The sequence below is a fragment of the Pagrus pagrus genome, assembly GCF_965226575.1.
Source record: "Pagrus pagrus genome assembly, chromosome: 21".
NCBI lineage: Eukaryota > Metazoa > Chordata > Actinopteri > Spariformes > Sparidae > Pagrus > Pagrus pagrus.
In genome coordinates, this window is record NC_140208.1 from 20360813 (window position 1) to 20625198 (window position 264386).

Here is a 264386-nt window from a genome sequence, read left to right on the forward strand (position 1 = left end):
AAGCACCACTGTAAAACAGTTGAAGCTAAACACATAGCAGCCATTTTATTATGTAGTCTGGGTAGGCATTTGTTTTGAATTCTTGATGCCATTGATTCAATATTTTGCTAGAAACGTTCAGTAGAAATCCTGCTCCATGTCGACATGACAGCATTGCTCAGTTGCTCTCAATGCACACATGCTGCCAATCTCCCATTCCACCACATTCCAAAGGTGCTCTATTCGATTGAGATATGGTGACTGTGGAGGAGATAAGAGTTCATTGAACTCACTTTCTTTTTGGTGGCAGCTTCAGAGGACATTTGCTTTGTGATATGGTGTGTTATCCAGCTGGAAGTATTAGAAGATGGTCGACTGAGGCCCTAAAGAGATAATCATGGTCAGCAACAAAATATTCCCCATCAAACCATCACCATCAGCCTGAGCTGTTGACACAAGACAGGATGGATCCATGGACTTGTGCACTAAATTCTGATCTACAGTACATGTCACAACAGACAACAAGATCTGTCAAACCAGTCATATTTTTTTCAATATTCCACTGTCCAGTTTTAGTCAGTCTGTTCCCACAGTAGCCTCAGTGTCCTCTGTACTTAAGTGACAAGAGTTTAATCTGATGTGGCATTCTGCTGCTGTAGCCCATCCGCTTCAAGTTCAGAGATAAACCTCTGTTTACTTTTACTCCATTACTTTGACTGTCTTTGACACACTCCCAGCCCTAAATATCTTAGTTAGTTATCACGCCATGTGTTGTCTCACTGCAACAGACAGGGAATAAATTTTAATAAATCTTGTAACGCGACGTTACCACCAGCTCTCTGAGAGGCACAAACGGAGGCTACGGTGTGCTAATATTTAACATTATACTTGGCGGCATTACTTTTCAGTTGAACTAATGTACTGCTAATAAACATTGTACATTATCTACGTTGTGTACAATTAGCAGCAGGGGGAAATATATATTACAGTCGATTGCAATCAGGAGTTTAGTTGCTATTTGTTTCAGTAACGGAGCGCACCTCATGCATGTGTACAGGTGCATGACTAACCATAGGAATATTTTTCAACAAGCTTAGTTTTCAACTTAACCTTTTCATTTACTTATGGAAATGGGTTTCCATATTTATCACCATAAAGCTGGCACAAAGCCTGGCATGGGACACTTTTAGAGTGGGTGACAACACACAGCCTGACTGCAACAAGGTAGGCTGGTAGTTTATTCAAAACTGCTGCTGTGCAATGTAACTTTTGTTATGTTTGTCCCACTGTGAATATTTTTGCCACTGAAAATGTCCAAGCCGAAACTCTTAATTGACTCTGTGCACAAAACCTGGACATGTCACGTTTTAAATTAATATATGTTAATAATTAGTTGGCTCAGGTCCTAAACACATTTGCTGCTTTTGTCCTGTGCTGTAACTCGTAGTTACTTGTTTTGAGTGTGTAGGTCGGTGAAATGCAGCTCCTTGGCCCTCGCACACAGACTGAATGATAGGACGATACGTGCCCAGCTCGTTACATGTCACAAAATGTAATGAATTGTGCATGCAGAGCTGTTCACCTTTGCTGATGTGACGATGCCAACCTTTGATCAAAATATGGCATAAAACTACTCACTTTAATATTTTAACATTCGACTGGATTATGCAAACTGAACAATTTGTTTCCTCACTTGGAGAAATAAAAGTGGCGGAGCGGTTCCCGGTGCACTCTGGCAGGACTACACCCATAGTTGTCATCTTTAACTTTACTCTTACCTGTCAAGCAGAAAGCAGGCAACTTTGGCGTCACTCTGCAAACATTTCTCTGTTTTCAGAGTTTTCAAGATGTTGTCAAGATGCCACTACATGTTACACACTGTGCCCTTAAGTGCGTGTACTGTAGATTGTTGGTATGCAAGCAATGACAGCAGTTCAAAGCATGTTTGGATTTGTTTGTCCAGAAATGTGCTTTTGAGAAATCCAGATAATATCAGATTGCGATTAAAAGGTTTGTTCATTCCAAAATTTCTGATTAAAATGTCAGATTCCTGAAACGTGACGATTTAAACAGTGGTTGTGGTTTGTTGTAAATGCCTTGAAGTGCAATGATACATCAAGCAGCAAAGTTTGGTCAACCAGGTTTTAGCAAAAACTATTGATTTAGTGTCTGTGGGAAAAGAATCCCACAAAACAAAGAACAAGTAATGATTTTCCTTTTGGACATGAATCAAAGAATATACCAGTACCAAAGGTGAGTGGTGGATTACACTTTGGAGCTGGGCAGCGCTACAATGGAGCTGTGCGTCAATACATTTAACAAGTTCACCTCCACATCTCTTCTGTCCCTCTCCCTCTCTTTTCACCTAAAACCTCAAAAAAAGGCACACTCTGTCCTTGTACACCTCCAAACCTAAGGACATTTTGACCAAATACCCCCCAAGAGAAAGCTGGGAACATCCATCATGGAGCTGAAATGCTGAATTAACAGTCAAAATAGAAAATAATGGTCCCATCAATCAACCTAGGCCGACTTTCATCTGCCACGGACACGTCAGAAAAAATTAACCTGTCGAACAATAATTGTTACAAGGCACATTTTACAATTCATGTATTTCAGATCCATATGAAATATTAAATTATCAATTAATATATTTTTTCATGAATTTTCTCTTTGGCTATTAACACTATTAAGAGTGGAGATGTCTTTCCAAGGACATGAAACAAGCTCATGAGTGGTGCAGTAACTTTCCATATAAACTCTGCAATTCTGATATAACTGATGCTATAGCACCTACGCTAACCTTTTGAGGAGCTGCCATTGTTGTTTTCAAACTAACATGCACTTCTCTTGCCAGAACTACAGCTGTAGCTGCCAGTAGTAGTCATGGGACGCTGATTGGTTGAACCACTGTGTGTTCCGCCAAAAGGGCATATGCCTGGCAAGATGCTGATCTTGTGAACTCAGCTGCCTTGCGAGGTAAATGCTGTCAACCTACTGGATTTGAGACCTGTATTCACTGTGCTTTTAACTATGTTTTCATTTCCACCAGGGGTGGGTTATACCACGAACTTTGGTTTCAATCCAATACTAAGTGATTCAAGGCCAGTAACCCCAATATCAACATCAATGCCTTTTTCTATTATTAAAAAAACAGCACAATTTTTTAAAGCAAATAACAAAAATGTTGGGCTCTTGGGGAATTACCTCAGTGAAATACCAAAATAATTTGGTCTGTAGCCTATGATAGACTACATGTAGCCTAAATATAGGAATCCAATACCTTTCACAGTTGCACAAAAGGGTCGTTATATTCAAACATTTTAATGTTTCGATTTGAGGTATGTTATTTTTTTTCAGTTTCATTAACATAATTCATTTAGAAAACAAGTTTCAATGGGCCGAACATATTAATATGAATATATTATTTGGATTATTTGAATATAGACTACAGCTATATTTAATCAGTTTAACTAAGACATTTATTTCACTGTACAGCCTGGATATTCCCTGCATCTGAAAAAAACTGAATGAAACTGCCAATGAAGTGACCTTTCTTGAAAAAGAAACAAGAAAAAGCAATGTTGATGCGAGAGGTGTTAACAGGCCTCATAGAAAATACTTGTGAAAAGGCTGTTTAACCTCACCAGGTAACAGTTCTTAGAAAAGGCTTTTGTGATAAATTACTTAAAATTATCTCATAACCATATTAAATCTATTTTAATACAGGTGCTTCAGATAAGACCTGTGTCACCCACGCATTTCAGTGCCATTACTGCTTAATTGTTCTTGTCGGCTCCTGCTGGGTATTGATCAAGGTGACACCACTGATAGAGTTATTGATAAAAAGAAGGGGGTTGGCTGAACAGAATGACAGATAGGGGTTTAGAGAATGATTAGCACCAGGGTGTTTGAGTAAGATAAAGACAGAAGGGTTGGGGAAAGTCGATTAGAAAGTGGAGATTTAATATGTCGTTCAGGGATGTAAGCATAGGAAGACTGTCAAGTGCAGAGTCTTTGTATGGTATGAAAAAGAGCAGGTGGGAATAATGATTCTCTAAAATTACAGGCATGCACCTTTAATTTTCACCATCACTCAGTCCTTTGAACTACCTAATCACATAGTGTTTATGAAACAGTCCACTATGAATGTCAATATACTCTACGTGAACCTCATTTTGAAGTAGCTGTGGCTGGATTGAGTTGCTATATCAAAGCCCTGCTGAACTGAGCCCCAGAGCTCATTTAGCCTCTGCTTTTGCTCAGTGTGTCCCGGGAAAGTAAGTCTTATTAGACTGGACTATGTTAAGTCAAAAAGCCAATACATTGTTAACACTGAGCCAGCCAATACATGCACCTTTGGTCTATGTCTACTGATATGCCCTCTAGTACAATTTCTTTCATCTTTCTCATACCACACACACTCAAAATATAAAAACACAGCAGCTGCTGTTGTTCCAGATCACTGCACATATAGTATTTTATGGGTCTAATCAGCGTTTTCTGCACAAATTGATGGACAAAATAAGAAATAAGAGACCTGGAACATTTCAGATGCTTGATCTTTGTTGGTTTTTAAAGATTGACAAGGTGGGTTTTTTTTCACATAGCTTTGATATGTACATTGGCCCTGAGGTGAAAGTGAAATACACAGCACAGAGTTATGAAGCAAAACAACCTATCATACACCACTACCTGAGCAGTCAGATGCATGTTTCCAGCCCCTCATCCAGCCAGAATAGAAGATGTATACAGTAATAAAGCTGGACATCTTATGGGGAAAATGTAGTGGTTACTATGGTAACCATAACACAGAGCTATGTAAACTTCCCATCAGCCAAGTGTTACAATGTGGGAGGAATAAACCATGAGTTTAAATGGCTTCACAGTCCTGCTGTTTTCTTATACAGCCCTGTAAATTCAGTTTTATATAGTGCAGTTTGCTTATTGCTAAATTGTCCTTATGGTGAGTGAAGTTTTTGAAAATGGACCAGAAAACCCAATTTAACAACAAAAATGTTTTCCTTCATTAGCATTGCTGGTCTTTTCCAGACCAAACTGAAAGAAAAGCTTTGACTCCATTTGTTTTAAGACCCAGGACAATCCTTAGACCCAATCCTAGATTTCAGTCTTGCTGGCTTCGGTGACACCTGTGGTTGCAAGACCATGACTTTATCTTGCCAAGCTTCAAGTTATGCACTTGTGGCTGAACCACAGCCAGTCAGTCATCTTATGAGGAACTACTGGCAGCTATGGATGTGATTTAGGTGTGATGGCCAGCGAGAAAGCAACTTTTGAAGAAAATGAAAATGAAACAATGACGGCTCCTCAAAAGATTACAACAACTTGTGTGTCTGTTTATAACACACCCCAAAGAACCGTGGTCTGAGAGGATTAATAAAAAGACAACATGAAACCCTTCAAAACTTTTAAAACTATCATAAAACTATTTATTTCTTGAGTATTGACACTGAATAACAGGTATACAGTAACAATACATTGAATTTTGCAATATCGAATTTTGCGATATCGCAATAACATACCAACATACCACTTGGTTATTTTGCTTGCAAAGTTCATGGATCTAACAAGGAAAATCAGTATAAATGCATTCTACTATCTCTCCATGACATTGTATTGTTCTGTTTGAACAACAGAGGGTGCAATCATACTGCAGACTCCCGTTATTATGGGTCCCACCTGAGTTCTCATAAGACCCACCCGACTCCACCTCTGATTGGTTGGATTTGTTGGTTGCTTTCTCTTTGCTTGACTCAAACTGTTACAGCTTGGGTAGGTAATTCTGTTAAAAAGCATTTTCTATCATATTTGTATAACATTTCTTCACATCCTGACAGCATTCAAAATATGAAATGATTTGAAAAAAACCCCCCAAAAAATCCATGGTCTCTGGCAGCAACAGGGCTGTAAAAACTTAATTCAATCAATTTTACCGGCCCTGATGTTTCCACTATTTCTGTAGAGTCTCTCTCTGACAGGTAAGTATAACTTGATGCTGATGGCAACATGGTTGGACCACTGTTATTCATGTAATATGTGTCTTTGACGGATACATTTCATAGATACATTTGTCCTTCTTTAATATCAACTTGGTTTGCTCTATTTGCATGACTGTGCTCCTTAGCAGTGATACAATACAAAAAGAAATGGCATCATCTCATTAGCTGCACCGGAAAAATGCTTCAAGTACTGGTCCTAGCAGTCACATGTTAGCCTACTGCTTGAGACTATTGCATATTAGTAATAAATTTTTTAAAAGAAAATAGACACATACAGAAGGGGACTGGGTCGTAGACTGAATGGGAGTGAAAGACACTTATAATGTTGACACAACTTTGATAGAGATATATCTCTACGTCATTAAACGTTAGAGATATCCGTAGGCTGAATGGGAGTGAAAGACACTTTACGTCATGAAAACATTAGAGATATATATATCTCTCGCTATAGAAACATTAGATATATATATATATCTCTATAGAGACATTATATATATATATATATATATATATATATATCTTTGTCTGTCTGTCTGTCTTTCTATTGTTGACACAACTTTGATACAATGGGGAGGCAGCATAATTTGTGGGCCTCGGACTCTATACATATGTCAGGCCTGGACTAGGAAGGAGGACTCAGGAGCAGATTTGGAGCAATTAGAGCAGGCTTTATTGTGACACTTGTATTCTATATTTACACACTTAAACGAAGTGACAAACAAACAGGCTTTGAAACATCTAAATACTCTGAAGGCTATGAAAACAGTACTACAAAACGTGAGGCAAAAGACCTCAAAGAAACAAAGAAGGAAACTAAAGATCACTCAAGGGAGGCAAACAAAACACACTAATAACTTAACTACGCTGGCAATCGTGGCTATGAAAACATAGTAACAAAAAAATCACTCCAGAGGAGGCAAACGAAAGACACTAATAACTTAACTACTCTGGCAATCTGGCTATGAAAATAAGTAACAAAAAAATCACTCCAACAGAGGCAAACAACACGGCTAATAAATTATCTAGAATCTTGACTGGAAAAATTTACAAACAAAAAGTCACTCATTTAAGAGGTAAATTATAGACATACAAACTTGGAGAAACAAGGCTTGGATCAAGGCTGTGGACGAGGGCTGGGGTGCGTGACAAACACAAGACACTCTGGCACAGAACAAAGGGAGACGCAGACTATAAGACACATCAGGTGAGGGAGCACAGGTGGAAACAAATCTATCTATCTATAAATAAATGTTTGCCACCCATCACATAAGCTTCCCATCACCCACCTAACTCCAGACTTCTTTACCTTTTTTACATAGCAACGGTCCTATCCATCTATCTAATGTTGACACAACTTTCATGCAATGGGGAGGCAGCGTAATTTGTGGGCCTCAGACTGGAGTGTGCATGTGTGTGTGTGCACAAGTATGTTTGAGTGAGACGGAGAGCACGTGTATGCATACAGAGGGCAGCAGGGCCGTAGGCTGAATGGGAGAGAAAGACACTTTACGCCATGAAACATTAGAGATATATCTCTCTATATATATATATCTCTATATATATAGAAATATCTCTCTATATAGAAATATATAGAGAGATATACATGTACTGTATATCTCTATATAAAGATATATATCTCTATAGAGAGATATAGAGATCTATATCTATCTATCTATCTATCTATCTATCTATCTATCTATCCTCCTGAGACCCAGCAATTCATTTTTGTCCACTCTAGTGGACATTACGTTTTTGCTAGCATCTCTTATATTAGTGACTTTTCAGAGCTGAGCTTTTTTTTATTTGAAAAACAGCTAATTTATAAATGTAATCTGTACTGGACGTCAGAACTTTGTACTTATGTTTGTTTCACATTTTTTCAGTAGACAGCTCTATGACAGAGGCAGAGAGGGTTCTTAATAGAATCATTGAGGGAGATTCAGACATAGATCTATCAGAGGATGAGGGTCCAGAGCATGAGACAGGAGAGGGTGAAAGCTCAGATCAGGGGGACCCAGATGAGGTTGACCAAGACGCAGAGCCAGATGAAGTGTGCCGTCGTCCTCTGTGGGCCAAAACCAACACATAGGGTTCTGAGGTTTTTAACCATGGCAAAAATGGAAGGAAAACTTACAGAGATGTGTTCTTGGAAATAGATCCCAACAGTTTATTTTTTAACCTAATGAAACAATTGAGGAAAAAATGTTAACACATTTATTAGAAGGATGGATGTATGAAGAAAGTGTAAAAGTGTTCTCAAGTGAACTATCCCTTTAACATTTTAATAACATGTTAATTGTGCTTAAGTATTGAGTGTGTTTACTCTTTCTCCTAAGGTTCACGCCTGTGTTGGAAGAATGCAGAATTACACCAGATGATGCTCTCCTAAGCCGTAGAGACTGCAGTACTTCCAGCAGTACATTGATGAGCAACTAATTCAGGATCTGTCTTCACCAACCAGCGCATGGTACAGGATTCAGGCTGCAGCAACACAACACCAGAAGAGATCAAGACCTTTTTATGAGTCTCAGTGTACATGGCATGCCTTGGATATCCAAGAATTAAAGTGTATTGGGCCAAAACAAGAGTCTCGATTGTAACTGACTCCATGACACGAGATCGTTTTTACAAGATCAGATCTTCGCTGAAAGTGGTCAATGATCTGGATGTGCCAGAAGATGAGATGAAAAAGGATCTGCTTTGGAAAGTAAGACCACTCCTCAAGAGAGTGCTCCAAGGTTGCCTCATTCTCCCCAGGCCAGCAAAAAAATGGTTCCCTTCACAGGCCGGTGTCCAGTTTGTCAATATGTTCCTGGTAAACCAAATCCAACAGGATTAAAGGTATTTGTTCTTGCAACTCCAAGTGGCCTTGTGTTGGACGTTGAGACCTTCCGAGGAAAGAACACCTTCGTTCAAGACCAGGAAATGGGAATAGGTGCAAATGCAGAAAACAAAAACAAGCAAGTCCAAGTCCCAAGACCTGCGGTGGTTGTGGAGTATAACAGCAACATGGGGGGGTTGATATGTGCGATCTCATGCTCAGCTTCTACAGAATGTCCGGCCGCACCAAGAAGTGGACTGTTTGTACCATGCTTCACTTCACTGATTTGGCCATAACCACCTCATGGATTCAATACCGACAAGACAGCCAGGTCTAGCAGTCACATGTTAGCCTACTGCTTGAGATTATTACATATTAGTAAGACATTTTTTAAAAGAAAATAGACTTTGCATTTCAATTCATGATCTGACTGTCAGCTGACCACAGTAGAATGGGGGAAAGACAGAATGCACCTGACAATCCCTATACACCTTGACAATAAACTGAACTGGTCAGCCAACACTGATGCACTCTGCAGGAAAGGGCAGAGCCGGCTCTACTTTATGAGGAGGCTGCAGTCCTTCACTGTCTGCAGCAAGCTCCTCTGTCTGTTGTCGCAAGTGTCATTTTTTATGCTGTGGTATGCTGGGGAGGCAGCATTAAGAAGAGGGATGCTGGGCGACTGGACAGGCTGATAAAGAAAGCTGGCTCTGTTGCTGGCCTTGAACTATAGGGGATCACAGCTATTGCAGAGAAAAGGACACTGAACATACTGCTTACCATCTTGGACAATGACTGCTATCCACTGCACAGCACTTTCAAAGCAGAGGAGCATGATCAGCTCAAGACTACGCACACTGTCATGCTCAACGGACAGGCTGGGGAAGTCATTTGTCCCCAGGGCCATACATCTCTATAATATGTCACTAAAGGGAAGAGGAGAGATTGACTTCTCTGCATAAGTCTGTCTCTCTCTCCACCACTTCCAATACCACTGATAACAATGTTTGTTTTTCTGACTGTCTACTGGCTATATTAGCCCATATGCACACCCCCTCCCTCCTTCCCCCAACCTGGACTGTGTCCTAACTAGGGGTGGGAATCGAGAGAACCGGTTCCGACTCAGAGCCGGTTCCAACTGACCAATTCCATCGGAATTGTACGCCTTCACCGTTATCGATTCTTCTTAACGATTCATTTCCCCTCTCTGCACGAGATGTCCCGGGTTTTCCTTAGATTTTGCGTCGCGGTCCATTTGCGTCACACGCTCTGTGACTTCTCTCCGCCTTTTGACCGCGAAGCAGCATCATGGAGAGGAGGAAGCGATCCAAAGCCTGGCTGCATTTCGCCAAAAAAGATGATAATTCTGCCGTGTGTAATCAGTGCAATGCTGTTATATCATGTAAGGGTGCAAATACCAGCAACATGCTTAAACATTTGTCTACCAAGAACGGAGTGAAGTACCAAGAATGCCATGTGTTCGACCGCCTGCGTACGAGTGCTAACGTTGCTAGCGCTAACGTTGCTAGTGCTACTGGTCAAACAAGCTCCGCGACCTCCGTTGACGACGGTAACGTTGACATTAAATATCCTGCACTAGTACACTGTCGCCTTGCAACTGCAAGCAGCATGCACAGTTTTTTATTAATAAAGCCGAGCTACATAACAATATATTCCGGTTTCATGCATTTTAGATGACGATGACAGGCACAGACAGGCAGATGAGGACACAGATAGCTCTCAGGCAGCTGGCCCCTCGACATCGGCTCAGATCACGCTTGCTGCTCAGGGAGCTAGGTGGAATGAGGAGAAGATGCAAGAATGTCACCGGGCAGTGACCATGTTCCTGGTGAAAGGCTTACATCCTTTCTCCACTGTAGAACAACCCCATTTTCGGTAGGTGGTCTATGCAGGCTACAGCTAGTATGTAAGATGTTTATTATAGCCCATTTTAGCCCATACGGCGTATCTACAGTGAACTTTTTAAAGTAACTTCACAGCATGTGTTTTTCTGGTGGCTAATACATCATCAGAATTATATTGTAAATTACATGTTGTTGATTCTGTCCTAACCACTGTAGTATTTCATTTACAAATGATTTTAGGGAGATGACGAGGGCCTTAAATCCCAGATATAAACCCCCATCAAGGGAAGCTCTTACAAACCACCTGATCCCTGCCTGGTACCAGGTGGAAAGAGAAAACTTGCACTCTGAACTCAGAGATGTGAAAAAGGCAGCCATCACAGCAGATGGATGGACCAGCCTTGCCCAAGACCATTATCTAACGGTCACTGTACATTATGCAAAGCAGGGAAAGATCTTAGGTAAAGTCCTGAGAACCAAGGCAGTGTATGAAGCCCAGACAGGTGCTGTTGTGGCTGAGAAGATTGAAGACATACTACAGGAATTCGGCATTAGTGAGAAGGTTGTGGCAGCGACAGTGGATAATTCTCTCTATCTATGATGATTGAGAGATTCTTTGAGCAGTTCACTGCCATTCAGGCTGCAGTGATGGACCCAAGGATAATGAGGCAGTTTGAGAAGGAAAAGTAAGGGATAGATTCTGTAACTAACTTAAAATCTCTTATTTTAAAACTGTGGATTATAAGACTGCAAGAGGACTTGTGTGTTTATTGCTAATTATTTGCTGTCTTAGACTGATGGAGAAATTGCAGTCCGACGACTTCAAGAAGGCAGAGGAGTTTGTCCAGCTGATGCGAGTGCTTTACACATCAACACTCTGTGTCTCAAGTGAGAAAAGTCCAACCAGTGGTCAAATTCTACCCATCTTAAAGAAGTTGGAGCGCCACTATTCCATTAAGGCAAGCGACTCTACTTTTGCAAGAAATATAAAAGAGAAGATATGGACTGATCTCTCCACTCGTTACCAGGTACCATGACTTACTGTATATTAATGAACATCAGATTTCAGACACTAGCAAAAGTGTCCCCAGGTTTTTGAACATGAATGTTTCTTGCTTTCTGAAATTAAGGATGAAGAGATCCAGACCTTCCTGGAGGAGGCGACAGTGATGGACCCAAGGTTCAAGCTGAAAATGGACTACGATGATGCCATCTGGGACAGGCTGAGGACCTCAGCAGTAGCAGAGATGCTCACAGGAGCAGAAGAGGTATTTGAATCACAGTCTGTGGTACAGTTCCATTGTGATGTCTATATATTCTGGTTCCAATCATGTTACTCACACAGTGTGTTTATACTTAGGTACCAGTGCCAGAAGACACGCAGAGCCAGAGACAGTATGAAAACGGGGAGGGAGAAGATGATGACGAGGAAGGCTATGTAAGCACAGTATATTATAATGACCATATGGTATATTCATAATAATCCATTCAGACCACTCACCTAAAACACAAGTTTATGGTCCTTTTAATTTCAGACTCTACCTGTAAAGCAACCCAAGACGGCCCTAGAGGAGCTGTTTGGAGAGGAGGAGCAAGACATGCAGCAGGTAGCACCCCGAGAGACCCAGAACATCGGTGAGCGTATCGCCGTAGAAGTACGAATGTACAGAGGCCTTCCTGCTATTCCCATCTCATCTGATCCTGTTCTGTGGTGGTGGCAGAAGAGGGACACTTTGCCACTCCTGTATGATGTAGCACAAAAGTATGTGTGTGCTCAGGCCTCTTCCACTCCCTCAGAAAGGCTATTCTCTACAGCAGGAGATACCATTAGTGTGGAGCACTCAAGAATCCTCCCGGAAAAGGCAGATATGCTTGTATTCTTGCATAAGAATTGTTGATGCATTCGGTTAAGTCAAGCTTACAGTAACATTATTTCCATTTTTAAAAAATGTTATGTAGGCACACATGCCTTATCTAAAGTGGATGTAGGTATGTTCACTGTTCATGTCAAGTACAATGTACAATATCCTTTTAAAGAAAAGGAGTGTTAAGCTGTAATTTAGCATGTTCTAGTGTTAAATGTTTATTTTTTACTGCTTATTGTATCAGTCTAATTTATTTAGACTATATTTTCTTTCTACATTCTCTTGTCAAGGTGTTGTTCAGTTTTTTGAGTTGAATATGTTCATGTTCACAGTCTTGTGCAGACATAATTTTGCGAAAAATAAAATCATTGCTATTGGTGCAGAAGACTGTGTAGAACTCCTTTTTTGCCACTCAATGAACTACTCAGGATTCAGGAATTGATATGAGAATTGATAAGGAATTGGATTGATAGGCAGAATCGACAATGGCATTGATATTGATAAAAACTTATCAATTCCCACCCCTAGTCCTAACTTAATACTTGAATACTGGCTGTAACTTTAATACTCAATACTCTTTGTGTCTCTCCCACTGTTTACATTATTCTCTTATTTTTTATTGTCCATATTTAATGCTGGTCTTGTAATACTCCTTTGCACTACACCATGGCACACATTCTTTTAAAGCACCTTACAATGCACACTGAATCAGAGGTTCAGTCCCTGCCCTGCCACTGCAAGCGTCTCATGCTTATACATCTCTACATACATTTCATATACATTTCTTTTTACATTCATGTGGATTTTTTTATCATCCTGTTTATGTTGTATGGGTATGTTGTGTGTGCTGTTTATATGCTACTGGAGACCTTGAATTTCCCTCGGGATCAATAAAGTATCTATCTATCTATCTATCTATCTGGAGTGTGCGTGTGTGTGTGTGTGCACAAGTATGTTTCTGTGAGACAGAGAGCACATGTACACATACGAAGGCAGGGGGGCCATAGGCTGAATGGGAGTGAAAGACACGTTACTTTATCTATAAATAAATGTGGTCGCACTTTATTTTATGGCACTTTGTATCAAATTAGACAAAAACAATACCTAATAAGACGTAAGAAGCCGTAGGCCTACTTGTTGGCCTTTATACGTTATCATAGCCAGCTGCTGCTAGCTAACCAGCAATGAGTTACAACATCAAAATACACTTTCAAAACAATGTCTGAATGCTAACAAACCTAGCTTGACAGCTATCAGTGCTAGCAATGGCTATGTTGGTTGTTTACGTTCAATTTGATAATATTAGGTGTTTACTTACAGGTGAATGAGACATGAGGTAGCTACTTGTTGTTAGATGTTGTGATAAAAACGATGCACTGGTACTCTTCTTCCCACCGCTTGTGAGGACTCGGACTCCGATGGCCGTATATGGCAGTTGTTGGACGGTTCGCGTTCATGGTTTGGGGGGAGCGGCTTTGGAGAGAGGCCTGAGTGCAGTGGGCGGGGTTTACTGGCTGGATACTTTCAAAATCTAACCTGGGCTTGACGGTTTTTCCAACTTACTGACCCCAGCTTTAACTCGCATAGAAGCTCTGGGAATGTCTGCTTTGAGCACCAGTGTTTGAGCTGTGGAAACACTCCGACCACTCCTCACAGACACCCCGACCTCTTTGGCCTCTGGAGAAGCACTGCAAGCGTGTCACTCGGCTCGTTAGGTGGCGCAGACACCGGGTGGCTATTGTGCGGAATCTGTACTTTATCTCACTGTGGTAAGTGGTAAAAGAGATCACTGACTGATGGAAGCATGGCAGTGGAAAAGTTGTTTCTTGTAACATGTAAGTCACATCCTTACAAAACATTATTAATAGAGATGTCTCTCCTTTCAGATGATGCCACCCCTCTGATCGGACAGGACGGGTCACAAGAACCATCATTCTGATTAATAGGTGATGGGGTGTGGGTGGGTGAAATAATTCATAGTTGATGAGGAACATATTAATACCATGACCTGCAGCCATCCTCCGGCATCAAGGCCCCATCTCTTTTCGGGCTAAAGTGCCGCACAGTGCAGCGCAAGTGTCGTTGCTAGTTTTAGACCAACGGCCTTAAAATGAGGTGTGATGAGGTGCCTTGCTGGTGCATCTCAGAGCAGCAGAAAGTGTTTGCAGATATAAATGTCAGTGGGCCCTTGATCTAAAGTCAATGTAGCAGTGTTTTACCTGCAATATAGAGGGCTCAGTATTCATATAGTAAGATGCACTTGCGGTAACACAGCAGCAAGCACGTCATATAAAGAAGGAATGATCTGTATCTCTATCATGAGCACAAGGTTTACTGTCTGGAAATTAATAGCCTATACATTCACTGAAAAGCCACCGTCATGTACCGCAGTGATAGCTGCTGCATGTGTTGCGCCTCATTTGCAGGCGCAGCTTTTGTGCGACTGATCACAGCAGATTTCATCAGTGCCGTATTCAACGTTTGTTGGACTGTCAGCACTCCATCTATCTGTCACCAAACGTTCAACAGCTAAAGTTAACCTAAAGCACTGGCTGAGGGAGGTCCTTCACACAAGAAAAGGAAGCTTAACAAGTCTGAAGCAGGCACTTTTACTAACTCAACTACTTTTTCGTTTGAGTTGGATGGCATTATTCAATTAATCATAGTCAGTGCCTAACAATTCTCAATAGAAGAATGAGAATTACTGTTAGTTGAAATCTTTAGTAGTAGTAGTAGCACAGACAAAGACATTGTGTGGGAATACAGAATGCATTAAAAAAGTAGTGCTTCATACTAATTATGCTTTTTGGAACTTAATTGAGAAACTGTTACTGTACACTGCAAATGGTAAGTATATTACTTTTTTTTCATATACTGTAAAAAAAAAACGGAAATTTGATTTCATTCATGCTGTTTCTGTCTGGGCAGAGGACCTATTTACTGTAACTCATGTTCAAATAACAAATGTTCTCCTTGGATAAACAGACAGGATAGTGTGGCATGGCATGACAAAGCCAGCCCTCATATACTACATGTTTCCTCCATTCCCTGTCGAAGAGATATAAACTTATCAGAACTGCACTCCTCAACAGTTGGAAACAATTAAGAATGCTCACAAAGCTACGGGGCAGAAAACACTGGCACAATGTTATGTTGTTAGTTTATTCTGAAGATGGACTGAATCATAATCGAATCAAATCGTGAGGCCTTTGAAAAATTGACTTAATTCCAACAGTGTCTGAAGGTGGGGTAGCTCTGATAATCTTTGCTATTCACCAGCAAAATGTGCCAGATGTCTGCTGTAAGAATTCACATTGCTTGATGTATGTAGCCTGTACAGGCAAAGCTTCACTCACGGGAAACTGTGTCAATACCATATTTAATAAATAAAAGTGTTTATCAGCTGCAGGGAAAGATGAAAACAAGACTGCGCACTCTTGTGAATCACTGAATGCTTAACTTATCTGTTACATCACAACAACAAGTCAACGTAATGCATTTTTCATCCGAAGCAGTCTGCCGCCTCTATCAGTCCTGTATCAGAGGCTGTAACCAATTCTGAAACACTGATACAACAGACAGCCCGAGAAAACACTGAAACTGATAAGCAAAGTAATGATTACAGACAAACTAAAAAACATTTCAACCAGCCACAAGCGCACATTAACACAGTGAGATGTCTCGTTTAATACCTTCAAGGCTAGCTTAACACTAAATCCTCATCTTGGAGTAACAACATCACATGTGCAGTCAGTTATTTTCAAACAAACAAATTGTAATTCTTCCCCCCTAAAAAAAGTCAGTCAGACTGGGACAGGAGACATCATGTCCACTGGCCCACCCCGAATACATTTCACACCAACCAGTGGGGATGGTGGGGGCTTAAAGCTGTTATAATTTTCACCCTGGGACTGCTATTGTTGGACTTTGTTTGGATTGTTTTTTTTTTTTTGGTGACAAAATAAACATTTAGATTTGAAGTATGTGGTCAGTTGGTCCAAACTTTTTAGGAGATGTGACTTTAAATTTTGGCATCCGAAGTAAAATTTGGCATTGATAACAAACCTTAGAACTAACTGCTTGCACAATCTGCATAACCTGTCTAGAGTACTTAATCTGTGAGTATACTACAACACACAAATAAGTTTGACTAAAATGACAGTATGACTTTGAAATTATTGGCTAGTCTAGAATGACTGGCAACTAAACAAAGACCAAAATGCTGACAGTTTTATTCACTACAATTATACTAAAATAGTAGCATCTTTCTTTGACTGAGATAAGACTAAGAAACCAATGCAATCAAACTGATTTTGTCCATGAGCGTCCAAGAGCGACTTCAGTGTCTACAATCAGCGTCACTCTGCTCCCATCATTAATTGTGATTAATAATTACACATTTAGAGTATTTGCACCCCACAAAAAATCAAACAGGATTATCATTTTTCAAAATTGTTTAATCTTTTTTTTTCTTTTATTCGCAAGAAGCATCTGGCAGGCCATACTGAGGCTTATGACAGGCCAATTTAGCCCGCAGGCCCCCTTTTCTCTGTCAAGTCTATTTCAGCCGACAAGCGTGCGTGACGCAGGAAAAATAGTTGAGACTCCAAATCTCTGGATTATGCACCACTACAGCCTCGTGTGAGACATGCATCAACCAAGCTGCTAACGCGGGCTGTGTGGCTGCTCTAACCTGTTTACATGGGTGCCGAAATGAAAAGCAAGAAATTAAATGCTGAAATGAAAAGCAAGACATTCTGCCATGCACATACACTGCTCACGCGGGATTTGTGGACTGGCTTTAATTGTTTACTGTAACTTAAATGAAGATTTCTATTTCTAAAAGCACGTTTTTTTAGAAAGATAGGTGAAAAAAATGCATAACAATATATTAGGAATTGACTAACAGGCGAGTAGAACAGAGGTTATACCACAAGTGATGTCATGAATTTAAAATGTGAAACCATTTTTCTTATTTTTCATTCAGTCAAACACACTTTTTCTTAACCTGTACTACAATATGTGTATATGTAGTCTGAAGGCATGGGAAACAGCATGTGATACATTGCATTCTGGTATTGTATCCATCTATTTGTGTGCCATTATCCACTAAACTGCCTCTTGTCTCAATATGCACGCTATATAAATGACAAGTTCAACGATTACTTCTGTTACATTCCACTGAGTGAGAGCTGGCAGTAATGGACATGACAGTGACTGACATGGAAAATTAAAGCTGTGCAGGACAATGGAGAAGACCCTCATCTATCTGTATCAACCAGAGATCTTTTCTGGCACTTCTGGTGTAATTGCACAGGTGTAATGTCTCAGGTCTTGAGTCTGGCACCTGCATTTGTCAAACATGATGAGAGAACTTGGAAGTGATTCATCTGACGTTGGGCTTGCTTGGTATATAAATAGATGGAAGAGAAGAACAGAGTCTCTTCATAAAAGAGAAACAGCTGATGAATTATGCTTTGGTTTAGAGAAAATGAGAGCAGCGTGGGTCTGACAGAGACCAACAGGGACCAAGGAAGCATGGAGGGCAAACGGAAACCAAATTATGCCCAAAACAGAGCCTCGAGGAAACACAAGAGCCTCGAGGTTCCATTAACCTGAATCCCAAATCCTGTTGAGAGGCTACAAAACAATCTCATAGCTTTGATGAATACAGTGTGTGGGTAAAAAAGACTTAAGCACATGAAAACAGTTTAATTATACTGCCATTTTCTTCTCCATCTCATCCATTGCCTGAAACAGGATGTTTTCATTGATCAAACTGAGCACTAATAAGTAGTGATCATCAAGCTATAATTGTGGAGAGCCTGGGTACCACAAATGTTAGTTTAACAAATGCAGAGCTGTAGTGGAGGGTAATGGGGCAGTTTGAGTGCATTAAAGGTGTTATTGATAACCTTCAGCCACCAAATGTGGCATTCTATCTCCCCCTTCCATTGAATTCATGTCACAGCATTGCTGTATTCAAATCATCTGCCCCCTTAAGTGGTTGCCAGTTTGTTGCACTACCTAACATTGCTAACATTGCTAATGCTAGCTAGCTGACATTAGGCAGTACAGTACGGTGCATATTATAGAACTTGGCCATCAACATGGATACCAGAATTCTTGCACAGAGATAAACAAAACAATCATTTTGGACCCGACATAATGTTTACAATTATTAAGTAAAATCATAAAATGATTTTAAGGAAAAGAGATACTTTTATTCTGCACCTTTGTACATGCACTATAAATGTATTATTTAAAAAAAGATGATTTGTCTACATAAAAATGTTATCAGTGTTAGCTTTTAGTATATTTTGCAGAGAATTTTATTTTTGTTTTCCTCAAATTGTTGACATTACACATGTTGAGTAAGTAATGACAAGATCATCCATGTCCCCACCCAGCCACCATTACACAAGCAATGACGATAGTCAGAGCATTGTAAAAAATCTTTGCTTAACCAAAGTTAATATATTTTAAGGCAATACAGAGGTCAACGGCGAGCACAGCCATGTTCTTGTACTTGCAAAAACATGTTTTTCAGGCTGAAAATGTCCCATCGCTCACTCAGTATTGAGGCACAAACTGCACAGTGTTCTAAAACTGGGCTCCCTCTCACCACCCACCAACCACTTGTGCTACATGTAGTGAAAACAAATAAACCCCTTCGCTGATGCTGGAGGACAGGAAAGAGTGGCTGGAGATAATATTAAAGGGGCAGAGAAATGAATCAGAGAAGAGACATTATGGCAATATATGAAATGTGCAGCATCATTTCCCTTATTAGTTTTCTCTTTATTGAGTTGTGTATTGTTTATTTGCATTTTGCAGGATAAAGTACTGCTAAATGAACTGTCACATTTCCAGAGACAACAAATATAATTAGTGAGCTTTAGAAGTACTGCAGGCAGATTTTTCTCCCTGTTTTCAGTCTTTATGGTAAGCTAATATAACCAGCTTCTAGGGTGTTGTATATTTACTCTATAGCAGGGGTGCCCAAACTTCCCTTGGAGGGCCAAAAATTAAACTCAGTGGTGGACACCTATCGTATTATATGGTTAAGAGGAAAAATAGTACTTTACAGAAGCTCTTATATGTAGCTGAGATTTAAAAAATTCTGGTGATCCATTTTCTATATCTGATCTAAATTGTTTTCTCTCCTGTGTTATGACATTAGAAAAGATGATTTCGTTTTTTCCTTTTTTTTAATCTCTGTAACTTCCTTATGTGTTTTTACTGCCTCTCAGGGCTTCCGTTTTACTATTCCAAGTCCCCTTAATTAAACTTACTTCATGCACAAAGTCATGCTCAGATTATGAAAATGTTGTAATAAGGGACTACATATTTAAAAACAATTAAAAAATAAATAAAATAAAACAGCATAAGCAGTGAATTCTTTATTTATTTATTTTCCCTGCTGAAAACATCTGGTGGGCCAACTTTGGCACCCAACATGAAAGTGGTATCAATCATCTCATCTAAGCCTTTTGCTTTGAAGAAAAAAGATAATAGAGAGACATGCAGATTCTGAAAAGGCATTAAACTGTCCAGGTCATTAGCTGAGTGTATTTTGCTAAGAAAAATGTATTGCTTTCTTTCATCTATAAATGTGAGACCTTATATTCAGACATATTCCACATCATTTCGTTAGCCTGTTATATTCTGATTACTATGTAGACAATTTTTGAATTTAAATCGTCTATTAAGACAGGCTGTACCTAGATCTACCCATCCATCAAACACAACGATAACTGATAGGGTTGCTCACATAAGGCAGGGTTTACACCCACCCAGGGGCGTCGCCAGGGATCCTGGGCCCCATGATCAGATTTGGCCCCATCACCACAGGCCACGCATGCCCTGCTAAAACTGCTGTAACCACATCTCCAAAAAAATAATTGCAGTGTTTGGTTAAAACGATTTAGTTTTCTTTTTTCCTAATAGTAAAAAAAAAAAAGAGAGAAATTCCCACAGACCCCCCACAATGATGCTAACTGACATGTCATTCAAGACAATGTTGCTCACCAGATGGTTTATCGGGTTGGGGAGGGGTATAGGGAGACAGGGCTGCTGACGAATCTGTTGTTGAGTCTGGTAGGAGGGGCAGGGACAACTGATTTAGTATAATTAGCATGCTAAAGCTTACCGGCACTGGTTAAATGTAAGTTACAAAGGGGCGAAATGTAGCTTATTTCACAATGAACATCAAGCTAACAGGTTCATTTCAACCACTCACCGACTATACCCACCTTTCTTCGAGAAAAACTGGGTGACATACTGTTGCCCTTTCTTTTCTCTCTGCTGTCTTTACTTACTTTACTTTACTTTACTTACTTACTTTACTTTTACCTCCACAGCCTGCAATAGATGGAATTTTTACTTCCAGGACTGTACAGGAAAATAATTGGTACTTCCATGCACGGTCAGAGAAAACAACCTTAACTGTTTTCTTTGTTCACTGGTTGGCAGCTTTCAGCTTCAATACGATCGTCTCTGTACGCCTTTGCAGCCTAGCAAAGCGAGGAAATCACTTTGGTTATGCTTGAGGTGTGCTGTATAATTCTACCACCTTGCCTTTGTTGCCTCTATCCTTGGCACGAATCGGAAATTTCCCAAAAGGAAATTAGTTGAAATGCTTCAACTTACAGAGGCAGCAATGCCAAAGCAATTTTCTGCCAATCTATTTGCTATTAGTATCTGACAGTGTATTTTCTAGCCACTTCTAGTCTTTGCTGTCTTTGTATTTCTTAACACTCCTTGTTCTCTCCTTTCAGAGTCAGATGGCACGCTGTTGTTATGGGGAAACTGCCAGAAGAGACACATACACACAAGAAGAGGGATGCTTCATCCACACGAGCACTGATGAGCAAGTGCAGTATACCCTGTCCCAGCACACAGTAAGTTATTCGCCTGGTAGTATATCCCAAAGGATGGGGATGCCATCCAAGTGCTTTCCCCAGTCTATAAAACCTATGTTCAGCAATCACACAACATTCAATTGGATTTTATTTGGTTAGTTTTCAAAGGTGACGCTTCTGAAACGTTGTGGGTGAACATCTGGAAAAAGCCTATTTTCAGCTTGAATGTTGGTTCTGTTTTCCTTCATTATTCAGGGCTGATTTGTCCTCCCACTTTGACATGCAAGTTGCTCTCAGAAAGGCGGCAGTTGTAGGAGGACGTCGATTAATGAGGTATTGAAACGAGACAAACTTCCAGTCCAAACTAGGAGCCAGTGTTCCCTCTGCAGCAGGAATCTACAGCCAATTTAAGGCATTTTGAAGTTTCTCTCTCTCTCTCAATACACACACACGCACAGAACTCACAGAAAAAAAAACCTATAAAGATTTTAAGAGTTGAATTCAATGAGCACCTTCATGCTCACTCATTACCGACATTCTCTCTCCCCCTCTGACTCCCTCTTTTCCTGCTTCTAACTCAATCAGCTGGCCTTCGGCGTTTCACTCTTTCAGTTAATGCCATCATATTTTGCCAACCTCCATGAGTTAGTTATCAAAGTTTAAAGGCATGCTCCCTGAATCACAATTTGAGCTTGATGAATTGTGGCATTGTCATCTTGGAATGTGCCCGTTCTATCAGGGAAGAAAAAATCCATTGATGGGAAAACCTTGTCATTCAGTGTATTCAGGTAGTCAGCTGACCTAATTCTTTGGGCACATAACGTTGCTAAACCTAGACTTGACCAACTTAATAGACCCCAGATCATAACACTGCCCCCACAGGCTTGTACGGTAGGCACTAGGCATGATGGGTGCATCACTTCATCCGCCTCTCTTCTCTGGACTCATCAGACGACATGACCTTTATCTATCCTCCAGAGTCCAACTGTTATGCTCCTTAGCGAATTGAAGCCTTTTTTAATCGATTAGCATCACTGAGAAGTGGTTTTCTTAAGGCTACACAGCTGTTCAGTTGAGTTTTCTTCTCATTGTGCGCATGGAAATGCACTTTAACTGTTAAACATAGCCGTGAGTTCTACTGTTGATCTTTTAAGATTTGATTTCACTGAATGTTTAACTGATTTCCAATCACGATTATTCAAGATTTTTTTACAACCACATTTCATTCCTTCCTGGTTTTAATGATGCGTTGGACAGTTCTTAACCCTTTTTAATTAGTTACAACAATCTCCTTAGTTGTTTTCTTTGCTTGATGCAGGCCAATAATTTGACCCTTCTGAAACAGAGTTACATCTTTTCCACGACCACAAGATACGTCTTCTGACATGGTTGTTTAAGAAATGAGAAGCTACTCACTGCATCAGTTAGGGTTAAATAACTTGTTGCCAGCTGAAACATATTAATAACTGCAGTAATTATCCCATGGAAGGCTCTTACCTATTTGCTTAGTTAAATCCAGGTGTTGACTTTTCTCTTGGTCAGGCAGTGTATATAGAATTGTTGCTGAAACATCTGGTTCTCTGTTGCAAGGTGTCAAGATTCAGGTTCAAGGTTCATTCATACAGCAAAAAAGTACAATACAATGAACAATACCAAATCAACACACTTTGAAAGAAAAAACAGGTGAAGCTTCATAATCACGCTTCAGTAGATCCAAAATATGAAGCTGCATAGCATGCTTTTCTGTGAATAAAGCAGGAAAGTGTGCATTCTAAAAACTCAGCTGTTTTTTGCAAAATGCTCTTCTACTTGGCTCCATTCATTTCTAATTTATTTTTGTCACCAGTTGATAAAAATGTAATCTGTTTATGCCTCGAGGAGGTACTGGCATCTTCCAAAAGGTTCAAAGGGGCTTGACAGAAATTTATTTTTGTGAACAACTGTTTTCAAATATCACTGCATGCCGTAACATTAAGATTTCCCTCTAAGTACTCAAAAGTATGAGGACAGGGGTGTCCACATACTTTTGTGCCATATAGTACAGTGTACTATATTCAATATAGTCCTGTCAGCTTCAAAATACCCGCACATTTCGAATTTCCACTAGTCATTTTTTGTGGGTCTAACCACTTAAATCTGCTTTCGCAAGGTAAATTCTACATGTGCTCATCCATAACAATGAGGAGAACAGTGTTACGTATTACATCAGTGACGCCTGATTAGTGTTGATCAGCATTTAATGATCCTTTAAACAGACTTGTTTAGTTCAGTGACGAGGAGAAAGACAGGGAATAAAGGAGGAAGGAAAATGATGATCAGCAGAAATATAAGGGGCGCCAACATCTCATCACAGAGTGGTAAACAGCAGCAGGGACAAGCACTAATTGATGTATAAATCAAATCAAAGTCAACGACTCTGTGTGTGATTTCATCAATAACAACTTTTGTCAGAGATAAAGCCTAATTAAACTGTATGAGTTGTGTGATGTTGGCCAAGCTCAGGACAGCATGTACGATCAGGGGGTGAGCAATGCACAACCTTGCTCGGTAAGCACAGCTCAGAACGAGTGGAGATGCATCTGTTTTTCTACACACACGCAACACTCTGTGCCTCACAGTACAGTAGGGACAGTATGTCTGTTGCAATCTGCTGTTTGTCCTCATGCAGGCTGGAAGAACAGGTACTGTACATAGGCAGAACCAACACAAAGAAAAAACAGCTTGCGCGAAAGAAAGAGGCGTGCAGAAGCTGTGCAAACACTGCAATATGTCATCCTTCAGTTAAGAGTGCACTGAAAGACTGGGGAAATATTTACACAATGTTGAAATCCAAAACAAGTGAGTGGTATGCAAAGTGGTGTTAAATTTGATTAACAGCACGATGATGTTTGCTAAAAACTGAAGATTACCACAAAAAACCCTGAACTTTAACACATAAGCCGAATGAACAAAATGCTCCCTCAGTTCCAGTCTGTCTGCGCAATACCCACAATCCTCTCTCAAAGAAAACCTGTCACCCACATAAAGAGAAATCTCCCTTATGTTAAAACCATTCCTTTGTGCAAAAGTCCTCCCTTTTCCTTTCATACTAGCGAGTTTAGGTTTCGTGTGACAGACATCCAATCACAGACAGTATTACAGGGTGAAAGCAGTACCAACTGGAGGACGTGTGAGGTGGAAGCACAGATCATCAATGTCATTCTCTCCTTTGAAAAGCTCTGAACCGCCTCCGTCTGAATAGACGGTGATTGTTAGAGGTTGACCTCCGCTGAACTGAATTACTTTTCCGTGCTGTTCTCTGCTTGCTGTCCACACCTCATTAAAGTGACCTCACACATTTTGCTGCAGTGACAAATGGGGATGTGCTGTGATTACCATATTGTGAACACACTGATGTGAGAACATTGTCTGCCAGAGATATAAAAAAGATGGGAAAAATACATCACTGACAGCAGACACCTGTTGTTACAAACACTTGTTACAAAGACAGCTCCTTCATGCTCTTCTTCTTGTTTTTTTGGTTTTTCTCATAAGGCAGGCCTGAAGCTGCCTTTTCGGATAACAGTTCAATCTTCTTGTCTTGTAGAAAAAAAAAAAAAACTATTACTGTAGCTCTTTCACCTTAATACAGCAGCTTCCAAATCATTTTAATGTCACAGTGACTTGTAACAGAGTTAATGGACCCAGCCCCTCTGTCGCTTGTTATTGGGCTATGTAACCACAGGTAGATGGTTGTCTCAGTGTATGATGCTTTATGGCACTACATTGCTCACAGCACCAACCATCAATGATTTTAATGAAACTGGAACATATTATACAGAGAAAATGTTTTCTGGTTTTCCCTCTGATGCCCTCTGGTTGCTCTGCTTCAACTCTGATTTTCCTGAGTTTCCTGAAAGCAACCTGTAGCTGCTACGTACTGTAGTAAGCTCTGTTAGCTGACCCTGCTCGAAGAAGCGCTTGGGAGTGTTGGTGTTTACCCTACAGGGCCAAAATGGGAACCAGAACAGGGTTTTTATTTGCGTCTCTTCACGCTAGCAACGCAAATAAATATAACTGCGAACCACATCAGTATGAACCCAAAACGAAGAGATTTCTCTGTGATCTGACTGCAATAAATTGATCATGATGCGGTCTCGAAAAAAGCCTGAATTCATGCTTCGGCGGGTCTGTCGGCCAGACAACAAGCAAACAAAAATGTGCATCACGTTTGCTCTGAACACAGCATTAGACTTTTTGTAATACTTTTTTTTTTAAATAAAGTGTGTTTTATGATGATAAAATTACAATTTGTGCATATGGAGTCTGGTAGCTTTGGTGAGAGTGATAGTGGCTGGTAAAGATAATAGTTATTTTAAGTTTTTTAATTTATCATTGTAATTTGACACACCACATGTCTGCATGTACCTGTGCCAGTACAGTCATGAGTCCATTCATTCTTCTCACATTCTGGATATGATAAAAGGCAGGAAGCTTAGAATGGAATGAGTATGCATGTGTTGTAGTCCATACCAGTGAGTAGGCTATGGTTTTCCTTTTAGTAATGGATGGGATAGGTAGGGAACACGAGGTCTCAGAGAGGACAGCAGCTGCACTGCAAATACAGATTTCCTACCCTTAGAAACCAGTCAGTACATTTGACAGAGAAAGGGAAAAAGAGACAGGTGGAGAGGTACTGGGAAGATCAAAAAAGAATATTTAAGTGGAGAATGAAATACATTTTTGATGAATGCATAGGAAGGTACAGAAAGACACATACTAAGCCAAGGCAGCAGTGTTATTTTCTCCCACTTCCTCAACGAAATGACAATGACTCAAAACACGCATCTCAAAGCTAAAACAGATATAGTGTGTTTTCCATACTTAAGCGGATTCTATTGTGATGTTAAGTAATTGATCACACTTGCCAGAGACATTGTCTCAATAGAAAGACATATTAGTGATGTAGTCAACTTGCTACAGTACCTTAATAACTACATTAAACTGACAATAGACCTTTTTTTTTTGCTTTAATGGAGCCTCCTGAAGTTAATGCTAATTGTACAGTGGAATGGCTGTAGAAAAATGACATTATCATATCTATCGGTTTCCTATAAACCTTGCTTTCACCTTTTTGGTCTGCTATCTGATTAGATTTTTCATTAGAAGTAGATGTTGAATTACGGCATTAAATTATCTTCTGCCATTAGGCAACCGTAACAGGAAGAGAGATCGCTATCTGCAGGTACCGGTGGAAGAACTGTGGAAACTACACTGCAAAAGAAAAAAGAACAGATGAAGGAGGAAAAGAAGGTGAAGAGGGACAGTCATAGAAATTGAGGTACAACAAGAGTGAAGAGTGAGGCAACACATTGCTATGACTGCCACAGTATGTATGAAGTAAAATTTGCCCTTGTGTGACCACTGTGGTCTAAGTGCTAAAGAAAGTGAAAAAAACTTGTGGCTTGTAGTAGCTCGTGGAACAATATCATAGGTTGAAGGTGTGTGTTTAGGGATGAAATGGCAAAGAAAATATCTAAAAGTCTAGCTGAATTCGATTAATTTCTCCCTCTGACTGCATCCTAATCTTACAAGGGGAAAATAACCTGGTCCTTAATACCACCAAGACGAGGGAGCTGATCGTGGACTTCCGGAGGAGGAGGACCTGTCGTGGAGTGCAAACACCTCAGTGACCATCAAGAAGGCACAGCAGAGACTTTACTTTCTGAGACTCCTCAGAAAGAACCACCTGTCACAAAAACTGCTGGTGTCATTCTATCGCTGCTCAATAGAGAGTGTGTTGACATACTGCATGTGTGTGTGGTATGCCAGTTGCACAGCAGCAGAGAGGAAAGCACTCCAGAGGGTCATCAACACTGCCATGAAGATCACTGGCTGCTCTCTCCCTTCCCTAGATGAACTGTACAGTGCAAGGTGCCTTAAACAAGCTCAAAACATCATTAGGGACCCATCACACCCTGCACATGAACTCTTTGAACTGCTGCACTCTGGCAGAAGGTACAGGACAATAAAATGCTGCACAAACAGGTTCAAGAACAGTTTTTAGCCGAGAGCAATAGTGTCGCTGAATGCAATCAAAGCATAAAAGAATGTGTCTGACAGTGCAATAATCTGATGACTGTGCAATAATGAGTATGACATGGTGTATGTGAGGTGTGTGCTTAGTATTTATGTTTTTTCTTATTTATTTTATTTGTATTTTATCCTAATGTTTTTATGTCTGTTATCTATAATTTGCACTAAAAGGAGTTGCATCTCAATTTCGTTGTATAAGTACAATGACAATAAAGATCTATCTATCTATCTATCTTACAACACGGGACAGGAGCAATGACTTATCTCTGCAGATTGTCAAAGCTTGCATAAGTCTCTCCCGATGTTAGGCCATCAAATCAAATGTCTGAATGATTTGCTTAAATCTCTCTTGAAATCATACCATTATGCATACGTACATGTCCTAAGATGTCCTAATTACCATTTTACTGTGATCTAACATCTAACATTCAGCCGCATATATGACAGAATGTAATGACATCTCACTTACAATGAGCAAAAGTATTCGGCTTTAATATACTTTATATAATCACTCATACAAATGTCAAGTAGGTTGTGTAAGCATGGGTTTTATAGTCTGAGATCATTTAAAATACAGTGAAATGTGTCATAAAATGTGATTAGTCAAATCCATTTCAAGATCATTTTCATTGTGAATTAATCTGACAGCCTGTCAGCATAGTGTGTCAAACTTTTCATGTCAGTTGAAGTGGAACAAATTGATTAAGTGCTGTAAAAATGTGATGTTCAAAACAGATGTGTTGTCAAAACATATCGGCCACATTTTTAGGTAGAATGAGGGAACTGTGTGGTGTCATTTCACCTTTAAATGAACAGGACAGCAGTGCCAGCAGTGCACACTGGCAACGTTAGAGCATAGACACTCGTTCAGCTCTCTTTTTCTTTTGCTCTCCACACACACAAACACACACATAAACACACAGGCAATTAATGCCAAGACTACATTAGCAATTAGTGATTTAATCCGTCGACTTGCTATGGTATTATCTGGTATTATTTGTGTGTTGGAGAGGACATCGGGACATTAATTGTCAGATTCATATGACTGCGTGTTAATTCGTCCCACGTCCTTGGCTGGGATTATTCTAGATATTTTCTTTTTCTTTTTGAGTAAGTGTTGGGCTTTTTATCAACCTCTAACAGGCATTAGTATCAGTCATGGCTGAAGATGTTATGCGTCCTCTTCAGTATGTTCTGGAGGTCAGAGATGAGGCAAGACAAATTAAGAAGGCAGTGAAAGGAAGGCCCTTGGTTCAAGACCCCAATTTCCACTACTGAGAGGCCAAGCTGGAGGGGCTGACTTTCCATTCCAACATTTTTGAAAATACGAGTATAGAGATGGTTTAGGTCATTTCTCAACAGCTCCCAGTCACAAAAGTTATCAAAGTCAGTGGACCAGAAGACACAGAAGAAAATTCTTGATTGATCTTCTACTAAAGGAGTAGCCAATCCCAATTAAAACCCTTGACAATTAGGATATTCTGGTTAAATACACATTGGGTCTCATGGAAAAACCATTAATATGAAAAAATCTGTTTGTTCGTGTGACGTATGAGTGATCGTGATTGTGAAATCTTGGCATTCACCAAAGCAGGTGGTTTTTCTTAGGTCCAAACGGAATTTGGTCCAGACCTGCTGTATGAGTTGTGTAGGCTGCCTGTCTCCACATTTGGAAAAACTGTTGTTTGACTGGAGTTTAAATATGTTACTTCCAACATTACTATTACTAAAATTGCGGCACTAGCCACCATTTTGTTTGGTTCTTCCAGACATGCACACGCAAACACAAATACACACACACACACACACACACACACCTGTATATAGTACATTTCAGTTAGATTGTGTGTTTTCATTTTTTGTATTAAATAATAGGCTTTTGAACCTACATGACATCAACCTAATATTGTACTGTAAATGTTAAAGTAAATGTTGCCAACCTCTACCCTGTTACGAACTCTGAAATCCTTCAACCTACACTAGCTGTTGTGGTCATTTTAGTTGTAGTTATTAAGTTAATGGGTTAAAGGCCCTCACAAATGCCAGGTTTGTCCGTTCTGGGCTACTGCAGCAACATGGCGACGTCCGTTGTAAACCATGGTATTTTTAAGTTCATCATACTGCCATGCACAAGCTAAATTTCTTCCCCTTTAAGCACAGTGTTGTTCATTTGTTTCTGAATTAGCAATTTGCACTAATGTTTGGAAGTCTGAAAAGAAGCAGAAATACATAAAAGCCCTAAATCAGCACCCACAAATACTGACACATTCTCAGGAAAAAAAGTCCACCAGCGTGCCTCATTAAAATGTCCTAGCAGCAATTACGGCAAATTACTGTGATATTGTACATACTAGGCAAGACGCAAAGTTTCCTACAAATATGTCAAACTAAATATTGGGTTGTCAGATTTAACTAGCTCGCTGATGGGTTAAAAACTATGGGACACAGAAACACTAAGCCTCAAAAGGATTAATAAGCTGTAAATACAACAGAGATACTGGTTGTCTTACACTGTGTAGTGTTCGTAAATCCAGTCTGTATGTACTATTATTCAAAGTGTGGCTCTCCTTGTACAAGAACTTGTCAATAGCGAGCGGAGTGATGAGATGATGAGACATACTGTACTACTTTAACAATAGGGCCATGAAAATAAGTTTTAGCAACTAAGGCAACCAGCTAGCTTTTAGTTAACGTTACATATGCAAACAGCTGACTTTTATCTGTTCATATTTGTTGAACCATTTCAGTTATTACGCCCACCAATCCACAGGTGCTGCATTTAACTAGGACTGTTATTTCAACTGTAAATGAAAACCGCTTTTGTCACTGTACGGCTCAGTCTCCTTAGACACAGTGGCCTGAGTGTAGTCTACCGCACTGAGAATGTCTCTGAGTATCTGGACAGTATATTCCAACAGTGCCCTGGATGTATGAACGGTCCAGTGGTTGCTGGAATGTCCTCTGGCACTTGGAGTAATTATTTAAAAACGTGTATGAAGTTGAGCTGACCGTGACGGAAGCTTACTCATGTTTACATATCAACTGTGAGGGTTTTTTTTTTACTTTTGCAGGTGTTCAAGAGTAAAGAGCCACTTCTCATGGAAATATGAAAATATAAATTGGTACAAAAATGGATTGTCTTGATTGCTTTGGACTAGTACAACTAACATGGTTTACTGATGGTCTTGTATTTTAGAGGTGAAAATCACCAGATATCTAAAGACAAGCATGCCAACACAAATCTGGGACTATGCCTCTTTTTCATTGATAATAAGTAATTTCCTGCTGTCAGAACTCATTCTACAAGAAGGACCCATTTCACCATAACATACTTTGAACTCCAATTACGTGCTTCACCACCCACTCAGCAGATGCACGCTGGAACAGGAAATTGAGAGAGGATTGAAGGAAAATTGGCAAGCTATTTTGAGCCACATTCACACGAAAACATTTGTTTCCTGATTCTAATGTCTTAACACAATGTCCATCAGCCCAGAGGAGATGTAAGTTTTATTTAGACATTTAACATCCAACATTTCATGCCCATGCTCTCTGACTGAACTGAATTCACAAATGTGGCTGGATATTTCCTGTTCAATATCATATGTTCTTCTGTTGTAAAACATGCATTTTGCTTTTTATGGGATCGCTGCTATGTGCTACGGCAACATTTCCAGCCAGTCAAATCAATCAAATCAATTTTCGGAGACTTGGTTTGTGCCAGATGAGGCTGTTTTCTTCTTTTTCTTTTTTGTTGTTGTTGTTGCAATGCTGTTTTGCTGTGACATGAGCTAACTTTCCATCAGTATGAGGGTGAGTAGATAATGAATGAATTTTAATGTTTAGAATTTTAGAATTATTTATTGAAAGCTTACAAATGTAAAGAAACTCAAAAATCTGGAAACACCCCCAGAAGGAGTAGTTAGTAAGACGACAACTGATAGGGATTACAATAGACAATAGCCACCCCTGTTATTCCTGACTGCAATACTGCCACTGTGACTGCAACTCTGAGGTTAGAGGATGGACACATTCACTCTTGTACAATATTAAATAGACAGTATGTAGGTTCAAAAGGCTTTTATTTAACACACATAGCAAACACAGTTAAAATTACCAAAGGTGTACTTTATACAGGTGTGTATGTGTGTCTGGAAGAACCAAAGAAAATAGTGGCTAGGGTTCAAGATGCAATGTCACATGGCATCGACAAAGAAAAACTACAAACAGAATGGCTGACCGAAGGCGTGGATTCAGGTCCAAGATGGCAGCTCACCACACTTTTCTTCAATAAGAGAGAAACAAAGAAATATATCAGTCATACACCATGTGCTGACTGATATCACATGTAGGTGTGATATGGTCTAGGCTGAAGAAAGAGTGTGTGTGACATACCGGGACCAGGTTAAAGAAGATGATTGGTTGCATGCATGGTGGTTGCATGGATGGATGGATGGATGTGTTTTTTCAATGGAAACTATGAACATGAAGGGTGAAGAGCCAGTCATTGTGAGCAGTACAGCAGCAGAAAGATCCTCCCAGTGGTACTGACAGGTACATGCACTGCAGTGGCACTGAAGTGTCTGGATCTGAAGTCTCTCCAAGAAATGTATGGCAGCATGTAAATTAAAAAGCCTCGGGACATTTTACCTAAACACAGATATTAAGATCTTTAATACTACCCTAATTCCAAAACCGTTGGGAGGCATTTCTCTTAAAAAGAAGACTGTGATGGTTTTGAAAATGCCAATGAAATCCTACCACAAGGAAAGCACTTGGGTCCAAGTCTCTACCTTATTAAAGTAAATAAAAATGCAAATTGCTTATATATGTTCATATTTGAAGATTGCATTCACTGCTGACAACCAATGTATTAACAGTAGATGCAGTTAACTGGGAGAGGAACTTGTCTGTTAATGCTGTACACACAAATAAAGCCTCTGTGTCATATTGACTGGAATTACTCCTCATCACAGCTGCAAGGGCTAAAGCCTCTCACACCCTGTCATTTGAAATATTGAAAGAAGGAAACCTTGCAAATTGATGCAAAAGTCATGTCACAGAAATGCTAGCAGGTCTAATTATGTTTTATTGACACTATCTTACAAACAGCGACATCTGTGGTCACATAGAAGTTAGCCCTCAGGGCTTGTAAAAGAAGGCTAAAGAAGGCAGAAAACTGACAACAATATAGCCTGTAAAACTGAAACAAACTGTGGCAGGGTCAGTGGCAGCCACTCCAAATGGCGTTAGGTCTGTGGCCACTGGACCTGCAGCAGAAAGACATTGATTGATTGATTGATTGATTGATTGATTGATTGAAACTGACAAATTATCAGATTTCTACCCACTGTGAGTTTCCAACAGGGAGAGAAAAATGTGGTGTATTGGCAGTTATACAGTATAGTTTTACCTAATTGATCATTACTAAATTAAGTAATAAAATAAAAAGTCAAAGATTGATTTGACACTTAAAGTAAAACTGCAGTTTTAAATAATAAACAGTTTCATGCCAAGAGAAGTGGTAATGTCCTACTCTATTATGTACACAAATGCACGTATACTTAATTTCGTATGCAGCTGACGGGGTTGTTGTCACTAGCGAGGCCGCACTACATCAGTTCTAATAGAGGCCTCCTGTTAGAAGCACTTTTCCCTGCATCAGACAGGCAAACCTCTACATTCATTCTGCACGTACAAAAAAGGATGAGCAACCTTAATGGATAATGATAGCAATTTATCTTTAGCTGCTGTGGTTCAGCTGACTACATCTGAGCATGTCTGATTCTGGGAACACAGTTTTGGGAGGTCACATCCCTCGATGGCAGACTCCTGTCAGTCAGTTAATTGGTCCCCAATCAATTAAACAGCCTGTCTTCTGTTAGTCAAGCCCAGTGGATCACCTTGATGTACCAAACCGCAGGCAATCAGCCCCAGGCGTTCCTAACTGTGCCAGGAACCTGTCCTCTATACAGCCACCACTGCAATCACAGGATGAAAATACATTTGCATATTCACATACCTGAGCACTTCTGGGACGCAAATAGAATTCCCTCATCTTCAGTTGAAGTCATAAGAGATGATTGTGTTTACAGCTTTGACGATGACCTTAATGGCCAATGATATGACATTGCTACCTACCTAATGATAAACAATTTGGAGGGTGACATCACACTGTGCTGGGTCATTCTTAACTGCTAACCAGTTAAATTAAAGAGAAATTAGGGAAATCATACTGTCAAATGTTAATTTTACAAGAAAAACCTTAATTGAGCATGTAAAGTATGTGCACAGTTATCCCAATACAAATCATTTACATATTGCAGGGTCTTTAGTCCTCAGTTGGCTTTCTTTAGATCTAAAGCGCTATTTTTGGACAGCTAGTGGCTTCGTTTTAGGGATGCCTGTATGTCTGTCTGTTGAGTCGACTATTCGATGGATTGTCATGAAATTTGATACAGAAATTCATGATCCCCAGGGGATGAATCCTACTGACTTTTCCTCTAGTGCCATCATCTGGTCAAATTTTAAATTTGTTTAATACTCCTCATCAGTCTCAATGCTAATCAGTGTTGTGCAAGTCACTAGAAAATAGTAGTTAGCAACAGTTGCATATGGAAGTAATTATTTACCAGGTGAAGTATAGTTTGCATTACTTTAAATGTTCTACTTCATTTTTCTCATGAATACACACATGGCTGAATTATATAGCATGGCACAGAGTGGGACAAGATAACTGTCATTATCATTATCATTGTGGCATTATTATGGATCCCATTGCTTTTCTTGCAAGAACCGCCCGACTCTGTCTCTGATTAGCTAGCATGTATCATTCTTGTACGACAAAAGCCTCAACAGCTCCCCTAATAGCACACGTTAGTGCAAGTTACATCGGAAAGACGTAGTATGGGGGGCGTTTGCTAATTGGGAAGATGTCGACATGAACGTCTTCCCAATTAAATGGGACACTTTTACATGTTGAGTTGATTGGCAGACGAGAAGAAATACCAAGTCTAGATTAATAACTAGTCTATCATTATGGATAATTCACTGCTACAATTGCTACAACATTTACTGCAAAATGTAAAAGGGACTGTAGGTTCACCACTGAGCCAATCTCACAAAATGATGTACTGTAGTGTAATACTACATGATACGTATATTGGGGTTCCCACTTTCTCTTAGGAAAGATAATGCATGGAATATACTGTACTCCTCATTTTTTACATCTAAAGAGAGCTGGTGGAAAGCTTGGAAAGTGGATGTTAGCTTACTTTAAGTTTTTGTATGACCGTGTACATGTTTACATGCTATACCCATTTATTCTGTGACATCAGACTTGTGTTGTAATATTTATATGTAATATTATTAGTTGGTCTTGTTTCTGTACCAACTGATTATCTAGTGCTTTCAAAGGAAGATCCTTAGACTTCATTCAAGTAAATGTCACTTGCCTTGTCATGATTAGCAATATTGTCTTAATTTTAGTGTTTATTTAAACCAGATACAAATCTGTAAAAAAAAAAAAAAAAGTCCACTTCGAGGCTACAAGACTTATTTTAAGCACGAGTAAGAAGAACATATACTGTAATATCACTGTGTATTTCTTGCACTATATCTCTAACTATGCAATATGATCTTATATTTAGATTTTGGCTATAGCTAACTCATTGCAATAGTTAACATTGTAACAGTGACATTAATACAGCAGAATACTGTTCAGATTTCACTGTTAATTTAAATATAGGATTTACATTTTATGATCTACCATAGACTTATACTGCAACCAAAAAGTGCTGGGCACATAAAAAGTGATAAACTGAAGTAATTCAAGTAATTGAAGTAACTCAATCAAACTTATCGGTCAAATGTGTCATCAAAAGTGATATTTCCGCAATGTCTATAAAAAAAAAGCCATGCTAGTGGACCTGTAAGGCTAATATACACACAGTGACAATGCTGATGTTTGACAGGAATTAAGTTTATCATGTTCCATACTTAGTTGTTAGTGTTTTAGCATGCTAACATATTCAAGTAAGGACAACGTGAGCTAAACAAGCTTTGTATTCTTCTAGTCATTAAAATGAAGGTTTACCAGAAGTACAAGTTTAATCCCCATCCTTACACACAAGCCATTTTTAGTGTTTTCATTTCACCTCCAAAGTCCTCATTCATATTCTTTCTGTTGCTCTCTGGCAAACACATGCACACGTACAAGTGCACTAACAAGATGGAGCCTGTCAGCATGGAAAATAGCTAATTACAGCCTGCATCCACAGATCTGATTATACCACGCTTGGACAGACATGGTGTACATCAATCAAATGTGCATCAGTCATTTTCACCAGTGCACAGAACATTGGTCCAACTTATGAATGAGAGTAAAGAAAGAAGTACCCATTTTAACTGTAGTCTGAAGGGCTGGAATTGTCATGTCTGAGGAGCTCGGGAGAATTTAGTGTGTAAATTTAGACATTAATTGAAACAGTGGTGGGCCAGAGGAAAGGAGAGGGGATGGTGTATCAATGGGCTGACAATGTGTTGATGACATGCATGAGTTCTCAGGCAGTCTGTGAGTATTAGCATGCATCATCATAGTACACACACAACTGTACATCACGGAAAAACAGCAGCACCATCAGACTACCCCTCAAGGGCATTGCTTACATTTCACCTTTGAGGGAGATATAGGAAGCAGTCATCAACTGCAGCATGAAGACTGGTGTGTTCATAATGGGATACTAATACCCAACCATCACCCCAGGGTACTTAACACATCCATCTGAGCTACACACTGGAAAATCAGCCTGTAAGCTGTAATTATGATTTACATAGTACCAGTTGAATAGTCAAATGTAAAAGTGTCACTCATAGTGTCACTCATAGTGTCACTCATAGAGGCAACTTGGACATCATGAATCAAGCTCTATACTGTACTTACTCTATACCACACTGACTTGACAATATTTAAGACAATATAGCTTATGTAGCTGACACAGCTCAGCAAAGTCACATTCCACAACAAGGGCATCTTAGGTACACTCAAACAAACTGATTCCTCCTCACTTAACAGCCATACAACTATCAGTATGATGCCATCCAGACAGAGGTTGCCAACTCCCGAGGAAGGACAAGCTTAACACCTCAAACTGATTTTACAATAGAGGCCTGGTGAGATTACCTGGGGCCAAAAGTACAAATGGCACTCCCACAGGATGGAGATGGGGTCTGTTCTATAAGAATCAGACCTAATCTTTGATTGGTTTGATCAATGACTGAGGACATCAAAATCAAACGGACTGTAAGTAACACTCCAGTGTGAACCCTGTCTGTAACAGCCCTGACACAGACACATGGGACTCTGACAAACCCCCTTTTCTTTTCTGGGGAGCCTGGCAAATAATAACAAGGATCGAAAGTCTGCCTGCCTACCATGCTGACTAAACGTCAAATGCTTCTACCTTTGCAGCATCCTTAAAAATCAGGATAAAGTAACTGTTGATTCATTTGTCATTATGCTCGTCACATTCAGTCAAAATTCCTGTTCAGGGTAAAGAAAATAACATTGTTCTAAGACTTTCCAAGCCTGAGCTATTCATTATTGTCATTGCATTTCCACATGTGACAATACTGCCATCTGTGTGGGTAATTGCTTCTAAATTTAAACGTACATAGACTCTGTAACCAGGACATATCTTAAACAATTAGTGAAGGAATTGTAGAAAACTGATTTATTTAGCAATATAGTGAGGAATTTACTCTTTGTTTAACAGTTATTTGCATGAAGTTAATGTTCGTCACAATAATTTGTCCAAATGAGGAATTCACTCATACAAATGTTTTGTTTCTTTGTTTCTTTCTCTTTTTGTTCATGCACTCCTAGTTCACATATTGCTTATTTTTGATATTTTAATGGGTCATGTTGGATGACATACATGTATTTTCAGCACGCAAAACTCTGTTTTAATGAATTAGATTTTTGAGAATTACTGTCTCAAACAATGAAAGGAGAGAAAAGAGTCCTGATTGGTTGACCAACTGTAGACATACCCTGTTTCCTCCAAACATAAAGTCAACAGGAAACATGTGTTTTGTGCCTTTTGCCGTCTGCTTTCTTCCCTCTGTATCCGCATTGAATGGATCATTTTTTCCACCATTCCCCATTCATTATTCAATTCACAATCATTATTTTGATTGCTTGTATACAGTAAATATTCATGTCTGATAATCATTTGATTTAAGTCACTGAATTATTCAGTCAGGAACACTCTCGTCATAGGTTCAACTATTTATTGCAACAAAGATGCTCTCTGAATTGACCGAGCAGCATGCTAAGCCAAAACAAGGAGCACAATGCAGAAAACCACAGAGGGTGCACAAGATTAAGCCATAAGGAAAACAATACTTACACTGTTATAATACTGTTTTTTAACCTTAAGCCCTGATAGGACTCTACTTTAAAAAAAAAAAGCAGCAGCAGTTTGTGGCAGTTTTTGAGTAGGAGCAGTTATGAGTGAGGAGGGAGGAGGGAGCCATATTTAAATCGACCGCCTTGTGGTGAGAATAGCTGTGATTAGTGTGAGACTGATTGGTAACCATGATTCGATCGGCAGGCTGTCAGCTGATTACAGCTGGGGTGTATGACTTCTGTGTCCTGCATGAATTAACGCTAAGCTTAATTTTTTATCAATTAATAAATATTTTGATTTAGACCCAGTCGTTGTTCTGTGTAATCCTTTGGAGTGGAGAACGGAGGTCAATTTAATTGAGAAGTCACACTTTTGGATATTTGACTGACAACATAGGAAAGCACTGATTTGATTTGATATTTCCTCTGGGTTGTTCGAGGACTTGACAGTACTATCCTGACATTAGCCAGCTGGTGTTAGCAATGAATGGGAAAGACTGAACGCTCATTTAGTGGCTTTTTGCAATTGCTTACTGAATAAACAAAAATAACTTATTAAGAATGTGTGAACACTATTAAAATGCAACTTATGTCATCCAGAGATGATCTTCAACCACATCATGATACATAAATATATAGAAGTATAGGCTATACAGGTATACAACATGTATTATATTATTTTAATGTGTTTGACCTGTCTATCAGCAGCTTAATAGCCTTGCAGTCTAACACCCTTTGTCACATTATGTCGTATTGTCCATCATGTCATATTATGTCCAATTGTTTTGCTGTCATAATGTCACAATGCCATCAAGACATGATTTTTTTGTCTGGCCAGAGCATTTTTAAAACAATCTTTTGCACAAAACTATAATGTTGTGGTTTTATTGGCTGAATCCCAAATGCATAGTAGGGATACATTGGTTTAATTAATAAGAAATATTACATAGAAGAAGCATTCCAGTCCAGTGTGAGGATCATTATGTAATAGGTGCAGCAGCCTATCACAAAAATGTAATGAACTAATTAATCAGTCTATCCTTTAATTACAACAATACCATTGAACTACATTTATTTCTCATTATCTTTTTGGAGTTTTTCATGAAGGATTTAAATAACCTCTTGGTGAGGTTAATTGTATCTCTTTCCAACAGTGGCACATAGACACCAGTGTTTCCCCCAGATGGAGTTGTAGCAGTGGAGGTGTGTGTTCGCCTGCGTGCGCAAAGTGCACCCTGCCGGGAGGTTTCTATGTGTCTACCAGTACCAGAGGGGCTCTCTAGGCTTAAGTACATAATAGTACATTTGTGAAGAGTAATGAGCAGGGGAAATGTCTGTCTAGCCTACATATGAGGTGTCTCAAGCTTTAGGAAAATACACTTTTAATGAATACAATAAAAGTATAATCTTTAAAACAATTATTGACAATAATTTAACAAAAAATATTTTAACCACCAACCATATACAGTAAAATCACATAACACAAATACTAGAACAATCCAAAAGGTCTGTGCCTCCAACCCATGCATCTTCCCACTCCCTCCCGTCCCCATCACAATCCTCCCCTCCACCAATCGTTTACACCTCCAGCCCTCCCAACATTTCTACTGTCTCCTCTCCATCTCAGTCCCCTCCATTCCCTCCCTCCCACTTCTTTAAGCTCCTTACCCTACCCTGCCCTTGTCCCCAAACCCTCAAGGTTCAAGGTGGGTCTAAAACAAAACTTTAGTGGTACAACATTTGGCATCCTGCCTGAGAGCACTTGAAAGAATAGCTCTAAGGCTCTCTCAAAAGGAAACTGTTTTGTTGGGGGGGCATTGATGCTTGAATGCATACAAGCAGCAAGATGTTCCCCATGTAACCAATTTCTCAGGTCAGTCTTCACCTGCAAATACAAAAATAATAATAAACAGACGATTGGGGCCCATGGGGGTGAGATTGTATAAAGTCAAATAAATATATTACTTGCTCAAGTATCCTACCCTGTTCATTGTAGAGAAATCCCTTTCACAGTTTACACTGGAAACTGGGATGGTCAGGCCAATGGCAGCCAGCTTGCTCAGTGATGGGTAGAGCTGCCCTCATTCACCCACCTCTGACGCCAGGCCCTGCATCAGGTGCTGCTGCTCCATCCATTCCTGCAGCACCTCATGACTGTTTAAAAATTTGCTGGCAAGGAGCTGCAAACTGGCCACATTGACTGCCTCATCATGTGTCGCTGCCTGAGGGCTGAGGACATGGAAGGCCCCTAAAAGGTCCAGGTTCTGGAACCTCCTCTCCAGGCTCTCCAGCAGGCCATCAATATATGGATCCATCACCTAACCATAGCAACAAAAAAATATTGAACTGAAACTTTTTTGTCCATATACAAACCACTTAACAGCCAACTAAAACAAACACACCTGGCTCCTGAACCGGGCCCAGAGCTCGTCCCTGGTCAGTCCCTCACCGCGTCTACCTCTCTTGTTCCTCTCCTCCTAATGGACAATATAATAGGCCCCAAGTCCAACAGGGTTGTCCAGGTCTGGGTGGAGCTTGGACAAGGAAGATCCAGGTGGCTGATAGTCTCCAGCATCCTTTATTGCGCTGAGGCAGGCCATTGTCACAGGGACCTAATAACAGAGAGACAGAGTAGGTGTAAACGCAGCAGCAGGTATCTGATTAGTATGAGCAGTGTATGGTCAATGGTGTCAAAAATAAAATATTGGAAAGTACCTGAACTTTCAGAGCCAGGAAGTTCACATTTTCCTTCTGGAACACCTTTGAGAGCCTGCTGAGATGTGGCAGCACATCCGCTTGCAGGTACACTGATGCCACAAAGCGGTAGGTGGCCAGAAAGCCGTACAGCCCCTTGGCTGTTGGGCATTTCTTGAGCTCAGTCTCCTCTGCCAAGGCCGCCAGGACAGTGCTCAGGTTCCGCTGCAGGTTGGAAGCAGCCATGGCTTGTGACAGCCAGCGTGTGTCCTTCACTTCCTAGAAATATTTAGAGCCATGAGATGAAAGCATATTAAGTCATCATATCAGGTGCCTCCAAATATGATACATATTTTTTCCCTTTATATTACCTTCACTTTCAGGTTTTCCAGGCCCAAGCACTCTGCTGCAGCCTGGAGTACAGCTGTGCGATTTGCACTGTTCCTCAAGTACAGGTGTAGCTGCTGTAAAAGGTCCCTGAAGGAGTCCATATACGCCACTGTGGATGAAGCGTCCTTACAGCCAGGGGTGGAGCAGCAATTTTAAATGTGGGGGGATTCTAGGGGAGACATGAGCACCGCAACCACCTTTGGCCCCTGTTTCTGTCTCCAAAACTAATGCAATGCATTTCTAGACTTTCTTCACTAGGATATGCAAATAATATTGCATTCAAAATGTGCATTAAAGCACAATGCTCTTTAACCCAAAATATTGTATATTCACAAGCAATCACATACCATGGTATTAAGAAATTCATTGATATGTTTTATTAAAGAACAAGTGTGAGTGAGTGAAACACTGTGTTCCCTCCCTCTTCTCTTGTGTTCTCTCCCTCTTCTGTTATCTCCCTCTCCTTCTCTCCTGTTCTCTCCCTCATCTTCTCCATGCTCTCCTCTGTCCTGACTCCTGGACTTCCCTTCCTCATAAACATCCTATATAAAGAACTCAATGTTAATATTCCTGAACATCGAAGTGTTGAAATAGTTTAAATAAACTTAGAACAAACCTCTACAGCCTTGATTTTGATTAGGAAACATTCCTTTCTATTGTTGTTCTTTTATCTGCTTTTTTATTTTACATATATTTTGTTGTTCTAATCTGTTTTAACTAATCTTTCATCCTAGCCTTTATTGTACTCTATATTATTTTATTCCTCTAATTATTTAAGATTTTAATAGTTTTATTGCATTTCATTGTCTTCATTTCTATTCTTTTCTAGTTTCTGAGAGCAGTAACAGGGATGAGTTGATGGGTTGAAGGTTTTAAGCGCCAACAAATAGCTTTAAGTTACATAAATGAACACCTACATGGCTCCTTCCTATACCTCAACCGCAAGCAATACCATTCCATAAACGTCCAATTTATCTGCGACTCAAATAACCACCAACTGAATGTGGTCTCCCGGTTCCCAGGAGGAGCACACAACTCCACAACAAACTATATATTTCCAAAACAGCTCCGTGGGAACACACCTTGAACAAGGAGCAGCTGGTGACGCATGGCTCATTGGTACGTATCTTTTATAATATAATTATAATTTCCCATAGAAAGTGTCTTTTTATTATAAAATGTTATATTTTATTTTATTATAAAATCTGCTTAGACTAAGGTCACGTTTATTCCAACACCTTGCATCTTAACTTATGACTCTCTCTCTCACTCTCTCTCTCTCTCATGGCCTGCTGTGTTCTGCACAACATCGCTATGAAGCGTGGTGTGCCACTTCCCCCTCAGCCACAACACCGTGAGGATGTGCATCCTGACGCAATGATGGGACCAGACTGCAGGCGCGCTGTTCATGTTCGGGCGCAATTAATTGCCCGCTTGTGAAGAAAATAAATTTATATCACAATTTCAGTCTAACAGTCTAATTCGCTTTAAAAAAATAAACAAAAAAAAGACAGACCGGTTTCGGTGCACATCTTTCACACGTTTAAAGTTTTTTTTTTCGCTTTACCTGCTGCGCTCCAACTGATTTATTTTTTGCTTTTGGCATTTTGTTGCTGTTTGCTCTGTACTACGACATCAGTGTGTACACAGCCCTGCAGTTTCTTTTATGGGCATTAATGGGCGGCTACCTATGCTAATCCTATGTTATTTAGACTCACCTTGCACGCGCTCTCAATTTACGAGAAGGTGGCATTCATCAATGTAGGAACACAGCTGCGAACAACTCTGAGGCTTACGAACGCGTTGATGAATCTGACGTAGGGTTTTCTTAAGGAACCTCTTAAGAACAACTTAAGAAAGAATCTAAGAAGATTCTTAAGAAGATATTGGTGAATGAGGCCCATTCTCCTCAAGAACACACGTCCGTTCTTTGCATTCTTGGTATTGAGAAATGTCTAACAGCTATGTCCCAATTCAGGGGTTGCAGCCTTTGGAGGATCCAGCCTACGCGGTCTACGGAGGCAACGGCTTCGGAGGCGCCTATGAAGGCTGGTTCAACCGTCGGTAAATGGGACGGTCTAGCATACGGAGCATTTCCTGATTGTGTCACGACGTCATCACTTCTGCCGGCCAAGCCCGGGAAAAACATCGGTCACAACAAAAATTGACATTTACAGAAAATACAACTGACAGACAACACAGACAATACAACTGACAGACGACAATGATGGAGCCATAGGTTTTGTTTTTGGGTTTTTTTATATATCTTTTGTTGGAGGAAGAGGAGAGGCGGATGCGGCGACAGCGACACCGGCAGCTTGTTTATCTCCGGCTGGGAGAGAGCCGTGGGGAGGTAACGTTAAACCTGTTATTTTAACCCATATTAGTGTTCATACAGTACATAGCTAGCATAGTCCGTGGTAATTAATATATACCCGTTAATCAACAATACCGTTAAGTGACAAGCCATATTAAGTAAAGATTGACATGGTTAATGTCATTTAACCATAAAACTTGATACAGGGTTCGTACAGGTGCTTAAAATCTAAAATCTTTGAAAATGCTGTAATTTTAATACTGTGTTTTTCAAGGTCTGAAAAGTGCTTGAATTTTAATGCTTGGCTTATAAAGCGATTGAATTGAATAGTAAAATGTGTACAAACCCTGTAAATAACCCTGACTTAATTCAATATTAAAATGTTGTGTCTTTAAACATCAAAACCATATTGAGAAGCCAAAACGGATAGATGGACGGATAAAGCATTATTGGTCTAAGCTTTAACATTAATTAGAATTGTCGTATTGACTGAAATCCAATAGCTATTGTTTAATCATTTATGTCCTCCTGTTCTTACCCTCCTTTCTCCATCTCCATCTAAATGTTCCAATTTTTCAACTTTTCTTCAATGATCATGACACCACCAAAGACTTCAGGCTGAGCAGAGAGTCCCTGGCGGTGCTGCTGAAGCTTCTCCACCAGGAAAGACGACACGGGTGGGGTGCCACAATAGAGACCTTGGTCTTTCTCTTCTGGCTGGTGAGTGGGACATCGTACAGGGTGGTTTTAAGGGTGTTTGGGATTCCTCGCTCCACTGAGGAGGTGGTGGCCATTCGCCACAGGGTCATCTACCTCCCCAAGACTGCAGACGAACTGGCGACAGTAACTCAGGGGTTTGCAGGGCTGGCAAGACACAGAGCTTTTCGAAAAGCTGCTGGAGCAATCGACGGCTGCCATGTGAGGATCAAGCCACCAAGCGGCCCTGATGGTCAGTGCTATAGAAACAGGAAACTGTTTCCTTCCATCCTCCTGCAAGCAGTTTGTGACCATCAGGGCCGCTTCATCGACACGTATGTGGGCTGGCTGGGGTCGGTGCACGACTCCAGGGTCCTCCGGCACAGCCCACTGTACAGGCGTGGCATCTACCCTCCTCCAGGGTACTTCATCTTGGCAGACGGTGGATACCCATACCTCCAACATCCACTCCCCCTCACCACTCCCTACAGACGATCAGTGCAAGGTGTGGGAGCCCAGCGCTTCAACACCCATCTTCCTCCAAGCGCTGGAGGTGCACCACACCTTTGTGCCTCAGGTATGTCGTTACACAACAGAACAGAATTATTGTTAAATGGCGAATACCAGTCAATTAATTAAGTTTATTAAAATAAAATTACAATTACATTAAATTAATCTTTGTTTTCTCTTGTTTTCTACAGGTCGTAACAGCATGTGCTGTCCTGCACAACATTTGCCTGGGTGCTGGTGACATCATGGCCCCAGAGGATGAAGTGCAGGACGACATGCCGGAGGATGAGGGGGAGAACGGGTTGGAGGCAGCCAGTGGTGCACCGTGGCGGGACCAGTTGTCTGCCGAGGTGTCTGCCCTGGAGGAGGGTGTACTCGTCCATGACTACCTTTAGAGGGCAAGTAAAATAATTTTAAAGCTATTCCTATTTAAAGTGTTTTGTAAACAGTTGTTTGTTTGTTGAAGTAGTTTGTGGTGGGATGTTTAAAATGTTGTGCAGTAGTATTTAGTATTAGTATTTTATTCTTGCCTCTCTTTTAAACATTTTAGTGACATGGCAGCTGTCGATTGCATCATCCCTGCAAACATCCAGTCCAGCAGCACCACCAGGGACTCCTGCTCAGCCAATACTGTATATATGTTCTCTGTAAATAGATATTTATGCTGATCTTTTGTAAATAGTTCTACATGTTAAGAACACTCACTTGTAAATAGTTATTGTAACTTTGTAAATATTTGTTAATAACACAAAAAATAAATTATTTTCTTGTCACTGAAAAGCAGTTCAAAAGTTCACTTTAGTTGTAAATAAGAAATGGAACAGATAATGTTACAAGGTTATAAGATATTAATTTAACTATGTACAATATTTGGAACAGAAAATGGAACAATACAATATTTTTAATTAACAATTTAAATTACAATCAACACAGAACTTAATCGAACAGAAAAAAAAAACATCCACCCCATAAAAAATCAACGCCTCTCAACCATTCTCTCAAATAAACTAAAAAGTCTCTCCATCCTCTCTGCTCTCTCTTTCTCTCCTTTCCTCGCTCTTCCTCTGTAACTTAATGTCCTCCCTGATCAAATCCAGCAATTCATCTCTTTCCCTTTTCCTCTTTCTTCTTCCTGCTGTCGGTGGCCCTGGCTGCCTCTCCTCATCCTCACCCTCATCGTCCTCCTCCTGCTGCTCACCCACTGCAGCACTTGGCCCTGGTGTGTCCTCAGGGATGGAGGCAATTAGGACAGGCGGTGCAATGGACGGCCTCTGTCCTAATACCTCATCCAATGTAATGACAAACCAGGGCCAGGTGGCAGCAGTGGGCCTCCCGCTGACTCTCTGCCCTGTCCCTGGATCTTTGCATTCCTTAGGCAGAGGAAACCAATCACATAAACAACAGCAATTTTCTGTAAAGTGTTTATTTAAAAAGTCTTGAAAAAGGAGTGCTTCATGGACTCAAAAAAAAAAACCTGTTTGAGGTGCTCTTTGGAATGGGATTCATGTAGTGATAAAGAAACGAAGAAAATGAATGTTTGACTTCCGGATGAAGGCTTGATGGTTTTTTCTACGTTTCTTTACCAAAGTATTTATTAACTTGGGTAAAACAAATGTAGTTTTCATATCATTATCCAAACCTGCACATACTTTATATCTTTTTTTAAGATTGTCCCACTTCTTTTTGGCCTGTTGGGGCTCCACCTTTCCCTCCAGGCCCATTTTTTGCAGGATTGTTCTAAACAAGAGAGAAGCATTGACAAAAACACACAAGATCACATAACAAATATGTAAAGATTCATCAGTGACATCAGGACAGACATAAAATTCCCACCCCCATCCAAAAACAACATTCATTTAATGTGATCCAAAGATTATATATTTGTACTTTGATCTTCGTACAGGATTTGGGTTCATTTATGTAACTTTTACATACAAATATGTATAGAAAACAAATGGGCTATTTATTTATGCCTTAACAGTTACCTCAGGTGGTCGTTCTGACCCCGGAGTTTGATGACCTCCTCCGTCTGCTCCTTGCTCCCTACAACAAAACGACATGTAAAGCACATTTCCTGTTATGTCAACAGGCAAAATGATTGTACGATATAATAATGATATTAACAGTAATAATGCTCCTAAGGTTAGCTCTGTATTCAATCCAAACGTTTACAGTTTTACAGCCGAGAAATACAGCGGGGCTCACAATCCATCATTAACGTTACATGTTCAGCTGCATTCAGCTTTGGGCGCAGGAGAGGAACGAACTGTAGCCTACACAACTTACAACGAGAACAAATTAACCTGATGTGAGGTATACACAGCCTACAACATCTCCACAGTTACAATAAGATGTAAGTTACCATCCAAGTTTGTAACATTTGAAAGTGAAGGGTTTTAGGCTTTAACGTTACTTTTAAAGGCTAACGTTAACTGAGCTCCTCGTATCAACAGGTTAGCCTTAAGCTACATCACGTAGCTGGCCCTACATTCTACTACGTATTAGGCATTATTAACTTCACGTATTTTAACAGTCAAATATGTTTTAAGGCCCCTTGAACTTCTGGTGTTAAGCAAAAACCGTTACTTACATTTAAATGTGTACTCAGTACTGCTGCCGGTGCTGCTGCCGTTGTTCGCCGCCATTGTTGTTGAACAGCGGCGGGCAAAGCATCTTGGGATATGGGAGGCCACGAAGGATAGCAGCGGTGCATCCTCCGAATACAGGGAAAAGGAGGACGCATTTGTCGGCTGCATTTGGAGGAGCCTTCAAGTTTGGACGAATTGGGACAGCCTTCGCGCAGCGCTGTGACGTAATCGGCCTTCAAATGCAGCCTCCGAAGGCTGCAGCCCCTGAATTGGGACGCAGCTATTAGCTGTGTTTGAAATCATCCACTCATTCACTCACTCCCTATCCCCTACATCGTGTATATAATATAGTGCGCTACATCATGTACACGATGTAGGGTACGACGGGAGGAGAATTCGGACACTACACGGGTAATTTCCTGAACGTGGTTACGTCAGCAGATGCGTCAGATACTCGTGACATGAGTGGGTGTGCCGAGCATCATGTAAACAAACCTGATGGTATAAAGGTGTGATTCTTCATGGCGATTGTGTTTCTTGGTCAATAAACTGTTGAAATATCAATGGTGTGTGAGTTTGGTTTTGTCAGCAACTGTTTAGTGTCCTCGTCATGAGCTGTAAATGCTCGGGGTTGTGCACAAGCTGTAAGATACCTAGCGTGTACGAATTAACGTTAGTGGTCAGTAGCTATTTAGCTCGTAAGCTATCAACTACTTTCTTACGAAAAAAGTTGTGTTTATTCTATGAAAAAATGGCACCCGTTGTTGTTTGGATGCTGCTCGCCCAACTCCTGGTTCTCAGGCACCGATGGAGGCGAAGGGAATGGCGTCTTAGGCATTTACGGCACTATTTGTTGATTCGCCGACGTCAACTGGTAAATTACCAAAATAAATCTTAGCTAACATGCTAACTGATACCGGGAATCCCTATGATTGAACCCATGATTTAGTGAATGACCACCAAATGAAATTAAAATGTTTTTGATATTCATTAAAAACTCTACTTACCTTAAAGGAATAGTTCACTCTAAAACAAAATTCAGTCATTGTCGACTCACCCACATGCCGATGATGAGTCCAGTGTAGTTCCTTATTCCTCAAAGTGCAGCTGGAGACCCACGGGGGAACCCTCTAATCCATGTAAGTGGCGACCCAGAGGAAAAGGTCCATAAAACTACACAAAAACTTTGTAATATTCCTCCATACTGCTCGTCCGCTGCAATCCAAGTGTCCTGAAGTGGCAACATCCAGAGTTTAACAGTCACTATGCTATATCTGCCTGGATGCACGCTCCGCGTTCACGCGAGTCTCCCTCACAGCCGATTGCACTACGGAAGCCGCGCCAGACAAGATGAACGAGACTCACGATAGATACACACCGGTATTTACTTTCTGCTTTGAGCGACCGCGCGACACACAAACACAAGAGGGATCTGCCTGCACTAGTGATTTGAAACTTTGACACTCACAGCAGGATGTTATACCGGTGTGTATCTATCTAGTGAGGGAGACTCGCGTGAACGCGGAGCGTGCATCCAGGCAGATATAGCATAGTGACTGTTTAGGCTAGAAAAATTTACTAAATGACGTCGTTTCGAGTAAACTGGAAGTTTTTGTGTAGTTTTATGGACTTTTTCTCTGGGTCGCCACTTACACTTATGTTATATGGATTATTCTTGCTGGAGGAAAGCACCGTGGGTCTCCAGCTGCACTTTGAGGAATAAGAAACTACACCGGACTTATCATCAGCATGTGGGTGAGTCGTTAATGACTAAATTTTGTTTTAGAGTGAACTATTCCTTTAACTCAATTATGGTAATATAACTTTATCATGCCATTATAATTAACACATAAAAAAATAAGCTTTTCACTGTCTTGCTGAGGACCCCAATGTGAAAGACAATCATGGCAAAACTAACAGTTTTCTTTAAGCTTACATTAAAGCTATGGTCTACGATTTGAAAGATTTATCTTTATTATTAACATCATTTAGATGGTGGTTATGGCCCAATAGTATGACCTACACAATGTGAAGAGTAAAAGGAACCAAATAAATCCATTCTCTCTAGCGCCTGCAAAACTGAAAAGAAATTGACCAATAGAAGCCATCCGGCCCGGATGGCTCCTATTGGATCAATTTTCCGATCCGATACCCTCGCTCACTCTCCTGCTCACGTCTGGTCCCGACCCACTGCTGCATTTGAAACTACAAGCGGACAAGAGGTTTGTTTTGCCCTGAGCAGTTCAGTTGCCTCTGCTCGCCCCACCGACAAAGAGTCAAATAAAAAAAGTCTGTCACTGAAAAGACACAAAGCGAGATGTGAAACAAAGAGGGCTCAAACCCGAGTAAACATCATCATTTGAACGGTGGCGAAAGGTCTGTGAAGATATGGACCCAATGCTGATACGGCGGAGTTTCTTTTGAGCAGGTAACCTTCGTCTTTATTGTGGATGTTGTGACACAGATAACTTTCATGCCGATGCTGCTTATGACTGTGAAAGCTGCCGTTAGTTTGTTTCTGTGTTATTAGACGGTGTCGAGACAATTTCTGTCTCTGCAGTATTGTCAACACTTGTTTACTTGTTCGACGGAGACATTAGCCTCTATGTTAGCATTGTAAGCTAACAACAAGCTAACATTGCCATCATGTTTACACCAAATCAGCCTATTTATTTGCTCGTGGCAGCTAAATGAAGCAGCAAGTAATGCAAGTAAGATGAATGAATGGATGACTGAAACCCCAACGCGAAGCGGAGGGGTTTCGGATTTATTTCCGGATTTTTATTTTATTTGTCTGGATTTATTTCTACATAACAACCGCTCGCCCGGTCACTACTCAACTGTTTTGCTAACCCTCCTCCAGGTCTTGTCCGTTTGTTTTCAACAAAGCCTTTGCTAAATCAATATGATGGATTATCATATAGGCGTTACGATGTGCGTATTTGTGTGTCAAATCTGTCATGAACAAGAGATTACGGTTTACGGGCACGTTTGTGTCGTGGTCTGGTGCTACTCAGACAACAGCTAGGACACACGCAGCTGGTCCGAGGCTCATGAAGGTTTATTTTTCAGCCACAATGTGGAAGCGATCGTTGTGATTAAAGCTGGCGGCAGCATCTGTTAGTCTCTTGGCCCTCAATAACTTTTAGAAGTGGCTAACTTAGCTGTTGATAAATAGTAACTTATTACGTAGCTGTAACGTAACGTACAGTAGCTGTAACATGCTAATGACGTTACGCTAGCTCAGCTGTGGACATTGTAATGACTTACAAGATTTACATGAGTTTCAACGTGCATTGTAAGAATTTTACCTGTGAATCCCACATCGTTACTCCGCATTCAAAGCTGGGCTGTATTTGGTTTCTGCTGGCCGGCTTGTTGCTCTTGGTGCTTGTTGCGGGAGGGGGTGTGTCGCGGGAGGCTCCGAGGGGAGAGCAATACCAGCTCGGAGGAGAGGGATTAAGGAGCACAGAGGGGAGGGGTGTGTGTGGGGGGGGATGCTTTTTTCTAACCTTTCTCAGATCGTAGACCAGAGCTTTAAACTTTTACACATTAACTTAATTTCAATGACTTACTGCGCAACCAGTTATTACATGACTCATCAAGGTTATCATTTTTTGATAAATCAGTAATTGCAGCAACAACAACAACATTAAATAATGAAATAGGTAATCATCTGGTTAATCAACTGGAAATACCTGTGGCGGCCCTTATTTCTATACCCTTAAACACTAAAAATGATAAATTTAATGTTTCAATCAGGAATGACAAATATGAACTCTACAAAAACTTTTTTATTAAAGGATATGCCAAAGGGTTAGAATCAGGAAAAACAGGAATCAGGTGAACAGTCTTCCCCGCCCAAGGGAATCCTTGAAGGAGCTGGAGATGTCAGTAACTGTAAAACAAAATACAAAAAGCCATTGTGAGAATAACAATAACAATAATAATAATAACTTTTATTTATATAGCGCCTTTCAAAATACCCAAGGCGCTTTGAGGCCTGGACTACACGTATATGGATATTTTTTTAAGCAGATATTTTCGTCCTCGTTTTAAAAAAAAAATCTGTCCACAGCACAGAAATATCTCTGTCCATACGAAGAGGCAAAACTGAAAACGATCGCCTCTGAAGCCTGCAATGCCATGCCCGGCCGATAGGTGGAGATTAGCAAAATGTAAAACACCACAGAAGAAGAGCGTTATGAGCATGCACAGTCAAACGGTCCAGAAGAAGCAGTCAAACGGTGGCAGTTAGGGTAAGAAGTTATGGCGAAGAAAACGAAAACAGAGTCTTTTGTGTGGACCGACGATGAAGTGGAGTTGTTGCAACAACGTTACATTCATGTGTAGAGCTGAGATGAGACCTAAAAGTGCAAAGCACACATAGCCCGGTACATGTCGGCCATTGTTGTTGACAACGGTTTTGCTTCAATGCGCATGTGCGAACGGCTTGTCGCTAGGTGCTTGACGTCAGCGGTCAACACCAGCTCCGTTTAACATCGCTACATGGATCCACTCAATTGGATATTTTTTAATTTCTCCTCTTTTTTATCCGTTTAAAAATATCTCCTTTTATGTGGGTGAAATTGTCGTGCTCGTGTGGTTGAGAGGCCCAATTGGACAGAAAAATGTGTGTTTAGGAATATATCGTATTCGTGTAGTCCAGGCATAAATGAGCATGAGCGGGGGTTCAGGGGTGGGGTTAGAGAAAACAAATTAAGGGAGAGAGGGGAGGAAACACTAAAGATTGTCTAAACAGACGAAAGAATAACAGAAACAGAATATCACATGTGTGTACTGGGGTCATGATTAAAGAAGACCCTTTAACCTTCCAACACACTACAGTTTGTGATATATTATCTGTGAAGATTACTTGTTAAATATTAAAATAATGTTCATTTTAGCTGGAACCCCAGACCTACTGAAACCTTAATGTGACCATGCCAGTCCTTTGGCTTTACCTGGATGAAGAGGCAGACCTGAAGCCTGACTACCGTCTCACCAGGGCTTCTCTCAATAACCTGGTGGCAGTCACCAGTAGCCAGCAGGACCATGGATGGGGCCACTACCTTGAGGTGCTGGTGTTGTGTTTGGCTTGCGAGTGCCACCTCATATCGTGTCGTGTCAAGGAGCTTTGACATCCCTCGCACAACCGTCCGCAATATGGTCCACAAGATGTCCAGGAAGCTGCTGAAAATCTTAAACAAGATTATCCATCTCCCATCTGCTGCTGAGCTGGAGGATATAGACAATGGATTTGCCCACCTTGCAGGTTCCCCTGCATTCTCCAGGGCAGCAGGCAGCATTGATGGGTGCCAAATTCGTGTAAAACCCCTGTCTGTTGATGCCCAGTGTTAGATTAACAGGAAGCTGTTTCCCTCCATCCAGTTACAAGCGGTCTGTGACCATAAAGGCAAGTACCTGGACATTTTCACAGGCTACCCAGGCTCTGTCCACGATTCGATGGTCCTGAAAAACAGCCCAATATATACAACCCAGCGATATCCACCCCAAGGTTTTTATATCCTTGGGGATGGTGGGTATCCTTGCCTGTCTGCCCCCATTGCCCTTATCACGCCTTACAAAGAGCCAGTCCACCTTGCCACAACTAGGCGCTTTAACCACCACCACGCCAAGGCAAGATCAATAATTGAGAGGTCCTTTGGGAGCATGAAAACTGATGGAGGGCAATATTTTTTAAAGCACTGGAGGTGAAGCCAACCTTTGCACCCGATGTAATAGCCTGTCGTGCCATCCTCCACAATATTTGCCTCTCCAATGGCGACATTGTGGAGCCAGCGGAGGAAGTCATCAGGCCAGATGATGACAGCGGAGATCCACAACACAAGAATCAGCGAAGTGTGGAGCGCATTCCGGAGCTTTTGACCGCAGCCGTCTCTGCTCCCGATTGTCAAGTTGCAGCTCTGGAGGACCACAACTACATGCAAATATAAAAGCATAAAATTTGATGCGGTAGGTTAGGGTTCATTTATTCATTTATTTATTTATTTATTTATAATGGTATATATAGTTGACATAATTGTTGAAAATCGTTTAATGAATCATATTGTTATTATAAATGATTGTAAATGTGTTTGTAAATGTATTTATTTATTCATAATAATATATAGTTAACATAATTGTTGTGGGGGAGTATGTAAAGTTGTTTTATTTATCACATTGTTGTTATTATAATGATTAAGTTTGTATATTTGTTATTTATTTATTCATTCATAGTGATACATGTAGTTGACATAATTGTTTTTGGGGAGTATGTAAAGTCTTTTAATTAATCATGTCGTTATAATAATGATTAAGTTTGTATATTTGTTATTTATTATTTATTTATTCATTCAATCATTCATTCATAGTAATATATAGAGTTGACATTGTTGTTGGGGGAGTTTGTAAAGTTGTTTAATTAATCATATTATTGTTGTTGTTATACTGATTTGTATATTTATCCACTTGTTTTTTCATGGCCCCGCCTCTTCTGGGCTGCTGTCAGCTGGGGATGGGGGTGCTCTCTTGCAGCAGCCCTGGAACTTTCCCCCCCGGCCGAGGCAACAAGGACAGGAGGCCGGATGGATGGCCTCCCGCCAAGTGCCTCGTCCATCAGGGGGTACCACTTCCAGGACGCTGCAGTGTCCTCCCCTGACTCAGTCCCCTGGCCAGTTGGTGCCTTCTTGAGTTCCTTTGAATTATAGGCGTTCATTTAGTTTTCATTTAGATGTTTCTCACTACAGGATGTTTCTCTCAAATACCCTGTAGGTTTTTTTCAAATTCTCCCATTTCTTCCCCACCCTAGCTGGGGATAAGACCTCCTCCAGGCCGATTTCCTTCAAGACAACCCTACAGAATAAAAGCAAAGTATGACTTACATCAGTACTAATCGAATACACTGTTAAATATGTGCAATGATATTGTGCAATGTGATATTATTTATCATTACATTATACAATGCATCTAGCCTCATAATTGTTATTTTGCCCAGGCTTGTCAGATTTACAGATTATATAGCACGGATTTATACAGGTAATCAGAGTTTAGGACTATAATAAGTTCACAAATTGTAAAATTCAGTAAGGAACAAAATGATGCTATCACTCAAATGTGTTTGTTGTATGTAGTGCTTTATACCATTATTTCATTATGTTTAACTAACTGAGACAAGCTGAATGTGTGTTTGTTTTACAGGAAACCTTCCACCACTGAGGAGGTATCTACTTAACAGCATCAGCAAAATGTTACAATTTCAATAAAACAATTCAATCTTCTGGTTTAGTGTCTTATTCTATTAACTGTTAACATTGTGCTACACAAAGTGGTAATGAAAGGACCTTCATTACAGTGTAATATTTGTTTTAGATGAGAAAGTTCATGCAGCTGCATCTCCTTCCTGAGTCCACATTAAGCCACAGTGAAATATAGAACTCCGCTCCAGAATATGAAAACTGTCTTGGGAGTTAACAGTTGGTGCATTCCTCATCAAAAATGCATCAGAATGGGCTGCTAAAGTTTACAGTACTTCATACTGTTGGTTCCATGTGAGTGGGTGCAAATTGGCAAAACATTTTGCAAAGGCAGACGAAAAAAACCTCAGATGCACCCACAGCCAAATCTTTTGGGCCAAGGTAATTTATCAGAACCTTTAGACGGCCATGTTTATGGCACTCCTGATAAATTAAAGATAACAGAATACCAATCTGTAGGTGTGACCTTTTCTTGATTCACCTCAGATGACACAGGACCAAGGCTGTGTTTAGATAAAGATACAAAGTAGTAGGCAGTCTCTTGACTCGCATAAATTTGTAGCTCTGTGGGTATGTTGTGCTGAAGACGTAATTTAGATACTCTGCTCCAACTGGAAAGCTCTTTTCTGACGCAGCTGCTGTACTAAACACGACATAGCTCCTGTTGCGAGTACAGAATGGCCTTGTTTGCTGTCCCTTTGTTTATACTGTTTTAATACAACAATGATGCTCGAGCTGACAAAACAAATTGGCAATGCAGTCCTGCATCTGCACTGGAAATAAATCCTCCCCCACTAGAGTGTGGAAGTAAGCGACTCTGTGCTTCTATTTCTGCAGGCATAAAAATGAGCGTGATTGGCTCACAGTCAATAGCAATCTTTTGACCCAATCTCAATACACAGCTACCACTCAGCCCTTCCCCCTCGTTTTGCACGTTGACATCTTGGGGTAGGGTGTCCTGATTTTTGTTGGGATAGAGGGGTAAGGTGAAGCAGTAGGGCTCCATTTCTTTGAGAGGTGCACTTGAAACTGAGGGCACTCAGGAGGGAACTCTCAAGAAAAACATTGTCTCGATCAGGAATTTGGGAGCGAAGTTGGGCCCTTTCTCATGTTCCTCAGGTCTTTCCTGAGCAGTTTCGATAGTGTGTCAGGGTACACTCTCCTAACCCTAACCCTCCCATCAGGGAGTACTGTGCCATGTGGGGGTGCACTTTGTCCACAATGGTGTTTGAATGGATATATTTATATAGAGTTTCACTGAATAAAGTAGAAAAAAGAAATATTATACATCATACATGACCCCCCCTGCCCAATGCATGCGGGCCACTCCATCACAAGCATTTCAAGAAGAAAGTGAGCCACACTACTGCCAACTAAAGGAATGTAGCAGTTGCCTCCTCAACATTTTACATTTTGTCCTCTGCAGTGAGACCATCCCATGCGTCTATCTATCATGCAAAGAAAAATCTATCCACGAGTCTCCTAGGGAGATTAATAGGGAAAGGATTATGGGTGAACATTAACAGTAGCCCCATTCACACTGCCCTTTGAGTGCAGGGATCCTGCGCCAGTTCTCCGCATCCTCCTCTGTGTGAAAGTCTCAGATGTGGCGAAATGCGACGGTGAAATTTCGCTGCGCCACTGATGCGCCTCCAGAGGTAGTATCAAAGGCGCAGCATTGGCGAACTGTACCTGTGTGAATGGATGAGCCGGTGGCGCGGAGCGGGGGCGTGTTGATCTGATGGTGTTCACAGTCTGACAACTAAACAGATCCTTCACTCAAAAAAATAAAGAGAAATGTCCAATGTCATTACATGACCAAAAAACAGTAAAAAAAAAACGGCCGAGACTTCAGTGAACTTTCCCCCAGAAACCAGCATCCCTCCTGCGAGTGAGAGAGTCAGACAGTGTCCTGTTTACTGATGGTGATCATGTAATTATGTAATTTAGAGCGAAAAATTTAACTTTGTCACTTTAAATGGACAGCAGAGTCTTGACCTGAGGAGTTGGCCCTCCTGTGTTGTGCCATTCGTCTGTGGAGAGGTTGTTTTGTCTCCGCAATGTACAAATCTGTGCAGTCCAGACTGCATTGAACAGCATAAACTACATTACTCTGTTTATGCCTGGGTTCCCCTTCCTGTCAGTCAAAGAATAGATCTCAAAATCCTGCTGTTGGTTTATAAAGCACTGAATGGTTTTGGGCCAAAATACATTCTGATCTGCTGCCACGCTATGAACTATCCCGACCTCTGAGGTCGTCAGGTACAGGTCTGCTTTCAGACCTTAGAGTCAAAACTAAACATGGAGAAGCAGCGTTCAGTTTTTGGAACAAACTCCCAGAAAACTGCAGGTCTGCTCCAAATCTCACCTCTTTTAAATCAAGGCTGAAGACCTTTCTGTTTGACACAGCCTTTCACTGAAGCAATTTTAAGGCTTTGAACTGCACTGTGACTTCTATTTTATAGTCTTGTCTCTTTTACACCTATTCTATTTTAGCTTACTTTCCTATTTCTTAACTTGTTTTAATGTTTTGTATTTTGATGTCTTCCTACTTGTTTTTAATGTATTTTAAATGCAATTTCTTTTAATGTAATTTTTATGCCCCTGTAAAGCACTTTGAGTTGCCTTGTGTCTGAATTGTGCTATACAAATAAACTTGCCTTGGGTGTTAAGTCTTTAGGATGGACAAGTCTCTGCCTCAGTGTGTTGGTAGGTTTGAAGTGAACTGGGATATGATGTTTATTGATGATCCTCCTGAGTTTCTCAGATGTTCCCGCAACATAGGGAATGATGATGATGTTACATTTTTCCGTCTCCTCCTCTCTGTCTGCTCTGGATCTTTTAGCGGTTTTGACAAAGGTCCAGTTTGGGTAGCCACAGGTATTAAGTGTTCCCCTGATGTGCTTCTGTTCCTTCTTCTTCCGCTCTGTCTTTGTGGGCAGTCTCAGCCCGATAGTTTAGGATTCTGATGATAATAATAATTGTGCTGGATCTTCATGAATGAATGATAAACTGTACCAAACCTTCTAAGAAAGAGGATTGCGTACTGTTACCATGGAAAACTGCGGTTCTGGTTAAGTGACAAGGTGTCATGGGGGCTAGGAATAAGGTGGATAGAGAAGTCGTCATGAATTAGAAGCAATATTGGTGAAAGTGCGATCTTGACTTCAAGCACGGTACTTAAATTGAGAGACAATTAGAGGTGAGTGAATTTGTCATGTATAAATTGATGATTAGGATTTCCACACGGCTGCTCTTAACTGCAAATAGGGGAAAAGGATGATCATGGTAGGTCATATTCAGCTAGTAAATCCTCAAAGAAAGCTGTTAAGCTTTAAAGTTCAAGTGTGGCGCTCATGTCACTTATAATTTTAATTTGGCTGAAGCCACTTCGCATTCTGCATTGGAGCCAACAAGTGTGTTAGCTGCTTGTAGAAGTGGTTTGAGCTCCTTTGGAGGCATACTTTTCTCACAACTGGAGCTTTATCAATGTATTCCCTCATGCCTGCCTGTGCCTCTCAACTCTCAAGCTTGAATAAAGTGCAGAGCTCTAGCACTTCTCCTTCGGCATATCTCACACCACAATCCTCTGGCCAATTGGAAAGCTGTAGGATTTTGATATTGGCGAGAAACTGCTAATATTTGTCTCTGTCGCGCAGCTTGCCTATTGGCCCTACTGTTTGTTTTGACACTGCATCAAAAGTGTCTCACAACATGCAGTATACTCTATTCTCTATTCACAGTGAAACCTTCAGCCTCCTCAACAGCATTTTGTACACTCAACTCCAAGCAATGCTTCATACAATGCCAGATGAAACTGGTTGACCACTGTGGTTGCCACACTTTCTTCCAAGCATGACAGAGGTACCATCACATGCAGAACAAACAAGCCTTCTTTTGTAAATCTATGGTGAGGTAGGTTATTGAGCAACACAGCATGCATTAACTCTGGTTCTGGCATTTTATGTGGTGGCAGAAAGCTCTATAATATCCATGAAGAATGTCAGTAGCTCTTTGCTGTTGTCCCACTGATGCTCTGATGTAGATTAGTAGTACAGGTTTTTCGCTGATTGCGGTAAACTCTTCAACCAGAATGGAAATCAATTTCTGTCTTAGGCACTTTCTCTGAATGTTAAATTGTCCAATGCCTCCATTCAGGACTTGGATGTCTCTGTCAGTGTATGGCCTTCTGGATTTTATCAAAGCTATGGTCTACGATTTGAAAGATTTGTCATTATTATTAACATCATTTAGATGGTGATTATGGCCCAATAGTACAACCTACACAATGTGAAGAGTAAAAGAAACCAAATAAATCCATTCTCTCTAGTGTCTGCAAAACTGAAAAGAAATTGGAGCCATCCGGTCCAGATGGCTCCTATTGGATCAATTTTCCGATCCAATCCCCTCGCTCACTCTCCTGTCTCCTGCTCACATCTGGTCCAGTGTTGCCAACTTAGCGACTTTGTCGCTATATTTAGCTAGTTTTCAGACCCCTCTAGCGACTCTTTTTCAAAAAAGCGACTAGCGACTTTTTCTGAGAGAATGGTGGCGAAAGGTCCGTGAAGATATGGACCCGGTGCCGATACAGCTGAGTTTCTGTTGAGCAGGTAACCTTCGTCTTTATTGTGGATGTTGTGACACAGATAACTTTCATGCCGATGCTGCTTATGACTGTGAAAGCTGCCGTTAGTTTGTTTCTGTGTTATTAGACGGTGTCGAGACAATTTCTGTCTCTGCAGTATTGTCAACACTTGTTTACTTGTTTGACGGAGACGTTAGCCTCTATGCTAGCATTGTAAGCTAACAACAAGCTAATATTGCCATCATGTTTACACCAAATCAGCCTATTTATTTGCTCGTGGCAGCTAAATGAAGCAGCAAGTAATGCAAGTAAGATGAATGAATGGATGAATGAAACCCCAACGTGAAGCGGAGGGTTTTCGGATTTATTTCCGGATTTTTATTTTATTTGTCTGGATTTATTTCTACATAACAACCTCTCGCCCGGTCACTACTCAACTGTTTTGCTAACCCTCCTCCAGGTCTTGTCCATTTGTTTTCAACAAAGACTTTGCTAAATCAATATGATGGATTATCATGTACGGGTAACGATGTGCGTATTTGTGTGTCTTATCTGTCATGAACAAGAGATTACGGTTTACGGGCACGTTTGTGTCGCGGCCTGGTGCTACTCAGACAACAGCTGGGACACAGCTGGTCCGAGGCTCATGAAGGTTTATTTTCAGCCACAATGTGGAAGCGATCGTTGTGATTAAAGCTGACGGCAGCATCTGTTAGTCTCTTGGCCCTCAATAACTTTTAGAAGTGGCTAACTTAGCTGTTGATAACTGTGGACATTATAATGGCTTACAAGATTTACGTGAGTTTCAACGTGCATTGTAATATCTTTACCTGTGAATCCGACATCGTTACTCCGCATTCAAAGCTGGGCTGTATTTGGTTTCTGCCGGCCGATGTCGTGCCAATGTAGGTATCCCCGTCTCCCCTGGCCGCGGGAGCGCACATTTATTCAGCGAAGGCGGTAACAGCGCTGCGCTTGCTTTCACCCAAGTAAATTAAAACTAACAATTGCAGTGTTTAATTCAGTGTTCTGGTGTTATAAAAAAAATATTAAAATAAATATTTTATGTGTACGTCAGATACTTCTCTATAACCTCTGTGATTATGAACAAGTTTCCTCTCTTCTAGCCAAAGATATGGGGGGAAACATATTATTTCAGACTAACAACCTGTCTGCCAGAATTTGTATCCCCCCTCAGAATGGACAGACGAAGCCTGACCATCAAAAGATTTATTTTATGTGAACTTCAGATACTACTCTATAACCTCTGTGATTATGAACAAGTTTCCTCTCTTCTAGCCAAAGATATGGGGGGAAACATATTATTTCAGACTAACAACCTGTCTGCCAGAATTCGTATCCCCCCCTCAAAATGGACAGATGAAGCCTGACCATCAAAAGATTTATTTTATGTGTACTTCAGATACTACTCTATAACCTCTGTGATTATGAACAAGTTTCCTCTCTTCTCTTTTTCATGTGTGTAAACTAACCTCATAATGTTCTGGCACTTGTGTGGGATAACGAGCCTCTCAGTAGGCGAGAGACAACTTTGTGGTCATCTGTTTTTTGGTGCGTAATGCAAACACAACAGGACTCTGGATGCTGGCCGACCAATTTGCTCAGGGCTCTGAAAAAAAGGACATTTTCAAAATATTTATACTTATACTTAATAATTTTTCAAATTGTTTTATATTATATTAGTCCCTATGACATTCTGGTGGAAAGCCTCACTGTAAAGGCAATATAAACCCATGTAATTTTATGATACATAAGTATCAAAGCTTGTGTGTTTAAACAAAGGATGAATTGTACCATTCATTCTTTCTACCAGTCCGTTAGTTTGCCGGTGGTAGGGCGAGCAGAGGCTTCTTTAAATGTTGAGAATCTCACACACTCTCTTGTTTATCTGCAATCATAAGGGAAATAGTTTGAAGTTCAGTCAGACAACTCTGGGTTTAAATCCTTGTCAAGAGCATAAACATTTCCATAACTGAAGCAGGGTATAAATCATTTTAGCATGTCTGAAGTAAGTTTGGTGTCATTTTAGTCGTAAATGATCTGCTTAACAGACATTACAGGGAATGAAGCTAACCCCTGCAGGGGATCATTGAAACAGAGCCCAGAGGGATGCTAGGGAAGTGGGATGGAGAACTTTATGGCAGCCAGAGCAACAGCAGCAGCCGTGCAGCAGTGACAGCAGCAAGCGGCTACAGGCAGCAGAGCAGAAATTATCAGGTAAGCAGAGAGTTTAAAAAGCCTGCCCTAATCAGAGGATGTGACCAATCAGCTGATCAGGACTGGTGCAACATGAGGTGCCTGCCTGAACTACTGAATCATAAATACAGTAACTGCAGGTTAAAACTATAACAGTCTCAAAATATTGTCAGAACAAAACTAACAAGATGTCAAACCAAAGAAATGTGCTATTTAAATTGAAACATAATATATAATAAAAATTATAAATCAAAGAGATTGGTAAACATCATATTTAATGGATCAAGAACATGAAGAAAATTAATGCCTAGGACTGAAGTACTTACAGCATTAACACATTCTTTTCCCTGGTCTGTGAGAATTCTTTGGGGGGCTTCAAACTGATGTAAGAATTTGATGATGCATGATGTGACTTCTTGCGCTGATTTGGACCTCAGGGGGTAAGCCTGTGGCCATTTGGTGAAATAATCGATGATAACACAAATGTACTGATGCCCACTTTTTGTTTCGGCCAGTTTCCCAATTAGGTCCATGCCAACCAATTCAAAAGGCTGAGAAACCTTATGAAAAAAAAGATATTCACATTGAAATTGGTTTATTTCAGACACTGATTAATTATACTGCCTAATTTGTATATTCACCATTTGAGAAATTCAGTGTTTGGATGAACTAACCTGGATGGGAGTGAATTCTGTTGGCTGTTTGATTGAAATTATATTGCATTAAATTGCATTTACACTAAAGAGACTATTCCCAGTTTGAAATAAGTAAGTTTTTATAGCCTAACTAAACCTCGTCTCAAGCATCAACAAAAACAAAATGCAACAACTTATCAGTTTTAATTACCTACTTTCATTATCAGTCACAGCCTGAATTTCTGCATGAATAATTTTACTTTAATAGCCCACCTTAACTTAAGTAGGACTCTAAATGCAGGACTGTTATCTGTAATGAAGTGATACCTGTTTTAATACTTCACTTACTTATTTTCATATGTTCATAAATTAGAAATATTGGGAAATGATTGGGTCAAACAAAGCCCTAAGGCCCCCCAAAGTAGGCTATTCTTGGAGCTAATCGATAACAGGGTGTCCTCAATGCTGCAGTGTTTTGTCATGCCATGTTTCTGTTTGACGTTGCTTATCTTACCTTCAGTGTCGTACAAAGAAGCTTTTCTTCAAAGAAGTAATTTCTCTGTCTTAGTATAACCCGCTGGGTATTCTCCCTTCTGTTTAAAAGAAATGATTTTCTTAAACAAGCTCGGATCCATCGTCTGTAGGCTATTAACCTCTGACCTTCTCTGAAACGCTCACCTAATTAGCATAATCAATGACTAAGGCATCGCATGTCCACGCAGCATGCGTAAAAGATCTTGAATTATATGTGTCACAGTGTCACTTTTTGGTCAGGCTTCACCTGTCCATCACATCACGTGAAACCCATGTAGATGAGGCCAGCAAATAAATACAGCGATCTTGATTTTGAAAAGGGGAGTTTATTTTATTCAACAAATAGTGCATCATAGCGCATTACATGTCAAGTTATAGTAACACAAATATGTGCTTGCCTCGGTTTTTCAGTAGGCTACGTTCTCAATTCGGTGTAGTGAATAGTATGATGAATAAAACGTACAGATTAAATCATTTATTTTGATAGACGAGCCACTTTGCAAAACCTCGCTGATAAAACTAGAATACTAAAACAATCAAACAATGCAAATGTGCATAGTTTCCTTTATTTAGATTAAATCAGGCGAAGTATCATAGTTGGATATAACATATAACATAACATATGGATATAACTCCTTGTCCTTTGCTGTCCAGCATTCTGGGATACCAACATTTGTTTGTTCTTCGTGATCATTTTCGATGTAGTTTGGTTATAGCCCAAACATTAGATTTTTACTTCTGGCAAACGTATTTATAATTCAAAAATCAAAAGGTGTTCATCTGTCGAGATTATCTTGCTGTACAAAACATGTACGTATCATAAACCTAGTTTATTTTTGGAAATAATTCAAAGACCAATTTAAAATTCCCATAGGCTTTTTGTGGAGGGAACCAGGGCGATACTAACCTCAAGGTTAGCCTTCAAAAATACGAGAAAGGCTACTATCTACTACTACTACTATCTCCATCTCCTAAACAATGGTTGGTGGAAGTAATAGAACACTGCAAACTCAAACAGTTTTCACATTCAACTTATAACACAACCAGTAAATTTTATAAGGCCTGGCAAACTGTTCTGTCCTATTGAACAAATGCCAATAAATGCGAACAGTATAACAGTCTCACCCCTTTTTGTTTCCTTTTTTAGTATGTCTTGATATTATAAAGTAGTTATGTAGTGTTGTGAATCTGTGAGCACGGTTTGCTTCTGAAATAGATTTGAATGTTTTCTCCATCAGCTATCCCAGTACGATTGTGCAAAGGTCTTACATATCAACCTGTGACTCATTTGCTGATGCAAAACAGGTTTTCCACTCTGTAGTGGACACAATTATCAGTTAATTTCCCACTGACAGACGTAGAGCAAACTTGTCACCTCCCTGACTCCCTCTAAATAAAGTTATCATCACAACTGACAAGCTGGGTGTGACACACATCCTAACTTTGTATAGTAGCAAGCATTTAGCTCTTCTTCTATGACAAGTCTCCTTAGTTGATTATTCCATAAATTATCTACTGTAGACCTCTCTGGCGGCGAGGTTAGCCAGGATGAGCATTCAAATCAATGGAGGTCCACTGGAGCAGCCCTTTTTCAAACTTGATCAGTACCTCAAAGGGGCAGTGGAAACACAAAGGGAATGATAATGACAGGTCACTCAATACAACAACTCTAACCCTAACCCTGATAGATGGGAAAACAGATAACAGCACATGGACACACACGCAGAGTATTCACAAAGTTTCATTAATCTGGGATTTTTAGTACTGAGGGTGAAGAATTGACATCAGTTCCTGATCTTTAGTCACAAAAAGGTTGTTTTGCATTCACACCATAACTGATTCAGGTTTCAATACAAAAAAATCTACCAAAAAGAAGTTATAACTTTCATTTCTGATTTTCCTATCACTCGAGAAGGACGAAGTTGCATGCATCCATCATATTTTCATGGTTTTTAAGATTCATGAGGTTTCTTTTAAAGCATGAAATTCAGGCATAGAACCAGGAAATTATATAAAATGCATGTTATTATATTGGTAATTTGGTAGAGGAGAATTTTAGTCTTTTTTCTGAGAGATCTGTTCTGCTGCAAATTATAAAGCTCAATGATTAACTTAGTGTCAAGCAGCCAATATCCATCACCCAAAAGAACAGACTTGATTGCGATAATTACATAGCATAGTCATGCTACTATGATCTGCAAGACTAATTACTGCTAGGTTAGCACTGATGAATGAATATTTATTGAATGTGAAGTCTGGTGACAGTAAATTGATGGTTATGGACAAGGCTTAAGTTGTTCAGGACCCAGCTTTTGTCAATCATTGTGCCATCCACAGTAATGAAAGTAATGAGATGCAAAATTGAGACTAAGTGGAGTTCAGATTTATGTACTTCGCAGTCAGATGTTAATCACTTGAGAGGAAGAAGAAGTTTATTATAAAACACTGTCAAAAAGAGGCTTTTGTCTGCCTCTCTTCACACATACACACTTGCTCTCTTCACATAATGCTGTGCGTTATTTGTATAAAATTGTCATTGTGCTTCCATACTAAACACATGATCCCAGTTGTCAGAATAAAATGTTGGCATTTTACATTTCTGCTAACCACAGATACATTTAGATTTGTATGTTTTTTTGTATGAGAAAAATCTTCCATTTTACTCCACTACATTTGGAAACAATGACGCCACTAATGATGCTACTTTTATTTGTTAATTTATGTGTTCATGCACATTCTGTTCTGTTCTGTTTGATCCTTTTCAGTTAGCGAAAGTCAACATCAGTAAACACACACACGGATGCAGTATTGGGTGCAGTGATCTGCCCACATTTACCTGCTCAGTATCTGAATAATTTGTACGATTTTCTGTCCAGAAGATTTAGCTCATAACCTCGCTTTCACCTCATCATTGAAACAGTGGAGATGAGTCACCGCTATGCACAATTGTTCCCTGTGGGGCCATACCTGCACGCTTGCTGCACCAGATTATTGCATGGCTGCTGCCATGTTCATGCCTTTTAGATCATGCTTAACCATCCGTATGCCTCCCTGAATAGCTGATAAGCTGTCTGCATAGGTAAATACATTACTTTAGCCTCATTATAGGACTAATACAACTTTTCTGTTTCTTATGTCATCTATTTCATGAAGTCAAATTAAATATATAAGCTCAACGGATGTTTCGACATTTGTCACGATGAATATTACCGTGATAAAACAGACGGGATGTAATGTAACTGTGACAGCATAATGACAGTGTGATACATCTGCAGTCAATGTCTTATTTCAATACAGACTATTGATCCCACACACCACTAGGACAGTATAATAATGATAACATCATATGAATGATGTGTTAATTGTATGATATGAAGAAAGGGGGGAGGAAAACACGTACTGCGTTATGCTAATTATGGTTATAATCATTTCACAAAGACTGATATTCCACTGTTTATATAGAAGATACACAAGTGTAAACTTTTTCCTCAACCTTGCACTAAATATTTTTTTGTGAGAAACAGAGCGCCACCACAACGGGTAATTATATGAATCACACAGAGTTTTTTTTCAGGTCAGGTGAAAGTGAGTTATACCCTAAAAGTGGGAGAAAAGCAATTCGCTGTCAGATCCAGAACTGTTCCCTCTAAAGATGAAAGCAGTATCTTGTTTTAATCATGTAATTACTTGGAAGGTGTATGAATGTGTGAAATTATAGATCTGGAAATTCTGGTAACCTGGTGGAAAAAAAATTACTTCATGCCTGAGGAGAAAGTAGAACAGCTGTAACTATGATAGCCGCACCCAACAAAGATGTGAAATGCGTAGAAGACATAAAAATACAAGATTCCTGACAAAATTTAGAATAAAACGACAAGGGGTTTTTTGTTAATTGACTAATAGCTCTTTTCCACTGGTCAAAAATCCCACTTAAACCTGCTAACATTGGGCTTTTGTGTGCAATGGAGATGTGTACACTCCGCTTTTACACCCTGGTCAATTAACTCTGCAGTAGACACAGCAGAATTTGGGATGCAGCCTATTCAAGGACATTTTATTACAGGACTCAGTGTTGGAGGCGGAGCACCGGTCATTCCTATGACAGCTGCTCAGTACTGTTTTGAAGCCAAATAAACTCAACTTCAGCTCGTTTGGTGCAAGGCTAACTTGAATGGGGATACAATTTTCTCTTCTGCTACAACTGCTTCTGGCACATTTGTGACATGAAACTTGACGCCAGTGATGTACAGCGTAACAGACGGGCTGCCTTGCCTGTGGGAATGGGGTCAGTACGTGATTTTTAGTGGGTGTACCCGCATTTATAAAACCTGTGTAGACTCGCTAATTTTGGTGGAAAAGGACCAAAAAAAGAAGGAAAAAAAACGAGCAGCTAAAATTTTCATTAAACTAATATACATTTTCTTCAGGAAGACTAGCACCAGGACCAAATCAAAATCAGCTGTAGGCTTGATGCGGTACTGGTGTTCCCAGTGGTCAGCCATAAACCGATAACAGCGTTGTTTAGCTTTTTTAAAACTCAATACTTATTTGGACAACAGACGCTCAAATTATCAACTGCCGCTGGCGTCTACTCCTTGCAGCAGGGGGGCCAGCAACAGAGTCACATCACAGAGTAAAAGAAGTCGCATTTCACTTGTATTGAGACGAGAGGATAGTTCACTGACAAGATGATGAAGTATTTGTTGTCAAAGGAAAAATGTAAAAGCACTTATTTGGGAATATTTTAAATTTAACCCAAATGCTAAGTTGGAGGTGTGTCTGTGCTTTGCTCTGTAGATGCATTGGTGAAGAAGATAGAGGTAAGTACTCAACTCACTAAACACATTGCATTTCCTGTGACTAGCCTACTTCAAAATAAAAGTCAGCTTGTGTTTATCAATTAAATGGTTTAAATACAGAGCTGCAGCTATAGGAAACATTCAGTTTGCAGTAGCAGTAAATTAACACAGCACTCTACGGATAATAAGCATCCTTTTTTATAAAATGCCAGTGTACCGGTTAACACCAATGTTGACATAAGCCTCTAAGTTGGCGGGAAAATTTTGTCACTGTGGCAACCCTAGTCAGGGGCCAATTTTAACACTGTGGGTGCTGACACTCGTGCTACAACTGTGACGCATTTAGATCCACAGCTATATCCGAACTGTGCAGGAGTCATGACTGCAGTAACAAGGACAAGGAACCTTGCCTGCCTTACACTCCTAAGGCAGGCAAGGTCCTAGCTTGCATGATGCCTTGGGCGAACCTCACCTCAAAGTGGTGTCCTGGGGTGCGGGCATCAAAGCGAAGGATGCTAACAGACTGAATAAACTCATAAAGAAGGCAGAGTCTGTTGTTGGCTCTAAGCTTGTCACCTGGAGGAGGTGGTGAAGGACAGGATGCTGGCAAAACTGCTGGCAATCATGGACAATGCCTCCTACCCCCTCCACAAAACTCTGGACAAGCTTAAGAGCAGCTTCAGCAACAGACTCATTCAACCCCGCTGCCTAAAGGAACAGCACAGGAAATCATTCCCACCTTGATCTATCTATCTATCTATCTATCTATCTATCTATCTATCTATCTTATTATGACTGAAATGTGCTTTATTTGGAAGCAATTCGTGATGTAATTGACTTTAGGTCCAGAGGTGAACCTATCCGCCTCCCCCTCCCCTTCTTTCACAACCTCTGTATGTGAGACTTTCTCAGCAGCAGCAGACGCACTTTTACAAAACAGAGGGCGCCCAGCCGCCCACTCCCCACACGGCAACATGACATCATTGACTTGACGTGTAAATGAACAATACATGAACTGGATGAAATGAATGCAAACAAATTTAAGGCAGCCGGTACGGGTCGGCAACAGGGTCGATCCGCCGAGATGAGACGGTTACTGTGGGCGACTGTCCGCTCGCTTTTGCGGGTGCTCTTGCCGCCCCTCCACAAATGCCACCCTGGGTGGCTGCCCATATGAGGAACCACCCCTGAAGTCAGAGGTATCACTACTGAGAATATAGATCTCCACAGTGGTTGATTGGACCATCCTCAAACTACGGGGACCACCTGTACACTCTAGTTTGTACATCTTATGCATAGCAGAAATGCCCCAAGCCAACTGGGCACATCTTATTTGATTAGTATCAGCTTTTATGAACCTGATCAAATGCCTATCCTTACTGTACAATGTGTTGTCCACCAGTGGTGGAATGTAACTCGGTCCACTCAACTTTACTTGTATTTCAATTTTAAATTTCTATCCCACCACACCTCAGAGGGAAATATTGTACTGTTTACTCTTCTACAATTGTCTTACAGCTTTAGTTAGTTAGTTCAGTTTTAGTACCCTTCCTGTCCAGTGAGAACTATGCGTCTCAAATGTGTTGATCTAAACTGCAGAATGAATTGTTCCTTTATGTTCTCCTTAAGCTAAATAATCTATTTAAAAACCAAGCTCAAATCTTATAGAATTATGATGCATTGCTGTTGATTAAACTAGCCAAAACTGTCGAAAATAGTTCAATTGAGTGCAACCTTATACATCTACAGCAGTAAAATGACACATACGCATTAATTATTAATATTATTACTCCAACAACATCATATATAATAGTTAAACACTACGAAGGAATATTTTTTAGCAGCCTGAGCACTTTTATTTTTGAGACTTTAAGTACATTTTGCTGATTATAATAATAATTACCTATATGGTGATACCCAATATTAAAAGACTCAAATTGGGATTGGGCCAAAGAACGATTTTTAACAAAACGTGGAACATTGAAGCTGAACAGAGTCATTTAATTGATTTAGCAAAGGAAGGGGAAACATACATTGCTACAATAAATGTGCTCTTTGGGACACAGGCTTATTGACAGCAGTCTCATTCACTGAAAAGGCTTTATCTTTCACTTTTAATGGGCTAAATTTCCTTTTGCTGCAAACTTAGAAACTGCACTGTGCCTCAAAATAAAAGCAAACATAATGTGCCCTGAGAACATGTTGTCTGCTTGTTTCTGAATTTGGTGAGCCATTTCTCATCTGCCAGTCAAAATGTCAGTGCACAAACCTGCACATTATCTTTTCGTACTTCCTAGACTTACATTTGCACTCTGTCTCCACGGTGAGTGATTGAGAAAATGTACTTTTTATCCAGATCCTGCCAGTCAGCTGATGAATCTGTGACATACTTTAAGGGGAAAAATGACTTAGATCTGTGAACATGATACACACCGTTAAACATTCCGAGCACCACCAGGTCAGCTTGATGATGGATGACAGAGACTCTGGATGACAAGGTTGAAATAAGGAAGTTTACTGTGACTAAACCTTAATACTAAGATGCAAATATATAATTGGAGACCTTCTAAATCCTTGATTGTATGTAAAGGTTGACTGACTGAGCAAGTCTTCCTGTACCTCACACGTTGTGACCTTCAACCACAACGAGGAGTAAAAAAAGGAGGATAACAGAAATTAACCCACTAGAATCTAACCTAATAATATGGGGCTCATATGTCTTGGCTCGCTCTCCCATTTAAGTTTTTGTACTATTGAATAAGTAAAAACTGAGAGAAATATGCCTGTTAGTCATGGCTGCTTCAAGAAGGAAAGGGCATGACCAAAAAAAAAAAAAAAACATCTTTGAAGTGAACATAATCCAAAACAAAAGCACTGTGCAGCAAAAAAAATGTTATTTTAAGGCACTTGTTTCCCGACAGTCTGAGCCACATGATTTACTGAAAATGTAGAAACATCTTCATTTTTCAAAACATATTCTATAATTATGCCACATAAATATTCTCCTAATGAGCAATTACGTTATATGTGGGAATAAATGATGATATCTCCAAAATGCAGCAGGCAACCCCTTACTTAACATTTGCATATGACAGCTGGCTGTTTCCCCAGCTTACCCCAAACAACCCTACTAGAATTTCAAATTAGTCACGATATTATTGTGCTCTGGTACAAGGACAAATATAAGACACCTTTCAAATTACTTGTTAATTGGTTTGCTAACTTTGACCATTTTTTAAACTTGGCTTTTAGCACCTTCATTTGCATTCTTGCTCAGAATTCGAATTAGAACTCAAGTCTAAATATGAAGCTACAGCTGGTACACAGTTAGCTTTGCTCAGCAGAAGGACCGAGAACAGCAAGAAATAGTAATAGTAGGCAGCGGAATTTTCTACCGAATAAGTGATGAAATTGATAAGAAAGTTTTACAGGAGATTTATCAGACGAGAGGGGGCACTCATGCTGGTCATTAATTCAAGCTTGGGTTGGGGGTTGGTAAGATCGTAGAAACCAGCAAGAGTAAGCTAATTCTGAAAGTATCCAACTGAAAAAAATCCCACCCCCTCCCTCGTGGCATCCCTCAGAGACAATCCTCCGAAACACATAAACGAGCACTGCCTAACTACACTGTAGCTCTGGCTATCCAGAAGGGAGATGTGTCAGCGACCTCTTTTGCTACTAAATAAACACCTCTGTAAAGAAGTTTAAAAAAAAAGAAAAAAAGCTAACAGCACAACAGTTATGGGCCGATCACACAGAGCAGTGTGTTGCCAACGTGTTGCCAATGTATGCTATGGTACACTCCTTTGTTGCACTGTGCGTCACATGTTTTTTTATTTTCAGACCACTGTTCAATGTCACTGTTGGCGAAGGCTGCCAATGTAAATGAAGCTAAGGCAGGCTTTACTATTTCGACACTTCCTTCCTGTTTTGTTGCCAGGAGAACAGTGGCAGTAACAAAAGGACAATGGCGAATAGAGACGATCAGTTTAGCTGTATTTTCTTATGAAGAACTGTATAATGCAAGGTCACCTCATTATTCAAACAGTTACTAGCAGAATCATGTCTGGAGTTGCGTGACTCTCACTGGGGAGTATAATGCTATTTACCATGCCAATTAATAAGATAGCTACTTTACTTATATACTCCATAGCTCTCCATCAGTCCATCAGCTGGAATTCATATCTCAGGTTGTGATAGTTTTGATGCAGGCCACTGTTTTTGAGAGACACCACATAAGGGCAAGGATGAGATTAAAGGTGATTAGCGTGTGTGTGTGTGTGTGTGTGTGTTAGGTGAAAGAATGCAAGAAGAAATGGACGTATTTCGTTAACATAAACTGTATATATAAAGGAAAGGAGAGAGGAAAGGTTCTTTCACGGAACCTCATGTGCAAGACAGGACCACTACTTCCAGCATGGAAATTCAGGATGAGAATGCGACAGAGGTACAGGGATGATAGGGACTTTATCATTTCAAACATCTATTCACTGCATTTTTGTCTTGACACTTTTCTAAGTGATAATTCTTGCTCTCATTCCAGGAGCTGGCTGCCACCATTACCTCAGGTGATATTAGACATAGTAAATACACATCAATCGATCGACTGAAAAAATGCGGAGATGCCAGCACACTCAGGCAGTCCAAGAGGTTCCTGCAGGGACTGTGTGCACACGATCCTTGAACACACACTGAAGCGACCCATCCCCACACACCAAAGGCCTCAACCCCCACTGCTGCAGCCAACAAAGGATGGCCACTGTGCCACCTGAGCTGACTGAATTTCAGCAGCAAATCCTCCTAAATAAACCTAACACTGAGGATGAACAGTTTCTCATGACCCTCTTGCCAGCATTCCAGAGGCTGGATTATACCAGTAAATCTAAAGTCCACGTGGGCTTTCAGAAACTCCTGCATGAAGAAAAACGTTATTTATGAATTTAATTTAAATGTTAAATGTTTGATTATTCTAAGAGTTGTTGAGTGTAAAGCATATTAATGTGAACGCTGCTTCAGCACGATTGTTGTCTACCACAGCTACTGTTACTACTGTTACTAGAGTAACAATTGCTGCTGTCAGCATTATCATTCATTGTCTGCAGGAAAATGCCGTTTTCTAGTTTATACATTTTCTCTTTTATGAAAATTGTTGAAAAAATGAAATTATCCTTGTGCCATTGTTCCAAAATCACTATGACATCATATTCAGTAGAAAACTGGCAGTTAATTTGCATTGTGGAGATATTTGAAAACTGCAAACTTATTCATTTCTGTTGTCATTATTATCCGTAATTGTAATGTTTAAAGACATATTGTTAATCACGGTGGTCCGACCTGTTTGTTGTTTCTGCTATGGTTATATTATGTTCTATATTGCTTTGCTAGCGTGTTTGATATACACAACAGAAACATCTCAGACTAACTTAATTTTCTTCATTTTCAAGTAAATAATTCTCCAGCCAAATATTAGTGAAGGTGTTATTAATGACAAATAAAGGTTTGATCGGGGCTGGCTTCCAAAGTTCCAGAAAGTTCTTTCCTATGTACAGGCCTCCGTAGCTCCAATGACACTTCCACGTTGGCTGCCCGAGCACTCAACCCCTGTCGGGGTAAAAGAGTAGAGAATCAAGGGTGAGTAGTATTTTACACTGCTAAGTCAGCTACACTTGCTTCAGCTACTACCCTCCCAGTCCGCCTCTGTGCCACCACCAAATTAAGTCAATGCTCCCCACTGTTGTCCAGGGTGGCAGATAACCAGTTGCCAACCCAGCCAGTACTCATTACAAGGGGAGGGCGGCCACTCATGCACCAAAGTGCAAGCCAAAATCCCTGGAGGGGTTTTAAAGAATTTTTATACATATTTTATAGATTTTAACCCTAACCCCTGTATTAGGAAGTGAATGTGTGTAGTACATTTAAAACTCGTTCATTGCTTGCTGTATAGTTGTATATTTCAATAATAATCTAAGGTTGTAACAAATTCTCAATTCACACCTGGACTTGCCTTACAGTACACCAGTGTGCCACACCTCACCATTAGGGAACCACTTCTACAGAGACATCCCCAGAACTCAGTGGTAGAGGATGCCAAATATACATATCTCCTTACCTGGGAGATCTGATAATTGAACATCTTCCTCTCTCGTGGGTGGTTCTGTCCTGTGGAGGGTCTGATCAGCACATGGGCACATTTGATCCTCAGCACCAGGTAGAGGGACGTCTGCAAGGAGTTGACCACAGAAATGGCAGTGCTACATCACAGCAACTGCAAGCTTATGTTTGCTTTAATCCATTTTTTCCCACTAATTTTATTTGATTGCCCACTGGTACATGCAGCCGACTCCACAGGTACCAACTGTTTTGTCCGATGCACTCAAGGTGATTTTTAATTGGCCACCCCTGGAGCAACACATCTCTGTGTAATCGGCCCTTAATCATTACTGCTGTAGGTGTGCTTTGTGCTAACATTAGCTGCTGAATGAGTCTGTTGCTGCCGCAGCGGGTCTGTTCTTTGGCTCTGGGTCTATTTGCTTTGAGCTACTGAGCTATTTAGCTGCTGAACAACACGCTCAGGGGCTGTGTACTGTGAGCATAGTTGTCATTGTCAACGCTAACCACATGCAAATACCTTATGTCTCACTCCCATGTAACAAAACAACTAATATAATCATAATGAATGTAAACAAAAAACATGGCTAATGTTAGTGCTTACTGCTGTCAAGCCAACAAGTCAGTGTTGGGAATTTTAGCTGCACATTCACTTCCATTGTGGCTCGCTAATAGCTTCAGCCATGTATCTGCCCAGCCCTGTGCTGTCATGTGTAACGAGTGCATGGGCAGAGTGCATGCAGGCAGGTAGACAGACAGGTAACCTGCCCAATCTTTTCAGATGTGCCAAATGAGACGACTGGATGGGCCTATTTGAGGCCTGGAACAGCCACAGATTTCCTTTTATCTGTCAGAGCATTTGATTTATGGATTGCTGTCGGGATGTTGAGAGATTTGACAACAAAAAATGCCTCTAGAATAACTTATCAACCTCTTTCCATAATCTGTGGTCCTGTCCAAAAGTTTTAAGGAACATAAACGTAAAAGATAAACTGTCTAAATAAAACAAGAAAAGCCATCGTTTTAGTAGCTTGATGAAGCCAACAATGTGACCATTTCCATGTCTGAATAGGGCTTGATTTACTCCTTATATTGCATTTAATCACGACAAAAATGAGTTCCAGCCAGTCCCTGTATAACCATTATCTCTCATAGTTTTTGGTTTTCAGCACAGTACAGTACAGGTTAAACAAAGAAGATACAGTATAATGGGTTAATTAGTGAGCTTTAGAGGTTTTGTGTTATCTGTGAATGGAGCCAGGCTAGCTATTTCCCCCTGTTTCAGGTCTGTGTTAAGTTAATTGACTCCCGGCTGTACCTTCATGTGAGGCATACAGACAGGAGAGTGGTATCTATTTTCTCATTCAACTCTCTGTAAGAAAGTGAATATGCATATTACTTGAAACTATACATGTACCTATTGTGTTTTGATTTCCAGTGTTAATTCTTTTAGCAAACTCTTTAATAAAATGAGATTATAGCCCACATTTAAACAGCCAACAAGCCTTCTCTTGTGCAATGTGCAGTCATTAGACATGATTTTTGTTTCTGTGTAAGAGAAGAGAGATCATAGGGCTTAAAATTTCTAAATGTACTGCAACAAAATTTGTCAGCCAAACTAATGATGTTTGTCAGAGAAAACAAGGACCAACACAGGCAGCAAATTAACAGTGGAAACGAAAATAAAGCAAAAATAGATCAAGGGTTTGTATTTTCGAACCAAAATGAAAAGTCATGAGTTTATTCAAAAGGCTTATTTGTAAACATGCACACATGCCATGTTTGCAATCATGGTGAAGCAGCAATTTCTGATTAAAGCCAGTAGTGGGTTGCAACACACTGACAGTACAGACTGTGCCTTCAGATAATAGCTGTCAGACAGAGGTGCAAAATAAGAATGACATGAGCCAACAGAGCATCGGTGTTGGCCGAGCTCCTAAGGACAGCAATTGATGACCTACATTTTGAAATGTATAGCTAAATATAGTAAATGAAAGGATTCTAAGCAACGCGAGAACAGTGGTGAGGCGTTCATTTTCAATGTGTGTCACTGACTTTTACATTATTCAGTATCAGCCAGCTAATACAGTGAATACAATCTGGAAACAAATTTGGATTGATTGTACTGTATATTTTTTTGTAGATCACAACAGCAACACAGTGTAAAAATCAGTAGCCCTTTTCACACAGAGACTCTGCAACATCTCAGAAGCGAAAGCTCGCCAATTCTCCGCATTTGTTTGTTCACACAGAACCAAGCAGCTTTGGCGTGAAGCCGCATTGGTGTGTCAATTCATACAGCACAGCGGATCCAAAAGAGGCGTGACGGTACACGTCATGATGTTGACGTCTGTGTGGTTTTGTTTCCTCTGGTCTCCTCCTGTTAATCTAAACATGTACCCGCTGACTGTTTATAATCATATCGATGCTGTTATAATGTGTTGTGATTGAGATCCTGACCCACCATGCATCCTGGAAAGGGACAAAGTTACGTTTTCTGCACTAAATTACATAATTACATAATCTCCATCAGTAAACAGGACACTGTCTGACTGACTGACTGTTTTCTGGGAGAAAGTTCACTGAAGTTTCGGTCGGGAGGGCTGACCGTCACCGTGATCTTCTTTCAAAACAGTAACTACAACAACACAAAAGTGGAAGGAGACAAATACTTGCTAAGTTAAAGTTTTTTGCCGGGGACATACACTGTTTTTCAAGCAGAAATGTGACGAAGGGTCGGTAGGACAGACAGACAACAGACACTTCTCCACATATAACTGCAGTATTTGTTTCCTCATATAAGTTGCCAAAGACACTACTAGTTACCACGTTACTGTTGTTCGGTCCTGTAACATTGCTTTGCGGGTCATTTATCTTTTATTTGATGAGTGAAGGATCTGTTTAGTTATCAGACTGTGAACACCATCAGATCGACAAGTCCCCGCTCCGCGCATCAGAGCTGCAGTGAAGCTTTCCCCCCTCTCCGCATCTTAAACTTTCACAGAGAGGACGAAGAAGAGAATCGCTGCATGATTCCCGCACTGGGCAGTGTGAATGGGGCTACTGCCAGAAACCCTATTCACTTTGTCTCTGGATCAGGACTCTGATTTCAGGTTAAATGTCTGAAATAAGCCTGTGGTAAACACAAGTTTAACAGATTTACACGCTTTATTCTACGACATAAAATATGTCAGCAAATATCCCACTCCGGATTTAACCTTTCCGTGGGTTTAAAAAAGGCAGTAGTTAACAAGCGGCTTAAGTGTCCACATAGGGTTTTCTTTGGAAAAGAACTGGCAGAGCACTGATTGAAGCGTTTGTGCGCTGAGAGGAGAAACGCTGCACGTCTGTCTTGTCTCCATGACAACAATATCTTGACAGCCGCCGCTGTGGGCATTAATCAAAAGCCCGAACATAGAAGCTCATCTACTCACTGGTCTGCCTTTACTGCCTAGTTGTGTTCATCTCTTGCAACTATTCCATGTCAAACTTTCTTGTCGATTTAATTTAGTGTTTTCCATTTGAGTTTGGTTTTTTTTCTTTAGATTATAGCAGGACTGGACTGGGACAAAAATTCGGCCCTGGACTCTTTGGTCCAGACCGGCCCACGACAATCCGCACACAGATACTGTGCCAACTCAGGTCATGTCAAAGCATGTTTTTGAATGACAATAAATGAACCTTGAACCTTGAACTCGCCCCGTTGATGTACATAAAAATACACAAGCCCTTAATAACAGTAGTATACTGAACAATATCCCTTATATTCTGGAGCCTTGAATAAAATAAATGATGATTACACAGTATGTTGCTCACTTGCTCTTCAGAATGATACTGGAGAAAGGATTTAAGATTCAAGAGTGTGTATTTATCACTCACTCATATAACAATGCAATACAAAGTGCAACTATATCCAAGAGTAGTGACAGGCACACACCTGCTCAAGTCTTCATCCGCCTGCTCCTCCTGCACCACCACCATGGCAGCGGGAGCCTCACTTGCCTCACTGTCCAACTGACCCACTGCTGAAGCAGCAGCATCACTGCTGCTAGCTCCGGCCACACCAGCCCCAGCAGCAAACATTTTTTTTGCTCTTAGCAGCGTCAGTCGCGAGAGCTGTTTTTTTTCTTGTCTCTTTGTTTTTCAGCTCTGCCTTTACGTTTTTTACCCACATTCTCCATTTCGTAATTCTCGTTTTTTCATGCGCTTGTGTTTTTTGTTTCTCTCATTCTCTCTCTCTCTCATCATGACTGCTTGTCATTAAAGGTGATTGGACGAGGGGGGGGTCTAGAACATGCGTGGGTGGGACTCCTGGCCTCTGTAGCCTACAATAGGGCCATTGGGCCAGGTATTCTTTAGACAGACAAGCCAATGGGCCTCTGCTGTGTCTGCAGGCTGCAGCAGAGCTCTGTGGGCCAGTGCATGTCTCTGAGTTACCATGGCAAGGCGCAGCAAAAAATAAATAAACACATAGAAAATAAAAAACGGGCAGCCAACAGCCCATTATTGATCGGCCCACCGTGAAAAGTCCCGGCACTCCCAATGACCAATCTGCCCCTGGATTATAGTGTTCAAAATCCTGGAATAACCAATTAATAGTTGTTCTTTTTTTTCTCCATTAATTAGCTAGCTATCTTACCTTCACTGTACTGTAATGTGTTTTTTGTTGTGCCTCAGCACAACCACACATATAGTCACAGTGAAACTTTCATGATGCATGCAATGCTAACTTTTATGTTCACAGCCACATGAAGCAGCTAGACTGTTTAACATAATCAGGATTCCACTGAAGCAAGCATAACATTTTTACGAGAGCAACAATTATTTGAACTGACAGCTGTAAACACCGCTTTATTTTCTGCCTAATTGTGACAGCATTTCAGATTTTAGATATATTTTGGATTTTTACAGTCAATCGATTGATTGGGATTGAAGTTCTGATACTAAAGATCTCCATCACTGTAGTTTGATAAATTGGAAAATGCAATAATGAAGAAATATAACAATTTTAATCTTGTAATAACAGTAGGATAGCCAGTACTGTAAGTTCTAAATTGTGGGAGCTTTATCATAAAATCACAAATGATTTTGCGTGCACCCTGAACTTCCATGAAATTGATATTGCATATCCTCAACGTTTCCATCAGGTGAGCTCACAGGAGGCCCAGTGCCCATGTGTAGCTGTCATTTTAACTTCAGGGGAAAAAAAGTCTTTTAGCTACAAATGATGTCTCCATTGGACATAAAAGTTGAGAACTGCCCGAGTGAGGAAAACACCATTGGGAATGAAACTGGGCTAGACCAGCTTGCCCTCTTCATTTCTGCACTTCCAAAACTGCAGAATGATATTTGATTGCGCTGACATCAAAATTTGCTATCCCAAATAAATGAATACACAGAAAGAGACCTACTACTGTATGCATACTGTGGGATGCCTTCAAAGTAGTCTCTGGGTTGGTACAGAATGCTGTGATGACGTAGTGCAGCAAACTTTACCCAGGATCAGTAAGTGATGAGGAAATGGTGCTGGCTTCTGGACCATTTCAAGCCTGGAGAGCTTCTTTTGGCTGACAAAGGATTCCTGAGCTAGAATATTTTTGCCTGAAGGAGTCACGGTAAACATTCCCCCATTCCTAAATTATGGCCGACTGACACACAGAACAGGATTAATGTTGAGAGGGGCAAATACCTGTTTGAAAGAATTCTGAATTTCTAAATTCATCACATCTCCTCTGTTGCACACTTCAGATAAACTGTTTCCTTGTCGTTGTCCAGCTAATGGCTGGTATTTCTGCTGAAATACAACCCTATCACTCAAATGTGTCGATAAGCGGAAGGAGACAAAACAAGCATTCAGACAGCCTCTCACTGCACATTCAGGCCAAAGCAACAACTGAAGCTGTGGGAGTGCTTATGTTGCTGCAGACATGTGACAGCACTCAGTCTAAAGAATACAGGACTCAAGCATGAGGTCAAATTGCTTGTGTTCCACTTCAATGTGCCTTCACACGTGCATGTTAGTTGGTCCATTGTGCTGGTCCTGTATTCACAAGCAAAAGCTGCAGCAGTTCAGAAACCGTACCTAAAACGAAGCCAGCCGTGAAGTCTGTGCACCACTACAACCATGTTCTTCATCAAACCATCAATAAAGTATATTCAAAAGTGGCAATAACGTAACACACCAGTACTGACTGTGATGTCTGGCCTTACCTCCCTCTCTCTGACCCCATCTGTTTTCAGTTTACAGCCACCCCCTACTAACTGTGACAAAACCAGTTCACTGCAGTGCCAACTTTTGAAACATGTTGGCTTCCACAGCAAACAGACCACTGCCAGTTTTCATCTCAGGCTATGGGGATAAGTCATTCTCTTGTGCAGTCCAGACCGCAAAGTAGCTGGTCTGTGAGTGAGGTGAAGCTGCCCCTGTGTTTTGTGTCAGTAAGCAGAGCACTCATGCAGGCTGTAACATCCCTCCTACCTTACTAACAGAGAAGCCCTTGATTTGCAGTAATTCACTAGTTGTTATTTCCCTGGCGCCATAGGGTCACTTCACCTCCAGCACTACAGAAGACCCCACCAGACCATCTGGAGATGCTCCCAACAATCCTGTACTGATGGATGCCCCTGATTCGAACACCCAACACCCTAGCAAGAAGTGAAGCGGTCAAATGCTTTGAGTTTGGGACAGCTCTAAAACCATTAGCAGTCATCCTCTCTCGGCTAAACAAATACCAGCTTGGGTTGTTGCCACCTGAATCATCCTCTTATCTCCTTCTTCCTCTGACAAGGTGGATTTACAGCACATTTACATTTTTTTTTTTGATCAATCCTGCATGAAAATATGACCTATGTGAGAGTGTACTGCTTAGAAGAGCATTTTGTAAGAAATAGCTAGAATTTTCGCTTAAAACATAAAAAGAAAATGCATTATCAACAATGTGAAGAAACAAGAGTGCTGACATTAAGTGTTGACGCAGTTTCAGCTGGCAGGTAAATGCCAGCTATTAGCAAAACAAAAAACAAAATATGGCAGTCTATCCTAGTCTGTGCCTCAGTCTGTATAATTCAGTCTTTATTGAAAAAAAAAACATTTCTCCCTTCTGCATTATATCTCAATATATACAGTATTATAGATAAATTAAGCCACTCGTGATTAAGATGTGGTGACAAAGTCTGAAACGAGATTCACATGTACTCAGCGCTTTTCTAAAAAATATTTTTGCTGACTCAGCAATCAGAATCAGAAATACTTAATTGATACCTGAGGGGAAATTGCATGCGTTACAGCTGCTCCCATTCAAAGTCCCAGAAATATGCAGAAGAATAAAAACGATATATAAACAAGAACAGCAAAAACAGAACAAAAATACAAGAAATGTACATTCTCCTAGAATATATCCATATACACAGTGTAATAATAATAATAATAATAATAATAATAATATACATTGTAATAAATAATGCTACAGTTGAAATATGGGCTATTGCACATTAGAGAGAAACGAAGCGTCCAGAGTCCTCCTATTGACTCAGAGTGTCTGACACTAAGCGAGGAGTTAAACAGTTTGATGCCCACCGGCAGGAATGATTTCCTGTGGCGCTCTGTGGTGATGATCACAGGGTTAGTCAGAGGAAGGATGCCAAGACATTCATACATTTCATACATCACAATTCATACATGTAATAATACATCCTGTTACTGACTGACCTAAGGGGAGTCTGCATCATTCAGACAGGATGCCACTCTCAATCAAACCAAGCTTCAAGCTTCTTTTCAAAAGAAATCAGTTGCACTTTATAACGTATTCCATGTCTTTATGTTTAAAGCAGAAAGCCTGAAGAGGTGATGGTGCTCTTTGCTTCAATTTGAAAAGTTCTTTCTCCAAACATTATTCTGTTTTTCGGGGAGTTTGAGTAGCTTAGCTCAGTCAGCCACAGAGTACTGGCTCCAGCTCGAGGCTCTATTGCCATGTTGGGGATGGTGGGCCATGGAAATGCTTAACTTGTTATCACTAACACAGAAGTTAGGAGAAAAAGAGAAAACTAGCAGTTCTTTCAACTCAACATAGAGTTCGGGAAAAAAAGTTTTCATGTTTGTCATGCAGACAAAGAAGTAACATTTCACATAATGTCTTTGCTTTATGGCCATGAGTTTTGCTTGGCTGTGCTGCAGACATTGCAACAACTGACTGAACGAGAGAGGTTGTATAGATTTCTCAAGAGGTCCAAAAAATAACAAGGTATGGTATATGAGCACAACATCAGTGTGGGGTTGAGCAATTTTTGATAAATCAATAGTTCTGACAAACGTTTAGAATTGTTTTTCTCAAAACATGGCCATTGGGTATTTTTTAAGGCCAGGCATACATTTCCCATTTTTATCGAGCACAGCTGTCACATCTTCCGTTTCAGTAAGCAGTAGTAATTCTTTTGAGAAGACCGGCCAGTGACGTGAGCCAGCTAACAAATAAAGCATAAAGAATACTCCTTCAGGAGCAGAGGAACAACAAGGTCTCTACTGGCTGTCAGTCTGATCCACAGGCTGGAAGTGACTGGGACACAGAGAGTGCAACTTTTGAGGACGGGGTGTATCTCATCCTGTCGCCTGTTGCTCAGACTACCACAGAGTATTGAGTGTTCACATCGCAGATAGTCTCACGATGCCAGATTCCAGATAAAGGTCTGTAAAGCATTCACTGATAATACGTTGCGCTTGGTCAGATAAAGAACCTGAAGGAATTATGTTGTGTGAGAGCAGAATTGTCAATCCTTTATTGTCCAGACCACAGCACAGTATACCAAAGTCAGACCAAACTTGTTTACCTGGGAGAATATGGCAAAGGTGAATCGGATGAAGCAGTATTAATAATGCGAAACCTGTTGTGTGACATATTAATCTCAACTCAAAAGACGACTAAGATAGGTTTTTCCTCAACTTTCACATTAATCACAGTAATGTATATGAGCCAGCAAGACACTGATTTCAACCGTGAGACCAACGACTTTCTTGCAAAGAAAAAGATATTTTATGTTACACTACATTACATCAGTGCTAAAGTTAAATTGCCAAAGGGCTCATCGAGATTATCACGTTCTCCCGTGAACAACCCAGAACGCACTTTTCACCTTACGGATGATGAACCAATGCATTAAAATGTGACTCTTAGAGGTGAAACGTGTAGGCTGTTATAGGAGGTGAGTGTGGCAGCTGCTCTGCAGGTTGGTAGGGACCATAAATATTATATTTCTCATAATCATAGGTAAGGTGTATTGAAGAAAAGGTATTTGTAAAAAGGAAAACATCTATTGATAACACAGGTAAAAACTACTGTACTTAATTGTATTAGAAATATACATACAGATAGACACAGACAGAGATGAGGGTCTAGTCTGTGTAATTGGTCAGAATGAAAACCAGTGTATAATCTGCACACTGATCTGATTTTGAAGGGAATCTCATATGTGTTATGAGACAAAGGTTCAAATATTGAACCAGCTTCTTTTTAGCTGATGTCAAGGCTGCTGTATTAATTGCTATACCGTAACCATGTGCTGAGAATGACACCGTCCATATAAGATGGTCACGCACACTCAAGTCTTAGTGTACGTATCTGAATGAAGATGAGAGAGATAGAAGGGCTGCTCCGTGAGTTGCTTGTGAAATCCACCAGGTGTGACAAAGTATTTGCAGATCAGTGGATAAAGCAATTGATTATATACAGAATTATTGTCCTGTTGAAAGACTATCTTTGACATGGTTCTTCTTTGATAATTGTACCTGTGTATCCACACTCCCATAGGCCAGTGTTCTACAGTGTTGTCTATGAGGCTGACTGATCGACTTTCACTCTCAGCAGCTGCTCAACTATGCAAGATTCAAATATGCTGTTTGTTTTATTAAAAGAAAAGACAACACAATGAGAGCAGAGTCACTTGCAAGGAAGCTGCAGAATAATAATCATTATGATTGCTGGAAAAAGGTCAGACTTATGAATAACTGAAAAACAAAAGAAAACAAAATAGCTGAGTTGTGGCGAGAGCATTATTGTAAGTTATTCAAATGTGTTAAAAGTAATGTAATTGTAGTTGAATGTTGATCCGCCTGAAAACATAATAGTAAGTTCAGATGATGTTTATGATGCCATGTTGATGCTGGATGATAACAAGGCTTGCGGTATGGATCAGATTTCTGCCGAACACCTAAAGAATGCTTGTCATAGGCTCTGTCCTCTGCTTGCTTTGTGTTTTACTGGTCTCGTAATACATGGTGTCCTTCCGGATTATATCCTTTGTGTGCTGGTAGTGCCTGTCATTATGCACAAGGCTGGTAAATTAAATAGTATGGATAATTACAGACCTATTGCCCTTATTCTGTCAAAGGTGCTGGAAAAAATCCCGTTAACAAGGCTGGAAATGTTTGCTGTCACTACGGATGATCAATTTGGCGTTAAAAGAAAACATGGCACTGACATGTGTATTGATGCTCTAAAGGAGATGACTGATGAATACAGAAGCCATAATTCCACTGTATTTATGTGTTTTATTGATGCAGCCGAGGCCTTTGACAGAATTATTTATGAGAAACTTTTCCTCAAACTGTTTGCCAGAGGTGTTCCATTGTATAGAATTAGGACACTTGTCTTCTGGTATGCCCGTCAGACAATGCAGATTAAATGGGGCAAAGTTGCATCTGCCCTGTTTCATGTAAGTAATGGTATTCGCCAAGCTGGAATTCTGTCTCCTATATTGCTTAATGTTCATATGAGCGACTTGTCGAAACAATTGAATGGGTGTAATACGAGCTGTCTTACTCAGTAACATCATTAACTAACCTGAGCCACAGATATCTTCTTTCACTGTTCTTCGCTCTTAAAGTAAATACAATCATTAGAATTGTGGCTTCACTTTGTTTTGTTTGTTTTAGCTTGGCTCGTTAAGTGAAAATTTGTATTTGTGGATAGGACAGAATAGAGGGTAGCACAGGATACATCAGCTATTTAACATGAATTTTAAAATGACATGATTAAAAGGGCCCTGCTAGAATGCTCCGCCCCCTCTGTGCTGAGTGTAGCTCCACCCCTGGTAAAATAACATTGGTTAAGCTTAAGCCAACTGTAATGACATTATCTAGTTAACAACAGTTAGTTACATTATATTGTGTCATTTAACTCCACTAATATTATCTGAAAGCTTCCTCAAAGGACAGCCTCGTTCTGCTGTACTGGGCATCGTCCAAAGAGCCACTGAGGAGGTGGTGGCCATCCTCCACAGGGTCATCCACCTTCCAGAAGACCCCAGAAGAACTGGAAGCATACCCATGGGTTTGCATGGCGGGCAAGACACAGAGGTTTTATGAAAGCAGCTGGAGCCATCGACGGCTGCCATGTCAGAATTAAGCCACCGCCCTGATGATCAGTTCTACAGGAACAGAAGACTGTTCCTGTCCATAACCCTACAGGGAGCCGGCCTGGTTCAGGATGTGGGGGAAATGGTTCGGAGGCAGTCAGTGGTTCCCCCTGGCGTAACCAGCTGTCTGCAGAGGTGTCTGCCCTGGAGAAGGTACCCTTTGACCATGACTATTTTCAACAGGTGTTTTAAGTGTAAATAAAACCAAGAAAGCATTTATCAACTTTCCTCACTTTATTCATTAATTTCTTCATTCAATATTTATTATTCATTTGTCAACCAGTCTTTCGAGTAGAGAGAAGAGCTTATCCACTCTGTCTCTATTCCCCTGTGCTCTCCTCTCCTCCGCCTGTCTCTGCATCCTCATGTCTCTCTTTTTCTTTCTGGGCTCGTGCTCTCTTTCTTCCTTCTCCTCCTCCTGGTCACCCACTGCTACACTTGGCCCTGGGGGCCCTTTAAAAAGCTGGTTGCTAACAAGTGGCTAAAGGAGACTACAGAGGTTGTCAGGGACATTAAGTGTCAACACACCAAACACAGAGACTATTATACTCACTTGTCCGTGTTTTCCATATATTATGGTGTATTCGGAACATGTGACCACAATGTCATTCATTGTAGACTCGTATTAATGTTTTGCTTTTGGCCGTGCCATTAATGCTTCAAAAATGGTGTCGATGGAGTGTATTTTCTACAATAATCCAAAATCCCTGGTTTCCTCGGCGTTCCGGAGGGTGATGCTAACTTCCACGTGAGCCTACAAAAATGTGTCATCCCTGCATATTTTCTGTAAGTCTGCTGTCATCTAGCTGCAAAGGATGCTCCTACTTATCCCATGTCAAAGTGGGAGACTCGCTGCAGTCGCTGGTTCCTGTTCGAGCCATGTGTGACTATCTGTAAAAGTGCAAGCTGATTTAAAATTAGGTCGAGAAGCAGAATTACCCATTTCCTTGTGCTTGCAAGCGACCAATATTGATTTGTGTGTAATTGCAATCAGCTACACCAGAGAGTCGTCACCACTTTGATGTAACCTGCCAGACTCAGCTGCCACCCCCCACAACACACACACACACACACACACACACACACACACACACACCTCTACTGCTCTCCTGTCAGTCTGTGACAGGCCTTTTCTCATCCTCTTCAGCTGAGGTTTTTGTTTTTTGGAGCTAAGCTGTTTACAAGCATCCCAATGTACACAATACGACAAAAATACACTGAATATCACTTTGGACACTAAGCATGCAGAATCTACATGAACCCAGAATAAACAGGAAAATATGCACTTTATCTGGGATAATGTAAATCTGAGGTTATGTAACATCAGCATTCCAATGATATAGTACACTGTGAGATTTTATGGCTGAAAAACATATAGGAATTCTCTTTTACACTCCAAATGCATCGTCTTCAATGATTCTATACATTCACATGCGAACCAAGAGAAAAGGCGAACATACAGACTCATTTACATACACAGAAGACCTCTTCACTTTCTCCCAGACATGAACAGATCACTTCATGAAAACAACCCCCCACGGTATAATGCACCATACAGTGTAGGCAATACAGAGCACAAGTGGCCAAGCAATCACAGGGGAAAAAAATGGGTTCAGTGGGAAAAATGTGCCATTTGACTAATGAGTCTGACCTTTCCATAGCTATACTCCTGTGTTAATCAAAGATCTGTACATAAAGCACCTTGTAACTAATGTTATCAAACACCTCATCTCATTTCCATCATTTGCATCTGTCTTCTAAACACGGACTGTGTCTCTGAAGATCACACAGCAGATGTTGATTCTACTCCTCGATTCAGAAGAAGCAGCAGACGTGATGTCATTAACTGCTTTCCAACTGTTTAAACACCATCTGGCAGTCAGCTGATGATGCTATGTGACGAGAATGCCTGAAGAAACCCAAATTCTCTCATTGTGCAGTGAAACTACTTTTACATAATCACACGACTATAAATTATACCCCCTCCCTCCTTTGCTTCTGAGTAACTTGCTGAATGTAACACCTCTTGCATAAGACTTCTCCAGCTTATAGTAACTGAAAATAGAGCCTGGCCTTTACTGCACAAAGCCGTCTCTGCGTAGAGACAGATACATCATGTACGCAGAAATCCTTGTCTTCTCACACTTCTCAGAAATGACATTTTTCCTCCTCTTCACCAGACAAATATCTTTCTACTTGGCCGATGCTTTTTCTTCTCCCCTGTTCCTTCCCTTTAGTCTTTTGGCCCCTCACCCTGATTCACATAATTTTTGTGCCTCATTCCATTGAAATCCTCCTTAATGTACATTCAGACCCCCTAATAAGTGCATACATGGGAAACATAAATACTCTTTATTCCTCTGCTTAAGCTACAGTGATATACTGTGTAACATAAGGTACTTGTCCCATATTTTTGAGGCCGTGGGATCTACAGTATTTTAATTTCTGCCTACTTCCTGCACTGCAGGATCTGTGGCTTGCTTTTATTATGAAACAATCTCATCAGCATTACAACGCAGCCTTTAGCAGTTTAAGAAGCTCAACATTGGGGAAAATGGGGTTTGAATATGTCACCCTCACCAGAAAAGCAACCAAGTTAAAGTGGAAACAGAGAACTTTTCTCCCCCTAGCATTTTCAAGTGGTAGTAATGTTGGCGCCACTCTCAGTGACAGGGGGATCGTTTCCATTTTTCACACAGTAGCAACTCCCAACAACACAGGATAAAATCTGAGTTTATTCATTTATTTAGTCTATGATGGAGGCATGAAAGCAGTCAGGCTGCCAGCTGGACTACCAGTTCAACTTCATTTTCCCAGGAGTTTTCATGACCGGTGGGAAAAAAAATAGCATAGTGAAAGCAAAGTTTATAGAGAACCTTTTTAAACACAGATGGTGTCATTATTCAATAACCATTACATTGTGCAATCAATATTTACTTTGTAATGATACGTTAAAGAAAAACACTTGTACATTGTCAATTTAAGTGTAAAAGAGACATCTTATGCTTATTTTCAGGTTCATAATTTTCTTATGGGTGACTAATAGAATAGGATTTCATGCTTAAATTCTCAAAAAATGCATCAGTCACACATACTGTCCAGTGCAGTAGCACTGTATTCGGTCTGAGATGCTCTGTTTTAGCTCATGTCTCTTTAAGGCCCACCTCCAGAATACGCAGGCTGCTCTGATTGATCAGCTCACACACGCCTGATCGTGTCTCCAGTCGGCTCTGTGTGACATGGTGACGTATTGTGATGTCAAGTGGTCACGGAATTAAAGGCAGGAGTACTGTAGAGGTGTTTGAGCACTTCAGGAGCAGTGTTTTCTGTGGGAGAGAGGAGTTCCCTTCTTAAAATTTCAATAAACACAAACATTTTATAGCCTCCAGCTCCTTGTTTGATTCATCTTGTGATGGTAACTCACCCACTCTGTCCCCCGTCAGCCCAACCTCGGGCAACCAGGCTCTCTCTTTCTCTTTCACCCCCTTGTCAGTTAAAGAGGTTCTTACGGCCTTAAAAGACCTAGACCCTCGAAAATCAGCAGGTCCTGACAGGCACGTGCAGAGGGGGGGGCAGAGGGTGCTGAAGCACCTGACCCTTTGCCCCTTGATGTGTTTGTGTGAAGGCCTGTCAGTCGCCCTTAAAGAATAACATTTAACAAATAATAATAATAATTTATGTAGCCTAAATGAAATGACCTGTCTCCCCTTGGTAACATCATCCACCAAGACGTGCCCCGACGTGCCCCCGCCGCAGCGAGAGACGGGCTCGGCCAAAAGTCCGACAGATCGCACATTACAGCAACAATATTGCATCTACGCTATGAAAAGGGAGTAGTGACGGTCTGACCATAGGGGGATGTGGGCAAATGCCACAACGACCGAGGTGACTGCGACCGCTGCGTGAAGACGCGGTCCTGCTGATGCGATCAAGATAAAAGTCGGTCAGGGCCAGCTGTTTTACCGCCGACAACTCTTAAAGACGGTAGACACATCATAGTGTTACTACTAGTGTATAGCTCACCTGGTAGAGCAGCCCCCTCAATAAGCAGAACCATCCTGTAGTATGGATTCGAATCCCAGCATAGGTAAAACTCATCATCATTATGATCACTGCTATAATAGTGCCCTGACAAAAGGGCACTTTGGGCATCAAGGGGCAAAGGGGCAGGTGCTTCAGCACCCTCCGCCCCCCCCCCTCTGCACGTGCCTGTCAGGACCTGCTGATTTTCGAGGGTCTAGGTCTTTTAAGGCCATAAGAACCTCTTTAACTGACAAGGGGGTGAAAGAGAAAGAGAGAGCCTGGTTGCCCGGGGAGGTTATATATAGTTTTTATGCCCTGCCCCTCCAAAGGTCTCTGCACGGGCCTGGGTCCTGATAACCTCCCCCCTTACTTCTTACGTCTGGCCGCGCAGATTATAGCTCTGCCGGTATCTCACATCTTTAATCTTTCTATCCAGTGCAACGTTATTCCTGATGTGTGGAAAACCGCCTATGTGATCCCTCTCTTGAAAGGGGGTGACCGTACTTTATTGAATAATTACAGACCCATCTCCAAGCTCTCTATATTAGCAAAAGTTCTTGAAAGGCTGGTGAATGACCAGGTTAATGATTATCTGAGCCTAAACAATATTTTATCTCCTTTTCAATCTGGTTTCAGGAAGCAGCACAGTACTGCAACTGCTGCCACTAAGGTGATAAATGATATGTTGGAAGCTATGGATGCCAAGAAATATTGCGCTGCTCTTTTTATCGATCTTTCTAAGGCATTTGACATAGTCGATCACAGTATTTTATGTCAGCGACTGTCCACCATTGGAATGTCTGACCATGCAGTTGGCTGGTTCTCTAACTACCTTTCAAACCGTAAGCAGTGTGTGCAGTCCGACGGCCTTTGCTCCGGGTTCCTTAACACTGTAAATGGTGTGCCGCAAGGGTCGGTTTTAGGACCCACTCTCTTTACTATCTATATGAATGAGGTGGGTCATAATACTAATGCATCTGTACATCTTTATGCTGATGACACCGTTGTTTATTGTTGTGCATCTTCTGTTGCCCAGGTGCTCACAGATCTGCAGTCTGCATTTAACGCCATTCAGGCGCAATTGTCTCAACTCAGGCTAGTTTTAAATGCAGGTAAAACTAAGTTTATGTTCTTTTCAAATAAAAAGAAGGTGCCTGCTGTTCTACCCTGTATTATGTCTGCTCAGGGTACCCCTATTGAGTCTGTGACCACTTACAAATATCTAGGCATCACAGTGGATGATAACCTCTCTTTTAAATGTCATGTTGACCAGTTACTGAAGAAACTGAAGTTAAAACTGGGGTTTTTCTTCAGAAATAGAGCCTGTTTTTCTTTTAAATCCAGAAAACGTATTGTTGCGGCCACTTTCTTGCCACTCTTGGATTATGGTGATGTATATATGAATGCCTCTGCTCACTCCCTGCAACTGCTGGATGCTGTGTATCATGGGGCCTTGAGATTCATTAACTGGTTGTAAACCCCTCACTCATCACTGTACATTGTACTCTCTTACAAACTGGTCTTCACTTTTCATGCGCAGAACCACTCACTGGTATCTATTTATCTATAAATCCATCATCGGACTGCTCCCCTCCTATTTGTCCACATATTTGATACGGAGACAGCCTCCGGTCCCTGGGCTTCATCTCGTTTTCCATCCCGTCAGTCCGTACGGAACTTGGCAAGAAGGCGTTCTCCTATGCCGCGCCTGCCACCTGGAACATGCTCCAGCAGAGGCTGAAGCTGTCCAGCTTTATTCCCTTGGGGGATTTCAAACTGCTTATAGGAAGGCTGATGAGACAGTCTGTGGGGGTCTGCACATGTACTTAACCAGTCTTATTATTTTTTCTTGCACTTTGTAGTTTGCACTATACTATTTTAATGTTTTGTGTTCTGTGTTGTGCCTCCTGTATGTTCAGTTAGTCTGTAACTTTGTGTTTTGCTGCTGCTTACCCGGAACAGGTCTCTCTTGTAAATGAGACCCTGGGTCTCAATGAGATCTTACCTGTATAAATAAAGGTTAATAAAATAAAATAAAATAATACATATTACATTCAAAAGAATCTACATGACACACTGAAAGAAGGTAAAAACTGACAAACCATAATAGGTCTCCTTTTCAAAAAAACAAACCAAATTGAACAAAAATGTAATTTCAGAGTTTAAAACCAAGATAGCACCACGATACAGACTTAAAGAACATCAAAAACAACTAAATATAACAACTAAATGTGTTATATTCATCCTATGTTCTTCCTCTTATTGACAAGCCAACCAGAATGACCTGTAAAACAGCCACTCTTATTAATAACATTACAACTAACACATTTCATTATCCAGTAAAGAATATGTCAGAATATTATATTCTGACATTTCTGACCACTTTCCTGTATTCCATATCACTACAAGTAATAACTTCAAACATAAGGGCCCAAATGTCAGAACAGGTTTCCGCAAATTTAGTGAAGATAACATCAAACGCTTTAGAGAAATGCTTGGAAAAGTAAATTGGGATGATGTTTATGATCAGCAGGATGCCAACAAAGCCTATCAATCTTTTATTCATCTGTTCAAGACCATTGTTTAATGAGTGCTTTCCAATTGTGAGCCTCAAAATTAATAAAAGACATGGTTTTAATAAACCCTGGTTCACTACTGGATTCTTAAAATGCTCAAGGAAGAAAAACAGATTATATAAAAGGTTTATATCTAATCCAACTCCACAGAACTCAAACAAGTTCACCTATTTACTTCGAAGAAATACTATTCTGATAAATTCAAAGAATCTACAAACAACATAAAAAATACATGGAATATTAACTATTAAACAAGAAAAAGGCACCTGCAAAATTTCCATCCCAATTTACTGATGGCAAGTCCACATTCTCCAATCTCTCTGACATAGCAAATTAATTTAATAATTTCTTTATAAATGTTGGTAGCACCTTTGCCAAGAAAATCTCTCCATCTAATAACTGCCCTACAGATAATATTACTGGTGTCTTCCCTGCCCTGCAAAACTTCGAACCACCCACAGTTAATGAAGTGATCAACATCATTGTAAATCTTAATACTTCAGCAGCTGGTCACGAAGAAATCAAGGCTAAGCTCCTAAAGGAAGTAGTTCCCTTCATTAGTAAACCTTTAACACATGTCTTTGCTGTGTCACTAAAGACTGGGATAGTCCCTAGTGATCTTAAAGTGGCAAAGGTCCTACCTCTTTTTAAAGAAGGCGAACCCAGTGTTTTTAACAATTATAGACCGATTTCTATCCTACCGTGCCTTTCCAAGGTCCTGGAAAAGTTAGTTTACACAAGAGTTATTTCACACCTCAATGATAATGACATATTGTACAAACACCAACATGGTTTTCGCAAAAAGCACTCAACATATATGGCTCTTTTGCAACTTATTGATAACATTTCTACAGCTCTGGACAAAAATATGTTTGCTATTGGTATTTTTTTGGATCCCTCAAAAGCGCTTGACACAGTTGACCATGATATTCTCCTATCAAAACTCCACCGATATGGTCTTCAAGATGTTGTGATCAAATGGTTTAGTGATTACCTTTGTAACAGAGAACAATATGTTTGTATTAATGGTCATGAATCTAAGAAAGCAAAACTATACTATGGTGTGCCTCAAGGGTCAATTATTGGGCCCCTTCTGTTTCTAATTTTTATTAATGATTTCGCTGTAATGTCTAAGTCTTCTCTGCCCATTTTATTTGTGGATGATACTAACTTTGTCTCACTCTGACTTTGGATGTCTAATCAGAAATGCCAATACCACGCTAGAATACGCCTCAAGATGGTTTCAGATGAACAAGATTTCCTTGAATGTAAACAAATCAAATTATATACTTTTTAGAAACAAAAATAAAACTTTTCCTAAGCAGGACACAAAGCTGCAAATTAATAACATTGAAATCAATCAAACAAGTCTTGTGTGCTAAACTTCTTGGTGTATTAGTTGATGAAAGATTGTCCTAGGGAAACCATACTGAGCATGTATGCAAAAAATTATGAAGTCCTATGGCATTATCAGAAGAGTCTCTTCCTAAGTTAATCAGTCCTGTCTTATGACATTATATCACAGTTTAATTTATCCATATTTGACATACTGTAACATTGTTTGGGGTGATTCATATTCCTCGTACCTTAATCAGTTATTCTCAATTCAGAAAAGATTCTTGAGAATGAATCTGCATCTGCACCCTTATTTAGCAAATTTAAACTTTTATCAATTTTTTCTATTAATATGTTTCAAACATGTATGTTTATGTTTAAATTCATTCATTACAAACAAGACATTCCAGGCACTTTTCATAAGTTTTTTTTGTTATCATCAGATATTCACTCTTATTCAGTGAGAAGCCTGAACTTTCATTTACCTCTTTGTCGTACCTCCAGTCATAAATCTTTTATCAAATTCCATGGCCCCCAACTCTGGAACTCTTTAGATAGGTCTCTTGAGCTAATATCATCCTACAAAATGTTTAGGACTAGTCTGGTGAGATATCTTCTATCCAGGCAAAATAATACTCATGTCTAGTATAACTGAAATGAATTTGTAATTTTATGGATATTTTTCTCTCTGTGTTTGTTTGCTTATTGTGTTTTTTTGGTCTTTCTTCCCTTTTTTTCTTTTTTCTTTTTTCTTTTTCTATTGGCTAATTTGTTTTAGTGATTTTATATTGAGGGGGAGGATTTCATATAAGCCCTTTTGGCTTCTTCTCCTCTCCTGCACAATTATTTGCCTTTGTATTATTAAATATAATTCTTGTTTTTTATCATTGTTCATATGAAAAAATAAAAAAAATCATATCTGTCCACTCTAGTGTAGCTGGTATTGTTTTCACCTTGTCTGTGGACTGACTACAATAGCATCACAACCCTGCAAGTTGCAGTCATGAAACTTTACAGGCGTGTTGAGATTTAAAAAAAAAAGAAGGTCGATTTTAAAGATGGCTATGGTCTCAGGTAATAATGTAGTAATCAGTTCTGAGTAGTCTTTGGTCTATATGACATGCAAAGATCTAGCTAAACATACCCCTTGCTTGTGAAGATATCTGTATTTTTGCAGCATTTAACAGCAGTTATTTCGCTCTGATGTTTTGCTGATGTGTACATGCGTGTGGCCAGCTGCATGTGATGACAGGCAGGTAAAGACGAGGTGAGGGGGCTGAAGGTCCACATTTCTAAAGGGGACTCTGTCTGTTGTTGTTTTCTCTTTAAATTACACATTATATCTGGCATTTCTAACACTATCCTGACACTCCAATCAGCTGGCCAGCCACCAATTATCCAGGTGCATCTGATGCCTCCTCGTACTTGGCGACTAGAAAAACAAGAGGTTTCAAAAGTTTGTAAAACCTTTAGTGATTTATTTTTGACCACTTGGGAGCTGTATAACAGGCTGTCAACAAAACACTGATGTACTGTGATCTCATAAAATCGAATGTTGAATTTAAGTTCAATTTTCACTTACATATTAGCTTTGTTTGGTCCTAACCAACTCCTGCAGGAAATATCTCTCTTTACCAGCTAGTTACTAACATTGTCTGCCTTGTCTTTTTTGTGGAAAACAGCTGCCTGCTGTGGCTGAAGAGACACTCATGACTGCAGTGCAGACCCGTCGCCAGAGAAAAATGTTGGCAGTTACGGTTCTGCAAACTACAAAGATGTTCACATTTGTATGTGTCATAGGGTATGTACCATATTGATATTCCTACAAAACATGTCATTTCACTTTTACATTACATGTTTTTTTGTTTTTTTGTTTGTTTGTTTGTTTGTTTGTTTGTTTGTTTCCGCAATTGCCATTTGAAAATAAATACGACCTGTTGTGTCAATCATGTGTACACACTGACTCCAATATTTTGGTTCGTCATTGTTTTTCTCAGAACAGGTTTGATTTTCTGCATTATTTCACATCCTTTTCTGATGTGGTGTGTGTGTGTGTGTGTGTGTGTGTGTGTGTGTGTGTGTCCCTAGCTCAGACATACTGCAAGCCACTGTTCAAGATCAACTGGTTTGCAGAAACAGGTTTTTGTAGTGTGGTTCCATTATAACTAGCAGTGTATCAAATAGGACTACTGATAACTCGAAACACACTTAGAGCCAATTGGGATAATACTGCAGCTCCTTTATCAGTATCAGTATCTTCTAACCAGATTGGATAGACCCAGCCTGTTTATTTAAGTTTTTTCAAAAAGAACCAGGAGGTAGGATATTTTTAATCGGATGAAGGATCTAAAAAACGCATACCAAAAATAACAGGATTGGTGTGAAAAATCCTTTATAGGTGATAAAGCTGCCAAGCCAGAGACCACAGTTGTGAGCTGTGTTTCAACCTTTCACACCACTGAATTATTGAGGGAAACATGGAAAATTTCCAGCCGTGTTTGTGTTGCCAAAACAGGTATTTTAAAACAATACATGATCTTTTCTGAAATAAGTGTTTTTTGTGCCTAACTCCAGACCAAAAGCACAACATTGTCCCAACATCAACTTGAAAAATTAACCTAAAGAAAAGTTTCAACATATCCCTAATTTGCAGAAATGTACAGTGCCAACATTTATTCTGGTGATTGGGTTGGAGCTATGAGAGAAAAACAAAACCATTACTGTTGAAACACTCTGTAGAGCTGAGCTAGAGTTTTCCCGCCCGTTTTCTGTGTGCACCTGGCTTTCATTTGTTCAGTAGCCTTTGTGTGAAAAACGCAGACTAATGAACAAATGAAACCCAGGTGTACAAATAAAAAGGCTGAGAAAACAGACAAAGTCAGGAAGTAGAAAGTAAAATATGGTACATGAGGATAAACTTAGCACCATGACAGTATGTATATATGTATATCTGTAGACACTGTGTGAACTGTTTCTGTTGTACACCAAAGTATATTTTTTCTGATGAGAATCAATGAAATTTGTTTTAAAAACCTGACTTTGCAAATGTTTTATGAGAAATGAAATGCATTCAACACACTTATAGGTCTTTTACGAGAATCACACATGACCTTTGTTCACAGGAAATTTCCACAGCTTGCCTTTGGAGTCAATTGCAATGGCAATGGAGGCTCATGAAGATGCTGTGGCTGGTAGTTCCTCCAAATTGTGCTACACTTTTGTTTTTGTCTTTTGCTGAAACACGTATTGCCTTTGGCAGAAATACTGTCATCAGCATTGGAGAAGAAAGTGTTTTTTTTAATTATCATTGCCTGCTGTGTTTTTAAACCATCCAACCTGACAAGCCGGACAGCCGCAGGGAGAAAGAGAGTCGGGATAAGAGCCATGCAGATCAAGCTTGGTTTTAAGGCTGCTCCTGGCTAGAAGGAAGAGGAAATGGATAAATGGCATTTAGGCTGGCCAAACAATATACGAAATCAGAGACTGTTTTGCCCACATTTTTGTCAGAAACCTATCTGTACCACATCTCAGATCGGGCTGGATGGATGGACTGATGTGTTACGGGCTGACAAAGCACAGGACTACAGCGGGACGATGTGAGGAGTGGAGGACTCTGTAGCTCCGTAGCTATCGGAGTTTATGAACTTCCATTTCGTTATGCGACCCTGTGTTGTATAATGACAAAAAAAATCAACTTGAACCTTGAATTATATGTAATGTTTTTCACAGTGCCCATGCTGATCTGCAGCTTGCATCCTTCATGCTATCAGCAGCATTTGAAGGACGGGCAGACAACAGAGTGATGCAACACATCAGGCAGGATGAGCCTGACCTTCAGCCTGATTTTCACAACGTGCTTTTGTTATGATGTGAATGCATCTGATTCTTATTGTCTGTAAGAATCAGCTCTACTTATGCACACGAGAGCAAAGGAAGTGTGATGAACCTGCAGTACAAGCACCGGGGGGCAATTTGATCCTGGAAGTCATGTCCTGTGGCATCTGTTCAATTATTTATCTGCCAGGAGGAATTGTGTGAGTATGTGTGCGTGATATATGTGGGAGAGAGGATGGAGATAAACGTTACAAAGACTGAGTGCAGCGGGTGTCAGTGTTAACTGCCACTTCTCTTATCCCCCTCCTCACCTTTTATGCTGCACATTCAGTCCCACAAACTAATGACTGTTATGTTTTTGGCTCCAGCTCTGCTCTGAGGTGAAGTTAAACTGTGACTGATGCACACACCCTCTCAGTCTTTTTTAGCTTTGAGGATGGATGGTACCATATCATAGTCCACCCCTGGGCTCAATCACCTGTGCACGGATGAGTCTGGGGACACCTACACCATCAGATTATTGGCTCATGATTGCTGCCTCAGAATGTACTCATCAATTCAGGATACGAAAGGGGCTGTGAGAGGGCAGAAAAAAAAATACAATCAAATTCAACTTTAATATGGGGGACATACTGTAGGTGTTGTCAGTTTGGAAAATACTGCAAGAACGTGTTTGCTTCCTTGCAGGCCTTATTTCTTTTTCAAGAGCGTTGTCCTTGAAAATAAAAGACAGCTGCACCAAAAGGAGAGCCTTTTGACCTCAGCCTGAGCTGAAGCTGCAGCATTAACAAACATTTCTGCATCTGTAAAATAAATTGCTAGATTCTGTTGTCAACATGGTTTGAAAATAGAAAGGCACTCAGTCGAGCGTATACCTAAAAGGTCCAATAGTCCCCTTTAATTCAGTAAAGCCTAATCCAATATCAGACTCAGTAGCCCTGTATCACCCTAAATCTTGAACCACCAATAACTGCGTAATCATGATCTAATCTCCACAGATCTAAGGTCAAATTGTACTCACTCATATAAATACCGGTCACTTAAATACGCCAGATCGTTTTCATCAAGATCTGTGTATCATTCCCTGAAAAAATAACAAAAATGAGGAAAAACATCAATCGAAATCTTAAAGAAAGTAAGACACAAGTTCCTGGATCTGTCTATTTATCCACAGCACACCAAAAGTGAATGGGGTCCATAAATCCTGGGCCAGGACCCATCCTCCATCCTCCTTTCATGGAAATCCGTTTTGCAGCTGTGTAATCCTGCAGTACAGCTCGTTTTTGCAGTGAAGCTCCAGAAATGTTTTGTGGACTATACGAAACCTCATGACTTTTAGTCAGCATGGGGATGATTAGATAATGGCTGAATTTTCATTTTGGGGTGAGCTGTTCCTTGAATGTCTGAATGTCCTTGAGGTGCAGGACATTAATTGGATCCCTGGTACAGAATCGGAGGCTGCACTCACAGCGCATAATGCGCATGTGGTCAGTGCAAGAGAGCAGAGATTAATCATCTTAGCTGGTTCAACTCATCCTTAATACAGTCGTTTGCAGCGAGAAAACGGCGCATAGGAGGTGTACTGGGAAATAAAAGCGACATGTCTGTGCGTAAAAATGACTCTTCTGTGACTTTGATTTATACTTATACTAATACTGAGATCATTTTCACAGGGTTGGTTCTATTGTGGCATCAGGTGCTTACCAAACTTTTGATTAACCATTTTGGCACAATCACACCCCTCACTGACTGTCTCAGCATCCCTTTCTCCCCAACAATCACATCTCTTCCACTTGAGCGCAGCTGAAAAGTGTTCACTGTTGCACCCACGAGACGATTGATCATCTTACACATTCATGATATAAAATCTTCGGTGTGCGTTACAGTGGTGACGTCAGGAGCAAAGAGCAGCAGGCAGCGAGCGGAGAGGCGGATAAGCAAGACACAACCTGTGCCGGTGCGCATCCAACTTCTCCCGCGCTGTCCAAGAGCGCGCAGCAAAACAAACACACCAGGAGAGGAGAGGAGCGGAGAGGAGAGGAGAGGAGCACACATCAGGGCGAGCGATGAGTAATAATTCTATGAATTTAAACACGAGTCCGCCGCAGGTCGCTGGCGGCTCCGGGACTGTGGATCATGAACTCATTATCACCTCTACTTTCGGGACGCTTCTCTCCGTTGTCTACATCATCGGAGTATCGGGGAATGTGTACACCCTGGTGGTGATGTGCCACTCGATCCGCTTTGCCACTTCCATGTACATCTCCATCATCAACCTGGCTGTGGCGGACTTGCTCTACCTCTCCACCATCCCCTTCGTGGTGTCCACCTACTTCTTAAAGGACTGGTACTTCGGGGATGTGGGATGCCGCATCCTGCTCAGCCTGGACCTCCTCACCATGCACGCCAGCATCTTCACCCTCACTGTAATGTGCACGGAGCGCTACCTGGCCGTCACCAAGCCGCTGGACACGGTGAAACGCTCCAAGAGTTACCGCAAAGCTCTGGCGTGGGGTGTCTGGCTGCTCTCCCTGGTCCTAACTCTGCCCATGATGATAATGGTCGCTCAGACCACTAAGAAAACGCCGGATGGGGGAGTGAAGAGGATGTGCGCACCCACCTGGGCGCCCCTGGCTTATAAAGTGTACGTGACTGTCCTGTTTGGCACCAGCATCATGGCACCGGGGCTCATTATTGGTTACCTGTACGTCAAGTTAGCGCGCACTTACTTAGAGTCCCAGCGCAACTCAGTGATCAGCAAAGGTGGAAAGCGCTCACCGAAGCAGAAAGTGCTGATCATGATCTTCACCATTGTGCTGGTGTTCTGGGCATGCTTCCTGCCCTTCTGGATCTGGCAGCTGCTGCCACTGTACCACACCAAGCCTCTGAGCCTGGCCTCGCAGACACACACCTGCATCAACTACCTGGTGGCGAGCCTCACATACAGCAACAGCTGCATTAACCCTTTCCTCTACACGCTCCTCACCAAGAACTACAGGGAGTACCTGAAGAACAGGCACAGGAGCTTCTATAGATACACGTCCTCCTTTAAGCAGCGGCCGCCCAGCCTCTACTCGTGGGGGAAGTCTGCGTCCTCCAGCAACCAGTTTGAGTTGAACTCCGAGACGCTCGTCATGGGGACTCTGAAGTGATGTGTGACCCACGTGGAAGAAAAGAAAAAGCTTTTGGAACAGCAATAGGTAGGTGATGAGCCCTCCATTACGCACAGGCCTGTGCGCACAGTTTCTGTGGATTATTCACGCTTATAGTCATTATAAATATAATGTAGTCAGAGGAGGCCTATTTATTTCATCCATGTCTGGCTGTTCCTGCACCCCTAAGCCCCTCTGAGCCCCATTAGCTCTCTGACACTTGTCTCTGCTGTGCTGCTTCATCTCCCACACTAAGGGGGTGAACTGATTCTACTGCTTAGGCACAGTGGAGGCTACAGGTTAGCTGTATTTTAAATACAATACCAATACAGCAATACCACAGGTAACTTTAGATAAAGCAGTACAGTCTTCTCAAAGGAAAACATAAGAGTGTGTAGAAAGTCATTTTAGTTCTGTTAAAGGGACAGTTCACCCCGAAATCAAAATGACATGTTTCCTCCTAGTGCTGTTTATCCATCTAGACTGTTTGGCTGTGAGCTGCCGAGTTTTGGAGATATCAGTCATAGAGTTGTCTGCTTTCTCTCAAGTATACTGGAACAGACCTTGTTGTGCGCAGTTTCACGTAGGAACGATTTTATTTCTACTAAACTACACCCGCCAACTGTATCACTGCAAAGGGAGCGGGCATCTGCTCACGGATTAGAGGCTCGCGCTGGTGACAGCACAGGATGTAAACATTCATGGCTCCTCCATGGCTGATCCGTCACGTCAGCTAGCTTAGTTAGCTTTCATCTCGTCCATGAGTAAATGCATGCTTCCTTCTGCATGTTGATACAAAAAGGAAATAGTTCCTACATGAAACTGTTCATAACAAGGTCTGTGGATTATCTCGGGTAAGCAGGTTATGAACTCTGCAACTCACCCCAAAACAATCTGAATGGACAAATAGCACAACAGGTAAGAGTCATTTTTTGGTTCTTTTTTATTTTGGGGTGAACTGCCCCTTTAACACGAGCACGGTCAGATTTATTTGGAGCATAACAGTGGGGACCTGTCCAAATGACAGTTTAATACCTTCAATTTACTGCCAGTATTATGTTCTCAGGGTCAGGGTCTTTTGCAGCTCCAGAAGAAGCTGCATGTAATCTGATAAATTACCTGCAGTGATGTCAATCAGTGGCAAAGGTTCATTGTGGGTAATGTAGGCGCCAGGTTTTGAAAATGAAGAAGAATGCGTATAACAAAACAAAAGATGATATCTCTGGTTCTGCTTTAGCAACTTTACACCTTAGGCACTTAGTGACTTCACTGGAGGCAGTTTATCAGATTACATGCAGTTTTTCTTACTTGACTTTTTTTCACATGTTCAGTAAAACTCCCCAAGACCTGTGAACACACTTTAATGTGTAAAACGAGTGCAGTCACCCTTTGAGTCACAGACTTGTGTTTAATCAAATTATCAAGTATTCCAATGGCAGACATGTGTTTTCTTCAGTTGTAGTGTTTTGAGCTCTCGGGGTCTCTATTGTCCATTGACCTCACGTCCCTGAAGGCCCCCTGCCCTCCATGTCTTAGATGGTTCCCTGCCTGACACACCTGATTCAAGTGATCAGCTCGTCATCAAGCTCTGCTGAAACCTGATAACGATTTCAGGTGTGTTGGAGCAGGGAAATATCGGATCATACTCTGGCACGGTACGAAACAATTGAACCTAATGTGAAAACACCCTAAAAAATGCAGGGCAGGGCCCCCCAGGAGCAGAACATGCTGCCCTAGTGGTCCTGACTGCCCTTCATGCAATGTGTATTTACCCTGCTGCCAAGTTCCTGTTAAACCTAGTGCAAACTTGACAGTTACTGCATACTGGGGGAATTCATAATTTGTGGTTATTTGATTCAACACAGCTGGATTAGGAATATGCTTAATGGGGTCGAGGACTCCTCACACAAACTGCAATGTCACCAGTTTGAATTCAGCTCGGGACCTCTGCTGCATGTCACTCACCATTTCTCCTTTGCTCGCTTTCTGTTATCTCGGTTCAGTGAACTGTCTAATGGAGGCATTAAATTGCTCCCAAAACTAAATCATTAAAGCATAACACAAGCTAAAGCAATAAAGCTCCTTGACACAGGACCCCTTTTTATGATAAAAATCGAATTAATGATGCGGGTCCACTCTTTGGTGATAATGTACAAATTTGTTACAAATTCAGGGCCTGCTGCTCCAACATGTTCTCATTCCCAGTGACCTTGAGCTTCAAATGATGATGTACGACATACCACTGTAGCATCAGTTTTGCGTGCAAAGTGCTCTGTGGTCAAGTCAAGTTTACAACACATAGGCCGATAAAAGCACAACTCTCACCATCAACATTCAGTTTACAGACGATCGCCCCCCCCGCCCAAATGGACTTTTCTGTCTCTTTTATGACACTTTATGTCTGAAAAAGCTCAGGATAGACAGACATAGCCAGATATCCATTTTCATGGTTGCCAAGGTGACAGGTGATGAGTCCCGGCCAATCTGATATATGATTGGTTACCTGAAAATAAACGGTGGTGGCGCCATAGGCACAATAGTTGAGAGATTTTGAACTTGGAACTCTTGGAGCGGCGGCACAAAAAAGGCAGAGTGCCCTGAAAAAAGGACGTGTGGAGCTGCGCCTTTTCTCTTGGTGGCCTCATGCTGCTGCAGGCGCTCGTTCCTCATGAGAAATAATTGAAGAAAGACGCTGGCGCTCACAAAAAACGCTATGTGGACGCAGCTTTCAAAATAAAGCTTGCTGAGAAACAGTTCACATGTTATGACATAAAACTTTTAGAGTGTTATTAACATTAAACTGTTGCAGTGTGTTAGGTTTAGGCACCAGAACTACTTTCCATTACATCCCTTAAGTAAAACTTTGTTACACACGGGTCACAAACTTAATTCTCCTTCGTATGACCCACCCAACCATCCCAATCATCCCCCATCTTGGGCTGAACTTGCTCTTTATATTGCTGCACTGGGAGCTTTCAGAAATTAAAGCTAAAGGGGTAACTACTGCTTCCAACTGAGAAGCGTAGAGCAACTGACCAGGATGCTGTGTGTGCCACACTGACTGTTTCCTGCAAGCCCGCTCATACGTGATTGGTCAATGCTACTTCATACTACAAAGGGAAACCAGAACGCTTCTTATACCAAAATCCGTCCCTTGCCTATAAATTGTGCATTCATACACAGGTGTCTGTGTATAGACATTAAATGGAGAGTAAAGCCAGATGGGTGTTTTGTGTTGTGACTGATTTAGCTCAGAGGAACTGCTGTGAGCCCACATCTGAACCTCTAAGACATTTCTCTGGCAAGAGATAAAAAAAAAAAATATCTTCACCTGCGTTTCCAATCACTTTCACTGAATTCTCAAGCATCCTCCCACACACACACACACACACACACACACACACACACACACACATACTTCCACTACTGTGCTGAGACTGTACACTGTTAGCTAGTCTGAACTGTGGCCTGTTTACCTGAATGAGGGTGATAACACTTCTGTGATGTTGGAACTTTATCATAACTTTGTGTTTATGTGTCCAACAGTCTTAAGATGTACAGAGAGGAGAAGGCGACGGTCCCTTCTGTTCACGATGTTTCTTTTGGCAGGTATCTTAATGAGTGATGCATAAACACACCTCATGTTTTATGGAGAGTTCATAACTCTTTCATTAACACCAACCTAGCGATAAAAGGAAGCAATTTTACTTTAATCTGACATATTAAAGTCCTCTCAGCTCGCACAGCCACCTGCTGTAAAGCTACTCTGTACTCAAGATGGATGGTTCTATTACGCATGTGTACACACGACTGCAGCGCCCCTCAAAACACACTCTGACAGAGAAACATCCTCGATGTCAGATTTCTTATAATCATGAACACTATCTGAATGATACTCAGACCTCTGATGTTTTCAAGCTACTGTCCCAGATGGGACCGCACACTTTGGTACACTTGGACTTCTGTGTGTTTGCATGTCAAATGTCACAAACTCATGCATTTATTCATTGCAGCCAATCCCTTGGTGCTTTATAAACATTGCCACAGCATAGATATGGAAAAATGACCTCTCCTTCCTTCTTTTTCTTTCTTTTCTCAACAATGTCTGACAACTCTTAGCAGCATTTCCTCCATGCAAATTCTGGAAACGATCGGGTATGTGTGGGACTTATCAGGTCATGGCTGCATACATTCAAGATTCATGAGAAATCAAAGGGGGATTTGTGGATTCCTCTCCTGAGCCTGTAAAATCTATTCATGGCTGAGCTGCAGAGAACCACTTTAAGTGTGTGCTGCAGTGCCATACTGTATTCCCCAGGGAGAGAAATTATACATATTTAATCATCCTTATAAGAAATAGCCACATAGTTAAGCTACTTTTTGCACCAAGTGGTGAGGATAGGTGAGTCTGTACACTCTTTCAGGTTATAACCCTATAAAGACAGAAGTGCTCCTTTAAACAATGACAAATGAGTTTAAATCTCTGCAAGTTTACTTAACTAGGCTTATCTCGCCATTAGTTTTAGCCTTTTAAAGTTCATTTATATATTTTTTTTGGCCACCTGGGGGCACCGCAACAAGCAGTAAACATGGCATTGACATATTATCACCTTATAAAGTTGACACGGTAAGAGTGTTAGCAAACAGTTGCCTATTTACACATCCAACAGGAACGGAGCAACATTAGCTTTAATTTGGAGACGTGTCTGTTCACCAGGAGAATGTCTGTTTATGAGCTGTTTATACTGGCAGACACTTTCATTAAATGGGGCTTAGTCAAGTCATCGGAGTCTGACTTCTTAATGATAATAACACTGGTAATCAGACACAAAGCGCATTTAATTACATAGAGAGAAGCCTGTAGAAGTGTAGTGAGACATTGTATCATGAGGGCAGTATTTGCTCAGATTACCTTAAGAATGCCCTAATGCTGTATCATGCTTTTGGCTCCCAAAGGTCAGTAATTAATACCGAAAGCAGGTTTGAAAAGTTCAAAACAAGCACACTGTAGTCAGGTCAGCAGTCACGGCAGCTCCAATTACATCGATCAGCAGAGTCTTGTCCTGATATATACATTTTACATGGATGTGGAGCTATTGGACAGTGTTTACTTTGCAAAACCATGCAAAAGCAGTGAATGTCCAATTGTCTGTTTGCTAGCCCCTCCGCCAAACAGTGATTGTCCAACATAGATGTAGTTTACAGGGAGGCAGAAGCGACATTGCCCCTCCAGCGGCTGAAAACTGTCACTCCATTCCACATGTTTCCAGCCAAATTATTTCTTTTATAAATAAAAAATATTTTAAAGTGATCTTATGAAATATAAATTATGAATGTAAGATATAAATCTGATTTATTTTATGTTTGATTTAGTAATAAATTCATTTTTGAGCAGTCGTGACAAGGCTTGATGTGACCGTGCCACGTGAGTGGCGAGTTCCCTCTGTTTAGCAGTCAGTGATTCATATAGCTATTCTCATCTATGAGTGAGTTTGCATATTTCAGTTTTCAATTTCATGTGTGTGATTACCAAAATGTTTTAAAGGGACATATGGAATGAATGCCTTACAGTATAATATAGCCTTACACAAATTGATAATTCAACTTGAAGTTGAAAAATGTTTGCCCCCCCCAACTCCATGGTCAAACTCCGCCTATGCTCAGCAACTGTATTGTCAAGCTTTGGATTTTTCCACATTTTGAACTGGCGTGAGCTATAGTAAGAAAGATATTCTGTCGATGTTAAAGGGTTTGGAGGGAAGTGCCTTTTTTTAGCCATTCCCAAACCAAAATTGAGTGCAAGAACATGTTTTTCAGTGTGTATCTGCTGTAATCTGAGCTGCAAACATTAGCATGTCCACATAACTAATAAAGCGTCACAGGACTGAGTCCTAAAACCTGTAAATCAGCGGGATGTAAACATTAATCAAGCTGTAACATTAGCTAGCCTAGTTAGCTAGCCTCCATCCATGAGTCGGACCAAGCTTCAAGCTGTGCAGTGACACAGAGAGAAAATGAAAAAAAAGAATAGTGAACTGCCCCTTTGAAAAAACTTAAAGGGTCTTTCTGAGATTTAAGTCTTTAGCTGAGGTTATGGGGTCAACACACTTTTCTAGATTGCGTGACAAGTTTACAGGCTTTTGCCAAAGAAATAGAAATCATTAACTAATGTTGACAGCATTAAAGGGATGGTAACAGAGGGTAAACGATGTCCTTTGAGGTTTAGACCCTTAAAGAATTCTATAACCTGGTAGATCAATATGTCACACAAGCCATTCGACATGATTGTGTGCTTAACAACAATGACCAGAGCAGTTACTTTGAAGATGAAGATAAATGGAGATCAATGACTCCTTTGATGGGAAAACTGTCCACCAACTTCATGTTTCTGCTCATTATCCAAGCAGATGGAAAACTTTGAACAAGGTGGGACGCACACATGGAAATGACCTTGTCACATAGAAGGTTATACATTCTGTGTGTTGCTGTTTTACCATAACACATCCAGAACCTTGTGGGGGGGGTAGCATTCCTCCCACACAGAGCTCCTCAACGTGTATGCCTACCGCTATGCTTCTCTCAACACTAATGAATGTTATAATAGATCCCTCAGGAGCTGAGAAGAGCAATATTCTGCTGTAGACCGTCCGTGTATTCGCAGAGGATGTGAATTCGCAAGTCAAAGCAAATGTTACAAGCACAGCAGGAAGCTGTCCACCAGTGTGTTCGTAAGTGTTGGCTCCTTAACTCCACATCATCTGTGTACTTTGTTCTACTGGTTGCTTAAGCTGTGTATTCTATTACAGTGATTCTCAAGTCTGCATTTTGTCAGTGTTACACTATTCTTGTGAGTAAATGAAGTTTTGAAGCTGCACTAATCCATATTTTTTATATATAACAATGGGTTAAAATGACTACGTGCATGTGAAAGGGCTCTGCTGTTCTTTTCAGCTGTAGCGAGCATTTTAGCAGCTTGCAGTCTTGATTTTATGGCCTGCAACTTAACTGTTAAATCTGACCGCCCTCACAAGTCCTGCTCTTAACAAACCCACTGTCTGCTACCTTCTCCACACCAAACAGCAAACAGGCAAAGTTAACAACTACAGTCGTGGTCAAAAGCTCAAAAAAGGTATTCAGAAGACTCAAAATAAAGAAATTATTGAACCAAACTTCATGAATGTTTTTTGTGACAAAGCAGTTTGTGTTCCAGTCATTCCATCACAGAAGAAACCAGAGTTTTAGAAATCATTGGAACTCAAGACTGCCATGATATACATGTGCTTTACAAGTGTATGTAAACTTTTGACCACAATTGTTGCTGGTGAAGATAGAGTCAGTTATCTTTCGGATGTGGCGATCACGAGCTAAAAACACAACTCCAAAAAACTTATGCAGGTCTGTGTCTACTGAATGTGCAACTGTTTGCAGACAGATTTATGGTATCATTTATGTGAGATGAGAACTTGTCCACTGCATTAATTAACATTTTTTATGTATTTTACAAATGTTTTATTGAGAGTGTCCTAGGTAACACTTCATTTAATAGGTCTGCAAATTTCAGTAGGTGGTAATCACAGAAATTACTTCCCAATTACCACAACAATAGAACTCCCTTCTGGCTGAAAGCATAGCTTCCCCAAGTCAGAGCCAGCTGAGCCAAAAAAAAAATCATGTTTTCCCATGGCTGCGGTAAAAATACTTTTGAATTGATAAAATGTTGTTGAAGGGTTTGCATTTAAAATATATGTGAATGAAAGTAATCCAAACATGCACAACCACTTTATGGTCTTATGATGTAAATTGCTCCTGGTATTTTAAATTACTTTTAAATGACACTTAAAAGTAATTTAAATCTCATGCAACAAGACCCACACTGCTATTGACCCCTTTTAATGTATGATCCCACATACTATAATGAGAAAGTTCACTCAAAATCAGATGATCATAAGAGAAGGAAGCTGTCATTAATCAAAGGCCAAAAAAAGAAAAAACATTTAAGCCGGTCAAAAGCTAAAGGTTGAAACTGCTTTTTTGACGTGTACACCCAACAATGGATTTCAAACTCCAGAAACTATAAAGCAGAAAGGATAATGGAGATGGTGTATTGTTCAGGGCAATAGAGCAATCAAAAATAGGCAGACACAAGAATGATACTTGTTCCTTTAATGAAAACTGAGTGTGGTGATGTCTTAATAATCATATTTTTGCAGTGAAAACAGATTAAAGAAAGCTTAACATGAACCAAAGAGACAAGGACTTCTGATTCTGCCAGTATTTTATTTTAACCCGTCCTCACCAACCACTGACGTACATGGTAACATACTGGAAAGAGTCTTCAACAAGGAGAGGGTTCTTCTCAGAAGAAAACACCTCCTGGGTCATTGGTGTTGGGTAGTATGAGCAGGGATGTTGTGAAGTAAGGTCTATTCACCAGATTTATGTCTGTTCTCCAAAGAAGTCACAGCTCTCCTTAAAATGAAAAACACACAGAGGCATGTGGAAAACACACAATCCTACTTTAGCCGCTTTGACACCATTTCAGACAAAAGGCAATCTCTGCTTAAGCCATCCACCCCAACGGTCAAGAGGAACAGATTGTGGAACACTCCTACTACTTGCAATTACAGTATAATGGTGCAATAAAAAAAAAAAAACTGCTGTAGAAAAACTGGATAAAAATACAAAGGTCTGTCACAAATAGGAAAACACCTCTCCAGACGAGAAGGTAAAAGCATGTGCCTTTTATCTGTAGCACAATCAGCGAGTCATTATCTGTGAATGACAGAAAATTACAGATATCGACCATGCAGCTACAGTGTACCGATGTTACAAGCAAAACCTCCATATAAAATCTCCCTTCTTCCTTGCCTCTCCCTTTTGCTCCCTCTCTTTGTTGCAGGGCTTTTCCAAGCCAGTGAACACTGCTGTCACCAGCGGGTGCCTCAGGGCAGGGCGGGGTCAGAGATGCCGTGTGCAGGGTCACAGGTGAAAGACACGGTGATGGCGTAGCGCGTCCCCCACTTCACCCTCTCCACGCGATGGAGGTTCTCCGAGCCGGAAGAGAAGAAAGAGACTCTTCCTGGGCAAAGAAAGAATGAGAGGGACTGTTTAGGACAAAGGAGAGACAAATGGTTAAAGGAGTAGTTCAACATTTCGGGAAATATGCTCATTGGGTAGGGATGGGCGCAACTAATCAGAAGTTGTTAATTTATTGTTTTAATTGATCTGGGTTGATCAGAAGTTGCTATATTTTTGTATTTTTTTTAAATATATTTTTAAGTTTTCTATAAACTTGAATGAATAAAATCTTCAGACGGTTACCAAATGAATATATAGGATATTGACACATTTTACTCTCATGATACTCGTACTTGTAAAAAGTACATTATCAGTACTGGATACTTGTTTGGGCTGATTACTCACACAATCCCATTATTTGGCTTTCTTTCTAAGACTAAGATAATAAGATTGATTTTAACATTATTATTTGAATTACATACAGAACTGGAGTGTGGACATGGTAAGCTTGGTGCCTAGCAAGGCTAAAGAGCCATTTTGTTCAGGAAATACTGTAATTTTCTGTTATTCCCAGATACTGACTCGCTGCCCCTTACTGATTGTGTGTTACTGTTTTTCTTTAAAGACAAAGGTCAACCATTAAACATGGAGATGCAACATTTTTATTCTTGAGCTTGGTAGGCATGGTTTTGAAGCACTGACAGAGTTAGACTCACGGTATTCCTCCTGCCTCCTACATCGTCGCTACAGCTAAACTGTTGCTGGTCAAGATGTAGCTCTAAGAAAAACTCCACCTAAAATCACAAACTGTCACATTTACATTTCTCTTCATGTATGCATTTAACACACAGGAGACATTTCAGTGAACTAGTGAGCTTTTTCTTTCTTTCTTTTCCCCCCAAACTTTGGACAATGTCAGGCCAACTGTTTCCACCTGCCCCCCATTGCTATGCTACCTTTAAGAAAAAGCTCCAAATAAATGTTAATTATTCATCTTTAGCTGTGTTGGTAGCTAGAAGAATATTTCTTTAACTTGACAGAGCTAAGCTAGCTGTTCACCTCTGCCTCCAGCCTTTAAGCTAAGCTAGGCTTAACACAGCTAAAAGATTGAGAGGAATCCTCATCTCAGTCTAAGAAAGACGGTAATAAGCGTATTCCCCAAAATGTTGGAACTGTTGATTGTTCATGTTGAACTGTTTATTCGAGAAGTGTGCAGGCTATCTGAAACACAAAAAGGCAAAGACAGAAGCCTGAATCCTGAAGAGATAAAGGGGCCATAAGGACACGCTCATCTTACTACAGGATTGTATTTTGGAATGCATTCTTTTGACTGTCTGATATTAAACATTTTTAAAACACTTTTTTTTCTTGAACAGACTCGCAGTGTGAGCTTTGGGAGGTTGCCTTGGGGTAAAATCTCATCATTTATCAGAGGCTTTACTTCGCTGGGCCAGCTAATGAGCTATTACGATTTTCCAGCCAGTCTGGTTCTTTCTAAACACAATCTGCTCCCTCCAAGATCGACATCTGCATTAATGTTTACATATCTAAGTCTGCGGTTGTACCCATGATTAAGAGATTTATATTTGAAAAGTTTGCAGACTCTTGTTATGTTACAAAACTTCCAGTTTCTTTGCTTTTTGAAAGGGTTATCTCATGAATGTGAATATGAATAAAAAGATGGAATTATTGTGGACCAATTTGTTTGCTCTACTTTCTGTCCAAGGGATGCCAACAGTGTGTGTGTGTGTGTGTGTGTGTGTGTGTGTGTGTGTGTAGGAGGAGGAGGATAAATCCCCCTGGCAGGGTATTAGCTGACGACGTCAAAGGAAAATCAGTGCTCAGTTCAACAATGGAGTTCACATTGAAAACCCAAAGAACGGGAAATAAGAAGAAAGAAAATTAATGAACAAAAAACAGAAAATGGGCAGCAAGACAATAGCTGGTGGTCTGCTTGTTTTACGTAATTGAAAAGGACGGCATTTTCAACTGCTCAAATTAGCCACACGGCTTTAGCACAAAGGAATAATCTTTGAAAATAATCCCTTGCACTTGTCAATATAACATTCCCAGTATTTACTGTGAAGGGCCTGGCAGATTCAGTACAGTCAGCAGAGCAGATTAGTTGAGACACAATGGAGGGAAATTTAATGTAGAGTATTCAACAGGCTTCACTCCTCCGGAAATCACTTTCCAGGGCATTTACAGGGCATTATTCAGAAACCAGGAGATGCTTGTCTCAGTGAAGACAGAAACAGTGACAACAGTTTATACTAACAATCAGATCAGCCTTTACGCATTTACTTTGATTAGTTTTATTTTTTTACTTTTCTTCTGAGCTCTTTTTTAATTTTTTTTTACTTCAAAATACCACAGAGTTTTCGTATTTCAGATTTGTGCTCATATAAACATTAACATTTGTAACAATGCTGATCACTAAATATCCAGGTGTTATTCTTCTTATTATTTAGTTTTTAGAAAATACTTCACTTTAGTGTCGTGTTGATCAGAGAGTTAAAATTTTGAGCGGGCCCTAGAAGATATAAATTGAGCCACATCATTCTTAGTTTGGAAATGGCTGCACTAGAGTAACAAACTCTAGACTCATAGTGTGTAAATGTTAGATCTCATATTTAGGCAGGTAGCCCCTGTTAACTACAACCCCAACTCCAAAAAAGGTTGCTTATCCTTTTTGAAACATACTCAATTGAAATCAGTACAAAGACAATATATTTATGTTTCTATGTGAATGTTGTATCTGTACATATCATTATCAAATTAAGGTAATTATTAACTCCAAACTGCAACAGTCAGAAAACTACAATAAATCATCCTAATGTCTGAGTGCTGATAAACAGCAACATCATTCTCTCCTAGAAGTAGTCCCACTACTTGCTATAATTTGGTGTGGGAAGCTTCATAAAAAGTGAGGTCTTATTCTGAGGTAAAGTGTTAACTTTCAGCTGAGTCCCAAGGAGTGCGTCTGACACCCTCACAAGTCATAAATTCTTAACCTAATGCAAAAGATAAGTTGTGCAACGCCCAGAGAAATCGAATGCATCCAACTGTGGAATTTTTGCCAAATTATACCGGAGTCACCCAAGGAGATATTGGAGAGGCCCAGGTTTATTTAGAGAATCAACAACCTTAATTAGGTTATATTTGAAACAGTTTACTTGAGCCAAATTAGGGAAGTATTCTTTTGTTCACCTGAGTCAGAGCAATATACTTTTTTCCAGGAATCAATCCATTTCAATAAACTCTGCCTCTTATGAAAAAGCAGAGGGGAGCAGTCCCGACTCAGGACGTGACTGGATTAACAAGGCCCTGCCTCCCAATACTGATCTTATATTATTTACAAACCATGTGTCCAAGGGTGTGCAGTCTTCCTTGTCTAAAAAAGAAATCAGGTTCTGTTTGAGTGTAAGAGCTAAAGTAACTATTATTATAGACTGAATCCTAAAACACTCAAGTATAGTTTAAATATTTACTAGGCCCTGCAGCATTTGGACTTCAATTTAAAATCAAGTGCAGCAATCTATTAGAAATTAAGACCAAAATACCTCTGAAATTCATATTTGTTACTGAGTGAAATCACAAATGACTATGTCATGCTGTCTGTCAGGTCCTGAGTTTTAACTTCACCCCAGGCGTGTCTGTGAAAACGCGAACGCAGACAAGTCTCTTTAATGTCGAGTCTCCTTTAATAAAGTTGAGCAGCTGTACAGAACATTGCCGTAGTTATGTGTGGGTGGTTTGGTCGTCAGGACGCACGCACACAATTTCCCCGATCAATTAGTCTCTGAGCAGCAGCCACTAGACTCCCCTGTATTCACTCAGTGCTCTCTGCCATCCTGACTCCCACATGTGCTTGCTCTGTGTGTCCGGCATGTGCGTGCTAACTGTGATTTATTCATACGAACACACATTTCCCATTGCCTTTGACAGTTCATATAACAACCTGATAGTAATTTAGACATTTGACTGTAATCTTGCATATACTGCATAGAAAGAAGAAGGGATGTTACGATACCAAAAACTCATGGTACGATATCATCACAATATATAGTCCACAGTACGATATTTATCACGATATTTAAAAAAAAAAGAAAAAAGAAAGATGACCTGAACAATGTCCTTTAGTAATAAATGTGATGTGTACAGCATCTATTATTTGTTAGCAATTTGTTTTTACTTTTAAATGCAATTTTGTATTTTAATTATGATAAAAGAAAATTCATAGACAATTTCAAGTCTAGCTAAACTCGTAATTTAGCTCTTGGACTTTAATAATATCACGATCTACTTCATCACAATCATTCAGCCAGATCATTCACCCCATCTCCAACCAACACTCCTTAAATTGACAAGCTGAAACCAGAAATTATCTGTGAATGACTGGCACATTTAACCGATTATTAAAAAAGCTGCAGATTTATTCTTGGCTATGAACTAATTAACTAATAGACTAATTTATTCAGCTCTACATGTATGACTGAATGGGACATTTTGGACTTGGAACAAATATGATTCATGTTGAACAGCCTGGTATAATCATTCACACTCAACAGGCTGAAACAGGTTTCCTAGAAACTGTTGGACTAGCAGTGCTGTCATTAAATTCATGCCTCTTACTAGGCTGGTCTGCTGAGCAGCTGAAAAGGTAGGATAGGATATAACAGCCAATTCTAAAAACTGTAATGGAAAAGCAATGCAATAACTATGGTAACCAATCATTAGTGAAAGGTGGAGTGAATGGTACATGAGACATGATGTTTTACAATGTTGAAACTGTCATAAAAAATGTTTTTTTTTTTTTTTAAAGAATGACTTGTAAAAAACACTATCGATTTTTATACTGTATTCTATCGTTTATATCAGGTTTTTACTGCCATTGAACAGGTAGTGCAGTTTATTACATTTTCAGTTTGTTTAGGGTGAACAGAAGGAGACCTGGGTAGCAACTACAACTGAACAGACAGATAAAAAATAGCACAAACAGAAAAGCAGCCCGTCCTCATCAGGAAAACGACCAGCTTGTTATCACTCATATTAACGTTTCTTGTGAGGCGGCGACCTCTAGTGGCTGTAGTAATAATTACAACAGCAAAGGAGGAAGGCAAAGTATTATAAAAAGTGAAAACGGCCATTGTTGATGGCAGACCAATTAAACAAGCGTATGACTTTAATCCAGGAGGCCACTGTTTGTGTCCAGTGTGAAACCAAAAGTCAATTTAGTCAATGAGTTTTTTTTAACTCAGACGAGTGCTGCACACACAGTTTTTTCCTTGCTGTTAAATCATTAATTCCCCAGCCATATTACTTTCATTTTCATACAGTACTGTTGAAAAACAAAAAGCTGAAGAATAATATTGATGGTAGCCTTATAATCATTAAAAAGGCTCTGTGTCGGAATCACACCATCTCACACACGTCAAATACTGTATGCACATGATACAGTAAGAACAGCTGATGTCATGCTAAAGTAATGCTTCAGTTTCCATCATCACTGCTCCTCCTTGTGGATGGATAAACCATTGCAACTGGTTTCCACACATGCCGCTTAGGGGCATTACAATTCGGCCCCGCGTTCACTATGTCATCGCGGGGGATCTCTTTCCAGTCATGGACTTGACCAGGTCCGAGCACGGACCCATCATGCACCGGTTAGGACCCCGTCACGGAGGAACCGGAAGTTTTACGAGGCTTCATCTGTACTGAAATTAAAATTCTATCAATAGGAAGTTAAAAAAAAAAAACATGCCTGAGCATTTCAAACACGTGCCGATATGATGTCAGAGAAGCACACTACAGAAACACCACAGCATCCGTTTCTTCCCTTTAAGTACAAGTCATGATGAGCAATCACAGATTCTGAGTTTGACTTTACTGCCACACTAGTTGCCATCACTGAGAAAGCACTTATCATCATTTCATCATCATTTCAACACTATCTCCTGCTCTTCAGGTCATGCCTTTAATCTTTTTTTGCTTATAACAGCCACGGATCACTGATTTGCACTAAATGAGGTCTTTAACTTCAGTGACAAGCAGGTTGAGTGTGCAATGCTAACAAGATGCTAAATTGTGCATGACTCATCCAATTCTGATACCAAGGGCATACAACACCACAAGCACAGTCACAAGGCGCACAACTCATCGACACACTGTCCAGTCAACATATCGATTGTTCCCAATTCACCAAGCCTCAAAATTAATTAGTGGAGGACCACACAGGCTGTAGGGTGTCTCTTGGGAGGCTGGGATGACAGTCAAAAGGTAGATGACTTGGGCTGACAGTTAATTAAAAAGGACAATTCTGGATAGATCTCAGGTGGAAAATACACTCCCAAATGCAATTACCTGGATTACTTTGTGACTCAGACCAGGGCTACAATTTAAAACCCAAAAGAGGACGGAAAGTAATATAAATATTTTCCATTTGTTCCCTTCCCCCCATGCATTAGCCTATAGAGCAGCACTGAGCACAGTAGAGGCTTCCACTGCTCTTAGATATAACGTCACTTGTTCGAAATACTGGTATACAATTTTTGGGTTTCCAAACCACCTTTTAACACCACCTCCTAACATCATAAAAACAAACCGTTTTACAAAATATAATATCTAACTTCAATAAAAAGTGACTATATCACCATCACTGAAACTATTAATCATTGAAATGGTCAGAGAATTTACAGGAAACTACTCAACAACAGAATCGATAATTGATAATCAATCGTTTTAGGTCTGGTTCCAGGAATTGATGCTAGGCAGTATCCCAGTTTTGTCACTGGTGTCACATTCTGCTACAACATGAATTTTGCAACACTGTCATGAATGTTTTAGCACATTAATAAATAATTTGTCCGTCATAACATGAGGTTAAAGGGCTAAACACTCATAGAGCTAAAGTTACATCCAGTTACTACTGTTATCCTCGTTAATGCCCACTTCCTTAACACAAAAATTTGAAAGGTAAACAAAGCAGCCTGATTTCTTAACTGTCTTCTGCAAGAACCAGCACAAACAGCACAGACTCCCAACTCCCACTGAAGACACAGTGGACTGGAAATGTCCTCGAAACAACTGGAAAACTTTAATATGTGTGCGCCAATCATTTCACTTAAAGCAACGTAAAAAAATAATAATAATACACACGGACAGCAATGTGAATCAGCTCTGTTATGTGCCAAGAATCACACCATACATTTCATTGTATTCAGTGTCTGTATGTGTGCAGAAGCAAAGCCACCAAGGTCAAGCTTGGTGGGTTTAAGGCAGCAGCCCAGCTGACGTTATCTAATTCCCCTGTGGTTGTCTAAGCGGGCAGGTTAACCCCTACTGGTCCTTCAATTCGGCCATTCCGAGCCAAAGCTGTTATCTCTCATCACATATCACATATCTACTCTTTATCCATCTCCCAGCCAGTTTCCGTCCACCTTCCATACCATCTCTCATCTCCCCATCGGGGATGCTTTCACATTTTGCAAATCCATCAGTCATCTCTCTTCTTCTTTTCTAATCTTCCACTCTTTTTCCTCCTATCTTACTTCCTCCGCAACGTCAGCAACACTCGCATCTCCGTCCCCCTGATGTTCACCCTCACTTAATTTTTGACTCGTGCTCTATCCGACAGCCAAGTCCTGATTGTTTTCCTGGTGTTATAATTACCCCTTATTTGTCGCTGTCACCTCAATGAGCCATGATTATCTCAGCTAATCATCATCCGTCCAGATATGATGATCAGACTCTCACCAACTCAAAACCTGTCAGTCAGCTGCCCAGCATGTAACCCGAACAGTTGACGTGATGAGGTGAGGTGTGTTTCAGCAGGGAGAAATAAATGATCCGGGCTATTGATGCATTATGCATTGTGTTTTGTTGGGTTTCCTACTTGATGCACCTCTCAGAATAAAAATCATAGTGACAGACTTGAGCTTCGACCGGTCCATGTTATTTTGATTCTTGAGCAAGCGCCAACTCCACTGAGTATTAGAAATCTATTGAGGAAAACCTCAGCGAGAGGTCGACCTACTTCCCTCATGTCCCATCCCTCCTCTTCTTCCTCTTCTTCATCCAGCAGGTTTGAGATCACTCTGTCACCATTCTCTTTGTTGTCTGAAGGTTATTCTCACTTCACTGATGCAAGACGGCTATGCTATTCACAAAAACAAGTCACAGGAGACAAGGCGGCAGGAAAGATGCAGTCACCGCTTATTACCATAAGTCCTTCAGTCAACGTCCCTCACCACTCCATCAAGGGAGAGTGTCAATGGCCCAGAGTGCTTCACTGTTGCTCATTGACTGGGTAAGAGGCTGAGGCATATGGGGAGAGATGGCAGAGTCGGGATGGATGAGGAGGAGCAGGAAGCGGGAGGAAAACTGAAAAATTGTAGGTGAGGAGAGAGGGGGAGGACTGACATTTTGAATTGCCGTTGATTAAAAGTGACAGAGGAGTTGGATTAGAGGGCAGGTGATGATGGACAATGGATGAGATAAAGGGAAAGTGGAAACTGTGGTGGAGGAAAAAGGGAAGGAAGGGACAAGGTGAACAGAGACAGCAGGGGATGGTTTGCTGTCAGATATGATAGAGTGGAAGTAATGCTGTCAGGAAGAGGTAACGGCCTCAAGACATGTTTTCCATATTGAACAGGTTCACTAAGCCTACGCTCAATGAGGAGCAATGCCGTTTACAGATGCCACATATAGAGCAAAGCAGGGAAATTTGATTCTGAGATGCTGACTTTATTGCAAATTACACTTTTTGCCTGAAGGTCAAGGGCTGGGTCACACCACCAGCAAACGGCAACATTTTGGAGCTCAATCGATTTATTTCAATGGAATTGCTGCAATCAGCAGATCAACTAAATCTGCAGACATCTTATACATAAAAATTCAACTTTTACACGTAAATACGTGCCATTGACAAATAGATAACAGCTTGCAGTTTAGGGTAGCGTCTTGACAGTGCCTAGTTTCCACTGTCACACACACATCTGTTGCCGGAGTACAAAATGCTCAACAAAAGGAGGTACAGCTTGCAATCAGTGAGGGAAGATTATACACATTGCATCGGTTGCATTTTGATGAGAAAGTTGTGTGTGCCAACATGTATTGTCCCTGTCAAATAAACTCACGACTAAATAAATACACTTACTGAATAAATACATTGTCCGGAGTTCACATGTGAAAATGTATTATGTCACCAAGCCTCTAGCACCACCTATTTCACAGTGCCATTTTCTAGTGTGACAGGCCTGAACTTATTTAACTTAATATTTGATCAGTATTATATTTACTTTATTTTTATATATAGGAAATACTTTACTCCATAGTGTAATTTGACTATTGCTACTACTGTCTTCTCCATATCTCCTTTATTCTCGTTTCCTGTAGTTTTTTTCTCCTTTTTTGAGTGTTGGACTGAAGAGTCTTGAAACAAATTTATGATCTTGACCTGCAGGATATCAATAACATTGGTTTGACTAACACAAAACATTTCCAACTTGGCCCTCATGGAAGAATCCACAGCTTTCTTTGAGGTTCCATAAGTAAACCAGATTGCTTCCATGACCTTTCAACGTTATTGTTGAGCTCAGAAACACTGTTAAGGTGTGTGTTGTTGAACATTTACAAGAGGAAAAGGAGACGGTAGAGCACAAGTACAGCAAAAAGAGCAGAAAATTCACAATTCAGTTCAACAGATGTCTGAAAGAAGTTGGTAAACTCATTCTGGCACATTCCTTTAAAGTGACCAGCTCAGAAACTTTCATGATTTTCCACAGGCTCCCACAGAACTGATCCAATTCCCCTGTTTTTAAATGATGTCCCATGGTACTCCAGGAAGGTGTAGGTCATTTTGCCATGTGCTTTTAATTCTTAAATATCCATCCAATCACAGCTTAACCCATATGTCCTTAATATATATATAGACAGTATTAACAGTCCACTGTATTTCCTATGAGATCAAGATGTTGTTTTGTCAAACCCTCCAGGTACTATAAGCAATAAAGCCTAATCCCCTGCACCTTCACTGTACAGCAGTCTGTGCTGCTGATTACCCACTTATAGAGGATTACTCCCACTTTGCTACACATTTTAGAGACTGCCAGATTCCCTAATGCAGCCAAGTACAGTAATTATAATAGTAAGCATAGCTGTGATAATGAAATCCTTCATCTAGGTTTCATCACTTACTTTAAGTGTGGATTAATAGGCTTATATACACAAAGCCAGGGGTTACCAGGTGTTTGCTGATAGTCTGGATTTACACTATCCTGCCTTACAGCAGATCACAGCCTTTTAAGCCCCATTCACACCGCCTTTTCACAGCAGGAATATTGCGCTGTTATTCCGCCACGCTGTCTGTGTGAAAGTTACAGAGGCAGAATGGGGGGAAAGTTCCTTTCCACCTCTGACGCTTCATCCAACTTCTGCCGGAAAACAGCGTCCGTCTTCAGCAGCGAGAGCCAGGCAGCTCCAGCTGTTTACTGGTGGTGATTATGTGATGTGATGCAATTTCAGGCAAAAAACGTTTGTGTTGCTGTAGTTACTTCGGCAACTTATATAGAAAAAAAATACCAAATTTAATGAGGAAAAAATCACTGTGATCCAGTCAGCCCTCCCTACCAAGTCTTCAGTGAACTTCGCCCCAGAAGACAGTCGAGGTGTGGAAATTTCTCGATTATAAGATGCATCGCGATGCGGACGTGGAAGATTCTACATCGATGCAGAGACAGAGCATAATCGGGAGTCTGCAGCTTATGTTGATTTTTTGATTATCCGGCCTCAGCTGGACAATAAAGTTACGTCAGACGGGCCCCACGCTAAGCGTGACTTCTGCCTCACAACAATTGCTAATCATGTTAGCCATTTTCCCCTGAAGCTAACGTCTGCAGCCATAAATGATAACAGCAAGCCAAGCTAATCAGCCAAGATCTGAGAAGGTGCTGTCAACTTTTCCGTCCAACTCTGAGAGAGGTGTGTGCAGCAGAGTCAATAAATGCCTTATCTTAAAGCTGCCATGTTAAAACAATATTACTGTAGATTACAACAAACGTGTAAGGCACTGCACCGCAGATGGATAAATGTTTTGTTTCTGTAATGTTTATGTACTGAGGTACAGATATTGAAAAGATGCAGCTTTTATTTTGTAGACTGCTGTAGTCTGATTATGAGGGGATATTTAAATGATGAAAACGGTCTTTCTGTGCTTGCCAGTGTGTGGACCTGTCTCAGTTCACAGGGCAGGGCTAGCTTTCCTCCCCTCCGCAGCGGAGGAGCTACAAGCATCCTCACCACTGGTTCTAAGTTCAGGTTTGGCAGAGGTAAGTTGGGTGACAGCATTTGGAGTTGCGACGCGATTGAAAATGTGATGATTGAAATCAAATGATTGAAGTGTATGTCTTCAGCTCAGGTTACTGTCAATCAAACCAGATCCCCTCATTTGCTGTGTGTGTAAGCAGGGATAAGCCACACCCTCAGTGGGGACACGAGAGAAGAGCATTCACGGCTCAGGAGTGAAACGCATATGATGTTATTTTTAAGTCGCCACCGGGCCAGTTCAGTGTGAAAATACAAAGGCGGTATAGAGGCGAACCTTTGTTGCATCACTACAGAGGAACCTCTGTCTGAAAAGGGCTTACATTAGGCAAATTTAGTCTTTACTAGTTGGTAATTACCTGTCCGTGGTTCCACTGTTCGGTTGCCATTTTGGTCCATGAAGATAAATCTTCCCCCAGTGAAGTCAGAGCCGTAGTCAGACAGGTACAGTAGTGAGGTGTAGTCAAAAGAGCCATAAGTCACCTGACAAAGTGTGAGAGAGGAAGAGAGCACCTACATTAAAACATGACTGTTCACAAAACACAGACACTGATACCAATTCTACAGCCATGCTAGTGGCTCTGTGGGGCTATAATTAAGCACAGCAGTGCTTGAAAGTAGCAACAAGGAACTTTTTTGGTGGCTCCTCTGGACAAAATCAATATAAGGATCACCACCTTTATATATAAAGAATATATAAAAATATATAGAAAATATATACACATATATATATATATATACATATAGTAGAAAGTTGAAAAATGTTACAGGTAACTCCTGAATTGATAGAAATGCTTTGGTTTGAATTTGATGTTTTTTTTACCAGAGGGCTCATAAAGATCATTGCAATTTAATGTAGTATAGTAGACATCCCTGTTGATTTGTAAGAGGTTTTTAAACTATTTATTTATTGCCATTACTCATAAACTGATGAGGCATCTGTCACAATACTGATCTGTTTTTTCTTCTCTTGCCAAATGAGGAAATGGATAAAGTAGAGATGAAAAAATGCAATTAGCACATATTAACTTTGCTTGTGATATTTCTTGGAACATAGCCTGTTTGCTTTTACCTCCATATTAATATTTGTTACCTCATCGTCTCCCACTGCCCCTCGACAGCTGGAAATATGTAATATGAAAGAACCCAATTCTTTTCCCCATCTGTCTCTCCCGCTATTTTGGGACTTATTGGCTAACCCAACCCTCATTTAAATGTAAATGGCCCCTGACGTCTTTGGTGGTGAATTTTCTCCCCATCGATCATACTGCTGATAGGGTGTCGTAGCAGCAGTTGTAAAAGGGCAGCACAGAAAGTGTTTTATCTCATTCATGGCAGGGATAAACGGCCTTCGTAATTAAACTAAATGATATGTGCAGACATTAATGTCAAATGTTGTATTTTCATTCGGGACCTCGGCCTGTCTTGCAGTTGAAATAAAGAAGTGCACCATGCTGTGAATGCAGTTATCATCCCTGTTAAATTGCCTCCAGACAGGAACAACAGCACTTGAATCAGTTTGAAAACACACTGAACAGTAGATTCACCCAAATTACACAGAGTAAAAACTTACATTTCTGGCTCATACATACAGCCATTAATAAGAACAACTCTCATATCACGATAAAGGTATTTTCATATCCAGATAATTATATATATGTTGCTATCGTACAAGTTTAATATAGTTAACACACAATGAGGCTCATTACTCATTACATTTATTAACGAGAATTGCACTCAGTAGAGCACATACCCCAAGGCCCAATAGTCCCTTTCAATTCAATCAGCCTAATCCAATATAAAATAAAACATTTAAATCCGCTATCCTGATCTGCATGAAATTGTAGTAATAGACATCAGCCATCTTAATACGCTCTGATTTTACTCATCAAGATCCATGTGGTATTCCATGAGAAATAATGTTGAAAAATGCCCTATTTCGCAATGTTAGAGAAACTGAGAAAACATTCCTCTGGACCTAGACCCATTCTTGATCCTAGTTTGGTGGAAATCCGTTTAGTAATCGTGTAATCCTGCTGACAATCCAACCAACCAACCAACAGACATAAAACGAAAACATATCCTCCTAATTAGGTAATTATATACTGGACAAATAGAGGGTACATACTCAAATCTGCTATAATTTCAGATCTTTTAAGACCAAACTTTCAATAGAAAAAAAAAATAGAAAACACTTGACGGCAGCAAGTAAGCCACGTGTGTGTGTGTTGGGTGTTGTTAATGAGGTAGCCTATCGAAAACAACGTGATACCAAATGACACCGGCCCCAACTAGGTGCACTAACAAGCTTTTACCACGCCAATGCCATGCCAACGCCATTAGCACAATCAGTGCATTTGTCCTGCTTTTCCTCGAATGTCATTAAAAGGTTGACATCGCTAAAAGAAGCTTCCTGTCTCTAAGTCGCTGCTGAGCAAGCACTGCTTGCCACAATACTGCTGTAAAGAGCATGATTTGTCGCACATCAAAATTAATGATTGAGAACAATATAAAATAATAACAGATGTTTTTCAATCTTCAAATGATATGCAGGATATTATCATGTCAGATACCCCTTCTCCAGTTACTAGCAAATGTGAGCAAAAATCTGTGAATGTTTGGTAATCCAACCCTGTAAGGTTGGAATAATCAATATATTTTACCATGTTCTAGCACAGTGTTTTTATTTCTCAAACTCTTCCTCATCAACCGACTGCTACCTGCCCAGCACCAAACAGCAGCTAGACAAAGCTGGCAGCGAAATATAGTGGAGCACTTAGCAGCCATTTTTCACAGTTGGAATTGGTGGAAACAAAATCAGAGCTCTTCCAACTGTGCCAGGGCCAAGGAAGTGTACTGTGCTTGAGCACGGTACAGAGCGCTCACACTAGTCAAACAAACTGCACTTTGGAGGTCAAACGTGCTTGGGCACGGTACGGATCACCTAGTGTGACTGCGCCCTTAGTCATGTTTTCTGTGTTTGTTCTCTATTGTGCTGCTACCGTGCTACAACATGATGATGTATGTTCAAAAGGTAACTGTGCTCAGGTGCGATTCTTGCTGTTGTTTTTTGCTTCGGACAGTAGCCCGGCTGCTTGCAGTAGCCATGTTGATAACACTGTCTATGCAACAGCAGCAACAACAGTAATACCATAGGGAAACACTAGGAGAGGGGAAACTTTAAAAGTTGGCCATCTTAATGTCTACTTTAATGTCTCCAAGCACGTCTTGAATCAGTCGGAACCCAAATCCACGTGGACTTCAGAAGTCTATTTCCTAACTTCAGGTCTTGGCGCATAGCCTCTACTATTAACTGCCTCATCTACAGTTCTCCATTTGGTGCTCAGTCTTCCTTAAGTTTCTTCATCTCTCATAAAAGTATCAGATCTTTGCTTAGTAGCTTAGTTCCCTGGTTGGTAATGACAGCCATTATCAGCCTGGCTTTCAGGTACAGCCAGTCCGTTCAAGATGTCAAGATGATTTAATGTGAGCAAATAACATCTCAGCCATGTCATTAGAAATGCAACAAATGTTCTTTTGCCCTCAATTCTAAAACTTTTGGAAAAAAACTTTGGATCACATCTAGCTGATACATTATCTGTTTGATGAAGTCAATATCCCCCCGTACAACCAAATGCACCAGAAGGGGACCTCTCCGCAACATATCTATGGCAGAAGGTGTCACAGCTCTGTTACCTTATCTATGTGTGGGTGCCAGTACTCGTCGTGTTGGGTCTTGGCTGCTGTGCTGTTGATTCTGGAGAAGAAGGTGGGTTTGGTGAGGTACATTAGAGTCGGGTCCAAACCAAACGTCTCAGCAATAACTGCCTGGATTCGCCCCCGCACATCTCTAATGGTGAAAAACAGACACATTATTTCAGATTGAAAGTTCTAACTTAATTACTTGAGGAAGTATGAGTTATGTACACAATACAGCGAGTAACTTTGGGCAACTCTCGTCAAGAGGAAATCTCAGCATCTGAGGTTATATGAAAAGCAAATACTTTGTGACAATATCCAATATCTTTTTAATTGTGCTCATGATGTTTCTGGCTATACTGATCATTGAATACCTTTTCAAATAAAAGAGAACGCTATCAAAAGCATTATACCTGAATATGCTTGCCATTATTATACCATCATTTGAGAGTGTGTAACTTTTCAAAAAATGTCGGATATCACATTTTGGAGCAGAACTCTAAAAATGTGCAATTAATGCATGGCTGATTTTTAATTAATGTTCCTTAGTCACCTGTAAAGCTGGAAATCCTCTTGTGTAAACACATCGCCGATCTGATCCCCAAAGTACCTGTAGGCACATCAAGCCACACAATCACAGACAAAAAGTTCCAGACAAAGCCAATCAGAGACACATGAACAGACAGTAACACAAGAACAGACAGAGCAGAGAAAGAAAGAGCAGAGGAGATGGGATCTGTTCGCATAAATTTAAGTTTCTCGCACGGCACAGTGCACCATTACCCAGACGGGTGTGCCACCCAGCTGTGCAAAGAACAGCAGATAGTTAAACGTCTGACTGCTCCACATGAGGAAGTCCCCAGTGGAGGGTGAAGGGTGGGAGTGCTATCGTCATCACTTCCTGATTAAAATCAGCCACATAGTCCCTGAGGATATGGTGTCAGCCACCTGCCCGGTGGGACGAGAGAGAGACGAGAGGAAACTGAGGGTGAAATGAATGAAGGGAGGAGGTATAGGGGAGGGAGAGAGGGGCAGATGATCCAAATAAAAATGGGTTCGCTGGCAGTGATGAATGAGGGCTGTATGGGTCACTGGATCTGTAGAAGACAGCTCACACAGACCACCATCAGTAAGATTGATGACTATATCTGCATTTGGGTGGATATATTTCTGTAAATTTTACATATCATGCGGGATATCATTTGTACAGGACCAAAAATTGACACAGAGAAGAACAAATACAGACAAAGTGAACTTTCCAACCTGTAGATGTTGACAAACTGCTTTCCCATTGACAACGCTCCAGAGTGCAGGTCCAGTATGGAAGCCTGCAGGGCAAAGGAAAAAAATTACAAATGAGTCATACAAACAAAAGCTGGTTGTTGACATACTGTACATGCATGGCACAATTTTTGTTTATATATTTAGCGTTGTTCCCTCTCTGGCCTTTTTGTGGCATTCTCACTCTGCCCTTTACTTGTTATTACTTGTCATCTCCTTTGGGACACTCCTTTGTTTTTCTCAAGCCAGAAAATAAGTCATTTTCTCAGAAGTCCTCCTTTTGCTTCCCCTCCCTTCACTAAAGTGTTTTAACACTCCATAAACAGTTCCTTTATTGGCTGAGGACCAGGTCTGCTGAGGACAGAGAGCAAGGGGTAGGGCATGCCAGGGACATCCAGACATCTCGGGACAAGAAGATGAATCCATGTTTTATCTGCCAGAGCCGGCTCATCAAGCTGGAGCTCTGCTTATTGTGCCAGGCTGCCTTCTAGTGTCAAGAGAGGTCCATTACAACAGGGTGTCTGAGTGAAGTCAGAGCATACTGCATGCATCTTAAATCTGGACAAATAATACATATAATAAACATTCTAGACTGATACTGGTAGCATTCTTAAATGAATGTGCTTATTTCAATGTGGAGAATGGAGATCTGTTCTTGAGAATACCATCATGGCATAAGTCTTGAAAAACAGTGAATTATTTGGATTGGGGACAGAACCTACTTCATGTTAAAAAGAGGACAGAATGACTGATTAATTATGAGCATTGCTGTCACGTACAGCCAGTCAGATAGGGCTGTAATGGTTTGTATATCCGTGCCAAAACACTGTCTTACAGGGGTCACAGTTTGGTGTCAGCAGCTGCAGACTTACTACTCAGTATGACGGTTAACGGGGAACAAAAGTGCGAGTTGTGCATGGATACTTTTAGCCGTACACAGTTAGCAATATCTGCTCAGTTTAGCACAACAAGCTGATTGGCATGCGGGTCAGTCACAGAGGGCAGACTCAAGCGCAAATGAAACGTTGGAGCGGGACTATCCACCTGCATCTTTTAAAATCACTTAAGTGGGTTCAATTGGGCTTCCCGATCAGCTGAAACTTCTGAACCGTACTGAGCTGTGTATGAGCCAAATCGTGACTCCTGTGTATCGTTATACTCCTAGTATCAGTGCGTTTGTATGTTTTAATCAGTTAACTACAAATTCTGTATACACGTATATGAATTGTATATATTTGACTCTGCTGTTAAAGGATAATGCTTGTGGTATTCTATCTTCTTGTTACCGTCAACAAATCCCATTAAATGACCACACATTAGTTCTGATCCAAACTAACACGAAAGCACACCACATTACACATTAACAAAAAACAAACTAACCGGTTGAGACAGCAGTACATCACCAACTCCCATGTTCTGTGAGGTGAAATTATTGTTTTTGTCAAAAGGAGACTAGTGGCTTTGATGGATATAAGGATTTTAGTTCCCTGTAGTAAAGGGCTGTATTTTCAGTTGAAGCATTGAAAATATATACACTGAAGCTGACATTGTATTTTATAGGCAGGCCTTTTTTAGGTGGATGAAATACAATTTGCTGCTGACCTTGTCCACATCAGTGCATTGCTTACCTTAAATCTCACACAACCCCTCTTCAAAAAATCTGAATCAACCCTTTTAGACGGTCACTGTGTCTGATTAGGCCATTATAGAGTCACACGTAATTGGCAAAATGAAATATTTCTTGTTGGTCCCAGACCAACCATAGCTTGCAGTCTTTCACAGGATGTGGAATGTCATTGGGACCAAATTCCAGAATGTAATCAGGGCGTCAAAAGCCTGTGCAAGATATGTCGGTTTGTGTTCGGAAAACAACTTAAAAAATCCCCCCAAAAACAATTTCACTTCGCCATGTTTACAGACGTGCACAGAACAGCAATGTCTGTTCCAATTGGTCAATGTTTGACACATCATGGAAAGCAAATTAATTTCAACATGTTAGTTGTTTTGTCAAAGAATCATGGGGCAACCCATAAGCACATCAGCCAGGGGATAAAATGACCAACTGACACTCACCAGGCATTTTAGTTGCCGACGCCCTACGTTTGTCTGTCAGGACGGGCTATTACTCAGCTGATATCATCTGATCTGATCACAGTAAAAGACGTGATGAACCCTTCTTTGCTAGACTTCCTACTGACTAACTACCAACCCTAGAAAAAGTTTTACATCTTACGTTTCAGGCAGAGTGCCACAGACAGGGAATATAGGAAACATTGAGATTCAGACGGACTTGTTGGTTTTGGCCCTTTAAAGGGATTTGATGACAAAATAAAAAAATACCAGTATTGTGGTTTCAAATTAGCTACACATAAACTTGGAAATTTTACCCATTTATTTATTTAAAGGAAAGCTACGTCACCTTCTGACCTTCTTTCAGCAAAGAATGTCCAAATACAAGTTATCCTTTTTATTCTGGTTTGTTATCTTGACTTCATTTCCCAACAACAAAGCTATTCAGTCAAGCAAACACTAACCGGCTATCTATTTATCTCTGCCTTACTGTTAATTTATTCCAACAATTTAATTTGACGTTATACTCACTCCTCCTTCCGACCCAGCCAACGCCAGCCCTCTCTCAGCCAGCCTGTGTGTCAGAGACAGGTAGCATTTAAAAACAATTCAGCTGCACCACAGAGATAGAAGACAGTGAATGGGAGAACAAGTGGTGAAGTAAAGGAGAGTGAGATGCAACACATAGCACTTTGTATAACAGTGTTTACCTCCTGAGAACCTGAGCTTCCTCCCTCGTCACCACGCCGTCTGTGACTGCACGGCCACACTTCTGAGGGGTGCATCCTGGGAGAGAGACATGTGAGAGAAGATTCAGATAATAGTAGGGTATCTCGGTACATTAGGAGTGTATTAGAGTTCTGCTCATTAATGCAACAGAATTCAGGGCTTACCTCCAACCTCTAAAAATATTTTTTTTAATTGCTCAAAGCTTGAGCCTTCTGTGGTCTTTTCTTTAGACACTGGAGAGCAGTTTGAACTCACAGCAGCCCACATGTTTAATATGACAAAATTCCAATGTGTAGTCTTCTTTCTGCCAAGACAAGTCTGAAAGCTGTTTCAGATTTCACAGGAGATAAGGCAGACAGCTATATCCAGTTGGAAATGTCTGTATTGAAATAAATTGCGTTTGGCATTTTAGGAAATACTTTGATTTCAATACAATAAATATTTGAGCAGAATGTTTCCTTATCATCATTTCCTTTTGCGGTTTATATCCAGCACATTGGAATGAGCTACGAAGCTATCTAAGGAGCGATTTGCCTCTGATCTGGGGGTTTACGTTGGCAAGTGGAAAAATAATAAGGGCTAAAATTCTGTAGTGTGGACATAGCTTTATGTGACAGTAAACAGAATATCTCTGGGTTTTGGACTGTTGGCTGGAAAAAACAATAATTAAAAAAATACTTTGGGGCTCTATCTTACTCTCGGTGCAAAGCGGCGCACAGTGCAGTGCAATTGTCATTGCTAGTTTCAGACCGACGCAGCGACCAGTGCCCACATTGTGTAAATAGCAAAAGTCCTGGGCGTGTTGGTCTTAAAATGAGGTGTGGTGGCCGCACGCGGTGATGGCGGATTGCTATCTTGAGGCAGCAGAAAGCGACAGCGCCATAGACCAACAAAAAGCTGGTCCAAAGTCAAAGGCGCAGTCCGTTTCCTGCCATTTAAAGAGCCCATTATTCAGTTGCACAGAGTAATGTCACTGTAACAAATTTTGTGGCACATTTACGCAGGGAAACTGAAAGCTGTAGTTATATACTCTCTTTTAGCTTCTGAGATATATTTGTTAGACAGGATCTCAGGATTTATTAGGACATCTGCTTTCCACCAAACTATTTTACTGTATGAATCTGGATGGCGTGTGTGACCTTTCGATGTGTAGAAGAACACAGAACATTACCATTAAATACTAACCGATCCTGTCGGCGAGGAGTTTTAAACAAAAAAGTTTATCAGCTGTTCCTCGTGCGTAAACGTGCATGTAAATATAGACATATCATTTCTGCTACTGGAGGATTGATGCAGGTAACATCATTTTCCTCGTTAAGGACATATTTCACCCCTCATCCCACTAGTTATTGATCAGGCTGCACTTGTAATCCTCATGACAGAAGTCGTACCAGGTCTGCTTCCATGAGAAACGTAACACACGTCTGAAGTTTACTCAACAGTAGTTGTATCATCCCATATGCAGAAAATACAGTCAAATTATTAAACTATGAGACAGTGTGAGCACAACAATTTTATGTTAGACATTTTTCTTGGGTCGGATTACTCTGTAGAAAAACCTATTTCCCCTTGTAGTGTCAAAAAGTAATAATAATCAGACCTGCTGTCTCTATGATGATATTTTCAACTTTTTTTCATGCCAACTGATGAATTCATAAATATTCACTTTACATATGACAGATGAGCAAATAAGAATTAAATAGAGCCCAAACTGAACTTTTTTTTCCGGACTGATATTATAAGATAGGCAAAAAATGTGTCTGAATGACAAAAAGCCATCATTTTAACAGCTTAATGCACCACCAGTGTTATGTAGGCCACGTCTTGAGAGGGCTTCTGAGTTGCTGCTGTTACCACAGTAACTTTACATGGAACATATCTATGTGGAAAGCCAAGTGTGCATGAGACTTAGTTTTAAGTGTACAAAAACTATTTACTATTGGCAGCCACACAATGCTCTTTTGGTTGCAACCATTGTTTCAGTTTATCCCCTGATGAAATGTGCAAATAGTAATATTATGGACAAGTAAGCTTGTGTTATATTGCCATCTAGTGGATGACCTCCATGCTGGTTCACACATTATTCACACACAGACAGGAATAAGGATGAAATGGTTTGAATTTAGTTTTCACAATGTTCACAGAAAGAATACGTAATTAGTAAATCATACTTTCAATTCTACTTTGGATTATAGTGTTTGCTCTGATGATAACAGGAATTCAGAGAAATTCAATATGATGCTCATGTAAAACTACTAAAAGCCAGAGCAGAATCCAACACCAGGAACATGCCACTGGATTAGCATGGTATTCATCAAGTAGGCTTGGCTTTATCCTGTCCTAGTCATGTTTACACAGCAGACAAGTGTGAGCTGATATCCTGACACAGTATAGTGCAGAGAGCAGAGTCTCACCTGGGTAACGTTTGTAGTTCTCATAGTCTTCAGAGCACTCGACGGTGTAGACTCTGGGCTGGACAGAAACAAGCTCACTTTGGCTAACCAGTGTTTCTGTGATTTCACTGTCCAGAGAGGTCATGTACAGCCACAGAGTTGCCCCGCACACAGTCAGAGCGACCACCAGCATGGCCACAGGCCCTCGGTACCCCCTCCATGCAGATCCCTGCCGCAATGCATTACCTCTGGGCAAGACAGAAAAAAGACCAGATGATCAACTGAATTTGACAGATTGCTGGAAATGCCCAAACCACAGGCACGTGTACATCACAGGGGACTTCTGTAGTTGCCAAGTGGTACTAGGGAAGAACAAAAATTATGATTTGATGATTTGACTTCAAAAACAACAACAAACCTGAGTCAGTTGTAAGAATTCTCCTGCTCTCATTGGACACTGCATTACTTATTGTTTGTAGATGGCATATGATATATCTGGTGTAGTAACTGGACCTTGACATGATGCAAACTGTGTTTCTTTTCTTCCCTCTCTGCTATGTCATCATTGCTGGAGATCAGATGAGGATAGCCCGGTGTGCCTGGCTTTGTGTCCTGTCTGTCATGTTGCTGATTCCACTGGTCCTATGCTCTCTTTTGCCCTTTTTCCAGGGCCCTACGCAGTCTAGGCCAAAGTGTACCATGCTTGAGCATGGCACAGAGTGCTCCATTAGTCAAACAGTAAACAAACTGGACTTTGGAGGTCAAACGTGCTTGGGCACAGTGGGGATTGCCTAGTGTGAGTGCGCCCCACGAGAAATTTATATAAGTGCTGTCGATCGATTCAAATTTTTAATCATAATAAATAAGGGCCCGTATATGCGTTTCAATCCTGAGCCCTACTGAGGGTGTGGCTTATCCCTGCTTACACACACAACAAAGAAGAAAATCTGGTTTGACGGACAATAACCTGAAAACGTACGCTCAGTGCAACACTAAAGCACTGACACAGTTCCACACACCAGCAAGCACAGAAAGACAGGCTTTGACCTGTCTTGGCTGTCAGAGAGGAAATACTCTACAAGACAGATATAGGTAAGGTTTTGTGTAAAAATAAATAAAAACATTCAATTATTAAACCATATATGTTGAAGCACTCAGACCACAATTAAAGTCAACGGCTATGCCATGTGTATATTGTGTGTGTCTGTTTATAATTATTATTTATTTTGCATGTTTGTTTTCTGTTGTAATTTGACCGGTTTTTGTTTGCTTTATAAATGTATTTTGCCTCAGAATACATGTGATGGGGAGGGTAAAGGGAAAAAACAATAAACAAAGATTTTTGTCATATTGTATTGTTACATGTAAAGTGAAATTAAAAAAAACTTACTTCAAAAGCTGTCTTTGTTTTGTTGTTGAAGTTAAGTAATAGAATATAACTCATATAGTTGATTCTAAAAACAAACAAGGGGCTGTTTGCAAACAGATTCATCTAAAGTCTCTACAGATGTTAAAGTCCATAGACAGCTGTTCCAGCTGTGATTAGCTGCAGCAGTCGTCAGACACAAATGTCGCTTCACGTGACACAGAGGAGAGGACGCTTATTTATTTTTTATTCCTCTCATTCCCCTTGTCCATTACAGCCATTTCATTTGATATCGATATGATTTGTATGCAGGAGGCGTGATTTTGATTTTGATATTTGCACAAGCAGTTCAATGTGTCTAATGTGAGTTTGGCATTGTTCATTTTATATAATATAGTTAACGCTAAATGCTGTCCTACACAGTACCATTAAACATTTCTGTTGGGGAAAAGAAAGAAAAGAAACTTGAACATCCTGTCATCTGTCATTAGGACTTGTCTTCTGCTGCACAGATGACTGTGGGTCAGAGTAGCCAGAGAAGCATGCTGGCTTGCATACAAAGACACTTGCATACTGCAAAATGCAACCGGATGCAATATGTCATCCAGGTACCTTTGGCATACTGCATTTCAGATACTACATATTTATCTGGCATACTAATAAGTATGGGTACTGGGACGCAGGGATATTTCCTCGTCTCCTATCTCCTTCCATAGCTTCCTCTCCACGAATCCTCGGTGGGAGGATGCAAGTAAAAGATGCAAGTGAGGGGGACGTGGATGCAATTAGGTGAAATGGGATGTAGCCTACCCCCGGTGTGTGTTCACTGGGTATGGTACACATAAACACAAGTTAAGCATTAACATGCTTCTATCCTCTTCTCTCTGAGGACTACACAAACATATACATATAGTACCAGTTTGACAGTGCTATCGTGATTTTAGCTAGGTCCTCGGTTAGGTATCTAGCGTGGCTGGCTGCACGGGGACAGTACCTGCCTGGCACACCCTCTCCTTTCACCTTGTTCAGCTCCCCACAGGCAGAACAGTAGCTTAATGTTATCAACTCACCTTTTAATTTTCTTCTCTATCTCAGTGGCATTCGCGCCCTGCGCATTTCTCTGTCGCAGCAGCGCCATTTCGACTCAAACGGTCTACTACGTAGCATTTACAAAGTACTGTCATGCACGGTGATAACTGCCCTGACTAACTACACCGTAAACCCATGCGTACACCCCGCCAATCGTCACCTGGAGCGATATCCACTTCCTGGTGCGCGCGTATCGGCCACCCCATTGGCTCTCTGTAAGAGAAAGCAGCGTTTTAATTGGACCACATCCAGGTCCAAGTTCGGCTACGACGACCAGCTGCATAAACAGATACTCTGGGCTACATTAAAGCTATGTGCTCATCGTGACTTTGATATTCTGCTCCAAACGTCACAAACGTTTAACTCGTGCCTCCTGTAGCGTGGATTCTTCTATCAATTGCTCTTCCTGCTGAGACTAAATGAATCAATTACCGACGCTGCGTATCTGTATGAAACGACCGGAAGCATATCACAGAGGCGGATCCTGTCCAGAGAAATCGATCTGCACTCACCACAACAACATCCTCCTCGAAGCATCAGTCCTCTTTAATATCCTATTTCTGGTTCTTGTTCGTTCTCTGCTGTCATGGTGAGTGAAACAATTGATCTAACGTCCATTCACATACATAAACACACACCTATGACTACTGTTAACGTGAAGCTTTATTTGTGCGTGCAGTCTGTGCCGGACAGAATGTCGTGTCCACCCTGGCCTAAAGGAAAGAAGCTGGTTCACTTGGATTTGAAAGGTGCCCCCCCAAGAGTAGAGTACCTCCATAAGGTAAGCGCGCAGTGGCTTTCTCTGTGAGCGGCTGCAGCACAACTCTGTCACTGTTTGAATACAGTTATTCATTTTGGCTGTCCACTGATGTGTGTTTGGTCCCCTCAGCTTATCGATCTGTTCTCTAAACTGGGAGTAGACGGCCTGCTGGTGGAGTATGAGGACATGTTTCCATATGAGGGGGAGCTGAAGCTGCTGCAGGCCACAACACAGCCCACTTACAGGTGTAGTTTGGGACATAAACCTTGGACTTTGTTATCATTATTCAATTCCTGGGTGTGATTGTTTTTTATCAGCCTTACGCTGGGAGATCATGTTATAAAATTAGATTGCTTCCTGTGTGGCATTGAGATAAAACCTCTGTGCAAGTTGGGTGTGTCATAAAAAGCTTTGTGCAGTAAATGATGTCTGTTTATGTCTGTATGCTGCGTTTACAGCCGAGAGGAGGTACTATCTATGCAGGAATTTGCCAAATCTAAGGGCATGGAGGTCCTCCCACTTGTGCAGACATTTGGTCACATGGAGGTGAGGCAAATATCCTGCTCTCCTGTTTATAACTGTTTGTAATGGCTAAAGATGCCAAGGTTTCAGATGGTGTTCAGTATCAGTGTTTGTTCCAATGTTCCCTGTCCCTTTTCTGTCTTAGTTTGTGTTAAAACATCGGCCCATGTGGAACCTCAGAGAGGTGCCGTATTGTGTGGGTACCCTGAATCCCCACAAAGACGAGGGGGTGAAGCTGGTGATGGAGATGCTAAGGCAGGTGGTGAAGCTGCATCCGGGCTTGAACACACTGCACATTGGAGCAGATGAGGTAATTACTAGTCGTTAGTTAGCAGTTAATTAGTTATTGTAGAAAGTGTCATCAGTTCTCTCATGTCTTTGTCTTCATCTCCTCAAGGTGTACGTCCTTGGTGAGGGGGAAGAATCCAAAAAGTGGTTGGCCTCACCTGGACGTACAGTGGAGCAGCTTTTCCTGAGTCATGTGACCAAGGTGGCCAAGGCCATCAAGAAGGCGTGGCCTCACATGACCATTGTAATGTGGGATGATATGATGAGAGACATGAGCAAGGACGTACTGAAAGGTGAGGAAGAAATAAATGTGGTTAACCAACATTACATGTATGCAGCATAAAAAGTGGTGGAGTTTGGCTAGGTACATTAACTTTGTATGGTACTCGTAGTTCACTTTTACTTTATACTTTACCTCTGCTTATCCATGTGGCAGCTAGCGGTCTTGTGGGACTCGTCCAGCCTATGTTGTGGGACTACACCCCTAATCTGGATGTGGATAAAACAGGTGGGCACTATATACTATGGGAATCAGTATTCAAACATTTAAAACAATCAAACAATCTCTAACGTGTGGAGAGCTTTGTTTGTAATGAAGTCCTCTATGTTCTCTAATTGTGTTGTCTAGTGTCTCTGCTGGAGAAGTACTGCAGTGCGGGTATGTTAGACCTGTGGGTGGCCAGCTCCTTTAAAGGCTCCACCAGTGTCTACACCTGTGTGCCCTGTACACAGAGACATGTGGACAATCATTTGCAGTGGCTGAAGGTGGCTGCTTCTTTATCTTCTGCTATAAATTTGCAGGGCATCGCCATCACAGGCTGGCAAAGGTCAGTATGAGAAGGATTCATCTTTTCTACTTTGTTGATGCTAGTTTGGAGGTGGTGGAACCCTCGAGGGTAAATGACGGGATGACTACTAGTTTGAACCCGTGACAGTGTAAATGGTTGGTAGAAATGACTGTAATGCCCTCTGTTTAGCATGAAACATGGCAATCTGGAAAAACAAAAGCAACACATGTACATGTTTGTACTGAATGAATGTGAAGCAGGGAGATGATGATAAAGACCACACGAACATGTGCAATTAACAAAGAGCTTTTCAATTGGTCCATCATTTTCTTACTCTTAGGTACGACCACCTGGCGGTGCTGTGTGAGCTCATGCCTCTGGCTCTTCCATCACTAGCAGCCTGTGTCCAGACGCTTAACCATGGTCAGTTCAGTACTGAGGCTCAAAGCAAAGTAACTGAGAGACTGGGTATTTCCTCAGTGGAGGTAGAGGCCATGGGGAGGTGAGGTCGAACATTGTTTTATGACCTACACTACACTGTCACTGTATAGTATGTATGCACAGTATCTCCAAGTTAACCAGATTTTGTTTCATGTGTCCTTCAGTACTTCTGCAGGTGACGCGCTGTTCCCAGGAAGGAGGCTGGCTGAGTCAATTGTGGAGCTCAATTCACTGCTGAACTCGGATGACATACGATTGTTTGAAAACGACATGTGAGTTATGGGCTGTGATCAAAGATTCCAATATTGTAGACAGTAATACACTGTGCCTTTTTTGATTATAAAGCAGGTCTAGGTGCTATATAAATAGTGTGAAAGTATCAAAACGCCCAATACATGGAGAAATACACACAGCCTGTTCAGAAACTGTGGCCTCAATTGAGCTGTTAGGATTTCTGTGAGATTGTGATGTCACAACAGTACAGTCACCACCACCTTTGCAGAAATAGCCACAATTTACTTCTGTAGTTACTTCTGTGTATGAATAACAGCTGAATAACTGTATGTCTGCACTACTGCAGGTTTGTAAGAGGATGGTTCAGCCCGTACCACCGACAGAGGAAGATGGTGACCCCTCTTATCACCATGCAGATTCACAGCCAAGCATCAGCGTGAGAATTATTTTATATCGCAGAGACCCTCTCCACACACTGCCTTGCCTTTCTAAAGTTTGTTAAGAACTCTTGTTTATTCTTTGACAGAAACTCTACCTGATCTTGTCCCCTCAGGTTTTTAACTACCATCCAACAGAAGGTTGAGGTCGTGAGAGAGGAGCTGGTGCGTTTTTACCCGGAGTCAACAGCCCAGGAGTGGATAGAGGAGCATGTCAGCCCCGTAGTGGCTCCTTTACAGAGGATAACAGAGGACATCAGAGCCTGTGTGAAGGAGATGGTGCCTTAAAATGTTTTTTTCTAATGCAGAATCAAACTGCTTTTTTGATGAATTCTGACACCATCTTTTAATTATTAGTTGTCCTTTTTTGTTTTCTGCAGTGAACAGGGGTGATTTTATGTGTAATTCTGCACGTACCCGAGAGCAAACTGATGTATGTAAACTGCACAAATTGTAGCATAGAAAGTAAATTATATATAAAAAAGACTTTCAGTTTATATATAAAACAACTTTATATAATTCCTGCAAATGTCTCACTGTAAACAAAAACAATTAAATCAACCAACAAAAACTTCAATGTCATTTTCTTTCAAACAGAACAGAACACAATGACATTCACAGCCCTGATTCCATACACAGAAAACAATGTGATGACCAAAGGCAGTAGAGTATTTGCCTGAGATCCAGTCTTTGGTTCACTAAAAGGATATTAATGTTAAAAGACAGAATAGCGACAGACCAAAAAATTTCACACACAATTCACTCTTAATTGAGCCGTGAAGATCCTTCGTGCTTGATTACAGCTTGCAAATGCATTCATCTGGATTGCACACTGAGGATGAATAAACATGCAAAAGGTGATTATCAACTGGGTGGTTCAGAAGACTGTGGGAAAAGTACTTTCCATTGACTGACACACATAAACACTTATTAGAGTTCAGTAGGAAGGCACAGGAAGTCATCTGGTGTGTATTCTCAAATAGTGATTAACTCAAAAAGGCATGATATTCATTTACAGAGAGCTACATTTACAGTACAATGAAAGAAAAAGTCTCATTTCATATTTCCTGGAATTGTTTAAGAAAACTCTGACTTAACTAGGAAACATGTTTATCTGAACATTTTTCCTTCCCAGCTCACATGAAAATTCTGTTTAAAAAAGGTTTTACGAGTATCTCTGGGCCTCCATAACACCACCTGACATATTAACAAAAAACGAGGAAGTCTTTAAGGAGACACAAAAAGAGGATATATCCTTGACGTTACATGCACATGCTAATAGGTCAACATGTAACTAAAACTGCACTAACTGGTAATGCCTCAGCAATTCCATGATGCCCTTAATTCCATCCACCCAAAGTTACAGTAAGGTTGAGAGTCACAGTGTGATTACAGTTCATCTTCTTCTTCATCATCTGAATCACTGCTGTTGTCCAAAGAATCTTCCTCCTCCTCCTCTCCATACTCTGCCTCTTCCTCCTGCTGCTTCTGTTGCTGCAGCTCCTCCAGCCCCAGGAAGCGCTTCAGCAAAGCAGCCACTGCCTCCACATCACTGACAGGTAGCAGATGGAGAAAAGGGGTATACTGTGTTACCATCTAGATTTCCACACAAACCTTTTTACTTAACTTTGAGTCCACCACTTTACTCGCACAATGTCAAGTTAACATGAGATCCAACCCTACTGGGACCAAAGAAGAAGTTTATAATCAATGTCACATAAGTAAAGGTTTTATCTCATATTTCTATGATTATTTGTGGAGCTGTAAAGGGCAAAATATTGATAGAAGATCTTTGGTATGGATGGATTCAGACCAACCAACCACTGTTTCTCAGCACCAAATTCAAAGAAATACAGTATAGAATATTTAAGACACATGGGATACTTAATGTTTAGGCTTAAATAGACCCTGGTAAATCACCATTGTGTCTGAAGTGTAAATAGCCAACAGGGACATATAGATATATTGTGTAGGGAGTTGGCAAAGAATATCTAAGTTCTGGTCATGCAAAATTAATGAGGTTAGTTTCAATATTAAAACACAGGAATTGTAAGAATCTAGACCAGTTTCTATGAGGGCTGTCACCTAAAATCAGAGTAATGGGCATTTGAAGACCTGGTATTGAAGAAACTTATTTTTTACTAAAGAATGTATATTATTTGGTTGGGTTCATGGCAAAACACTTCCTACTGTTACTCAATGGTATAGGGAAATGTTGTCCAATGGACAGGCTCAGTGCCAAGTTAAAGGTAAATGACAACAACTTTATATGGCCGCCTCCGACAGACCACTTGAAGAAGGCTCAAGGTTGATTTGCTTGGCCACAGCAGTAACTTATTGATGGTCAGGATACATGGGTCTTGAAATGTGTAAAGAAATGCAAATGAATACACCGATCAGCCACAATATGAAAACCAATGACAGATTATGTAAGTAACATTGATCATCTCGTTACAATGCAATTTTGTCTTTACAAGGGGAACCCGCAGAATATTAAGCAGGCTCACCAGAATGTAACTGGCCAATAGGTTTCAAGAATACATACAGTACAGTAGTACTAGGTTAGATTAGCTTGCTTATGTGACTGCATGAGGAATCATTGGTAGACTATCATCAATGTTGTGTAAATGTTTTAAGAATCTATCTTTGCTCATAATATGTTAGATTCATTTTAATGTGTGTTACTGTTTTCATAAAAAAAATTAATATTTTTTTAAAAGTAAAAACATTAAAAAATATTATCAGTTATTTGGCGAGCCCCCTGCAGTCACTATGAGGACCCTCTGAGGGGTAATGATATGCAGCAAAAGGCCACAGGTTGGAATCGAACTTGGTCCACTGCTGAGGACTCAGCTTCCCAGCATGGGGGGTCATGCTCTACCAGGTGAGCTACCAGGGGGCCTAAAGTTCTAACATCTACATGTCAGCAGCAGATACCTACCTACGTCCCCCCAGTGTGGCACTCTGAGTCAGGGGGTAGGAGAAGCCTGCAGCCAGACGCAGCATCAGCAGGTAGCCCTTCCCTAAATAACGTACTCTCTCTTCCTGGACACAGACGTCACACAGCTGTGTAAGATCCAACACAACTGAGAGAGACAAGAAATAAAACTTTAGATATAATATTCTGTCCTCTTAACACAAGTAGAGACTACTGTACTGAGAAACCCCCTCTCCAGTGTTACTGACGTTTCTCTTGCCCCTTCCTCCATAATGTCAGGACCAAAGCGTACAAGCTGAAGCTCCTGAGCTCTATCCTGTTCTTGGTTTTGTCAAACACAGCCTCCTCCCATTCCTCCATGTTCTGCATGGCTACAAAGAGACAGCCAGTCACGTAGAAAAGTTTCCACAAGATGCTGTCTGTGTAATCACACAAAGAAGCGGTATGAGTTGCAGCAAGCAAATGTGAAATATTATGTAAATCCAATTTTGCAAATTGACTAACAGATTATATAAATTCAGTTTGTGTACCTGAGCTGTAGTATGCAGCTGCCAAACCAACAGATGCCACCCCTGCAATTAAAAAGAGATGCTTATTATTTTGGAGGCAGTACAGGGTGAGAGAGGAAGAGATGTTTTAATAACAGAGTTTGAACATATTGAAGGCAAAGTTAAGGGGATGGGTTAGTTTGGGATATTAATTTGATATTTGAATGATGGACGAACATCTGCACACCTACTTACCAACAAGAAGAGACCAGGAACGAATGCCTGGGGATCTCTTCAGGTGGAGCAGAGTGATGCTGTGCTCCTCTACTGTCATGTATCCCATCTGAACAGAGGCAAGAATATGAATCTTAGTGCTTAACATATACTGAAAGCCTATTATACATGACCATAATTCCTGGCCAATTCACCCAAATCACATAAAAACATATAATTACTTGTCCCTAGCAGTATAGCCATGCAGACGGTTTGGCCCTTATGCACCCTGGTTTTAAGTTATCTATCTCTTAGATTTACCTAAACTTAAGGCCCCGTCCTGAAGATGAAGTTCAAGAAAGTGGATCGGATTGGTTCATTTTAACACTGTCTTCAAAACAGTTGGTCAAAATGCATTATAAAAGAAGGTATAAAGATAATTGGCTGTATAGTCTGTTTAAGCTTTCTATTTTACAACAGAGGAATTGCTTTGCTGTCAACTAATAAATTATTCACTTAACGATTTTGATAATAGAATAATTGTAAGTAATTTTTTTATAAAAAAGTCAAAATTGTTTGAATCCAGATTCTTAAACCTGAATATTTTCTGGTTTCTTTACTACTCCATGATAGTAAACTAAATATATTTGGGTTATGGATGAAACAAAACATTTGAGACAGCATCTTGGGCTTTGGAAAACACTGGTAGACATTTTACAGACCAAACAACTAATCTATTAATTGTAACCGGGGGTCAATAGGACCCCGTCCCTCAGTTTCAGTCCCTGGCAGGTTAATCCAGTCTGACCTGTCCAGACATAACGTCCCAGTTACTCAGATTATGTGAAATCTGAAATGTTGTGAGGACTGTGCGGAGTAGCCAGGACATTTTTATTAGAGAGACACATTTCAGTTCTTTGAGCAGTACAAATTAAAGTCCATTTACCTCCATTAAACTGGGGTGGGGGCAGTAGTGTCAGAGGTGGATAATGCAATACCTCAGAGCATGGAACTAAAACTATCTGCATGGCTTCATATCACAAGAGGTAAAAAAAATATATATATATAGATTTTCTTTCCAGTTTTAATGAATTGACCCTTTAATTCCATCTGAAAACCCCAAAAGACAAGAAAGATGCTCCTGCTGATGATGAGTGGATGTTTGATGGATAACAACTGTCCATACATCACTGTCTCACCAGAACTGTATAAAGATACCAACTATGAGCCAATTTGTATCACTTACCTTAAAATCTTCACTCTGTAAATCGCCTCTCGGATTTAGCAAAAGAGCTTTTGTACGAGGAAACACATGCACTGAACTATAAGGAAGTTAATTTCATGTTGGTTATTGCAACAACTGTCCTTCCTGGTTCCGTCTGCTCTGATTGGACGGGTTCACTTCCCCCCCGCCTTCAAAATAAAAGCTTCAAACGCATACAGTTACGAGAAAAGACGCATTTGACTGCTTACTACGCGAGCCTTTTCTATTTTCTGTAACATAATAGCAAAACATCATTTTCAAAACACAACGTCTTTCGTTTTGTACTGAACTCGGCTTAACCTTTCCATTATTTTGACAGGAACCACTCATTCTGTCATACACTTGCTAAAATCAAAACCCGGCCATCCACTATGGAAAGTTGAGGCGTCTGTCGTTGACCTTCCCGGCTGCTTTATGGTTTTAAACCGTATATTTATAATTTATATTTGCTGTGCCGCGACAAAGTCGAGAACACTGTTTTTATTGGAAAAAGTTAAGTCAATTTTTCGTAACAGACCTCTGCTCCGTTTGCGCATGCGTGTCAGGTTCACCGGCGTACACAATGGAGTCGGACGTGTATCGACATAAGAAGCCCCGACGTCTTTGAAAGCTCTCGTTTGTATATTGTGACATATGTGGAGGTTCGTGTAGCAATGCCCCCCCCCGTCCACAAACAGCCTGACTGAAAACTGAAAGAGTGCTGAGTAACTGCTTGAGTTCACCTGCTGTTCTGTACATATAGTACACACAGTGCTGGCTTCTCCTTCTACCTCTGGCTGCCGCACTCCTGACTGTCCTCTGCATTTTCTTCAATGTCTTTGTGTGAAAGCGCAGTGAAATAAGAGACCGTCCGGTGAGTTACCTTAAAATTCGACCTTGTACTGTTACCACGGGGCCTGACACAGAGTGAAACCGACACAGTTACACAAACATAGACTAAATCACCTCGTCATCACAAAAATGGCCTACAGCGCAATAACATGATTTGAAATCGCATGGTCAACGTTAGCTAAAATTCAATTCTCCGTAGCTAATTCACGTAAACGTTACACAGTATGGATGTTTTAGCTAGTTTGGGGCTGAAATGATCACGAGCTGTGATCAAATATTCACCACTGACTCTGCATTTTTTTTCACAACTTGGGGCAGCGACATACTGCATTCATAGTATTTGTGGGGTTTTACAGGAACATCGCTTCCAGCCTACACTTGTCTTCTTCCCCTTATGCGAACACAATATTATGTAATTGCTTTGTGGCTGTTTTTTGTGGGCACTGTGTATATAATTCACGTAATCCATTTAAATTTTAATGACAGGATGCTAGTTTGTGTTCATTGCCAGTTTCCCACCATTATAGAGCTGTTGTGTTTATGATAAGCGGGCACCTTGTAATAGGACAGACAGGGAGACAGTCAGAGGAGGGTGGAGTTGACAAAACAGCACAGAGGAGCAGGCTGCAGGCACACTCGTCATTCATATGAAGAGGGAATATGCTGTGAATGATGAGCACTGAAAGCTAACGGTGCTGTTATCTATGTATCACTGTCAGATAACCTCCAAGGAAAATGTCAGATGTCAACATAGCAAAGCGCAAGGAGAAGTGTGAGAACTGCACCAAACAGGTGATTATCTGGATTTGTATCACTGTGTTGTCTTGTGTATCAGTTGACTATTTTATACAAGCAGAATTTGAAAAACTTTGTCTTGCCGTCGATCATGAATTTCGTTATTGATCTTCCACTTACAGTGCAACAAGAAGCAGAGTGATGAGGGTGCCAACTCACACCAGGAGAGAGATGAAGTCAATGGACAGGTGCCTGTTTATGCATTTATTAGCGATTGATCTTGACAAATCAGTCCTCATCTGGTTGTCCATTACTCCACTTAGTTTATATATCAGAATGAGTGTACTCCTCGGGTTGTGTTAGATTACTTTGAAATGTATTCTGCTACTGAATACAAATTACATGCCAATGCTGGTCATTGGAAACGTAATGCATTGGAAGAAAATCAATCTCATCTGAAAAGGTTAAGATTACTTAAAAATTAATCATACAAAATATTGCACCTTATACAAAAAAATGCGAGCAGCCACATACATTTGAGTTCTCTTCTATTTTAAACATCTTTAAACATTTTCTATGCACATAAAATGCCTTTTGCATACTACTCAAATAATTCACAAGTCGTTTAAACTCTAAATGATAGCCTGTTGATGGTGATTTTCAGCCCAACTGTAGTGGAAACCAGGCAGTTCATCCTCCTTATAATATTAGCAAATCAGGACGGAATAAGATATTTGTCGTGGCTTTGAAATATCATGAAAACATTAGGATTTTACACCAGGGACAGTTCTATCAGAATTTTAAAAAATGTATCAGACTTTTATATTGCTGCTGTTTTTTAATCAAAGGCCACATGAAGGACTTTGCTTTTGTAACACCAGAGAAGCACTCACTCAAAATTTTCATCTTTGCTTTTTAATGTAAATAAAAAGGAATAAAAACTCCATTATCCATTAATCATCAAGTGTTTTTCATGTGTTAATAGAGAATTGGTTATCATGAAGAAGTTTCATGTTTTTAAAGTCATGCCATATTTTCAAGACCTAACAAAATTTGTAATTGAGTAATTCTTGACAATGTAACTAAAACTAATTACAACTAATTAACCTCTGATGCTACAATTTGACCATTCTTTGTTGCTAGTATACACTTTTGATATATAAAATTAGTCTCTTTTAAAACCCTCCATCTAACACACCCCTGGTTTGCCCTCCAAAGGTGCATGAAGGATCCCAGTTGCTGCTGAGTGCCTGTCTGTCCTGTGACGGCTGTCTATCAGAGGAGGAGAGCCTGAAGATCTCTCAGCAGAACCTGGAGGAAGTGGAGCGCGTTCTAGCACTCAACAAGGTACAGAAACCGTCTCTGAAACCTGAAAAGTGAGTGAGTTTCCTCATTGCAGTCTGAGCCATACCTAACACTGTCTCCATTGTTTCTCTGTTAGAAGTGTGATGTGTCAAAACACAAGGTGCTGGTGGCGTCCGTATGTCCACAGTCTCTGCCATTCTTTGCTGTCAAGTTTGGTCTAGACATCACTGAGGCTGCCCATAAGCTCTGTGGCTTCCTCAAGACTTTAGGTGAGCAAGTGGGATTCGTATATCGCTGCTTAGTTGTCACAATACAAAACATCTTATACAACCTTTGCACAGTATTAAAGAACTTTTTCATGGAGTTATTTAAGGTCTTGTTTTATGGTTTTCCCCTCAGAATAGCAGGTTCATTTATGTGCATGTCCACAGTACGATTTACCTAGATTCGATCAAGTATGTCTATTAACAATTCAATCTCATCATGTTGTCAGCTGCATTCAATCAAAAAGTGTTCAATAAGTTTATCTTCGCAGATTTTGTTTGTTTGTTTTGGGTGTTTTCAGTTGTATTTGCTGCTTTGCATCTATGAAAGGATGTATTTCAGAATTTAATATCTATACAAAATTAGAAAGCTAACTGAGCTAACGGCAGGTAGTAGCTATGGCAAAGAGTATAGTGAGCAGCAGTTAGCGGTTACTCAGGTGATATGCTGCCCCCTATTTGTTGGGCGTGACCTTCGACAGGTGGCCAGTTCTTTCATATTGCACCTTAAATAGTCAGAAAGGTAACTTCCTGAAACTCATTTCCGTATTACTGGTGTGTAGAAACTTCACCAACTCATCAGTATCTATCACAGACATTCGATATTCTCCCCCACTTCCCCCGTCTTTGTTCTCATCTGTCTGAGTTTTCCCTGCAGGTGTGCAGTATGTGTTTGACACCACTCTGGCGGCAGGCTTCAGCATCTTAGAAAGTCAGAAGGAGTTTATTCAGAGGTATCGCAGGAGGCACCACGACTCCCACGCCCTGCCCATGTTCACCTCCTCCTGCCCAGGTAAAACTTGCCTCATCTCCCACCATATTGTCCTCTACCTCTTCACTTTTTTATTCCCCTCCTGTCAGACTGATTTTTATTTCCAGCTGAACTACCCTGAACCCTAATGTTTGCCTCAATTTCCTTTTTGTTTTGTTTTTTGCATTCTTCTGCTTCCTCTCCTCAGGCTGCTGTACACACAGTCACTTTGCATGCCCTGTGCTGAATTGGGGGGCTGAGTTTGTTTTAGAAGTCGAGATAGCAGTGGTGTGCTGGTGGGGAAAGATAGAAGGCTCTTCTTTCACCACTCCCTTAATCAGAGATAGGAAGAGCAAGAGTTAAAGACTTCTTTGCCTCTTTTTGCCTTCTTTCTTGTGATGACAGTGATACTCTAAATGATAGCCTGTTGATGGTGATTTTCAGCCCAACTGTAGTGGAAACCAGACAGTTCATCCTTCTATATAAGGAGGATGAACATATAAGGGACAGCTTGGCATTCAAAATATGTGTTGGGCTTAGACAAAGTACAGCATAAAGTTTGTTATACTGTGTGTCCGTAGACATTAATATTTTTATATAATGTGTAGTTGTGTTTGTGTTCCTTTTATAGGGTGGATCCGTTATTCAGAGCGTGTCCTGGGCAGTCTGGTCACCCCTCATATCTGCACAGCCAGGTCTCCTCAGCAGGTCATGGGCTGTCTGGTCAAAAACTACTTCTTGAAACAGCAGGTGAGCATTTACTGTCAGAGCAGTCAAATTAATTTGGTTTGTTGGTGGTACCACTACACATTATTGTCACCAGTGACTGTTGCTGGTACAGTGGCAGTATCGGTAAAAGCTGGAGGTAATAGATTAATAAGATGAAGCAAATTGGAAAATACTAAGCTGTGTAGGTTGTCTGTGTACAAAATTTAAATCATGAACCTTCCATCTGAATTAAATATGATATTTCAGATTAGTTAAGTTTCATTTCATCACTGAGATCCAGCTAGTGCACAGCTCCTGAACAGAATTCTGAATATGTTCAGTATCACTTAAACAAAGTAAGCATCTCTTCTTTAGCCTTGGGTTGAATCATCTATAGTATTCTGAGTTGTATAGTTGCTCTGACTAAATAAAGGAGGCTGTCACAGGTGGTCATACATTAGTTATACCTTAACTAGTGGAATATTCACAACACACAACACCCTGTGCAGTGATATGACAGTATAACCATAGAAGTATAACAGATGTTCTCTTCAGAAAATTTAGTGTAAAATGCTTCACACAGCAGGTTCTGTGAAAGAAAACATCTGCATTATTATGTTGTTGTTTTTTCTCCCTGCAGAAGCTGAGTCCAGAGAAAGTGTACCATGTGTTGGTTGCTCCCTGTTTTGATAAGAAGCTAGAGGCTGTGAGAGAGGAGTTTTACAACAGCCTACTGGAGACCAGAGATGTGGACTGTGTTCTCACCTCAGGTTCGGTCCTCTGCACCGTTTACACTGATGCTCAAGACAAAAAGAGTTTGCAAATGTTCATTACTATTAGAGTGGGTTTTTTTTTACCCCTAGGTTATGTAAAATATAGCTTTTATTGTCTCAAGGTTTGGTGTCTCTGAGACCCCAGAAGTGTATGCAATAAGAAGACATATACTGGAAATATTTAATTTTAAGCAAGTCTGAGCATCAAATACATTTTGTCACTATACTTAAAATTAGCAGTCACAATAGAGCCTTCAGTATAGAAACTCACACTCAATACTTTTTGCAAATGTGCACATTATACACATCACCAGGCCAACAGGATCTATATCCCTTTATTTCTTCTTGTTGTGTACCATCTGTTTGTGACATGATGGGTTTGAGACAGACCGAAGCTCACATCTGGTATCACAATGCACCTTGACGTAAGCATCTGTGATCAGGTTTTGCTCCTCTGTGTGTTTTGATTTTATCAGTGGGTAAGCTGCATCTGCTGCTGAACAAAGAAATCTGCTTTTGTTCTCAGCTGTACAACTAGAGAACAGAGTTGTTGTGGCCATTGGGTACCTCACATTGAGTGCAGACACAGTGTTGTGTTTGTGGGTGAGGTGCAGATTATAAAACACGTTATTAATTCTTTCATTCAGTAGTCCTCTGGCGGTGCGAGGACAGTGAAAGTCTGTGCATTCATCATGCAGCATTCACACAACTGGCACCTCAGTCTTTAGATTTTAACAAGAGATCAGACTGGTCTCCAACACTCTGAGATATCATCTGAAAATGGAAGTTTGATTCATGAACACTATTTATTTATTACATTTTGTTACGGTGAACCTGCAGTATGATTAGGACTCATAATGTTGATATAGAGTGTAACGATTGTGTGAGAGCTTTTTATGGCTTTGTTTTCAGGCTTTGATAATTAATACAATCCATATGTGTTAGGTGGTTAAGATGTACCAGGTGATGTCCTGAAGAAGGCAGTGTGTGTGCTAGCCACCACACTGTCTCCAGTTTCCAGTTCACTATGCGCCACACAGTGTGTGCCACAGCACAGTCCTGTTCACTGCAGTGATTTTACACACAAATTTATAAAAACTAAAATCATACTTGGTGATATACTGTATGTACAGTATGCATTCCTTAATGCTATTTGATGTAATCTTTGATTTCTACAACAACAATGAGAATTTTATCAGAAAAACAAAACAGTCCAGTCCTCTCTTGGGTTGGTGAATGTGATGGTGAGACAGTGCTGATCAAATCTTCATTGAAGATTTGAGTTGGTTTTCATCTTTTACAACTGAGGTGTTGGTGTTTATGGAATAATTATCCTTCACTAGCACAAGTAGTGCTGGTTTATAATAACGTGGATCTATAATTAAGCTCTGTTTGGTGTGTAGGCAAGCTTTATAAAAGGCCCCTGGCCGTTATTCAACGCCACAGCTCTGGAACAGCAACTTCACTGGTGCACAAAGGCAGACAACTGTGATGCTCTAAATCTAGTTAATATTTGATGATGATATTGATTCTATTTCTTTTCATTTGATTTATTTATTTACTCATATTTATTTACTTATTTTTTATGTTTCAGGGGAGATCTATTGCCTGATGGAGCAAAGGAAGGTTTCGGTGGAGGAGCTGGACTCAGTTCCACTGGACCATGTGTGAGTAGTTGGACTCTTTGTCATCCTATCAGTGAGAAAATGATTTAACACTTTGGATTTAATCCTACTAAAAGACAAAAAGAGACAAAAGATACAGTATCTACTGCCATACCACCAGACCACGGAGCAGCTTCTTTCCCCAGGCTTTGAGACTCTTCAATTCATCATGAAGACTTTTTTAGAAGAGTCTAAAAAAGATGTGGCAGGGATCAAAAGAACGTTTTTTAAACCCTTGTTTAAAAAATGACATTAAATTTAACTTGTACCTTGTATTTGTTTTGTGGAATATATATACTGGCCACTTTATTAGGTACACCTGTTCAATTGCTTGTTAACACAAATAGCTAATCAGCCAATCACATGGCAGCAACTCAATGCATTTAGGCATGTAGACGTGGTCAAGACAACTTGCTGAAGGTCAAACCGTGCATCAGAATGGGGAAGAAAGGGGATTTAAGTGACAGACGGGCTGGTCTGAGTATTTCAGAAACTGCTGATCTACTGGGATTTTCACACACAACCATCTCTAGGGTTTACAGAGAATGGTACAAAAAAGAGAAAATATCCAGTGAGCGGCAGTTGTGTGGACGAAAATGCCTTGTTGATGTCAGAGGAAAATGGGCAGATGGGTTCGAGATGATAGAAAGGCTACAGTAACTCAAATAACCACTTATTACAACCAAGGCATGCAGAATACCATCTCTGAACGCACAACACGTCAAACCTTGAAGCAGATGGGCTACAGCAGTAGAAGACCACACCGGGTGCCACTCCTGTCAGCTAAGAACAGGAAACTGAGGCTACAATTCGCTCAGGCTCACCAAAATTGGACAACAGAAGGTTGGGAAAACGTTGCCTGGTCTGATGAGTCTCGATTTCTGCTGCGACATTCATATGGTAGGGTCAGAATTTGACGTAAACAACATGAACGCATGGATCCATCCTGCCTTGTATCAACGGTTCAGTCTGCTGGTGGTGGTAGTGTAATGGTGTGGGGGATATTTTCTTGGCACACTTTGGGCCCCTTAGTACCAATTGAACATTGTTTAAACGCCACAGCCTACCTGAGTATTGTTGCTGACCATGTCCATCCATTTATGACCACAGTGTACCCATCTTCTGATGGCTACTTCCAGCAGGATAATGCACCGTGTCACAAAGCTCAGATCATCTCAAACTGGTTTCTTGAACATGAAAGTGAGTTCACTGTACTCCAATGGCCTCCACAGTCACCAGATCTCAATCCAATAGAGCACCTTTGGTACGAGGTGGAACGGGAGATTGGCATCATGGGTGTGCAGCTGACAAATCTGCGGCAACTGTGTGATGCTATCATGTCAATATGGACCAAAATCTCTGAGGAATGTTTCCAATAACTTGTTGAAAGTATGCCACGAAGAATTAAGGCAGTTCTGAAGGCAAAACGGGGTCCAACCCGGTACTAGCAAGATGTACTTAATAAAGTGGCCAGTATGTTTGACTATAAAAGGATATTGTGTACATACTGTTGTATGTCTTCATATCTTATAATACCTTGCCTTCCTGCACATGACGATGATTCTTTTGTCCCCCCTCCTTACATTTGTTTATTATATTGTCCATGCACCGTACATCTTCTTAAAATTTGCGTCCAACTTACAGTTGTATATTTGCGCCGAGTTGTCATTGTCATAATTATCTGTACTGTCACCTCAGGCTTGGAGAGGCTGGAGATGTGGCGCTGGTGAGGCATGAGGGCCGAGGCTCTGAAGGCTTTTTAGAACACGTCTTCAAACATGCTGCCAAAGAACTTTTTGGTCTGGACGTCCATGAGATCACATATAAGCACCTCAGGTGAGACACAGGCGGACCCTGAGACTTATTCTGTGGAATATACTGTAGCTCCCTCTGAAATCTAGTCATCCATTTCACGCATTTTACTCCTATAGTCTGAATACTTAAGAGCAACATCATGAGTGTCATATCATTTTATCTTTTAATTTGGACTTTGAATATATTATTTGTCTGAAAACTCTTCCTGTGTACCGTTTTTAGGAACCGGGACTTCCAGGAAGTGACTCTGGAGCGGGATGGGGAAACTCTGCTGCATTTTGCTGCCGTTTACGGTTTTAGGAACATCCAGACCCTGGTTCACCGAATGAGAAAGGGACGTGTGCCTTACCAGCTGGTGGAGGTGCTGTCCTGCCCAGGAGGTAACACCACACCTACCAACTTGATTGTGAACATGTTCATTGCTTAGTGTTTTGTTACTTTTATTACTACCCTTCAGTTTGGATCTGCTGGTGTGAGCTCTTCTTGTGTCCACACAGGGTGCTTGAGTGGCCGCGGACAGGCGGAGAGCGAGGTGGGGGGCAAGGTAGATAAAGTCCTGATCCAGCAGATGGAAGAGGCCTACAGCAGTCTGCCAATCCGTCTCCCAGAGGTGAACCCCGCCCTACACACCCTCTATCAAGAGTGGCTGCAGGGTCAGGACTCCCAGCAGGCCAGTACGCTCTTGCACACCCAGTACAGAAGTCAGAGCCACACACAACCTCCACACATGCAGTGGTGAGGAGAAAGGAGGTGTTGAACTTCGAAGACTTAATCACAGTTGAATGGGCGCTACCTCTGTTGATTCATCATTCATGCCGGCACCATGAAGGATGAGCAAAGGACCATGCTGCACTGCGGACCAGTGAGGCAATTCCTTCATTTGGCCACAGGGGGGTGATGTCTGCATTTGAAATTAGTGGATCCCCTATTCCAAACCTGAGCCTGAGAACAAATCAATGTCTAGAGTCTAGAAGAACACACTTTTATGCAGACTGAAGCAGTGATGTCAGTAAGCTACAGAAAGTGTGAACTATTTATGTAAATTTACTGAGCAATAAGCCGCTGACAAAACAACTGGAGTTCATGATCTGAACCCGTGGATTCTGAATGTACATTTGAGGAGTCAAATGTACTCCACATGTAAACTGTCCATTATGAAACCTGCTGTTTTCGTTTGTGTTTAGGTTGTTTCTCCATCGTTCCTCGCTGATAGATGATGTGTTCTCAAACAGGTTAATAACTATGCAACAGTGTGATCGTCGTATCTCAACAGTCAATGTGTAAGGCTGAAGAGAGGTGAAAGGTCTTCTAGTAACACTCAATCACCTGACAGTGTTTGCTTTTGTGTAACTTCCAGCCCAGTGTTTGGTTTATCCGTCCCAGTGAAGAATCAAGAGTCATTATTTTTTTAATGGTACATGATGATTTCAGTTGTTTTATCACTTTGTTCCCATTCCACAAGCTAGCATTTTAAGTTATATGTTGTTTTTGTCCTCTGTTTTACAAGATCAAACATGTTAAGCAGTAAAATACTCTGACAAATAAAGTGTTGTTTCATTTGAATGGAGAGAGAGTGGATGAACACAGTCATCAGTTCCTAATGTTAAAGATCTAATGAAGATTTCACAAATCAAGGTCTGTAGATTATCAAGCGCTTGTTCCAATGCTGTGAGCTCCACAAATGAAATTGCACTCCATTTCATTGTACTGTGATATCTCAAGATCGTAGCAAATTTAACCAGAGCGACCTATGAGAAAATATTTCTAGCAAAAAAAGAAAATACAAAATTAGGGATCCCTAATTATAATTAAGCCAGTCAATTAGAACCATTTTGCATCTCAACATACAATGCAATACCACAGGTTTTTTACCAATAAGTGTCAGGTTTTGCCTTGCAAAGGAAAAGTTTGGGGACCGGTAGCATATTTGTTATGTACAGAGCCGGAACCAGGAGTTGATTAGCTTTGCATAAAATCTGGAGTCAGGGGCAAACATCTATCCTAGCCCTTTCCAACTATGGTGAACTTTTTAACCGGAATGGCACCCGAGAGAGCACTTTATCATGTTTCCTTTCCTTGGCATTTAATCTACCAAAGGGGTATCCAGTGTAGCGATGTAGGTAATGTAAACATAGATGTGCAGTAAAAGTGTTATTTTATGTGCGGTTATTGTTGGCAAACAGCAGTGGAGCACAGTGATTGCCTGGAAGCTTATCAACACCCTGAGGTTGGCAGAAAACAAACAGATTTTAATTTATTCTCTGCCGTTAGCCATGATAGTTCCGCATGCTTCTTACACATGTTGGCAAGGAAAGAACAAAGGCTAATCTAAAACCAACACTGAGGTAACGTGTTCTTCTTGTTTTTAATCGACAGACAAACTGGTTGGCTTTCACAATAACATCCCTACCTACAAAGAAAGTCATCCGTTTTGGCTACTAACTTGCTTATTCACCCATTTATTAATAGTAGGAAGCTTAATAAACACAAATTCCCATGCAGCTCCACTTGAGATTGATTGTTTCTTTTTCATGGGATTGCCTGCTGCTGACTTCTCATCCACGGGAGCGATCATATCAATACAGAAGTATTTGTTTTGTTGCCATGAATAGAAAGTACTAATTACAGTGCCAACTGTCACTGGGCAAAACAATAGGTGCTTATTTCACAATGCATACACAATCATGCCATCATTGTTCAATTCAAAAGTATTTACATGATATACTGTTCGTTCCCAACTGTCCCCTGAAACATATTTGACATTGGACCCCATTTAGAACATTTCTTGCTTCATCCTATCCCTTATTTCACAGTTTTCGATCCCTGTAGTTATGTGTTAACGTTACACCGCCAGCAGGTTTTTCCCGTAGGGGTGGTGTGTGGGTTGGAAGCTGGATCACATTCTGTCACCTGTCAGGATTTTTCCTTAATCATTCACTGGTGCTCACATCAGAAAGAAGCACACTGTGAGGTAAGTACTTCTCCTCCTCTGTATATTTTAATATAAAAGTGTCTACAAGTTTGTTTTTTTTACTTTTTGCACTTGAGGCAGTTAATGAGTCACTCAGTGGCACATGACTGTGAAGTAAGTTGTAACTGATTTTTTTAAGACTTTGAAAGTGGTTAATAAATGGTTTATAACTCGCACTCTCAGTGACAACAGTTGGCTTTAAGTTGTCATAGCTGTGTGTGTGTAAATTTAAGAAAGGAATAAGTCCATTTGGATTTCAATTAAGTAACTTCAGTGAGAGCGTTACACACCTGTTTACTTCAACATACAAGTTTTCAACACATAACATTGTTATGATTACGTCTGACAAATTGTTACAGACCTGGGATTTGTATTTAAGACATTAGTGTTCCACTCAGAAACTGTGTGCAAGGTGTTATTTTGCCGTTTTTGTACAATTTGTAGATTGTTTTAAATTTTAATTGGCCAAAACATCAGTTATTGCAGATAGAAGAGTTGTTTCCCACATTTCTTAAGCAAAGCTCACTGATGGCTGGCTGTAGCTTTATATTCAGCAAACACACACAAGAGCAATATTCTAATTTGCCTCTCTTTTGATCAGAAGGGTGCAAGGAGGCAGAGGGACCTTTGTTTAAAATGTCATAAACTTGTTTGAATTAGGTCAAAAAGAACTTGATTGTTGATTATTCAAAACCTGCTGAATTTGGGTTATTTAAACAAATAATACAAGAAAAACTTAAATGCCTGTCTTCAATGTTATCTACCTAATCTTTTAGACAGTATGACATTAGGTAAGCCTTGTTGAGATCTACCTAAGTTACTCTGTTCTTAATATCAGTTTCTCTTTCTTCCAGTTTCTGACAACTGTGAAACCTACAGCATGTCCTGCCTGTGGACATGTTTGACTCTGCTCTTTGTAGCTCCTTTTCTACAAAACAGTGCATCATTCACCGCAGGTACTTTATTATATTGCTTATACTGCAAATAAAATATCTACCCAACAAATCATTTTGAAGTAGATAACAAAAAAAGGTATTTATTGCCCTTTTTTCTCATCCAGGAGTAATTAATCCAGGAGCGTCAGTGGAGTGCAACCAGACAGTGGAAGCTGTAGCAGGAGAAGCGCTGACACTAAACTGCACTATAGTGATAGTGATTGTGGAATGTACAGGTTATTCGTATGACTGGAATAACACACATGGCAAAATACCGTGTAACAGTGGCTCGAAGGAATACACCTGTGATTGGGATAATCTGACTTATGTGTCGTTGACCATGTCGAATGTCACGAAGGACGAAAATTACACCATTGTAATACGGACAGACTGTGGTACAGCTAAGTCACATACCAAACTACAAGTTAAACAGAACTCCAACAGCATCCAACGTGAGTAGCTTCCACTGTCTAAAAGTCCTCTAGCAAATTTATTTAAATGAGTGTGTGTCCATTACTACTGTCCGTTTCTATAAAATTAAAGTTCAGAACAAGTTGGATTTAATCCACATGTTAATCTAAATATATTTAATATTGCCAGGTACAATTGGGTCAACACCGCACACTGAGCAGGCCACCAACCTTCATGTGACACCTGTCATTTTGAGTCTTTTCATCACCCTTGTTGTTTTTGGCATTTTGTTTTTCCTGTTTGGAACTGACCGAGGCAGAGCAATAACTGCATGTATGAAAAAGAGACTCAAGGAGACCCCAAATGCTCGGGAAAGGAACACTGTAAAATTGTCTGTAAAAGTGTGAAATTTGTGTTTAAATATTTGTGTGTGAGGATGTCCTGAGGTTTCTTCCATTTAGTTTTCCATTACTCAAATCTCTAAGGACAGGCATTCATTGTTTATCAAAGTAATTCCTCTCCAGAGCTGGTTGTGTGGCTTCCTGCCTATGATACATCATACTGTCATATTACATTTTTTAGTATTCTTTGTAGTCTTTGTACAGATTGATCCATGTGGATATGATGATTTGAACTGATTAAAGATTACTGCTCAGTTTGTAAAAACAGTGTTATAACGTCTTCTGTGATTCTGAAGAGAGCTTTTTTATAGAGTATTCCACCACTTCACCAATGCACTCTTGTAACATTGTCAGACTCACAGCGGATGGGTTTTTTATTGTTGCCTACCAACAGCACAGGACAAAATGTTAGTTTATTCATTTATTTAGCCTATCATGGAGCCATGAAAGCACAGAAAAATGGATCACCAGTAAGCCATCATTTTCCCGGATGATTCGGTGCCCAGTTGCAGAGATAATTGCATAGTGAAAGATTATGGTAGTCGATTATGGTGCATGTCGTCATTGTCCAGTCAAAACCACATATCTCCAAATTTGGTGTTTTTGAGGGTTTTTTTTGATAAAACTTTATGAGGTGAGACAATTCTCCTAATTCTTAAGCCAAACAAACCATTTACAAAGTCATTGAATCATGAAAAATGCGTTGCCACAAAGCTGAAAACATGGCTGTTTTTCCACTGAGATAAGTGGCTTTGACTAGACAGCAGCAATGTACATGAAACAGTTATTGGTGATGTAAGATAGTGTTTTGCCAGTGACAATCAGTTCTACGTCTTTGATCTGATGCAGCACAACACGCACACACGCTCACACACAGCTGAAAAAACAAGTGTCTCATTTCCTTTTCACGCCTTTCAAGCACTGATGTTACAGTCGGCCTGTCAGTCAGTCAGTCAGTCAGTCAGACTGCTGCGTCTCGGGCTGAGTCTGTGGTAGCCTGCCTGCAAGGCAGCTTGCAGGATGAAAGCCCACTGGTGGAGCTGTGTGTTGGGACTACTCTGCATGCCTGCTGAGGTCATACTCAGCACCTGGACAGGTGAGTCTGTATGTTTGTGTGTGTGTGTGTGTGTGAGAGAGAGAAAATACAATGTAAAATAGAAAGATGGATAAGTGTTGGGCTTTAGATCCAAAAATGTCTTCAGTGGTGAGTCTGAGTCATCTTTCCTGTTTGTTAGCAGCTTCATCCTGTTTTTGTTTCTAAAAGCAGTGGTGGAAATATGACTGCATTGATTCTTCACTTCAGTAAAAGTACCGATAAAACAATGAATCATAAGTCAAAGTCATGCATTCAGAATCCCACATAATTAAAAGTAATTTTATCTGCAAAATGTCCTTTAAGTATCAAAAGAAACAGTACTCGATCTGTCGAAAAATTACCCTTGTGACTGATACAATAGCATTTTACTATTATACCTGGTCAAGCTTAAGCTAGTTTTAGCTACTTTATATTGTTAGTTTAGTCCTGTGAGAAATCTTTGGGGTCATGAGATACATAAAGGGACGGATGAAAAAAAAACAATGTTCCACTAAAATGTTTTTTTTTTTCAAGGTTGAACTGATATTATGACCTGATAATCACTAACAATACATCTCTCTGACAGTTTCCCAAGAGCCCGTGTCCATCTCTCAAGTGAGAGTCAACTCATCTACAAAGATCACATGCTCCACATCGTTGTCTGAAACCATGGGGGTCTACCTGCACAGGGGTTTCCATGGCAAAAAAGACGTTGTGTTCCTTGCCTTGGATAAAGGACAAGTCACCAAGGATACCATAGCTGAAAACTTTGCAGGCCGCATTCACATAGCTAAAGAGCAGCAGATCACGGAGGGCCATGGATTCACCTGGGAGCTGTCTCTGCTGGGGTTGGAGGACACGGACTGGTATTACTGCAGCTGGGTATACTTCAACTCAGTCGAAGGGAACCAAGAGACCCGATCCAGCACTGGCACCATTATCATTGTCAGAGGTTGTTAAGCTCCAACATGTACTGTCCATTTACATGTATAAAAATAAAACACTTGACTAACTGTTTTTGTTATTGATTTAACTTTCCTCTTTTTCCTCACAGAGAGAGACCCCCAGGAACAATGCAGGATCCACACTGAGAATCTCATCTTTATGAGTGTGACAGCATTCACTGCCATACTGACCCTCTTCATCGGAGCACTGATTGTGAGAGCCAAACGAGTAAGTACTACTGTAAGCAGATGGACCTGCTGTCATAACCATGTAAAGAAAACACCGTGGCATTCCAATTATGATGTTTTCTTTGTGTTTCTACAGTTTAAAAAGAAATTCAGACCTGCCAGAGATGTAAGACCATCCAGACCTAACAGGCCTCAACATGTCTGTCCTCATCAGACAGTTCAACATTGTCCATACTTAATCACCTCTGCAAATCCTTTGGACTTCAGGGGAATTCTGTGATGCTAAGAATCGATGTAACGATGACGATGACGATGATGAGTTAGTGATGATGACTATATGTGTTTGTAACAGATTGAGTCAGCAGCTCAACAAAGGAAAAGGTGTCTCACTTTGTGCTCTCCTATTCATTTCCTTTGATATTTGAATATGTGTTTTGTGTGCAGAAATGTGTTTGAGCTACCACATCCTGGCTGATGTAGACTGTAAACGCATGTGAACAGTGTAAGTGAAGAAAAAGTGCAGAGCATACATTTTTGTCATCACATGTGTTTTACAGCATTCTACATATTTCCCCTTTCAAAGACATGTGAACCATTGTTTTCTGTCTTATTTGATTTGTGCAATAAATCTAAGCTTCTTCCAGTTTTGCTGTTGCTTTGAAGTCCTTTTTAAAAACACTTACACAGATAACACACCACTGCCTCCTTAACCTGGTGGAAGAGAAAATCCACCTCAAAATAGCATTCACACTATATTTCTTAGTATGGTAATTTCCGTGCATGATGTTTCCATGCTGATTTCCAGCTTAAAGGGACAAAGTTACTGTACAATTCACTTCCCATTTACTTTCTCAGTGTTTTTGTAACTAGGTCTCAGATTTGCTGTTATCACACCAGATCTGTTATCTTCTAGCCTTTTTCCGTTTCAGATAGGTACACTGGTCTATGTGGAACAGTTTTTAAGTTCACTTCAACATTTTTTATTTAAAAAAATTGAGCTTTAACAATTTCTCTTTAGGGAGTGCAGTATGTAGGCCAAATGAGGTAAAATAACAGTATATGTCAGCAGTGCAAATGTGATACTGTAATCCTCACTCTCACTTCCTTGACTTCTTTTTCTTCCCCGGTCTTTTTATGTCTAGTATTTCTTGTTTGGAAACTGTATTCTCTTCTGCCTTGTGTTTACAGATTTAAAAATATGTTTGTATGGTCGGCTGTCTTTAATTTTAGAGTCAGGTGGGTTTCTCAGGTGTTTGTTTTTTTAATCCCACCTGCGCCTACTGTATATTTCTTCTTTTTTAAAAATGTTATCTTACCATAGGCCAAAGCACAAAAATAAAATACTAAATATTTCCAAGAGCACAATGCCATTTGCTGCTAAATAGGATGGATTATTCCATGACAAATTAGTTCACACAGAAACCATAGGGAAAATACTTACTCATTAGTGGAAGCTGTCAGTCAGTTGTAGTTTCTGTAGAAGATCTCATTAATTTTAAAGTATATCTAAAGATACAATATGATATGATACTATACAATATACTTTACTGTCCCCACAGGGAAATGTGTCCTGGACTCAAATGCTGTGTACATAAATGCCTCCAAGTTACAGTAAAATAAACATAAATCTAAACAGCACCAGTTATGTCAGTCACAGCAATACATTGGACATAACAAATATGGCACCTACCCCACGGTAAAACACATAGCACATAACATATATTGCACGCACCCCATAATAAATCAAAAAGAAGAACACCATGAGACCATTGCACAATCCCTTCAGCCTCAAGCAGCTCTGTTTAAAAGTTTCATCGAGGTAGGCACAAAATGAATTTTTAAAACGACTGAGTTTAAAGTGGGGGTCTCTGTGTCGTATGTCCCTGGACAGCAGCTCGTGTGGAGGATTTGTTTTGGGTTGGCTAACATCCTCTGAGCTAGCCTGAGAACAGACTGCTGCTGCGGAACCTAAGTACTGGTTCCTCTGTGTTCCACGGACTGTTGTGAGTGTAACACAAGGTGACGCTTTGAAACCGGTCTGTTTACTTATGGCAATACTGTAGTTAACTGTGTAATATTTGAATTGTAATTTACGCGGGTCGAAACTTTAAAATGTAGCCAGGTCCTAGCACTGGTGTACTGACTTTAGTTGACCACACGTAGCCTGAGGAAACTACCAGAGACAGGGACGTTTATCACCTTGACTTTTGGGCTCGGCTCTCTGTCGAGCTGACTGACTAACTGTCCAAAGCTCAGAGCAGAGGCGGTGACGCAGAGCTGGTCACAAAGTACCAGGAAAACGATACAGTGGACTTTTTCTTGGTTCAAGCCTGTCTGCAGCCGGGGAAGAAGGATGAGCGGCCAGAAACTGCTGTTGTCCTGGTTGAGCTTGAGGACAGGGAGAAGTAGATGGATGAGTCGACTTCATGATGGTGAGGCGCCCAGAAACTGTATATGTATATGTATATGTATATGTAGCCATAGTGCTTTAAGGCTTAGTTAACCTGTATGGAGGCAACACGTGTCAAACCCTGTACAAAAATGAGTCAATTATTATTTATGTCAGTGGCCTATCTACAAAGCTACACACTCCTTGACTTCACTCAGTTATGTCAGTAACATGTAACCCTGTCCAGCTGTATGCCCAACTCTGTCTTTCAATGAGAAAACCCGTAGTGGGCAGTAATACCAGCCTTATGATTAGTGCCAACCTTTCCCCTGGTTGATTGTGAACTGTTAATGAACTTACCTGGGTATGAATTCTATTATAATGCATAATTAAGAAGTTATTTAGTCCAATTACAATTCTGATTCTCTGCTCATTCTGTAGGTATAAATGTGTGTGGAAGGGCATCCTTTTCCATCTGCAGCCCGAAGGTGTGTATTGTTGGCAGCGGCCCTGCAGGGTTCTACACGGCACAGCATCTGATCAAGGTACTTCCTGTTTGGCAGTGTTGGTCGGTGTGTGCCATTAAGATAGGTGATATGGATAAAGGTTTCTTTATATCGTTGTATATTGTCTAGAAAATCAGAGACTGACTAGGGATACAATAACCAGATAAACAAGTTTTTAAATAAAAGATAAAACATCTCATATTTCCATGAAGCAGTCCTGCTCACTGATTTGAAACATTGCCTACAATGGCCTAACACACCCAAAGATAAAAGAGATAACTGTTATGGCATAAAGGAGTGAAAAATTTCAATGTATATTTCATCAAATTGTCTACTTCGAACAGGCATCATGGTTTTATATTTTTCACTGCTGTATTGCACTCTTATCCTTGTTAACTGTATCACATCTGCTTCAACGTTATAAATGATTTCTTTATACCTTCACTTTATTTATTGTTTTAGAGTTTTGTTGTAGAAATAACATAATAACTGATAGTATGTCGGTGTCTTACTCTTATTTGAGCCCAAAAACAAAAAACAACAAACTGTTATTGTCATTATTGTTGTTTATGGATGAAGATAGAAAACACTCCCACTCTGTAACAGTGGCAATACACTGTACATTTCTTTCTTTACTGCATGTTTCAAATGTTATTTAGGATTGGTTAAATCTTATTTGAAAGGCAGTTAAAGCTACAACGGTACGGCAAGGAAGTGTAATTTTTTGTTTATTCTGGTGGCCCGTGTGGCAAATGTTAAGGATGGTGAAACAAAGTATACTTCGTTTTGGTGCTGTATCACCAGACTACAGAGCAGCTTGTTTCCTCAGGCTGTGAAATTCCTCAATTCATCCTCAGCACTCCATCATTAAAAAATAGTTTGAATTTTATGATTTATTCAACTTGGATAAGTCGGAATCTGACCTGGTGACAGGCATTAGGAATAACTATTCTTGCTTGCTTATATACTGTAGATCATATAGAGGGATCAGTATTACATTGAGACTGTTTCAAAGTTTAAGACTTTTCAGTTGACCAAAACAAAATGTTTCTGTATGTGTAGTATTAACGTCTTAGCCTACAGCCCCACCTAGATAAATAACGAGTCAAAACAGAAGAATAGATGTTCACCTTGCTCCTTCCCCATTATATCTACCACTCCCTATCTCATTGAACCGTGTTTATTTTAGAGTTGATGCCTTGTAGATAGATGTGCAAACGTTCAACCTCACAGACCTGCTGTAAATAGGACAGGAAATAACTCACTTACATCACTTTTTGTAGACCAAACTGGTATTTCTGAGTCACCTAGCTATTTTATTTTCTAATACAGAATGACCATAATGTAACACACGATAAAATGTTTTCAGTAGATTGATAATTAACAGGCAACAGAACAAATAGAATTTCCATTACCATGCAAATAAACACATAAGACAAATGAAGGAAAGCACCTACTTTATTTTTGCCCTTTAAACAGGAATCCAGCGGACAGTCCAGGACAGAGCTGGCCCTCCTAACCAGTTTGTTCAGTCTCTTTCTGTCCCTGTCCGTGCTGCTACCTCCCCTGCAGACCACTGCATAAAGGATCGCTGATGCTACCACAGTGTCATAAAATGTTCAAAGTAATGTCCTCTGCACCCCAAAGGACCTCAGTTTCCTCAGCAGATGGAGGCGACTTTGGCCCTTCTTGTACAGGGCATCCGTGTTGTCAGTCCAGTCCAGGTATTTGTATTTTGCCACCATCTCTATGTCCAAAACCTGGATGTTCACTGGTGTGATCTGTGGTGTCTTCCTCTGGAAGTTGATCACCATCTCCTTTGTTTTACTGGTGTTTATATGCAGGTGGTTGCATTCACAAAAGTTAACAAAGTCGTTGACCCCCCTATATTCCTGTTCGTTCCCCTCAGACACATATCCAACAATGGCTGTATCATCGCAGAACTCTTGGAGGTGACAGTTCACAGTGTTGTGACTGAATTCAATTTTACATGTTGTGTTTTTTTTTTTCTTTATCATTCTCACAGGCCCGCCAAGATGTTGAGGTGGACATTTATGAGCGGTTGCCCGTCCCCTTCGGTCTGGTCAGGTTCGGGGTGGCCCCTGATCATCCCGAAGTCAAGGTATCTAGTCCTCAATAGACGTGTATAGACATGCTAAAGAACTGTCCTACACTATTTGGGTATTTATAATTGATCAGGACTTTCAGCAGGTTTTGAAGCAGCCATGTAACCAGCAGACTCTAGGTTTTGTGGTGTACAGGTATGCAGTGTGATCTAAAGTTCTTCACTGTGTCCCAGAAACATATTATATACTAAGACTAGAGTATAAAAAGTACTTAAGTACACATTTAGAATTTAGCATACAAGAAGTTAAAGTTATCTTCCACTAGAGTGTGATCATGGCAAAAAGGATGGATTGTACCTTGGTGGTCACCAAGATACCAGTTGTATCGAGAACTACAACTAAAGTGTTTTTGAGTGCTTTGCCAGGTGTTTATACTGTCTGTCTGTGGACAGATTTTGCCAACACAATAGCATCATAATAATACAGTCACAAGGCTTTATAAGTGTATAGTTGTGAACAAAATGAAGGTTGAGTGATGTGGTCCGACAAATAATGTAGCAATAACTACTGAGTAGGCATGGGTCAGAAAGTCAACATGTTGAAGGGCATCGTGGCTGGTGTGATCCAGTCACAGGATGGTTCCTATTTATTGTTTCTCTGTGTTGCCTTAGTTATACCTTGCTTTCCCATGCAACGTATTCTATAGTTTGCCTTACTTTAAAATATACAATCACTTAAACTGCAAGAGTTTTACATGTCAGTCAGTGTGTGTTTACATTCACTCAAGTAACTGAAACTATGAGAAACCTGTTTTATGTAATCCAGGCAATTAGAGAAACCTGATATCACACGCAAGAGTTCTCCTGGAGAATGCTGTGTTGTGTTACAGAGTTGCATGTGCAAGACAAAGTCTTGAAAAAGCTTTCACTCTTACAGCAGAGCCGTGAAATGAGCAGAAAGATTACAACATTTAGTGATACATCCTTGTGTAATGATTTAATTTAATTTAAAGTCATAGAAAACATTTAACTGGCCTTTAAGTAGATGCTATAAAATGTATTTAAAATTTTGCGTTTGATTTAATTTCATATTAAGTCTGTTTTGCTCATGTCGGTGTATGATTTCCAAAAAATGTTTGTACAAGACAAATAGTACACTTTGACCCCCAATTCATACAATGAATAAAGAACTTTTGGAGGTGACAGTTCACAGTGTTGTGACTGAAGTCCCATGTGTAGAGGGGGTGAAAAGGAGATTTGAATGGTTCCAATTGTTGCAGTTGTCTGGAGTGACAGTCAGACTTGGGAAACCCCTGCATCAGACTAGTCTTTCAATAGTGGTCCCATAACAAACTGGTGCCTGTATTTGAGTTTAATCAGTGCTAAAGTAACTTTTTATTGTTTTCATTTGAATAATTCAGATATTTTCTCCTTGTCAGAACGTCATCAACACATTCACACAGACAGCCAAAAATTCACGCTGCAGCTTCTACGGGAATGTGAATGTGGGGAAGGATGTGAGCATTGAGGAGCTGCAGCAAGCCTATCATGCAGTCGTACTGGTAAGGACACGAAAACACACTGCTCTGTTGTCCTAATGATGTTTGTGTGCATATTAAGCATCCTTACTAGTTGCTTTTTGTATATTTTTATGTAAGAGTTACGGAGCAGAGGGAAACAGGAGTATGGGAGTGCCAGGAGAAGACTTGGCCGGTGTTTACTCTGCCAAAGACTTCGTTGGCTGGTACAATGGGCTGCCAAGCTGTCAAGAGGTATGCTTTAGATCGTGTGAAGACATTATCAGATTAGTCCTGACGTTTGTTTGTTTTTTTTTACTTTCGTTCCATGTCTTTATCTTCAAATCTCAGTTTCTGTCTGTTATCATTTCAATCCAGCTTAGTCCGGACCTGAATTGTGAAACAGCAGTCATTTTGGGACAAGGCAACGTGGCCTTGGATGTAGCAAGAATCCTGCTGGCTCCCGTTGACATTTTAAAGGTGGGAAACACACAGCCTTGGTTATTTAAACACACTACAAGGAACTTTTAACTGGTTATGAAACAGTCTGAGTTTAATACTGTTGCCTCTTTATGAACTAGATAGATAAGATAGTGTATTTATTAAGGACACATAGGAAGCACCTACACAAGCAAATAGAACATTAGCCAGAAGATTGTCTATTTTTATATAGTTATTCTTAATGATTGTCACTGGGATGGATTCCGATTTATCTGGGTTGGATTATTCATAAAGTTAAAATATTTTTTTATGGCAGAGTGCTGAGGATTAATTGAGGAGTCTCACAGCCTGAGGAAAGAAGCTGCTCTGTAGTCTGGTGGTACGACACTAAAACAAAGTTTACTTTGTTTTACCATCGTCATATTACAGTTATTGACCTTACATAGACACAATGCATCCTGCAAACAGCTGTGTTTAAAAAAAGAAAAAATGGTATTAAATGGGTGTTGCCTCTTTCTATTACTCGCTTTCAAAACAAATGCTCAAGTAAGCCAGTTTATGATCTTTATGACATGGTGCTCATGCTTCTTTTGTCCACAGGGGCCGCCAGAATCAACACAAAAAGAAGTTGATTGTACCGGGTGTATGCGGGGTCTTAAAAAGTATTAGAGATTATAAATCAATTTAGTGAAAATTAAGGCCCTTAAAAATTATTAAAAAGTCTGATATGCTGTTTTCCAAGGTGTTCAATTTTATAGCTTGTTTTCAATATGTACATTTATCCAAATAGGTAAAGTTTGCCTTAATTGAATCATTGCGTGACCATGAGTTGTTACCAGACAACTTGTTACCCTACTAATTCCTCATATGGTTTACTTTAAATAGATATCTGTGGCTCTTTGAGGTAAAACTCACTCACTATACACTCAATATTTCACAAAAAAGCCAAGATTAGACCAAAGTTCTGGAAAATAATACAAATTTGCATAGCAGAACTTCTTTCTTATTTTCTACTCCATTAATAATCTCAGCACCCCTCAGATTTCTCTTGTGAACCTTTGGAGGGGCCCGTCCCCTAGTTTGGGAACCACTGGATGAAACTACCTAATAGGTTATGGAGTAATTACAGCTCCAACAGAATTGATACAATACTAATAATCTAATGATAAATTATCTAATAATATATCAGTCACACAGGGCCAACTTTTAATTCCACTAATTTTCTTTCTTTAACCTTTAAGTACTTTTAGCTGATAATACTGTACTTTTACTTAAGTAGGATTTTGAATGCAGGACTTTTACCTGTTGTGGAGTACTTTTACATTGTTGTATTGCTCCTTTGATTTGAGTAAAAGATTTTGATACTTCTTCCACTACTGGGTTTTTGTGAGGGAGTTCGAACATGGCATGACCAAATTGAGAGCAAATTGTAATGTAAAAAGATTACCATCCAGCCTTCTCACATGGTCATTTTCAGTGCCTCTAAATTCAGACTGTCAGTGATGATATTAGCAACACTGCAGTGGTGACTTGTTCGTGGTCACAGCAGCACATCAAAATAACTTACAGGAAATTCATGAAGAGTTTAAACATTTTCACTGCAGTGTGGAGATATTTTTGTTAGTAGTGTGTGTGTGTGTGTGTGTGTGTGTGTGTGTGTGTGTGTGTGTGTGTGTGTGTGTGTGTGTGTGTGTGTGGGTGGGTCCTTGTATGGGTTTTTGATAACTGAAATCTGGTATATGCACACTTCTGAATATGTGCTACATTTTCACAGATACACCTACACACTTTTTCCATGTTCAGTAAAATGGCAGAAGCCACATGATCATGTGTGCATTTACTGTAAACTATGCACACAAACACAGATGAAAATACACATATGCACACACACTTAGATTGGGTATATGTACTAGTGTTAATTTTGCAATTTATGTTTATTCTTAGTCCTGAGATCAAATGTCATTTAATTTTAGTCAGATTTTTATCAACAAAACATTTTTGTCTTGTCTTAAGAACCATCAATATTCTGGCCAATGGCTTTTGATATATTTTAGTCATTGATGAATTAGTCAGTAAACCTTTAATCAGCAAGTTGTCATGTGGTTATAGTCAGGTAGATTGAGGAGCATTTTAGTCTAATATAAGCAAAAAAGTGGTTTAAATAAAAGTTTAGCTAAAAATGTTATGCTGTATGCATATGTATCAAGAATGTATTCCTTTTTAAAAAAAAATAAAATCTGTTGCCTTTTTTTAAAAAACAAATCTAAAAATCTTTCTTTCTCTCTCTCTTTCTCTCTCTCTTTCTCTCTCTCTCTCTTCTCCTCCAAAGTAAATCGTATTTTTCCTCCTGAAGCTCACCAAAGTTTAATATATTTCATTTTTAGTTTTGTCAATTGTTTTGTTTGTTGGTCAATTACTGGCTTCTAATGGTTTCTTTCTAAACCTTGCATTGGGTTAATCACTCAGTTCATTCTCTTGCGCTATGTTCCCACCCCGCCTATTGGAGTTATGTTACCACAAGTTAAGACTGTTAAGTTGTGATATCTTACAATCAGTACATAGTAAATGTAAGTTAAAGTTTGTCGCTGATGTAACCGGTTGGAACTGGAAGTAGTTATTAGGTCTTAAGATGTATAGAATGGGTCTTAAACAAGGTCTTAAAAGGTATTAAATTTAACTTCAGGATTCCTGCATATCCTGTTGTAGCTTCAACATAATAATATAGTAATAAATGTATAGCAAACAAGCAAAGCAACCACACAGCATGATCTTTAATGTATGAAGCCATTGAGGAGTGAAATAAGTACGGAAGAGAGGTCATCAGTCTGAAACTATTTCAACATAGCAAATCTTGAATGCTTTGCCCTCAGAAGATTGCAAAGATGTTGTTGTTTACAGGATGGTGAGATCATCTCGGCTTTTTGTCCACTAAAATAATCTGACAGTTGCTGTTGCGTGAAAGCGTGAGTTTGGCAGGGAGCAACTTGTAACTCCATCTCTTTAAAAAAGATTACCATCACACCTTCCCACATTGCTCTACAAGACAATCGGATATCATGCAATAACAGCTCCATGTTTGGGTTAAAGGTACATGAACTGATTCTGGAGAAAGATGGTTGACTATCCGGGTGGATTGGTGACCTACCTATCCAAAGCATTTGTTTTTGACGACCTGGGAATGAGATTCAACAGTCAGCAATCTTTCTTGCTTACTGCACCATTGAGATGTGTGTTTGCAATCCACTGAGATTGCCTGCAGATACATTTAATCATCAAATTTACAGAAAGTAGATGCAAATGATTTCCAGTTTTTGGGATTCTGTGTGGACCACTGACTCATGACTCAAAGAAAACGGAAAAGCATAAAGTGTAAACATGTTTAAAAAAAGAAAAAGATCCCTAAGGCCTGTCACTGTTGACAGTAATGACAGCATTGCATTTTGCAGTGTTTTGTTACGAATGAAGAAAATAAAGAATTTGAAAATAATTATTATTATTTTTATTTTTTTTACAGAAGACTGATATCACCCAGCCAGCCTTGCAGGCTCTGGTAAAGAGCCAGGTCCGCAGGGTGCTGATTGTTGGCAGGAGAGGACCCATACAGGTCGCTTGCACGATCAAGGTGTGTGTCAGAAGAGACTGTTTGTTCAAGAAAGGAATAACAACTGTTGCCGATGTTTATCTTAAAAAAGAAAGTACTGTACAGTCTCTCAGCTGTAACGATCTTCTTGTTTTATGAACACTACTCCAACCCCACTCTAACCCGTGTGATTTCATTTGACCGTCATTAAATGATGTGCCAGTGATGGTCTGGGGAGGCATATCCTTAGAGGCTCGCACAGACTTCAGTGTCATAGCCAGTGGTACACTGACTGCTGTTAGGTACCGGGATGAAATCCTCAGAGCGATAGTCAGACTTCACGCTGGTGCAGTGGACCCTGGGTTCCTTCTGATGCAGGACAATGCCCGGCCTCATGTGGCCAGAGTGTGTAGACAGTTCCTGGATGACAAAGGCATTGATGCCATTGACTGGCCCTCCATTCCCCTGACCTAAATCCAACTGAGCACCTATGGGACGTTATGTATCGGTGCATCCAACACCACCAAGTACTGCCACATTAATTTGACCTGATTACAACTCTTATATCCATTACTTTTAGCTAAATATTTAAAAACAAATTAACTAAAGATCAGCATCACAAAGATTCATCATCCTGTAAAGATGTTTGTTTTCCTCAAATACAAACTTGTGGATATTTTTTTTTACATAATTCATTGATTTTCAATTTAATTGAACTACTGCACACTGTCTTTCCATGTACCCATTGTAACAGCACAAGTACCCCATAGGGTACCATTACTCCTGGTAGCAAAGAACTACTAGTTTAGATCATATCGCTGCTTTCTGAACTGCTTCTGTGGTCAGTACCGTGTTACCACTGAATATAGTTAGAAATAATGTCCAGAACTATGAAAATAAGATCCAAGATGTAGTAAACCACAATTTTAACTCACCATAGTTAGTCACTAAGACCTCTTTCCAACTTGAATTTATTTTACTGTCCAAATGAGTCATCCCTGCTGTCTTTCCGTGTCTGCAGGAGTTTAGAGAAATGGTGAACCTGCCAGACACTAGACCTGAGATGATGGCAGATGATTTTGAGGGTGTTAAAGAGGCCCTTAAAGGTAAGAAATAACATTTTATCTTCATATCCTTCCCCTTTTTGAGGATTGGGCTTCCCTTTTGTCATTTCATCAGTCTGCTCTTCTTGAACTGGGTAAATGTGAAGATTTGCACTGTACACTGTATCTTCAGTTGACATCAGGCCCTGAGAATGAGGCCATTTCACAGTTTGAGTTAACGCAGTACAATAGGCTACATACGTTATGTAACGTATTTATTAAATGTAATACAGAATACGAGTTTGTTTTTCTTTTCTTAAACTGGGAGTGGAGAACATGTAACATAACTGTTGTAATGTAAATGTGTTGAAAGTATGGGTGCAACAGTAATACGACTTTGACATTTCAGACACTGGTGAAGGAAGGAAGACATGTACTCTGTGGTTAACAGGCGGAACATGCCCTATTGAGACCTATAGCCATATATGGTGAGGTGAATGGAAACTGTTGAGAAGAAACTGCAGGTTTAAAAACTCAAAATATGCAAGTCCACATGCCATCATCGGTCTGATGACCTTGTGGTCAGGTCTTATCCTTGCTACAGAGATGACATTGGGCTGTCTAATGGTGCTGAGCATGTTCCGGCTGATAGTGATAACAATCTCCTTGCCCCAGTTCATGGCTAATTATGAGAACCTTGAGCTCATCTCTGGTAAACATGTCAAGCAGTAAGTGAAGGATATTATTAGAAGTTGGTGGTTCATGTCTTCTTCTTGTCAGTGCCTCTAAACTCAGACTGTCAGTGATGATATTAGCAACACTGCAGTGGTGACTTGTTCGTGGTCACAGCAGCACATCAAAATACATGCACTTACAGGAAATTTATGAAGAGTTTAAACATTTTCACTGCAGTGTGGAGATATTTTAATAGAATGGAGATAAGATAATGGAGATATATAAGTAGTGTGTGTGTATGTGTGTGTGTGGGTCCTTGTATGGGTTTTTGATAACTGAAATCTGGTACACGCACACTTCTGAATATGTGCTACATTTTCACAGATACACCTACACACTTTTTCCATGTTCAGTAAAATGGCAGAAGCCACATGATCATGTGTGCATTTACTGTAAACTATGCACACAAACACAGATGAAAATACACATATGCACACACACTTAGATTGGGTATATGTACTAGTGTTAATTTTGCCATTTATGTTTATTCTTAGTCCTGGGATCAAATATCATTTAATTTTAGTCAGATTTTTTTCAACAAAACATTTTTTGTCTTGTCTTAAGAACCATCAATATTCTGGCCAATGGCTTTTGATATATTTTAGTCATTGATGAATTAGTCAGTAAACCTTTAATCAGCAAGTTGTCATGTGGTTATAGTCAGGTAGATTGAGGAGCATTTTAGTCTAATATAAGCAAAAAAGTGGTTTAAATAAAAGTTCAGCTAAAAATGTTATGCTGTATGCATATGTATCAAGAATGTATTCCTTTTTTTAAAAAAAAAAGTTATCTGTTTCCTTATTTGAAAAACAAATCTAAAATAAAATCTTTCTTTCTCTCTCTCTCTCTTTCTTCTTCAAAGTAAATCCTATTTTTGACAGGCTAAACATGCTTGAAAATTCACAAAACTTTTCAAGGTTGTCAAAATCAGTGAAAATGTACATCTGATATGGGTCTCGGGAATGCATGTGGAAAACTGGCTCTATAGCGACCCCAACACTTTTGAAAAAAACATAGCCCCTCCCCCCCTTTAACTTTTGACCAAAATTCACATTCAATATGTGACGTTTGTTACATAGATAGAACATGCCTAGACTAGGGCTGAAGTCTTCCATTTTGAGTTTATTTTGAAAATTTAGTGCATTTTTGGCCATTTTCAGGAGCATACTTGAACTCATCCTAGGGCTGTAATCCAATCCACTTAAACTTGGTCAGCCTACAGACAAGATTTTAACAATGAAAAGTTATCAAAAGGGTCAAAAGAGTTTTCGTCCAACGGCGTTGCCGTGGCAAGGTGTCAGACTTGCATATTTTTACAAAAACAGGATGTTGTGTGTAACTCCACTGCACTTGTTTGAATCTGCCCCAAACTGTACATGCGTGATAACAGTTCCATTCTGAACACATCGCGCCACCTACTGGCAACAGGAAATATCATGTTTTATACTTTGTTGTACTGCGCCTCCCAGTTTGAATATATCCACCTCAAATTTGGTCAGATAAGCCATAAGACCTTGATGATGCATCATACCAAAAACTGAGTTGTCGTTGAACAGCTTTGGTGTGGCGAATTTGGTGATGCCATAAAACATAAAGTTGTTGTAACTCACACATGCTCTCTCACTCTTTCTCATCACTTTAAAGGTAAAGAAAACATTTGGGATCAGAAATTATCTCAAAGCCGACAGTTGTTCATTTTAAACATAAGTATCTGTGCTGTGTCAGATTTGCCGAGGCCAAGGAAGCGTCTGACAGAGTTGATGTTGAAGACGGCCCTGGAGATTCCAGGTGGGAAGGAGCAGGAGAGGCGAAACAAGGCCTCCCGTGTCTGGGCCTTTCGATTCTTACGGAGCCCCATTGAAATCCTGGCCAACCCTCACAACAACAGAGCAGCTGGCATCCGACTGGCAGTCAACAGGCTGGAGGTAAACAGAGTTTGGATTTTAAAACTCAAGAAGTCATGTAGCCTTGTGCAGCTGCCTAGTACATAGGTCTGGTTAAAGACTGTTACCTCTGTGTGTCCAGGATTCAGGTGAGGGAGCCCGGGCAGTGCTCACTGGAGAAGTGGAGGATGTGACCTGTGGTCTGGTCATTAGTAGTATCGGCTACAAGAGCCTCCCCATCGATCCATCATTGCCGTTTGACTCACACAAAGCCATCGTCCCAAACAACATGGGCCGTGTTCAACACACTGCAGGTACTCAGTAAATACCATAAAGAACAACACCACTCAGCAAGCTAAAATGTTTAACTGAAAACATGTAATGTATCCATCTTTCTTTCCAGGTCTATATTGTAGTGGCTGGCTGAAAACAGGCCCTACTGGGGTGATAGCCACCACTATGAACAATAGTTTTGACACTGCACGTTCAGTTGTGGAGGACATGGAGTCTGGACTGGTGGATGTATCAGCTGCCAAGCCTGGTTCACAAAGCATCAGTGGCCTGCTAGAAGAAAGAGGTACTCTACTGTCTCTTTGGTTGTTTCATCACAGTCAGAATGTTGGATTCCACAACCTAACCAGGAGTATGTTGGTTTGGACTAAATGTGTTTTTTAATTAATTTTTTATCCTCTGTAGGAGTGAAACCAGTGATTTTCTCCGACTGGGAGAAGATAGACAGTCTGGAGATGAGTAGGGGTGAAGCCAGTGGAAAACCCAGAGAAAAATTACTGACTGTGGAGGAAATGCTGCAGGTGGCTCGAAAGTGACTGAAAACTTACAGGTGAACACTGGATCGAGTAAGTGCAGTATAGAGGTACAGTAGTCGCTAACATATCGATGAAGACTTTGATGACTGACAACCATGGACACAGAAAAGAAATGGCATGATGAAGCACTTAACATGGACTGAATTCATATTGTACACATTAAAAGGTAGGGGGTACTGTAGTTTAACCCTATATTCTTTATCATGGATGCCATAACTAATTAACTATTGCAATGCAAGTCTCTACAATGTTTTTTATACTCACATTTCATAAAATGAAGTTTATGGTGTTATCCTGTCAGTTTTGAATTATAATACAAAATAAAATGACTTGTGGTGGTCTTGGAGTAGCATTTCTCCTTGCTCAATTCTAAATAGTTTCTGCTAGTCATTTGTCAGCTTAGATGGCTACATGGTGGGTTTTGGCCTAGTTTGTATTATTTATGCTTTGTGTTGGAGATAATATTTGCTATTGCCCATCAGGCTGACATCACTGGTTACTTGCCTGGTCAGTACATTAATGCTGCAAACTGCTCTTTGGGAACTGACCAGGCAACAAACGTCCCCAAGTACGCAGACACTCCCACTTGCAATGATTTCAATCTTTAGGATTGTATATTTAAAGACAAAGCCATTAAATATAGGGAATTGGTTGTAGGAGAAAATGTCTGATTCAGAAAACTTCCATTTGTGAATAAAAACTGTTTTTGGGTTACCCTAGTAACACCGTTAATGTTTGCAAGAGAGCCCCAATGAACACCTTAAAGTCCAAGTCTGGAATTTGTCCTTAGTGATTCTTATACTCAAGTAGCTAGTTTTAAGTTATAGTACATTCCAAGTCTTGAATTCAAAATACAGGGGGAGACGCACCTTTGGCAGCTATAATTTGTGCACAAAAAAATAAATCTCTTTTCCATTTTCACTTGCACAAAACCCAGTAATTATATTTGTCTTTTAACTAATCCCAAGATCATATCTGGGAAAGAAGAAATAAGGAAACAGATCTCAGTTAAGAGTTTTATTTAAAGCAGAGAAAACTTGGAACATACAGAAATATTTTCAAATGAACTCTTGCATGGTTCCACAAACCTACTCCAGACCTTAGCGGCATCTCAATGTGGACACTAGAGTTTGTGATCAGTTTTGGGATCTCAAGATCTAAAGCACGGATGACTCTGCCCCTGCGTCAATCTGCAGCATTTGCACTACCTTCAGATGCCTCCTCTGGCTTCAGGAAGGATGCCTTTAGGTAAAGGAACCTTTACTGCTGCTGCTGTCGTAGGCATGCCTGGCACTGCCGTTGCGGCGGCTGCTGCTGCTGCTGTTGTAGTCTTGGACGGTGCTGCCATAGTGGCGGCTGCTGCTGCTGCTGCTGTAGGCATGGACGACGCTGCTATAGTGGCAGCTGCTGCTGCCGTAGGCTGGCTGGCGTTGCCGTTGTGGTGGCTGCTGCTGCTGCTGTCGTTGTAGGCATGGACGGCGCTGCCGTTGTGGTGGCTGCTGCTGCTGTCGTTGTAGGCATGGACGGCGCTGCCGTTGTAGTGGCTGCTGCTGTCGTTGTAGGCATGGACGGCGCTGCCGTTGTAGTGGCTGCTGCTGTCATTGTAGGCATGGACGGCGCTGCCGTTGTAGTGGCTGCTGCTGCTGTCATTGTAGGCATGGACGGCGCTGCCGCTGCTACCGTTGTAGTGGCTGCTGCTGCTGCTGTCGTTGTAGGCATGGACGGCGCTGCCGCTGCTACCGTTGTAGTGGCTGCTGCTGCTGTCGTTGTAGGCATGGACGGTGCTGCCGCTGCTACCGTTGTGGTGGCTGCTGCTGCTGTCGTTGTAGGCATGGATGGCGCTGCCGCTGCTGTAGTGGCTGCTGCTGCTGCTGTCGTTGTAGGCATGGACGGCGCTGCCGCTGCTGCCGTTGTAGTGGCTGCTGCTGCTGCTGTCGTTGTAGGCATGGACGGCGCTGCCGTTGTAGTGGCTGCTGCTGCTGTCGTTGTAGGCATGGACGGCGCTGCCGTTGTAGTGGCTGCTGCTGCTGTCGTTGTAGGCATGGACGGCGCTGCCGTTGTAGTGGCTGCTGCTGCTGTCGTTGTAGGCATGGACAGCGCTGCCGTTGTAGTGGCTGCTGCTGCTGTCGTTGTGGTGGCTACTGCTGCTGTCGTTGTAGGCATGGACGGCGCTGCCGTTGTGGTGGCTGCTGCTGCTGTCGTTGTAGGCATGGACGGCGCTGCCGTTGTGGTGGCTGCTGCTGCTGCTGTCGTTGTAGGCATGGACGGCGCTGCCGTTGTGGTGGCTGCTGCTGCTGCTGTCGTTGTAGGCATGGACGGCGCTGCCGTTGTGGTGGCTGCTGCTGCTGCTGTCGTTGTAGGCATGGACGGCGCTGCCGTTGTGGTGGCTGCTGCTGCTGCTGTCGTTGTAGGCATGGACGGCGCTGCCGTTGTGGTGGCTGCTGCTGCTGTCGTTGTAGGCATGGACGGCGCTGCCGTTGTGGTGGCTGCTGCTGCTGTCGTTGTGGTGGCTGCTGCTGCTGTCGTTGTGGTGGCTGCTGCTGCTGTCGTTGTAGGCATGGACGGCGCTGCCGTTGTGGTGGCTGCTGCTGTCGTTGTAGGCATGGACGGCGCTGCCGTTGTGGTGGCTGCTGCTGCTGCTGTCGTTGTAGGCATGGACGGCGCTGCCGTTGTGGTGGCTGCTGCTGTCGTTGTAGGCATGGACGGCGCTGCCGTTGTGGTGGCTGCTGCTGCTGCTGTCGTTGTAGGCATGGACGGCGCTGCCGTTGTGGTGGCTGCTGCTGCTGCTGTCGTTGTAGGCATGGACGGCGCTGCCGTTGTGGTGGCTGCTGCTGTCGTTGTAGGCATGGACGGCGCTGCCGTTGTGGTGGCTGCTGCTGCTGCTGTCATTGTAGGCATGGACGGCGCTGCCGTTGTGGTGGCTGCTGCTGCTGTCATTGTAGGCATTGACGGCGCTGCCGTTGTAGTGGCTGCTGCTGCTGTCGTTGTAGGCATGGACGGTGCTGCCGTTGTAGTGGCTGCTGCTGCTGTCGTTGTAGGCATGGACGGCGCTGCCGTTGTGGTGACTGCTGCTGTCGTTGTAGGCATGGACGGCGCTGCCGTTGTGGTGACTGCTGCTGCTGTCGTTGTAGGCATGGACGGCGCTGCCGTTGTGGTGGCTGCTGCTGCTGCTGTCGTTGTAGGCATGGATGGCGCTGCCGTTGTAGTGGCTGCTGCTGCCAGTTTTGAGCTGTTTTGGTCTGTTCAGAGTTTGTACAAGTTTCAGGTGGCCAATTGATGACTCAGCTTCCACAGCATTGGTTTCCAGTTGTACTGAAAGTGAGACAGTTGATTGACAAAAACAATTGTGAAGTGAAAGGAATTATGTAATGTAAGGAGTAATGTTCTTTACACTTACACTGCTGTGAAAATTCACAGCTAAAAACATTTGTATTAAACTATAGATACACCATAAGAGACTTAAACTCTGACCACCAGTCTAACAGAACATTTGGCTCTTTGTGCATCCCTGATGTTAAAGCAGCTATATACTTGACATTGTAAGGTGATGTAGTTAAAGTTAGGCATTTTGTTGCAACACCAGACAAAAGCATTGAACTGAAAAATAGATCTCATTGTAAGACTAATAGGCTCCACACACACACACACATTCTACCAGTAGAATTTCACTGAACCTGCTCACCTTCCTTAGCTTCTTGCTCCAACATGGACTCCATTGACTGGAGAAGTGCAAAGGCCTTCTTTAACGAGAGCTCATTGGGAGACAAATCTGTTGTACAAAAAGGAAATTAAGTTAGTGCCAGAAAGTAGCTCTGAAAAGAGCTCTGAAAAGATTTGGGCACAAACGCTCTTACCTTCCATTGTCCTCTGAAGCCCATGATCACTAACTTTATTTGTCCCACCAACTGGCAAACAAGAGCCTATGGATAGTACACTTGCAATTAATCAAATGTTCATGTCATTTGATGGCACGATACATCACAGACCAGTGGCAGCTAAAATTTCACTTTAAGTTATGCCAAAGCATCCTTTAGTATGTATAAGTTTTTGCCAGAAATCAAATAAACTTACTCTTACAGTTTCTATACTCCATTACCATTTTTTTTAAACAGAAGCTTGAAATAGAAGGAAATGTGAAAACCTTTGGCAAGCCAGACAGTCAGGACACAAATGAAGAAGGCCCAAATAGCTCCCATTGCATCAGTCACCAAGAGAAAATGCTACCTGTGCCACACACTGGGTCTGAAAAAGCCTCTCATGCAGGTGGCACAGCTGTTGCTGATCAGCTCTAATTAGCTTTCTTCAGAGCAGCTGCAATTCAGCCACTCCTGTAACAAGCATGTGTTCATTTGTATTTATTTATTATGATACATGTTGGATTTATTTATTTCATTTAACTTGTTTTGGTTGTATGTTTGTGAGACATTCAAATATTAAATTCAATCTCACATTAGGTCCAAACATTGATCAAGCTCCATTAAAAAGGCTAAAATAGAAGAGATATCTCTCTTCTTCAGACAGCTTTGGAAGCCCTTAAAGGCCATAATAGGGACGATGGCAAGTACAAAAACAAAATAGACAGCCCAGAGGGGTATTCCAGAAAGGAGGTTCAACAAACTCTTAGGCTAACCCTGAACTCTGAGTTGACTTACCCTGTGAAGAGAAACTCTGAGTTTTCAGTTCCAGAACAGCTGATCTGAGTTAGGTAAGTCGACTCTGAGTATGTTAACTCTGAGTTGAGCTCGTGCCTGACGACTAGTAAAAAGCCATCATCAATGGAGCTCCGATACTGTGATTCACCATGGCAACAGGGGAGAAAACAGGAAGCAGACATTTTCTGGGGGAAAAATAGTAACACTGCGGCCATAATAAAAATCACTGACAGAGTTTTAGATGCGGTCGTCTTTTCATTTTGAATTTAACATCATTTTCTTTTATATTAGCCTTTGAGGAAGTGGTTGAATGTTGTTCAATGTTTTATTTTATTTTATTTTAGGCTCCTCTCTTCGGTTTTATTTCACATATTAAACAAAGTCAAAGTTTATTCAGTGGATATTTTAACTTGTAGTAGCTTTTACCACCAACAGATGCTGTTTAACACACATCTGTGTCCTAACATCCTGCTGAGTAGATGAACATGAAGTGGTGCTCACCTCCACCTCCACCACGTCCGGCAGAGGAGCTGGTCCTGAGTCAGGTCGCTGGGTGTCACTCACCCACAGGACCCAACATTAGATGCAGACACACACTTACTGTCTACAGATTGAGCTAGAAGTCATTTAGTCTTATACTCAATGCGGTGGCAAACTAAAAACACAGACTTTAAAATTACGTTGTTGGAAAAAATACAATAGGCTATACTTTTGTAGCTATCTGTGGGAAATAAAGAGAGCCAAATTAAATGTGAGTTATTTCTCTTTTTCTGGCTGCTGGAAGGTGATTGATTAACCTGCGAAGTGATTAAAAAAGAAAAAAAAAAAAGAAGAGGATTGTTCAGATCTGAGAGCACGTCAGCGATGACGTGTTGCCAGGTATTCGCTGTGCGGCCGGAGAATATAAATGACGGACTGATGAGAAGCGGTCTACTGTTCGGTTCAGTCCTCGTCAGGGAGTGAGAGCTCATCTATATGAATCTAAATTCTCCTCCTGGTGTAAAACTATGTGAATTATTTCTGCTTCAACATGATCGGACTGGGAAGGAAAGGACAGCTCCGTCAGACTCAGGGTTTCTTCAGGTAAACCTGCCAATGAGCAGGTTAGGTTCACAGAGTAAGTTACCGCAGTAACAGACCCAGAGTTTAAGTTACCTCTCTTTCTGGAACTGAAAACTCTCATCTCAGGGTTAACAAACTCAGAGCTTTCACAAAACCCGCTTTCTGGAATCCCCCCCTGATCTGCTCAGGTTGAAGGAGGACATGTTGTTGTTGTTGTTATTATTAACAAATGAATTTATATGGCACATTTCCTAATTTGTAATTTATAAAAGAAAAGAAAATCAGACATGGCAGATGAAGTGAGAATAAAAGATAATAACATGGAGGCATAAAAACAGTAAAATGCAAATACAAAGATATAACGAACTGTATAAATAAGTACAAGGTCATGCATCATACATTTCCAAAAGCTTGCACAAAAAGAAAGATTTTAAGGAGAGATTTGAAAGCAGCTTAGGAGAGTTTGTTTAGGTTGGAAGATCTCAAATGTATTTCAGAGTAAAGCCATTCAAGACTTTTAAGGTAAGCACAGATCATAATTTGGTCATGCCTTTTTGCCCCGGTAATGATTGTACTAATGTACTAATTAGGAGAGATGGGCTGGTGAAGCCCTGTAAAGGTTTTGGGACCTTCTGTGGGTTTGTGCCAAACATACCAAGTCAGTCTATCTGCGGGCTCAAAGTAGCCTCAGGACATCGACTACATGATAGACCCTCGAGATGGTAAGGTTCAGGAACCAAAACCACCTGGTTAGATGCAGGGAAAGCAGGGCCGTTTTCTCAAAAGGATTTGAAGCTGCTGGGCAAAGGCACGAAGCACAGTGACATCTGGTGGTTTACAAAACATATAGCAGTCCTTTAAGACCGCGGCTGAAGCACTACAACACATCACTGATTTCATCGTTTAAATCCCATTTTTGCAATGCGAATCCAGGAGCCTGCATTTACTCATAAAATCTAGAAAACTGTTGCTCTTAACTGCTTCAATAACACATTATTTTGCAATGCTGCAGTGCAATAATAAATACTTCTACAGGTCATATACATGTTTATGCTAAATATGAATGTACCTTATTGGTGTGGTGTGGGGCCCAGTGTCCACTGTGGATCAGTGTATTTATACCTCAAGGCATTTATGTGACATTTTATCTGAGTTGAGTGGGACTCTTTAAACTACCAAACTGTGTATACAACAATGATTTGCAAATGTTTACGTTCCATATTTGTTTTACACAGCATCCCAACATTTTTGCATTGGGGGTTGTAAAATAGGTCAAATTAGATCCTACCTCAATAAGCCATTGCGGCCCTTTTCTTTTGTTTTTCTACCATTTTCAATGAGTCGTCATGGTTGGCACACACTTGGTACTATTCTCCATAATATTTGATTGCTCTGACCAAGTTCTGCTACAAGCAGCAGCTTTTCTTTCATCCTCTTTCTGTTGTTTCCATCTCAGCTTATTTCCTATGTTTGTATACATTGATACGTTGTTCACATATTATTTAAAAATGAAATCACATTTTTGCAAAAGAACATCAGTGACTAAACTGAAAGAAAGTTTTTGTTTGGTTTGGTTTTTAGGGATGAACATTATGCCAGATGCGGGTTAAATCCGTGTGTCTTCTATCATTGCAGAGCTTACATGTGATGTGACTTTGATTCAGAGTCATGATTTTTTTGTAATTCTCTGCTCATTAGAAGAATTCTACATTACTGTCAACGTGAATATTTTTACTTTTTATTTACTTTACTCCTCAGTGACAGTACATTGAATATGTTGTTTGTGACAAAACAAGGCATTTTTAGGATTTAGGCTTTGGAAACAGTGATCAACATTTGTCCCCATTTTCTGAGATTTCATAGACCAAACAACTAATCAATGAACTGAGAACATAATGGAGTTGCAGCCATTGTGCAGTCTGACAGACATGGAGAACATTGTCAGATCCAACTCGTGCCTTTTTTCAGCTTTTACATTCTGGTAAGGATTCAGGGTTTCTCAGTATTCCTTATTTACAGTAGCCTCTTTTAGACTGTGAAATATATTTCAATGGTGGATTTTTGTTACTGATGTGTAATTGGTGTCGGCTTTATTTGGATTTTTACCACATTGGTCATTCTATACCAAGTCACCTTGGCCCTCCCAGTTCATGTCATGGATTTTCTTGAAAAAAGTCATGTAAAAACTTCCATTAAATTCAGGGAACTTTGTGAAATCCTGTAGCTGTTCTTAATACTTTCAGTTACAAATTATTAAAGTTTTATCCTCTGAACTAAGGTATTTTTGTGAATCTTTGTACAGTATGGGCATTCTAAGCCTCATCAATCGTTTATTTTTCAATGAATAGGGTTTAAATTTACACAACTGCAGCATGCATTCATTTGAATAGCTTTTGCAGAATAGTTACAGAAATGAAATTTATTTCACAGGTAGATATTTGTTGTGTCTTTGTGTGTATCACACAAAGACACATTGGTTCATGAAATTCGTCACAGCTTGTAATGGCTTGGTTTGTAGTACTGTTGACATTCTGACAAACACAGGCCCAGAAATCAATCCCTTAATTAAATGAGTCATCCACACTTTCAACCAAATTGTTTTGTAACAAGTAATTGATATATCCTGCGGTCTGTTTCCAACTAAGAGACGGACATATGATCAAATAAGACAATAAACATAATGTCCTCAGCAGAGGAATCCCAGCACAGTTGCAAAAAATGCTTTATTCTTTAACATAAATACGCCAAACACAACTGCACATTTACAAGGAAATGTGTTGTCTTCTGTGTGTGTGTGTCTCTCTCTCTCTTTCTCATAATCAGTATATTCCATAGGTGTGTTCCTTCCCATCTCTGTATCTGTCCAGGTAGCGCAGGGGCTGTCCATGAGGGTATTTGACCTGTGGAGGGTGGTACACTGGAGGCCGGATAAACTCAAACACTGGCTCCCTCATGTCTGCATGGAAAAGATAAGATGGACAGGCCTCATTATTTATCGACAGAGTATTGACAGGGAACCTTTTTGACTGAATTCAGACCTTTTCAAAATCTACAAAGGGTGAAAGTCAAAATGTCGGTTCTTGCAGTGTTTTTGGTTGTGAGCATTAGCATGACTCACTGAGTGTGTTGTGAAAGGTGTTGGTGACAGATTCATCCCACTGGCATTGGAAGAAGGCCAGACCCACAGGTGTCATGTTGTCTTGGTGCTTTCTGTAGAAATCCAACGTCTTAAATGTACGATCCACCAGAGAATGGCTAGAGAAGAGAGGCAACAAGAGCTTAGTGGCTTACTTCATGTTTGACACAGAAAACAACACATATGCTTGCAAATATAGTTGTTACTGATTTCACAACAACTGACAATGAAACTTGGAACACCCGCTAACATCTGGCTTTTGTGTGCAGTGTGAATGTAAAAGATCAGGATCTTTTACACCAATCTTAAGCACCAAGACACATTGTGATCCAATCTATCGAACCACTTGCAGAGGTGGTCTGGGACAAATTTGACTACACATCTTGTGTAGTATAAATGCCCTGATGTGTCCCTGACAAGAACTTAACAGGAAAATAAGTCATCAATGTGAGACGTGGTGGTTGTTTTGGTGACAACACATTCTTCTTTTTTCATATTGTCCTGCACACTTCTGCAAGTCTCAAATGACTTTGTCCCTTGTTGGTAGCTTGTACATGTTTATGAGTTTATTGAACCATTTTCTGTTGTCTTAGGTAGCCTGTATGAAATAAATCTGTCAAAATCTGGCAGCAGACTGGTTAATTAACTGTGTGCGGAGCTTTTTGGCCTTCCAGCTAAACCTCACAGAAATAATACTTAGAGCATTGGTTTCCTCTCTGTATGTTAAGTGTATAGTACTCACCATGGCAAAGGCCTGACATCCTCCTGGAAGTTGATGGTTCCCTCTTGCTTGAAGAGGACATAAATGTAGCGGTGGAAGCCAGTTCCTCTGGCAGGGAAGGGAGGCAGGTAGTGACACAGCTCCTCCCCAGCCTGCACTACTCCACTGGGTATGTTCCCTCTATGGAAACATTGGTAACAACAGGCTGTAGAGGTTAACCTTCATCAAAACTGCATTTACTCCTTTCTACCACTTCAACAAAAATCTATGTGTATGAAAATGTTGTTGGTTAAAAGTGTAACTGCTGACATCTCCTTCTTAACTGAAGAGTCCATTCTCAGTATATGTGCACTGGAGATTCCAGGTTTACACACCATACTGTAAGCTGGATATTGTATCAAACCAGTTGTGAGGTCATAAAATCCTGCTGGTATGTCCACGTATTAAACTGAGGCTTAAGATGTGCACAGAGAAAACGTTTCCCCTTCAGCTGCTGAATGTGAAAACAGCCTTCCAGTGTCAAATCAATTCATTCTGTGAAGTGAAGCTCAAACATCCAAGCGATGTAAGAATGAGCACATTTGTTATTGGAAGGGGACTTTTTTTTTACTGAACTTCCTGGTTAAGGATGAACTGTCAAAAGTAAGTTGAGGGGAAGTGTTATTTATGTTTGTGTAATTGGTCAACTACATGATTTGATCAAGTCACATGTGTCATAGATTATTACCTGAAAATCTACAGAGATTATTGACTTTCATATGAATTGTGATGAAAGGTGAACAAAAAGGGATGGCCATCTTTATCTATAGAATCTTATGTTGTTATTAAGAAAGGGGCAGTGAATATAAGATTTGTTCTGTTTTGTTCATGTTTTGGAAATTACACACTGAAATAAACAAAATAAACCAAAAATGAATGAATGAATTGTACTCTTAAACCTCCCTGTTAAAGCAACTTGGTCAACATCTTGTTTTTAAATGTGCTCTACAAAAAGTACTCACACAAGCCAGTGGATGTATTCTGCCTCATTATCCAAAAGATGCTCATCTGAAAGAGACCATCATTTATCTGTTGGTTCATTCCTGAAAGGCCATTTCATATATTGCATAATCGACTAATCATTTAGTCAATAACATGTCTAAAATTGTGATAAACGCATTTTCTATCATAAATGACAAAGAAAAGCAACAAATCCTGACATTTAAGCTGGAAACAGCATATGTTTGATGTTTTTGCTTCAAAAATGACTGGAACAATTCATTGATTATCAAAGAAGTGGGCAATTAATTTTCTTTCATTCGACTAATCAATTAATCAAAGGTTGCAGCTCTAATGGAGAGTTGTAAATTATCCCAATCTAGTGATCTGATCCTCCTGTGAAAGCTGATGCTAACCTGGACAGGTGAGCAGAAGGGTCCACAGGGAGCCCTCCTCTGCATTAAAGCTGATCTGAGGGACAGATGCTGCCTGGAGAAAAAAGCAAAGCGAAAAATAAAGTCAGAGAAGTCATTTCAGAGGTGGGTACAGAGCAAAAAAGAATAAGAAGAAGAACAAGTAAATAAAAAGCAATACAGATATGGAATTCAGGGAGACACTGTAAACCTTCTGTTCCTCTAACATACTTCAGTTGGTGTCAGCCGATTCCCATAGTGCACTTGACCACTGTTGTCCTGGCCATAGGAGATCTGGATTGGGACTTGAGGTAGAAAATAAGCCTTGGGGAAGAGATCTCTGAAGACCCCGTAGTGTTGTGCCAGTCTCTTTATATGAAACGGGCCGCTGCTCTTCTCCCAGGTTTCCCGCACTTTGTCCAGAGGGATTTTAACTGGTGGTACAAAGAGAAAAAAAAAAGAAATGTGAACCAATTTATTCACTTGTCAATAAAAAGCTTCAGAATACCTGTTCTGATGAGTGTGTGTGAGCTTACAAGTGCGCAGACGAGAAGCCCTCTCCAGCTCAACGTTCTTCTTGTTGTCCTTCATCACCTGCTTCCTCTCCCTCACCTCTTTGGTCCTTTGGGGGCGATAGTATGGCAGGCCAATGTCCACCTGCTCTGCACCTGCAACAAAACAAGAGTCATTTAAACCGTGAAGTTTCAAAAGGTTTCAACAATGACAAAATCCTTGGCCAACAATTTTCCCACCACCAGAGAATCACTGTCAACAGTAGCTTTCCTCCTTTCTTCTCACCATGCTCAGGATCAGCTTTTTCCACATAGCTCCTGTAGGTCTTCCACCAGGCAGGTTTGTTCTTTGCTTCCTCTGCTTGCCTGAGGTAACGAGTGTAACTGCGGTACTTCTCTACCGATTCCAGGTTTTGTACGTCAAATTCCTCATTAGGCATTGGACCCAAAGGAGGTACCCGTCTGCACAGGAAGGCTGTTGGGTGGAAACAGTAGTTAGTTTGTTTCATCGCAAAGCAAAACAAAACAAAAATTGTCATGATGTCTACTTATTCCTGCCATTATTTGTATTTCTTTATTTACCAATTTTGTGAATTGACCTGCTTATTTGCTACTTTACTTTCAGTTTCAGTGCTACTTAGTTTTTACATTAATTCTGGTTTGTATTTATTTTCTGCTGTTGTTCATATCTTATATTCCATGAACTGTCGTCTGTCTTGTGAGTTAATGTTATTGTTAGGGTTTTTTTTTGTTTGACAGCGGAGGGGTCTGAAAATCAACTCAATTTGAATTACATTATCAAAAATGAATCAAAGTTTTGTGGTCATTGATCACCTCCATGTCAACATCAATGCTATTTAACTCCATTCAAATATTAGACAGTTTTATGTTAAGATGGCAAGTATATGTGATGGTAACGACTGATAATGGTAACTGCTGTGTGCGATGGATAACAGTAACACTATTACTACTCATGAGCTGGGCCTCGTCTCTTGTTTTAAGAAACACTAACCTTCCTCACACAGCGTCACATTTTAAATTGTCAAATTTTTCTGTGGAGTTCGGCAGGATGTCTTTCACAACAGCGTGTAGCGGGGGTCCGCTTCAACTGATGTTGCTACATGGCAAACACGCACATAAATACTGAAGCCCAGTGACAAAGTTCGTAAATGTATCATCAACACACTATCATAGTGTAAAATCGTTACAATACCTGTTGTGACAAATGTCCTCGCATTATTGACCCCTAAATCTGTCCCAGTCCGCAATGAAGCTACACAAACCGTGCGCAGCGCCATCTTGGAGTGAGGGTGGTGCTGAACATACGGTGGCCGAGAGGAGCAAAATGAGTCGGCGCACGTAATATAGTAGCAGAAAATAGTGGTAACATAAATTATAGTACGGTTAACTCGCATATTCAGTGCATTTTTTCATTCCAAGCCATTTTTAACACACCTCTATAGTACAAAATGAAATATATAAGGTAATACTTTGTTTTTTGTGATTAAGTCTTAGCTACTGTTAAACAAAACTGTATTAGCTGTTATATTGCAATGTAGCGAATGAGTGACTGTAAACGGTAAACATTGTTGTAAATCTAATGTGAACCTTGTAAGAGTAGCAGCATTACATAGTAACGTCAACTACCAAGTCGTGTTGGGTCGTTTATGTGTTTGTCGATATTCCCAACAGCACGTGAAAGCATCATTATTGCGTATGCCGTCATCAGAGAAGCTTCATCTGACGAGAGGCACACTTATGCTGTGCACGAATGTATCTGTTGAAGTGGTAAGAATTGATGTTGTGTCCTTTTGTGTTATATCTAGACGGTGAGTGTGAAGTTGTGCGTTAATGTACAGTTAAATCACCAGACCGTGTTATATTTTGACTATTATTTGTCCCCAAGAGTCCTAACTTACGTTAACAGACTTGATGCCAGGCTAACGTTAGCGTTAGCTACGTTAGCCTTTCCTTTCACTTGGCTGAGTTATGTGTGATATTACTGCTTTATCATGGCTTTGTTATTGCCCAGTCTGATAACTGGCACTAACACAATTCTGGCAATTTAATGTTTTTTTTCCTCCCTTCTGAGAAATTCTAATAATACATAACATTTAAAATGTGATATTAACCTGTAAATACTGAGAGGTTAAGCCGTTAAGTGACATTACTGTCATTGTGTGGTCTGTTGGATGGATCAACCTCTTCCCTTTCTTCTATTTATCACAGAGGTGTCAGCTTTTTCTTCAGTGATGGATTCCCAGAATTCCAACTTGACCTGCATCATATGTCTGGAGCGTTTCAGAATCCCTGTAACCATCCCCTGCGGTCACACCTTCTGTCAATCGTGCATCACCAAGCATTGGGACACCAAGAGCAAGTCTGATATCGGACCTCAGTGCCCTATCTGCAATGAGAAGTTTACCACCAGGCCCATCCTCAAGCGTAATGTGTCCCTGTCAGTCCTGACTGAGGCTGCGAACAGCAGCAGCCACTCTTGTAGAGAGCTGCACATGAGGGGAAGTGAAGGGGCCAGAGCCATGCAGCTGTGTGATCGGCATAAAAAGCCTCTGGTTTATTACTGCAGGCAGGACAGAACATCTGTGTGCTGTGAGTGTGGCATCTCTGAGTGCGAGAGCCATGAGAAGGTCCTGCTGGAGGCAGAAAGGGAAACTCAAGAGGTAAAGTAACACAATGCTACCACAAGAGTGGACCCAGTTATAACACTGTCCACTTTTCTCCAGCATCAAAGGTGATTGTGACTGTGACTACGTAAAACCTACTGTGTCAATGTGATGTGTTTTCTTTCCAGCTGATGCTGGAAAGGAAGAGCAAGGAGGTGGGGAAACTCATTGAAGAGACAGAAAAAAGTATTAAGGATTTGGCTGAGAACATCAATCAAGCCAAGGTGAATTCTCAATAGAAGCCCTTTCTTATGTGAAAAGAAGCCTTAAAGGAACAGTTCACCCAAAAATAAAAATGTTGTCAGTGTCTGCTCACCCTCATGCCAAAGTCAGGTTAAGTTTCGCTGTCCACAAACATTTCTGGAATTTTATAGCAAAACAGCGTGGCAGCATTCTTCTAAATAACTGAAGTAGATGGGGACTTGTTTTAGAACGTTAAAAAACAACCAATCAAAAAACATACAATGGCTCCATACAGCTCGTCTGGTGTCACCCAAGTCTCAAGAAGCTTTGAGATCCCAAATTGTTTTGAAAAGATATTATGTACACTCTCGACGCGTAGTCGAGCTCATGCACCCACTTCAACCAGGGTGTGTGCTAACACTTTTAGCTTAGCAGCTACAGTGAAGATATGGCTTTAAAAAGGAAGTTAAGAACATCTTTACAATCAGTTAGGGATCACGAGGCTTCTGGAGACTTGGATTACCCCAAGCAAGTTGTATGGAGCCATTTTATGTTTTTTTATATATATTTATTTTACATTTTAATACAAGTCTCTATCTACTTTAGTTCCAAAAAGTTTTGTGGACTGCAAAACTTCACCTGACTTTCCATCAGCATGGGGATGAGTAGATAATGACTGAATTTTCACTTTTGGGTGAACTTTTCCTTTAAGGTTTCACTATGTTTCAGACTATTTTTTTCAATGTTTTAGAAATGTGACTTAATGCAAAGTTGTGGAAAGAATACATAGTTTGGGAGTCCTGTAGTCCAGGGTTTTGTTCTACTGTGTTTACCAATAATTGAACAAAGTTTTCTGCTGCATTCCTCTTTGCCTTGATTGATAGATTTTTAATGAAGTTCAGTCATCCCTTACAACTGATCCAATGTAGAAATTTAAGCTAGTATTTTTTTTTTTTTCAGCAGTGCTGACTCTCAGCGGCTAACCACATTGGCACTTCCTCCAGCTGTCTCACAGTCAAAGCCAATTTTAACATGAAATTTAGGCGATTGATTATTTTCCTTGCATACCAAAAGACTTGTAATGTGTTTGCATGAAAGGATCAAGTCTTAATTGACAAATATACAGCTCAGAAATAAAGCTGGAGATAAAGCAAAATAGTTAGGATTGGACACCCTTACAATGTGTTCCCACTTCCTCAGAGCAGGTATCTGATTCTGTATTTTCCATCAACAGGTGACTCTTCAGCAGACTTCAACCTGGGTAAATGTCAAGTTCTCCACCCTGATCAAAATACTGGCTGAGAAGCAGGAGGCTACAGAGCTCTTCATTGAGGCGCAGCAGGAAGCTGCCATCAGTGAGGCAGAAACATGGCTAGCTGAACTTGAGGAGCGCTCCAAGATGCTGAAAGAGAGCCAGGGACAGATAGCAGCTGTACATAACCTTTCTGACACAGAGCTCATCAAGGTTTGTACCCCTGCTGTTATTCTATCATTCATTCAGCTTAAATGGAAATTATTCAGATCAGACTTAAATTATTATGGCAAAAACAGTTTTCCATTCACAAGCTGTTGTGGATATAAAGTGTAATGAAGAATGACTTAGGCTTAGTTGACTTAGTTTAGTTTATTAAATGTATTTATTTCAGGGACTGAGTACTAAATACATCGATCTCAAAAAAGTGGAAAGATTGTTTGTTCCAGAGTTAGCTACTGCACTGCTGTTTTGGCACAAGACTAAGAAAAAGACCAATAATGAAACTGTCAGATGTCTGAAAAGGGATAGATTTAACTCTGTCTTTGGCTGTAGGTGCCTCATAACAAAGACGTGGTTAAAAACAGCACTGTGCGTGAAGAGTTTTAATTGCCTTGCACTTCTGACCACACCCAACAGTGGAGATAAAGCATTCAGCAAGGTGAATATTTCTACTGCTAGATGGCAGCAAAAGCAGGATCATACCTCTGCGTAGTTTAGACTGCAACCGATACAAAGCTGTTATGACTTATTCGCCCGAGTTTGAAAAACACTTGTTAAGGGAATTAGGTATGTGTAGCTTTGACTGCATGTTTATGTATGTAGGGCACAACAAGAAGCACAGTTAGTTACTAGAGTAGCAAACAGTTAAAAACCAGAATAAGAATACACAAAGTGCAGCACACAAGTTATTTATTGTTACTGCTGATACTCACTATGTTTGTCACAGGAATGTCTGTTGACTATTGTTTGAACGTATATACTGTTTGCTAGAGCTGGGCTCTGGCATTGTCAAATATGACAATGTTGACTCAATAATTTGATGTTGATAATGATAAAGACAATGTTCGGTTTTAATTGACACTATTGGCAGTTTATTAGTTTACAGTCATGGTTGACAAAAGTTGACATTCACTTGTAAAGAACATGTACAGTTGCATCTAAAAAAATTTTTTTTTTTCTGTAATAAAAAAATATTATGTATATTATATATATATAATCAAAATATTAGAATATTCCATAAGACCAATCAAAGGGTAGGATTCATAATACAGAAATGTCGACCTTCTGAAAAATATGTTCATTTATGTAGACAATTCTAGGTCGGGGCTCCTTTTGCACAAATTACTGCAGCACTGCATCTTCCTCTTCCTCTTGACAATACCCCATAGAGTCTCTTAGAGGTGGAGGTCAGGCGAGTTGGCTGGCCAATCAAGCACAGTAATACCATATATTTAAATATATTTCAAATATTTTTTCCCCCTCATGTTTGTAGGTGGGGTGGGCAACTCATTTGTAACACCTTTCAATATAATGTAGTCCATCACTAAACTACTGCAAGCTACAACCTCAATAATTAATAATAAACATGTACTTACAGTTGTGATCAAAAGTTTGATCTCTTCACAGGAATCAATGGTCATAGAAGTTCCACGTCTCAAGGATATTCCCACAGATGTAACGCCAAACCTTCAAGATCGACTGAATGGCGTCACAGATGTCCTGTCCCGAGTCTCCAAGCTGTTGTCTGAGGACCTCGAGAGAGCTGTGAGCACCGCTGTGGGTCTGGACAAAGACGGTAATCTGCCTTCAGGATTGAATTACCCTCTGTAGCAATTGACAGTATCTTGATCTGTCAGCAGTCTCTTCCTTGATCTTTTCTATTGTTTTCTCAAGCCTGTTGTTGGTCTTCAGGTTCTCCTCAGGATAAGAGGCCAGTCCTAGCTGTGGTTCCCAGTCCAGCTGCTCCATGCTACCCTGGCGGGAAGGAGGGCCTCAGTGCTTGTAAGTCCTGTCTAACATTTGAAACTGCAGCTTTGCAAGTATTTACCTGGTTCTCTGGTTCTTCTGATAATGAATAATTTGAAAAAGTGCAGAAGGGGAATGAGCTTCAGTGCTTGGATGACATTAATTGTGAGCAGTCAAACATGAGGAAAGCCGAGATCATACAGTGCCTTACTGGAGAAAAAAAACTATGTGACCAGTGTAGATATCAGTTCCTGCTTCAATCGGTCGGATTCCTTTCTGTCTCCTTACAGACCGATGCTCTCTGACCTTTGACCCTCGCACTGCCAACGCGCACCTGTTTCTGTCCCAGGAGAACCGGAGGGCGGAGCACCTGACCTCTGGCCCACGACCCGTCCCAGTTCATGAAGCCCGCTTCGATCACACCTGGCAGGTGCTCTGCTTTCAGGGCTTCACCCGCGGACAGCACTACTGGGAGCTGGAGGTGTCTAAGCCCTGGGCCTACCTCGGGGTAAAGAAGCATGCATGTTGTGTTTGTACACTGATTGGACCCTGACACACCAGCCAACAGTCGTCCAGTGTTGGTCAGATAAAGAGCATCTGTGGCCCTAGTTGTTGCGGTGTGTCCCGCATACTTGGTACTAAACAGCCCTTGTGACGTAATGGTAATTTTGATGACCCAACCATTACCTTTTTGACACAAGGCTGTGGTTCTCATACTGCTTTTGTCTACATGGGCTGCAAGAATGAACAGACAATGAAAGTTTCTTGTAGCTGCTTTAAATAAAAAAAGATTCCACAGTCATGCTAGCAGCTCTGTGAGACTGTACTTAGGCACGGGGGGCTTTAAGCTAAATGCTAAGATGAACACGCCATGGTCATTTTAGGTTAGCATGTTAGCACTAATCACGTCGGACAGCTGAAGCTGGTGGGGATGTCATTAGTATTACAGGTATTTTATCATAAAACAATGTTTAGGACTACTTAAAATTGTGGCTTGATAAGAAGAGGAAAAGTCAGGCGTGCACCAGTTCTTACGATTCATGCTAAAAGGGGACCTGAAAGTGTGTATCAAATCTATAAAATCTTATTGTTGACAGTTACACCCCTACACAGCCCTCTGGTTTCCTTAGCGCTGCACACAGTTCACCCACATCCTCTCCCTCACCTCTTGACAGGTTACCTACGAGACCATCCCCAGGAAGGAGAAGGGCAAGAGGTGCATGGTAGGTATGAACGAACTGTCCTGGAGCCTGCAGCTGGACGAGCACCAGATCTGCGCCTGGCACAACGGCCGGCGGGAGATTCTAGTCGGCCACTCACAGCACAGCCGTATCGGCATGCTGCTGGACTATGAGGCGGGAACACTCACCTACTACGGAGACGGGCAGACCAGGCTCCACGCCTTCCACTGTGCCTTCACCCAGGAGCTGTTCCCCGCCTGCTGGATCGGAGAGGGGGTCAGCATCACCCTCTGCTCCACATGAACTGACTCAGAAAGTGAAGCTACAAAGGGAGCTCGGTAATAAGAAGCACTATCAAACGTGGGTACTAGCAGACTCAACATAGAGGATCCCCCTTAACCTTTTAGGAGTTTTCTTTTTCCCTCTTGACACTGACTACTTTGTTCTAAACAGAAGAACTGATAGTGATGAGTTCTCTCCTCCAAAACTGGCCACTTGGCTTTGGCTTATTCACATTATCATTTACCACATGACAGTAACACAGGAAAAGGTCACAAAGTGACTAGTTTAAGAAAATACCCTTCAATTTTAGATAATGTCTGCTTTCAGGTTGGAAAAGAACAACTCAGTAGACAGACTATTGTACTTTCAGTACACAAAATGTCCTTGTTCTCCTTTTGCTAGGTAATACACATTTTTACAGGTGACCTCACAGGCAAATGACTCATGAAATACAATCATGATCCATTGAATCCACATACGTGTGGAGGTCATGAGTCAGAGTTTCAGAGGAACAGTGTTCAGTGCTGTGTCCATTGTGTTGTTTTCAGTGTGCAGGTATACAATTACCCCTGCACATGTGGCAAATTTGGCTGGTCTTAACAAATTTGTGTAGCACTAGTCAGATTTAACTGTGCCTGACTCCGCCAAACTGCTTTTATGAAAGAGTTGAAACAAAACATTTTGAGATCTGCTTATTTGCTTTCTGGATGAGCGGCATGAGTGCAGACATGAGAGAGTTCATGTCTGTACAGTAAATAAGAAGCTACAGTCAGAGGCCATTTAGCTTTGCATAAAGACTGGTAATAGGGGGAAACAGCCAGGCTGGCTCTGTTCCAAGGTAAGTAGATCAGCCTACCAGCACCCCTTAAAGACACTAATAAACATGTTGCACCTTGTTGCTTGGCAACCTGCGGAGATGCCAGTTAATCACTACACCCATAAATAGTCATAACCTTGTTTGTACACTTTTGTTTATTTATGGTGTAAACAAGATTTAATGTATTAAGTAGTGAACTTTGGTGGTGGCTTTTGCTCCCTTTGGACAGAGTCAGGCTTGGTGTTTCCCCATCTCCAGTCTTTATTCTAAGCTCATGGCTTTAGCCTTATATTAAAGGTGCAGTATATATGAATTTATATATTTCTGGTGCTTACTACAACACTCTTACCAGTGTCTCTTGGGCCTAGAAACCTCCCTTCAGCACAGCGGACTGAGCTAACTAGCTGATGGCAGCTACAGTCATGGATGGGAGAGAGAATACAGTTATTAGCAGTTAGCTGTGTCTCTGATGACATGCGGCTCTCTATTTGTTTGGTGTGTGAATTCAACGGTTGGCCAATTCGTACATATTGCACTTTTAAGCCCCCAGACATGGGCTGCAGTTGAATAGTCTGTGTTTGCTCAGGAAGGTTTCTAACTGAGTGAAATGACCTTTAAGTATCCAAGTGGCAGCCATGATTAGAGCTGTTTGAACTCTCTAAATGCTAAGGAAAGGTGCTTAATGCTTTCCTATTCTTTCTCAGCATAGCGTTCACTGGACCATCCTTAACGAAACAAGCTAATGCTATCCCGCAATTCCTTATGACCAAAGTCAAAATGCAGTTGGATTCTGTTAGCACTGTGGTTCTGAATTCTTCCCTTGACCTTATGACATTTTCCTGTGAGGTCAAGAGAAAGTGTTTAGGGAAAGACATAGGACATACTGTATTTGGCAGGAACCATGGAATGGTATCATGGTACCAATCTTCTAACTCTCCGCAAGAAATCAAGTAAGGGTATTTCCATGACTGCCTCGTTTTATTTTATTTTAATCCAGCCTGGTTAAGTGAAGGTGAAGATGGAAATAGTTGAAACCCCACCTGAGACACACAGTACACACACATAAACAAGTCGTTGCACTATAATACAGATGAGAAAGAGTACGAGACATTTTTGCAACACTTTAAGAAGACATTTGTTGAGAAATTGCAAAAGCATAACTTACAATCACTTACAACCTACAATATTACCCAAGCTGTCAGAAATCTGTCAATTCTACTGGTTATACTTGAATTTGGAAAGTTAACATTTTTAAGTGAGAGAAGCACTCGAGAGAAAGAAAATTAAATTTAGAATCATGCGTGTACAACCTCAACTAGTTTTCATCTCTTGCTCAAATCAATAGACACACAGGGCAGGGTAGTAAGCCACTGCAGAGCATACTAACCACTTACCACAATTAATTTCATGAGACATTGTCCTGGTAAAAGTACAATACCTGCTTGTTGTACATAAGCAGTCAGTGAAAACAATGTTTGAGGGCTGTATGTCATTAGAGAATACAGAACTGAAAATGGAGTGCCATTTTTTAATCATCTTGGGATCTGAGCATAACTGCACAAACAAATCGCCCTGTCTGTACAGTCTCAAACCTGTGATGCTGACAGTGTTGTGACGGAATCTGCTGTACTGTACAAATGTTGAAAATAGACTTTTGCCCTTTTTCCTTATGAGCACTTAGAGGGCATAGCTGTGACCTTTTGGAATGTCGAGGCACTTGGGGCTCAGGACGTTAGTCTTTGGGAAACTGCTGTGGATTTGCACAAGTTGTCCAGAAGTGCAGACGAGGACTACTGACTCTGAGAAGGGGGGAAAAAAGCACATTTCCAGGCTCTTAACCCTCCTGCTGACTCTGGAACATGTTTGTTAACTATACAAATGCACTATGCTGTGTTCAAAGTGGAATACCCATCATTGTGTGATATAAGAAATGCTCAGTGTAGAAATAAAGACAGGTCTGTTTCACATCAATCAAGATCCATTTAATAAAATCAAATCCAATGCGTACATGCATTAGTTGAGGTCATGCTTTGTTTTTCTTACTTGAGCCATTTTACATTAATTATTCAATAAATTGGTTTGAAATAAATACAGAGCTTTATTATCATTATCATTATTATAATCATTATTATACACAGAGCCATGACAGAGCAAAGAGGAGCCTGATGCATAGCATTCTGAAAGTGCAAAGAATCAGCCACAGATGTGCAACAGATACAGTATATAGATTAGTGACCATAGAGGAAGGAAGAGTAGAGGCTCAGATACTGATGTCGGATCAGATCTACAGACTGATCTCAAACCGGAGCTTTAAGATCACAACCACACAGAGTAGAAACAGTGAGAACATCCTCTGACAGTCTTGTTAATGTTTAAAATATTTGTTAGAAGAATGAAAGGTGAAGCGAGCTGGCGGTGAGTCGGACCATGGGTGTTCTCGAATGTTCAGAGGCATGACCAAACAGGAAGTGACATCATTTGGTGACTGCTCTGCTCTTGTACATCATGAAGATTAATCCCTCCTGGCAGTAGGTCCCCCCAGGCCCTGGTGGCCCTCGCTTTCTGCTCTAATCCAGGATCAGGGATTCACTGCTGGGGCTATAATCTTTGTGCTCCTCTCATCCGCTAAAACATGTCAAAGCAGAGCGAACCACCTTGCAATATGCTCTCTTTTACAAAAGCTAGTTTTTCTCTAGGTTAGTGTTCTTGAGAAAATATTTTTAAGTCTACATATTAAAAGCCTGTACACACAAATAATAGAAAAATAAAACACCGGATTCAGCTCGTCTCTGAAGGGATTAGCAAAGTAATTAACATTATCCGATTCAGTCTTGCTTAATAGACAGTCGTAGCAAAAAAAGTGAACTTGAATATTAAAGTTTAGAGTGGTGGGGGACACCTGCAAGGCAACAAATGCTAAAATAGCTCATCAGGTTACAAAGTTTTTATCAACTACATTGAAAATAGCCCCCAAATCCTGACAACTTTGGCCAGAATAATCTTCTTGGTCCTCTAGCTACCAATACTTCTAGTTTCCATCAAGTAAAGGTATTTCTGAAGAGAATGAAGCTGATTACAATACATGAATCAGTAAAAGGAATGTAAAAAGTAAAGGCTGAGGCAGGAAAGCGATGGAATGGGCAAAAGTGAAACCAAAAGGACTGAGTTTGTAGGGGACTAGGAAGATGAAAAAGAGGGGATTATGTTATAAAGGAAAACTTTGGTCTTCCTGACGTCCAGTTAATGGAATGAGAAAAGAGGTGATCCAGTAGGATGGAGATTACAGGAGACAGAGAGGAATGAGGGTGAAATATGATGGTCTACTGGTTCTTCTTGTCCTCTGGAGGAGAGTATGGAGGAGGCTTGTCCTATGGAGAGAGGAGAGTTAGGCTGTAGGACAACAGTAATGTACGATGGCCCAGTCTGAGCATCATTGGCATATTTAGTTATGACAGGCCCCAGTGCACACACACAGGGCAATGCTGATGCAGTCAAACTGCCTCTTTTCTGCTAGGAGAGGGGTCGCGCTGGCACTGTTTATTATAGGAGACATGCTCATTTTCAGGTGCATAATTTTATTTTGGGTTACTAGAATAGGTTTACATGCTTTAATGTTCAGAAAACGCATCAGTTTTCTCATACTGTCCAGCGCTCTGTTTTACTTCTGTCTCTTTAAGACAGTCAAAAACAAATGGCACAACTTTGTATGTAATATGAATTCTCTGAACACCGGAGTATTTCAGAGGTTAGAATCTAAAACACTCGCACAAATTACTTCTACACATTTGCACTTTAAAAGGACAAAGTGATGGTGAATATGTCCTGGAGGTATAGAGAAGCTGACACATCAGGCGTGGCTTCTTAAATGAACAATGGACAAAAAGAGACCTTCCTCATCTACTGTCAGAAGGCTCTGTAGTCTTGGAAGACTCTAGTTTTCAGTCAAAAGGTCCTCAGACACAAACGCTGTATCAAACCAACAGTGTTTGAGAAGCTGGAAGCAGTGAATGTTGGTGAAAAATAACTCCTTTAAGTGATCCATCCTCAAAACAAACAATTACTCAACTGTTTGTTTCAGCTCAAATTCGGTACATATCTTTAAATGACACGCAAGTTTCTTGGGATCGGAAGAAGTCTCTTTGATATCTTTAAAAATGATAGAAGCACTGGAAACAATATGAGTAACAGTCAGGTGATAAATTCAATGAAAACCTAAATTACCGAGTGCTTATTTAATAACATGAAGGACTACTGCTGCAGTGAAGGTGAGTGACACAGATGAGCTCATACTGGTAATATAGAAAAAAAGTATCAAATACAATGTCTAGTTAACTGGTAGATCAGCATCAGCTGTGTAGCAGAGTAATGGAAGGGCGCTTACCTGTGGTAGGTACACATGTGTAGGAGGCAGCGTGGCACAGCTGGCGCTCGCTGCTGCTTCAGCTGCTTTTGCCTCTGCTGGGAAAGAGATTAGGAAAGAAAGATGAGAGAAGGGAGGGGAGAGGGTGTTAATTAAACATGGTTGTACCATTATTGCCTGGAATTAATACAAGATAACCAAAGCTAATCAAACCTGAGGTACAACAGGTGGTGTAATGAGGAGGGGGAAAAGACATGTAGGCAGAATTAAGACGGCACTACTCTGTGGCATCAGCTCATATAACTACTACTATGTGGAGTGAAGGGATTTTCAAATGATTTTTTTTTTTTTTTAAATATGTAAAGCAACCTGTACCATGGACTTGTGCTTTCACGTGTGGCAGAACACAGTGGTTGAATCAATCAGCATCCTAAGAGGAACTTCTGGCAGCTATGGGCATGGTTTGGATGTGACGACCAGAGAAGTGACTGTTCCTTTAAAAACAACAATGTCAGCTCCTCAAAAGATTAGCATAGCTACTGTAGCATCAGTTATATCAGAACTAGAGAGTATATTTAATTGAAAGGAGAGCAAAGAACAGCACTGAAGGTTTTTCGAACTGGAATACATGCTTTTGCTCTCCTCCTGACTGGCTTTAGTTAAGAGTTTGATTTACCAACAGACTTTGCGGGTGGTATTGCTCTCCTACTGTTGACTGATCTGACTGGATGAAGTAAGCCCTTGCTTTACAGTGGTAGACATATGGTTCATCCAATCACCTGCAAAGATTTTTGGGAAAGTGCCTACCCAAACGGTTTCTAGCAGCGCCTTTTCAGATGGTTCTGAGTAACACACCATCTGGCACATCAGATGAGATATGATTAAGAACGTGACAAAAAGAAAAACAATGAGTGTGCTCAGGGGTCAACTCCATGACAACGGAAACAACTGAAAACTAAGAGATGTGGTTGGCAGCCGCACCTACCAGAAACAGCTAGTAAGTGGACCTTGAGATACATTTTTTCGGTCAAAGTACTGTTTTGAAGCTCAAGAATGATGTTTGATGCTCAGTTTATCATGATATGATACCACTGAAAGATGATAAAAGATGATACTACATTACTGCCCAGCCCTACAGGTGGGTTCTTAAAAAACCCCAATACATTTAAATGAGGGTCCATAAGAAAGCTTGTTCACCCAGGTCTTATGTTTAAATCAAAGCCAAGCCCAGATGATAAAAACCTGTGTTTACTGCAGAATCAATTGACCCGGGTGTAAATGCTGAGTGTACACATTACCATTGCACACAAAAGCCCGTTCTTAGCAGGTTTAAGTGGGATTTTTGACCAGTGGAAAAGGGGTAATAGTTAGATTTTCATTGGCAATGGTGATTAACAATGGTGACAACAACTCCCATGGTCCCACGCTTCTTACTTCTTAGAGGCAGAAATAACATATTGTGCGTTTTATACAAGAAGAGATATTAAAAATACTAGAGATTCTAGTAGCCAAAGTCAATTCCGTTCCCAAGGTAAGCTCCCTGCAACAACTCAAGCCATCACTTTCTTTACATTTTCATTTTTATTTACATCTGCGGTGAACTAGGGCAGTCACCTTCTTGTTTCAAATCAGTGAGCGCCTTTCCACCAGAGAGACTGACCTGCTGCTGAGGAGGGGAGGTCTGGGTCATGTGGGGGCTGCTGGCCCAGAGGAGCAGAATAAGGAGGTGGAGGTATGTAGGCCGCAGAGGCATCAAATGCTGGGGGATTGGGGTAGAATCCACCTGGATAGCAGCAGCACAGAGTGGATTAGACCAGCTGCAGTGAACATGTTCACTAAACTTGAGAGAGATTTGCATCAGGGAATCAAAGTGATAATAACTATGTCAAATATTAAAGCTCCTAACAACAAAACCAGACTGGAAAAGAGAGGCAAAGTGTAGGCTTACTATATTAACTTTAATGACATGTAAACAGTACAATATTACAATCATGGTCATAAGTCTACATACACTTGTAAAAAACATGTTTATAATTGGCAGTCATGAATTCCAGTGATCTCTATAACTAATTTTTCTGTGATGGAATGAGTGGAACACAAAAAAATCATTCATGGAGTTTGTTCCATAATGAATTTATTACAGATCTTCTGAAAATGTGATCAAATCTGCTGGATCAAAAATATACATACAAACTCTAATATTTGGTTATATGTCCCTTGGCCATTTCCGACTCAATAAGGTGCTTTTGATAGCCATCCACAAGCTTCTGGTAGTCCTCTGGCTGAATTTTTAACCACTTCTCTTGACAGAATCTGTGAAATTCAGCTAAATCTGTTTGCTTCCTGGCATGTATATGTTTCTTCAGCGCATACAACATGTTCTCGATGGGGTTCAAGTCAGGACTTTGAGAAGGCCATTCCAAAACCTTAATTCTAGCCTGATTTAGACATTCAACAACTTGTAATGTGTGTTTGGGATCATTGCCACTACCATGCTTGACAGTAGGTATGGTGTTTTAGGGTTAAAGGCCTCTCGTTCTCCCCTAAAAACATATTGCTTAGTCAACAACTCAACTTTTGTTTCATCTGACCACAGAGTTTTCCTCACAAAGGTTTTTTCTTTGTCCAGGGGATCAACAGTAGATTTACTTTATGTATATTTTTGACCCAGCAGATCTGGTCACGTTTTCAGAAGACTTCATGAAGTTTTTGGTGGCAATGTAGTATGTGTTCCAATCATTCCATCACAGAAAAAAATAGGATTTATATAAGTTATAATATAGTATACTCTTCTTGCATGGTGACATTTCGTCTGGCAGGGTGAATATCATCCATTAAAGGTGCAGAGAAACTGCTCCAGATGAGGCTATAGGCCACCATGAAAAGAGTACGTCAAACAGAGGTATGAAGTAAGACTATTCTTTGCAATTGCTTTCTCAGAGGAACAGGGAAGGCTCATAACAGTTGTTTTCTGATGTGTGCGAATCAAGGTGATACTGATAACTATGGCAATTATTACAGCCTCTACCTTGTGGAGGTGGGTTGGGGTATGAATAACCGGGTGGAGGTCCAGCAGGGTACATCCCATTAGCAGGGGGAGGAGGGTAAGCGTAGGCCCCGTTCGCCATGTAGGGACATCCACCAAACCCAGGGGTCACAGGCTGACCTCTTGATGCTGCAAGACATAAAAGATTAAGAAATAGTAGAGACAAAACATCAGTGCTATAACAAGAATTTTATGATACTGCTAGTGTTGATCTGTAACACATACCCTGAGCTGCGACCTGCAGCATGTACTGGCCAAACTCTATAGCTCCTCCAGCAGCGAAGACAATCTTGAATGTAGCACTACCCTCCCAGCCACCTGTAACAGAAGACACACAAGGAGGAATCCATGTAGTTAGTTTGTACTACTTTAGTACAAGTAAATGTACTTTAGTTTAGTGTACTTCTCGAGTATGACATTTGGATTCATTACAACACTGCCTAATTGACAAACATGTCCTGCATCTGCAAACACATACCAGTTGTGGTCACAAGTTTAAATACGCTTGTAAAGAACATGTATATCATTGGGGTTATGAGTTCCTATGAGTTCTTAAACTCTCACTTTTCTGTGATGGAATGAGTGAAACACATACTACTTTATCACAAAAAACATTCATGAAGTTTGGTTCAATAATTAATTATAGGTCTTCTGAAAATGTGACCAAATCTGCTGGAACAAAAATAAACACACAGTAAATCTAATATTTGGATAAATGTCTCTTGGCCATTTTCACCTCAATGAGGTGCTTTTGATAGCCATCCACAAGCTTCTGGTAGTCCTCTGGCTGAATTTATAACTGCTCCTCTTGACAGAATCTGTGAAGTTCAACTGAATTTGTTAGCTTTCTAGCATGTACTTGTTTCTTCAGCACAATCCACATGTTCTCGATGGGGTTCAAGTCAGGACTTTGGGAAGGCGATTCCAAAACTGATTCTAGCCATTCCTTTACCAGTTTTGATGTTGGTTTGCGACCATTGTCCTGTTGGAACACCCAATTGCACCCAAGACCCAATCTTCTGGCTGATGACTTTAGGTTTTCCTAAAATTTGGAGATAATCCTCCTTCTTCATTATTCCATTTACTTTCTTTAGAGCACCAGATCCACTGGCAACAAAGCAGCCCCGCAGCATAATACTACCACCACCATGCTTGACAGTATTAAAGGCCTCACCTTCTCCTCGTCAAACATATTGCTGGTCATTGTGGTTTGGCCACAACTAAATTCTTGTTTTATCTGAACAGAATTTTCTTCCACAAGGTTTTTTGTCCATGTGATCAGTGACAAACTTCCATTGAGCTATAAGGGCCGCGTCTGGATTGAGGGCTTCTTTCCTGCACTTTATACTTACAAACAATTGTTTGCATAGTTGACCTGTAACTGCTTTGAAATGGCTCCAAGTAACTTTCCCAACATGATCAAATCAATAATGCACTCTTTCAGATCAACGCTGAGCTCCTTAGACTTTCCCATTGTAGAGTTTGTGGCTGAGTCTAATGGCTGTATCAACCAAGCCCTATTAAAATGGGCCCAGAAAAGTCATCAAAAGTTATCAATCAGAATCACTGAGGAGGAGTTAAGAGGCTATGCTACAAAGCAAATCTGATTCTCACAACTTTCTATAATCAACTAAATTGATGTTTAAGTTGATGTAAACTTTTGACCATGACTGTACACCAGTACACTTACCTCCAGGCTCTGCGGTGACAGTGCCCTTGATGTAATTGGCGCCCAATACAGGTTGTTTGATCTCACAGCCTTTTATTAGGTAGAAGGGCATCATGAAGGACTGCAGTGCATCCCGTCCTTTCGCCAGGAAGATCACCTGGGAGAAAACAACAGCAACTAACACATTAATTCAACAGGCAGTCTCAATTTTTCCTTACCAACTTAGAAGACAAGCAGAAAGCTTAAGTGGAATAAGAGTTCTGCAGGTTGTTGTGTGCTTGCTGTGGCAGCATTAAGTCAGCTTGAGGTTGTGGCTGAATAACAAATAAAACATCTGGGTCCTGTCTCTCACCCTGTATGGAGTTAGGTAGATGCTGCCCTTCTTGCTTTTTCTGAAGGCTTCGGGCAGACTGTCCGCATCACAGAAAATCAGCTCTACGTTGTCATAGTTCATCAACACACTGGAGACAGAAGCAGACATAAAAACACAACCAATTAATCACAGGACATAACACACTGATGACAGAAAATAACATTTTTCTATGACATATCTATCACATCATATTATTAGAAACTGACATTAATTACATGGGGTTTTGTTTGACAAACAATATGACTCACACTTTCATAACCTTTGGCTTAGCTTAAAAATTAGATCATTAGGTATTGTGCAACTTTCCTTTTACTAAACATGGCTCATCAGTTGCTTACAGTAAATAGTACTATGGTAAAAGGATAATGCTTACCTTCTACATGCCATTTAGTGACAGGGCTTACTACTGGTAATGGGTGAGCCCTAATGGGTTTATCATTACACACCAGCATGTTCTAGAAGAACCTGCCACTGATGTTAAATCATTTAAACTCTGGTGACTTGGTCTGGATGTGACAACACAAAAGAAACCTTTTATAACAGAGCAGGCCAGAGTACTGATGGTGAAGTCAATAAGCAATGCAGCAGCGATAAATGCTATGTTGTTGTTACAGTATGATTAAATAATTACCTCGATATGTTTGTCCGAATATAACGTTTAAAACACGTAAATATTTATGTAATCATGTGTAGCCTGATACGGTTGACTGCAGTGATGATATAACAGGTTGAAGGCCATGTTTGGACTTCGAGTCCGAGACCCGGTTCCGTAAATGCAACGCGAATATTCTATTAAGAAACATGGCGTTGTAACGATTAATGTAGCGTTAATTGCTATTTGGCATTTACGTGTCTATTTGTTATCGTTTAGCACTTATAGGAGCCACTCTTAATTTCGTGTTATATGTGATATACCATAAGCATGTTGCTGAAACAAAGTGCTAGCTATCGCCACCACATTTTAGATAGTTCATGTTAGGTTATATGAAAAATAAGCTAACAGAGGCTAAAAGTTATCATTTGAATGAAGTTAGCGTCTGCTAGCTGTTATCCTTTGTGTATTGCGTCAGGAATGTCAAATTTGCTCGTTTTCACGGCACGCAAAGCACACATTTTTGTTTTTACTTGTACATTTATTCTCTAGTGACGGTCTCAACGGACAGTGTAAAACGTGCTTGGTTAACGGTACCTGCTAGCTAGCTCGTTGCACCCGCTACCGTTAGTTACCTTTCACTGTTATTGATGATGACTCCGCCGGACTCAGAGTTGTTCTGGTTCAGAGTCATGTCGACGGGTCCCCAGACTCTCCGACAACAAGAAGATTATCTTAAAGGTTGTGTTCTTCTACCAGACAACGTATCTTCAGGCCTAGCTGCAGCCTTGGTGGCCTTTCACTCTCCGCTGGTAACGGTTGTTGTGATATTGCTGCTGAGTTTGCGGTTGCACCTGCCCTTCCGCCATACGTGGGACATGCCCACAAAGTGACGTCACGCACTTTTTAAAAACGATATGTGTTTACGGGAAAAGGGAGATTTTATGCCTCATTTGAAAGGAAGAGTGCCAAATAAGTCCATGCCCAATTCTATTTCTTCTAACCTTTTGCCATTTTTATTTACTTTTATATATACAGATGTGGACACAGACGGCACACACACACACACACGTGTGTACTGTATATATACTGTATGTACTGTATATATAATTTCTGTAAATCAATCTTGGTGTGTGTCGGTGTTGTTATTTGTTATGTTATGTCCGAATGTTTGGACAGATGCTTTGGCAACATTGTTGTTAAACTTTCATGCCAATAAAGCCCCTTTGAATTGAATTGAATTGATTTGAATTGAACTGGGTTTGTTTTCTTTGGAGAATTGTTATCTCTTCTCCTTTTCTTCTTCTTCTTCTTCTTCATAATAAAAATAACAATAACAGTACAAAATGTCAACATTATAAGAAGACATAGACCTAGATTTTCGCCATTATTATTACAACTATTGTTTTTTTTAAGGCAGTAAAAGCTTTGTTTAACACTATTTGTGTTGTTGATATATGATTTATATGTTTTTTCTAGAAATCCCTGGAATATTTTATTTGTACTTACAGTAAGTTGCATGTACATATGCGCTCTTCATTCTGGCAACCAAACTGAACAAAGGAGAGGCAAAGTGTAGGCTTACTATATCAACTGTAATGACATGTAAACACTTTTAGAATATTACACAGCATGTATCCTTGTAATCTGTATATGGTTCTGCATATGTACAATTGTATATATTATCTACTGAACATGGATTTACACACATTTCATTGTGTGTAAATGTCTTGCTGTTTCTTAGATTTATATCTGTTGTAATAGAGTATACTCTTGACATTTCCTCTGTTAGGGTGAATCAGTGGAATCAGAGGTATGAAATAGGACTCTTCCTTGCAATTGCTATGTCAGAAGAATGGGCAAGGCTCATTACAACTGTGTTCTGATCCGTGATAACCTGTGCATATCCGGTATAAGGCCTGTGCCTTTTACAGTAAGGGACAGCATGTCTCAGATTGAGTCAAGGAAAGGAGGTTGCAAAACTACCCGCATGCTTGTGAAAGATGCAACAAGATGCAAATTCATTGGGTTGGTTGGCAAACAATAGTGGAGGTCTTTGTCTGTTTGGCCCTCTCTTTGTCTCTCTGACACACACGCACACACACTGTTCCAACCACAAAGTAGGACAGACTGAAATTGACTTTTTTATGCAAACGATATAAAAAAGATATAGTAGGTTGTGTAAATGTTGCATTTAGATCAAATTGCCGGGTCACATGTAGTAGCTGTTCACTTCTATGTATAATACACAGGATATGGTTTTACTATCAGTCTTGCCCAAGTTTACAATACATATGTAGAAGACGCCATTAGGCAATGACACTATTGCTGGGCCTTAGACATGCGATACAGTTCATTTGTCCGCTTATCTAAATTCTAGATAACACTTTATAATAACCATCATTAATAAATAAATAATAACTTTACTTTAACTCACTGTTAACAAACAATAACATACATGACATTCTTGTCTTTGACTTCGACTCATGTTTAGCTGATGCTGAAAACTAGAGCTGAAACTAATTAATTAACTAATCGATCAAGATTCATCTGCAACTATTTTTGATGATCAAGATATTATTTTAACACATTTTCTTCAAATGAAAATATTAAAGCCTCCCTTGTTCTTGCTTCTCAAAAGCAGGTAAATACGTGCTGGTTTTCTTCTTTTATGGTAGTAGCCTTAGCTGTAGTAGAGTTTTGGCCCGAGAAGTCAAAAGGAGTGGTTTGCATATGTTGACTTGGGATTCAGCAAATTGTGCAACCTTTTATAGGCAACGCAATGAAGCCATTAATCAAGTAAATAATCAACAGAAGAATGGGTAACGAAAATAATTGTTAGTTGTAAACCTACTCTTTACACACCCTACCCTATCTATCATTACAACAAAGTGAAATGTTAAATCATTGTATCTGTGTTTGCATAGCTATTTCTGATTTTAGACTTTCGACAGCATTCTTGTGTTTGTTATATGACGTATTATGTTTTTCTGTGGCCAAAAGTTAACCCCCAAAACATTTTAAACACACAATGGTACAGTGATCTTAACAATGTAGAAAGGTTTGTAGATATATACAGCCTGCAGATGTGGGCCTACAGTAAGTGTAGATACACATGTCTGTAAATACATGAATTACTGACAGACATCAACTCTCAGTGCAGTGACCAGAATAGTATAATGGAGTAAATAACCTTTTGAATAGGGCTAACACAAACCACAGGTGGACTGTCTCATGTTACATGCAGTTTCAGTGCCTCATTCAGCTGCATGTGTTTTGTGAGATCCATGATAACAATGCGCACAGTAAAATAATATAAACATAATAACAGCCTGGTCACGCAAAAACCTAACAATGATGACAACCAAGGAGCTAGTAAGTTGATAAACAATTTGGGATTGTGTTTTTGCCTGGAGTGACTGTGTGTGTGTTCAGGTTTGTGTGCTCAAACATATACAACAGGTTGATGTCTGTTATTTTGCGTTCAGACAGAATATAGGGCGCTAGATGAAAAAAAAAAAGTCATAAGTCACAGTTATTGGCGCTACCACCTTCTACAGGAAGTGATGACTTCCGGCTGCTGTGTGATGGTTCATCGAAACACATCGCACACAGCTTCCTCATATTACACACGCAGAGCGCACCATCTTAACAGACAGGAGTCTAGTGTTCAAATATTAGCAGCATTATGTCAAGTCAAAGTGAGCCCACCAGCACAGGAGACAATCTACTTCAAACACCTGGACAGGTATGGACTACAACTCACTATATATTGACATATCTGAGGTATACCAAATATTTGTTTCATTCTGGCTCGCTGCCAACTACTAACTATCTAGTTTATATAGTGAAGCGCCTTGGTGATGGCCAAACAATTGATGCTGTCAAATGTATGAAAGTCTAATATGTGTTTACCATATCTGTGCAGATTTTCAAGCTTTTAGTCTGTGCCCAAACCTAGAATTCTCAGATGAGTTACAATAGAGTTAAAAATTGCACCAGAACACTGAGTCATGTTGTCCAAATAGCTATTTAAAGACACCATGACTATGAATCATGACTGTTTTAGATGTATACTTATATCAGGTGATGAGACATGACGCACATTTGTTTTACGGAAGACAGTCATACAACGTGCTACTGTATATGTTGCAATTGTTGGCAAGCAGCACATTCGGATAAGACTATTTTCAGCACACAGCAAACATACAATATTATTAGTATATGCAAACACAATGAAAATAGTTACGTGTGCCATGTGGTTGAGTACAGGTGTATTTGCATATTCATTTTTGGGTTGGGTTGCTAGTCATTCCCTTTCAAATGTATTTCCTTGATTTTAATATTGAGTGGGTTGTTGCCTTTAAGTCCTCTTCATTATCAGCGATAGAGGAAGTCCCTTAAAGAAGCAGGTCTTATCAGGAATAAAGAAAACATAAGGGTTTCATGAGACTAGTGCTGTTTTTCTTTTTCTGCAAATGAAGGTATTTCAAGGTCTCTTTGCACAGTGAAAGAGCTGATGGTGAGATGAGGTCACCCTTTAACACCTGTTTGTTTGATTTGATTAAACTTTCTAAATAAGCACCTTTATCTTTTGTTTTCCAGGAGCATGGCTTAACAAGACTCAGACAGGTAAAACACATCAGCTGCCTGCTCTACCCTTCCATTTCAAAGTATAATTTATTCTGTGGGCTTATTTATTGTAGAAGATTTGTTTTAAGCTCCTTATTTTTACCACATGAAACTCAACAAAAAGACAACGTCCTACTCTAGCAGCTAAGTGAGGCTGCGCTTTGCATGCAAATACGCTAACAATGGCAATGCAAACATGCTGATGTTCAGCAGGTATAAGCATGTACCCCATCTTAGTTCAGCATTCGAACATTGCTAAGTACAGCTAAGGCTGATGGGGATTTCATTAGGTTAGTTATTTGTTTTTGGGGGAAAAAAAATGTAATACCAAAATTATTATTAGAATTATGTAATTTTAGTGTAAACTGCTCAAAGGGGCACTATGTAGTTTTGGAAAAGAAATTCAAAATCAGAAATTTACTATTAACAATATTAATGGGGTAGAAATACATAGAAATATATTTTTTTCCATAACTGACTGTCATTTTCAGAGTCAAGAGAACACTGTTTGAAGCTAGAGAGGTGGCAGGGTCCGCCAAATATAAACAAAGTAAAACAGTATGAAATTGTATTTTCCTTTGAGTTCAGTTTATTTGTTCAATTTATTTGGTCACTGAAATTAAGACAGTTTATTTTTTAGCTTGTTTAGGCATGACAATCATTCAATGAAGTTGTTTCCCTTCTAATTAAAAACTCTTCTCCTTTAAAAGTGCACCTTTAAACAACCAGACCAACTGGTCTGAATGCAGGCTCATGTGATTGGCCACTGCAGCATGGTTGCGCTTCTACAACAGTTGATCTGTTTCAACTTTTTGCAGCTATTTCAACTTTTCGCCACTGCATTGTTTTTTTTCAGGAATGTCTGCGGTCCACACTGTCACAGCCTAAACTCACAACCCACACTCAAAATGAATGTTAGGACCGGCATTTTTGCATGATCACTTTGAATAAAGCCTAAAAAATGCCTGAAAATTTATCTAAGCTGTGTAATCAGTTACAGTGAACATCACGTCTCTATTGATTTTGTTGTTTTTGTGGAGATTTTTTGTGTGTCATGGGTTATATCTGCATGTTAAGACATGAAAAACATGGACATTTAAGGTTCAACCAAAGGACACCATTGAGTAACATATTGGGAAATGTAAGATCCAATTTTTTGGATCTGTTTCTATGAGAGATGATTAGTTGCACAGAACCATCTTGGAAGTCATCCTAAGAAATGGTTTGGAAAAGGGCAGGCACCTTCAAAATATATTTAACCAGTTTTATGGAGTTGCACGCAATGCTAATTGCTGGAGTAGACCTTTAACTTTCACTATGATGGATTGCACAAGTTAAACAAGTTTAAACGGAAACCAATGGCCGTTTACAAAACAGGAAAGAGGCATTCATTCAGCATGGTTTGAAAGATAGTCAACAGTAATGTTAAGTATTCTTCTACTAAATGGGCTACAACATGTGAAGTCACTGGTATGGTCCTTCCTTTAAGTATCTGTTTTGACTTTTGTCTTTTTTTGTCTTTCCTTTGGCAGTTGTCCCCAGGCCACGTACGCAAACTGGGGTTAACGAGGAAACTGCGAGAGAGAAGGGTAGGTGATGAGATAACGCAAATAACTTAATTTAGCTCATGAATCTGACAGAATCATGGACATAAAGTACTGCTCTCCTCCTTCAGGATTTTATGGAAGATGAAAACCCTGAAGAGAAAGCACGAAGACACAAGGAGCTGGAGGTATCATTATTCGTACGCTGAACTTAGCATTTAATGTTTTTTCCAACCAAGCTCTCACTCTCATTATTTCTGTTTAAAGCTGAAGCCTCTGTATAAGGAGCTATTGTACACCGTCACTCACAAGATGGGTAACCCGTCTTCAACTGAGGTCTTCACAGATACGCAGCTTCAACAGTATATAAAGGAGGTAAAAACCTCAGCTTCACACATAACATAACTGTGTTGGTGTATGACTGATTACAGAGCGTATGTTTTTCTCTCGCTTTATCTGTCCTATCTGCCAGGCTTTCACTATGACAGATTCAGAGCACAACAGCCTGATGGAGAAAGTACAGAGCACAGAGGTGAGAAAAGGAAGTCAGCTTGTTTGTTCCAATGAATGTGTCTTTTTAGACCCCTAATATCTATTCATAGTACATACCAAGAATCTTCTTTCCACCACCTTCTTTTCGGTTAACTGTTTGTTAGTGGCAGAAGTGGTGTCATTAGCAATCGGGTTTTCCCTTGGTTCATGGAAGACTTAGGTTCATGTTTTTGGCCATGGTTTGTTGCTCCTAACCCTAGACCATTGGACGCTATTTTGTACAACAATATGGAAGTTTGCATCATTTTAGACCATTTTCATTATTACCATATTGGTGCACAAAAACTTGAGCAAAAAAGCTAGAGCAGAAGAAGTCAACTGAGGACTAACTACAACCAATAGAAAAGGTCATTTAGTTAGCTTTGTTGCTCTCCTCATTGATTTTACATTCATTCTCCTCAGGCCATGCCCAAAATGGCATGGGTGCTGTACGTAAGCCATGTAATGGGAGGGAAAATCCTGGCAATTAGTGGATTTCTGAGTACCAAAGTATCTAAATAACTGTTTGACCCTTACAGTCCCCAGTGTACTGCCTGATGGCCACTGTAAAGGAAGCCAAAGGAATTCTGGGAAAAGACATCAGTGGTGAGTTTTACTTAAGCAGACCATGCAATTGATATTCTTCTATGGTGTGATAACTGGGACTCACTTTAATCCATCTGATGAATGTTAATGACTGTGGTGATTTGTTTATCCAGTGGCACCACAAGCTCAAAGTTTTCACAAACAATTATCACGCTTGGTTCCCTGATGGTATATCCAAATGACTTTGGTTACCCACTGATTTTTCATCTTGCGCCACCAGCAGATTTACATTCTGGTACAGAGTGAGATGTCTCACCAACTATTTAATGTATTGCCGTTGAATTTTGGTACAGACATTAGTGTTTTCCTAGGGATGAATTTTTGCTGGCGCCATCATTCAACCAAAATTCCAAATTGTACAATCTGTTGGTTTTTACCCAAACAGGCCTACCAGCAAAGGTAATTGCAAACGTATCAGCCCCAGCTCAAGTTATGCTTAGTCACTTCACTAACTTCCTTCTTCACTCTCGGACTCTCTCACAGAAGTTAAAGCGACAGGCAACCAAATGATAGGCGCCATTACCGTGAACAAACTCACAGATTTCTCTGGGTTTAATCATCTGGAGAACATTTTGGATAATGTAGTTACACAACTCAGGAAAATACAGGAAAAAGGTCTAGTTGTGCTTAGACATTTTAATGCAGAAATGTTACATACTATATCTTTAAAAATTAGATCTTCAGATGATATTTTGAAAGTGACTCTGGATGAAATACAAGTATTTGAGGTGTTTCCCTACCTTGCTGAGTTCCTCCGTAGTGACATTTTGCATTCCAAGGGACTTTCTGTTCTGTTATGTGGAAATTGAATCCTCCACTTTTACTTCTTGGAAACTTTTTGTGGTCTTTTGTTGTGCCTACCTGTAGAGTCATACCTGCTATCTCTGCATTACAAAAAAGGTTGTTACATGTCTGCACTCTATGACTTGAGTCTTCAACAGATCTCTTGTGTAATCTGAACAGGTTATAGTGACCCATACTGTCTGTTGACCATACTGGTGGACGAGGAAGAGAGTCGAACACGCCAGTCCAGAGCCAAACCCTGTAAATCTGTTGTAAAGGACGCTGTGTCAGATGACAAAATCTACCAAACAGACATAAAGAAGCAGACCCTGAACCCAATATGGAACCAAACCTTTGTACTGTGAGTTGATGTGTGTCTAATAAGTGTATCAATGTAAGTTTCACCAGGTTAAAATTTTCTTAAACTTTTTTGGTTCAGAGAGTTTGAAGACATCGCCGGCGCTAGCTTCCACCTTGAGATGTGGTGAGGAAAACATCCAGAGCTCCACTGTTTCTGCTTCTGCTCCTCTACATTACATTCACCTTAATGAAGTCATTTCTGTTTCAGGGATAAGGACGAAGAGGTTTCTCTCACTCAGAAACTCGAGGAGATCAAAACCAACTTTAATAGTTTAAGAAGGTATTATACTGTCTTTGTGATTCACACACAATAAGCTAACCAAACAAAGCAGGTGAACATTTCTACTTGTGCTTGCTTAGGATGATCAAGGAGGCCAAAAAGGAAAAAGGAACAGACGACTTTTTGGGAAAGGTTGTCCTAAAACTAAAGGTAGTAAATGTTATTATTTTCATATCTGCCTTTTTACCAGTCACTGTCTTCTCCAGTTTAATAACCATTTGTATCGTCTCACTTTAGGATCTCCACTGTACTGAGGACAACTGGTACAATCTGGAGCCCCGAACAGAGACGTATCATGATCGTGGCCAGTGCCACCTGAATCTCAAGTTCATCCATAAATCGGTAAGTGCATGACACCATCCTGTAACACTTGGTTGGTTTGGTGTCTTATGTAGCATTTATGCATGAAAGCGTGTAAACAAACAAGTAAATAAAGATGCTGGTCTTTCATGTGTGCAGAAACAGGAACTCAAATTTATGACCACTTGTGAACACCAGCGTTCACTTAAAATATACAAATGTGTGTGGCAGGACATAAGACATGTAAACAGCTGTGTGGATATGCTTCAGTTTTAGGCAACTCTAACACTTGATTTGTGTTTTGTGGCTGACAGAGAGATGGGACGCTGAGTGCCGGTCGTAGTGCTTACATCAACTACTGTGGGATTCTGCAGCAGTTTGTTCAGGCTTACATCTCCAAGCAGCAGGTAAAGAACAAGCGCACTCTTAGTTCTTGTGTGTTTGAATCTCTTACTTTTCTTTCATTTTTCTTAACTCCCCGATCTTCTTGTGGTCTCTCTCAGAGTTCTGCTCCATGGAAAGGGGCACTGTGTGGCGAGGCTCAGACTCTACTGGAGCTCTATGCTACACAGAACGACCTCTCGCCTTTTCTTCAGGACCTGGCGTAAGCACGATGTTAACATTCAGCTGACTTAAAGCAGATGAGAGTATACCAGTGTTTCGATTGAAGAGAACTGATGCAGCACCGCAAACAAACAAATAAAACATAAAACCAACAACATTAATTAAAATTAAAGATCTAGTGTGTCGGATAGTTTTTCCATGAGTCTGTAATCATCTTCATTAACTTTAAATGAGCCTCTTACATCAGAGGGAGTGGGTTCTCCATGGCAGGACACATGGCCGGACATTGTGCACTCCGCCATAGCCCAGGATGACCAGACCAAACATTGGCTCTAAAGGAAGCCTTTCGCACTTTCATGTTTTTGTTTTTAGGAGGAGGTCAAGATGAGGTGTGTTCAGTTGGTTGTCATCTGCGACCACACTGCGAAATGCCACATTAAATCCTACACACTGCCCCTTTAAGCATGTAAATGTAAACTTAAATGGCAGATGCACTATAAAAATTCTTTATCGTTCTTTGGATAAATTGTTTCTTTAGAGTTGAGCAACTGCACAGTATAATCATTTATCAGCTTTACCAAATTCTACTGTACAAATGAACAATTCCATGCACATTTTACATAAAAAACAAGCTATTGCATTTTTTATCAAATATTATTGAATTAATTAGGAGCTGCATAGGAGTTTAGAGAAAGTGTTTCGCTTCAAACATTTGTATGACTATCATAACATGGGTCTCAAACATACCATCCAGCTCTATGCTACCACTACAATGGGTTCATGCAGTGTTGTCTTTCTACTGCTCTTCTGAGTATGTCTGTGGATGTGTGTTTCCCTGACAGGAAGTGGGTGGCCTACAGTAAGCTGTACCAGAGTTTAGAGGTGGACTCATCCGTGCTGTTCCAGCAGCTAACCAGTATAGAGTACCACTGGCATCAGCAGGCTCTGCCATACCAACAGGTAGAAGTGCTAACTAGTAGCAATGTACATTAACTATGATACTTACCATTTAAGTACAATTTGAAGCACTTTAATTGAGGATTGCATCATTTTATCTTACTTTCTACTTGTATTCTACTATATTTCAGAGAGAAATGTTGTGCTCCTTGACATCTATAGTTACTAGTTACTTTGAAGTCATAAGAATATATCTTAAAGGTGCAATATGTAAGAATTTTAGCTTGAAACATAATAGAATAAGAGGTATGACATTACATTAAAGGCCTCTATGTATTTTGTTGCAGCGATATCTAATAAAGTCAGCATACTAACCAGCTAGCTCCAGCTTGTCCTCGCAGAGACCACTAATAAGATTGCTAGTTGCATGGCTGACTGAGTTAACTATGAGTTAACACCAGCTACAGCAACAGTTAGCTGTTACTCTGGTGATTTGAGACCCCATATTCAACTGCAGTATGAATATGACAGGTGGCAAATTCTTACATATTGCATCTTTAAAAAGTAAAAATTTGAATGCATGATTTTTTTTTACACTGTGATATAGTAAAGGATCTGAATTTCTGTTGACTATTAACAACTCTATCAGGCCTCATTGTCTTGGTTCCTTCACTGAAATATCAAAAATAAATCAGAAGTTAATATCTAAGCACACAGGAGTGTTGAGAAAGGTATTGCACTCTGTCAACAGAAACAGGAACTTGGTGACTCTCTTCATGGCTTCCTGCAGTACGGACTGTGTCTGGTGGCAAAATACAGAGACATATTCCCCCCGACTCCCAGTGCAACTCCGAAACTACACACACTGCTCCGGTATACATAGTTATTTGTATTTATTTAATTGCTGACGTACTTAGTAGACACATAGATTTTTAAGCAATATGTGAATGTGCTTTTTTCAGAATCTTGGTCCAGATCTGTAAGACTCGGGCATTTCAGAAACTGAACCCAGCTCAGGTTGAGTTACATGTTGAGGTCAATGATGCCATACAGGTCAGCTATCATACTGATGACATTATTACCAACAGTATGTGTACCATAAGTCTTTAATTATTTATAACATGACATGTCTATCAGACAGGTACACAGGAGTGGTTTACCATCAAAAAGGGTTTGCATCAGCCAATGACTAAGGTAAAGACACTTTACGTTATATTTGGAAATGGGAGTAATATGATTTATCCATTTATGTCATGTTCATTTTTCGCACCATGCTGACATACAGGAGCTGTCAGAGATTGTGGGCGCCCTCTCTAGGTTGATTGTGGAGGTGCAGGAAGACATAAAACACAACAAGGATGTCTGGAACAGGGTATTTGTCAGGTGAGATGGACAATTAGAGGTAAAAGCATTGAAGACATTTTGACTTGGTGTAAACAGATGTAACTAATACAAGTTGATCGCGGATGCATTCCTTTAAGATTGTCACTTCCATGTTCCTGGTATTGCATGGGCAATATTTTTTACTCCTGCAATAATGAATGTGTTTTATCATCATTACAGTGCTGTGCAGGTGGATGTATTTACTGTCGTCTATAAGAAGTTTGACTCCCTGGTAAGTAGCAAATGGAAGTTCCCTCAACATGCAGTTTTCTTGACAAACATCTTTGTAATCTATCTCATCTCATCTCAATTCCTCTCCTCTTGTCTCCTCCACAGCTCGCAAAGGAAGTGAGGGAAACCTTATCTCTGATTGAGGGTCAGATGGAGCGGACTCTAGCCAACAGCCTGTTCCCTGTTTACCTGAGCTTACAGGCCATCCACAAGGACAAGGCTTTCTTACAGAAAAGGTCAGTAAACATTCTCACACCATACTCTACACTAGTTATTCCCAAACTTCCTTTGTCAGTAGTTATACCCGCCTCCCTATCAAATGAGCTCAAGAAGCTCTTGTATCTACATTACCTGTCATGTTCCATATTCTGTATGTTCATTTCAACTGATTTTAAAGGATAACTACCGTTTTTTACAACCTGGACCACCAACCTGGCTTAGCCATTACTTTTAATTAACTTCCTCTGCTAGTTCACTATAGTTTTGTGCACATGTACTGTAAACACATGACTTTAAGATGTTATAAGGTCGTTGGGAGGTGTGTAGCCTAGCCGTCATAGCTTGTAGCTTACTGGTTACTGAGACAATACATTTACTTAAGATCAGCATCACAGTAATTAAGTGTTTGGCTGGTTATATTTGTTTAATCAAACCGTCATTTCTATTTTTTCAAACTAGTTGAGCTACTCCACAGTCTTCCTCTGGGAGTCATTGCTGTTCAAGGTACAACTAAACCATCTTCTACCATTGTTTCAGGGGATTACTTGAGCTGACAAACTTTCAAGAGGACTTCAGAGAGGCTCTGCCTTACTGGCTGAACCAGGCATTCAGCACAACTCAGGACAGGGTGGAGAGGGCTGTGCAGGTAGACCAGGTAACACTCGCTTAACTAGCTTAACTATGATGGTAGACATTTTTTTTCATCCACAGGTAGTATTTATGATATTTTTTAAATTCCCCTCGTAGCTCCAGCCCCTGCAGTCTGGCGCTGTGCCCATTAAACACAGTTCCTCAGCAGTGGACCTGGTGGCATGCATCCAGCCTATCTGCCAGCTGTGGGAGCAGCTGTCCTGGCCTGACCCTGAGGAGGCCTTCATGCTCATGGTCAAACTCACCGAGGTGCAGTATTGTACCACTGACATAGTCCTAATCAGATGTTATACTGGTCATAGTATCTGAGTCGTTGGCTGTGGTCTACCATTTCTTTCTGTGTTTTCAGGATGTGTGTAAGATTGTGGTGAACTACTGTCATATCCTGAAGGAGAGGGTCAGAGTGCTGTCTGAGAACTCTGACCACGGCAGCGCCATCAACATGGTAAGCACAGGCAAGGAGAAAAAGACTTGACAAGAAATGTTTCTGATGCTACATAATGCAGATCTTAAATGTTCCTTCCCTGTCTGTAGCTGTGTGTGGTGGTGAATGACCTGGAGCACTTGCGGTCAGTGCTCACCCGACTTCCTACACAGCTGAACTGGACAGGGCTTCGAGACCGTACCCAAAATGTCATCGGGGAGAGCCAGTTCAACAACACCCTGCCCTTACAGCTTCAGCAAGCCCAGAGTGTGCTCGGCCGAGAGATTCGCTCTGCTTTAGACACTCTTGGGAAAAAGGTGTGACATTCAACGTGTCACATTTGATCATCAGTAGAGCCTTTTAAACAAAGTTATGACATACAGTATGCCCTCTGTCTCTTCAGTTAAACACAGACATTGAGACTCATGTCAGAAGCATGTCGACCAGGCGGAGAATTCCCTCCAAGTCCACAGAGGATGTAGGTGACTGCCAGTTTGACACAAATACTGATAGCTTTATGTGTGCTTGGGCTTTTATGCATCCCAGCGTCTGCTCTGTTTTAGGCTGCGGCTCCTCTGATGCGCTACCTGGAGCAAGAGCTACAGTATATGAACGAAAACCTGGTTCAAGAGAACTTCAACAGGTACGAGGCCTGTTTATCACCTCACAAAATGTAATCTAATAATTCACTCTGCATCGCCTCATGAAATTGTGTCCCTGTTTTTCTCATGCCCAGCCTCCTGACTCCTTTGTGGAATAACTCAGTGAAGATCCTCTACCAGGTGGCTACACAGTATCCACAGCAAGAAGGGCTCATGGTGTTCTGCCAGAGACTGCTCTATACACTGCAGGTTGGTTCTCAGCCAAGTGGTTGTCTTGACAACCAGGGCAGAAGAAAGCTTTTGTTTGTTTCTGAGATGAAGCCATGGCCAGACGACCCTGTAGCTTAGCTTAACTTAGCATAAAGACAGTAGGCAGGGGGAAATATAGGCAGGGGTTACATAAATCCACCTACTAGCACCTCAAAAGCTCACTGAGGCCCTGTTCACACCCTTCATCAACATGCATCTTGAGTGATCCAATCTCAAGTGGACAGCTCTGAATCAGATCAGTCCACACCTGTCACTAGCGAGATGTCACCGCAGGACGTGGCCTGGCCCTACTCCGGAGCAGGTCCATCACGGGCGTGGTCGGGTCAACTCGGCGCAGTAACACTGGTGGTGGAAAAGCAAACTGGTGCGACTTGGTTTGCTGGTGGAAAAAATACACAAGTCCTCGCTCAGCCTATACACCACATTGCGATGCCACTTTCATTATGCCGAAAATGCTTTTTGGGCCACAATACTGCAAGTAGCCACTGGGCAAAATTAGAAGCACGGCTGAGCACCACCCATATATCAAGGTCTACAATACATTCGAGCACAGTACTGACCATTTGGCCCAAATGGGAATTAGAAAGTGTGTCTTGAATGCAATCCATCCACAAGAATAGATTTTTTACATCTGCGTACACACTGCAAAAAGAATGTGATCATATGGGGCTCCACCTCTGAATTTGCTCTGAGTGATCTGCTCTCAATGCATCCTGAACGCTTTGGGAAATTCACACCTGTACTCAGAGCTGTTCACTTGTGATCGGATCGACCGAGATGCACGTTAATACTAGCTATGAATAGGGCCTTAGTAACATGTTATATTTATTTCTTAAATCTATTCAAAAACAGATACCTAAGAACAAGATAATCTGTTTTACAGGGGAGGTAAAGTTTCATGATCAAGTCAATCAAGTCAGGTCAAATATTTGTATCGCCCAAAATCACAATCCCAGGGGGCTTTACAATCTGTACAGTATACAACACCCTCTCTCGTTAGACCCTCGACACACATTTTATTCCCTGCTGTGTGAATTTCAGTGCCTGGAGCAGTGCTTCCATGCTGAAGGGAATGGGCTCCCTCTGAATGCACTCCACTCAGATGAGTACAAGGTGAGCAACTAAAGACAGGGGAGGTTCATTTCATTGAGTCTATTTTCAAATCCACATTTCCTCAGACCAAAATGAAAAAGACAGCGTGTTTAATCTTTCTCTTCTGTGTCCAGGCTCTCAAAGCTCACCTGACTCACAACTCTCTGAGCAGCCAGCAGCTTGTAGAGAAGTTTCTTGAAAGAAAAATATGGGAGCAGGTGAGACAGCCGCCCGCAAGAGATGACTCTCAGATTACGGTAAACTAATGCTATTTGTTTCTGTGTTACTGATAGAATGTGTACAGCGGAGAGAAGTACGGAGCAGTCACCCTCCTCACGTCCTACAGGAGATCTGACCACAGACTCAGAGTTGAGGTGTTAAATGCAGTCAACCTCTTGCCAATGGACTCTAATGGTAAGCCTATGCAGTACAATCAATTCAAAATGCACTTTGCTCGTTGCTCCTGATGACCTCTGATGTTTTTGGCAGGTTTAAGCGATCCGTTTGTGCAGCTGTGTCTGGAGCCTTACCACATTTTTCCTGAGGTAGAGCCTCGCTGCACTCAGATCAAAAGCTGTGATCTTAACCCTCTTTTTGATGAAGCCTTTGAATTGTAAGTAGTTGGTCTTATACTTGTCAATACTCTACGTAACATCTCAGGTTACACTCTCACAAGTGAACCTGGGCAGCCATCTGCTTTCCAGATATTTCTGACCTCCTTTATCTCCATCCTCGACTCTCTGTCTCCTCTATATCACAGTCTGGTATCCTTGGATCAGTGCCAGACTCAGGGGACTTGCCTGGTTGTGACAGTTCTGGACCACGACACTTTGAGGACAGATGACTTTGAAGGCGAGGCCTTCTTGGCCCTCAAAGCCATACCAGGAGTGGCTGGCGGAAAGGAAGTAGATGGACAGCCAGACGCCATCCCTGCTCAGATCCGACTGCCTCTGATGCATCCCAAACCTAATGGTATGGTCAAATTTCCACTTAAAAATGTATAAAAACAACAACAATATTCAAAACAAGAGAGATCTATAATTGTATTCCAAGGAAACTGTGTATTATTATGTTGCCTGTCAATGGCATTATATCCCTTTACCCCCTCCAGTGGCTTTGACTTACAGGGAAACACCAGATGATTTATCAGAGACTGAGGAAGGGAGTTGGCCAACTAGTTAGCTAGCCACTCTATTGTTTACTATAGTTTGTAACGTGTAATTCATAGTCATTGTCAATGGTGGTTGTTTAACAATGAAGACAACATTGATCCTATTCTGCTCCGCAATGTTATCAAACTCCCTCCTTTGTCATTGTTTGGATTGAGAGACCCATAGCAGCAGAAATTACACACTGTGTTTAAAGCAACATTATGTAGAAATTGGCATTTTGTGCAAATTGGCCTCCCACAGTTTCTGAGAGCAACACCACTGTGGTAAATACAAATCCCAGGTCTGTAACAATGTGTCGGATGTAATGTAGGTGTTAATTACAAACAAAGCTCATTAGCTGTTAACAATGTTATGTCTTGAGAACATGTAACTTGAACTAACCTTGTATATAAGGCTGTGATCCTACCCTCTCACTTAAGTTACGTATTTCAGAAAGTGATAGGGAGTGCAGTGGGTGACACACACTACAAGACACTGTACCATCAAAATGATTTTGAAGCTGTTTTTTCAGGTAAACAAGTTAATGTTGCATTAATCTGATTAAACACAGATGTTCATGCTAAATGTTAGCATAAAAGTCAAGCAAAACCACAAACCATGCATAAGGACCTGCCTTGAACTTGCACTAACTAATAACTTCTTCAGCTCATTGTTTTGGTTCACTAGCTGCTCTCATCAACGCCATTTCCAGTTTAGTGGAGCATTTGCCAGCTAAATAGCCCCGATGTTTCCCTCAAAGTCAGAGAGGAGCAAAACATAGCTACTGTAAAAGGAGACTTAATATTAGGTGAGCATTGGTCAGGTGGCCAGAAACAGAACTTCAAATGAATGCTAACGTTCCTATCATACAAAGAGATGACTGCAAACATGTTTTGCCACTTTGTCAGGTGATAATACTGTCTGTCAATGTTGTCTTTACAGCTTGTTCTGCGACCTGCCGGTTGCTGACAAAAAAATGTTTGCTGCCTTAAGGGCCTTAACATGTCACTTGATGTTGTGCTTCATTTTAAAATGTTTTCAATTACATTATCACAAACCTGTTGGTTCCAGGCATCCAGGCAGTTGCATTTTTTAATGCTACATTTTAAGATTGAAAGCAGAGGATGCATTTTATTCTATCACTTATTTGTACTTGGCCAAGTTTTTTGTCAGCATATTTGAATTTGATGCTGAATCAGTGCCCAGTTTGAATCCCAAGCCAAAAGACCTTTTATTTAAATGAAAACTTTCAAACTTCAAGTCAAAATATCAGTTGGATGTTACTTATTGAGTCTTTTTTGATCAAACCTAAGTTATCAGCCACATTCTGCTTTTCTGAATGAATGAATTTTCTCTTTCAAATGATATTGGCATCATCCAAATAGTGAAAATCAAATCTAAGTGCCTGACTTGTTTCTCTTTGGTCTTTTCCCAGAGGACAGCATTCTGAAGTTACTGGAGTCCAGGAAAGGAGAGCGAGAGGCTCAGGCCTTTGTGAAGAAGCGCAGACAGAGAGAGAAGCAGTCCCAGGAGGGGACTCCTACGTAACAAACACACAGACAACGGCTTCCTCCAAAAATATATGATTTGTTTTTAATGATCTGTACCAAAAACAAAGAAAAAATCCACTCAGAAGGAAACACTGGTGTTGGATGAGCTGTGTGTGGACAGTATGCTGAGCATGGGTTCACCAAAGACCATCACAGTGATCATGAACACTTTCACATCTGGGTTAAAACCTCACACACCTTTAGATATCTGTCTGCTTCCTGATGTTTTGTCTAATCAGTGCAAGAGATAAGTATGACATCACTATCAACTATGTGTATGTTTTTTGTATATATATATAATATATATATATATATATTTGACTACATTTGACAAAATGAAATGTCAAAGATGACTACGAATGTAAAAATTTTGGCAGAGAAACCTGTCACACATTGATTTTAAACATAGCAAATGAGCGGTTTTAACAAAAATGTGTGTGGGTTAACATGAAAAGCGCTGAAGTAAAAATTAAAAGACTACACAAGTTGACTGAGTACATTTGCCTTGATTGTAATAATATGCTTTCCTCTTCCAGTTTAAGTAGAAGAATATTAGAGAAAACCTGAGTGCTTTAACAGAGGCCATCTGTTGTAGATTTAAACAAATATTACCACATTTTTAAATATTTTCTGGCATTATTAAACAGTAATTGACAATTTCAAATTTCATTTGTTAAAAAAAAAAAAAAAAAAAAAAAAACTATGATAGAAAAAAAAAAGATCTAAATGAAACAAGAATATCAATATAATCTAGACAAGCGCTACCAGCAAACTGGTATTACGGCCCCCTTTTGGCTGTAGCAATAAAGGATCATTGTCTGGATGAAACTAAATATGCCCTTTAAGTGTTTTCAGTCAGACCTGTTGATTTAGTTAAGACAGCTCATCACCCTCAACAAACAAAAAAAGAGACTAACCTGCGCAGAACTTTGAGAACTTTGCTGTCACACAGCTACATTAGCCTCTTTTTAGAAATTATAACACAGTTACTTTTGATACCCTGATCACACAATGGAGTGAACCAGAGGGATAGTACCAGGCCAACAGGCATCACTTAGTAACACCACGGCCAAGAAGAAAATAGTAGTTTTATATTCACTTCCATGTCATGAGCATGTGCACCTCATCCTTAAGTAGAGGTATATCTCAGTCTATATGGCCTTTACCGTTAGTGGCTCACTTTATAGAACATACTTCCCAGTTAAATAGTTCATAATGAAGATTGCTCCTTACTGTGGATTATCATGAGTAACTGTCTTTATTTCTGGAGGGTGATCACACAAACCAGATGGATAGATAACACGCTGGAAATGTGTTTTCATGAAGCCAAGCTTATATTTTAGAACATATCAGAATATGTTTTAGAACTATGTATGGAAATGTTTCATGGTAGAATTAAAGGGGAAATCTGTCTGTTTTGTTTTAAACCTGGGCCCTACATTTACATGTTTTGGTGTGTAAATGACTCATACTGACGAGGGGTGTGCATCTCTCCCTTATAAGACGATCCAATACGCATCTAGATACAGGGGCTCCAATACGATTCAGGGATGATACATTTTTAATACAGGACGATTCGATTCAATACGATACAAAATAATTGTATCTTAATAAGAATCTTTATGGAATGAGTAAATAGTGGAAGACAAATGCAATTTTGAAACCACACTGAGGGAAGCAGCAATGACAATAATGATTGGTACGACTGTCATTTATGTCCATGTTAGATTGTCTTCTACTCAATGGCTGTTGCCAATAATGATTGTGATTATGACTTTTGCAGTAGATACTGACCAAAAAAAGACTTGCTGCATGAACAAACATTTTGACATTATTCATATAAATTCACACAGCCAGGCTCAGCTGCCTGACTTTGGCAGTTGGGGGGATATGAAACAATTACCTCACTACAGGCCTTGCCGAGTTGTAGCAGGAGACACTGTCTGATATCTGTCTTTGTCTTGATTTTTTTTTGCTTGTGCAAGCCAAACTAGCAGCCACATAATTACTCCTCATGGCCTGCATGCATTTCATCATATCGACTCTCCAGGTGAGTGTTACCACAGTGCTACCGGCAAACTTACGAGCAACTAGAAAATAGTCTTCTATATCGATACAGGGTCCGGTCGGTGAATCTTTACACCCCTAATGCCTACCAAAAGTTTAGTGAATTGGTCCAGTAGATAACATCAGCTGGCATCCGCAGCATAGCTAATCCTTTGGGGAAACTCCGACTGTCAAAGTTATGTCCACTGAAAGTGGTCGTTTTTGCTACTGACAGACTGAGGTCGTTATTGTGTTGTAAGTGTCTGACAACATAACTGAAACTGACGCTACGGAGATAGACCTTTTGTTATACAAGAAGATCCTTTTTGTAACCAGGAAACATGAGTCTCGCTCAAGGGGAAGTGACGATCTGAAATCTCGCAAGGTGAGTGTATAACATTTTTGCCTCATCTACAGTGTCAAAAACACTTAAATATTCAGCCATGACTTTGGAAATAACTTCTTGCTGGCAGTTTCTCGAGGTAAACTCCAAACTCCTCTCTCTAACTCTTTCCATACGTCTTCCTGCAACAATTCACCTCTCCCAAGATTTCACAGCGAGACTTCTCCTTGAGCAAAACTGTTTCTGGTTACAAAAAGGTCTCTCTCTGTAAAAAATCATTTTTGTAATGTTGTCAGGCACTTAGAATAACAACCTCAGCCTGTCAGTGGCAAACACAAGCACTTTAATGGAGGTGACTTTGACAGTCGGAGTTGCAATTAAGGATTACGTGTTGCGGCTGCCAGGTCAGGCGATCTACTGGACCAAATCCAAAACCTTTAGTAAGTATGAATCATGTACGCACTAACACATTTAAATAAAGGGCCCAGGTTGAAAAGACCGAAATTCCCCTTTAAAGAAATAACATCAGGCATTCAAATTATCGTCACAAATCAAGAACAAGGTATAGAACAGTGTCGCTGGTCAAGAGCATTAACTAGTAAAATGTACTGGTGTTCCATGGGTAACACTGGAGAAATCATTAATCCTAAATTCTATATTAGGAGCTTCCACTTAATGACCTGTGCTTTACAAAGTGGTCATTCATCAGTAAAAGTCATCTTAAAAATACAAAGATCAGGTCAGTGCTTGTGTCGTTACCATATTATAAAATGACCTCCGCATGATTTTTGAATGGATGCTGAGATCGAAGGCTGGTATCTGTGGAATCCTGACTAACTGGTCTGGAATCAGTGGTGGTCCTGGCTGCGTAGTGAGGTCAAGAGAGCTGCTGCTCCGGGGTCTGTTCAGGGCAGAGTGGGCACTCTGTAGAGGTGGAGCAGCTCTCGCACTGAAGTCCGTGGCCACAGGTCAGGGACACGGAGCCCTGCTCTCCACACGTCACACAACACTGTCTCTGCTTCCTGTACACCACCTTGGAAAAAAGAGGGAACTATTTAGGCCTCAAACTTAAACCTGAAACTGAAAGGTGTTGGGTGTTTTAAGCGACCACCTAGGATGTTCACCAATATTTTATGAACACAAGAAAACTTTAAATCAAGGTCAACAAAGACCAACAAATATAGCTAGTGTGCAGCAAGGCTGTGCAAAGGTTATTCAAAACATTGATTTTTTTTTTGTGTAGTTTAAAGGCCATATACTGTAAGTTTAGGTTTACCAGCTCTTTAGACTGACTAACGTAGATGTAAGTTGTGGTATTACCTGTTCCACAGCGTGTAAACAGCTACAGAGCTGGGCCTGCAAACTCAGGACTGACTCCAAAGGCAGTCGGTGAAGTAGCTGGAGTTGGTGCAGTGCTAGATGGGGATTATCTCCATTCCTTAAGCTCTCCAGTGCCTCCTGCAGGAGAGAAGCCTGTCTCTGTGCCTCCTCCTCAGCCTGCCGTGCTCTCTCTGCTTCCATGGCTAACCGTGCTGCATGGGCACGGGACTCCTCCGCATCTGCTTTCAGTGCAGCCCACGACTGTAAGAGGCACAATACAGAATTCACTGTAATTGTAATTCATTGTTCCAGTAATTGCTATGTGCATAAACATGCAGGTCACTGCACTGACTCAAATAGCCATTTCACAACGTCGCGTGCACTGCCCCACTACCTACCTACCTGAGCTGTGTGTCTCCAGCTGTGACCCCACTGCTTTAGTGCCCTGTGTGCCTCCTCCAGCTCATGTTTAAGCCTGGAAGTCTCTGCACAGGGGCCAGAAGGCAGGAGGGTGGGGGGTGTACCAGGGGAACCCTGGCCTGATGGAAAATGCTCCCAGATATTAGTGCTCATACCATTAAGACCTGCGACAAGAAGAATAAATATTGACAAAACCATACAGTCATACTCTATACCACTTGATGTCCTGAAGTGAAGTTCACAAACCTAAAGAGCTATGAGATGGTCCCAAGAACGTGCTTTCTGATTGGCCAGGTTGTGATAGATGAGTAGAAAAGAATGGTGAAGCATGTGGCCTGATTGGGGGAGATGGTGACGGGGAGCTAAAAGGAGCAGAGCTGCTGAAAGATCCTGGGATATTTACGGGGGCAGAACTTTGAAACTGGCTACCTCCTGGAACAGCAAAGACACAAATAATTAGTCATGTTCATGAGCATATGCATAGTACTGCTAAATGGTGGAATTTCTGCTCATATTTAAATTGTATGTAGCTGAGTGTGTTTTTTTTCATTGCGTCTTACCCAGCATAACTCCCACACTGGGCAGAGCAGAGTTGCTCTCCAAGCTCCTCTCCAATGCCGACACACCAAAATCATTCAGGTCGAGATCATCTAGGGCTGACTCTACAATACATACGAGACCAGAAAAAATGTGTCAGATTTGTTTTAGATTTGTATTGTCACAACTGCCCTAAATGTTGTATACTTACCAACAACTGACTCTACAGTCTCACTGGTGGGATAAAAAGGCAGGGCGTTAGCATTCATGCCTGAGGAGATGCTGGATCCCGGGGGTCCTAGAGGGGCGGGACTGGGCGGCGTGGCGGCCAGACTGGAGGGGATGCTGGAGGACAGACTCAAAGGGCTGCCCACAGGCAGAAACACTAACAAGTCCTGAAGGAGAACCAATGTGGAATGTGGTTGTTTGGCAAAAGTGATGTGACTTTATTTCTGTGTCCTTGCAGAAAAAAAATTACTACCAAGAAAAGTTTACTTCCTGAAGACAATATGTGGACTAGCTCAAAGTATGCAGAGTTTTAGACTGTACCTGTTTGCTTTGTGTTGATGCTAATTCTCTATTGCGCTGCTCAAGAGCAAAACTCCTTTGCTTAGCCTGAAAACACAAACAATATAAGAATGAAGACATGAAAACAAGCAGGATAAGCCTCTATGTAGTAAGTATGACCTAATTCATAATTTCCATTTAACAGTATCCCATAATGCCCATGTTCTGCCCTTCTCACCTGATCCTCCCTCTCAAATCCAGGCGCTCTGCAGTATGCTCCCTCTCCTGCCCAGGGAGACAGAGGCTCTGCTCCTCCACTCAAGTCCTCACACAGGGACAAAACACTTCCCAGTAGTCCCTGCTCTGTAACACATGATCCTGTAGATGGAGAGAAGGGGTCTGACGTTGAACCAGAACCAGGTCCCATGTTGTGTCTGCTGGGACTAGAAGAAGCTTCCTGGGCAGGAAAGGGATCTGGAGGTCTGGGGGGTGGAGGGGAGCTTGGTGTGGGGAATGATGCTTGGTCTGGAACAAAGGGCTCTGGAGAAGGTTTTAACAATAAAAGAAATACTGTTACATTGCAAAATGAATCAGATCAGATGGTTTTTGAGATGTGATCAGAAATGTATTGCAGAGACTCACTTTCAACATGAGCAAAGGCACAGAAGGGCCCTCTGGGACAGCTGCCACACTGCTGCATGTCGTTACACTTAGTGGATTTATAGATCTGTGACAGAGGGAGACATCAGCACATGTTGATTTTCACCGCTTGTGATTTCTGGTCTTCTCTAAGGTCACATATAAATGGACAAACCTCTGGGTGGAACTGCTGCTCTGTTCTTGTGTGGCAATACTGACATCCCTCTGCTCCCTCACATTTACTCGGATCTCCCCATTCCTCACTCTGTTTCACAGCTGGACATGGTAATGCTCTGTGGCGGCAAGAGCAAACAACAGCTTTGTTAAATACATTCACAAAGGCAAAAACAAATTATTTATCTTTAATGTTTTCCTTTTAAATGATGTAAGTGATCACCTGTATTTGTGCTTGTGCGGGCTGCGCCTCCTGTCTTTGCTGTTATGGTAGTATGGACAGGCATAACCTTGACGGCACAGACGAGGGGGTTTCTTACAGAGTTCTGTCTTGTAGTGGGACAGCACGTAGTTGTTATCTTAATATTTAAAACAGACAGAAGCAAACAATGAGGAAGTCAGATGGTGAGGACTGGACAAGAGTCATCAGCTCAGATACTTGACGATAAAGTTCTGCCAACAGACAAAGGGTTGACTGTGTTAGGCCTTTTATAGCACAGTTACCAACACATTCCCACTTCTTACAAAATGTTCTTTGAAGGAAATAGCTACACAAAGAGAAAAATCTGATGATGCAGTGTGGCTGCAAACACAGGGGGCTCGAGCAAAAAAAAAACAAACAAACAAAAACACAAAGTCATCCAGCCAAAAAGTTGAAAACCTGGCTCAACTTTTGCTGGACTGGAATGCAAAGTCATCAGACTTGATGCTGTGTTGGCCAGTTAAATGCATGCAACTGCACATTCCTTTTAAATGAATTATAATAATAATTATTATTTCTACTGTTGAGCAACACAATTGTTGCAATGGAATGTAAAACAGTTGCCAGAGTGATATCCATCTAGAGATGTAAAACCTTGTCTCTGGTATATAATGCTTTGCAATTTTGAAACCACAAGGAACATTTTCAATTTGGATCAAGAGATAAATACAACAAGGCTGTAACATGACAACGAGATTCAACTTTACTTTTCTTGGCTACTAGCAAAGAAAAGCAGAACAACTGCAGAACATTAAATATTGCACTTTCTTTAGAAACTTTGGTTTTGTACTCTGACTCGCTGTCAGAGAGAAGACGAGATGAGAAAGTGCGGCTGGTACCAGCTCTCTGGCAATCTCAAAATTCCATCTGATTTGGAATCGATTTTCGATTCAAAACAATTCTTGATTTAATGAATAAAAAAGGGGGCACTTTTTCCAGCCTATTGCCCCATATATGTGTACTGCGTGCCAAAATTTTACTGGTGTCTGCTGAAATACAATAAGAAACACAACTGGAAATTCAGATTAACAATCTAAATATAAATCAAATACATTTTATATCGCCTAAAATCACAATCACACTTCCTCCGTGTGTTACAATCTGCACATTGGTCATTGTTGTACAAGACGCTAAGCAGGCACAGGGTTTTTTAAGTAAAACAGACACTGCACTGAGATATTTTCTTCACCACAAAGTTTAACTACGTTGTTTAAGGTGTGTTGGTCAGCTGGTCCTGTTTGGTAATGTGTATTGCTGCTTGGCTTTTCTTTGGGGTTTTTTGGGATCGCTGCTCCACTCCCTTAATGTTACTGTCTGTGTGATGGTGTAAAAAGCATTCACGAATATATGGACTACTTCCCATTTGTTTTGTAAAGGTAATTAATCAGTCATTAACAGAGAAATGCTTGCAACCGCTGCCTTCTTTTGGAGATGAACTTCAAGATAATGCGTGCATGCTGTAAATTGTCCGGGCGCTGCACTACCCTCACAGTTCAGTTCTGCCTTTTTTTGTTCTGTCAACATCACGCTATTCATTTTATTTTATCATTTTGACATTCGTGAATCAATTCTGAATCGTTGGAGATAGGAATCTCGATTCTTATTTGAATCGATTTATTTGCCCACCCCTAGGTACCAGTGTATCGATACTGTAAAAAAAAAAATATTATTGAAAGCTTGCAACTCCCCTCCAGTTAGTCAGAACTGAAGAATCCTCTTGGATGAGAGGTGAAACGTCTTCAAGAAACTGAAACAAGTCCAGTTGCCTATGATATAGCACTTAGAATTACCATGACCTGGATGACTGAGAACCTTAATCAACATTACTGAAACCGTTCAGAATTCATATCCAAAAAAATTATATTGTGCAGTGTTTTGACGTCTGCTTCCAAACTCATGAATCTGTTACTCAATCTGGACTTGTCTGGAACATAACTGAAGTTTCACTGGTAAAGGAACAAGTCCCCATCAGTACAGCACCTTATGTATCTTAATGCTGGTCTGTTTTGGTTCTGTTCACCTGGTGAAGTGCTGTAACACTAGCTCCATTACACAGCCCTTTCAAGGCAGGGATATTCCGCCTTGCCGTCTGAATAAAAGTTATAGAGGCGGCTTGAGAGGACAGTGTTGTTTCGTCTCCGATCTGCCAGCGGCGGTAGTAACAGAGCTGTGACAGAGTGGGGCAGCGGTATACCAGCGCTGCTTGGTTCAGTGTAAATAACACGAAGACGGTGTGGAGGGGAGCCTTCATTGCTATTGTGGAATCTCTGTGTATGACGGGCTACAGATTTACCTTGCCAGCGCGGTTCCTCACTCAGGATCTTCTCTATAAGCGCTGTACTTGCAGCCTGTCCTGACTGGCCGTCTCCTCCGCCTCCCTCTGTGGCCCCAGAGCCTCCCTGAGACTCCATTACCTGCACTTCTCTGTAAATCCACAGTGTAAACAGACTGTAAGCAACTACAGCACATAAACATAAACTAATATAAAGTCAAAGATCAGATGGTTTTCTATTACAATTAAGTTCTTTAAGCACCTAATATCATAAACAGGGCTGCGAAGGTCATGTGATCCGTGTGCAAAGGCACAGTGGGAGCCGTTTTTGCTGCAGTGGCCTTTTGCATCTGTTTCATGGATACAAGACCCTGTCTTATAATAGCGAAGGTGGTATCTGCGCTCTGTGTCACCTGCTGTCCGATGTAGAAATGGGCATCTGGAACACACAAACACACACAAAAAAATCACATTCAAAACATGGAATACACACACATAAACATAAGCTTAAAAGTGTTAAAGGAGTCAATTCTGCAGTCATTGTCTAATAGAATAACAATACAATAAGAAAAGAAATTAAAGCAGTATTAGCAATGATACTGAGAAGACATAAGAAGTTATACTGCACCTGATATGAAAAAGCGTTATTTCAAATGATATTGAAAAACAGATATACAGGTCTTTTGTATACGTATTTTTTTAACTTGGGCTGCGATATATAATTATTTTAGTGATATATCAAGAGAGGTTTTTTGCCTGTAAAATGTCTGATTCCTAACAATCTAAACAACAATCCCCAAGCCCCCAAATATAACAAGTGAAGGGGCAAATTATCACCTTTAAGAAGCTACATTTTTGCTTGAAAGATGACTAACACAATGAATCCATTTTCAAATTTTTTGCAAATTAATTTTCTGCCAATTGTTTCAGCTGTACTTTTTACTATACTATTTATATACTAGGCCAATAACAATAAAACATTGCAACAGTTGCTAAACTAAAAATAATGGTTCTTGCCCAAACTAGGTAAATATTTATATGAAACAACTTAGCAGCTGAACCTCTGTAGGTAATTTTCAATGCATTAGGTCCTACAGAAATATTTAGAAATGAAACTAAAGTTTCAAAATTCTTCCAACCTTTGTGTAATGCTGATTGTTTTCTTTGCAACTAGCGTTTTGAGATGAGAGCTGGAAGAGCAATCGTCTGAACTGTTCACTTAGCACTCTTGAAGTGGTTCATGTATCAAAGACATCCAAGAATGACCCTGAGACCACTTCCAGTCTGACATTAACATTCCTTTTGTCAGTGTGTGACGACCCCTCCCACTCTGTTTGTGATTCCTTGTGTTTTTACCTGTTCCTGTCTTAAGGCAGACACAATGTCACCAAGAGGTTGTCATATAGAACACAAAGGCTCAGCACATTTCAGTCTAAAAGAGTCCCACAGAGGGTGTGTTCAGATGCTAATGCCAACTGGCAAAGCATATGCATCAAACACAAATCTTCCAAGGTGTTCAACTTGATTTACAATTGAGGATAGGGTGTATCCTCAATAGCTACTTCACTGCCTTTCACCCAAAAAGACCGAGAAGATCCTTTGCTATGCAATGGTCCACACATTCTGTTGATTCACTTGAGGAGTTCAATTTCAATGTAATAAGGCCATTTATATTTAGCCCCAATCACTGTTTTACAGTTATACACAAAACACCAACTACAAGAGTGTACTTCACACATGTGTCAAGATTGGTCACTATTATCAGCATTCCAAATACAGTGTTGGGGTTAGTTAACAATTCAGCGCAAGAGCCACAATAACACTTCCCCTTTACAGAGTCTGTAACATGTATGGGTCTATTGAGGGGCAAACATGATATGAAGCAGTCTTGTAAAACACTGAAATCTCAGTTGCACTCACTCATCTCCATCAGGACAGGTGCCTGTTCCCTCATCATATTTGGTACAGTAAACATCTGGGCTGTAGTTGAAGGTCCCATCCCGTCTTCGGATGGGCCTGCGCCGCCGCTGGTTTAGAAAGTGCCAGTGAAAACAGGAAAACGGCCTGTGTTGTGTGCATTTGTGCTGTACAAACAGGGGGCACTGCTCAGTTCTGAACTCCTTCAGATATCTGGGAGAGAGGGAAGCAAGTCAAAGCATCAAAACAAAAGTGGAATACACTACTGGACAGTGTTAGTGTATTTTACAGTTTCTTGCACAAGCAAAGGGGCATTCGTACTTTGTTATATTACATTCAATAATTACTTATGGTGATTATTTTTCTACGGATCCGTGTCTGACCATACCTTATCGTGTGCTACTGTGACAACCCTAACCCCCTGAAAAACTAATCGTGTAACTAAACTAGCACCGACTTAATGCAGCAGTGAGACATATTTACCATTACAGAACTTTAACTGTGCAGTATCACAAAGCTTGAAAGAAATGTAAGATAAAGCTACTGTGAGAGTAACGTTAGGCCTCTTTCTCGAGACCCGCTCCAGATAATAAGCAAATTATCGCTCAATAGCCTTGATACGGTCATTGCACAGAAAAACAAGTGTATCATTCACTCATTTTTTGAGATAAATTTAGCTGTATTTTGGTATATGCAACTACACGTGAGGTTGTGTACACTTCGCTAGCTAATCCAGCTAACTAGCTACGTACGTGTAATGTTGAGGTTTCTCGGGCTGCACGTTCAACACGGTTGCGGGAGATGTCGAGCCCCCAGCGGGCGAAGACGAAGAGGACGAGGAGGGTCCCCCGGTAGTCGTCGCTGCCGAAGATGACGGGGGCTGTGCGTGTGTTTTAGACATTTTACGCGTTTGAAGCCTAACAACAAGAACCTTGTTTTTAGCTTAGTAGCTAGCTATTCTTATTAGCTTCGAAATCCGCATTCTACATCGATGTGAGCTTGCGCAAGGCAGGAGGAAGTAGTAGCAAGATGACAACCTAGGGACAACACGGAACTATGGGACATGAAGTTCAATTATAACTTAACCAACGATTGGGTACCTCACGAAACATAAACGAGATTTAGTACACACAATTTGTTGGTAGAAAAATGAGACATGGGAAATTGAGCCATAGAGTTCTTTGTGTTTTTTATTTGCTTGATATTATCTATTGCTTGTTACATGTCTATTTCGGGAGGTGAACCAATGAGCGCGTCGTGTTTAGGGGCATGACGTCACGGCAAAGTATTAATACTCGGCCTCAACCCCCTCCCATCACAAATCGTTTTCAACGGTGACGTTCGACCTCTTGTTTGGTACGGCGAGTTCTTCAAATCAACCGACGGTCTAAAGGTAATTATTGCTGGCTCTCTGTGTAGGTAATGTACGCGAATTGGTTGTAACAACTATGGCAATGTATGTGAGGATCCCGTTTCTACCTACAGCCATTTTTTGCAAACAGGCTAACATGTCGACATGCTAACATTAGCATTAGCTAAAAATAGAACAATAGGACCCTACCTTTGACGTTTCTAGTTAAACGTCACCGTTTTGTGCTACAGTCAAACTAGATCTCGTTAACAAGCCCATGGTTGTCTAGAGTTAATAGTTGAGATTAATGTCAGAGTAATGGTAAGTGGCCATAAATTAAGCTAATTTTAGGTCGGCTAATGTTGGTTGAGCTCAATCGAGGCAATGTCGCCTGGGGGTGACATGAGAGTCTGTGAAAATGGCGAAGTCGAAAAGCAAAGGCTGACTGGTCGGGCTTGGCAGGGTTCAGGCGAAGAGTGTTGTGACGGGACTTTCTGATTGCGGTAGACTTTCAGACCAATTAAATCGTTGTTTTAACCGGTCATGGCTCAATTTGAAGACAGGGCAACCTCTAGTAACGTCGACACGTTTTAATGGTGAGTTTTATGTTCGATCTTGTTTGTAGACTGGAATAGCGATGATGGAGGGAACCGGAGCTCACTCGACGTCTCCCAGTTGTTACAGCATGGGGGAGGGGAGCTGAATGTGATTGTAGGCTAGGTTAGCATGTTAGCGTGACAATAATATCCGACTCGTACGGTTACGTCAGTTTCGTTTTACGTAAAATGTTGACACACGAACTATCAACGATTTTAATCCCTTCTATCGACTGTTTTTAGCAAGTACGCCATGGCCCGTACCAAGCAGACTGCCCGTAAATCTACCGGAGGAAAGGCGCCAAGGAAGCAGCTCGCTACCAAGGCAGCCAGGAAGAGCGCCCCTTCCACTGGAGGAGTGAAGAAGCCCCATCGTTACAGGTGTGGTGAACATTTTTCATTAATAGTTTTGAGTCTATAGCTATTATATGCTATACTTGTCGTATATAAATACCATGCGCTCAAGTGTTTTGTTTGTTTAGGCCTGGAACTGTGGCTTTGAGGGAGATCCGTCGTTATCAGAAGTCCACGGAGTTGCTCATCCGCAAGCTGCCCTTCCAGCGTCTGGTGAGAGAAATTGCCCAGGACTTCAAGACCGATCTGCGATTCCAGAGTGCTGCTATTGGAGCGCTCCAGGTAAATAAGAATTAAATTAAACATCTGTAAGGTCATGGCACTAGTGGGCAATGAGAAGTGGTTTCTGTGAACCTAATGTGTTTCCATGTCTTTGTTTTTATTAAACAGGAAGCCAGTGAGGCTTACCTGGTGGGTCTGTTTGAGGACACAAACCTGTGCGCCATCCACGCCAAACGTGTCACCATCATGCCCAAAGACATCCAGCTGGCCCGTAGGATAAGAGGAGAGCGGGCCTAAGCAGCTAGTGGCAACATTGCCAAGACAAATGATTCTATTTATCATACTTAACCATTCTTGTGGACATTTTTATTTCATGGGTATTTTTTAATACGTTTTTCTTTTTTTTGAATTTTGTATTGTATTTTAGACTGGGACAATTCATCAATCATTCCACACGCCTGAGTACATGTACGGTAGTTGGAAATGTTGTGCAGTAGGAGTATCCATCATGGGTCATCATTACTACATGTTACAGCCATTATGCCACCCCTCAAGTTTTTTTGTGGGTAACAGGCTCATTCTGGGGATGAAGCAAGGATGAATCTTCACATCTTCCATGGGGTCCAGGGTTTCTTCACAAATCTACCATTTACCACAAAATGCCAGCATGTCATGCTCGTCAGGTTTCACCAGTGTCGGGGTATTGGCTGCTATGGCTGATACTCAACACTTGGTGGCAAGAAGCATGGCCCCCTCTGTATTTTTCTGGACTGCTTTTTACATGTTTTTCAACATAAAATCTTGGCAGCTACATTTAATACTATTTATGGAAATGTTGTCACATGTCTTTCTATTAAAGTCTTTATGAGTAGAAAGCCCTGTGTTCTGCCCTTGATTTGCAATGTAGTTGTAGTATTCAGACAGTAATGCAGTGGGTATGTTATGACAGGCATTACATTTATTTACAACCTCACTGAAATGAGCTGATCACTGTTGGTGAACTGTCATACAAACCACTCGGTATGCTTGAAACCAGTTGCTGTAAAAACAAACACAAAGATGGTAAGCTTACTCTTAAAGATGTGGAGAAGTGATTAATATGAACTTATGACTGTCTCACCAATACGACAGACAATCTCTTCACACTCCTTGATGGTGCTTGCTTGGAGTGCCACACAGCAGAAGCCAGTAGACTGGGGGGTGTCTGGGGAGTTGCTGTGAACAGAGCCAATCGTATGCTTAGATGACATGTGGGTCCAGCCAATGACAACAGCTGTGATGGCTTGGGTATTGCGTCATTACATGTCGTAGGAGGGGAGTGACCTAAACTATAGCAGAGATGTGGGGTGAATCTTTGCAGGTTAGAAATATGCTTGTTCACCTTGCATTTCTGGCCTCTGCTACGAATGTAATGAAAGCTTGTTGCATAAAGAATTGGTATACAGTATGTGTTTAATACTTACGCCACACAGAATGCAAATACTGTGTAGTCAGGTTGACCGAATCTCCCAACACATGAAATCTCAGGATAGTGATGCTGAAACAGCTCCTGAGCAAACACAAATATAATGCATGTTATTGACCATTGTCAAGCATTAGGAAAGGGGGATTTGTACACTAATGATTATTTCTGATAGGAACTGCGTCCACTTACCTGCTTACTGCTTCTGTCTGTGCAAGTCAAATGTGTTTCCTTCATATCTAAGAGCACCTCCTATGAAACAAATGACAATGGCCGAGAATATGTTGATAGTAAGCGGGATATGACGACAGACCTAAACATGCCCCCAACGTAAGCTATATTACCTTGCTTGGTTGGTTTTTCTGCAACACTTGTGGAATGGCGTGCTGCAACACCTCCTTGCCTCCAAACTACCAAAGAATAAGACTAGATATCACATCAGTTATACATGAGACTAGTGCCGTTTTTCCACTTGCACTTTCTGCCTGCTGAATTGCTTTTCCATTACCAGTTTTACTACGCCGAGTTGAGCCGGCGACGGACCTGCCACGGCCAACCCCGCCTACAAGTGGGCCGCGGTGACTTCTCGTGACTGCAACGTTTCCTATAGCCTAATGCTGCTTCATAATAGAAGTTTTTAAATGACTAAATAAAGGGGGGCTTTTATTGTGAAGAAGTTACAGTAATTTAAACGTGTTTGTAACTGAATTAGTGGAGCCACTTTGTTAGCGGTGATTCTTAGATAGTACTGTGGGGATCGGCACAAGCGCGGAATTGTTTTAAGACACACTTTCAGGCCCAGTTGTGATAGAAAAGCAAAACCCCAGCTGTGCCGAGTCAAACCGAGTTGAGCCAGGCCGGCAGATGTAATGGAAAAATGGCATAGTACACATATAAAGATTGAACATATAGAGATTGAACATTTATTAAACTATAAAGCAAAAGTGATTACTTACCATTCCAATGCTTGTTTTTCCCAAGAACTGCACTATGTAAACAATCCTGTTGAGAAGAGGTGAGCCAGTGTCTTAATGTCAAGAACACAATTGATACAATACGATGATCCTTAAATCATAATTATGGATTAGTTACCAACTTGCCTTCCCTCTTTGAGACACTGTGACGGAGAGCTTCTCTGGTCCATGGTAGCTGACTGCTGGGAGGGAGCAGGACCAAGCTGCAGGCTGGGGTTCTCCATCCTTAGGGCACGCAGGTGTTTGATGAGGGGCCGATACACTGTTCCATCCTGAGCCCTCCATCTCAGAACACTGATGGTCAGGGGGCAGCCCTTCAGCCGAGACAGAACCACACCTGCCTTTGAAAATAGAAATAACTGGATTGTAACTCTCTGGACAACAACTTTGAAGTCATATACAGTCGCAAATGTAGACAGAATTCTGAGAGCGGCAGATTTTTTAATCATGCAAACGCCTATCAGGTTTGTCAAAGGTGTGACTGGCCGGTGACTTTTGCTTTGATTAACAGGTTAATGCAGACAGGATTTGAGTTGGACTATAGTATTTGTCCCTGAACGACATCATGTGTGCACACTGTAGAGCTCATGGGGAAATCTTAATTGGTTCTCTGTGTATAAAGCCTACTGTACTACTGCAGTGAAACTTCAAACCCCACCATAGCCCTCACAGAGACTGGGACTGTTGGTTTGTGGTTTCAAATAACTTCCTCACTGTTCTCATTTTTGCACCTGCTTAGAATTAGGCTTTGGCCCTATTTCCAAGTTAAATCATGTTTACCATGAGCCCACATCTACACAGGCCTTTTCAGTTTTTCTGTCTGACTATTATAGGAATTGCGTAATGTCACCAAAGTGACACCTACTGATTAAAAGGATAAATTGAAAGTCGTCTTGACTGAACTGGTGACACAAAACTTACAGGAAAATCAGGGAGATGTTTATCAAGTTGTCTGTAGACACCAACACAGTTCTGAGAATAGGTCTAGTCAGGCAACACAAGTGAAAACACCTATGGGGTTATTGTGTAGCAGCTTTACACATCCTACTCATGTGATATATGCCCTTTTCACAGAGAAATTTAAACAGAATTTACAGAATTGTGAATTCTATTTAGCTGCTTCAGTTTCAGGGCCCCGGCATTTTTCATGTTGGCTCACTGTTTTGGCTTTCAGAGACACGAGAATAGACCTGTCACTGGTTATTGCGTCAATATACAGTATAACACTGCATGTTTGAATATACCTGTCCATTCTTGGAATTCCTTAAAGATGTCCCATTGATCTCATCAATGATGTCACCAGGGCAGATAAACATGTCGACGTGAGCCTGACCACCAGGCATCAGGTCAAGGACAAAGACGCGACCACTAAGATACCTGAGTGACAGACAGGCCAATGATGCAGCAGGCTGTACAGATCTATTTATGAGTAGATACACTTGATGGAGAAAAAAATACTTTGTAGGGGGAGATACAAACCTCAACACCATCCCTACCTCCCGACAGGGCACTACTTCATATGTCTCACACACCTGGAAACATACAACAGTTAACAGCCTGTCTGCTACATGCTGTTCAATTATCTCACTGCAGTGTGTCCTGCTTAGGAGATTTGTCTAAGTATATTTCCAAGTAAAGCTCCTATGGCCACTTAAGCCATAATAATATTGTAGTGATGCTGTGAGTTACTTAATAATAATCATGTTTTTTACCGGTAGGAGCCAGCTCTCATCAAGAAAACTGCAATTCTGTGTAAAGAGACCAAAGGTATGAGTACAATCCTTTGATTTCAAAGTGATTTAACAGAATAGCTGCTTTCGCCGCATGATAGTTGGCATTGGAGTAGACAAGGTTATATTTTGAAGGAGAATCCTGTCTGGCTTGAAAATACTGAAAATGGATAGACAGTACATTTGTAGTTTTTAACAGTATAAATAAAGGAGTTGCTCTGACCTCCATGTTCAGTTTAAACTCCATGTGAGAGAGGACCAGCAGCAGCGACATGAAAGGCTCTGAAAGAGGGAGAACAGTGTTGATGATGGACACTGAATGGCAGCGATGACAGCTTTGCTCAGCATTTAGTGAAAACAATGAGATCAAGTAAAAAGTCTCACCCACAAACTCCTCATTCCTTAGAATTGACATTGACGGGCTGTACCACTGGAGGGGGTAGAAACAGTATTCCCAAAGCTGTTTTAGTGTATTAGAAAGACTTTCAACCAACTCTAGCAATGAGCACCTAACAAGAAAGGACATATATAGGCAGCAATCTCTATATAATTGCATGTTGTATCTGGTCCATGTATCTGACCTCCAGGACTCTGGGGGTGTGCAGCAGGTGTGTGATGAACTGTGGCAGAGCCTTGCGGCTGAGGGCCAGTCTGAGCAGGTAGCGGCCTCTGCCCTGAGCTGAGAGCAGCTTTCTGCAAACTCTGGTCTGCTCGAGTGCCAAGGACAGAGCAGACAATCTACACACATCACCAGAGACAACAGGTATTGGCAAGGCTTGAAAATGTGCTATGTTACAGTATTGTCTATTAAAGAGTATAGTTATAACAATGTTACACTTCCTGTCAGTTAATACAAGCAGGGTGTTGTTACCTGCCACAGGCATCATGTTGAGTAAGCTGTTCAAAACACTGCCAGTAGTCTCTGTGTACCAGACTGATGACTGGCTCTGAGGTAGAGCAAACACACACTCAGTCCATACCACAAAAACATACTTCACATGTAGTGCTTCAGCAGATTTATTATTAAAGGAAAATTCAGTTATTATCTACTCAACCCCATGAAGATAGAAGGACAGTCTGACTTGACTTGACTGAAGTTTTGTATTCCACTAAACATTTCTAGAGCTTCACATCAAAAAAGCTTTGCAGTGTTCTCCTAAACAACTGAAGGAGATGGGGACTTGTTCAAAACATAAAAAAACAACCCAAAACACATAAAATGGGTCAATACAACTCATGAAAGTAATTCAAGTTTTGGAAGGTCCGAGATGCATTCAGGGTGCACGCTAATGCTTTCAACTTAGCAGCTACAGGGAAGATTTTGGCTTTAAAAAGGATTTAAATAATAATGTTTTTCTGTGAAGCTCCAGAAATGTTTTGTGGACTACAAAACTTCACCCAAGGAGTGAGTGGATAATGACTGAATTTTCATTTGGGGTGAACTTATCCTTTAGGAAATATAAAAAAAATCAAATTCAGCCACCAGTTTAAACAATTACAACTATTGATGCCAGGTATACACGCTTTCAATATAGGTATGTTTTCAACATTGCAGTTTAAAAAATAGGGCAAACATATCATGGGGATACTGACGCTGGAGCCCCTTCCTGAGGACCAGCTCCAGGAGTTCACAGCAGGAGGCGAGGTGAGGGTTGGCGTCCGTCACCGTCTCTCCATCCGACTGCAGATTCAGGACACACACTGGGAGGTGGAAGAAAAACAAGCAGTTGACAGTGGGTGTGTTGTGGGCCCAAGTGACAGTTGCCACCCGGTTATAATTCGTGATCATCGCCATTTCACTAATCAACACTGCTGCCGGTGAGGCACTGCAGCAGATGAACGATCCTGGAAGATGTTGTTTATGTGATAAAATAAAAAGATGATGCTTTTCTCATACGACCAAGACAGTCGTTTGTCTTGGTGAGCCACAAGAAGCGCAAAGTAAGACGAAGCATTAACCTGCGTCTGAGGCTGAAATTATGATCCAATAAAACCACGTTTGCATGATGCGTTTCCTAGGATCCTTACCTTTCAGAGTGCCGAGTAGAGGGTCTTTTGGTGCCATATTGAGAGGTACAGCTCTGATCAGAGCCTGTCGGTATTAACAGACGCAGCTCCCTGTCATTTCAGCACAGCGACACGCGTTGTAATCACACTTCCGCGTAGCCTAACATACCGAGACACCTTCCCATTCCACAGGTACTGAGGGGGAGGAAACACTGTGACTGGTCTTTAAAAAAAAAAAAAAACATTTATCAAACAGCTACCGGTGCTTAAAGACGCCCTCTGTGGCTCAAAATAAAATAAACAAATGAGATATGACGTGTTTATTGACTGTAGTGACATCTGCTGTTCTGTTTCAAGACATAAACACGGCCGTGCTGCCTTCAAGGACTCAGTGTTGGCCATATTGACGGTAAACTTGCGAGTGTTATTGACTGTTGAATAAGCTGACGTAGTTTAAGTAGCTAACCCATAGTTTAGCGGGTTAGCTACTTTAACTACGTTGGCTAATTCATGTGCTGCAGAGACTTAGCCTATAAAGTAACCCAAGTTTTGTTGTATGTTTTGTGTATTTTTTATTTATTTTATTTTATTTTTTTTTCAAATAAACGGTAACCCACTTGTAAAATGGCATAGTTCAACTAAAGCTGATACTTTTACAGCTAATGTGAAATGATACATGATCATACATCACCTCTTGGACCTAACAGAAAATTCTTACACGTGGCTAATAAGGATATACCATTTCCAAAAGTACCACAGACTGGATGGTACAATACCACAGAATATATGGTGTTGTACCACAGATGTGTAATACAGTACCACAGAATGTATGGTACAGTACCACAGAATGTATAGTACAATACTACAAACTGTATGGTACTACCACAGAATGTATGGTAAAGTACTGCAGTGCCTGAGGTACAATCCTGTGGCAAATGTCCCAAAATACCACACAAACCTCTAGGGTACCACAGGAATTTACTACAGGAAGATCTGGTATAGTACCACAGAAACATGAGGTACGAGTACCACAGAAATGGCATTTTTATTTTATGGTATTTTACCACAGGACATTTTCGTAAGGGTAGCTCGTTGTCATTATGTAAGTTTGATGCTAACTAGCACAGTCGGGTTATTCAAATGCTATCTGCTCAATTTGCGTTGTTTAAGCTTTAGTTTTAGCAGATTATTGTACGAGTCCAAGGCGACTTAAAGAATATCTGTCTCTTATTTACTCCCTTCCAGAGTAGTGACTGATTTGACTGTGACACCGATCTTCTTTCTCTCTAAAAATATGTTTACATCTGTCAAAGATCTCCTGCCAGAAGAGCTCATGGCTGTCGTCGATTCAATCATATAGCTCTACACTGACTTTTGATAGAGTAGTAAATAACGCCTCCCTGTGGTGAAAAACATGCAGTGCCCCCGCAGGAAAAAAAAAAAAACATTCAAAAGCTGTGAATGGGCTATCTAACAGTAATACCTTCATGAGGATTCCGCAGTAGTGGAGGAAGTATTCTGATCTTTAGTGAAAGTAGTAACACTGCAAAGTATTGCAGTGTAGAAATACTCCCTTTAAATTCATCAGTATACTTTAAGTACCCAAATATATGTTTTCATCGTGCAAAGTGGCTCATTTCGGTATAATATTTATTATATAACGCTGCAGCTTTGCATTTCATTGTATTTTATCTGCTGGCCTTAATGAGAATCTACCACAACACATATGAACATGTGAAGTCAAAAGTGATTTGAGGACTTTGTGGTGAGATTGTTTCTTTCTTGCTTCAACAATTTTCTGGCACACTTTGGTGTGGAGCTACTGTGTCCAAAAAGAAGATGTCTTCTGTTTTCCTAATTGTTTTTTTTATTTCAATAATGCCTTCACAAATTAATACATACACAGAGAAACAAACAAAACATTGAATGGGTGGTGGGCCTCATGTCTAATGGAGCTGGGGTTAAAAAACAAAACATTCTGTACTGCATACAACACCCTCTGTCCTTGGACCCTCCACTCAGATGAGGAAAAAGTCCACGAAGAAAAAAGGGATAAAACCTCAGGAAGAGCAACAGAGGAGGGATCCCTCTCCCAGGATGGACAGGCATGACTACGGAAGAGTATTAATGAGGGAATGAGGGAAAAAATGAGAGGAGAAAGTTTTGTTTTTTTTTCATTATGCACTTCAAGAAAAAAGTCGAAATGTTGCATAATGAAAATAAAAAAACTTCCTCCTGACATTTTTTTTTCTCACCCCTGGCCCTAATACTCTTCTGTACATGACAGATGTAAGTACAGAACCGAACAATGTTTACAATCTATCTATATTTAAAGAGATGACCGAGATATGATGTCAAATTGGGGGTCAGTATCTTGCTCAAGGATACTTCCAGGTCTCTAATTCAGGCTTAGAGTTCCAGGGTTAGGGTTCATCGACTTTAAGGACGGTTACACCTACGGACAATTTAGACTAACCGATTAACCCCTTTTTTAGTATGTCTTTTGACTGTGGGAAGAAGCCGGAGCACCCTGAGAAGAACCCACAGGGGTTAAGGGTTAGGGCTCAGGAGTTCAGGGACGAGCTACTGTGAACTGAACTCTGGTGTCATCCTTAGCTCCCCTTACCTGAAGGGAAATGATTTGGTCATGATTCTCTGCTGCTTCTTTGGGCAGACTAGAGGACGACTCCAGATCGCTCGAAGCTTCTCAATCACCTTCTTGTTCTCTTCATGTTCAGCTGTCTTTTCAGTGATTGTGACTTTTATCCTCTCTTTTGTCAGCTGGAGCTGTTTATGTGACTTCAATAGATAGACTTTTGCTCGCATTAACTGTTTTTCAGCATGTTCCTTCTTAATGACCTCCTCAAGTTTGCTGCGAGCCTCTGCGTCTTCCTGAAGCTGTTTTTCACAAAGCTGCCTCTTGTTTTTGGAAGCCTCAAGTTCATTTTGCAGGCAACTGATTTCAGATGCCATTTGCTGGTTTGCCTGAGTCACAAACTTGAAGTCCTCTGCTTCCTTCTGCTGCTGAAAGCATCCTTCAAGGCACTCTGGAGTTTACCGTGTCTTGCTCTCTCTGCTTTGAGGTCAAGTGCACCGGTTGACTGTCTGCTGCAGTGCGGAAGCAAACTTTTTTTTCACACTTCACCATAAGTTCAAATACAAGGCTATTACAAATACGAGGTACATGAAAACGCTCACGAGAAAAGTTTCTTGAGCACGTTTTCATAAACATTCAAACCAGCAGTGTTACTTGCATACTTGCACTTCGTATTTGAGCTTATAGTGAAGTGTAACAATTATTCCATAAACACCTTTCAGTTGTAAAAATATTAGCCAACACAAATTTTAAATCAATGTTTCCCCATTGACTGCTGCGCCATCATTCTCTGTCCTGGAGGGCCAGACTCTTTGGTAACCAACTGATCCAGTAATCATAATCAATGGCAGTGCAGTCTCCGCTGCACACTCTGCCTTCTCCAGTCAGCTCATCTGGATCATCCTCACCACCTGCAAATATGAATTGTATGATTTATAAAAGCCTGTAAATAAAATCAGTGACAGCTGTCACAGAATCGTTACACCCCATATCCTCATTGTGAGTCCTGATCATGATGCAGGCCGAGTTCACTGTAACTCCACTTCAATGAATAAATAGTGTTCACCTATCAAACTTCCATTTTCAAACGATATCCCAGGCAAGTTTTTTTTTTCCCCCCCATGTCCCTTTAGGGGCTCCGTAGACTACAGTTATACAGAGCCTGTACTGTAACTGTCTCGGCTGACTAGTTCAATCAGATTCCACAGCGTTGACAAGTGGCACAATATACTGCACAGCGGCCACTGTAACAAGCACACACTTTCTTCTAAGAGAGCTGGCATATGTAGCTTTTAGTCCAGCTTCAAGTTTAACGTCATGAACAACTCCAGCTGATGAGCACCTCAGCTTGGAGTTTGTGTGGAAAGCTTTTGAGTTTCTCCTTAAGTTTGTGTAGAGGATTATCAAGGTCAGTGGACAGACACAACTTTTTTCATCTACACACATACAGTGACGCACTGAAACAATGTCCTTGACCACACCAAAGGCTCCATTTTTGAATTCCACAGCACTATCAAACCTGCGTTTTGTAGTGTAATATAACCATATAAGTAGTTAGTGGTTAAAGACAACTGGTAATAAATACTGAGATGTTAAAGAATCCAATCAAAATGTGAAGGAATCATAAATGAATGGTTAAAAAATAATACTGCATAATACTTAATTAAATTAGTGAAACATTTTTACACTTAAAAATATTGAGTTGATTTGAAAGCTCTCTTATCTGTTAAAACAAAACATTAGTAATGAGTAAATCTAAGTAATATTTTCAATTACGTCTGAATAATTTGACTTGGCACAAAAACCACATAAATTGAGTAAATGTTACTGAAATACTGTGTAAACCATATAGAAAACGTGAGTAGAAAGCACTAAAGAAACTGAGTAAATATAATTGAAAACATTTGTAGGAGATAATTGCAAATTTGCTAATGACTGACTAAAAAAATGTGTTGTACTGACTGATTTTTTTAAACTTAATTCATTACATGCTGTCCTTGATTTGAGGATATTGGGTACTATGACCAAGATCTCACAAAACATGAAACTTTATTTTAAAACATTTTCCCACAGAATTTTTTTTTTTTCTTAGTATATGCACATACCAAATACATAAAAGTGCATTTCAAGGAATTTTTAAAATACTTAGCAACTTCTCCACAAGAACTGGAGCTATATCACCGCAACAGAGGGGTTCAACTAACATTTAACTCATCAACATGTCCGTCAGTCTTACCACTCAAGTTATGTGGAGACAACATACAGCAGCACATTCAAAGCTGTTACAGGAAAGGCAATTCAGGATACCCAAGATCAAGATCAAATGCATCTGAACTAAAATGCTTCTTGCCAAATGGCCATGGAAAAAAAGATAAAGATGCATATTAATGCAAGGGGTAATCTTCACACTAAACACATTGAAGACTAGTAGGCCTATCACAATCTGTGACACAAGAGCAAAATCATCTCCACAGCATATTTGGCTTCACAATTTGATATGACAATACATTGGTCATCTCTTATGCTTTTTTAAACACCTGCACTTCTCACAATTACAGATACTCCAAACTGAAAATACAAAAACTACTTTCTCCTTTAGAAGTACAACATTTATGTCACTTCTGGTGAAACTGCCTCGAAACTCTTGACTCGAAACTCGAAAATTGGATGCCTCATGCCTCACAGGAATGATCAAAGAAATAAATAAAACGCATATTAATGCAAAATGTAGATGTACAATCATAAAAACATCAGATCATGCAATCAGTCAGACAACACATGGCGGTGGTTTGACGAAATGAAGCCATAGAATTTTCTGTCCAGAAGAACCTCACTAATTACTCAGGGTAAAGTCTGTTTTTTGCCTTACACGCATGGTTCAGTTGGGTATGAGTCTCATCTGTGCTCATCTACCCCACAGACATCTATATCATTACATTGTTTTTCAATCGTTGCACCTTTGTTGACAGGTTTCCAGCATCCACTTCAACGAGCATTTTTTGAAATACGTCAAAAATGTATTTCAGAGTTTTGGGGTATTTGAGGTCCAAGGCATAAGTTAGTCCAAGCAAGTAGCAGCAGGCTCTGCTGAGATCCCCAAGGTGGTTGAGTATGATGGAACCCTCAATGATGATCCCTACATCCCTGACTTGTCCATCTTCATTACGCACAAGGTACAGAGCCATCGTCTCTGCTGCCAGCTCTTCTTCCACATTGACAGTTGAATCATCACAATTCTGTAGACATTGTAAAGGAAACTGGTTATAGCAGGCAGGATGTCACCAAAATAAAAAAAATTACCAAACTAACTACATAAATCAGCTATACAAACATCATGTTGTAAGTCTATTATTTTAACTAGCATATATGCCAAATTTGAATGATGTGAACAGACACATGCAAATAAAAACAATAATAATACTGACCTCACCACTATTGAAGGTATCCGTGTATATTCTCATTCATCCAGGTCATAACTGGACTTAGCAATATGTCTGTTGGTGCCATAATGTAGTGTGGGGGGGGGGGTGTATGAGAGGGGAAGCAAATAGTTTTTTGACAATGTCAGTGTGGCAGTGTTTTTTAACCAATAGAAACTATTGAAATTAAACATTATCTGTGAAGATAAGTCCTCTCTGCAGATTACATCTGTTGTTAAGTGGCACTATATAAATAAAAAAGATTTGAACTGAACGTCACGCCAATATGGAATTACTTTAAATTTAGAAAATATTTGGTGTATTAGGTTTGCAAAATCCAAAATGATTTGGATATAAGCTACAAGACTAATGTTGCAGTCTTTCCAATAGACACAAAAAGTCAAAGTGCCAATTAATAGTTGTTATAGCTGACTATGTATTCAGCGGACACACTTTAAAATTTACAGATTACTGAAAGTCATCTATTGCACTCACCTCAAACTCCTTGATTAAGGCACCCACATCTTCACCGAGGTGATCAATGAGACATCGGATGACAACTTCTCTGGTTTTCTCTATGGGAATTCCACTCTGTTAAGGAGAAAATGTATTTAAACAGCTGACAAGATTCAGCAGTCACTCTCCTCAGTGCACATTTTGGCCCTTTTACTTTAAATATTATAACAGATTTGACTACACTGAAAAATGAAACAAAATTTATTGAAGCAGTTGGTAAAACATTGCAATTTCTATAAAAATTCATTATATCATTCAGCCCCCATCTGGAGTGATCACCGCAACCTTGAAGTCATGTTTGCCATGTGATATATTCTTTAAAAGTCTACTCAGAATATACTCACACTGAAACAGAGAAAAAGGAATGAAAGATAAAACAGTGTGGTAGGCAAATGGGTAGAGGAGCAATAATGTGGAGAGTGTATGTTGTATATGAAGAAGACAGATGGTTAGAGGAGATTGAGAAACACTGTGGTGGAATAAAGGCTGCATGAGGCATATGATCTTGTGTTAAATGCACGAGTACAGAAGAGTCAGTTATTTGAGAAGTAAATTAGGTCTAGAAGAGAAAAGAGTGGTGACAAGACAGGTGAGGGAAAGAAGCATTTCAACAGAGGAGTAAACCGAAATACCTGGAGTAGAATATTCATTTCTGTACGATGTCTCTCTCCAGCAGCACCTTTCTTGGCTTGGAAGATGGCAAGCAGTTTAGGGGTGTAGTGGTCTAACATGAACATGAATTTGGCCTCAAGATTTACGGTGGTAATTCGATGGAACTCAGCATTGACCTGAGAAATAAAGAAAAGAAAAAAAAAAAAAAAAAAAGGACAGGGCCAAATTTACAAACTTAGATTTAAACAATACAATTTCTGAATTTCAGCCTCTTCTGCCCAAGGCATATTTGTGTTAAACCGTGTTGGAGAAATTAAATTTTCTCACCTGTGACACATCGAACAAGGCAGGCCACCTTTCCTTGATCTCTTTGATGCTCAGTTGAAGACTAACATCCTGTCTTCGATGAGCAAAAGTGTTGGACATCAATTCATTGATGGTTGCCCTCTCTCTCTTCTTTAATTCAGACAGAATTTTGAGCCGCTGTTGCTCTTGGTGTTCACTGCTTTCTCCTGAAGGATAATGTGGGAGATACATCACTTCCCCTTTGCGTGCTTTTTTAACATTTTGGGCTGGTTTCCTCTCACCAGGACGCTTGTTTTTGAGAGAATTGCACGTAACTTCAGGAAATCCAAGATTTCTTAACTTGGACCTATAATTCCCCATCTTGTATTTTAGGCTGTACATCCATCCAATCCATCCGTTGCGACTTCCAGGTTCTGTTAGACATGGGTGTTTTTGGACTAAGGCTTCTGCAACCTGTCCAACCTGAAGGCCTGTGGGATAGGCAGTGTAACTGCACATGTAACCTGCCAGCCTTTCCATTATTTCAGACTTGACCTTGGGGTTGTTGAGGACAGTTCCATTTTTCAAAAACTGTTCATTCGCATTCCTCAGTACCGCCTCTGTAGCAACTGAAAAACGTGGAATTTCAATTTCACATGGCCACAATGCCCTTTCAGGGCTTAATAAGACAGTGCCTTGTGATGACACTGATGATGTGCCATCTGACTGGTAGTCTGCAGAACTAGAGGATGGTGTTTTTGAAGTCAAACTGGAGGTGTCACTCACATTGTCTGCATCTGCCACATTTTCAGTCTCCAGTGTTGCTAATGAGAGCACTATGGATGGAATAATGACCACCTTGATTGTCCCTTTATGTTTAATCTCGTTAGTAGAATGAATTGAGAAGAAATCCCCAAAGTCCTCATCAAAGCAATGGAGGGTGAATTCCTCATAGATCTGGAAAGTGTCCTTCACAGTCTTATGCAATTGCTCCACTGTGTCTGGCATCTCTGATGACAGTGTGAGCTTCTCACTATGATGATCTATAATCACCTTCACAACAACAGGGTCCATCTGTATGAAAACAATTCTGTTAAAATAATTCTGCAATAATTTAGAACTGGAGGAAGGAGATCGGAGTCAGCTCAAAATTCAAACAAGGGTTTAATCTTGTACAAGAGGAGCATTCACAAAGCAACAAGCAGGTCTGTTACAAAGTGAAGACTCAACTTCTGAGAAGAAACGCATGGTATTCACCTGTCTCTGTGGGTGTGTTCTCACCCTGCCCTTCTGTACTTAAAGTAATCACTCACAAAGAAGGAAGTGATAATATTGAGTATACATTCAATACCTTGAGTGATTTACTCAATACCTTACAATACAAAGGGTCACAGTTCACAGGTCACATTAAACAGTTACATTGAACATTCCATTCCTTTAGTTCACATCTCTCTTCATGAAGTACATGAGGTACATAATTTTCATAACAAATTCACAACTGGAAATCAGAGTAGGATTGCTGTACAGTTGATGCTTTTAGCTTTTTCACCTACTACTGGACAATAATGTCTCTTTTTAAACTGACCATGCGTTTCCCTCCCACACAGTATGCTGCCAAGGGGTATGTATCACTAAGTTGCTGTATGTGCAGCAGAGTCACCTTCCCAGAGTGCTCCAAAACAACCCCCCTAAAATGTTCATAATACCAACTGTTAAGCAACTTAACAATGAAATTAAGATCACTGCCTACAATCACAATTTGTGAAATTTCCACAAAATCGGGTAGACCACCGGTAGATCCATGAGGCAAAATCATCCCAACTGCATATCTGGTTCCATGATATGACAGTGCATTTGTCAGCTCCACTGTGGTTTGTGTTGGATATACTTTTATAAAAGACTCCTGTATTTCCTCATGCAGCAATGCCAATGGAATACTAGTTACTTTACTCACACATAATGCAGGTTTCAAAGCATCAGCATGTAAATGATATGACATCATCATTTGGTGCTGTGTGGCGAGACTGAGTAGAATGTTTCTGTAACTGTTTGTGTGTCTAACAATACGCTTGAAAAAACTATGCTTTGCCTCAAAGCGCATAGTCCAGACACAAACCAAAGGTCCAAAGCATTTTATCATGTCTGGATAATGTTCCAAGAAATGGCACTTAGGAGTTAAGTTATAGTCAGGAAAAACTTCCAACAGTCTATGGCGATGTTCAGATATCAATGTATCGAGATAACTGTCCTTACTGTCCTCGTTATGAATAGGGGATACCACGAGTTCAGTAATATCTTTTAATGTCATGAGAACTTGTCATGCGGGATCACTGAATGGCACCTTTGCACCAATTATAAATGGTAATAATCTCAGTAGTGTCCAATTCTCGTGTGCGTTTCCACCAATAGATCTGCGAGAAGAAAGATTTAGTGGAATGGGTTGGGGGCGGTCAGTTTTATCGGTCCAATTATATGGAAACGCAGTAATTAAATTGTTCAGTTGTAAAAGAGTGAAATACTGCTTTTTTACAAACAAGTTAAAACATAGTGCCAACTCCAAAGGTATTATTCCTTCCAAGAGGTCGTGGAGCACATCTGGTGGGTACCCTGTCACAAAATGGAAATGCTTCAATTTTTCTGTTAAGGGACAAACCTTCTTTACACCGTTACAATGTACCAGATCAGGGTTTTCCTTTGCAGATTGAACATGTAAAGTATAATACTCCTTTGTTCTTGGTGGAAAAAACCCAGAATGCACCTCTTTTTGCTGGTAGTCTGAATGGTCCCCAATACAAAATCTACATACGTAATGCCCAGTAAAACTTTCCACCAGGCCACTCAAAGAATGAGCACCAAGATTATCCGCTGCAACACAAAAAACTGTTCCTCTAATATTTTTGCCACTGGTAGGAAAAGAATGCCTTCTTCCTCCAATGTAATAAGGTCCTTCAAGAGAGGCTCCAGGACAGTTTCATAGCCAAATTTCTTAACATCATTAGCTTTGCAAAAAAGTGCCAAATTAATTGATGTTAATTGGGATCTCAATTCTGATGGCACATCTGCAAGTACCCAATACATGGCTGTCATTTTATGTTTTTTCCGTGAGGTTCCAAGTGGAGTACATATTTCAAAATCATCCACATAAAGTATAAGTGAAATTCTTAGCTCCCCATCTGTGTGAAACTCATTTAACTTAAAACATTTGCCATTTAGAAGGGATGAAAGCTGTGACGCATTGCCTGAATGTCTTGTCAGTATTTTACTTACAACGCCTTTATTGTTTAACAGTTGCTGTAAGGATTGTAGGATGGGTACATATTGAAAAGAACAACTGTCCAGTGGATCAAATATATATTCAACTGGCTCGATAAAATTGAAGTTTTTGCCCCTCTTATACTTAGAATGAAAAGGACCATCAGGACCAAAAGCTTTAGTTAGAAGATTACAGAGTTGTAATTTTTCAACTAACTCACTGATAACATTTTCATCAACAGTGCAGTTATTCTGTGTCAAAATGTCTCTCACTAAATTTGGAATGTACTGCGATGATGCGCAAATAAACTGGAGCTGTTCCACCAAGTCATCTAAACATTTACCTGCGACATTATAAATGCTTTCTAACTTCAACAAGAGAGAACCAATTACTTCCACAAATGCACTTGTATGTCCTTCGCAATCCAAATCTACAGTAATATCCAATTCCACATCATCAATTGATTCTACTGATGAAAAATGGCTTTCATTCTGTTGAACACTGGTAGAAACAGGAAGTTTTACAATCACATCAGTCTTTAAGTCATCACATGAGTAAGATTGGTGCTTTCGACTTCTGTGAGTAGCATAAGTACCATATATGTTTGTTTTGAACTCACAAATACACACACTATTGTTTCTAGTCTTTTCAGATGAGAGTTAATGTTTTGAAAATAATCTTTTGTATTTGGAAAGCACGAGTCACAAATGTTACATTTAAAAGCTATCACATCTCGTTGATTTTCAGTTTCCTCTTTTATGTTTTTATCCTCTGTGAGGCACTTTGTGTTACTATATGTATGAAAAGTGCCATACAAATAAAAATAAAGTTAAAGTTAAATTTAAAGATTGGTGAGCTCTATACAAGTGTGTACGCAAGCCACCCCAAGTTTTAAAGGAACACGGACAGTTCAAATGAATACAAGGCAGAAAATGTCCACGACCAAAATGTCCATGTTTCAGTCGATAGTGTTTAAGAAGTCCCCCCTTCGATGATGCCACAAATGTGCAGAGCTTACACTGCCATTCCATACACTTTTACCTTACTGTGGGTTAAATGGGGTGCATCAGTGGCTCACAGGGTGGAGATTATGCTGTGAGGCTCTCTTTTTCCTTTGGTGATCTGGGTTCAAGTGTGGCTTGCTGCCCTTTGCTGCTCGTCCTCCCTATATCTTTCTCCTTTACACGTGCATTCCTGTGGCTCCCACACTCATTCTGTAACATAGGGACAACATTTTAAAAACGAGAGCACAATAAAAACCTCTGTTGCCACAGCAAGTTAAGAAACTACAGTCAATATTCCCACAATAAATTTGGAATAAATGTAGGGTATGCTTTGCTAATATTAAACAGAAACAACTTACCTCCCCTCTTTTTTTGATCAGTTGTTGAGTGACGCCGAGATCGAAAAGTGGCTAAAGGTATGTCGATTGCTGCTCAGCGGCTTATACCACCTGCTCAGCGGCATATACCGATCCCCAGGCTCTTATACCGTTCCTCAGAGTGGTGGCCAAAGGTATGTCGATTGCTGCTCAGCGGCATATACCGATCCCCAGACTCTTATACCGTTCCTCGGAGTGGTATGCCGCTGTTATGCCACTGATATTCCACCAACACATGACGGTATACATGTACATATATATATCTGATGTGATATTTACACACACACACACATAGATTGACAATAGTTAGAAAATATCTCAAAATAATCGGCGAAGTAGGCTACATTTTATATCAAGTAATGTATTACTGTGTTCTCCATATAAAGGAAACCTGTCAGTAATTATTGTTTAGTTGGTTGGCTCAAAGTTTCTGCTATCGATTAGTCAGACTGGCTACGGTGGCTGGGCTAACAGTAGCCATTGGGCTAACAGTAGCCATGTTAGCTACGGCTATCTCTTTCATTAGCTTGAAGTACTTTATAGGCATAAATTTAGACATATTACTTTGCTATCATATCGCAAGAATCCCACGTGTAATTACTGTCTATATGCCAACATCCCACCAACATAACATCCAAAAGAAACACAGCCTACGTTCCTTTATTTACGGCAATGTGTTAAGTTAGCATTGTCAAAAAAGACTACAAAAATGTATACATTTACGGCAGTACTTGTCTTAAAACCAGCCCAGTGGCATTATATTTGCATATCCATCAGGGGGCGGTACCCATCCAACAGTCTCTCAGAAGCATAACAGTCTCTAGCGGCACATACCATATCTCGCTGAATACAAACCAGGCTTGGCTTGAATAACTAATTCTTTAGTTGATATGCTCTTTTTTCCTGTGAACTTTTAAAATGAGGCTACTAGATAAACACACTCTGTCCCTCCAGTGAGTGAGACGAGGGACCTGCACTGGGAATTAAGACAGAGCCCAGCCTGAGAAGTTCAGGTACATGGCAACTTAATTTTGCCATTTCCTTGCTTGTGTTTAATCTCAATTACTTACAATTCAATTTTTATCGTATTCTTTACACCTTAGAAATATCGTTTACCTTCCATGCATGCCGATAAGGCATATGACATTAAAAACAGAAAGAGACGAGACGCCTCACAGCAGTCGGAGGGAGGAGGTCGTGTTTACAAAGCGAAGCCACCAAAACAGGCAAGGAAGCGGTGTGCCTTCTTTGACCGAGACCACCTCGTCCAGGTAGAGTCCGGCAGTTCGGTCCCTGGGAGAGGACTCGGTCGGCGTTTAGCGCCAAAAGGCAGCCAGCCCGTGCAGAGCCAGCCTGAATCCACTGAAACTATAACTTTAAATTACATGACTATGGAGAGAATTTTGTTCCTTTATTATTCAATCAAATAGAATAGATTTGAAACCAAAAAAGAGATTTGAGAGCAAAAGAGAGTAAGTGGCAATCAAATTTTTTTTTTTTGAGATCGAAACAGAACAGGTTGCAATTTGAAAAAAAAATATGAGAGAGCATATTTCTTCAACTTCAATCAAAACTCAAAACCATTTTGCTTTTAAATCAGTCCTCTTTGCTTTCAAGTTAAAAACCTTTGCCTGCAAATCAGTCCTCTTTGGTTGCAAATTCTAAAGTTTTGCTTGCGAATTCAACTGCACTTGATGGGCGGGGCCTACTCTGGTGGATGAGTGAAGAGTTTCTATTGGTTGGTTTGACCTGGCTCCAGCGGCAGCTACGCCTTCCGCATTGCACCCACTTCCCCCTTGTGCTGTGCTGCTTGGAGGTAGAGTTTAGATTCTCTGCCCAAGCCCAAGCCCGGACTTATTTCCCACCACTATCCTCGGGCCAGCATTTGTGTGTGTTTTTTTTTTTAATCATTACTTTTTTCATTTGCGATCCATTCCGTTATGAATAAACAAACAACGCAGTGTACATGCTTCATCCTTGTTGCATTATTCATTAAGATAATTGTAAACAGACTTCTGTAGTTCAAACACCTGGGAGTTGTAGTTGAGAGCGTCAGATATAACAGCCCACTGTAACGTGGGCTGCTGAAGGGGAAGGTGATTGTCCACTTTAGTGCGGTGCCTCCGGTTACTCAAGAGACGGCAGGCAACATGTGGGGGTTTCCACACGGCACTTTTATTCATAATACTGACCACACCATGCAAGGTCTCTACGGCACTAAATGTTACAGGCATACGCAAACGATCCAGGCCGAGGTTCTTGCACCAACACTTTACTAAATATAGACAAAATAAAATGGGGAGTCTTCGCTCTGTCAGCAGCATCCTGTCTCACGGGGAGCGGAAGTACACCTGCTCTTCTTCATCGTACAGGTTACATCACCCACTAAACAAAATGAGGCTACATTGAATAACTCTGACTGTTACGCCACGTATTAAAAAATTGTCAGGTTTAAATCGGGCTCGGGCTCATAATTACAGTTAATGTGTCGGGCCGGGCCGGGCCGGGCTCGGACACAACGGGCTCGGGTAGGGTCGGGCTTGATTTTTTGGGCCTGATCTAAGCTCTGCTTGGAGGTAAGTTGATAGCCTGATGCTCTTGAAACGTTTCCCATAAGTAATTAATTGCGCTATATATCGTTGGCTACAGCCTGCCGTACATTCACAACAACAACAACAACAACAAGTAATGAATTATAATGCCCTGCTGCTGCAAGCATTAGCAGCATCATGGTTGTCTCTGCTAGTCACGGCCTGAGCAGAGTAGCCTAATGAGTGAGTGAATTACAGGGAGGCGTATACAACGTAGGGCTGTGATTTAAACATTTAGTGTTGCATGGTACTCGCGGTGCCAACACGTCACGGTTCCTACACAACAGTACTACCGTGGATTACTAAACTACCTCAACTAAACTCCTCCCGGCTCCATTCTCAGCTGTTCTAATGTCAACAAACAGATCAGTGGTGCTGAAATTTGCGTTTCTCTTCTATAGCCTTCACATTCTACATCTCGGAGGTCAAAAGCATCATTCAGTGTCATTTAAGTCGGACCGTCTGACGCAGCTGCTCCTGTATAGACCAGTAATGCTGGCTGGTTAGAAATATGTGCGTGAATTTGTTAAATTATTTGCCACCTGTGTTTGTTGACATTAGAACAGCTGTAGTGAGAACGGAGCCGGGAGGAGTAGCAGCAGCCCGCTACACAGTGGAAACTGGTACCGCGTTCAGCGGTAGTTTCGTAATCCATGGTAGTACTGTTGTGTAGGAACTAGGGGTGTTCCAACAAGGGTACCTCACGATTCGATTTGATTTCCATTATGGGAGCTTCGATTCGATTATTGGCCACGATTCTTTGATTATTGCCATTTTTAATGCTTTTTTCCATACAAGATTGATTTTGTCTTCATCTGTGGCTATATTTGTAAATAAATAGCCTATCAATTAACTCAGTTCCTCTAAAACTACACTCATAAAGTAAATAATAAGGTTTTTTGAACATTTGACTTGTATTTTTCAAAGACACAAAATATTTTATTTTATGACTATGTAAACATTTGCACTTTGACCTACTTAACTTTGACCAGGGAAAGCTCCACTTGCAGGAGAGCCCCCTCTATTGGCGGAAAACACTGAAAACAGTCAAGCCCTGGATTTAATGAGGCGTAAACACGTGACGTGACGTGACGTGACGTGACGTGACGTGACGTGACGTGACGTGACGTGACGCACGAAGCTGGGCAGTGATCAGTGACAACAAAGTTGTCTTCAAAATAAGAGCTTTACATTGCACCCCATTGGATTTTAGAACTGGGTTCTTAGCGGGGGGCTTTTAATTTGAAAGTAGCGACGTCGTAGCTTGCCGCCACAGCTACTAGCTGTTTGGTTGTGTCCGCTAGCTGTCAGCTACAGAGACCGAGGAGACGGTAGCATCTCCCGGATCTCAGCGGCTTTCCAATTGCTCATCTTGACATCCGCGGATGACGTGATGAACTGACTGCTGTGATCAGCCGTTTCCTGGTTTTAAAACTCCCGGCTGCGGGTCGCACAACAGTGCACGTTATCGACACCTCCGCTCATGTCCCGCAATTGCCGGCACATTGACGCCTCGGATTTAGATAGCAATGGAGGCGGCAGTAAGTGTACCATCAGAGGCGTCAAATTGGCGGACCAAAACAGACTGCCAATTTGCCGACTTCTGTCTAAATGCGCGGACCTAGCAAAGCATCGGCGTTAATTAATCGATGCTGAATCGTCACGTGAAGCATCGCGATGCATCGCCACATCGATGAATTGCACCCACCTCTAGTAGGAACCGTGACATGTTGGCGCCGCGAGTACCATGCAACACTAAATGTTTAAATCACAGCCCTACGTTGTATACGCCTCCCTGTAATTCACTCACTCATTAGGCTACTCTGCTCAGGCCGTGACTATCAGAGACAACCACGATGCTGCTAATCAGTGTGCTTGCAGCAGCAGGGCATTATAATTCATTACTTGTTGTTGTTGTTGTTGTTGTTGTGAATGTACGGCAGGCTGTAGCCAACGATATATAGCGCAATTCGTTACTTATGGGAAACGTTTCAAGAGCAACAGCTATCAACTTACCTCCAAGCAGCACAGCATAAAGCCTAGTTTATGCTTCTGCGTCGCGGCGACGGCGTAGTTACGTCGTCGACCCGACGCCGTCATTGAGCATTCGAAGTTCTGCGTCGAGGGAACGCGTTGGTCTGCAATTCACCGCCAAGCCGCGAGGGGGGGTGGGTGGGGGGTTGGTTTCGGGGGGTTCTTGCTCTCTTGCACTGCAGTTGCGGTCAGAGCGGATATGCTGTGTAGCATTCTGGTCACAGTGTGGGGCTTACAAGCTACATGCTGCACAACACCAATACTCCTCCTGCCCTGCTGGGATCTCACAAAGCACGGAGATCACAAGCAATAGGAGACAAGCATGCAAGCAGCAGAAGTAACTGGCGGTGTTGTTATACTGTTGACCGGAAAAGCAACTGCCGGAAAGACGGTCTGAGCGGACCAATCCCAGTCCTTGCCGTTCGCGTCTCGACGCGTCGACGTGACGCGTAGTCAGGATTTTTTGGAGGCGCACGTCAGGCTACGGCGCAGGGTCCGCGTAGGGGTCTGCGTCGACGACGTAGCTACGCCGTCGCCGCGACGCAGAAGCATAAATCAAGCTTAAGGGGAAGTGGGTGTAATGCGGAAGGTGTAGCTGCCGCTGGAGCCAGGTCAAACCAGCCAATAGAAACTCTTCTCTCATCCACCAGCGTAGGCCCCGCCCATCAAGTGCAGTTGAATTCGCAAGCAAAACTTTAGAATTTGCAACCAAAGAGGACTGATTTGCAAGCAAAGGTTTTTAACTTGAAAGCAAAGAGGACTGATTTGCAAGCAAAGGTTTTTAGCTTGAAAGCAAAGAGGATTGATTTATAAGCAAAATGGTTTTGAGTTTTGATTGAAGTTGAAGAAATATGCTCTCATATTTTTTTTTCAGTTGCAACCTGTTCTGTTTCGATCTCAAAAAAAAAAAATGTATTGCCACTTACTCTCTTTTGCTCTCAAATCTCTTTTTTGGTTTCAAATCTATTCTATTTGATTGAATAATAAAGGAACAAAATTCTCTCCATACATGAGACCTCCCACTATATCCTGTTTAGGTTTTAACGCGGTCTAGAGTTCTCAACGGGCCTGCAAATTAAACCCGACCCCACCCGCGGGTGCTAAAGCCCGGACCCGACGTGGCCTGACTCTCTAGCACTCACTCACAGCCGGTGTTGTGCCAAAAAGTGATCGTCTGATTTTCTCTGGACTAAACGGTAATAATATGCAGATACACACAACTGTACGCCCGCAATTATAGCAAAGGTATGTGTCTTAGAAAGTTTAACGTTTGTTGTTACGTAATTATCACAACTGTGGCCAAAAGAAGTGTAGTTTGTAGCAAAATCAGGCCTGACAATTACGTGATAGACATGTCTCTATGTGCTTGGTATGTCTGATGCCTTTGTTTAGCCCTGTAAATTAGACTGTAATGAATGTGATTTATAGGTGTGGATTTTCAATAAAGAAATTATCACTTTTGCAATTATCCTCGTGACTCTGCATGATCTTTTATCTGATCTGGGCCCTACATTTGCTTCCCATGTTTGGATGTGTCTTGTATATCTAATATTCTTGTTTATGCCTACTATTTGGAGACAAGACTATAAAAGACACGATTCGGGAGGGTTACATAAGCCTATAAAATAACGAACAGTTTTCACCTGCCAAAAACTGATTGAAGGACTAGTAGAATTACTGAGAGGTTATTTCTGCCTCAATATGACTTGATCTCATTCTTGATCTTCATAAAATAAAGATCTGAGCTCACAGGACAGCTTGAAATTCTTTTAAAGGACCATTACAACAGAAAATGTGCCTTTTCACCTGCCAAAAACTGATTAAAGGACATACAGTTTCTGAGAGGTTATTTCTGCCTAAATATGACTTGATCTCATTCTTGAGCTTCATAATATAAAGATCTGAGCTCACAGGACAGCTTTAAATTCTTTTAAATTCAAAATAGTCTGTTTTCACGTGCCAAAAACTGATTAAAGGACATATACAGTTACTGAAAGGTTATTTCTGCCTAAATATGACTTGATCTCATTCTGAAAAAAATAATTACCACCAGCATCCAGTGATGACCCTTATTCACAAGGCCCATGATGTATCTGTACATCTGTGGGACAATCTGTAAGATAACAAATCAAAAGTGCCTAATGTTGATAATATGTTGTGCTGTATTTATTAGTAAGATAACATGAGGCAATATTGTTTAATACCTTAACCTTGGATTTTTTTCCCTCCCATATGTTGGTCATTTCAAAGGAGTCCACTGCAAATGCCCTCTCTGTGTTCTCCTCATTATATTTTCTAACAAGGAGGGTCAGATATGCGTTGATAACCTGTGATTTAAAAATAAATGTTTAGAAACATATTTTGTATGTCAAAAAATTAAAAGAATTTGGTTCGTCTAACTTAAAAGTATGGCCAATAGGGAAAACATTTTCAAAGAAAATAATGTTAACACCTCACCTCACTTTCAAACTCTCTTTGGGGACCCGTGGTGAAAATGTCCCAAAAGAATACCTTGTACGGGCCGCCTTTGGAGAGGAGCACATAAATATTCTTCCCCTTCCATGCATCTTTGACATCTATAAAAACAATTTTTAAAGTTGCAGGGATGAATTTCTGTCGGTACCAAATAGAGTGCACATATATATATATATATACACACAGTATATATATATATATATATAAATACACACATATGTATATATATATATACACATACACACACATACATTTATTTAATTTTTGTGGTTATTCATACATACTTCGTTCACAAACTCCCGGCCTTGATCAGTTAAAATCCTTTTTGGGGCTTCAAACTGATAAAAAAACTTGAGGATGCACTGGGTAACTTCCTCTGCAGTCTTTGACTTAATGGCATAAGCCTGGGGCCACTTAGTCAGGTAATCAATGAGCACACATATGTACTGATTTCCTGCTGCAGTGGTTTTTAATTTACCAATCAAGTCCATCCCAACAAGCTCAAAGGGTGTGGTAACCTGTAACACATAAAATATAACTGATTAAAGGTGTGTCAAATTTCCTGTACAATTTTTATTTCTGTTAATAAGTTATTTTAGTCTAAAACCAAAGATTATACAATAACAAAGATGAGATGTTACGTATTTTTTTACTTTTATTGGTGTGTATTCCACCTCTTTTTTTATGACGACACTGCTGGCCTGGCATGCAGTGCACTGATTCACCTGAAATAAAAACAAAGTATTATTATTATGATCATTATATATATATATTTATATATAAAATAATCTTCCCCATCTGTGTGACTTAGAATCTGTGACTTAGACCAACAACAATCCGATAAGAAAGCATAGGTTCATACTGACCCAGTGATTAATGTCCTCTGACATGCCAGGCCAGTAAAATCTTTTTGAGATTGCCTCTCTGGTTTTTTTCTGGCCACAGTGTGCACCAGTGCTGCTCACATGGAAGTCCACAAATACTGAATCTGCCTCCTCTTTTCCACAGAGCACCTTTGCCTTGTGACAATGAGGCTGTCCTTTATGCTTGAGATAGTACAAGTGACCATCTGTAAAAAGTAAAAAAAAAAAAAAAGTTAATGATGAATTATGAGCAACTAGAAATAAGATATGTACATGTATATGTATATGTATTTACTATGAAAGCTATTTAATATATAAGAAGTAGCCTATGTCAAGCTGACCATGTTTTGATTAAAAAAAAAAGAAGAGGACACTGAAAAAGTCTTACACCAACACGCCCAATTGCGCTCAGAGACGCGCAAGTTCATAGTTGCGCAGAGCGAGAAAATGACAACTGCGTCGGTGTCAACCTAGGAAATACACCTGCATCATGCCAAAATGACACTTGCGCCGTCGATTTCAGACGGTCAAAATAGAGCCCAAAGAGCTGCAGGATTCAAAATGTTTTACCTTAAACTAAATAAATGAAATAAAGTAAATTAAATTGACAGCCTAATGAGACGAAATAGGCTAAGAAAGGCTAATTATACTTAATTATGCTTAATTATGTTAGCTTGCCATGTGAGGTAATAATGCCAGTGCCATGGTTAGTTTCACGTAATATTTATACATATATACATTTATATTTATTAGTATACTTACTTGATATCATTTACTTACTTAAACTTACTATACTTAGTATATATGATATATTTAATGTATGCCACCTCTGTCTGGATAGAAAACTCAGTTAAACAACAAAACAATATATCTGTATAACCAAAGACACAAATTCAGGCATTTCTTACAGTAATAAAATTAAAGATTAATATAATTTATAAGCCCCTCGGACGCCCGTCATGTATACTCAGGTTAGGTCTATGAATTCAGCTTGAGAACCCATCTCACCTTGCACCTCAAAGGTCTTTGTCTTTCGACGAAAATTTGATTGTTGGACTGTAGATAATCCTGGGGGGAAGGTTCCATCCAACAAGAAAGACTTTATCTGGTCAAAGAGACAGGGATCCATGATGAACGTTGAAATAATGGTGTCTCACCCAAGTGCATCTAGCATCCTATGTCAATTAAGTTATGTTAATTGATGTGTGTGCATGGGCATATAGTAGATACATGTGCAGCCTGCATGCCTTAAAGGGCCAAGCAATGCATAAATAGCATTTTTACACTTGCCAAATATTGTTTCCAGCTCCTGATGTTGGACTGAAAGGGGTGCTCTGACTCAAAGTCACTTCATATCACTCATCAGTTATATTTTGAAGAATATATCTTAACCATTACTTTTCACTACTTGTAAACTGTGTAAAGGGCCAGTGTGAGGTGTAATGTGAGGTGGTAATCTGTCACATATGATGCTTCAGGATAAAGACCAGTCATTTTGAGGCAGAAAACATCTTTAAGTTACAAGGAAGGAGCTGTAATCAGTTTTTGGCAAGTGAAAAGGCCAATTTTCTGTTGTAACTGTCCTTTAAAAGAATTCCAAGCTGTCCTGTGAGATCAGATCTTTATTTTATGAAGATCAAGAATGAGATCAAGTCATATTGAGGCAGAAATAACCTCTCAGTAACTCTACAATGCCTTCAATCAGTTTTTGGCAGGTGAAAACTGTTCGTTATTTTATAGGCTTATGTAACCCTCCCGAATCGTGTCTTTTATAGTCTTGTCTCCAAATAGTAGGCATAAACAGGAATATTAGATATACAAGACACATCCAAACATGGGAAGCAAATGTAGGGCCCAGATCAGATAAAAGATCATGCAGAGTCACGAGGATAATTGCAAAAGTGATAATTTCTTTATTGAAAATCCACACCTATAAATCACATTCATTACAGTCTAATTTATAAGACAGGGCTAAACAAAGGCATCAGACATACCAAGCACATAGAGACATGTCTATCACGTAATTGTCAGGCCCGATTTCGCTACAAACTACACTTCTTTTGGCCACAGTTGTGATAATTACGTAACAACAAACGTTAAACTTTCTAAGACACATACCTTTGATATAATTGCGGACGTACAGTTGTGTGTATCTGCATATTATGACCGTTCAATCCAGAGAAAACCAGACGTTTAAACGCTACCCCTCAATGGGCTGCTGTGCGCGCTCCCGCGGCCGGAAATCAGATTCTGGCAGACGATCACTTTTTGGCACGACACCGGCACCGGGCCAAAAAACAAAACAAAACAACGCGCTGCAACAGTGCCCTGTGAGCTTTAATGTACAAACGCTATTTTCGGTGCCACTCAACACGGCACCTTTTTTTGGGTGGGTCGGGACGAGTCAGGTCAGGCTAGCCCGGTGCCTTGAGTACTCTAACGCGGTCTGAAACCTGCAAAGCTAGTCTGCTAATCTGAAGCATCTTTGAATTTGGGCAGGGCGAAAAGTTTTAGGTTTTATTCCCAAACCTGCCTCCACCTTGAAATGTGCAACAACATGTTGCAGCTACACATTAAATGTTCAAGCTACACGATGTGTCAAAGAAGCCTATGACTAACTTCAAATAGTGTAACGCCTTGAGTTGTTCAGATGCTAACAAGGCAAATTAACTAGCTAAGCTAGCTGTAACGTTGAATGGCTTTGTCGCGATAGTACTGTCAACTGATATTTCATGCTCTATCTGGCTTCTGTTACTAAGAAAGCTTATGAGAAATTATAAATTTGTTTAAAATTACTTACCATCGAGTCAGGTTGAAATGCAATCCGCTGTGCCCGCCAAGCCTGCCTGCCATCATCCTTTTCAGATCTGTCCCAGACCCGTTTAAGACTGACGTCAGGCGGGACGTCAGTTCCGCTCTGTTTACTTCATTTTTTAAGTTAAGTTAGGTCTCAAATAAAATTTAGTTGAATTCTATAATAATTGCACTTATTAAAACTAATTGCTGTTCGTAGTGTATTCTCAAAAATGTTGTTGAAACATACAGTGATTATTACAAATATTTAAAGGTATAGTTGGTAATGTTGGAGAGCTAGCAAGATTTTAAAGTGGCACCTCGTCTAAGCTCCGTCCCCTCCCCCCCCCCTTCCGTCAGTGCTCCGTCCAAAGCCCCGCCCCCACAAATTGAACGCGCATCAGACAGTCCGTCAGCAGGGCAGAGGAGAGCCGTTAGCATTGGGCTAATACAAGCTACAAAAGTAGCTAAGTTGGCTAACGTTACATATTTCATGAAAATAACAAATCCCCCCGAAGCAAAACAAATAATTACCTGTCCAACAGAAAGATAGCAACCTCTGCATCACTTCTGGAAGTGCTACTTTTGGCTGCATTTCCTCTGCCATTGTTCTCTCCTGCTAACTCTGCTTCTTCTTCTTCTTCTGTTGTTTTATGGCTGTTGGCAAACAACTGTTAGGTGTGCATTACCGCCACCTTCTGACCTGAAGTGTGGATCTCCTGCTAACTCCATATGCAGTGTGCTGAATATATCCGGCAACGGTGACACGTGATGAGTGCGCGCAGGGAGGAGGGGGGGACAGAGGGGGGTGCAGGCAGGACGAGACATGAAGGCATCTGATTGGTTCTTTCAACTCGGACCGAGAGGGAGGGATTGGTCAGAGTTTTTACAGGCCTGCAGCTGCCACAGAGGTCTGATTTATTTCGTTCCATTATGTATGGACTACTCTCAGGATGGAAAGACCATTTCACCCAGTTTAACAAAAAGTGTTTCTGAACAGGATTACCAACTATACCTTTAAACCATGTAAATTGTCAGTAAAATATTAATTTATTTCAAAGAAATAAACTTAATTTACATGTGTATATTTCACACAAAGGTTCCTGTTGGAGTTCTACAGATGAATTTTGATGTAGTCAAATCAAATGCTATAACATAATGATATTCAGCAGTTTTATCAAGCATGCATACCTATATACTACTGTCACATTTACTAGGTCCTTGAATTATTTTTTATTTTATGAGTATATACTACTCAGCACTAGTTGATTAAAGGGCTTTTTTTGGGGGGGCAAGTTTTTCCTCACTCGAATCGAGGGTCGAAGGACAGAGGGTGTCGTCTCTGTACAGATTGTAAAGCCCTCTGAGGCAAACTGTGATTTGTGAATTTGGGCTATACAAATAAAATTTGATTTGATTTGATTTATCAATTAAAGATGTGACCACACTGTGATTCTCTAACAAATCTTTAAGCTGAGAAACTAGAGGGAGATATATCTTGTACTCGTCAATATTCACAGGTGCTTTGCAGTTTTCATTGGGACAAACTGCTTGACCAGTGGAACCAATATAGGCACTGCAGTTGTAGCAGTACAAGTGGACTTCTGTCTCTGCTTGGATGTTGGCAAACTTCTTTTCAAAAAGAAACTTTGAAGAAGGGCTCACTCCAGGCAGCAGCATGTTTAAAAGAGAAATCAATCAAATCTTGTAATGCAACTCCATTAACTTTGTGGCTCAGAACAAAAGTTGTAATCATAAGATGAGCGTGGCTTGCAGAAATGTTAGATCCTGGATACAGGGGTACATCTTGGGTGTTTCTCTGTAGAAAAAGATAGAAGGAAACCTTGAAACAGTATGGTTTTGCTGTAACAATGCTCAACTTGCAAATTAGTGGCAATTAAATGTTTAAAAGTTTGGACCTATTTTGTATGCTTGCTGCATGTCCATATAATACAATTCCAGCTAAAACAAATCTTGGTGTTTTGTTTTGTTTTTTACCTTCTCTGAATAGCAAGCTGGGTCAGTAAATTCTACTGACCCAAAATATCCAGTAAAATGTTTTTCCCACTTTCGATGGAAAGGTTTATTTGATTATTTGTGTTTCGAGAGTTGTCTAGAGATGGATCAAGGGCCAGATTAGCTTTAATCCAGTCCACTACTTTTTGTGTTGCTGTAACTCACTTAACTCACAACAATGCATATACAGTCAATGATGTGGGAGCCTTAGGCCGTTTGTCCATATAGCATTTTTTTCTGAGTGCCAGTGTCTTTTGTCAATTGTTTCCAATGAGAAGTGCTCAAAAAATGCTGCACCCAGGTCTTTTTTTTTTCTGAGCGCTCTGCCTTCTTTGTGCAGCAACTATGAGTGCTTCTAGTTGAAAATCTCTGGTGTCATCACTGTCGCTCCTTGTCAGGCAACCAATCACATATTAGATGGGACGGGCGCGTTACCCTGGTAACCATAAAAATGGAGGAGAAGTTTGCTCTGGCCGTGTCTGTCTATCTCGAGCTGTACCATATGTCAGACAGAAATAATCAAAACAAATACAGAAAAGGCCATTTGTGGGAGCAGATCAGCCAGACACTGAATGTTGCTGGTGAGTGTTGTGCTTTTATCACTGTTAACTGTGTCGTCAAAGTAAACCCACACGCAACGCATCAGAAAAAAACACTAGGATGAAACGCTCCCGCAAGCTTTTCTGCCAGAGAAAAATGCTATATGGATACACATCCTTATCCGGCTTATCATACTGATTACACTCCCTATAACTCCCTGTTCGGCTAACCCAACTAGTATCGACCCACAGCCAAAGCGTTTAGACCTCATTAGAGTGT

At 40.6% G+C, this 264386-nt stretch overlaps 15 protein-coding genes and 2 long non-coding RNA genes across 20 annotated transcripts; 9 read left to right on the forward strand and 8 right to left on the reverse strand.

Moving 5' to 3' along the window:
• Positions 1-98308: 98308 nt before the first annotated feature.
• Positions 98309-99590, forward strand: LOC311249945 (urotensin-2 receptor). Its single transcript, XM_084341392.1, has one exon. It carries the CDS (start codon positions 98467-98469, stop codon positions 99550-99552), a length of 1086 nt encoding a protein of 361 aa, XP_084197518.1. The 5' UTR covers positions 98309-98466; the 3' UTR covers positions 99553-99590.
• Positions 99591-107700: 8110 nt separating this feature from the next.
• Positions 107701-132680, reverse strand: ogfod3 (2-oxoglutarate and iron dependent oxygenase domain containing 3). Its single transcript, XM_084341675.1, has 9 exons — positions 132501-132680; positions 130086-130312; positions 127653-127728; positions 127474-127516; positions 124855-124919; positions 124145-124201; positions 123589-123742; positions 120252-120375; positions 107701-108631 (listed from the first exon to the last, which is right to left on the reverse strand). The coding sequence occupies exons 1-9, from the start codon at positions 132566-132568 to the stop codon at positions 108495-108497; spliced, it is 951 nt and encodes a 316-aa protein (XP_084197801.1). The 5' UTR covers positions 132569-132680; the 3' UTR covers positions 107701-108494.
• A 289-nt stretch (positions 132681-132969) lies between these two features.
• hexd (hexosaminidase d) lies at positions 132970-137325 on the forward strand. The gene is made up of 12 exons (XM_084341674.1): positions 132970-133108; positions 133199-133300; positions 133409-133524; positions 133738-133825; positions 133947-134111; positions 134199-134382; positions 134526-134597; positions 134718-134916; positions 135218-135379; positions 135483-135590; positions 135899-135988; positions 136106-137325. The coding sequence occupies exons 1-12, from the start codon at positions 133106-133108 to the stop codon at positions 136275-136277; spliced, it is 1461 nt and encodes a 486-aa protein (XP_084197800.1). The 5' UTR covers positions 132970-133105; the 3' UTR covers positions 136278-137325.
• On the reverse strand, positions 136280-140997 carry cybc1 (cytochrome b-245 chaperone 1). Its single transcript, XM_084341676.1, has 6 exons — positions 140875-140997; positions 139671-139758; positions 139458-139499; positions 139176-139346; positions 138931-139075; positions 136280-137541 (listed from the first exon to the last, which is right to left on the reverse strand). The coding sequence occupies exons 2-6, from the start codon at positions 139756-139758 to the stop codon at positions 137379-137381; spliced, it is 609 nt and encodes a 202-aa protein (XP_084197802.1). The 5' UTR covers positions 140875-140997; the 3' UTR covers positions 136280-137378.
• A 354-nt stretch (positions 140998-141351) lies between these two features.
• Positions 141352-151300, forward strand: narf (nuclear prelamin A recognition factor). 2 transcript variants are annotated; one of them, XM_084341403.1, is made up of 12 exons: positions 141352-141745; positions 142443-142515; positions 142641-142706; positions 143677-143805; positions 143900-144032; positions 144685-144819; positions 145409-145527; positions 146126-146255; positions 147853-147925; positions 149621-149758; positions 149960-150117; positions 150235-151300. In XM_084341403.1, the coding sequence occupies exons 2-12, from the start codon at positions 142459-142461 to the stop codon at positions 150474-150476; spliced, it is 1380 nt and encodes a 459-aa protein (XP_084197529.1). In that variant the 5' UTR covers positions 141352-141745; positions 142443-142458; the 3' UTR covers positions 150477-151300. The 2 variants fall into 2 exon arrangements, with proteins under 2 accessions (XP_084197529.1, XP_084197530.1); XM_084341404.1 differs by having other exon boundaries at positions 141352-141533.
• A 1358-nt stretch (positions 151301-152658) lies between these two features.
• On the forward strand, positions 152659-154668 carry LOC311250378. Its single transcript, XR_014621274.1, has 4 exons — positions 152659-152708; positions 153563-153664; positions 153769-154095; positions 154244-154668. It is a non-coding gene; the product is annotated as an uncharacterized lncRNA (long non-coding RNA).
• Positions 154669-155427: 759 nt separating this feature from the next.
• On the forward strand, positions 155428-157306 carry LOC311250340 (uncharacterized protein). The gene is made up of 4 exons (XM_084341984.1): positions 155428-155551; positions 156117-156482; positions 156585-156703; positions 156800-157306. The coding sequence occupies exons 1-4, from the start codon at positions 155476-155478 to the stop codon at positions 156941-156943; spliced, it is 705 nt and encodes a 234-aa protein (XP_084198110.1). The 5' UTR covers positions 155428-155475; the 3' UTR covers positions 156944-157306.
• Positions 157307-158690: 1384 nt separating this feature from the next.
• On the forward strand, positions 158691-171995 carry fdxr (ferredoxin reductase). Its single transcript, XM_084343221.1, has 12 exons — positions 158691-159095; positions 159494-159597; positions 161585-161680; positions 163063-163185; positions 163282-163395; positions 163519-163620; positions 167096-167203; positions 168183-168267; positions 170665-170864; positions 170965-171136; positions 171226-171399; positions 171519-171995. Exons 1-12 carry the CDS (start codon positions 159017-159019, stop codon positions 171647-171649), a joined length of 1488 nt encoding a protein of 495 aa, XP_084199347.1. The 5' UTR covers positions 158691-159016; the 3' UTR covers positions 171650-171995.
• Positions 171996-172651: 656 nt separating this feature from the next.
• On the reverse strand, positions 172652-175910 carry LOC311250989 (uncharacterized protein). 2 transcript variants are annotated; one of them, XM_084343219.1, is made up of 4 exons: positions 175791-175910; positions 175504-175569; positions 175332-175418; positions 172652-174961 (listed from the first exon to the last, which is right to left on the reverse strand). In XM_084343219.1, the coding sequence occupies exons 1-4, from the start codon at positions 175843-175845 to the stop codon at positions 172860-172862; spliced, it is 2310 nt and encodes a 769-aa protein (XP_084199345.1). In that variant the 5' UTR covers positions 175846-175910; the 3' UTR covers positions 172652-172859. The 2 variants fall into 2 exon arrangements, with proteins under 2 accessions (XP_084199345.1, XP_084199346.1); XM_084343220.1 differs by having other exon boundaries at positions 175721-175800.
• Positions 175911-180067: 4157 nt separating this feature from the next.
• Positions 180068-184445, reverse strand: mrpl38 (mitochondrial ribosomal protein L38). Its single transcript, XM_084343222.1, has 9 exons — positions 184337-184445; positions 183410-183598; positions 183148-183279; positions 182843-183045; positions 182615-182687; positions 182222-182267; positions 181242-181400; positions 180482-180618; positions 180068-180319 (listed from the first exon to the last, which is right to left on the reverse strand). The coding sequence occupies exons 1-9, from the start codon at positions 184419-184421 to the stop codon at positions 180183-180185; spliced, it is 1161 nt and encodes a 386-aa protein (XP_084199348.1). The 5' UTR covers positions 184422-184445; the 3' UTR covers positions 180068-180182.
• Positions 184446-184845: 400 nt separating this feature from the next.
• trim65 (tripartite motif containing 65) lies at positions 184846-193511 on the forward strand. The gene is made up of 8 exons (XM_084341369.1): positions 184846-184911; positions 185353-185804; positions 185936-186031; positions 187225-187455; positions 188872-189040; positions 189157-189246; positions 189501-189718; positions 190386-193511. Exons 2-8 carry the CDS (start codon positions 185376-185378, stop codon positions 190692-190694), a joined length of 1542 nt encoding a protein of 513 aa, XP_084197495.1. The 5' UTR covers positions 184846-184911; positions 185353-185375; the 3' UTR covers positions 190695-193511.
• Positions 193512-194419: 908 nt separating this feature from the next.
• Positions 194420-202410, reverse strand: wbp2 (WW domain binding protein 2). Of its 2 annotated transcripts, none has more exons than XM_084341371.1 (8): positions 202166-202410; positions 200918-201026; positions 200587-200722; positions 199122-199214; positions 198879-199025; positions 197511-197633; positions 195872-195945; positions 194420-194858 (listed from the first exon to the last, which is right to left on the reverse strand). In XM_084341371.1, the coding sequence occupies exons 1-8, from the start codon at positions 202222-202224 to the stop codon at positions 194811-194813; spliced, it is 789 nt and encodes a 262-aa protein (XP_084197497.1). In that variant the 5' UTR covers positions 202225-202410; the 3' UTR covers positions 194420-194810. The 2 variants fall into 2 exon arrangements, with proteins under 2 accessions (XP_084197497.1, XP_084197496.1); XM_084341370.1 differs by having other exon boundaries at positions 195872-195948.
• A 2766-nt stretch (positions 202411-205176) lies between these two features.
• Positions 205177-220095, forward strand: unc13d (unc-13 homolog D (C. elegans)). The gene is made up of 34 exons (XM_084342283.1): positions 205177-205278; positions 206136-206162; positions 207695-207751; positions 207838-207894; positions 207974-208081; positions 208179-208238; positions 208777-208843; positions 209807-209987; positions 210066-210110; positions 210195-210266; positions 210347-210416; positions 210504-210608; positions 210881-210973; positions 211070-211170; positions 211973-212090; positions 212779-212900; positions 212990-213080; positions 213165-213221; positions 213313-213410; positions 213591-213642; positions 213747-213877; positions 214398-214515; positions 214608-214760; positions 214861-214956; positions 215046-215252; positions 215339-215413; positions 215499-215578; positions 215672-215786; positions 216849-216920; positions 217034-217117; positions 217193-217313; positions 217389-217512; positions 217660-217871; positions 219486-220095. Exons 1-34 carry the CDS (start codon positions 205219-205221, stop codon positions 219596-219598), a joined length of 3342 nt encoding a protein of 1113 aa, XP_084198409.1. The 5' UTR covers positions 205177-205218; the 3' UTR covers positions 219599-220095.
• Positions 219618-231231, reverse strand: unk (unk zinc finger). Its single transcript, XM_084342284.1, has 15 exons — positions 230790-231231; positions 230041-230250; positions 228383-228559; positions 228142-228272; positions 225810-225945; positions 225588-225705; positions 225416-225500; positions 225012-225313; positions 224816-224881; positions 224478-224661; positions 224290-224391; positions 223976-224161; positions 223712-223893; positions 223310-223570; positions 219618-223022 (listed from the first exon to the last, which is right to left on the reverse strand). Exons 1-15 carry the CDS (start codon positions 230936-230938, stop codon positions 222867-222869), a joined length of 2445 nt encoding a protein of 814 aa, XP_084198410.1. The 5' UTR covers positions 230939-231231; the 3' UTR covers positions 219618-222866.
• Positions 231232-231329: 98 nt separating this feature from the next.
• On the forward strand, positions 231330-233435 carry LOC311250534 (histone H3.3A). The gene is made up of 4 exons (XM_084342286.1): positions 231330-231430; positions 232228-232365; positions 232467-232620; positions 232729-233435. Exons 2-4 carry the CDS (start codon positions 232238-232240, stop codon positions 232855-232857), a joined length of 411 nt encoding a protein of 136 aa, XP_084198412.1. The 5' UTR covers positions 231330-231430; positions 232228-232237; the 3' UTR covers positions 232858-233435.
• A 61-nt stretch (positions 233436-233496) lies between these two features.
• LOC311250533 (uncharacterized protein) lies at positions 233497-239002 on the reverse strand. Its single transcript, XM_084342285.1, has 16 exons — positions 238755-239002; positions 238320-238427; positions 237598-237673; positions 237308-237464; positions 237111-237156; positions 236950-237008; positions 236709-236744; positions 236476-236528; positions 236241-236373; positions 235123-235337; positions 234979-235024; positions 234367-234432; positions 234215-234274; positions 234024-234109; positions 233681-233775; positions 233497-233599 (listed from the first exon to the last, which is right to left on the reverse strand). The coding sequence occupies exons 1-16, from the start codon at positions 238789-238791 to the stop codon at positions 233565-233567; spliced, it is 1308 nt and encodes a 435-aa protein (XP_084198411.1). The 5' UTR covers positions 238792-239002; the 3' UTR covers positions 233497-233564.
• Positions 239003-243416: 4414 nt separating this feature from the next.
• On the reverse strand, positions 243417-245986 carry LOC311250076. Its single transcript, XR_014621244.1, has 3 exons — positions 245897-245986; positions 245244-245339; positions 243417-244565 (listed from the first exon to the last, which is right to left on the reverse strand). It is a non-coding gene; the product is annotated as an uncharacterized lncRNA (long non-coding RNA).
• Between the last annotated feature and the right edge of the window lie 18400 nt (positions 245987-264386).

Coding starts and splice junctions, on each gene's coding strand:
- LOC311249945 (XM_084341392.1), top strand. CDS start 98,467: ATGAGTAATAATTCTATGAATTTAAACACGAGTCCGCCGCAGGTCGCT.
- ogfod3 (XM_084341675.1), bottom strand. CDS start 132,568: ATGGCGCTGCTGCGACAGAGAAATGCGCAGGGCGCGAATGCCACTGAG. Junction 120,376..123,588: donor GGCACCCACACATAGATAAG/GTAACAGAGCTG, acceptor ACACTTTGTCAG/GTGACTTATGGCTCTTTTGA. Junction 108,632..120,251: donor AACAGTGGAACCACGGACAG/GTAATTACCAAC, acceptor TTCTTTGCCCAG/GAAGAGTCTCTTTCTTCTCT.
- hexd (XM_084341674.1), top strand. Junction 133,301..133,408: donor GAGTAGAGTACCTCCATAAG/GTAAGCGCGCAG, acceptor TGGTCCCCTCAG/CTTATCGATCTGTTCTCTAA. Junction 133,525..133,737: donor ACAACACAGCCCACTTACAG/GTGTAGTTTGGG, acceptor CTGCGTTTACAG/CCGAGAGGAGGTACTATCTA.
- cybc1 (XM_084341676.1), bottom strand. CDS start 139,758: ATGGGATACATGACAGTAGAGGAGCACAGCATCACTCTGCTCCACCTG. Junction 139,500..139,670: donor TTCCTGGTCTCTTCTTGTTG/GTAAGTAGGTGT, acceptor TTTTAATTGCAG/GGGTGGCATCTGTTGGTTTG. Junction 137,542..138,930: donor GCCACACTGGGGGGACGTAG/GTAGGTATCTGC, acceptor GCTACCTGTCAG/TGATGTGGAGGCAGTGGCTG.
- narf (XM_084341403.1), top strand. CDS start 142,459: ATGTCAGATGTCAACATAGCAAAGCGCAAGGAGAAGTGTGAGAACTGC. Junction 143,806..143,899: donor GCGTTCTAGCACTCAACAAG/GTACAGAAACCG, acceptor TTTCTCTGTTAG/AAGTGTGATGTGTCAAAACA. Junction 144,033..144,684: donor TGGCTTCCTCAAGACTTTAG/GTGAGCAAGTGG, acceptor TTTTCCCTGCAG/GTGTGCAGTATGTGTTTGAC.
- LOC311250340 (XM_084341984.1), top strand. CDS start 155,476: ATGAAAGCCCACTGGTGGAGCTGTGTGTTGGGACTACTCTGCATGCCT. Junction 155,552..156,116: donor CATACTCAGCACCTGGACAG/GTGAGTCTGTAT, acceptor TCTCTCTGACAG/TTTCCCAAGAGCCCGTGTCC. Junction 156,704..156,799: donor TGATTGTGAGAGCCAAACGA/GTAAGTACTACT, acceptor GTGTTTCTACAG/TTTAAAAAGAAATTCAGACC.
- fdxr (XM_084343221.1), top strand. CDS start 159,017: ATGAGCGGCCAGAAACTGCTGTTGTCCTGGTTGAGCTTGAGGACAGGG. Junction 161,681..163,062: donor CTGATCATCCCGAAGTCAAG/GTATCTAGTCCT, acceptor TCTCCTTGTCAG/AACGTCATCAACACATTCAC. Junction 163,396..163,518: donor GGCTGCCAAGCTGTCAAGAG/GTATGCTTTAGA, acceptor ATTTCAATCCAG/CTTAGTCCGGACCTGAATTG.
- LOC311250989 (XM_084343219.1), bottom strand. CDS start 175,845: ATGGGAGCTATTTGGGCCTTCTTCATTTGTGTCCTGACTGTCTGGCTT. Junction 175,419..175,503: donor GCTTCAGAGGACAATGGAAG/GTAAGAGCGTTT, acceptor TTTGTACAACAG/ATTTGTCTCCCAATGAGCTC. Junction 174,962..175,331: donor GGAGCAAGAAGCTAAGGAAG/GTGAGCAGGTTC, acceptor TCTCACTTTCAG/TACAACTGGAAACCAATGCT.
- mrpl38 (XM_084343222.1), bottom strand. CDS start 184,421: ATGGCGCTGCGCACGGTTTGTGTAGCTTCATTGCGGACTGGGACAGAT. Junction 182,688..182,842: donor ATCGGCTGACACCAACTGAA/GTATGTTAGAGG, acceptor TTTTTTCTCCAG/GCAGCATCTGTCCCTCAGAT. Junction 182,268..182,614: donor CCTTCTGCTCACCTGTCCAG/GTTAGCATCAGC, acceptor GGTCTCTTTCAG/ATGAGCATCTTTTGGATAAT.
- trim65 (XM_084341369.1), top strand. CDS start 185,376: ATGGATTCCCAGAATTCCAACTTGACCTGCATCATATGTCTGGAGCGT. Junction 187,456..188,871: donor CTGACACAGAGCTCATCAAG/GTTTGTACCCCT, acceptor ATCTCTTCACAG/GAATCAATGGTCATAGAAGT. Junction 189,719..190,385: donor AGCCCTGGGCCTACCTCGGG/GTAAAGAAGCAT, acceptor ACCTCTTGACAG/GTTACCTACGAGACCATCCC.
- wbp2 (XM_084341370.1), bottom strand. CDS start 202,224: ATGACTCTGAACCAGAACAACTCTGAGTCCGGCGGAGTCATCATCAAT. Junction 201,027..202,165: donor ATCATCAATAACAGTGAAAG/GTAACTAACGGT, acceptor TTCTGTCTCCAG/TGTGTTGATGAACTATGACA. Junction 195,949..197,510: donor CCTCCCCTCCTCAGCAGCAG/GTCAGTCTCTCT, acceptor TCTCTTTCCCAG/CAGAGGCAAAAGCAGCTGAA.
- unc13d (XM_084342283.1), top strand. CDS start 205,219: ATGTCAAGTCAAAGTGAGCCCACCAGCACAGGAGACAATCTACTTCAA. Junction 207,752..207,837: donor GGAAACTGCGAGAGAGAAGG/GTAGGTGATGAG, acceptor CTCCTCCTTCAG/GATTTTATGGAAGATGAAAA. Junction 212,091..212,778: donor AGGCTCTGCCATACCAACAG/GTAGAAGTGCTA, acceptor CTCTGTCAACAG/AAACAGGAACTTGGTGACTC.
- unk (XM_084342284.1), bottom strand. CDS start 230,938: ATGTCTAAAACACACGCACAGCCCCCGTCATCTTCGGCAGCGACGACT. Junction 224,662..224,815: donor CATCAACACAAAGCAAACAG/GTACAGTCTAAA, acceptor GTTCTCCTTCAG/GACTTGTTAGTGTTTCTGCC. Junction 223,571..223,711: donor GCTGGAGACACACAGCTCAG/GTAGGTAGGTAG, acceptor TGCCTCTTACAG/TCGTGGGCTGCACTGAAAGC.
- LOC311250534 (XM_084342286.1), top strand. CDS start 232,238: ATGGCCCGTACCAAGCAGACTGCCCGTAAATCTACCGGAGGAAAGGCG. Junction 232,366..232,466: donor AAGAAGCCCCATCGTTACAG/GTGTGGTGAACA, acceptor TTGTTTGTTTAG/GCCTGGAACTGTGGCTTTGA. Junction 232,621..232,728: donor CTGCTATTGGAGCGCTCCAG/GTAAATAAGAAT, acceptor TTTATTAAACAG/GAAGCCAGTGAGGCTTACCT.
- LOC311250533 (XM_084342285.1), bottom strand. CDS start 238,791: ATGGCACCAAAAGACCCTCTACTCGGCACTCTGAAAG. Junction 238,428..238,754: donor TCTACTCGGCACTCTGAAAG/GTAAGGATCCTA, acceptor TCCACCTCCCAG/TGTGTGTCCTGAATCTGCAG. Junction 235,338..236,240: donor GGAATTCCAAGAATGGACAG/GTATATTCAAAC, acceptor CTATTTTCAAAG/GCAGGTGTGGTTCTGTCTCG.